Source organism: Vulpes vulpes, chromosome 6 (genome assembly GCF_048418805.1).
Source record: "Vulpes vulpes isolate BD-2025 chromosome 6, VulVul3, whole genome shotgun sequence".
Lineage (NCBI taxonomy): Eukaryota > Metazoa > Chordata > Mammalia > Carnivora > Canidae > Vulpes > Vulpes vulpes.
Window position 1 is genome coordinate 95,973,643 of NC_132785.1, and position 244,729 is coordinate 96,218,371.

The 244,729-nt window shown below is 39.3% G+C and overlaps 1 protein-coding gene across 4 annotated transcripts; it reads right to left on the reverse strand.

The window, feature by feature from the left end:
- Window positions 1-1,224: 1,224 nt before the first annotated feature.
- RTN1 (reticulon 1) lies at window positions 1,225-217,952 on the reverse strand. 4 transcript variants are annotated; one of them, XM_072761673.1, is made up of 9 exons: window positions 217,928-217,952; window positions 97,567-98,340; window positions 89,008-89,766; window positions 10,548-10,755; window positions 7,734-7,872; window positions 6,244-6,313; window positions 5,675-5,721; window positions 5,531-5,589; window positions 1,225-2,035 (listed from the first exon to the last, which is right to left on the reverse strand). In XM_072761673.1, exons 1-9 carry the CDS (start codon window positions 217,935-217,937, stop codon window positions 1,993-1,995), a joined length of 2,109 nt encoding a protein of 702 aa, XP_072617774.1. In that variant the 5' UTR covers window positions 217,938-217,952; the 3' UTR covers window positions 1,225-1,992. The 4 variants fall into 4 exon arrangements, with proteins under 4 accessions (XP_072617774.1, XP_072617775.1, XP_072617773.1 ...); XM_072761674.1 differs by lacking the exon at window positions 217,928-217,952 and adding an exon at window positions 217,598-217,739; XM_072761672.1 differs by lacking the exon at window positions 217,928-217,952 and adding an exon at window positions 216,922-217,354.
- Window positions 217,953-244,729: the final 26,777 nt, after the last annotated feature.

Sequence of the window (244,729 nt, forward strand, 5' to 3'; positions counted from 1 at the left end):
ATACTGGGATGAACCACCTTCTCCATCTGGGACAAGCCATACCAGGATCTGGCTGCAAAGTTCACCTTCTCTGAGAATCCTTCTCTGTTGTTCTAATCTTGTAAGACAGCTCTTATTTCATATGCTGCCTTTTATTTAGTTAGCATTTCCACATAGCCGCCTCCCATCTCCCCCCATCTTGTCTGTTGGCACAGTGTTCAGTTGTCCTTGTGGTCATCACACCACTTTGCACAGAAGGGTACCTCCATAAGTGCTTATTGAACCCAAGTGTGAAATGGCTCAAAGGCAGCTTTTTGCAAGTTACTGTTCCCTTTTTCTCCTGTTACTTTTATTCCTCCCACTGCCACTATTTTCATCTTCTTCTACTTCATCATTTTTGACTTTTGACCCTAACAGTGAAATGAAATAGGCAATTGGATTTTTATGAGAAGCAGCAAGCAATCCTTAGAAGATCTGTGTCGGTGGGGGCACCTGGGTGGCTCAGTGGTTGAGCATCTGCCTTTGGCTCAGATCATGATCCTGGGGTCCTGAAACTGAGTCCTGCATCAGGCTCCCTGCAGAAAGCCTGCTTCTCCCTCTTCCTATGTCTCTGCCTATCTCTCTGTGTCTCTCATGAATAAATAAAATAAAAAAAAAAAAAGAAGGTCTGTCTTGGTGATGGCAGGATGTGTCTTATTCCCAGCCCTATTCTCAGGGCTTGGCACATAGTTGGTGCTCAAGAAATAATTACCAAAAGTGTGACTTCATAGCAAATACATTGTTGCATATTATAAGAGGTTTATGGGAGGATTTCTAACACTTTCAAGTTCTTAAAAAACAATTTAAAACATCTGCATCAATCCCACAGAGTGTAGCGTGAAGAGTTGTTTTCCAGTCTTATACTTTTCATTGACTTCTATCAATAACCCAAAGGAGCATATGCCAAGTTGGGGTTGTACCATGTGCTCCTGGAGACAGGAACAAAGTGGGTTCTTGTAAGGGGTAGTGGAAGGGGAGGTGGGCAGAGGAATGGGGTGACTGGGTGATGGGCACTGACGGGGGCACTTGATGGGATGAGCACTGGGTGTTATACTGTATGTTGGCAAATCGAACTCCAATAAAAAAATATACAAAAAACAAAAACAAAGTGAGTTCTTGGTCTCAGGCTTCCTAGCCTGTCCTGGGAAGAATGTCTCTTAGAATTTTTGCATTTTCTGGTAATACCACAAGAAGAGAAGGAGAAGGTTTTACATTTAGTAACATTTATTTATGCATTCAGTATCAAGTACATAAGTGCAAATATCCAGAGTCCATAATTAAGTCCATTAGGAACTACAGAGAAAGTAATACAAATTGTAATAAAGTTAACATGCTGGTACTTTTTTTTTTTACCATACATGTGAATCAGCCTGTCAGTCCCACACAACAAAAGTACTGCATGTTTGTTTTTTTTTGAGGGGGAGGGGTTATTCATTTATTTAATTATTTTAAGTTATACAAAACTGATTACCAGAAGTACGGTCGACTGTTTTTAGTTTTATGTTGTGTGTTGGAAAAACACTAAAACATCAGTCTACATTTCTATATATTGTTATTAAAGATGAATCCAACCAGCAACCCAAGGACATATAAGCGATTTCCACTACGGCATTGGTGCACTCGGCGGGAAAGGCCTAGCCACAGGGGACATTAGAAGCTACAGAAGCATTGCAGAGAGGAGGAGGAGAACACCGAAGAAGAGAAAATAAGTTGGGCTCTCACCATCATGCACTTTTTTTTAGCAACACAAAATTAAAACCACATCTAATACACTTTTCTCTATACTTTAGTGCTTGACACAAGTGACTCAAATATCCTAAGAGTACAGGAACAGCCTAAAAACAGCTGTTTTAAAGTTTGTCTCTAAGATTACGGTATTGGGGGGAGAAACAATCAATTTGCAGTAACATGTAAGAAGAGCTGTTACCACTCCAGACATTCTGGTTTGTGTCCAATCCCCGCTGGGACATCGATTTACTCAGCATGCCTTTTAGCGCCTGGGATTTTAGCCTGAATCCTAAAAAGACAATATCAAAAAACAGTAAGCCACAAGTGTTGTTAATGAAATCATTCTGTGACTTCATTATGTGTTGTTGCTTTAACGAGCTAGCTGACCAAATAGCTTCATATTATAAAAGCTACAATAGTAAAGTAGGAGTGTCTATGAACACATTTCTATGCAGCAATAGAGACACATTTCTGCATATCGAACTGAGACCCAGAAATGAGCAGGACAGGCTCCATCCATCTACTCTGCACAGAGTTCATAGTGGCACTGAGATCTCCAGACCTAGTCTAGGACTTTCTGTCACACTCCTCTTCAACAGATCTCCAGGCAATAACAGGACAATAAGGAGGAGGAGGATGCCCAATATTTATTGAGTGTGTCTCATATCCAAGTCAGAGTACTTTACAGACCTTATCTCGTTCAATCCCCAGAAACCGTAATTGTTAAGTATTAACATTCCCAATGTGCAAATAAAGAAACAGGTTCACAGAGTCAAATAACATTTATGGTGAACTCCTATAGCTAAAGATGCCAGAAATGGACTCAAACTAGCCTGATTCCAAAGATCATGTTCTTAACTATTTAGCAAAATGATGTGAGTTCTGCTGGGGATTATTCTAACATGGAGTCAGAATTTCATAGGCGTAGGAGTTTTAGAGGTAAGATTCTACCAAGAAATTTCCTTCAAAATTTAGTGTCAGCCAAAACAGGTTCTCTCAAAGAACTTCTTGGTTCCCTCCTCTCTGATAATAAGATCTATGCAACTTAACCTGGTTTATCTTTTTGTTCTAGCTACCAAGACACTCAGAGCCAAATCCGAATAAAGCTCAGTTACAGAAACCAGAGTAGTTCTCATGGGTACATTTTCTTTCTATTCCTTTTCACAGCCTTGGTTCCCAATTTTAATTTAACGATTGCATTGTACATGTATGTACATACACTGTATGTTCTTTGTCTTCTCTCCTTTTTCTTCACTTTAGTAGGCCTAGACCCTTATCACTTTTGGTGAACTATGATAGCCTCCTAGCCATTCTGACTGCCAGGTCTCCACTCTCCTGTTCAATTCTCCTCCCATTAGATTGTCATAGTGTTCTATATAAAACACAGCTCTGATTACATCACCCGGGCTTAAAATATCAGGGGCTGGCCATTTCCCATTGGGTCAGAGTCATGCCTTAGAGCATTCAACACTTGACCTCAGCCTTTCTCTCTAGACTCTTCCCAGTTGATCCTTCTACTCATTTAAGTTTTAGACATACTGGTTGACTCATTGTTTCCTACCTGACCTACACTTTCATGCTTCTGCCTCTGCTTATATTATTTCTTCTTCCTGCAATGTCTTTCCCCTCATCACTCACATGATGAATGGTCACTCATCCTCCAGCGCCGCTCTAGACCCAAAGTTTGTGTCCTCCCGTTCCAAATTCATTTGTTGAAACTTAACCCCCACTGTGTTGGTATTAGGAAGTGAGGCCTTTCAGAAGTTATTAGGTCATGAGGGAGCCTTCATGAATAGGATTAGTATCCTGTAAAAGACACCTCAGAGAGCTCCCTTCCATTTCTACCATGTGAGGACACAGCGAGAAGTCTATAACCTGGAAGACAGCCCTGACCATGACCATGTTGGCACTCTGATCCTGGACTTCCAGCCTCCAGAACTGTCAGAAATAAATTTGTGTTGTTTATAAGCCACCTGGTCTATGGTACTATGCTATAGCAGCCTGAACTAAAACAAAAGGCCTTCATTTTAATGAGGATTTAATGTCATTTCCATTATCTCTCTAGGTAGGAACAGTTATTTATCTCCCTGACCTTAACATTTTATACAACTACACTGTAGTTCTTATACTGTCCCATACTTATTTCTTTACAGTTCTGTAAAGAAAAGAGGCTGAGAGCTGAACTAGGGTGGGGACCATCTCATTCATCTTTATACCCTCTGTGCCTATTACATGCAGTACCTGGGACATCACAGGGATGTCTTTTTTTGGGACCAACTGACCAATCAATGAAATAAAATTAATAGATATGATTTGCTCGAGATCCCCAAACTAAGTATTGGACAACTTGGGACTAGGATTTCTATCTTCTAGTTTCTAAGCTCCTGTTCTGGTATTTTGGTGTTCTCCTGCTCTGGTGTTGCTATAGTTCCCTAAAACACAGCTTTCATTGCCAAAAAATCACCTGGGGACTTCCTTAAAGAGTAGATTCCAGGTCCCCAATCCTAGAAATTCTAATTTTACATGTCTGTTTTAAGAACCTGGGAACTAGGGTCTTTAACACGTTCCCCAGTCTTAGCACCACCAACTTTCATACTATACCATGCTGATACTTCTCCATACAAAATAATGAATACTTTATCTTCAATATGTGGATTTTCATGGAGGTATTAGCTGCATTTGGGTCCAAGGTGATAATTTCGGCATTTTGAAGTATGTTGTAGATCAGATCTAGATCCAAGTTCACCATGAATTTAAGAGGAAGAATATGAACAGTACACAGTAAAAACCAAAAATTTTTATATACTTTAGGAGAGAATCAGAACTGATAATATGCAAATAAGATACCAGTAGAACTTTAAAGTGGTTGTTTTATTTGTTTGTTTTGTTTTAGATGTATTTGGCTAAAATGCCACCCCTCTCTTCTGACCACCACCTGGGTCCAGCCACATGAGTCTAAGATTATGAGAGGGAGTTTGTGTTCATAAAGTCTAGGCCTTCTGTGGAAAATGTATTTCTGGTTGGAGCCTAGGTCAGCTTTTGATGAAAACAAAATTGTTAATAAAATGACAACGTAAATAAAAACTATCATTTTTAGTTGAAGAGATACTTACAAACACTAACTTAAGAGTTATGGAAAACTAAGATTAATGTCTATGTTAGCTGTGGCTACTTACAACTGGAATTTTTATCTCCTGATATATAAAATGACCATAAAGTAGAGTCTATTGAAGACTCAGGTTTAAAAAGCAATGGTGTTAATTAAGTAAGTCAATAAACACACACTTGTTGAGTCAAAATGATGTAATAGAATCATAACAGCTGTTACAGATTTAAAAAATTTTTCAAGTTGTATAAACAATTTCAATGGTTTATAAAATCAGTGGTATTTATTGTTGAAAATGTTAACTTGCTTGTTTTTATTTCAATTAAACTGTTATAAATTAATTTTAGTTTTCTGAATTAGGCTTCCTTATTTCCTTCAAGCCCATTTTGTTCTTGGACATGAGCTAGTCCCCAGAGCTTAATGTTATTTATTCATTAATGCTCATGCATCACGATACCCAAAGTAAACCACTTAAAGTTTTATTTAATTGAGAGTTTTAAAATGTATACCTATTTTCTGAAGTAATATGATTGGGAAAGGAGTGCATACAAGACTCAAATAAGTGAGTGATCATAAATGAAGTTACTATTTTATTATCCTTTTATTACCCCTATCGAATCCACACAAATGCCTGCCTAAGACAGTCTCTCCTTTTTAGGAATTGCACTTGTAACTTACTTCGCCACAACAGCATTTATGTGAGTCCTCACAAGTCCCAGATATTGGTCAATCTGTGCCTACGAAGAGTAAGAAATCATGAGCAAATCCAAAGGTCACAAGGTCAAAATTTAAGATGAATATTGGACATCACACAGGACTTACCTGGTGCTTAACATACACTACAGGTAGAGTAAACATTGAAACCACAGCTGGGATGAAAAAGCAAACACAGTATTAAAATTCCGAGAGTTAAGAGTGAGAATAAGCTTTTAGATACGTTTTTATGCAATTATGTGATTTATAGCATTATTTTATTGTAGCTAGCAGTTTAGCTAAAAGACGGCAGGGCAGTCCAAAAGGAAAATAAAGGGATGCCGAGTATCTTACAGATATTAAGCTATGATTCCTGGAATGAGGATGGACTATACCCTCCCATGATGAAAATGAGTTTTTGTCTATAACTGCCTATTGCAGACAGACACTGATTGGAAACGAAATAAAATGAGTCGTGCTTAAAGAGAAAAAAAAAATGCTTCAGACTAAGAAATTCATTATTAATGTGTAATATATATTATACTCTTTAGTTGAACTGTGATGGTCAGGAAAATGCCCTGTACTATGTGGTGTCTGTTCCTAGGAATCTATGACAACAAACTCACGGCTAATAGCCTAAGAAGCTTTATGTTCACAGAGCGTGTGAAGAAAGACATAATGTACTCATCTGTCCTTACCCATGAGCAGCAGGGTCAGCCCATTGAAGAGAGCGCCAACGTAAGTCAGGAGCCACATCAGGACTGCAAACTAAACAACAAAATGATTATCAGAGCTTCTAAAGTCATTTGTGACAGATGAGAGTCTTATTTCATTGACTTTTTTAGATTAAAATTTGAGGGAAAATACTCCGTGGTTTCAGTAGGAAATGTAAACATGTAAAGCTCATCACAGAATTACTGAAAGAGGATCTAATCTTTACTTCTCTGAGAGCCCTTTGGATCTCTTTGTTATAAGATTTGAAGGATCCAATGAAATAACAAGGTAGGGATCAGCAAACTATGGCCCTTGGCCTGTGTTCTATGGGCGCATGAGTTAAGCATGAATTTTATATCTTTAAATGGTCAAATAAAATCAAAGCAAGAATAACATTTTGTGACATGTAAAAATGATATGAAATGCAATTTTCAGTGTTTGTAAATAGAGTTTTACTGGCACACAGCCACAGTCATTCATTTATGCATTGTGTTTGGTTGCTTTCCTACTACGATGGCAAGCTAAGTAGCTGGGACAGAGATTTAGGCATGTGAAGCCTAAAGTATTTGCCATGTGGCCCTTTGCAAATAAGGACTGCTGACCTCTGCTCTAGCCCATTATTATTCTACAAATAGAAACATCACTTCAAAAGTCCTTGGGTAGGTAATTACAATCTCCCTGAGTCTCTCTTTTGTCATTACCTGGAAAGATGTTATTCCAGGAAAGCATCTTGAGGGTCAAAGCCATGTTAGGCACTTTTGCTTCTGCCCCTCCTCAGACACTTGCTGGGAGTCCCTGCTAAAAGACCCCTGCCCAGTATGTACAAAGCATCCTGGGAACACATAACAACTTCACTCCGGCCCTGCCGTACCATGACTGACTGACTTCAGTCTTATACATACACTGCCTGATGGGAAAAGCTGCTTGTTCAAAAAAACCTGGTAAGTTCAATGAGAGTGCCAGGAGTAGCACCCAGGGGCCCAAGGTCTTCTGCTTCGGAGGCTCAGTCTCACAGCCCACATCACATAAGGATACATGGACAGCTCACTGTTAGCAGAGGCCAGTGTTTAACAAAGAAAGCATATATGTTTTTCACATTCCCCAAACTAGAATTTTTTTAAAATTAATTTTAGGAAATTGGCTGAGGAATTGAAAATGGTAAGGATAAACAACCTAGCATGTTGTAAAAATACAGAATTAGAAGCTGTGTGACCCTCTGTTTGATCCCAACTTGGCCAGTGACTCACTGGGCAATCTCAGGCAAATGTCTTAGCCTCTCTGAGCCATAGTTTTGGCAGGTGTAAAATGAGGGGATTGGACTGGATGAGCGCTCGGGACTATACAGCTGGAGGTTTTCTCATTCTTGAATGTAACCAGCAATTGCTTCTTATTCACCATTTTGTGGTGGTTTACAGTATACCTTTGGGGAAAATGAAACTCAAGACTGCCAAGTGAACGGCGTAAGCAATCATACTTTTAAGGAATCCACCAGGTCCTGGACAAGGAAGAGCCTCCTCAGTTCCTTCAGTGTATTGTTCACATAGAACTGCAGGCAGTCCGTGTACTTCTGGATCTGCTCCTGAGAAAGCGTGATCTCGAGCTCCAAGTAGGTCCTGCCAATAAACCATCCCCACAGAAAGCCCCATCAGAGGTAATCTCCAAACAGCTTAGTTTTCTTTCTCCCGCTCTGACAACCACCGGGTCAACTCTGGGGGCTTTATACCAGCCAGGGGGCTGTAGGGCACCATACACACCCACTGCCAGGACAATGGGGAACCTGGGAATTATGGCTGTTAGTGGTATGCTATGACTATTTCTCTGTCCCCAAGATAGCATTATGGGTGAGCTGATAATACAGAGCAATTGGCCACAGCCAGAGAAAAGTCAGTCTAAAATCAGCTCATTTGATGTATCCTCCCTACATCACTGGCCCACTAGGTAGTTGTGAAAGTCTTCATTTCTTGTTGGCTGCATGGAGATGTATTATCTTTTTAAGTAACTGAGGTACCTGAAAATCCTAGCTGCCAATCATTGTTCATTGCCGAAAATTTGGGAAAATACTTCCAGGTTTTATGTAGAGAGCCCTGAAAACTCCAGTGACCTAGGCCATATTCAAAAGCTCACTGTTTCTACTAAGAGCAATATTTTTAGTGACTACATTTTTCATTTGTTCAAAATGTGACATGTGATTATGGGTATATAAACCAGGCTCCTCAAATAGTCCATCCTCTCGTTTGGCCACGCTGCCCACCATGGGTGCATCCTTCCTTCCTCCTTCCCTCTCTCTCTTCTGTTTTAAGACAGCACCACGTTGTGTACCTAGAGGATATTTCTAGAGTTCTTACAGTGTTACCTAACTCTGTGAACTGAGACCAAAAAAAGCAAAGTAGCATTTGGTTTGGATTTTGGAGATTACACTGAAGTCTTACGGCTTTCCTACTCTTTAGAAAAAAAATAGAAAAATGTTGATTTGTCTAGATAATAAGTTTTGATCCAAAATATAGTCTGAGTCAGATATTCCTTTTACCAATAAAGACAACTCAGCCAAAGGAGAGTTTTTTATTTTAAATTTGTCTCCTACAGGAAGATAAAGTAATTGAGCTAATTGAATGTGACAGTCTTGGAGGCCAAGAACGTGGAAGACACCAGCTTTCCTTGGATGGCTGAAGGTAGAGGCTGGGGCAGAGCAGGACTCTGAACATGTGAACCCTGGTCACAGGCTGGGGCCCCTGAAATAGGCAGGAATAAGCCCGGTATGAAGACACTCTGCTTCCCTGCTTCTCTCGCCTTTGGGGTGGGAACTTGTCCAGCCAAGTTATAGCCTAGAAGACCCACTAATTCTGCATTAGAAGAAGGCTGACTACATCCCGAGGGCAAGAATCCTCGGACTGTAACAGTTTAACACCGAGGCCAGGAACAGAGTCTGGGAAGGGAGGTCTGGTACACAGTGTTTTCCCCTTCTGTCAATAAGTCCCTGTAACACAGGCATCTTTTCCCCTTTTAAGAGCCTGGTGCCCTAGGCCTTCATAAGCTCATGGGTGAGGGTGAGCCACGGAGGATGCAGAGGCATCCTGGCGAATGACTGGGTCTGGCCCAGAAGCCATCTGCAGCAGCATCTACAATGCCCATCAAGGACTCAGAACTGTCCCTCCATTATAGGAACGGAGGATACCTCAGCTTGCACTCTGGTGCCAGCCCCAAAGGAGAGGGTAATTCTGATTGCCAGTGCTGAAATGCCAGAGTTGGGAGATAATTGGGGTGGAGTTGGGTGGCATGCAGCTGGCAGTGCTATTACCTCCCTCTGCCCCGTTTCACCTTCTTAGTATATAGCCTTTTTTTTTTAAAAAAGATTTTATTCATTTATTCACTAGGGACACAGAGAGACATACAGAGAGAGGCAGAGACACAGGCAGAGGGGGAAGCAGGTTCCATGCAGGGAGCCTGATGTGGGACTCGATCCCAAGTCTCCAGGATCACACCCTGGGCTGAAGGCAGCACTAAACCGCTGAGCCACCTGGGCTGCCTCAGTATATAGCCTTAAAAAAAAAAATTCTCTCCTCACAACTGATGAATCACTAAACCCTACCTCTGAAACTAATAATACACTATATGTTAATTAACTGAATTTAAATAAAATAAAAAACAAAACATTCCTCTTCAATCTTCATTTTAGTCAGACTTCCCAGTATAAAAATGCAGAGAAGGGTACATTATAAGACTATTCATAAACTTTGCACCCCTCAGAAAGTTGGCCCTTCAGTATTAAGCTTCCAGAGACCATAGAAATAAAAATCCAAACACCCTAGTCCTGACTCTGTGCCAGTTAGTAGTCATGTGACCTTGGGCAAGTCACTTTACTTCTCAGAGTCTCAATTTTTCCCACCTATAAAGAGGGATTACACTGCTCTGCCTTCTTCCAGGGTTGGGAGGATTAAATGTTGACCTCTCCTTAAATTATAAAACACTATACACATATGATGGATTATGATTACCAGTGGTAATTAAATATAAAATATTAATAATATACATTTATGTTAAATATGCATATTAATTTGCTAGTAGCAATGAAAATGTAAAAACTCAATACAGCACTAAGTGTTACAATAGGCATAACTGAGCTTGGTTTAGAAATTCACCAGCAATATCAGCTAATAAAAGGGCATTTGAGAGACTCTGAGGGGTCAGTTCCCAGAGACACATCACACAAATGCCCAGGAGCTGAACCGGAGTCAAAGGGAAGGAGTTTTGAGAGAGGCTGGGCAAGGGCTGGTCTGGCTGGGACACTCACTTGAAAGGGTGGCCCTCGTCGGTTTTCTGCACCGCTTGTAAAACAGACTTGTAGATGCGGAAACTGATGGTGGCCGAGAGTGCGGCCAGGGCCAGGTAGGCCACGACGCTCACGACGCTGAACTGGGTCAGGGAGAAGAGCAGCAGCAGGAAGCTCCCGAACACGATCCCAGTCTGCTTGATGTCCCGCCAGTAGAGCAGGTCAATAGCTGTGGGGAGGAGACAAAACCCACATACACACACTCTTAACATGGGCAGTGCTGCTGGGGGCTGCCACGGGGCTCATCCCAAAGCCGTGGTCACTACAGGTCCTCACCTGGCCTCTGGAGTCTCAAACACAAGTGAGTAGACATAGGGCTTTGGCCAGGGCACTTACTGTCATTGTATTTTGTTTTAGAGGACTTTTTCCATCCCTGAGGGTAGTTCATAAATTCACAGATAAGGCTGTTGAATCTCCAGAGACTATACCTCTGTGAGTGTGTCTCGCTGGGCTATACCATCTGTGACTTTGAAACAAAACTGAAAGTGCAGAGGACCCAGAAGTACGGGTTCTGTTCCTTTGGATGGCATGGATTGTGTGCATCTTGATGCCCTGCTGACAAACTTCATGTCCTCAGTGGTGGCCTAGAGGTGTGTACCTCAGTCATACAAAGGTTCCCACTGCTGAAAAGGGACAGCTATGATGGAAGCAGAGGTTCTGGAGAAGTGGTACCTTCAGAAGCATGGCAGTGGGTCCAGAGACCTAGCCAAAGCTAAAGGTTTCTGAGTAAAGATATGGCCCACCTTCAAAACAAGCAAAACTGAAAAATTAGTAGCTGTCTCACAAATCCCTGGAGCTGCCATTTGGATTAAACCCTCTTGTACAGCATAATCTATTTGCTCACATTTTGTGACTTAAAAAATCTGGAATTCAGCTTTAAAATCTGTATTGTATTTCTCATTTAGTTATTTCCCTCTTTCACTTAGAAATTAAAAAATTAAGTTCAAAAGAACAAATATGATACAAAATGTCAGTATTTTCAATATTCCAGCCACCAGAGTATGAAAAAGGCATAGAAGTCTTGCTGAAGAATGTAGGCAAATTCATTCTCCAGTGAGGCAAGTCACAAGTGTTTTTTAAATTAAGATATAATTGACATATAACATGGTGTAAGTTTAAGGTGCATGACATGTTGATTGGATATATTTATATATTGTAATATGATTGCCACCAGAGCATTAAATTTGTCATAGCACATAATTATCATTTCTTTTGTGGTGAGGACATTTAGGATCAAGTCTCTTAGCAACTTTGAAGTTTATAATACGATATTGTTGGCCATAATCACTATGCTGCATTAAGTCTCCAGAATTTATTTTGCAAGTTTGTACCCTTTGACCAAAAGCATCTCCCCAGTTCCCCCACCCTCTAACCCCAGGAACCACCATTCTCCTGTTTCTACAAATTCAGCTATTTTAGATCATACCATATTTGTCTTTCTCTGTCTGACTTATTTCATTTAGCATAATGGCCTCAACGTCCATCCATGTTGTTGCAACAAATGGTCTTTTTTTTAAAAGATTTTTATTTATTTATTCATAAGAGACAGAGAGAGAGAGAGAAGGAGAGAGAGAGAGAGAGAGAGAGGCAAAGACACAGGCAGAGGGAGAAGCAGGCTCCATGCAGGGAGCCCGACGCAGGACTCGATCCCAGGTCTTCAGGATCACACCCTGAGCTCAAGGCGGCGCTAAACCGCTGGGCCACTGGGGCTGCCCACAAATGGTCTTTATAAAATGTTACATCAGTACATTTTCAGAAAGAAAATAAGACAAATTTCCCATCTTACAACCAAATTAAAATGGCAGTTGCTTACACTGCCAGCTTCATGTGCAGTGTACCTGGAGGCATCTGGTTTACAGAATTAGATACTAGTCATCTGCTCAGAGGAAAACGAAGGTGACCAGATTGAAGAGAGCAGAGGGCTGCTCCCATCATACACAGGTATGTTAACTAGCTGAAGGAACAGTATTGAAAAGATCACATAGGCTGTGACAAGCCTCTAATGCTATAGAGGGGATATAAGGAGTATTGCGGACCTCAGGCTGGCTGGAGAGTAAATCAGGGACTTAAGGAGTGGGGTGAGGGCTCTCTTAAAACAGGCTGAGGATACCTCAGAAATCTGAAGCTGGAGAGATAATTTACTTTGGAGCTGATCTCTCATCCATCCCCACCTACTCCTCACCTAGCGGGTCCACCAATGACATTAACACACAAGATTGTAGGAGTCTGCCATTTTGTTTGGCAAAAATTTGTCCTTTTTCTCTTACAACACTTTTGCATAGGAAGCAGAGGCGAGAATCACAAGCATTGTTTTGGTGTGAAACAAAGATTTTTTTCTCTTTTGAGTGGGCTGGTTCTACAAGTAGGTTTCCAGGGGCAAAAGGAAAAGCACTACTGCTATAAAGCCTCTTCTCCCTTCCCCAGTCACTCACAGATTGACATTCTGCTATTAGAAATTCAGTTCTTTATTTATTTTTTTTTACTTTTTACAAAATGTATTCATTTGAGAGAGAGAGGGAGAGAAAGCATAAGCAGAGTGAGGGGCATAGAGAGAAGCAGACTCCCCGCCAGGCAGGGAGCCCAACATGGGGCTCAAGCTGAAGGCAGATGCTCAACCATCTGAACCACCCAGGTGCCCCAGAATTTCAGTCCTTTAGATTAATCCTTTTTGTCTTTATATTTACCCTTTTTAAAAAATCTTTTTCTTTATTGCAAAGATCTGAGAAGGGGATAATGCATGAATGATTTGCTTATCGTTAACCACAAAATATAAATGAGCTCACCAAATGATTTTTGTTTTAGAAGAGTTTGCTGAGAACAGAGCACCAAGGTAATAATCCTTTCCAGGCAGACAAGAGGGACCTTTTGGAAGATGCGACACAAGAAACCACTGGGCCTCTTAGCGTAGGTGACAGAAGTGGGAGCAGAAGGGATCTCCACAGAAGCCCAGTGCTCCCTGGGGTTAAGTGGATTTGGAGCAACAAATTGAGGTAAGCTTACGCCTAAGTCCAGACCAGCTAAAGGCCCCTGGGAAACTGGAGCCTCCTAGCATTTATTCTGTTTCATGTAGGGGAAGGTGGAGGGGGGGCAGTAGGAGAATAAAAAGACTAAAACATCACCATTATCTGCAGTGTTGCCTCTTCCCCCTTCCCATTTTGTTCATTTATTCAATATTTATTGAGCAAGAACTTTTTTTAAGCACCAGGTTTTGTGCTAGGTTCTGCGGATATCAAAATCAATGAATTGGGTTTTTTTTTTTTTTTGAAAAAAGAAAAGCCACACACGAGTAAGTTGTAATCTGCTTTATGACACCCACAGATTCACATGGCAGATGCATTTAGAAACAAATACATGATAAGACAGCATGATTTTTGCTAAAGAGGGCAATCCTTAGTGCTTACCCACATCTGAAATGATGTGAAGGGTCATGGGGGACCCTGAGGGAAGTTTTCAGGCAAAGAAAACATAAAATTTGCTGCTACCAAGTGAACCCCCACTTAAGTTCCTTAACACATGTTAAAAATGGTGTGCCCTCTAGAAAAGTCCTCTGAACCTCTGGATGCCTGTTCAAACGCCTGAGAATGGCACGTACTGGGTAGGAGCTTCATGAGAAGAAACTATGGGCAGAGAGTGTGGATGGTCAACTAAACATTAGTTTGGTGAGTCATTACACAACAGGTGTTTCACTCAATGTGTTAAGATTGCCGAGGTTTCTAATGAAGAGGTTATCAAAAGATTCATCTTACAATATCAATGGGAAGTTAATTCTGAGTACTTTGTGATACAGTAATCTATTTACATAGATTCTGAAATGTTCAAAGCACTTTCAGATATTACCTCATTTAAACTTCACAATTAACTCCATTGGATAGGTATATAACAGGTGAAGAAGCTAAAAGTTAAGAAATCTGTCTACTGACTAGTTAATGGGAGAAGCAAGATCAAACTCTAAGTTTGATGCTTCCTCCAAGACAATACAGTTGCCTCTCTCAGATATGTGGTTATAGGTTGAATGTTCCCCAAAGCATGCAAAATTAATTTCGGTAACCTGATTTATTTAAATCTGCTTTCAGAGCTCGATGTTTAAAGGGCAAGTTTCTAAGTGAAAATGAGCCATTATCAACAGGAAACGGTTATTGGTCTTCTATTCATTTAGTAAAACCAGGAATGAAGAGATCATAAAATTCTGTTCCTGCTTTTAAGGAACTTAAGATCTAGCTGGGAGGACTGACATTTACTCTAAAAATGCTGAATCACTGCCAATATGTTTTGTGTTGTTGGAGGTGGCAAAAGTTGAGTTCAAGGAAGGGATAGTGCCGGAATCGATGAAAGAGGACGTGGGACGGTTTGTGAATGTAGCGAACAATTTGTTAAGGAGATGGAGTGGATAAAGGGAAATATTATGAAGGATTAGTCAACAAGAATGGTGACTAATTAGCCGTGGGAGAAAAGAGGAAGAGCTAATTAAGGGTGAAGGCAACATTTCAAAGCTGGGTGACTGATTAGTATCACTGTTTTCCTGACAAAAACAGGAAACTGGAGGGTGAGATTGTTGAGGATAACTTGAACGCTTGCTTTTAAACCTCCAGGTTCTAACATGATGACATCAAAGCATTTTGACACAATCTAGGACAGTGTTGACATAGGGATTACAGGTGACATGAAGCTGACCATTATAATACTTCCTAAATTTTTTAAAGTTGAGAAATCAAATGATTTGGGTTTTTTTTTCAGGCTTTGTCCCAGTAGCCCTGAGTTAAATGGCCAGTAATATCATAGCCTAGTGACATTGAGATGCATATGTACAGTAGGAAATTGGAAATACAAGACTGAAATTTAGTAAAGAGGGCTGAATATTTCCACTGGGGTATATTCTGAGGAGAAAGGATGATTGAGACCATGAGAGTGGAGGAAATCTCCAAGAAAGGAGAGACTAAGAAATGCAACTGAGGATGAAACCATAGTTTCAGACTCAAAGGAGTAAGAGGAGCTTATCAAAAGAGTCCCAACTGAGTGTCAGAGTGGGGACCCTAACAATGTACGTTACAGCAGTCAAGAAGAAGGAAACCTCCCAGTACAGAGGAGTAGACTACAGTGAAGGATGCTGAAGACATAACAAGGGAAATGATAACTGAGAAAGGACCTTTGGAGGCTGAAAGGTCATTTCTAACTTGGCAGAGAATATTATCAGTAGTGAGGACAGAGACCATATTGCAAAGGGTTGGATAAATGGTGGGAAGTTCTAAGTAATAAAAAAGATGGCAAATACAATAGTGTTTGGGCAAGTAGCAGCAAAAGCAGACCTTTAGGTTAAGCAAAGCCTGGAGATATTAATGGAAAGGGAGGAGTGAAGATCCTGGAAAGAGAGAGATTTGATGGAGCAAAGTCTCAGAGGAAGGGAGAAAGGGTGGGATTAGTCATAGTTTTTTTGGGTGGGGGGTAAAATATGAAGGAGGGATATGAAAAAAGTGGGTAAAGAGGGAGAGGCATTTTGGGAACATATGGGTGAGCTGGAAAAGGAACAATTAAAGTGGCTGGAAGTGGCTTGAGGTAGATTTACTCAAATCCTGGAAAATGAGTTAGGAGGTCTTGTTGAGACTGAGGATGATAAGGGTAGGGCTTTAAGAGATTAGGAAAGGTCCGAACCTGCCTTGTTCAGTACAGTAGTGGTGTAACTACTGGGCACTAGTCCCAAATGAGATATGCTGTAGTGTAAGCTACTTCTCAGATTTCAGAATCAGTCCCAAAAAAAGGGATGTAGAGTACCTCATTAAAACTTTATGTTGATTTTTGTTGTTAAAAGGCTAATACTCTGCATATGTTGGATTAAATATATTATCAAATTAATTTCATCTGTTTCTTACTACTTTTTTTTTTTTTTCTTACTACTTTTTAATGAGGAAGCTACTAGAAAATTTAAGATTTCTAGTTAGCGGCTCACATTATAATTCTATTGGACAGTGCTGATCTAGAAAAATACAGTATGTCAAAAAGGAAGCAATATAAGGGCTGCCAGAAAGTAAGGAGGGTTTCGTTAAAGTCAAGGATCTCTAGTGGATCCAGTCAATAGGGTTAGGGGCTTGGCTTTCCAAGCAGTAGACAGAGGAGCTGAGTGAGCCAGGGCCATGAACTTGCACAAGCAGCACGGTTAGAGGAGTCGAAGATCCAAGAGGACAGAGTCAAAATGAACAACTTGGGCTCAGGCTGGGAATGACAGGCAGCCAATACTGTTGGGAGCTCATGGGCTGGGAGAATGGCAATGGCTGTGTGTGGTCAGAGTGACAGCAAATGGCCCACGATGATTCAGTGGGAAGGGTAGGAAGTGGTAAAGTGTGATCAGAGAAGAGAGAAGAATTTCTGTGTTCCAATCTGCTGTGTAAATGATGATTTTTCACATTTTAATTTTGCTCAGAGTGATGTAAACTTGTGTAGGAAGCTTTATAGTAGCTTATCCAGAAAAATGGATATTTGAATAAAGTTTCCTTAAAACCCAAGTAAAAAAATATAAGTAACTCCATAACTGCAATAAATTAACCCCAGTAGTCTTTGGGTACAACAAAATATAGACAGATTTCTCTTCCTTTAATATCCTTCTAATGCAGAAAAGTCATATGAGACCTTAGACACCTGAGTATATATACTCGCTAAGCATCCTCACAAAGGCAGGTAAATTACTACTGCTTTGCCAATTATAAAAACTGAAGTTACTTTGCTAAAAACCAAGGAACAACCCGTTGGCTTTGAAATGAGAGATCAGTGCGCCCTATAAATTGCAAAAATGGACTGGGTTTGGTGATCTCATCACAGTACCCAGACCACAGGTGCGAGCCTGCCTGGGGCTCACCTGGAACTAACAGTCAAGGCTGACCTGGCAGATTTGGCAGACTTGAAGAATGCTGATTTCAAATGCAGAAATCACTGCTACCCTTATTTCCATAATCCAATCAAGGACAGTAAAGAAAAATAGAAGTGATCCAAGGTTTGATTTAATAGCTAACTGGAAATGAAATGCTATGTAAAATTTCTAGACAGAAAGCCCTTTGCTGCTGTCCAAAATTTTTTGGTTTAGGAAAATATTTTATTTTTAAAAAAGATTTTATTTATTTTTTTCATGAGAGACACAAACAGAGAGGCAGGGACACACAGGCAGAGGGAGAAGCAGGCTCCCCACGGGGAGCCCGATATGGGATTCGATCCCAGGACACTAGGATCACAACCTGAGCCAAAGGCAGACAATCACTGAGCCACCTAGGTGCCCTAGGAAATCATTTTAAATGTATTCAATTATATGATCCAACGGTGGAGCAGTATTCAGAAAAAATGTACGAACTGAAAGACAGCGGTGCAATTATTCATATTTTATTACAAGGCAAAAATGTGGTACAGGTAGATAATACGAAATGGGAATAAACTGTGCATGATCATTTGCATTATTGCACCATATTCCTAGAAGTATTTATTTATATTTCATTTTGGTCCAGTAGAGATCTCAGGCAGCATTGTACCACTTGCTATGTGACCAGTGAAGGCTACTTCATAAAAGGCCAAGTGAGAAAATCCTGTTTTTATATATAACACCAGTGTTTCATCAAAAAGATTGCTGAAAAATGATATGCTGTTGACTCTAGCTTACTTTTCAGCAAGCTTCCACTAACTGACTACAATACTTGACTAACTTCTGAAAAGAATGAGAGGCTTGAAAAACCTCTGTTCTTTACAGCCCAGCATCCAAAGCAGTGATGGCCAGTTTCTCTGATTTTCAGGGGACCAACAAAATATCACCACACAAACGTTAACAAGAGGAAACAGTAGCAGCTTTCTCTACCTTCATTTTCCCTCATTTTGCCACCAAACTGGAGAAACATGATGGGAATCGATGTAATAAAAAACAAAACTATAAACATGCACAAAGATGACATCTCCTAGTCAACTACTCCATGAGTTTCCTTTGCCATGAAACAATCTCCTACATAAATTTAAACTTTAAATGTTAATTCAGGGGCCCTGAGCCCAGGTTTGGCTGGGGTGGCGGGGGGGGGGGGACTGCTGGAAGGGAATTTTGTTCGTAAGACATCTGCAGTGATTCCCTGCAATAAGATTCACCTTCAGATGAATACATTTACAATACATTTTCCAGGCCTTCCTTCTCACCACCTGAATGCAGCCAATATGACTGTCAAGAAAAAATGCCAATACTCTTATTTCTAGATGTTTATGTAATTCTGTGGATATTTTGAAGGAGGAGATCCATTACACCTGGTGTTCTGTATGGACAGAAAAAGAGCACAGCATTTAATCCACATGCTAGTTCTAACCACTGGGGACTGCATTCTCTCTGTGCTATGAAATTAACGCAATGGGGCTTAGGCCAGTGGTCACCTTGAAAGGGGGGACCAGGCCAGGAAATGAAACAGCAGGGCCCAGTATCTAAGACAGTGTGGCCAGCTGCTCCTGCTAAATCTTTTAGCAAGTGGGCTCATTTGGAGGGGTCTCCACAGGGCACTGGCATCTAAGGTAGAGATGGCCATATGGAAAGAGAGATAGGCTTCAGGCACATAGTGGCTGAGGGAAACACACATAAAGATGTGCAAAGCATTAAACAATGGATCTCCTTATGTGATTTCTGTTTTTTAAGCTTTCTGGCTTGATCAAAATAAAAAACTGTTCATTTGGTTTGGTTGGTGGTAGTCCATCATAATTAGCCACAAAATCCTGTCTGGACCACACCTTAAAATCCATCATCGTATTGGAATAGAAAAGAACCATGGAGGTAGACAGACTATTGCTTCTTTATAGTAACTGGATATATTTAAAATTTTTTGACCAAGACCACAATGATAAAATGTTTCTTGATCTAAAAGGATAGGGAAAAGGAATGATCTCTCATTGTACCCTGTTCAATTCAATAAATCATTATGTCCTTCTTGACCTACTATATTGGGTCTGCAGTTTGGTAAAATGTTTTTGAAAGCAAGACATGTTAATTGCTTAATGGATAGAACTGTAATAAAGTCTGAAAATTAAAACTTGTTGCATTTGTACTTTTCATATCTTCAAAATTAACATCAGTTTGGGCAAAGAGCTTGTAAGTAATGCTTGAATTATAAGGCAACCTCACTTAGATTGAACTTAAAAATATAGCTTAAACATATTTGGAAAACATAGAACTCTATACTGCAAAGTTCTAAAACTCCTAACACATTTCTTTTTATTTTATAAAGATTTTATGTATGTATTTCTTCTAGAGAGGGAGAGGGAGAGGGAACATGCATGAGCAGGGAGAGGGGCAGAGGGAGAGGGAGAGGGAGAGAGAGAATCTCAAGCAGACTCCATGCCGAGTGTGAAGCTCTACACAAGGCTTGATCTCACCACTCTGAGCTCATGATCTGAGCTGAAATCAAGAGGTAGATGCTCAATCAACTGAGCAACCCAGGTGCCCCACAAATTTCTGATCTTATTTAAAAATATATGCTACAAATTTGAAATACATTTACAATGACCAAGGTTTTAGTGTAATTATTAATTGTCATCTAGGTAAAAGATTTCAAAGAATTATTAATGTCAAATTCTTAGCTTTCAAACTTTGAGTTTAATTATAAGGCAATCATTTTTTTGAATGGTTGTGTGTACTTTCATAAGAACTGGAAAGGTAACAATATGTAAATATTAATACATGGCCAAATGTGTACACACCTTAGGAGATCAGGTTGAGAAGGATGGGAAATTTTGTGGTGATGTACATTTAATTATTTCCAAAAAGAGAGGTGATATTCTGGAAGTTATCCACCTACATTAACTTTTGTTTGTTGGATTCAGTGAATTTTAACATTTAATTCTACTATAAGGTAATTTAAAATACATCAATTACTTCACAGATTCTGTTCCCAAATATATTAACTAGCCTAGAGATGAAAGAGAATTGAATAAGAAATATAATTTCAAATATAAAGAGGAAATGGGAGAGGAGGGGTCAGGGAAAGGGAGAGAGAAAGCAAAGGAGAGAGGGAGAGGTAGAAAAAGGGAAAGAGAGAAACCTTTTCAAAATAAGAAGGAAGGGCCTTTTCATTAGGATGCAATAGGGATCTATCATAATCCTAATGATTTAATAATATAGTATCAGGAATATTATTGGTTTTTTTTAAAGATTTATTTATTTATTTTTATCCATGATAGACACACACACACACACACAGAGAAAGAGAGAGAGAGAGAGAGAGAGAGAGGCAGAGACACAGGAGGAGGGAGAAGCAGGCTCCATGCCGGGAGCCCAACACGGGACTCAATCCCAGGACTCCAGGGATCGTGCCCTGGGCCAAAGGCAGGCGCCAAACCGCTGAGCCACTCAGGGATCCCCCAGGAATATTATTGGGTTTTTAAATGAAATAAAAATTCATGGAAATCTAAGAAAAATCATAGATTTGAAGATGTGGATTTAGATTATCATTTTTGTCAATCTTTCTCACCCATGATGGATCTTTAAGAAAAAAAACTTAGACCCTGCAGAGAGTCCATTTGTATAATCTAAAACCAAAGCATGAAAGTAAAAAAATTATCCTGATCTATTGATGTTTATCATAGACTTTTTCTTAATTTTAGGAAGGAATAGCTCATACAGTAGAGAAACGTATCTGAAGTTCAGCAATTTCAGTTTCATGTCAGTTTCCATTAAATTACTTCAAATACTTTTTGAGACATATACAATCTTGTTTTATAAAAGCTGTTTTTGTTGCCAATGGAGTCCTCTAGCCTCACATTACATGGCATGGAGATAATGGACAATATTCAGCAAATATTAATGCTGATTAACTCTAGGTGGTAGGACTTTGGGCGATTTGTGGCTTTCATTTGAACCTCTCTGAACAAATGGAAATTTACATAATGTGTATGTATCTTTTAGAAAAAGAATAAAGCCATTATTATCTCCCTAAACTTTGGAATTTTCCCTTATAAAGGGAAAATATTTTCTCTTGAAAATAATCATGCATTGTGAAAAAGTAGAGTTTCATTTTTCAATGGAGTCATAACTACTTGTATTTGGTATATTATCTGTATAATGAGAGTTCTCTTTCATTAAAAAAAAAAAAAAAAGTCCCAGGAGCACCTGGGTGGCTCAGTTGGTTAAGTGCCTGATTCTTGATTTCGGCTCAGGTCATGATCTCAGGGTCCTAGTATAGAGCCCCATACTGGGGCTCCATGCTCAGTATGGTATCTGCTTACGATTCTCTCTCTTTCTCTCCCTCTGCCGCTCCCCGTTGCCCGCCACACCTCTCCTCCCGACTCATGCTCAAGTACTCTCTCACTTTCTCTAAAAAAACAAAACCAAAAAACAAAAACAAAAAACCCAGATCCTCAGCTAAGCCAGTTTCCCCACTGGATCTCATTAGAATCTCCAGAGAGGGAGTTTGCAAGTGTAATACTTATGTTATATTTGTACAGTATTTTAATGAGATTGAATCCAAATAAAAGGTGTGTGATAAAAGGTTGTATTGGCCTGCCTTTATATAAGTATTATCTTTACCAAATGCCAACTTCATAATACTAGCATTTCTTTCCATTTCTGCCACTAAAACAGACATTTTTTTCCTGTGTATTCTGGGATGTTGGCTGTTTTACAACTAGCACTTTTCAGAATGGACCACCTTAAACAGTTGTTCCACAGAGCACTGGTGTAAAATATTCTATTTTGTAAAACACCAGAAATAAGTTATATTTAAGTTATATTCTCCGGAAACGGTTTTGCCCTTCATTAATATTTTCCACACTGGGAAAGCTGTAACTACAGAATGCTGCAACACAGTTAAATGGGAGTGGACCAGTGGCCCCAAATACGTGACAAGCATCAAGCTAGTCTACCAAGCATCCTGTCAGGTAAATTTGTCAAGTACAGTGGTATCTATCTTTGGTGCTCAAATAGAATGGTATGAATGAATGCTTTTGCTCAAGCTTTGTTCCCCTGCTACCATACTATTTGGATTTAGGCAGTACGATAAAGTCATTAAAAGCATAGACTTTGCCTTATGTTTGGGACCCAGTTAAGTCCTAGGCAAATTCCTGGCCCCCTCTGCTTCAAAAAGATTCAGTTTCCCCCTCTTTAAATTGGAGTAAGATAATCATCTCATGAAAGCTTAAATACACATGTAGCAAGAGTTTAGGATAGCTACTGTGACATAGCCAATATTTGCAGAGAATTGGGGATGATGAATTGATGATGATGGTGAGGATGACAACAATGGCATAGGCTGATCAAGATCACTCACTCATAAATTGTGCTATCTGTAAAGGAAGAAACTATGTTAAAAATATCTCGGCAGAGGTCAATGGAAGTTCACTCTATAACTCAGCATGAGTAAAAGATGTGTAGTGCTGTTGTGGGAAGAGTTCTGGATTTGAAGCAGGCACCTTTTCACTACTCAGTTCACCACTTATCAAAAACCTTGGATAAATCACTTAACCTCTTTAAGCCTCATGATGTCTAAGAGTAAATTGTAAAGCTCCGTGAGAAGACATTTGGCAAAATAAAAAACTCCATAAATGTGAGGGGTTATTAAGCCAATACAATCACTATTACCTACATAATTCATACTCTTAGAAAAATGAGAAAGTCATGATCTACCATTGTGGCAGATGGTAAAGCAGTGAGAAGAGAGGGGTTCTGTGGTCAGACAGCCTAGGCTTGAATCTAGCCTCTCCTGGCATTTCTAGCCATGTGTCTTGGTGGAGGCCTCAGCTTATCACTTATAAAATGAGATAATAAAATTTACACATCACAGGATTTGTGAGGATTATATGCAATGATGCAAGTAAAACATTCAGCAAAAGTGCTCCCAAAATATTAGTATTATTGTGATCTGTAACATTACGAGCTATATAGGTGTTTTATCAGGTTACTGTTTTATTCTGCTTTTTCACTGAGTTGGGTGGGCTTTGGTTTATTAACCAATATTGGTATCATTTTTTTTCAACTGGAAGTAGAATCTTTGTAATGCATGCATTAGTGTATTAATGTTCTATAATGTATTACAGACTCTTTGTACTAGTATAATGTGGACTCTCTTCAAATGCTCCTATCTCTAGCTGAAATCTTATATATTAATAAAGTAAATATAAGGTTTCTTTTGCATGTGTGCTAGTTCTTATGACAATTGTATTACTTCCGGTAGAGTCTTCATGAAATAGTCAATGGGCTGCAGTCTCTCCATGGGATGTTTAATAATATGGACAAAACCTGAATTTCACTTTCTTTATTCCCCTTTCTTCCCCAGGCAAAACTTTCACCTGTAATCCTTCTGGAGGACATTCTCAACAATGTTACACTGCCTCGTGCCACCGCATTCAAAGCTGCCTAGATCACACCCACTTCATCATTTGTCCACCGGACCCTGCTCTGCTGGGCTACAGACTGGTCTCATTAAGAATCATTACACACCAGTGGCTTCAACCCTGATTCTGTGTTAAACTCACTTGAGGATCTTTTTAAAAAAATACTGATACCTGACCCAATTGAATCAGAACCTCTAGGGGTGGGGCCCAGGCATCCTTTATGTTTTTAAAAGCTCCCCAGGTGATACTAATGTGTAGCTAGTGTTAAGAACAGCTGTTTATGATAATGAGGGAACCAAAGTAAAGAAGATACATCGAAAATGCCAAACAAAAATCTTATTATAGATTTTGTTTAAACGAAAAGTTCCCTTAGTGGAAAGAAAAAGGAATAATTTACTTCTTACTGTTTCTCTTTCATGCCTATAACCCACCCACCCAGTTATTAGTCAATTTTCAAGATAATGGCTTTGTTCTATCTGACAAAAGGAAATCAGTGGTACTGAAGACGACCAAAGGTCATGGAGTGTAAAAGAACTTCAACGATCTTGCATTAATCTTCACAAGTAGCTGTAGACTGAAAATGAAAATGATTGTCTTCAATAGACAAATGATGACATTTGTGTTATTGTCTGGTTATAAACAGCCATGCATCTTTTTAACCCCTGCAGTGAGAAAATCAACTGAGGCAAAACACATGGGATTGAAATGAAATAGTGTCTTATGCAAATAAAACAGAAAATCTGCCATGTTTTGGCATCTACTTTTGGTAAGAATAGAAGAAACCCAGAATCACTGTCTAAAAACCAACTTTTTTTAAATGTCTTTGCGTTCAACTAAACTTGCTTTATATCAAGCCATAGTTGTTTGTGAAGTGTGTATATCAAATAAACTGATGAGTCTAACACATAAGAATGAAACGTCACCAAGCATTTTCACAACTGCCTTCTGGATAAAACATGCGATTTCATGTTGTGTCATCATTCTCTACAATTATGCCCTTAAACTGCCATACATTTCTTATTTCCTTGCTTTCACATTTATTAGGCTCATTTATTTACTTTTCACAGTTGTATCTCCAAAAGACCCACATAATTTCAACTCAACTGTTCTATTTTATGTCACCGCCACCCAAACCCACGATTAAGAGACAGAGCAAATGTGTTCTTAATTCTGAGGTTCATGTTTACTTCTGCCTTAGCTTAAAACATTTACTGAAGAAAAATCCTATGTGGTCCCTAGAGACGAAAAGCCATTCTACTCTTTGTGATATAAAATGACAAGGGGAAGATGCCAGGCTGAAAAAAAACTCAGCTTCTGCTCCAGACTATTTTTGGTCCCCTGAGGGATGCGGGGACCCTTCAGGTTCAGTCAAATGCACCTTCTTCAGAACCTTATTTGTTAAATATTGAAAGGCCTTTCGTCTTACAGACACCCGAGTTTCCCACCCACCTTTTCATTCTTCCAAATTCTCCCTTTCTCCTCATAATCTCAAACCGAGCAAGGTGGAAGAGAGAATCTTAATGTAACAAAGGAGAGATGGATGTGTGAAGTATGAGGCTGAATAAAAATGGCTGAAGAGCAATCCAAGCGAGGCTGGAGGGTGGCCACACCCAGTGCTAATATGGACTGTTTCAAAATAAATCTGTTATACCGGGGGGCACCCCGCACTGCTTTTTATGCCTCCTCCATTTGCTCCACAGATACCCACTATTAATAAATAGGAGTTACAGGTTACCCCCACGACAGACAAAACCCCTGAAATATCTCAAAGTGAACCATCCTGATAGGTGGCTGCGCCATCATATTTTTCAGGATTTCCAGAGCTAGTCTGCATTTCCAGGCTCCTTTGTGTGACCACAAATAACAACCCTGAAATGGGTGTGTCCTCTTAAAAGGATGCACTAGAGCCCTCTCACTTAATGGCTCTACCAGGAGATTCCAACCTTTCGGCAGAAATCAAATGCACTGGGATGCACGGAACAATAAGAAAGCATTTTTAACTCCGGGGATGAGAAGAGATTAAACAGGTACTGAACGATCAACGGATCCCAAAAGAGCTCCGGGAGGAGGCAACTGATGCATTATTTAAATTTCTAGCGTTACAACAAGAAAACAAAGGGGTTGGGGGTGGGGGGTTAAAAAAAAAAAAAAAAAGGAAAGGAAAAAGAATCCAAACACCATCCATTTTGATTTTTGACATGACAAGTTTACTCTGCCCCCCTTCCCCGTTCCCCCCCCAACAAAAATCTCTTGGGTATGAAGCATGCAGAGGTCCCACAGGTGAAATGATGCACAATGGCCGAGTCCGGGTCCCGGGCTTCCCGTGCACCGCAGGCATGCACTACCGAAATAAAGAGAATACCCTGACTTTTCCAGTTGCTCCACACACAGTCCATCTTGGTGGAATCGGCCGTGGCCTGCATGGTGCGGGCGTCGGGGGCTGCCGGCGCTGTCCTCGGGGGCGCGGAGCGGGCGCTCAGGTCGGCGCCCCGGCTGCAGCGGCAGGGCTCGCGGTGGCCGCGCGGCTGCAGACTGACAGGCTGCACCAGCCGGCGCGCGGCGAGGGGCGGGCGCGTCGCGAGCGCCGCAGTCTCCGCCGCAGCGAATCAGCGCGGCGCGGCCCCGGGGCTGCCCGTGCGCACGGGGCTGCGGCCGCCGCTCGACGCCGGAGCGCCGGCTGGGCCCGCGGGCCGGCCTGGGGGCGGGGCTGCCCTGGGAGGCACAGGAGACGGGCGAGGTGTGCGAGGGAAGAGGAGGGGAAAGGGCCAAGGGAGAGGATCAGAGTGCGGCACTTGGGCTGTTCCTGGGAGTTCTTGACACAGGGAGCGTATTCTAGAAATTTCTTAGACACCCGAGAAACCTGTAGGGTAAGAGACGCAGGTGATGGCAGTGCACGTGGCGGACTTCCAGCAGAATGCCCCCCTCTAATTGTCCTCTCTCTTCCCCATATCTTTACATTCTGGCCCCGACTTATTTGGAAAAATTAAATAAAAAAAATTATTTATCTATTCATGAGAGACACAGGCAGAGGGAGAAGCAGGCTCCCTCTGGGGAGCCCGCTGGGGGCTCGATCCCGGGACTGCAGGATCAGGCCCCAAGCCAAAGGCCAGTGCTCAACCCTGAGCCATCCAGATGCCCCCAGACCCTATTTATTTTAATTGCCTGGTATCTTCCAGGCAACCGCCAGATCTCTCCCTCTTTATGGAATGTTCTAGGCTATCCAAAACCTTTGTTGGCAAGCCACAATCACTGGAAAGACATCCTGTTGCTGCTCAGTAGGTCTTGTGTGTTTCTCCTGCCGCCTGTCTTCTCCAGCTCACTTTGTGGTTTGAATGAATGAATATCTATCAGGATGAGGTGGCTGTAGGCTCAGGTTCAAAGCCCTGGGACTCCTGCACAGATAGTTCTTGGTCACTGCACTGACACTGCGAGAGGTCAGTTGTGGGGACATCCAAACAGAACTCGGGGAAGCAAAGGGTATTTTGCCTCAATAGCATCATCTTTGGGATCGAATGTTGGGGGCAGATGGAGGTGGGCTGTGTGTATCATTTGGGAGATACAAAGTTGGTTTCCAAACCCCTTGAGTCAAGAGATTCAAGTCCCCCGTTACAATGCAGATGTCAATGGGAGGAGATCAACAGTGGGTGGTGACCTATTTAAATTTGGCCATGAAATTCTTTATCAGATTATACATCAAGGCCTTGAGAGAATGAATGGACAGGGGATAGGTGCAATTTGATGAGGAAAAAGTAGAGATAGCACACAGAAAGGACAGGAGTTTGGGTATTGTCTGGGAAAGACAGTCCTGGTGAAGGTACCCTCAGGAAGACAAAATCTAACAAGGGGCCAGAGGACACCTTTGGAACCACAGGGGCATACAGAAGGAGGAGTTCCCATTTTATTTGCTGTGGCATGACATTAGCGGTTACACAGCATTTCTGTCTCTCCCTCAAGGAGAAATGGAGCCTTCACGATTCTTCCACAGTTCCCAGAGAGGTTCCTTGCCAGACCCAAATCTACATTTGCACATCCTGCAGCAGGAAGGACTTAAAGACCGTAGTCTCAAGGTTATGCTTCTAGCTATGATTTATCTTTCATTTTATGAGCAGCATACACTTTGAAATGTGATCTTTGGGATCATGTATATTCTTTTTAGGATGCAAGCTTCTAGAGAAACCGAGCCTCTCTCCATAGCTCTGTAACATAACTGAAATTACTAAGGAAGTTTAATAAGAAAGATCAGGAGGATGATTTGGCACTTCTGAGCTGAAGTCTCCAAGAGGAAGGGGTATCAGAGCTACCACGGGGCTGACAGGAAGGAATAGAGTTATTACAAAGCACTTTTCAAACTGATGTGCTCTAGTTGATTGTGTGTGTGTATATGTATACATATATATGTGTATGTATATATACATATATACATATATATACATATATACATATATATACATACATATACACACACGTATTTTTATTTGTATATGTGTATTTCCAGCCCCACTCTGAATTTTTTTTTCATCAACATGGTCATGTTTGGGAATTCAGTCAAAAAATACTGAAAAAGATCTGATGATCCTACCAGCACTGAATCCTCACTGTGAAGTAGGGCTCGACAAACTAAAAACAGGTGGGGATGAAATTCAGAAGGAAGGGTTTGCCATGTGGGCTGCCTATGCTGGCTACTTTTGAGTTGAAGACCTTTGGCACCTCGGCCACTAGGAGGCACTGCCAGTCCAATGATAGCCACGGTCATCAGCCCTGAGTCCAGAAGGTGCCCCCCAGTTAGCCTTAGTGGTGAGTATTAAGTGTCTACCACTTTACCAGAGCCACCGTTCATTGCTAACCTGACAGTCAGTACTGGGCAGCAGGCTAGGGCAGGACATCCCTGGCAAGGGAGAACAGGCGGAGGCCGGCTCTCCCTCAGGTGGTGGGGAGCTATGTCAGACGTCTCCGGCCACACATGTACATTGGCCACAGAGCTGACCTTGGAATGTCAGCTTCACTGAAAGACCACATTCCTTTTAGCCATGCTGAATCTGAAGACAAAAAAAGCTTGATGATGCCCCAATAGTCAAGAGAGCAGTTTGATAGTTGAAGGTTGAGGTAAGGGGTCTGATACCACAGAGATTCCACACCCATGAAATAAGAACTGGGGGGCTTTCAGTTAAGGCATAGGTGGTAGAAGAAACATAAATGAATTTATTAAAGAAAAATCGGGCAGAAAAGTGTGAAGAACTTGACTGAGAATTGGAGGAGGGGGTTCTGGGCATTAGACCTACTTACAAAAGTTAGTTATGTGGCCTTCAGGAAGTATTTATCACCTTCCTCTCATAATGAGAAATGAATTACACAAATGAAGTATAGCTTTAGATTTCTGTTTCTATGAAATAATTTGTTTCTTGAAGACATGCTAAAGTGGGCACTTTCTTTGCACAAGTCGCCACACAGTATTAATTGAAAGCTCTTGCCAAGATCAAAATGATAAAATGGGTAGAAAAGATATGTAAATTGTCCTTGAGTGGTGAAAGAAAACAGAAAGCAAAATAAAGCTTGCTAAAAGCGGGCAGGAACTGCCACTGTCTTTAAACCAGGAGAGAACAGACGGGCTTTGTACACAGCCAGCTCAGAACTTGGTTTAGGTGCCTGCCAGGAGAGGAAGTGATGTCTTTAGTTTTCAGGATGAAATCATGCTGTAGGCATTCCGTTCTAAGGAAAAACAAAATAGTCAAGTTTTGAAATCTCATCTCAGAGAAATGTTAAAGACTACCATGCCCAGAGTGGCTGTATGGCGTCTGTTTTTTTGTAGCCCCGGGATTTTACTGATGAGAATCAGTGACACCTATATTGATACATGTATTCGATAAACATTTGCAGAGCATCTACTCTATTCTAGATACCGTTCTAGGCAAAAAGCAAAATTACTATTTTTAAGAAGCTTATATGCTAGTAGGATGGGCAGATAATAATAAAAGAGGCAAATGTATATTTCACTTGTGGACAGGTGTACAGAGGGAAATAAAGCAGGTAAAGGGGATAGAGAATGGAATGGGGTGAAAGCTTACTATTTTATGAGGAGGGCCAGCAAAGGTCTATCTCATAAGGTAAAATTAGAGCAGACGCCAAACAAACAAACAAAAAAAAGGAGAAAGACATTAGGCTAAATGGGAGAAGAGCATTTACAAATGCACTGAGTTTCAGGACAGAATGTAATAGCTGGTAAATTATATTAAGCTCATAGAACTCCTTGTTTTTTGTGTGTGTTTTTAATGCTCTGGGAAGTATAGCAATTGGAAGAAAAGGCACAAAACCAAAAAAGTACTTCATTATGATCAAAGAACACCCAGAACTCTGCTTTATGCCATATGGAATAAAGAAAAGTAAAGTAACAACCAATTTGGTACATAATCCACTGCACCAAAATAATGCATAAATTGCCTTCAATTTAAACAACAGATTATCACTTTTTATTTACCAGGTGCTTTCTCATATGGTATATATTTAGTTGTTACAAGATCCCTATGAGTTAGATGGTGTTTACCTTCTTTTTCTTGATTCATTCATCCATTCAATGTGCAAACATTTATGAAGCCCAAACTAAGTGCCTGATTCTATAAATACAAAAGGAATTGCCCACTAGAAACTTGAGTTTAGTGGGGTGGGGGAGTGGGTATTTACACATAAATAGATAAATGCAATCAACTGACAGGTGTATGAGCAGGAAAGAGTGGATACACAATGATTGGGGGAAGAAGAGGCTTCAGGAAAGGCTTCAGAGAATAGATGGTCATAAAGCTGCATTATGAACAAAAAAAGAGAGAGGATCACCAGTTTGAGTGACAGGGCTTTCCTGGCTTAAGATATGGAAATTTAATCACAGACTGATGCAGGGGACAGTAAGACAGATCCAAGTAATAATACCGTCAGTAAATGAAGAAAACACTGCAGAGTTTCAAGGAGAGGAATAACATCTTGAGAAGTTGAGTAATTTATCCAAATTTGGCTTAGGGTTTTCCAGAATCGTTAAAAGACATACATTATAGCCGTGAGCAAGACAGGAGGAAATCAATACCCTGACCTACATCATAGTGAAACTATGCAGGGCATCAAAGACAAGAGGAAATCTCAAAAGTAGGCATAAGTAAAAGACACATTGCCTCAGAGAAACTTGGACCAGCTACAGTCTTTTCATTAACTGAAGCCAGAAGACAATGGAATAATGTCCTCAAAGTAGCGAGGGAAAATAGCTGGCATCTAGAATTCTGTACCCAGCGAGACTAATCTAGGTATATTCAAATGTAAGAAACGAGAGAATTTCCTAACCACAAACCCTGCAGAAAAAGCAACCAAGGTTGGCAATTTTGGCAGAAGAAAACTGAACTCAGAAGAAAGAAGGGAAATGCATGAAAGAAGGCTAAGTGTAAAAATTTGTAATGGCTAATTTGAGGGGTTATAAAAGAAAGGAGAAATTAAAGTAATAGACAAAAATAGAACATAAGGTAGGAAGGAGTGATAAAAGTAAGAGCATCCTAATGTCCTAGTACTATTCAGAATATTAGAGATATTACTTTTTTTGAGAACTTAATTTTAGACTATGAAAAGTCAAATTTGTGGGTTAAACCTTTAAGGGTCACTGCTAGAAATAACTAGAACATATCACTTCTACATGAATAAAATGTATAAACAAGGTAATTAATAAATTAAATTGAAGTCAGGAAAAGAAAAAAATGAGAAGCAAAATAAAGAACTAGTAAATAGAAAGCATAAAATAAAGTATTAGAAAACATAAATATATACAAATACTGTCAACCAAAAAGATGGAAACACTTAGATTGGATGAAAAAAATCTAGCTAAAGGCTATTAATAAAAGAAAGTTCTAAAAGTTCTAAAACATACTGACACAGTGAAGTTAAAAGTAGAGATGTAAAAGACTATACCAAGGTAATAGATTTTTGGATAATGATCTTGCTAATAAACTCACTTATTAATTTTAATTGTGGATTCTTTTGAATTTTCTATGTATCTAATCATATCTTCTCTGAATAGATATAGTGTTATTTCTTCCTTCCAATCTTTATACTTTTATTTCTTTAACTTAACTGCACTGAATTCCACATACAATATTGAGTAGAAGTGGTAAAGGGTATATATTCTTTGTCTTATTCTTGGATTTAGGGGAAAAGTATACTCAAAATTTGACCATTAAATATGATGTTGCTTGTGAATATTTTAGCTATCTTTTATCAGATTAAGGCAAATGCTTTCTATCCCTAGTTTTTTGAGAGTTTTTGTCATGAACAGTTATTGAATTCTATCAGATGCTTCTACTGAAGCTATTGAAATGATCACAGGGATTTTATCCTTAATTCAGTTAATACATAAATTACATGGATTGAATTTTGAATGTTAAACCAGCCTTGTATTCCTCTAATATATCCCATATGGCTCTGATGTGACATTCTTTTTATATATTGCTACTCAATTTCGAGTCAATTTACCTAAAGATTTGTGTAGACTTCTTCTATCTATCTATATTCATGAGGTCTGTCCTCTTCCTTTCTTTTCTTGTAAAATCCTTAAATTTTTGTATTAGGGTTATGCTAGCCTCGCAAAACAGGCTGACTAGTATTACTTCCCCCTGTATTTTCTGAAAGAAATTATGTAAGGTGGTATTATTTCTTTTTGCAATGTTTGGAAGAATTCACAAGTGAACCCTTCTAGACTTAGTTTTCTTTGTGAGATGTCTTTAAATTATAGATTTCCTTAATATATATGGGATTATTCTGATTTTTAACTTCTGCTTATGTCAATTTTATTTAAGTTTTATTTTCCTCAAATCGATTCATCTATTTTAAATATGTTGTCAAATTTATTGGTATAAATTATTTACATCATAATTTTGTTTTTATAATTTTTAAAAAAGATTTTATTTATTTATTTATGAGAGACACAGAGAGAGAAGCAGAGACATAGGCAGAGGGAGCAGCAGGCTCCTCGCCTGGAGTGGGACTTGATCCCAGAACCCCAGGATCATGCCCTGAGCTGAAGGCAGATGCTCAACTGCTGAGCCACCCAGGCATTCCTGTTTTTATAATCTGAAGGAACTGTAGCCATGTCTGCTTTTTCATTTGTCATATTGGTAACTTTTATGTTTTAATTTTTCTCTTGATTTCTTGATCATCTTATTGGAGGTTGATCACTATTATGAATGAACTTTAAAGAATCAAATTTTCCTTTTGTTTTTTCTCTTTTGTATATCTTTGTATATACTATTTCATTCTATTACTATTATTGTTATTTCCTTCTTTTACTTTTTATTTTTCTTTCATTAGCTCCACAAAATAGAAGCTTAGATTATTTTCAGCCTTTCTTCTTTTCTAATATATTCATATTCATTTAAAAGTATAAAATTCCCTCTAAGCACTGTTTTAGTGGCAACTTACAAGTTTTGATACATTATGTTCATATTATTGTCCAGTTCGAAATATTTTCTAACAGTCACTGTTATTTTTTTTCTCTGGTCCATTGATTATATAGAATCATAAACTTCTGAGGATTTTTTCTAACTATCCTATTGTTTATTTTCAGTTTAATTCACCTGTAGTCAGACAACAAACTGTACAATTTTAATCCACTGAAACCTGTCAAGACTTGTTTTGGAGTCTGGAGTATGACCTATTTGTTTTAAAAGATTTATTTATTTATCTGAGAGAGATAGAGAGCAGGGGGAGGGGCAACGGGAGAGGGAGAAAAGCACTGAACATGGAGCCCGACTCAGGGCTCCATCTCCCGACCCCAAATTCATGACCTGAGCCACCCAGGTGTCCTGAATATGATTTACTTTGATATATGTGTGAATTGGAGATGAATGTATATTCTAAAGTTTTAAGGGTGTTCTATAAATGTCCATATGGTCACATTGATTAACAGTATTATTCAAATAATCTACCTCCCTACTAATTTTTTGACTGTATGTCTGCCAGATATTGAAATAAGTATATCCAACATCTCACTTTCATGTTGATTGCTCTATTTTTCCTTTCAATTCTGTCCATTTATATAACTTAATATATATCGGGGTCTTATCAATTTAGAATTATCATGTCTTACTGTTGAGTTAACCCTTTTATCATTATGAAATAATCCTCATCTCTAGTATCACTCTTGACTTAAAATTTAGTTTGGCTGATATGGATATATACACAACAGCTTTCTTTTGGTTGGTGTTCACATGGTAAGTCTTTTTCCATCCTTTACTTTCAAACTATCTGTATCTTTTTATGTTCTTAAAAACAGTATATTCTTGGGTCTTGTTTTTAATTCAGGCTAGTAATCTTTGTTTTCTTTAAGGTGAGTGTCAAGTCAATTTACATTTAATATAATCATTGATATGTCTGGATTTATGTCCATCATCCTGCTATTTATTTCTTATTCACCACATTTCTTCTTTGCCCCTTTATTCTGCCTTTCTTTAAAAATAAGCAAGCATGATTTTTGTTAATCCATTTATTTCCCACAATAATCTTTAGTTGCACTTTTTATTTTTATTTTTTAAAAGATTTTATTTATTTATTCATGAGAGACACAGAGAGGGGGCAGAGACATAGGCAGAGGGAGGAAAAGCAGGCTCCATGCAGGAGCTTGATGCGGGACTCAAACCCAGAACTCCGGGATCACATCCTGAGCTGAAGGCAGAACGATCAACCACTGAGCCACGCAGGCATCCCTGGTTGCACCTTTTAAAATACTTTGGTGATTAGCTTACAATGATAACATTCATCCTTAACTTCCTGGAGTCTATCTTATATAGTACTTTTACAATTTCCTATGCAATTAAAGAATCTTAGAATTGTGAACTCCATTTACTGCCTGCCACTTTTAAACTAGAATTGTTGTTATAAACACCAAACAACATAATAATTTTGTTTTTAAAAAGTTGATAGTATTTTACATTTTTTCACATATATGCTTTTTCCAATGTTCTTCATCTCGCCCTACCATATTTCCATCTGGGATCATTTTCTTTCAACCCAAAGAATTTTTTTTGCTATTTCTTTCAGTTCTGGTCTTGGCAACCAACTCTCTCAGCTTTTTTTTTGTCTTAAAATACCTTTATTTTCCTTTCATTTTTGAATGGTAGTTTCACTGCACAAAGAGCTCTAATTTGGCAGATTTTTTTTCTTACAGCAATTTAAACATTTTATCCCACTGATTGTCCTAGTTTTGGTTGAAAAGTCAGCAGTTAATCCCCTTGCTTCTTTGAAAGTAATGTTTCTTATTTTTATGGCTGTTTTAAAGATTTTTATCTTTTGCTTTGGTTTTATGTAGTTTGATTACAATAAGGTTATATTTACTTTGGTGTCTATGGATCTTCTCAAATCAAAAACTGATTGATGCCTTTATCAATTTTGAAAAAAAATCACATCCATATTTCTTCAAATATTCCTTCTGCCCCATTTCTCTCTCCTTTCCTAGAAATTCAATTATTCATAGGTTCAGTCTTCTGACAAGTTTCTTATACTCTATTCTTTCTTTCTTTCTTTCTTTCTTTCTTTCTTTCTTTCTTTCTTTCTTTCTTTCTTTCTTTCTTTCCCATTTTGGATATTTCCTATTGAGCTACCTCTGAACTCACTAATTTTATCTCCTTCTGTGTCCAGAGAGCTATTACATGTAGCTAACTAAATTTTAATTTCAGAAATTTTATTTTTCAGTTCTAGAATGTTCATTTCATTTTACTTTTATAAATAGCTTTTCTCTGTTGAAATTATCCATCTTTTTATCCACTTTCTTTCACACATTTATAATAGTTTTTTAAAATACTTTAACTTCAATATCCAATTATCTATGGGTCAGCTTCTATTATCTGTCTTTCTAAATCTCAGTGTAGTTAACATTCAATGTTATATTAGTTTCAGGTGTATAATATAGTGATTCAACAATTCTATATATTACTTAGTGCTCATAATGATTAAGTATATTCTTAATCCCCTTTTCCTATGTCTTCTATTGCCCTACCCACTTCCCCTCTCATCTCTTTCAGTTTGTTCTCTATAGTTAAGAGTCTGTTTTAAGGTTTGTCTCTTTTTCTCTTTTGTCTTCTATAGTCCACATATGAGTAAGATTACATGGTATCTTTCTCTGACAGACCTATTTCACATACATTATACCCTCCAGATCCATCTCTATTGTCTTTTTTGATGTTATTTATCATGATCATCTCCAACCACTTGGAATAAAATTAGAAATAGATAACCAGGAAATTTACAAATTCACAAATATGTGAAATTTAATCCATACACTTCTAAATAAGCAATGGGTCAAAGAAGAAATCACAAGGGAAATTTAGAAATATTTCAAAATGAATGAAAATGAAATAAATATTCAGAGTAGAGCCAAAGTAATACTTAGAGGGACATGTATGGCTGTAAACGCCTATGATAGAAAAAAAAAGTCAATAACTTAAACTTCTGTCTTAGGAAACTAGAAAAGGAGAACAACCTAAACCCAAAGCAAGCGTACAGAAGAAATGATAGAGATTACAGTGGAAATTAATGAAATAGGAAAAACAATATTGAAAATCAATGAGACCAAAAGTTGGTTCTTTAAAAAGATCAACAAAGTTGACAAACGTTTAGCTAGAATGACTGAGAAGAACAGATAAAACTCAAATTACTAAAATTGGCAATGAAAGAGGGGACATTGCTACCAACCTTACAGAATTAAGAGGATTATAGGGAAATACAATGAACAACTACAGACAAATTAGATAACCTAGATGAAAATGAACAAATCTTTAGAAAGACGTAAACTACCAAACCTGACTCAAGGGGAAGTAGAAAATAAGAATAGATTGAGATGAAAAGACATTGAATTAGTAATTTTAAAACTTCCCACTAAGAAAAGCCCAGGTCCAGATGTTTTAACTAGTGAATTCTACCAAACATTTAAAGAATACTTACATCAATCCTTTACAACTCTTCCAAAAATAAGAGGAAGTAGGAAAACTTTCCATTACACTCGATGAGGTCACTATCACCCTGATAAAAACCAGACAATGGCATTATGAAAAAAAGAGAGAATTACAGATCAATATTCTTTATGAATATAGATGCAAAATTTCTCAACAAAATACTGGCAAACTGAATCCATCAATATATAAAAAAAAGATACATTATGATTAAGTGGGATTTATGCCAGTGATAAAACAGCCAATGTAATACACCAACCAATGTAATACACTATTAACAGAATAAAGGACAAGACCCACATAATCATCTTAATGCAGAAAAGGACATTTGAGAAATCAATCACCCTTTCATGATAAAAAATGCTCAAAAAACTAGGAATAGAAGGAAACTTCCCTAACCTGATAAAAAGAAATCTCAAAATAACCTCACAGCTAACTTAGTGGCAAAAGATCAAAAGCTTTCCCCTTCAGATCTGGAGCAAGGCAAGGATGTTTGTTCTGGCAATTTCTTTTGATATTGCACTAGAGATCCTAGCCAGGGCAATGTAACAAGAAAACGAAATAAAACTGATCCAGATTGGAAATGAATAAGTAACACTATCTCAGGCAAAATTATCTTGTATATAGAAAATTATAAGGAATCAAAAAAAATATTTAGAGGCAATAAACAAATTTAGCAGTTTGCAGGATTTAAGATTACTGTACAAAAACCAACTGTATTTCTACACACTAGCAGTGAACAACCCAAAAATGAAGTTAAAAAAAGTTACATTCACAATAGCATATAAAAGAATAAAATGCTTAGGCATGACTTTTAACAGAGAAAATGTAAAGCTTATACTTTGAAAACTATATAATATTGTTGAATGAAATTAAAGAAGACTTAATTAAATGGAAAGACATTTTTGTTCATAGATTGAAAGGCTTAATATTGTTAAGATATAAGCAATATTCCCCACATTAATCTACAGATTTAACACAATCCCTGTCAAAATCCAAGCTAAGTTTTTTTTCTTTCATAAATCAAGAAATTAATCCTAAAATTCGTATGGAAATGCCAGGGACCCATGACAGACAAGACAATCCTGAAACAGAATAAAGTTGTAGGTCTCACACTTCCTGATTTCAAAACCTACTACAAAGCTACACTAGACAATGTGGTCAACACAGTGTGCCACTGGCATAAGGCTAGACATATAGGTCAGTGGAATAAAATTGAAATTCTCAAAATAAACCCTTTTATATACAGTCAATTGATAATCAACAAGGATGTCAAGACCATTCAAGGGGCATAAGAACAATATTTCAACAATGGTGCTGGGACAACCTGCAATACAAAAGAACAAAGTTGGACACCTACCTTATGCAATATACAAAAATTAACTCATAATTTATCAAAGACTTAGTGAAAGAGATAAAACTAGAAATCTCTTAGAAGAAAACAGGCAAAAATTGTCATAACCTTGGATTAGGCAGAGGTTTCTTAGATACGACATCAAAAGCACAAGGAACAAAAGAAAACATAGATAAATTGGACTTCAGTTTTGATAATTTTTTTTTACTTCCAAAAGAAACCAAACCACTCTTGTGCATCAAAGGATACCATCAAGAAAGTGAAAAAATGGGGACATCACCTCATACCTGTCAGAACGGTTAATATAAAAAAACACAAGAAACCAGGGTGCATGGCTGGCTCAGTCAGAAGAACATGTGAATCTTGGTTTCAGGGCTGTGAGTTCAAGCCCCACACTGAGGGTAGAGATGACTTAAAAATAAAAAAATAAATAAAACAAAACCATGTCAGAAACAAGCGTTAGCAAGGGTGTGGAGAAAAAGGAACCCTCCTGCAGTGCTGGTGGGAATCCCAACTGTTGCAGTTACTGTGGAAAATAGTATTGAGGTTCCTCAAAAAATTAAAAATAGAATTATCATATGATCTAGTAATTACAGTACTGGGTATTTACCCAAAGAATATGCAAACACTAATTCACAAAGATATATGCACCCTATGTTTATCACAGCATTATTTATAATAGCCAAGATATGGAAACAGCTCAAGTGTCTGCTAATAGATTAATGGATAGAGAAGATGTAGTGTATATAAACAAAAGCATATTATTCAGCCACAAAACAGAATGAAAGCTTGCCATTTGCAATGACATGGATGGATCTAGAGAGTATAATGGTAAGTGAAATAAGTCAGTCAGAGAAAGACAAATACCGTATGATTTCACACATATGTAGAATTTAAGAAACAAAACAAATGAGCAAAGAAAAAAGAGACAAACCAAAAAACAGACTCTTAACTATAGACAACAAATTGATAGTGCCAGAGGGGAGGTCGGTGAGTGGGGGGGATGAGTGAAATAGATGATGGGGATTAAGAGTACAGTTATCACGATGAACACTGAATAATGTATAAAATTGTTGAATCACTATATTGTACATCTGAAACTAATATAATACTGTATGTTAACAGTACTGGAATTAAAAAAAAGATTATATGCAGTTAAAAAAAGATTCCTTCTCCAGATGGCTGCAAGGCTGCATCTTGGCATGAGGCTTGGTGACCAGAGTGGGAGCTGGAATTAAGCCTCATTTGCCATGTTGGCCAGGCACTCTTACAAAGGGCACAACCTGGCAGCTTTGCATGGCAGCTTGGATCACTACTTAGCCCACCCTCCAAGCCAGCCTTGTTCTCTGTCTCAGCCTCTCCTGACAGCACAACTGTGGCTCCAGCCAAAATTGCTCTCTGGAGCTCCTTGACAACCTGAGTTTATCGCTGTCCTTTTCCTGGTCCTTCCTTCCCCTCACATTTCTCAGAATTTCTATTGCTGGACATAACTTGAATTCGTTTCTGCAGTCTGCACATTTCCACTCGACCAGGGACATAACTCTATTTGCAGACTTTCTTCTTCCTAGGGATTTTCATTCCTGCCCTCTAACTATGAGTGGCCCCAGATTTTAAGTTTCTTTCATTGCTACCTGTTGGTCAGTGGCTAATTGTTTATATAATAATGTTCTCTCTCTCTCTTTATCTCCTTCTCACTCCCCGCCCTCACACACACACCCAATAGCTTTTTCAGAATCTCTTGCACAAAGCAGTGGCAATTAAGCCAGGTATTAGCCAATAAGATAGAAAGTCTGTTGGAGGGCTTCTGGGAAAAATTGTTTTCCTGATGAAAAAGCAAGGAGGAGAACTTGTTTCTCACTCTGCTGCTTCCCGATTTCTTTGAGGACATGATGGTTGGAACCACTGCAGCCATCTTGTGATCATGAGGAGAAGGCATGATAACTGTAAATGGTATAGTGCCATCATATTGTGGCTGTGTTGAGCCATCAGTGTCTCTGGTATCACCTACTTCTACACTTCTTATTAAGTGCACACTCAATGTCCTTTTGGTTCACACTGATACTAGTTTGGATTTTTCTGTCACTTGTAGCCAGAAGCATTCCTGCTGACAGACTGAGGTTATATATATATATATATATATATATATATATATATATATATATATATATCAGGGTTAACACTGGTGTATTTTTCCTGGTCCCTCATTTATTATATAGACTTCTTGTTCCAGTGAAGAGCAACAACACCTTCTGTCTCCATATCCTACACATGATCCTCACCATGAATGAGTTAGACATTTTCAACATTTTCTTCGAAGGTCATCATTGACCACTTTGACAGAAAGCTACAGAATAATTAAAGAAATCGGTTGCTATTGAAAAATTGGCCTTGTACCTCAATATGAAAGAAACATTTTCAATAAATCATTTAGCATAGAAAGGAGATACTGATGATTTTGCAATAGTGCTTTATTAGCACAAAGTCACCACACACACACAAAAAGTTTCCTCTGCTGAACATGCACTAATGAACAAGGACCAGAAACTGGATTAAAAATGATGATCTCATTAAATATTTACAGCACAGCAGTAAATTTTGCAAACAGTTACAATTTTGCAAACCACCCCTAACAGATCTAGAAGGAAAATTTTAAAAAATGTGAATGTGAGAGCCCAAGAAGCCACTGAAGTAGCACTGAAATGTTTTCTCGGTAAGAGGCAACCTGAATCCACAAAACCAGAGTCTCACTAGTTAAGGTTTGGAATTTCAGAGGAGGGCTTTGTGTTAGGAAAAAAAAAATAAACAGACAAAGGACAAGGACAGTCAATTATTGTATAGAATGAGTACCAGAGAAAACCCACTGCAAAGTTCTGTGGCACACAGCCATGGGAGCTCAAAGGAATAAAAACACCACTACTGAATCAAACGCTTCCTAAACTATGAGCATCTCTTCACCCTTAGCTAACCTAATAATCATGGAATTTCCTTTTTTAAAAAAATGTGTTGGGTTGTATCTGTGTTATAGTGAGTCTAGAAGTTTCTGGGACCAGAAAGGTATTCTTTCTTTCAGAATAATGCTCATAGCGAGTCCCAGGCAAAAAACTCATGTGAGGTGAATTCTAAAAGATGCTTATAAGGACTTTGTTCTTGTCTAGTGACCTTGAAGGAATGCTTTTGAAGTTGGTTAACTGAAGATCTACACAGATGAGTCTTCTCATAGGGCTACTGATTGCAGAAATACACTCATGGCCACTTCTTGATTCAGCGTCAGTGTTCTTAGCATGGACTTCTGTGGCATAAAATATAGAGCTGTGCTCCAACTATATTCTTGTTTTTCCTTTGATCTAAGTGATGATGGCTTTTAAGAGTCTTGAAGGTTAGAGACACTGACTTAAAAATAATTCAGCAAAACTGACATCTGATGTTATACTTGAAGTTAAAAGAAATCAGGAGTGTCTTGACCAGTCTCCTTCAACCACATGTTTTAGCAGCTCCATGGAAGTACAGCACTCTCTCAGCCCATTCATGTGATTGAACAAGAAAAATATGTGCTGGTATAAGCTGAATATGTGTATGTATACTAAGTCATTATGCTCAAAGAAGGTAAATGATATCCCATTATCATAAATAATGTCTAGTATATTTTTGCAATGTATTTTGAGTCATGTCAGAAGGTGTTTAGTATAATCAAGAAGTAGTTCCCTTGAATGCTCCTAAGTATCAATATGGTTATTAACCAAGTCTTCTTCCTCTTTAAAAAAAATATTTTTTTGCTTATTTATTTGAGAGAGAGAGAGAGAGAGAGAGAGAGCTCATGTGCAAGTGGGGGAGGGGCAAAATGTGAGGGAGAGTGATAATTCCAAGCAGGCTCCATGCCCAATGCGGAGCCCACTGTAGCTCAAGCTCAGGATGGAGGTCATGACTTGAGGCTGAAGTATCAAGATTCAGATGCTTAACCAACTGAAATATCCAGGCGCCCTAACCAAGTCTTCTAAGCAATTCCCATTAAAATATAAGCCACTGGGCAAGTTATGTTTGCACAGTATCTTTTGAGGGCTTTGCCACCTAGACCACCACGCAGAGCCATCAGCAGTGCTGTCATAGTGAGCACACACGCCCCCATCCTACCACAGTGAGCACCCTTCCCCCATCCTACCATGCTTTAAGTAGCAGACTCTGCAGCAGTACACACTGGCTCAGTCTGTGTTTCATATATACATGGGGAGGAGAAAAGGCTGTTATTTAGGTTTTTAAAGAGATGTTTGTCTTGTAAAGCTACATGTCAAAGAGTCAAATCTGTGAAAGGGAAAATGTCCAGTGTCAGAGTTGTCCCTCTTTGAATATCCTTCTTTATATAGCCTTACTAGATGTGCGGAGGATTCTAATTTCCTATTTTTAACCTCCGTTGAAGACAAACCATCAGGAGTTTGTGGAGAAGAAGTCCTTATTCTTCCTTTTGCAACTGTCAGATAATGTGGAATGAAGATTAAATGTAACTCATACGTAAATCAAAGAGCAGAGAAAAACATTCCATGTTCCAAAGAATAAGAATGATACCAAAAGTAGCACACGTTCATTAACATATACCAAGCGATTGACACCAGACTAAGCATTTCACATGGACTCTCTCATTTATTACAACATACTTAAAAGGAAGGGCTGTTAATACTCCCATTTTACAGGGGAGGGGAGGTGGCTGAGGGGAAGAGAATCTGGGGCTCAGAGTAGGTAACTTGACCCCGCCCCCAATGCCCCTCAGTGGCAGAGTCAGGTTCAGATCCAGGTTTCCCAGGCTTCAGAACTCCAGCTGTGATCCAGGATACTTTATTGCCTACTGACATTTCCTAACAACCACCCTCTGTCTGTACCAGAGGAGCCAGGGGCTGGGTAAACAAAGAGTCTACAGCTTCTGAACCTGAAAAGGCCAATCCCGAGGTAGGGGACAGCTCCAAGCCTCTACAGAGCTGGACTGGGGCTCAGAATTCAATGAAGAGAGAGGACACGGTGTGTTCAGTGTTATGTTTTGTTCAGTCATTGGCTAACGCCAACAGAATGAAAACAAGACAGCTCAGATATTACATTTCTGACTTCTAGTTCCTGCCTTTCTCTTTCTTGAAATGGATACCATATGACTTGATGCCACAGTGATTAGGAAATGATCAGTTGGATACACAAGTGCTGAGAGTCTCTGAAGTCAGCCTTGCTTTCTCTCTGGACTGTGGGATGTGAATCTAGTCTGCTTAAGATGCAGTAATAGAAGAAAGGGTTCTGGATCAGCCATTTACTGGTCTCACTCTTTCTCACAGTTTGACTTCCCTGCACTCAGATACCTCAGCAGAAGAAAGAAGATAATGCTTACCACATCCAGGTAAATAGACCAGGTGTTCAGTACATAGCAGCTGGTGCCAGTTCAGAAAAGAGTAAAATTAGACAGTGCACTTCAACATAAAAAGCCATCCCACAGTAGTAAGCAAAGTGCAGTAAGTTACCTCAGGACCCTGAAAGGATGTTACTTTAAAACACTGTTATGTTTCAGGGAGAACTACTGTTTTTCCACTACGGTGTTTTGAGTTTCACATAATCCACACAAAGGATACACTATGAGGCAATTTATTTTTCAAATTTATATTGAGGGAGGAGTTAACTTTTGTAAAATAAATTATGCTTTATTAGATAATGATGGCTATTTAACAAATAATTTGGTGTCTAATAAGTGAATGAATACAAAGCATTTTTTTTTACCTTGACTTTTGTTCAATCAGGAAGCTCAAAGCCAAATGTAATATAAAATCAGAGGAACCATGCTAACATTTATCATAGCACGTTTACTTCACTCATTTTTCTTTATGGACTTGGTTCCCTATTTCTTTTTTTACTTTCATTTTAAGATTTTTAAAACTTCTATTTACTTACTTATTTTTAAGTAAGCTACGTCCAGTGTGGGACTTGAATTTAACAACCTGAGATCAAGAATCGAGTGTTCTCCTGAAAGATCCAGACAGGAGCCTCTACTTTCATTTTCTTTTAACTGAAAATTTTTTTACACACTTGTAGATTCACTTGCAGTTTTAAGAAATAATACACAGAGATCCTTGACTACTTTGTGTAATTTCCTCCAATGGTGACATTTTGCAAAACTATACTACAGTAGCATAATCAGGGCGTACACATTGATTTAATCCCCCAACCTTCTTCAGACTTGTCCTTCTACTTCTACCAGCGTGAGTGTGTGTGTGTGTGTGTGTGTGTGTGTGTGTGTGTGTGTGTGTGTGTTAAGCTCTCTACAGTGTTATCACTTGTTCAGGTCTGGGTATCCATCATCACAGTAAAGACACCAAATAGTTCCAACACCACAAAAGTCTCTCCTGTTGTCCGTTCTCTAACCACACTCCCCTGGTGCAATTCTCCCACATTTAATTCTATTTTTAACAGGCCTATTACCTACATGTCTTGGAAATCCACAGGAGATAAGTAGGAATGAATACATATTTAAAAGCAAGGTTAAGCCTCATCACAGCCTTGTTGGCGATGTTGGCTAACCTGGCCAGAAGGCAAGGTGATGATGTCTCTACATGTTACCATCTGGCATCCATCCTGGCAGTGATTGTGGGGAACCAGCTGCGGAGCCTATCTGAGAACCAAATCTTATAGTCCTTGGAACACTGAGGATATGGGAGGTCCTGAGTTGGCACAATGACTCTTGACCACATTGTTTTCCAGATACAGCTCCTCGGCACATTGAGTCAATAGCCTATTCCTTTACCTTTTGAAGTAAACATGTTTTTCTCTGCTTTCCAAAGGTAATCATTCCTATAGCCAATCTGCTAGCTCTCTTAAAAACTGGAGGAGACAATATCTCTGAGTCCAAGTCCACATGAGTCCTAGTCCGAGTCTCAGTTTCCCAGCCCCCAGATTAAAATTCAGTGAGACTCCAAGTCTGTCTTCATATCGTCACTTCCAACAATCCTGGATTTGTGTGTGGCAAGTAAGGAAACATACTCGTGGCAGGCACTTTCCCACATTTTTAATTGAACAAGCAGTTGAGTGCCCAGTGTTTCAGGCATGTGCGAGGTGCTGGAGAAATAAAGATGAATAAAGTCCAAATGCTCATCAGTAATTGGGAGGCAGAAATGTAAAGCAGTAATTGCAATGCAGGTGATGTCACAATTTCAAATATTTGGTTTCCAGTACAAAGGAGCAGAGAGTTGGAGAAATAAAGAGCTATTTTAACAATAGCTAAAAATTACCAACCACTAAAAATGTCTTGAACAATGACTTTATTTAAAGCTAGGGGATTTACCACCAAAGGGAATTATTTAACACATGTCATTCAAAAAAACCCCAAACATAAAAAGTGTGTGTGTGTGTGTGTGTGTAGTATTCAACATACTGAAAGATCTTCACCATTTCTATTGAAAGAAGTTCATAGCTTCATACTTGAAAAGGAAGACACTGATCGTGAATAATTCTGAATTGAAAGATGCAAACAGCAGAGCACACTTGGACAAAAAGGGGGAAGCAGCAAAAGAGGTAAGTAAGTACTTTAAAAACTCCAAATGGCAAAGGGTGAAAAGATAAGTGATTTGTAAAAAGATATAATGAGAAGCCAAATTCGGCTGTTGTATATGCATAGAATACTTTCTTCACCTAAAATTAGGGGGAAATTGATACATTTATTCATTCAAAAATACTTACTGTAAACTTATCAAAGGCCAGACTTCCTTCTAGGTGCTGGACATAAAAAGGAGAGCAAGTTACACACGGGGCCCCAAGTATGTGGTATGCAGACGAGCACGCACACAATTACCATACAGTGTGGGAGGCACTGTTAGGGGGAAGGACACTGAATTGCAGTGCTCGTGAGAGAGGTGCTAACCAAGATGTAGTGAAGAGGGTCAGGAAGGCTTTCCAGGAGGAAGCGGTGTCTAAGCAGAGTTCTGAAGGAGGGGTAAACTAAGTCACACAAAGAATGTGTGCCTATGGGGCAAGAGGTGGGGGAGAGTGGAAGGGGTAAATGGGAGTGCATCCACAAAGTCCCTGAGGACAGGAAATCTGGAGGTGAAAGTCGGAATGCTCAGCACGAAGCCAGCATGTGAATTTGGGGGTCAGGAGACTAATTAAAGTACAGAATGTAATTATTTGAGAATGACGGCAGTTGGGAGGAAGAACATTAAAATTTATTGAGCATTTGTTATGTTCCAGACACTGCACTGGATGCTTTTCATGTGTCACTTCACGTTAATTTTTCACAACAATCCTGTGATTTAGGGGTGATCCATTTTGCTTTACAGGTAAGAAGCCTAAGAATTGGAGAAGTTAAGTAACTGTTCAAAGTCACACCATTTATAAGTGCTAGAGCTTGGATTTAAACTCAGAGGGGTCCAATTCCAACACCTAGGGTCCTCAGTTAAATGGACTATTTTTTTTTAAATATCTGTTCTCTGTTGCAATTTCATAATTAATATAAAAATTACAAGAAAATAAATTCTGGAATTTTATTTTAAGTGAAACCAATGAAACCAACCACCGAGGACATGATTTAGGGTCAACATATTCAGCCTCCAATGACATCTTTAGTCCTACTTTTAGTTTTTCAAGACATATCCCTGACAATCCTACCCCCTCCAGTACTGGGTTAGGTACCACCACGTACGTGCTCATAATTCCTCTTAGCTTCTTGTCTGCTCCCCAAATAGACTGTAATCTTTTATGAAGGTAGGCTCACCACTGTCTCATTAGCACTTAGGACAGTGGCTGACATATGGCAGTTACTTTTAAAATACCCAGTAGAGGGGCACCTGGGTGGCTCAGTGATTGAGCGTCTGCCTTTGACTCAGGTTGTGATCCTGGAGTCCTGGGATAGAGTCTCACATTAGGCTCCCCAAAGGGAGCCTGCTTTTCCCTCTGCCTGTGTCTCTGCCTCTCTCTGTGTCTCTCATGAATAAATAAATAAAATCTTTAAAAATAAAATAAAATACCCAGTAGATGAATTTTCTAAAACAAGATTAATAGGAAAAAGTTAACACTGGAATGTACACTTATGACCAATTGTCTTCAATCGGCACGTGGAAAAATGATGTGAGCTACTTTTTGCACAGAGTGTACAGATTAATGAGTCAATGTCTTCTGCACATAGGTTTCTCCCTTTATCTGAAAGTTCATTTTACACCATGTTGCTTTTACAAAAGACCTACACTAGCACCTATTTTGCAAACTGAAAGAAATCCAAAGAGAATCTTCCCTTTTATGAAATGGTAATTGCTTCTTCACTTTGTGCCATTTCAGCTCATGAGAGGTTTCATAAGAACTCTCTACTTTCAGATAGGAGAGGACACCTCTATTCCAGGTCCTCAGAAGGTTCTGTGTGTATAGCAAATGCTGTTTATTTTTTGTAGCATATAAATGACCTTGAGAGTATCACCATCATTTGTAACTGCAGTGACAGCAATTAGGGAACAAGTTCAATTAATTACCAGGAGTTTTATAGCCTGAGAGAGAAGTCAGAGTTTGATGCAAAGAAAAATTAATGAAATTCTGTGAGAGGTCTAACAGATAAGCTAAAGCTTAAGTGAGAACCTAGCTGGCTGATGACTAGAAAAGACCTCTAATGGCAAAGGGCAAATACACAAGCATGATGTGTGTTGGAAGAATGCCAAAAATGAGGCAGGACTGTATGAAAGATGGAAGCAAATAGAAGCAAAGAGTAGGGCAATGTTCTGTTAACTGTTAGCTTTAAAAATTACTTGATATATTCATTAAAAATGAAAATTTCTGTATCCATCCTTGATTAACCAAATGAGAATTAGTGGAACTTGCATCTTAACAGGTTTTTTGGGTTATTATTAAGAACTGAAAAAACAGGCCCACTAGTTCTTAAATCCATGAAACATGATAAATAACAAGAGCACAGAGGGCAATAAGGTTCAGCTATGTTTATTCTCTAAGAGGTAATATGCACAGCCTAGAGAGATTGTTTGAAAAGGCATTAAGAATTCAGACAATGAGAACAGATTCATCATATTCGCCACATCCTACTCAAGAAGCAGCTCTCACAAATCTACTTGGGCACCTGCTCCATGGCCCTCTGTTCATGTCACCCCAAATGAGGGGTGTTGGCTGTCACCTCAGAGTTGTCTTTAGGCCTTGCTTCCTTCTTCCTTCTGATGTGCCTTCTGAACCCCTTCCTCCAGAATCCCAGTCTTTGAGTCTTTCTATAAGGTGCATACCCGTAGATGTTGGTTTTCACTTAGGTTGGTTTGATGTATTCATGCATTCTGAATTTAAAAAGCAATATCATTTTGATTTTTCTCAGATTTTGAGCTTCTAAAAGGCAAAGGCTCTCTCCATTTGATTTTCATAGTAGGTTATTCCAGACTTCTTTTTCCAGGGATGATGGTACCTCACTACTCTGCTCAATGGGGAAACTGATTATTGGAAGATAAAAGCAATACATAAAGGCAGAAGAAAAGTCCTTATTTCTTTAGGAGACATTAGGAGAGATTTACTACTTGATAGGTAGCTTAAGAGGTCAAATACAGCATTAAATGAGTAGAATATGATGTAGAAGGAAATAAACCAAAGATTGATATTAATACTAGAGATATTTATTTATTTACATACTTACTTATTTTTTATTTATTTGAGAGGGAAAGAAAGAATCTTAAGTTGGCTCCATGTCCAGCAGAGAGACCATTGTGGGGCTTGATCTCTCACAACAAGATCATAACGTGAGTTAAAAATCAAGAGTTGGTCACTTAACCAACTGAGCCACCCAGATGCCCCAAAACTGAAGATTTTTAATCACCAAAACAAAAGAATAGAACAACAACAACAATAAAAATCTGGCCCTGGGGAGGGAGATGATACATAATTGCTGCCAAAGGAAGATAAGGACCTGGCTTCCCCAGGTAGACAGGAATCAATGAATCCTATGATGGCTTTCTCTTAAGTCAATTCAAAACACTTGGCCAGACTCACGCATTCTTCTAGCTTTGAGAGGTGGCCATAAGTCAGGAATCATGCCCTCATTTAAGAGAAAGTGGAAAAGTGACTAGCCACCCCACTCATGCAAGGCAGTAACATGGATTTTAGTTTTGCAAGTAAATTTCCTAACAAACCATTTGGCCCGTTTCTGTCTTTTAATGTTAGAACAATCCCCTAAAATAGTATTTCTTACAAAAATAACATTCTTTTCTCACTCCAAGTATCTTGGCATCTAAATGCTATTCTAAGCATTTTAGAAAGATAAATTAGTCAAAGCTATTTACAACAACGACTACCACTGCTGTGGCCGGAGAGAGAGCCCTCCATTCGGGTTGCCAAGAAGGGAACAAGGGTGTCATATAAGCCCTGGAAAACAAGCCAAGGGGACAGGTCCTGCTTGGGGCTCTGAGAGGGTTTGGGAGGCTGACAAAGCATAGGCAGTGGCGGGGGCAGGGGGGCATGAGGGGAATGAGAAAAAGGCCTTTCTCCAAAGTTTTAATCTAAGTATTGCGTGGTAAGGCTAAAGTGGCCCAGCTCAGTTATTTTAGCTACTTTGGCCAGCCCTCCCTATCAGCAAGTTTGAAGCCACCAACAAGTCACAAAACCTTTCACTTCTCTAAAAGGCTGGAGCCTAGTCTTTGTTTCATGTACATGCTGGTTTTCACTGTCTGGGAGGAAAAAATTGATTTAAACACTTAAGTAATAACAGATGCCTCTCACCGAGATGTCATGGTACTGCATTCCCATTCTTGTTTTACCTTGTGCCTCTTGCTCTGTAAATACTGAAGGCCTGTTGTTTTTTCACGCACACACAGGTCCAGTCTGGATGACAGCACATGCCGGGAACTCAGGACGGAAGGCTCCTTGCTGAGCTCCCCAGGCACAGAGGCACAGGTCTCCCTTCTCACTAACTCCACCTCCTGAACCCCCCCCTCCCCCGCGCTGTCCCCATGAGACCCACAGACCACTTGCTTTAGAAGCATCACAAGAATTTGTTAAAAATTTGTTAAAATGCAGCTTAGCACCTGGGCTTCTTGAGTCAGAATGGGGAGCAGGTAATCTGTGTTTTTAACATGTTCCTCTGCATTTTTAACATGTTCCTTAGGTAATTCTTTTTTCTTTTTCTATTTTTAGAGATGGATAGAGGGGAGGGGCAGAGGAAGAGGGAGAGAGAGAATCCCAAGCAGGCTCCAAGCCCAGCTCAGAGCCCTACTCAGGGCTCGATCTCACAACCCTGAGATCATGACCTGAGCTGAGATCAAGACTGGATACTCAACCAGGCACCCCTCCCCAGGTAATTCTTACACATAGATTAGTATAAGAATCATGATTGAAGGTGCAAAGTCTCTAATCTATTTGGTTCTTGAGTTCAATAGTGAATTCAAAAAGCAAGGGACAGCATCTGGGTCTTGTCTGTTCCTGAGATTTAGAAAGTGAGCACTTGGATTGTGAGGGATAATGGCATTTGGGAGGAACTGGGCACAGGTGGGAATTAGGTAAAAAAAAGACCAGCGTAATCCCTGACTTATCAAGTACCATGCATTAGTTTTAACCATTAATGTGGCTTGGGTCTGAGTTGGAGAAGTATTCTGCATGTCCCTCTTCAGTGCTGGGAGTCGTGTAGGTGCTCCCAAATGAAACAACAGCACTATCTGCTAAATTGCATTGTCTATTAATCAGAGCCACAATGATAACCCCATACATCCATGGACTTAGGTTTCGTCTCTGCCATTGTATCAATGTTCATAAAGTAAGGCTGGGGCTTGGGGCTCTCACTTTCATCAATTCAAACTCCACCCATCTCAGCCGAGACTGTAAGGTCTTTATTTCTTCTCTATACCTTAACTTCCCCCATTATGGAATGGGCATGCTTCTAGTGCTAGTCATATGCACCTTTTAGGGTTGTTAAAGGGACTGACCAGTGAAAAAAGAAGGACACTAAATAGGTGTTAATACCAGTAAGCACTGCTAATAATTTCACATTGTCACCATAAAAATTAACAATCAGAAGCTGAACTGCTTAGCTGAAATCTGAGGATTATTTGTGGATTTCGATTATTCACATTCTGCCTATCATCTACAGCAAGAGACACTTCAAAGTTCACAGTTCTTGGGAATACCATATAATTTTCTGCAGCTTCCCAACAGACCTGCTTATTCTCTTAAAAGATGCCTGTGAGCCTTGCAAATTGCTTTCATTTCATTTTAGGTCTCATAGGTTAAGTTTGTTTTTGTTATTTATTTTTTTTTAAAGAGCCTTTCTTTTTAATGTAGGTCAGACCTATCAAGAGAATCTAAAATAAGCTTTGCTATGTTGTACAATCTCTACAATACAGCAATAATAAAATGTTTGCAGCGTTTGCTGCCCTCACACCGAAAAGCATTTACAATACATCTGACAAAGTGTGTCTATTTCCATGGTACCTATCACCATGGTAGCTGAGCAGCACTCCTGGAATAATCAGTTAGTAATATAGCCCTTAGCTACTGCCTCCTAAAAGCTTTGCTCTTGAATAAAAATGTGAGGCACTCTCTGTTTTTAAGAAGACACAAAAATCCCTCCAAAACTGTTGCTAAATACTGCTTAATTTCACTAAAAACAAAATAACAAGCGCTCTTCCCCTGGATACCAGGAAGAGAAACATTTCAGACCGTAACACCTTTTAATATGGTAATTCTGTTTTGAGGAACCTATGCAAAGAAAATTATTTTAAATAGACACAAAGCTTTCTAACAAAGATGCTCACTGGAGTATTTAAAATAGAAAAAAACAAAAACCTAAATGTTGAACAATAAAGAACATGTACTCAAATAATTAGAAGGTGACAGGCATCTTATGCTATCGCTAAAAATAGTGTTTAAGAAAAATTCGTAATAATTTAGGAACATGATTATCAAATAAGTAAAAAAGAATCACACAAAATTATAGATACAGCATGATATATACAAAGTAAACAAAAAATGTAAAAAACTGGAAAATATTGACATTGGTGATGGTTGCCCTAGGTGGTTGCATTGTGGATGAGAATTATTTCTGTCCTCTTACATTTCTGAGCTAATAGTATTGGTGAGTCTATCACTATCTTACTCATTCTTCTTTTCTTTCCCTCTTTCCTTTCATACGAAGCATCTATAAAATAAAAATTATTTTATTATCTGCATATTTACTGTATACAATTTCGAATTCTATTGTACCCATCCATCAAATACTTACTAAGCATTAATATAGGAACAATTTTTAGTTTGGACATATGAATAGATATTCTTCTCTAATAAAAAAAAGTTATTTTGCTTTTAAATCACTTGGTTCTCAACTAATCTTTCCCCCTACAATTTACTATCACTCTATCGGAAAAAAAAAAAAACACTAAACCTAAACCTAAAAAAAAAATGGTAATTTGAAAACACCAAAATTTTCACCATCTCGCTTTCTTCCAACACTTTTTTCTAGCTCCAGTAATGATTATAGACAATGAGAATCATATCAATTCCATCTCTAAAGGATAAACATACACTGCAGTAAGCACTGGAAAGTAATGAATCTGGGTTATTCATTTTATATTTTCCCCCTGGACAGTCTCAGTCATGTTCATGGTTACCACCAGATACAAGTACCACCATGTTTGTATCTCTAGCCTGGATCTTGCTTCTGAGTTCCAGGCTCAGGTCACTAATTGCTCACTAAACAGATATCCCTAAATGTCTCATAGGCATCTATGAACTCATCTCGCCTGCACTGTCTTCTCTTCAGATTGTGTTCTGGTAACTAGCACCCCTGTTCACAGTCAGTCAAATAGAATACAAGTCATCAAATATTTTGTCATTAGACTTTTAAAATATTAATCAAGAACCAAAATGTCACAACCTACTGAATGTGAGAAGATTTTTGCAAATGACATATCTGATGAAGGGTCAGTATCCAAAATATATAAAGAACTGATACAACTCAACACCAAAAACCCCAAATAATCCCATTTAAAAATAGGCAGATGATGTGAACAGGTATTTCTCCAAAGAAGATGTAAAGATGGTCAACAGACACTTGAAAAGATGCTCAGCATCACTTATCGTCAGGGAAATGCAAATCAAAACTACAATGAGATCACCTCACAACTGTCAGAATGGCTAGAATCAAAAAGGTAAGAAGTAACCAGTGTTGACAAGGATGTGGAGAAAAAGGAACCCTGGTGCACTGTTGGTGGGAATGCATACTGATACAGCCACTGTGGAAAACAGTACGGAGGTTCCTCAAAAAGTTAAAATATCCTACGATTCAGTCATCTGCTACTGGGTATTTACCCCCCAAATACACAAACACCAATTCAAAGGAATATATGTACCTCTGTGTTTATAATAGCACTATTTACAATAGCCATATTATGGAAGCAGCCCAAATGTCAACTGATAGATGAATGGATAAAGAAATGGATAAAGAATTAGTTTGGATATATTATTATCAAAACTAATAATATACAATTAAATATAGTATATTGTATATTAATTATAATACGTTATGTATAATGGAATATGTATAATGGAATATTATATATATATACATATGGTGTTTCTTGCCATTTGCAACAACATGGTTGGAGCTGCAGAGTATAATGCTAAGTGAAATAAGTCAGTTAGAAAAAGACAAATATCTTATGATTTCACTCACATGTGGAATTTAAGAAACAAAATAAATAAACAAAAGGAAAAAAACATAGAAACAGGGATCCCTGGGTGGCTCAGTGGTTTGGTGCCTGCCTTCGGCCCAGGGCGTGATCCTTGAGTCCCGGGATCGAGTCCCATATTGGGCTCCCGGCATGGAGCCTGCTTCTCCCTCTGCCTGTGTCTCTGCCTCTCTCTCTTGCTCGCTTACTCGCTCACTCATAAATAAATAAATAATCTTTAAAAAAATTGTTTAAAAAAAACACATAGAAACAAACCAAGAAACAGGCTCAACTATAGAGAACAAATTGATGATAACCAGAGGGAGGTTGGTGGGGGAATGGGTGAAATAGTTGATGAGGATTAAAGAGTACACCTATCATGATGAGTACTGAGTAGTGTTTAAAGAAATAAATGTAACTCAGTGGAGAACCAAATGTTTCTTTTTCTTACCTGTAGCCTACCTTCTCTTACCTGTAGCTTAAGGCATATCTAGCTTTAACTGCTGAATAATTCCCACAAGTAAGATTTCTATCAGGCAAATGAGTGCAGTGTGTATTAGAAATCACAGTTTCTGGAAGTGGACTATAGTGGGACTAAACATACTTCCTCCTCTCAGTCATTTTAATCACAGGATTATGAGGAACTCAGAAATTATCCACTCATACCTTAAAGCATCTCTAAGAACTCGTGAACCATGTGCTCTCTAAATGCAGTTGATCTTGCTTCATGGAAATAGAGTTGTTATGTTTCTCTGTTATGAAGTATCAAACACTACTCTTTGGAAATTATGAGTTACTTTTGTAAATGTAAAATGTCATCATTTTGGTGGTATAGTCAAAACATACACATTTATTAAGAACGTAGGTTTGCTGGAGTGCCTGGCTGGCTCATTTAGAACACATGACTCTTGATCTCAAGGTCATAATTTCAAGCCCCATATTGGGCATGGAGCCTACTTAATTAAAAAAAATTAATGACATTTACACTGTGGTTGATATATGAATCTGTCAACCCCATTCTCTTCTACTAAGGCATTCTTTTGGTTTTATATGGCGGCTTATTGCAAACTCAATCTCATGTTCTGTTCTATTGGAAATCAATAATCGGCATCCACCTTTTGCCTCTTTTCACTGAAAAAATACATTAATCAATCACTTAAAAAATGTAAAAAGGTGGTATTAAATTTCAGGAATTAACATCACGACTTAATTATCTAAATATTTCTAAATCATTCCAGGATCAGGGAAATAAACTGCACATTTGCAATACGGTTGAGATCGAAAATATATTTTGCATATTTGAAATGATATGCATTCAATATAAATCTTTACCAACTTATTAAACATTTAAGACTAGGATTTATGAGTGTCTGGGTGGCTCAGTCAATTAAGCATCTGCCTTCAGTTCAGGTCATGATCCCCAGGTCCTGAGATCAAGTCACGCATCAGACTCCTCCTCCCTTTGCCCCTCCCCCCCGTCCCTGCTCATTCTCTCTTTCTCTCTCACTCTTGCTCTCTCTCAAATAAATAAATAAATACTTAAAAAAAAGACTAGGATTTTTCTTTTATTTTTTCTTTCTTTTTCTTTTTCTTTTTTTTCCAATTTTCTTTTAGAAAATTAAAGGAATCTTGATTAGAGTGTCTTTGACTGGTCACAGAACACTTGATGGTACTTTCCTAAGATCCATTCATTGTAGAATTGAATGTCACAAATGATGGGTTTTACCACAACTTCTGAAAACTTTCTTTGTTCTTCAAACCAGGTGAGCCAAGTTACAAATCTGTTTATTCATTCTATTTCCTGAAAGATTAGATACTCTAGCTCAATAGCAGGGCCCTTGAAGGACTCCTTTCTTTTGCTTTAGAATTACTCTTTATTTCCTCTTTGGTTTCAGGTAGTTGACCTTATTAGTCAGAAAAGTGTTTTTGGCTTTTGTCTGCCAAGAAAGAAAACTGATGATCCATCTAATTTGCTCTTCTTTGGTTTTCTATTCTTGTCAAAGCCAGCTCCTTTCACTATGAATAGTACGCTAGTATTCTGATGGTCTTTGTGTCATTCTTCTTATCAAGTATCACGCTTTGAGTAAGTTTCTTAAAAGTAATTTTAGTTACTGACTTTCATAGGCTCAGAAAGCTTCCACATTTAGAATTTTATAATGAATCAAGCAAAATATATAGAGTGAATGCTGAGTTTGCAATGGTAATAATATAACTGCAAAAGGCTCTGTGAATTTTAATTAGAATGGCCTTTTTTTGAGTCTTCCTCACGCCACCCTATTCTTTTTGCTTAGTTTCTGTTTTTTATGTATGATAGTTACTATGAATTATTTAAATGAATCTATTTTGCAACCATTTCTCGATTTACTAATTTTAGACAGTATCTGTTTTATACAAAATTTTTAAAAACTTAGTACATTTTCACTACCATTCACTTCCTTTCCTGTTACTGATTTTTCACTCTATTTTTAGTGCCAAGATTTATAAAATTCACATTTTTTTAAAAGAGTTCATTTATTTATTTGAGAGCAAGTACTAGAGAGAGAAAGTGTATGAGTGAGAAGGGAGAAGCACACTTCCTGCTGAGCAGGTCCTGAGATCAGGACCTGAGCCAAAGGCAGATGCTAAACCAAATGAGTCACCCAGGCACCCCTAAAATTTACATTCTTTTAAGGAGCTGTAATTAGGACTTCTCTGCCTTGTCCATGGAGGTGATTCTAAAATTTATGGTATTTATACTTATAGCACTACGATTATTTAAATATTATTTACTAAAAAAAATAAGTAGTGAGTTTAGGCTCAACAAAAGGGGAAGTAGTAATCTACCACTAAAGCTGCCACTGCTCAACAGAAAAAAGCCTTAAACATTAAGATCCAATACAGGGCACACTTGGGTGGCTTAGTCAGTTAAGCATCCTGCTCTTGGTTTGGGCTCAGGTCATGATCTCAGGGTCACAAGTGTGGCTCTGTGCTTTCCCTCTGCATCCCCCTCCCCACTCCACACACACATGCCCACACTCTCAAATCAATCAATCTTTTTTAAAAAAATCCAATATATTTTCTACAAATTTCTTTTCAACCGTCTTTGCTCTTATATGTCATATTCAGCCACTATTCTTTCTTATATTTTACTCCATCCTTTCCTTGAATTTATTTTTGTTTTGTTAAGGTCATCTCCTTGAGAATTTTTTTTTTCCATATGGGCTACTTGAGTGCAGAACCTTTCAGAGTCTGCAAGTCAGAAAATATCTTGATTTTTCTCTTTTATATGGATAAGAGTTTGCACGATTACAGAAGTCTTGGTTCAAAATCATTTCTCTGCACAAATCTGCAATCATTGCTCCTCTGCCTTCTCATGTGCCGTTCAGAAATACACCACCTGACTGATGATACCCATGCCCTCAATCTTTATTCTCCTTTCATTCTCCCCATTTCTTTTGCTAGGTGCCCTCCCCAGTAGGAGATGACTTTTTTGGAGAGGTTCTCTATCTTTAGCCGAAGGGCTCAAGTCCCATTACCAGCCATAGTCAAGGAGGAGAGTGAACCCTGTTATCTCATCTATTCAAACGCACACATAGAGGTCCCCTAGCCCACTTGGCCATGGTATTTGTAAGCTGGGAGCCTCTCTGATTCTCTTGAGATGAACTGTACCAGGAGCTGATGTCTGGACTACAATTTCCTTTGCAATTCCTCTGCCAATCCCATCTGCTTTCTGTTTTTCAGAAAAATCTTCAAAACTTCTTGTCTGCTGATTTCATTTAGTTCATATTTTCTAGTGCCTATATATAAATTTATTATTTTAAAAAAACTTTCTGTCATTTCAATGGGAAAACAGAAGAGAGGAGAAACGGGTGCAGTTGAGTGTTCTGTCATCTTGAACTGAAAGCCCTTCAAGCCATTCTGGACATCTTCTAAAGACTGGTAAAAGTTTAATTCTGTTGGCAAATTTTGCTCTGAATATGTAATCATTGTTTTGTTAATACACACCTGTCCTGGCTTTGCTATAGAAATTATAAATGATAATTATTGGTTAAGTCACTGAACATCTTTGTGTCAGTTTCTTTCATTTTCAAAGTGAAGAAGGCTAATAAGGACTTTCTAAATTTCTTCCCAGCATTAATATTTAAGGATTCTAAATGCTTCTTTAGTATCACAAGATTCTGCCATTATTTGAAAATCAGAGTGTCTGCATAAAATGTCTAATACCTCTTAAACATGAAGGGCAGGTCCTGTATATATTATGTAACCAGAACCCTGTTGGATCCCCCAGAATTTAATTAGCTACTTTAGAGAGAGAACTAAAATAGGATCATGTGCAAGCAACTAACTGGTGGCTACTTTAGATTTAGTGGTCATGGAATGCCTCTCTGAGGAGGGATCATATAGATCATGTAGGCTGAGAACAGAATAACAACCTAGAAAAAGCCACAGAAAAATGAGAAAAGGAGAGAATGCTGGGCAAAGAGAATGGCTAGCACAAAGGCCCTGAGGTAGGAACAAACTTGGTGTGCTATAGAACCATGAAGAAGGTCAGTGCACGAGAAGGAAGTGGTAGAAAGTAAAGTCAGAGAGTGAGGCAGGAATCATTTTGCTGGGCCTTTCATATCACATTGGGGAGCTCAGATTTTATTCTATGAACATTGCAAAGATAATCAATGATTTTAAACCAGTAGTTGACATTCTCTGATTGAAACTCCTGGAGTTACCATGTGGAGAACAGACTATAGGGGTCCAGAGTAGAAGCAGAGGACCAATAAGATTTTGCACAATTCGTCTTTTGCAGCATTTACTAGAATATTAATGAACATCTGTATGTTCATCTTGCTGAACATGGCTCCTGGTTTTGACTGTTTTGTACACTTTGATTTAACCCTAGTCATCCAAATCAATACAGACACTGCTGTCCCAGGTTGTTTTTCTCTGTGTGGCTTACTTTTGCCTATAATGCACTCAGACAATGTACATGCAATAAACGAGTCCATGAGAATCCAAATAAAGGCTAATCTGCACCTCAACAGGTACCTGAGTTCAGCCAAAAAAGGAAGTGGGCTTGCCCCACAGCAACACATCTAAAGATGATTTCTGCCAGACTCAACATGTTCAGAACCAGACTGACTTTTTCAGTTCCCTTCACCTTTGTTCACAACTCAGTTTGCTTTAAAGGAGATGCATCTCAAAGCAAACGGTCCATTTAGGTTCTGAAACCTTAATTCTCAATACCCCCTTTCAGCACAGGGTCTTCATTGTGTTCGCTTTCTTCAGTCAAGTGTCTTATCACCCAGCTCTTATTCCTCAGGTGCAGTAGCAATTTTGTTTTTTAAGTCAGGAATTTTAAACTTCAATAAGATACTGATCATTGTTAATTCTCAATAAAAGTAATGCTAGCATGACAACTAACTTTAGCATATTATCTATCTAGAAGCAAGGAGAGCCACAGTTCAGGACAGGAGGGAGAGAGGAAGCGGAAAATCCCTCCCAATGGGCAGAAATGATTGACCACTGCTGCAAGAATGGGAGGAAGAAATAGCATACGTGAGTATGTGTGCACTCTTCTTTTGAGAGTCGGAATCCCATTAAAATATATTTCCTGTGACGAGGATAATTAAATATCTTTTTAAAGAATGTTAATTACAAGTTTCTGAAAATAATTTTGAAAATTTGCACAGTGCAAAAACATTGAAGTACATCAATCACAAAACTGAGAAAAATGCCATATGGTGTCTTAGAACCTTAAAGATTCAGGTTGAAAGAGAATTTCTGTTGTATTCTTATACCTAATATGAATTCAAAATTGACTGCCAACCTCCCAACATTATGGATCAATTTATAGTTAGGATATGCAAATTACTGTTTACCCAACACAAAGTACCCTGATAAGATTATGAATGTACGCCAGTTGCTGCTTCCCTCCCCTATCCTGACCCTAGAGATGCCACAGAAAGGAAAAAGAGTCTGACAGATCTCAGAAACTCCTATATAATCAGGGAAACTCTCAGGGGAGAGTAGTAGTTGGGTTCCAGTGTGGACAGCAGACAGCAGTCCAGAGTGGGCATTCACAGAGTTAAGACTGGAATGGAGCTTTTTAGATTTTTTTTCCCCTTTTATTACTCCGGTATAGGTCACTGGAGGCAGAAAAACAGGAATGCCAGCTTCTCAGAGTGACAGAGCATTCCCTCTTCCTCCTGGGGGAAGATACAGAGAAGAGTTCCAGAAAGACAGGGCCGCTTGGTGGTGTCACAAGTGAGTGATATGGTCGGGGTGGTAGGGAGTGAGGAGATGAGGCAGGAGGGAAGGTCCAACCCAGATCACAACAGGAAAGGCGTTCTACTCTGAAGAACATTCCCTTTGCCAGTTCCCAGGCTTATCATGAGGGGCTCAGCTAGAATCTCAAAATATATGAAGCATAATTGATCAAACTATGGGATGAAATAGATTCATCACAAATTGAAATTGGAAAGTTTAACAAACCCTGCATAGAAATTCACAGATCAAGCACACAGAAATTTGGAACAACAATATCCTAAGAAACTGAAACAGTAATCAAAGACTTCCTCCCCAAAAGAAATCTATAGATTCCAGATGCTTCTACACTTCAATTCTATCACACTTTCAAAGACTACATAATGAATATTTTATACAAGTTTTCTAGAAAGAGACAAAGAGGGAAAGCTATCGACATAATTTTATGTTGCAAGTATAAATGGGATGAAGGCAATATAAGCAGCAATGATTATAGTCTCCATTTATTGATGAGAGGCAGTAAGGCACAACATGTAGGAATACAGATGCCACAGCCAGACTCTCTAAATTCAAATGGCAGCTCCCCCATTGGCTAGATGGTGTGATCTTGGGAATGTTACTTCTTTATGCCTCAGGTTCCTCATCAGTAAAATGAGAATTAAATGAGTTAATATATGTAGAGTCCTGGGCCAGTGTCTGATATGGTGCAAATGTTCTATAAGTGTTATAAAATAGGAATGTAACTTAAACATTTTATCTGGGGGATTCCTGGGTGGCTCAGCGGTTAAGCGCCTGCCTTCGGCCCAGGGCGTGTTCCCCGGGTACCGGGATCGAGTCCCATATCGGGCTCCCTGCATGGAGCCTGCTTCTCCCTCTGCCTGTGTGTCTGCCTCTCTCTCTCTTTGTTCTCATAAATAAATAAATAAAATCTTTTAAAAAAATTTTATCTGTGTCTATTATGATAATCCTGTGATTTTTCTCTTTTGGTCAATTAATGTAGTGAACTAAACTGATAGATTTTCTAAAGCTAGACAGTCTTACCTTCCTAAAGCAAACTCTGGTTTGATTAGCTGCTATTTTATATAGCATTTAAATATCTGTTGGTTAGGTAATATTTATTTAGAACTTTGATATTTGTATCAGTATTAATAATTACTATTTTATGACTGAAAAATATTAGAGAATTAGGAAACTAAGAAAACTTCCTTCATAAAGGTTATATGTCAAAATCAAATTATAGACATCATACTTAGTGCATTCCTTTATGACCAGGCATAAGACAAGTATGATTATCTATATAGAAAGGTTCAGTAGACGTGATATGGAACTAATACACAACTTTGACAAACTTGTCAGAAGTAGACCAGAGTATTTCTCTATACCAATAATAACCAACAAAAATATATTACCTTTATAACAACAATTATTGGAATTAACCTAAAAATGTTGGAATTTTTAGGAAATTGGAATTTCCTAAAAACTTTTGGAATTAACCTAAAAATGTAGAACTTTATTCAGAAAAAATTTAAATTCTATTGAATCATCACACAAAAAAATAACTAACTCCAGTATGTGGAGATATATATACTGCTTGCATGAATGAAAAAGTTAACATTAAAAATGTTAATTTTCTCCTAGTTAAATATACAAATGCAATGCAATTCTAATAAAAAATTTCAGTATGATTTTTTGAGGATACGGAAAATGTTTTCTCAAAGTTATATGGAAGAATAAGGAGCCACGCAAAACTAAGTCAATTTTGGGAAGCAAAAAAAAAAAAAAAAAAAAAAAAGAAAGAGTAAATTCACCCTAGCAAATACTAAGACAAACAACTAAAGTATAATAGAAATAAAAATAAATGTGGCTCTGACACAAGAACACAAATCTCCCTGATGTACATTGAGCTAAAAGGTTTCTGGCTGATACCAATGTGCTACGCTGTGTAATTATTTGTTTACATTATATTCTCCCTCCTTTCTTTCAACTTGCTTGCCTATCCATTGACTTTGGGCTGGGCTCTGTGGCATGCTTTCGCTAATAGGATGTGAGGGAACATGACACTTCCCACATCTGAGCAGAAACTTAATGCAACTGTGTGGCTTGGTTGGTGCCCTCTTGCTCCATCGTTTTAACAAGAGAACAACATGCTCTAGACAGGGGCTGCTCCTTTAGCCTGGCTTCCAAAATGAGAAAAACGTATGGAGCAGAGCCTAACAGAGTTTAGCAGAGTCAAACCCTGATGTGATGTGTGGAAGAAAAACTCTTTCTTGTTGTAAGCCCCTGAGATCTGGGGCTTATTTGTTATAAACTAGAAAAGGCTGAGGTACTCACTGCCTTAGATGGTGACAAAAATATTTACCATTTATTTTATCCCCATGAATTAAAGATATTCTTTATTTTTCCCTCTGAGAATTATTATCTGATTTTGACTATTGATCCCTAAAAATACCTTTGATTTATTTTAGCACCATTTTGATATATCCTATGTGTCTGTCGTCTCTCTATCTATCCGTCAATCTATCTATCCATCTATCTCAGAAAAGTCCTAGCACCTTACTGAGTCTACAGAAAAAAAATTTAAATGCTATGTTTATTTGGCCCCAAATCTTACAGTATATATATTGACCATACATTAGAACGATGGGGGAAAGGAACAGTAATCTTAAGCAGCCTTTATACAGAAAAGCCAAAGATGGCAGACCAGCAGTAAACCAGAACCAACAAGTACTGTAGGTATATGTCATTATGTACCCCTCCTTCAGGCAAATCCTCCCAGCCACCCTGGTCAACCTTCTGGTTTGCATTATTCCCCCAAGCCTTATACGGAACCACCAGAGGGAAATGCTGGCAAGATTTCCATATTTTTATTTCTGCTTTATTGCCATGTGGTGTCTAATATAGGTTGCATGCAAATAATAGGCAGTTAGTAATGTTTACTGAATGAGTGAAAGAATAAACATATACGTGATGGAATTCCCTATCGATAGTTTAAATGACAGGCAAAAAAGAAGTTGAGTGAAAATACTTGTGAATTACATTCACTATTTCTCATCCCAGACACATGTCTATAAGTGCTGCCTTTGACCAGAAGTAAAGAGATTGCCAAAGAAGATTCTTCTCTGGTACTCACTGTGCCTTAAGAACCTTCACCAGTAGTACCATCCTCTAGAAACATTCAGTTCTAGGCTGATGTGCGCAAAACCACAAAAGAAACTAGGCTGTGGGCTTGAGAGGCAAAGGTAGGAGCAACTAGTAATTGTCACTTTTCTTCCAGTGAACTCTGAGTTGCTTCACATCAAAGAAGACACTGACTGTGCTAGGTAGTCAGCATTTAAACAATGGTAAAGGGATCCCTGGGTGGCGCAGTGGTTTGGCGCTTGCCTTTGGCCCAGGGCGCGATCCTGGAGACCCGGGATCGAGTCCCACGTCAGGCTCCCGGTGCATGGAGCCTGCTTCTCCCTCTGCCTGTGTCTCTGCCTCTCTCTCTCTCTCTCTCCCTGTGACTATCATAAATAAATAAAAATTGGAAAAAGGAAGAAAAGGAAAAAAAAAAAATAAACAATGGTAAATAGAACACAATCCATGCCCTCCTAGCGCTCACACTCTAGTGGGAACATAATCATTAATGAAAGAATACAGCAATACATCTTTAACTAAAACCCATGATAAAAGCAAAGAATAGCAAGCTATGAGAGGTTTAATGTAGTTTTAAAATTTTTACTTTTTTGGGCCCTTGTATTATTCTTGGCTTCTCTGGAGATTTAGACAGACTTAGCAGGTGACTTTGTTGAAGTCAGAACACCTATTCAGCTAAGTCTCCAACAATCCAGCTAAGTGTTAAACTTCTCCACTTATCTTCTGTCAACAGTAATTTAATACCTGCATTTACCTGCCTGGCAGTGGACGAGGTCATGTGCCTTTATGCTGAGGCAGCAGCTAGAATGACTTTGCTTTGAAAAGCTGCAGGATCATGCTAAATGGCATGGGCATTTCTGACTAAATGAATGACTTGGCCTGCAGCAGAATTACCTTGGTCTTGAGATGGCTTTCTGCCCAAGTCACTCATCATTCCCAGGGCCAGGACATTGCTTAAAAGGTCAGCAGCATAACTTAATAAAATGACAAGTACTTTTATATTACAAGTCTTGTTGTGAAAGAAGAGAGGAAGCTTTAATTTTGTTTCAGTTTTTAAAGGAGAAAATCTCTTGCTAAATTGATTGTCCTTGGAGAGATATTAAATGGAAAATGCTATTCACTACAGCCGCATGAGCTCGTCCTGGCTTTAGGGCTGGCAGGCGTGGTGACAAATCCATTTATTATCAGCAACAAATTTCTGAATTTCCATGAAGGTATGGAGTCCATTGTGAGTCTTTGGGGTCCCAAATACTGATTGAAGAGGCTGGAAGATACTATAAACTAACTATTGGAGGATCTACTCTGGCTAAGAGTTGTTCCTCCAAGATGGATGAATCTGTCACAAAGGAGAAATTTGGGCCAAGAAAGATTAGCTATCAAGAAACAATTTTTCAGGATTTCTTATTCTTGGCTCCTAGATCCTAAATTTAAGGAACATCAGGAAGAGTTTCCTAACTACCCTCAAAAGGCAAAAACAAACAAACAAAAAAACACAAGAAAACAGATGGTCTAGACAATTTTTAAATGGAATTTTCCATTCTGATGGCATGTGATTGCTGTTATCATTGTGAAGTAACCCCTGGATACTCTGGCATCTAGGTTAGGTGGGCTAACATTATTTGATCTACTTGCTCCTCAATGGAAGAACTCACGGGAAAATAACATTTTGTTTTCCTGTGAATAAATGGTGATTAATGAATGACAATAAGCCTTTCCTCTCCTCTCACAAGTACCTCCTCCTCTTTTAACACTTGGCTCAAATATCACCTTGTCTTGGTACACATCATTAACCTCGCCAGGTAATTACTGACCTCTCCTCTGTGTTCCTTGTTCACATCTTTGTTATTGTACTCCTCATTGTATACCATGATTATTTTTTTTTTATGCCTTCCTCTCTCTATAGACTAGTGATTTGCTTGAGATTACCATCTTATCTTGTTTGCCATTGAATTCCCAACTCTGACCATAGTTCATCACCAAGTACATGCTCACTAAATGTTTATGGAATTAAATTTAAATGCAGAGAGAAGTTTCTAATAGTCAATCACAGGATTTGGGCTCTCAAGCCTTCCATCAATGATATGTAAAGAGCAAGCAATCATGCCTACAAATAATGCAAAAGTCGGCAGAGATAGCAAATGTACTGAGAGACAGAATTCTCTCAAATCTTGGCAGGCTAGGAAAATGGAGTTAACCTGACAAGATTAAGTTTAGCAGAGATAAAATGCAAGGTTTAGTACTTCCTTCCAAAGTGCCAACCATAATAATATGAGATATAAGAAGTATAGCTTATTGCTAGCACATATAAATAAAATCTTAAGAATATTGGATGACATAAACTCAACACAAGTCAACAATGTGATGTAAGTGCCAAACAGGTAATGTGTCATAGGTTGGATTGGTAGGAATTGGGTATCCACAGTGAGGGAGAAGCCATGGTATTGCTGTGGAATTCACTAACCAGTACACACACTCCTCAGAAAGATGTTCTTCTTGGACATCTCAGAAAAGGGATTTGGAGGGACTAGAGGGTGTACAAAAGAGGATAAATGGTACCTGGACTTGAAACCAATCTGTGTTGGGTGATAGGAAATGAAATATGGACTCCAGAAAAGCAAAAATACATAGTTAGTATGACAGTTAACTTTTCATTTTATGGCCCTACATGATACAATAGGATTAGTGGATAAGTAGCATCAATATGAGATAAATTTTAGAAGTGACCAAGGATGGAAAGTCAGTTTGGAAGCAGAGTTCCTGTCACTGAGAATGTTCATAAGGTCTTTTGTAAAATGATTCCTTCCAACCTGGAAATTCTCTGATTCTGAACTCGTTGATCAATCAGGTTAAACAAAAATGATCTCCACACTTGATAATTTCTAATATTATGTCTCACTAGAAAGAATGAGTAGTCATAATATCCTGCCATTTTATTAATAGATTATAATAGCTAATGTTTTACAAGGCGTTAAGAATCAAGCTAAAAAAAATATTGTGCCTGAGTAAGGCCTCTGTCTTTCTGTAAGCATTAGATTTAAGGTTTGCATCCCAGATAACCATAGGGTTATACTCAAAGTCTGTTGAAACTTTTAGTTGTGGCTAGAAGTCTGCATTTTATGTGTACAACTGAAGTTGCTGAATAATATCTTAATCTGTTTTAGTACAGTCAACATTCTTTTGGAGTAGATTCAAAAAAATAAAAAAGGAATAAGTGGAAGCCCATTTGAACCTGTTCCAGCTGGAAGTCTGTTGTTAACTATACCAACAAAATAGATACTGCAGGAGATGTGCTTTTGGTGGCTGAAACCGCTATGTTTTCCATTTCATTACATTTAATGTAAATGTGTCCTGCATGTTTATGAGCCAAACCAGAACACCATTACAAGAAATAGAGGTAACATCTTTTCCTTAAGGGGACAGCAAACAAAACAAAATTTGTTTCAATATCGCCTAATACTGAGTAACTAGCATAGTTTTCTGCCCTTCAATTTTTATGGAAAAGAAGCAAATGGTATAAATAATTAATAAAGGCACATCTAGCAAGCTGATATTAAGAATTTAATGTGGGAACTAGGGAAGGGGCAACATTTATTTATTTATCTATGATTTGGTTTATTTATTTGACACACAGAGAGAGAGCATAAGCAGGGGAAGCAGCAGGCGGAGGGAGAGGGAGAAGCAGGCTTCCTGCTGAGCAAGAAGCCTGACACAGGACTCACTCCCAGGGCTCTGGAATCATGGCCTGAGCCAAAGGCAGATACTTAACCTATTAAGCCATTCAGGCACCCATTTAAATACCCACAGATGTATTTAAATTACATCTCCCAGATAGAAGTTTAACTTCTAAACCATGGAAATGAAAATGGACAAAAAGGTAGAAGTTCTGGAATCGTGGGCCAAGTTCTGGGCCCAGTTCTTAACACTGGCTCTTACATATGACATTAGCAAGTCACTTTCTTCCCTCATAAGAAAAGGATACTAAAATTCAAGGAAGAGAAACAGAATATCAGAAAGATGAAATAGAAAAAGTAATGGCCCAGCATTTGAACTCAGATCTCACTAAGTCCAAAACTCATCTGAGGGAAGAAAAGAAAACAATCAGTATTTTCTAGGAACAAATTATTTGATTAGCAAACTTTTTCTGTGAAGGGCCAAGTAGTAAGTATTTTAGGCTTTATATAGTCTCAGCTTCAACTACTCAACTCTAGCCTTGCAGCACAAAAGCCAAAGACAATATATAAGTAAATGAGTGTGTGGCTGTGTTCCAATAAGCTTGTATTTAAAAAAAAAAACAGGTAGTAGTATGATAGCATCAAAAAGAATAAAGTAATTAAGAATAAATCAAATAAAAGAAGTGCAAGACTTGTATAAAGATCATTACAAAACATTATTGAAATAAATGAAATATGACCTAAATATATAGAAAGATATGACATGTTCATGGATTGGAAAATTTAACATCATTAAGATGGCAATACTCCACAAACTATAGATTCATTGCAATCCCTAACCATGGAGCTCTATCAAAGTCTAAGCAATCCCTATCAATTTCTGTAAGACAGAAGTTGATTCTAGAATTCATATGGAAGTACAAGGGGCCCAGAATAGCCAAAACAATATTGAAAAAGAAGAACAAGTTTAGAGGACTTATACTTCCAGATTTCATTTACTACAGAGTTGCATTGATCAAAAAAATATGGTACTAGCATAAGGCTAGACACACAGATTAATGGAATAGAACTCAGAGTCTAGAAATCAATTTTTACATTTAGTCAATTGTTTTTTGAGATGACAAGGCACTTTGATGGGAAATAAATAGTCTTTTTTTATTTTTATTTTTTTATTTATTTATGATTGTCACAGAGAGAGAGAGAGAGAGAGAGAGAGAGAGGCAGAGACACAGGCAGAGGGAGAAGCAGGCTCCATGCACCGGGAGCCCGACGTGGGACTCGATCCCGGGTCTCCAGGATCGTGCCCTGGGCCAAAGGCAGGCGCCAAACCGCTGCGCCACCCAGGGATCCCTAAATAGTCTTTTTAACAACTGATTCAGGGTGCACCTGGGTGGCTCAGATGGTTAAATGTCCCACTCTTGGTTTCAGCTCAGGTCATGATCTCAGGGTCGTGAGATCGAGTCCTGTCGGGCTCCATGCTGATCATGGAGCCTGCTTAAGATTCTCTCTCTCTCTCCCTCTACCACCTGCCCCCCACTCCCATCTCCACTCACTCTCAAAAAAAAAAAAAAAAAAAAAGATTTGATTCCAGGACAACTAGATATCCACATCTACACTAAAGAATAAAGTTGAACTCCTATCTCACATTAAATATAAATGAACTCAAAATGGACCAAAGACCTAAGTATAAGAGCTAAACCTATAAAACTCTTAGAAAAAAAAAACACAGGAGTGAACCTCTTGTGATCTTGGATTAGACAATGTATTCTTAAGCATGTTCCAAAGGCCCTACCTCTTTTTTTTTTTTTAACTTATTTATTTGACAGAGAGAGAGCAAGCATAAGCAGGGGGAGCAGGAGAGGGAGGAGCAGGCTCCCTGCTGAACAGGGAGCCCTACATGGGACTCAATCCCAGGACCCTGGGATCATGACCCAAGCCAAAGGCTGACACTTAAACAATTGAGCCACCCAGTCACCCTCAAAGGCCCTACCTCTTAATATCAGCATCTTTGGGGGGTAGGATTTCAACATATGAATTTGGAGGATGCAAATATTCAGACCATAGCAGGGGGCCAGCATAAGAAACCCTGAATTCCAATCCCTTTAGGAAGGCCCTCAAAATAGTCAAATCTCTGTCAGCTTCAAAGATCTACTTAGACGATTATTTAGCATTGCTCAGAAATCCCATCCAATATTTAACGATGTTCCCTCTCAACAAATTACTCCTTATGTCTTTGTGAGGATGGAATGAAAGAGCAGTGAGTACAATATGGTCTGCCATCGGGAAAAGGAGAAACAGAAATAGTCAGAGCTTTGAAAATCACTGGCACCTAAAGAGTCAGCTTTCAGAGTTCCAAGGCTAGGGAATCACTAGGGTGTACACGCTAGTCCTTGTTTGCTTTGACAGGGTATCCCTTCCATAGAATGAAGTGCCGGCTAAGTTTTTCTTTTTTTGAATGCATCATTGTCCTGCACAGACAGTACAGAAGTGAAGCAATTCAGAGAAATAATCAAACTGCCAGCTACTGAGAGAGAGGAGTCAAGATATAGAAATGTCAGGGAAAGCATCTGGGGGGAATCCTTGTTGGTCTGAGTTTGACTTGCTGCTGCCTCCACCACTGATCTTCCCCAACACTGTGATGAGAAGGGAAATCCATTTCTCACAAAGGCTGTGCCAGAGAGTGTAGAAGTATCATGTCGATGCCAGCCAAGCATATTGGATTGGGGGAAAAGAGGAGAAGTGGGTAATCAGAGGGTTGGATCATCAATATAAACACTCAGCAAAAAGCTGTATTTACGACTTTTAGTTAGCCTGACAGATATTTTCCAGGCTTTGAAGAGTGGTACTCAATTGGGTAGGAATTTTATATTCAAGGGTAATATGGTGGGCTTAAATCTCTTCTTTATGCCCAGAAAAACCACTTTAAAAGCACTCCAGAGAGTAGGAAATAAATAAGATATTTAACAGCCTCTTCCTATTCCCAAACTCAATTTTACTCTTGCCTTCCACACAGCTACCCCAGGCTCCCAACCATAGGGCACAGGAGAGAGGACAGTACCCACTCTCCTCAATCTGCTGCTACCCTGCAATCAGCCTCTACTGAGGTGAGCATTGACACTTAACAGTACTGAGGACTAATGAGTCTCTTAAGTCATCCAGTAACTCCATGTACATTGTACAAATAGGAAAACAGGGAGATAATATAATCTTACCATTTGCTTCTCTCCCACTGGTGTGCTATCTCTATAGCATCTGATAATGCTACTCCAGCTACTAAAACAATGATTCTGTTTATGTGGCTTATTTCCCAGTAAGCCAAAACAAATATTCTCACCACTTTGGGACAATTCAACCTTCCTCCTTAAGGTAAGAAAGGAGTAGGAATCATTATTCTGCTAATACTTCCCTCTGCCCTAGATTTCTTTAAGAAATGGGAAAATAGGCACAGAAAGGTCAGAACACTCACATAGCATCTCAGCCAATGCAGCATAAATAATAACACACACAGGGCTAGGACAAATATGGCTTCATTGCTCCTATCACACTTTATTGCACTAATTGTCTATATTCTTGTCCCTACAAATGCCTGTGGGCATTATTCATCCTACTTTCCTCAGTCACAGCCTAGTCACTCAAATACAGTGGATGACTGAGACTTGATTCTTGAATGAATGAATGAATGAATGAATGAATGAATGAACATGTGCCCTAGTGAGTGCACACACATACAGAAAAATCCAAATGGGTTGCTCATGGTTCGAATTTCCTCAGAATCTCCTTTTATTCTAATTACAGAAATATTAGTAATTTCCATGGGGCTCAATGTTTAGCTCAAACTGACATTTAAAGGGGGTAAGTAAAGGGAAATGCACTGGTTTTAATACTTCTCCCTTTTCTGAAATCCAACATGATTGCACTTAAGACGGGTAGCATTTTTTAGTGAGAGTTAATTGCAACAGTACCTGGTATTTTTATTTAAATGCTCCATTTGCATTTATTCTGTCCCCTGGGTGGGTTGAAGGCTGGGAAAGTACTCAGTAGAAAGCAATTCCTGGAGAGCAGGCTCTGACTTAAAATCCTCTGGTGCTCCCCCATGGAACCCAGAAAAGACCTAGACACATAGAGAAGCTACAACCATGTGCTGAACTAAAGAACTGTCAAACTGAGTCAAATCCAAGGTCTGCCCAACAGCAGAACCAACGGCTTTCAACTATGTTAGTTATGCATAACTAACAATGCATTTCTGTCTTTAACAAGAGCCTCAAGGCACAGGGTTGGAGGATACATCTGTTGTCCTTGTTAGCAATCGTAATACATTGGCGATGTCCGTTGCAATATTTTAATCCCATCATCCATCTTTAACCATCCTATTTAAAATAGCTTTGCCTGCTTTAGTTTTTAGTTCACAGCGCCTACCACCACGTGTGTTTTCTAGTGTACTGTTAGTCTCCTCTGAAACGGAATTCCATGGAAGCAGGGGCTCTCCCCACCACCCACCATGCCTAGGGAAGATTTTTGGCATGTAGTAGATTTTTCATAATTATTTATTTAACGATGTTCCTGAATTTACAAATGTCCACTCTAGAAGAGTCAGGCGTTTGTTTCAGGTAAACAGAGGTCTAGGAATGTGTTAACTGCTTGACAACTATCACATGCACGCATGCGCACATCCACTCAGCTGAGGCAGGAGTCTTCAGGAAATGGACACCTAGAGCCAAGGGGATATATTTTTCTAACAAAAGCCTCATCCAGTGACCAGTAGGGAGAAACAGGGCCAATCAGTATAAAAGGTTTGGAAAGAGATTTGCTGCGTTCTACTAATTCTAAAACAGCAACGGCGGGCGGTGGGCTGGGGGGGATTGCAGCAAATAAACCAGATGGGGTCGAATGCCATGAAACTTACAGCAGATGGCACTAAAATATTAAACTAACATTTCCTTATGCTCCAAGCTGAGCTCTATGTTAATGCTGATTAGGGGAGTCGGTCTATTTTAAAACATTCAAATGAAAAACGAATCCTGTACTGTTAAATCATTTTGCTAAAAACAACTCTAAGCATTAGCATCTAAGTGCTTTCACACAAGCGATATGTTAATATTATTCAGGCAAGGTTACGTCTAACAAAACCACCCAGAATAGGAGAGAGAGAGAGAGAAAAGCCCACAGTCTCATGAATCTGTTCAAAAACAAGCTCAGCGTGGTAAAGCCATGAAAATCTGCTTCTCCGATCTCCATAGCAACAGCAGCAACCCTCAGACAGACACTTTAGAAACCAGATTTGTTTTTCTCTTTTCCAAGTACCTTTGCACGATATTTTGGGGGTAATGTTGAAATACAACTGACATTGCATAAGGTGTAAACACACTGCCTGTTCCAATTGCTTCAGTATTAGGGTGGCTTATCATTTTCTCACTTAACCACACCTGGCTCTCTGGGGATATCCCAGAAAATTTCTGTCAGCTGAAAGTCAGGCTTAATAATATTTATAGGCTGGCATGAGCTACCCTAGTTGAAGAAGATACTCTCAAGATTTATAAACTATGCAAAGTAATAAGTACACTATCTATCTGCTTTGCCGCTATTATTTAAGGCTTCCACCTAAAAAGAAGTCATAGAACATTCATTTTCTTACTGAATCTGAGGTATGGAGACTATCCAGTCCTAGTCAGCTCAGCAAGTCAGAAAAAGAATTAAAAATAGAACCATGTACACAGTGGTGCACTGAAGAACTCTTTTAACTATTCTGTATGTTTGAAAATTTTTATAATAAAATATTGGGAAAAAAGGAAATACATCTGATCATCATACAATATATAAATCAAAGGAACTTTTCACTGTTCCATGCTCTTATTACAGTCAGTGTATTGGAAAAATAAAAGCTGAGAGATATTTGCTCATTGGCTAATTAAAAGTGACCAACTGAAGGGGCGTCTGGCTGGCTCAGTTGATAGAGTGTGTGACTCTTGATCTCAGGGTCTTGGGTTTGAGCCCCACATTGGGTATAGAGATTACTTAAAAATATAAAAAAATAAAATCTTTAAAAAAGTGACCAACTGAAAAAAATTAGAGGATTCTTGAGGGAATCTGAATATGAACTGAACATTAGATGATGGGAGGTATGTTTTATTAGATGTAATAATGATACTGTAGTCACATAAGTAAATGTTCCTATTTTTAGAGATATACTCTAAAGCATTTAGGGGTAAAATAACTTGATGGCTGTGACTTAATTTTAAAATGCTCCCCTCAGAAGTCAATGAAACAAATCTGGAAAAAAAAACGGTAATGACTTATAAATTTTGTTGATCTATATGTGATCTATATGTGCATAATAGTATTTTCTCCAATCTGTAGGCAACTTTCTATACTAATTTATTTTAAATATCTTTAAAAAGAACCATGAGTATTCATTTTTCAAATCATAGATAAAAGTTAAGTGCGTGAAGAGTCGACCATAACCTTGTCTTCTTTAAAGGATAATTAAAATACAGACTAGTTTATGGATGACAAGTCTTTGCCAGTGCATATGAAATAGTCTGTATGGATTTTTGGAGTTAATTGATGCATAGTTATTTTTGAAAGTATGAAAATTGGTGGAGGGGTGCCTGAGTGGCTCAGTTGGCTGAACATCTGACTTTTGGTTTTGACTCAGGTCATTTTCTCAGGATTGTGGGATAGAGCCCCACATGGGGCTCCATACTCAGGAGTAGTCTGCTTGAGATTCTCTCTCTCTACCCCTCCCCCTACTCATGCATGTGCATGCATTCTCTCTCTCTCAGACAAACAAATAAATATTTTTTTAAATGATGGAAAAAGAAAATGAAGAAAAATGCACTAAACAAGCAAGATATTACAAGAAACCTCCATAAATGGAGGAAGAAATTCTCCGTAAATCCTGCCCCCTGCCCTGTGCCAGTCTGCCTGCCTGTATGGAACCGCACAGATGACACTGCCTGGAATTGGAAGCACACCAAAGCTTCCTTCCCACTTAGAATGACTGAATGCATATAACAAAAATGGAAGAGCTTTTCGAGAGACATGACAGTCATTGGAAGCATTTTACGTAAGAATCAAATCCTCAAGGATACGTTTATCCATTTTAAAGAGGTTAGTCCACATTTATCATTGTAAGAATATAGCTAAACCTTTTCCCCAAATATTGTTTCAAATATTCCTAAAGAATCTGATTATTCAAAAGGTAGTTTTCCGTAAAAATAAATCATAAGGCTGAACCTTCTTTATGTGTAGAGTTACACTTTGGGAGGAAATGAGAAAGAAGAATGTAAAATTTTAAGCTTGCCATGAATTCAGTTCCCTTTAAAGGAAAGTAGCCTTAATGGTTCTGCTAAAGCTGCTGGTCATTCTCCTGTGTTGGGAGAAATCCATTATTCTTGCCTGAGAGGACCAGTGTTGGGGGCTTCAGCTAAATGTTGACGAGGGGCAAGAATGTCCCTGAGATGGACTATGACAGGTGAGCATCGATGGTAATGAAGCAGCCCACTCAGATCCTCCCCATCCCAGGGAACAGTAATAATGCTCAGTGCACAGAAGGAAGATGGGCTGCTGATGGAGCTCAGGTGCATGGCCAGGCTGCCACTGCTGTGCGGTAGAGGCTTGCCATACTGCCAGTTTCCAAGGCCAGGGGGCTGATCCACTGCGGAGAACCCACCTCTGCTGCTTCCCATTTTCTCGTATCCTTGGCAACTGCCATCACTGACTATAACCTGGGTGTACACAGCCTTATCTGGTACAGAAAATATGATTCAACCATATGTGATAATAATTGCTGCTGTTTACAATGTGCCAGGTCTTCCAGTAAACTAAGCCCCTTAAAACATTATTTAATGAATTCAATTTAAATCTCATTACAATTCTAAGGAGTAGGAATTATTATTTTACAGAAGAGGCTTGGGAAATTTTAGGTCAGCAACTGGTGGATCAGGGTTCAAACTCACATATGTCTATTCCAGAGCTCACGCCCTTAGTCACTATGTAATACTGCCTGTCTCCATATCAACCTTAATAGCAAGTCTTGTTTTAAATTGGGTTCTGCTGTGTTCCAAATAACAAGAAGCATTCACTGCAGAAAGTTTTTCCATTTTATAAGGGCTATAAAGTTTCAATAGACTGGACTTGTACAAATTCCATAGGCTCAGCAAAGAAAGGCTGAACACAGGCCTACAGTGATGTCATCTTCTGCTTTGTCAACTCAAATCTATTATTGGCTATGTCAGCTGAACCTCAGAAAAGTGTCTTTCTCTGCTGACTCCATTTGTCCTTTCCTGGGATGATCACTCCAGGAGTGCACAGACAAGAGATAAATGCTCTTCATGAGTAACAGTCGGGGATCCACACACAATATTCTCCTCTTAATTGGCCTATTATTCTTTAACCTTTCACTGGACTCAATAACATTTAAATGAGCTCTTGGAAAAGAGCACAGCTATAAAGCACACTGACATACAACAAAGTCCCCTAATATACTTCAGTGTCTTCACCTACATGTCTGGAGTCACTATGCATTTATTTATCAAATGTTTATTGTGTCCCTGCTTACTGGCACTGGAGACACAGCAGCAAATCAAAGTGTGTGATATTCAAGAACTTAAAATCTACATGGTAGAGACAAGCAATAAACAAATAAACAAATGCACATATAATATAGTGGGTTATGATACATTCTGTGAAGTTCTAAAACAAGAGATAATTGTGCAAGAGGTCTTTAATAAGGACTCATCGAATTTCTAGTGTGCTACATGCATCAGCAGAGAGTCATGTTACTAATTCTGGCCAATGGACCATAGGCAGAAAGTGGCATGTGTCATTTCTAGGAGGAGGCTATGAAGAACTAGCATGTCTCTCCAGCTTTCTCTTCTCCTGGCATGGCAACCTGGGAAACCGTATGCTGATATTCAGTGGCATAGGCAAGAAGGAACTTGGATGCTTTTGTAATTGGACAAAGAAGAGTCCCCATCAACTAGCATCAGATTTTGCTTAAGCTAGAAATACATATCTGTTGAGCTAAGCCACTGAGACTTGGGGGTTTGTTACTCTAGTATGGCCTAAAAGTAAAAAAAAAAAAAAACACAAAATGCTGGATCCTGGGGAGAAACAACAAATGGGGCTTAAGATTCAGGTCGCCGTATGCCACAGTTAACTCAGTGGCTGCAAACCTTGCACAGACATTTTAGAACACCATAGGGAATTCTAAAAAATTCTGATGTATGGACATTACACTCAAAGATTATACTCTGGGATGGTTAGGGTGAGGCCTATATATTTGAGGTAGAAAACCAACACTCAACAGAAGAAGATAAATTGGGCCAGCTGGCTTTAGGAAGCCTTCCCAGAAACAACCTGTCCCACAATATGCTTGGGAAGGAGCTTATTAGTGAGATCAAGTCAACTTCCTATAAATCACTGGAAAGCAGCCAATCAAACTATGACATAAGAAGAAAGCCTATAAATTTATTAATTAAAATGTTATGAAAGATGTTGCAGAAAGAATTCCTGCATTAAGTCAGTAACTGGGCTAGACTCTTCCGAAGTCCCTTCTCATTGTATAATTATTATTAACATAAATATTTAAATAGGAATAAAACAAGAGAGTAATTACTTAACCTAAATGATTTCAATTAATCCTCACAGGAATCCTGCATGCAGGTACAGTTATCCTCTTTGAACAGATGAAAAAAATGAAGTGCAGACAGTTTAACTTGCTCAAAATTACACAGTTAGTAGTAGTGGTGGAACTAGGATCCAAACCCAGCTGGCCCGTGCATCCCTGTCCCAGTGAAGAGAAAGATACACAATTAAAATCATATAGAATCTAAAGAAGGGGAATCTAGACAAGGGACCACTAGAGAGGGAAGGACCTCAGGCATGGCTCAAGGATTCTGCTCTGATTTTGGTTGAGGATCCCAATCCTTAGAGAATAGTTCACAGGTCACAAAAGTGAGATGGAAATTTCCAATGAAGCTACCCATTCTTCTTGCTCTAATTCTATAGCAGGCAACAATGAACTGATCTCCACATTAGGATGGAGTTTCCCTGGTACATGTCCAGTGTAAGTTTAGAAAGGGCATTCTGGTTTCAACCAGATTCTAATATGTTTGCGTTTCAGAACACATGCTGCTGAGAATGGAGTCTTGGACTAAGGAAACAACTCCCTAAAACAGTGGATTAGCCTTACCTTAAGGTGGCTCATTCTGGAGATCTGTTGCATAGGAGGAATCATACACTAGTTCACTATTACATGAAAAAGAATTGGTTTATCAAATTAAGCCTGTATGGTTCACCCTAAGAAATGGGAAGCATGAAGGACTTCAAGGATACAGGATACAGGGAACATGTGTTCTGAAAGGGAAGCCAAAAGAGCTCAAGAGCACTGGGAGCCTCAAACAGCTGAGGGACAATGTTGAGGTGAGGGATAAAGAGTGGTGGGAGGCAGAGGACTCCAAGATACTGTGCCTATTTTCCAATTTTGCCTGGGATAGCCCTAGACAGAGGGATTTTTTTCTAGTTCTCCCAGCAGTCTATCTCACAAAAACTTCATATGCTTCTGCTGTTAAACCTAATGGTCACCACAAGGGCTACTTCTTACTTTGCACAACTCCAGAGGGCACCAGCTACTCAGCCTGTGGTTATCAAAGATCTGTTCAGTTTTTATGACAATATTTCATTAAGTAGCAATACAATGTCTTGAGGACAGGATTGTCTTTTTCTAGTAGGTTCAGAATAATGCAACAGTAATTCTAGCAGTGGGACTGATTGGCATCAGCAAAGCAGAGTACAAAGTAAAAGGGTGTATAGGAGAAGCAAGACAAAATCATGCAACTATGGGACATAACAATCCCAAAATTTCAGTGGTTTAACACGGGAGAAATTTATTTTGAGCTAACTTAATAGACCAACATGGTGTTTATTACTAGGAAAGCAGCTTTCCTAGGGTACTTAGTTCTTTTCTCTTTGTCATCTCCTAGATGTAGTGCCTTGAAGGAGGACAGCACACAACTGTGTCTTCAACATTGCCTCATATGGGACCCAACTCACTTCCACTCATGTTCTATTGATAAGAATCAGGCTCACAGCTTCACCTAGATGCAAGGAGGTCTGAGAAATCTGGGGCTTAACTGAGCAGCCACTTGCCAGAAATAACTCTATACTATGGAAATGAAAGTATCGACTTGGTAGAAAGTTTATCTTATCTTTACCTGTTACAAAATAGGCATCATATAAATTGGAAGAGCAAACATTATATACAGATGGAGAGATAAAACTTACAATTCAAGTAAATGATCTGTATCTCATCCTAGAGGCCTATCCATCCAGATGTGACAGATGAACAGTAAGGCTGAATTCCAAAAAGCGTCTCCTCACTAGGATTTTGCCCTCAGCCTCTAGGGTTTGGCTCAGAGACTTCTCAAACAAGGAAACCTCTTATGTTTTTAGCCACATAAATGGGATCTGAGGGAAAGGTGTGGTGTCCACAGGAATGAGAATGGAAACCATGAAAGGCTTTAGAAATCAAAGTCAAAGCCAAGATTTTTGGCTTTGGAATTAGAGCACATCCTTGCAAAACATATGAAATCTACCCCAAATTTCAAGATTCTGTTCAGAGAAACAAACAAAAAAAAAAACTAAAAATGTGGACCCCTGATAGAAGAAAAAGAAAGAAAATAAAAGGTATATTGACAATGAGGCTATTTTAGCTGTACCAAAATTATCTAGAATCAAATTACTTGTGATTTTATTTATTTCCAACATTGGATAAAACTATGACTTTTTTTTTAAAATGAGATTTCTTTATTTCTTTTTATTTATTGATTTATTTATGATAGTCACAGAGAGAGAGAGAGAGAGAGAGAGAGAGAGGCAGAGACATAGGCAGAGGGAGAAGCAGGCTCCACGCACCGGGAGCCCGATGTGGGACTCGATCCCAGGTCTCCAGGATTGCGCCCTGGGCCAAAGGCAAGCACCAAACCACTGTGCCACCCAGGGATCCCCCAAACTATGACTTTTTATGTAAAGTTGATTTACTATCTGTTGACTAACCTAAAATTAAAGAAAAACTAAAACCTTTCCAAGTAACTGGACTAAATTTCCAGCTAACTGACAATGCTAACACTTGACCTAACTGCGCATATGGTGGACTATGATGAAAGTCCTATTTATATCAATATACATTAACTATAGTAAACCTTATATCTTCAAATTCTAAAGTAACCTGACATAGAAAACTTTTAGATTTTTTTATAAACAAGCCAACTATTTGGAAATCAATAGTTGGAAAAGGGCTCTGCATGAGAGCCAGATCTTATTTCAAATCCTAGTTCTTCTAACCCTGAAACATCACCTGAAACAACTGCGATGCATCAGTCTTTGACTCCAATTTAAAATGAGGGCATTGATCCAAAAACTCCAATTAGTAGGCATGGTTCACAAATTCTACATGGTATTATATTTTATTGTTTGGTACAGGCCAAATGCTATAGCTTAAAATTAATTATGGTAAAAACTAAGTTGCCCATTGGAGAATATTTTTTGAAACTCTGTCCTTGTGCTTGTTCCAAGGAAAATATGGATGATGATTTAACTAATCAATCACCACAAAATGGTGCGGCCACTTAGCTATTCAGTGGGCACTGTAAAATCATTTAAAGATATATTTTCTTACATCATAACCCAAGAGATCTGTAAATATCAAATCTGGTGGTTTGAGATGAGGTTAAAAAGTAAAGGTTGGATATTTTCATCACAACCACTGGATGGCAACAGACATTAACACTGAGTTCAGATAATCAATAGGAAAACCACTTTTCTGCCTTACAAAATTTCTTCTGCACTTTTAGATGCAGAATCAAATCTTGAGATATTAGGGGGAGGTTAAAAAAAGTGAGCTTGGAAGTAAAAGAATTAGTTTGGGAACATATCATCTGCTTTTGCAAGTGATTTTTGTGTAGAAAAATCCCCCATGATTTCACTGCTCAGCCAAGAGTTGTAAGAAAATAAGGTAACTGCCAGAAGAGAAGACGTAAGCCAGAATGTTGTATTTACTAGAATCTGTGGCTTTCAACTGAATTATTTACTAGTGGCAGTGAAATCTTTTATCTTGTGTAAAATCAAGCTTGTAGCTCCTCACTTGTGCCTGGTACAACCCCACCCTCAAGCCCTTTCTCTCTTCCTATGATTTTTTCCAAGCTGTAAACAGAGGCCACCTGGAGGACTCTCCTGACTCAGGAGGCCCTAAACTACTATGAATGTGAATGCTTAGCCATCTGTGTTCCCATCATGTTTTTCTGGGGTCTTTGTTCTGGAGGCTCTGTGAGGTGGGGAGCTGTTAGGAGCATCCTCCAGAGTGGGCTGGCAAGATTGACATTATCTCCCCTCTACTTCTCCCATGAGGAGGTGGAAGTCTGAGAGTTAACAGTATACATTTCATTCTAAAGCCCTCACATGGGCAGCCCTGTTGGCCCAGCGGTTTAGCACCGCCTGCAGCCCGGGGTGTGATCCTGGAGACCTGGGATCGAGTCCCACGTTGGGCTCCTTGCATGGAGCCTGCTTCTCCCTCTGCCTCGGTCTCTGCCTCTTTCTCTCTTTCTGCGTCTCTTGTGAATAAATAAATAAGATCTTTAAAAATAAAATAAAAAAATAAATAAAACCAATACCTAATCCCAAACAGAAAAGCCAACTTTCAGAGGAAAAAAATGGAATGGAATGGAATGGAATGGAATGGAATGGAATGGAATGGAATGGAATGGAATGGAAATGAAAGGAATGGAATGGAAAGGAAACGAAAGGCAAGCCAAAAATTACCAAAGATTACCCTGAATGTTCTGAAAATTCAACCTCAACACAGTGCCTCAAACAGTAATTCTTGAATTCTGGTGTACCTAGGATTCACTGGGATTCCTCAGGCCCTCCCTAGGAGATTGTGGGGTGAGCCTAGGAATTTGTATTCTAACAAAGAGCTTCTGATATAAATGGTCCAACAACAACACTAAGGAACCCTGTTGAAAAAAGCCAAACAGTTCCCCGCAGCACCTAATCCTCTCTTCCTACCAACTGACCCAAATCTCCACAAGGAGAGAGAAAATTCCTGGACCAATACTTCACCTGATTGCTGCTTCACACCTAGGTCATTTAAAACCCAGAAGGATCATTATAGAAATGGCGCTGACTCAGGAAGCACTGAGCAAGCACAAAGACCATGGTCAGCTGTAGCTTTGAGATGACATAACCAGACTCAGTGGTGTGCTTGTCCCTACTTCAGACCCCACCTGTTCTCTGACTTTAACCTCTGCTCTTTGGTAGGCTGTTCTCTTTTATTAGTATAATTTTTACCCATATCCAGGACAGTACTTTAGGCTATCTGAAGTTTTTGTGAGTTCCTGGCCCTAGCCAAACTTGTACCTAATTCTGTGTAAATAATTGACCTGCTTGTCCATAATCCCTGCCCATCCTACCACATGCCTTATTTAACCTCCACAGGTACCCTATTTGACCCTCATTCCAGGTCCAGTCTCAGGCCAACCAAATATCACAGGCACCTAAACACATTGATGACCATTAGACCCCCCTCAATGGCTTGGCCATGGGAACATACTAGATACAGAGCTCAAACTATTTCAGTGCCATCATCACTCAAATGGATTTTTTTTTTTTTAACAGCAGACACACAAAAAATGGGTTCAATGACTAGTGAAACAGCACTAAGTTTAGGGTATTTTTTCCCTATTATAAAAGTTTTTGCATCTACTTGTAATCATTATGGTGACTGAAAATTGAAGATAATTTGAGAGGTGTTGAGAATAAAGTTATCCCAAACACCCATCGAATGGATCAGTAAGTCCTATAAAATCAGTCTCCAAAATCTATTTCAAATCCATTCACTCCTCTCCTTCTGCTACCATCCTGTCCCAGTCACTGTCATCCCATGCCTGCACTTCTGCCCTAGCTTCCTGATCAGTCTTCCTGCTTCCACACTTGTCCTCCTCCAACACTATCCCCTGATAGCAGCCAATGTGACCTTAAAAAAATAGAAAGCAGGTCATGTTTCTTCCTAGCTTAAAACTCTTTTGATGGCTCCTTGCAATGGTTGGTATAAAGACCAAACTGTGCTCCCTGGTCTGGGTATGAAACGGCACTGCCAACCTTCCAATCCCATTTCTTGTCACTGTCACCTTTGCCTACCATACTCCAGCTATGCAGAACTTTTTTTTTTTTTTCAGTTTCTAGAATGACCCCAGAACTTTCCTGCCTCTGGCCTTTGTATTTTCTACTGTTTGGAATTCTCTTTAATTATCTCTTGCCACAGCTGACTACACAGTTTCCTCCTCTCACTTTCCTACCTAAGTGTTACTACCACCAGGTAGTCTCTCACTCTCTCACACATCACTCTATTGATTTTCTTTTTAACTGAAACCTCTGTTTCTATAAATGCAAGACCTATGAGAGATGGATTCATGTCTGCCTTGTCACCATTATATTGATAGCATCAGGCATATAGTACACTTTGTTGGTTGAATCAAAAGAAGGATGAATGAATCGGTAAGGTCTTGCTTTTGCAAGGCTGGCATAACATTAGGTAAAGTTTATTTCATTCTGTATTAGAGTATTTTGTGGGGTTGCAAAGATAGAATCCAGTAGTGCAGAGACTATGAGTATCCCACCCAGACTTTAGTGTAAAGTGAGGTTAGCATTTAAAAGGGGTGGAGAATCCTCTGGAGTCAGTCTTGGCTCTGAGAATTAGAAGCATGTGAATTATATCCTTCAAGATGCATGATTATATCAGCAAGAAAGGGTGACTTATATGAGGGGTACAGGGGCTGGATAGTGAATCAGGATCCAACTAGTAGGGTCATTATTTATTAGAGGTACCATAATGTTTGCCATCTGTGAACTCTATCTCTACAGGCAAGTTCAAGGTTGACTTGAATCCACATTAGGAGCTAATCTATGCTCCACTCTGTGCCCAGGCAAATATACTAGAGACTTAAGGTTTACCATGTCCCCCCAAAATGACATTGAAGTATTACAGAGGTATAATAACCATTTCAGATCTATATATACAGCCTGTTGAAATGTCAAGAATATCTGTGTCTAGAAATAATAAGCTTCAGGGCCACCAAGATTTGAAGCAATTCTAATTAAACCTGAGAAGAAAATCTCCCCAGTGTTTTAAAGTCACCATTCAAAAAACATTGATTAATCTTCCAGACAATGCTAACTTTGTAACTACCTCAGAAGGAAAAGCCAATGAGGTTGAGCTGCTTACTGGCAACCTCATTTGGGATGCCTAGGTCAGGAGAGCACCTTCCGTCAATGGGCAAAGTCTCACAAAAAGTAGCTTAATCGTTTCGAATAGTCTAAGATGGAAGACTCAATGTCTCCACCTAAGTCATACATTGCGTATGTCCTCACAGAAGCCAAGTTCTACCCAGCAGTTCCTGGTCCATCTTATTGAAAGCTGGCTCGAGGGCAACAGCTACAGTGGAAGGGGCCTTAGTCCTTAGGCTGATTCTGAAATCTGCACTGTGAAAGATAGAGACCTTCCAAGAATCTTTACAGCCTGATTTATGAATTCAGTCTCATGAAAGCAAATAAATATGGGACTAAAAGAGGATGACTAGTTTTTAGAATTACAGGAAGAAAAGTACTTGGGTCACACTTATTTTGGTTCCCTTCAAATGTTTTAGGACAGAAGTAATACCTGGCATAGTAATGAGAAGCAGTAATAAACATCATAAATGCTAGGTTTATTTAGAAGACCTCCATCTGGTAGCCTTCCTGCAAATCATTCCCCCAAGGAGGACATAAGCTTTTCCCTGCTGCAAGGGGCTGAGCCTTGCAAGCTCAGGCTGCTACAGCTGGTGTCCACAAAGGGAAGGTACAGAGGCCCACTTCCCAGGGCACAGGAAGGGATGGAAACAGCTGAGTGCCCCCTCAGTCTCCCTAATTAAAAAATGACATGCCTAGGGCATGTTCACCAAGGTGGTTTTTTATCACAGGTCTGGGCTGCCCAGCTCATCTGCTTACAACCAAAATTCTCTTTAGCACGCTTATTGTAAGTACAGGTCTGTGCCCTGATGCACTCTGATTCTGCAGTTCTGGTGCAGGAGCAGAGTGGGAACCTGCATTTTTAATCAGGACCCCAGGAAGTTCTGAGGAACCTGATGCTCTGGCAATACTTTGGGGGCCACTGGCTTAAACCAACATTTCTCAGACTGGTGTCACCGGATGCATTCTTGAGAGTCCCACAAAGAGAATTTTCACATTTTGTATTTTTATTTTAATAATATTTCAAATGTTAAGAACATTCTGGGGGTGCCTGGGTGGCTCAGTCTGTTAAGCATCTGCCTTTGGCTCAGGTCATGATCCCAGGGTCCCAAGATCAAGCCTCACATTGGGCTCCCCGCTCAGCAGGGAGCCTGCTTCTCCTCCCTCTACCCCTCTCCACTCCTCCCTGGCCACTTGTGTTCTCTCTCTCAAATACATAAAATATTTTTAAAAAATTCTGAATCATTTGGATGATAATTTTATGACCAAACACTGCCACAAGACTTCCACCAAATGTTTACATTCATGTTGTACTTTTAACCTTGTCTCAGGCTAGTAAGTTTTTATTTAGATCCAGACTTGATTTGAATTCATGTCAAAGTGAAGCCCAAATGCTATCTCGTCATTGGCTCAGGAAGGGCACAAAGTAAGGAAAGGAGCAGATTTTGACAAGTAGCATCAACAAATTGCATTTGGAGGGTCTATGGGATGTCCAATAACAGTGGGGAAATGGGCTTGGAGCTCAGGAGAATTCTACAAAGCCAGAGATTTGGGAGGTGCTACACATAAGGCAGTAGCTGAAAACCTGTGTGGGTGACAGCAAAGAAAGGATGGACAAAGAAAGACAGGGACAGAACTCAGAAGCAAGAGGGAGGAACTGGAAGGAAGGTAACAAAAAAAGATTGGATAAGAGGTCAAAGAGTAAGGAGTGGAGCAGGAAGGAGTAACCAGGAAGATAAGGGTGGAAACAGTTCTAAGAAGGAGATAACAGTGTTCACGTGAGTGGGCATTGTCCCTGATTTTACCGTCAGAGGAAGCAAGTTACAAAGCAGCCTGTTCAATGTGATCTCACTTGTGCCATCACAAGTTATGCACAAGTTATGCAACACTTAGAGAAAATTTCTGAAAGAAACCAGAACAATAAAACCAAAACAAAAGGCTGTGGGTATCTCTGAGAATTAGATCAGGAGGGTGGAGTAGGGGAACTGTAGCTTTTATTTGGCACCATTTTGTTCGGTTTATATTTATTATTCTAAACATACACTACTTTCTCACTGATGTTTTAAACTGGCCAGAGCTATGATCTTAAATTACCAGAGAGGACAAGAAAAATGAGACTAAAAAGAGGCCATTTTAGGGGCAAGAAGGTGGCACTGTGACCCTTCTCAGGATGGTTACAGGTAAGAATGTGAAAGCTGACTGCCTTCGTCTAAAACACTGCTTCCCAGGCTTTGCCAGGCATAGGAATCACTTGTTAGAGTGCAGATTCTGACTCTATTTGTCTGAGATGCAGTGAGATTTCTAATAGGCTCCCACATAAGACCCACATGACTGGTCCAATATTTTCGAGTTGCAAAGTAAAGAAATCTGAATGTAGGGAGTAGACATGAGTAGGAAGAGACCACTGTTTCCCAAAAAGTGTTCTCCAGAGGATGAGCCCCAAGGAACATGCTGATTGAAAAAAGTGCTGCAATTAAGCAGGTTGGGTAAAATAAATTCCACACAGCCATCCCAATGAGTCACACTGTGTGTCAGTGTTTTATTGAGAATCTCTTTCTCGTCTTTTCACTTGGATGTTCCGGGCAGTCAAGGCTAACCTTGCAGCAGTGAGAACTTAGCTATGCTCTCAGAGTCTGATGCTCTTAAGAGGCCTTCCTGGAAGGTGTGGGGGAGCAGAATTACAGGGCAGTGAGGGTTCCGGAGAGCACAGAGGAGGGAAACTGGAACATGACATGTCTCCAGTGCAACAGCAGCAGAGCCTCTGAAAGGCAGAAAAACTCCAAAAATAGACCTCATGAGGCCATGCACACCAGCAAACCCTGAAGCTCCTTGACAGTATATACTACAACGCCTTCAGATATTTGCCAGACCTTATTCTAAATAAGTCTGGACCTTTCTCAACTTAGGATCAGCAGCATGGCTCCAAAACCAGGGAGATAAGCATACTGCGAATACTTGAACTTAAACGCATTTATACTGCCAGCAGCTTCCGTGGGCAAGAGCGGGCAACCAACCTGACTTCACTGCTGACAGAGTCCTGCTTGACACGAGCACAATCCAACTGCCCAATGACAGTGATGAAGAACAGCCTCGGGGAGGCTGGGCAGCACTGATCCTCTCACCTGCTGAGAACGAGCAGGTGAGACCAGAAGGAACCTCGGAGCTCAAATTACATGCTGGCAGCACTGAGTCATCCTCCCAAGACCTCTGGTGTTTGGCTGTCCCAGAACGGCCTTTTAGACTCCTTTGTAGATAATGCAGCTGAGCAGTCAGTTTCGGCGGGAGACTAGAATTCAAAGGACCCCTCAGTGCAGAGAGCAGAGGTTATTCACCTTGGCGTGCCTGAATCGTTTGAAAAGACTGCCACTCACTCCTCTCCACTGTCTCAGCTTGGCAGCAGAGGGTCCAAGCCATATGGGACAACTCACGCAGGGATGAGAATGACACCAGAATTGGCTGCAAGAGATGCTCTGAAGCCTTTGTATTCACAGCTGCAGTTTTCCGTGGCCTTTGCCCTTTATCAGAGGGCTGGTCACTCTGTCAGTTCCAGCTGTCAGACTTGTCTCTCAGATTTACTGGGGAGAGAAATGGGCCTGCACAATTCTGTTTTCTCATCATTAGCCTTCCCATGTATTTGCTTTTGAGAATAAACATATTTGAATGGCACTGCACACATGACGACCGTTGCAGGGACATTATTTAGGGGATAAAATGGAAACACATGTCCATTCAAGTACAGTGATATGAACTTGTGCTCAGCAGGACTCAAGCAAGCTCCATGGCTTCAGGTCCCAAAGGGATGGAAGGTTGTTTGTGCTCATACTATTTTCCGGGGCGCCCCGCATTTTGTAGGGTCCTTCCCCATCACAGTCAGAGTGGTAGCAAAGGAATCCAAAATTGGTTTTAATCTTCACCTTAACAAACCTACATTCCCACTTTAAATCTGTCATCAAATATCCTCACTGTTGCACACAGTAAATACACGTTAAACTCTCAGGGAAGAGTTATTTGGGAAATCAACAGTCAATTCTATTGGACCCTACATGATGCCACATGTCTAAGCCACCAGTCACCATGCACAGCAGGGTTATCTTTTTATCACATCCCTCTCAGTTTCCCCTGGCCCCGCCCCAGTTCCAATGTGTTAAAGAATTTAGAAGCTAGCTTCTGATCTACAATGGGAAAGATTTGCCCACTATTTTTATATGAAATACTTTAATTGCTACCAATATCACTGAAGTTATTAGCATATACACAGGAAGGAGGACATACCCTTGAAATGATTTATCCCCAAAGGCAAAATACCTTGGAAGAAGCAAATAAGCAGAGGAAGTGGGTGGGAGGGGAATTTGAATAAAGTTGTGCTTGGAGGGTTTGTTATAAAGTTCTACCTGGGGGGTATAGCTCAGTGGTAGAGCATTTGACTAAAGTTCTACCTGGGTGTTCTGCACCCCGGAACTGGAGAGACATTTCCTCCCTTCACTCAACACAGCCCATGGACTAGGCTGCACAGGGCCTAATTTATTCACTAGCTCTGATTCCTTTCCTGAAGTCGGTAATACAGGTGCAGTCAGGTATATGGTAGATGATCTTGAAGGAAGAATGCTACACATTATTCACGTACAGTGTCTGTAGGATAAAAATAAGAACTTCCATTTCTCCTGCATTTAAAGACTTCAACTCAAGGTTCCTTGTGGGAGAAATACAATGGCCAAATTGTAATCATTCCTAAATGATAAGTGACTTTAAAAATTAACTTAGATCTTGCTGAAGAACAAGAAGAATTCTGGAATTAACTCTGGTCCTTGTCCTTCTTTGAAGAAACCCACCCCCCCCCCCACCCCCCTACCCCCCCCACCCCCCCCCCCCCCCCCCCCCCCGTGAGTGGGACCAGGCCTAACCCTGAGGCAGCTCATCCAGGCGCCTCCCATGAATTCAAGCAACAAAAACATTCTGTTTTTCCGAGATTAAAAAACTATCCCCCCTCGCCCTGACTGGGAAAGTCCCTGAACATGGTCGTGTTGACCTTCAAAGAAATCAATCATGTCATAACCCGAATGCTATGCTACTCCCGCGGTTTTTTGCCTTTAAAAGATGCCTGTAATTGCTAATCGGGGCTCTGCCACCTCTGAGGCGGAGAGCCCGTTTGCGCAAACGTCCAATAAACCCTCTTGCTAATTGCATCTGCCTGTCTGGGGTCTGAGTCTCTGGGGCGTCCACCGGGACACATTGGCACCCGTGAGCCAGGGTCCAACACTTGACTAGCCAGGACACCAAAAACAACTGGACCGCATCAAGGTCCAAATCCCGGTTCCTTGGGTAAGAGACAGGAAGGTGCTGAGATCCCCGGGGCCCACTGAAGAACCGGCGGGGCTGGTGAAAGCACATGGGTGCTAACAGCCGGTTCCAGCCTCTAGAGGATGGCGCCACTCGCCATCCCGGAGGGGTGGGAAGATGGAAGGGAGCCAGCATCCCTTCCCAGGTGAGGAAATGCAACCCTGGGGGGAAAGGAAGGACGCCTTCATCCCGTTCAGGAGATCCAGGAGTGTATGTGGGAGTGCTCATTACTGGGGACCCGGCCTCTGCTAAGCCAGTGGGGCCACCTGGCGCACGTGGCTCTGCCACCAAGTCCCAGCTGTGAATCTGATCCTCCCCAACCTCTCCTCTCCATCGTCCCCCGTTCTCTGGCCATCTCTTGGACCTGCCAGGACAGGGCGACAGGGCTGGGCCTGAACGGCCAGGCTGCCCGACACTTCAGAGCACCCAGGGAGAGAAGGCTAAGCAGAGGAGCGGCCTCAGGGAGGAAGGCTGTCACCCTACCTTGTTGTTTACTGAGGAACAGCGGAGGGGGTGCCACGCCAGGACCTGGCGGCTCGGGGCCCTTGGTGGCCACGGGGCTTTGGCTGGGACTCTCCGGGTCCGCAGGGTCCCGCTGCGCAGTGGGCCCCTCGGGCGGCGCTGGGGCTCCGTCCCCGTCCCCAGAGGGCAGCTCGGGGCGGCTCTGGGGGGCGGCCGAGGGGAACCGGGGCAGGGGCCCGGGCTCGGCCTGGCCGCCCCGGCTGGCGGTGCCCTCCTCGGCCCGGGAGCCCGGCTCCTCCCGGATGGCGTCCAGGGCGGCCGGCTTCATCGGGGGTGAGTCCTGCTCCCGCTTGGGGCTCTCCTCCGAGGCCGAGGACGCGTCGCACGACTCGATGATGAGCTCGCTGTCCAGCTCGGCCTCGCGCTCCTCCCTCAGGATGCTGTACTGGATGGACGGCGAGGCGGGCGACGGCGGCGGGCCGCCCACGTGGCCGAAGGTCACATAGCCCGAGGGCAGCGCGTCCTCGGCGGCCAGCGGGTCCTCGGACACCAGCTCGATCTCCGAGTCCCCGGACTCCGCGCTGCTGGCCTCGTGGTCCAGGGGGCTGGGGAGCGTCGGCAGCCCGGACCGGGCCTTGGCCTCGGGCCTCTGGGGCCCCGGGCCCGCTGGCCTCGGGCTCTCGGCCGCTTCGTAGGACAACCCCTTTGCTTCTTTAATGGCAGTGATCAGCTCATCCTCGGAGATGCTGCATTTCCCCTGGGATTCTGCGGCAGATGGTTCTGTCGTCCCACGAATCGAGAAAAGAGCCACACGCGGACAGACAGATGGACACAGAGAGAAGAAATAAAACAAAATTCCGTGAGGGGAGATGTTTTCTTGTTGCTCGAGAAACACATATCTCATTAGCACAAAAATAGTCTGTTTCCAGGGCTATGCTGAAAAGGCAGGCCACCTGAAGGAAGAGGCTAATTACTGTTATGGCCCAATTAATCAGTGTTTTGCATACCCTTCTATCTTAACCTAGCTACTTTTAAAAATGACAAAGCAATTTCTTGGCAACAGCCCCTCCCAGTGGGTTTATCTATTTCAATGTGACAAAGATTCTAGAAGTCATGGTTTTAATTTCTGACCCCTTATCAGCGGACTTTTCCGAATTCACAGATTTCATCAGGTAATCTGATGTACAGAACCCTCTAATTTGGCCCACCAGTATCAACAAATCTGAAAACCACCCATTACTCCTCATCCTTTCATGTGCCCTCTTTCAATGGATCCTTGTATAGAATCTAACTTTTGAGCTTTACATTCCCCATAAGAAGCAATACCTTTACTCTTTTTTTAGTGAAAAGTGTAACAAAGTAGAGCAATAGAAGAGAAAGTTTTTGCCAGTTCTCCTGAGCAGGCTGCGCAGATTACCATAATGCACAATCTCCCTGGGCTTCTAATGGTAGAGCCCACTATTATTTTTTTTCCTTTCTTCCCCTCCTCTTGAGAAGAACAAAACCTGAGGGTCACCCCCAGTCCCCTGGGTGAATGCCTGCCTTCTGCCTGATGTTTATCCAGATGGCCTGAAAACTTCACCAGCAATCTTGCTGATATTTCTTTCCCTTAGATGAGATGACCCAGGATCACCATGACAACAGCTTTTGGGAGCTTGGTTTTTCCCTTGTCGTACAGTAGGGCCTTATTTCACAATATCCCAGACAGTGGTCTCTGGCCCTTTTAAAAGCCAGAAATATTTTTCATTTCTCCAAAGCTTTGATGTCACTGATTTGGCAGGGGGAAGGGGAGCAGACTATGGCTAGGTAATTTGTTGCTTTAGGATTGTGGGAGAACCCGATAGACAAAACATTTTAGATTTGTCTAATTTTTTATAAAACAGCATTGATTTTATCCTTTATCTACACAGCATTCATTCATCTATTATTTATTGAGAACCTATTGTGTGTTAGGCTTTCTTCTAGGCATTTGGGACATTTAGTGAATGAAACAGGTAACAAAATCTCTGCTTATATTCTAGTGGAGAACACATACATAATTATATATAGTAAATGAGTAAAGTTTATAGTAGGCAAGATGTTAAGTGCTGTGAAAAAAAAAGGAGTAGAGTAGGGTAAAGGGATCAGGAGGGCTGGAAGAAGGTGGGGATGAATCTGCAATTTTAGATAGGATAGTCAAGATAGACCTCACTGAGAAGTAACCTAATTCATCACATAGGGAGGCAAGAGAGTGGCTTAGGACAATCATCAGAGGAAAAAACATGCCAAACAAAGGGAGCCAATAGTGCAAAGGCCCAGAGGCGGGAATTGCAATGATTCCTGGGTATCACAAGGATGCCCAACGGGTCTGACCAAAGTCTTGCTTGTACAACATTCCTAGCTGACCATGAAGGCAGCAGGCCAGGCCTCAGGCTCAGAGGGCTACAAGGGGCCCCGTGTGCAAGATGGCCTGGTGCTATGTGGATCAGGAGACTGGCTAGTGTCCACTCATTTTCTACAACTAGGAGACCTGAGTGGCTTTGTATTTGTTTGTGTGATGATTGATTACCATCTGTCTCTTCACTCTTCTCCACTTTCTTTCACCCCCAGATTGAAAACACCAGAAGGGCAAAGGGCAGGCAAAGGGCAGCCAACATCTTTTTGTTCACTGTCATATCTCTAGGACCTAGTGCAGGAGCTGGCTGATGTGAAGACTAGCTGAAATCTTTAGAACAGTGGTTTCTTAATCATGTGCTCAAAACTACCCTCAGAAATTCTGCCTTTGGGATCCCTGGGTGGCGCAGCGGTTTGGTGCCTGCCTTTGGCCCAGGGCACGATCCTGGAGACCCGGGATCGAGTACCACGTCGGGCTCCTGGTGCATGGGGCCTGCTTCTCCCTCTGCCTGTGTCTCTGCCTCTCTCTCTCTCTCTCTCTGACTATCATAAATAAATTTAAAAAAAAAAAAAAGAAAGAAATTCTGCCTTAGTCGAAGAAAGTCTGAAGGGGCCTACCCATCGTACTTTATAACTCAAAGGGTAATTCTAATAGTCACCTCTAGTTAGGGTTGGTAGATTTGGCAAATAAAAATGCAGGACATCCAGTACATTTGAATCTATGCTAAACTATGAATGTTTTAAGTGTATGTATGTCCTGTGAAATATTAGTATTTTATCTGACAACACTACCTCCAGTTGAAAAACACTGAGATAGAGCATTTAGAAAAGGCTCCAGAATCTTGCTTCATTTACACAAGAGGAAGGATGGTATCGGGCAGCTGTGGGATGTGGGAATGGAAGGGCATGATGTATTTCATCTTGGGCAGGTGAAGGTACTACTCTGAAAGGGATCCATCCTTATTATGAGTCAAAAGCTTCTCGGTAGAAATTATACAGGCTGTCCTTCGTTCTTCATGGGAACCAAAAGTATAACGAAGTACCAGGAGGAATTGGAGGGAAAACTAAAACAAAATAGAAGTTCTTATACTCTCAGTTTTAAAATTGATGGGCCTCTAGCTAAGATATTGGGTCTTATGCATCACGACTGATACAGCAAAGCTAGAAGCTGTCAACAAAAATACTTGAACAGATTATGAAAACTGAGAAGGTTAGAACTGCCCTGCCTGGGGAGACGGGTTTGCTGCTGCTGCTAATTATGATGATATAATTTAGAATGACAAAAGGGAAGGTGAACAGGGGCCAGTTTACCAAGTTGCAGGTGCCACCATCCAGCTATGAAGGATACTGCCATTCGGTCTCCCCTGTATTCCTGGCTCAGTCATCACTCATCACCCAGAGGGATCATTTGAAAACATATATCTGACCCTGCCACCCTTCCCTTCCTTCTCCCCACTCTGGCCTTGCAGCTGTTCCTTGAACACACAAGACATGCCTAGCTCCAGACCTTGGCACTGGCTGTCACCTCAGCCTGGCACCTCTTCCTTGGGTATGAAGGAGCATTATTTGCTCCTTCCCCCACCCCATTCCCTTCCAGCCCTCAACAGGGAGAAGCCTTTCCTCACAACCACCCCCATCACTCTCTTACATTGTATCTTGCTTTATTTTTCTTCATTACCATTACAAATACCTGATACTATATTATACATTTATTAACTTGTGTGTAAGTCTTCCCAACAAGAATGCAAGCTCCATGCAAACAGAAATCTTGTTAGGTTTCACTGTATCCCCAGTGGTAATGGGACAATGCCTGGCACAGAGTAAATGGTCAACCCAAGTGAAGGGATAAATGAATGAATGATGTCTATTCCCAGATTAAAACCCTCCAGTGGTTTCCATTGCATTTGGAACAAAACCCAAATTCTTCATCCTAACATTGGAATCCCAGCCCACCTCTGCAGCTCTGTTCTATGCCATATTTAACCTTTGCTCCTTTAAAAATTAATAAAAGGAAATCTCACTAATGTAGAGCCCAGAGGCTAGATGGGGGTGCTATACCACTCAATGCCAATTACAGGAAGAACTATCAATTACAAACCCCAATAGAAGAATCATCAATAGGAAAGAATGATCACTTACAGGCCCCAAAACAAAAAGATGTATATGATCTTCTAGGAGAAGCTGATTACCTCTGCAACTCAGGCAATGAAAAATCATCATCACCCTGAACTCTTGCTTTTCTCCCATGGACTTGAATTCAAAACAATCCCTCCCAACTTCCTTGGTCTTATCCATAAAGCAATGCTCCTCTCCTTTGTTGGACTTGCCTATGGGTTTACCATAGATAGCACGTCCTGAATTGTAATGCTCTGCTATTCCTCAATAACCAATGTTTGTTGGCAAAATAACTGTTTATTTTTAAGGTTAATACTTCTTTGCACCATCTTTCAGTTCCCAAATAGTATAGCCTTGGGACCTGTGCACTTGCTTTCCTCTGCACTTGGGTCCTCTTTTGACCCCTTCCTTTGAATTGTGAGCTCCTTCTTCTCATTCAGATTTCAGATCACATGTCACCTTCTCAGAGAGGCCATCCTTGACCCCTTCACACTCAACACTCTATCGATCCTTCTAGTAATCAGATTGTAAAATTTCAGATGCTGCGTAATTGATTTACTTCTTATTGCTTATTTCTTACTAAGACAAGCTGGTTTAATATTGACCTCTCAATTACTATCCTTTCTGAGGCTAACATCTTTAAGAACATCCATGACCACCATAACATACATCTAGGCATTGTGTCAGAAACAACGTGGTGCCAGTCGGCCAATGGTCTGGTGTGCATCAGGACACTGAGCATGTTTTCCTAGAGTGCTTCACTTGTATTCATGACTGATCTTTGCTGAGAAGAAACTTCCAGTGTGTAAGCTGTAAGAACTTTTGCCTCTGTACCTCAGAGTATATTACTAACATGATGAAAATAGTTCAGTACTTTGGAGAAAATTACAAAATGGAATAACCTCCTGGAATTGAAGGAAATATATTAGACTCCTTGCTTAAGCTTCAGGGTTGTGGCTAAAATTATTCTAAATGAGAATTTCTCCTGATTCATAATTCACATAATTAGAATGATTAGAATTAGATAGATAATTAGAATCATTATTACCAGAATGTCACATGCCCAGAGTGCCAGGGGCTCACAAGATGGGAAGGGAACTAGGGTAATCTCTTAGGATAGAAAGAACAAAGAGAAAGGCCTCGGTGACAAACTAATTCCTCCTAGCTTTCCTGTTAATTTTATTCTTACCTGTTGTCATTTGACTCAGGTGTTATGAGGTGAGGCATGTGTGGAGAGAGGAGCTGAACATGGGAGAGAACTATGTACTGGGTCTTGGCACTTTCTCTTTCTTGAATATACTTTACTTGGAATGTTTATTTGGAGGGCAGCCCAGGTGGCTCCATGGTTTAGCACCGCCTTCAGCCCAGGGTCTGATCCTGGAGACCCAGGATTGAGTCCCATGTCGGGCTCCCTGCATGGAGCCTGCTTCTCCCTCTGCCTGTGTCTCTGCGCCTGTCTCTCTCTGTGTGTGTCTCTCATGAATAAATAAATAAAATATTTTTTTAAAAAAAGAATGTTTATTTGGAGCAACTACAGAAAAAAATGCCTTTGCCCTAATTCAATGCTGTTAAGTGGACAACCCAAGTCATAAAACTCCAAGATCATGTCAGCCAAATCTGTCTTTGTCGTATCTTGAAGTTGCTCCAAACCCCCAATGGGCTGTGGTTACCAAAAAAAAAAAAAAAAAAGGAAATTTCTTTTTTTTTTTTTTTCTTTTTTTTTTTTATTTAATTATGATAGTCACAGAGAGAGAGAGAGAGGCAGAGACATAGGCAGAGGGAGAAGCAGGCTCCATGCACCGGGAGCCTGATGTGGGATTCGATCTTGGGTCTCCAGGATCACGCCCTGGGCCAAAGGCAGGCGCCAAACCGCTGCTCCACCCAGGGATCCCAGGAAATTTCTTAATAATCCCTAAACCCTATATCATATCAGGTCTTTCTCATCAGCTCTGCAAACTATTTTTTACATTAGGCATGTGCCATGTAAATGAATGAATGTGCTGGAGCATTTCATGCTTCCTGGAGACTGCCTGCAGTTCTTCTAAAGTGACCACCAGACAACCCTGTAGGTTGAGAAAACATGACTGATAGTATAGCTTACATCTTCAGAGCATTAATACCTTTATGTCATTGAATAACAGAAGGGTTTTATCCTGAAGACCACAAGGAGGCTTCAAGCTCAGGTAAGTCCCTAACTCATTTTGTAATCTGGGACAAGTCACATCTAATTCACTTGGAGCCTCAGTTTCCTTATTTGTTGTCACTACTCAAATCTCAATTTATATACCATGGAAATTCACTGTGGCCTCACACCTCCATGTCCTTGAACCTCCTCAAAATAGAAAGCCACCCTCCCCTTTACCTGGTTATTTCCTCCTGCTCTGCTGACCTGGGACTGCTGGATTCCCAATGCTCCTCAGCACTCTATGTCTCCCTCTCTCAGAACACAAATCACACTGGAGTGTGACTATTTCCTTGGTCATCTGTTCTACTGGAAAGCAGATACTGTTTTTTTGTTTGTTTGTTTGTTTCAGTTCCAGCCTCACCAGTACCTCGTAGAGTGCCTGACCAAAAGAATGTATATAGAACGTGTTTGTTGAGTAAATGAGTGAATTTGAAAATTAGGGATGTGGTGCAGTGGATCTTTAAGACCCTTGGAGCTTTATAGGTGAATGAATCTGAGATCAGGCTAGGGAAGGGAAGAAATTGATTCTAAAATCTTTAGGGAAACAGGACTGGAGGGACTTCCATTAAGTCCTCTCAACACCTGCACTTACTGTATTATCAGGATTTAGAGCAATCACTCCTAATAGGCTTTGATCTGTTTTAAGACTTCAGTAAAAGCTCTTGCACCTGACTACTGAAAATCAATTTTTGGATATAGGAAAGATTTGTAAATCACTTTTGACTAGGATAGGAATGCCAGCCACTGGAAGAAGGGGAAGATCCAAGAACCTCTCATTATCTTCTCCATCCTGATGCTTCCTGAACATTGAAGAGAGGTAGAGATGTAAAGGCTCCACCTTTGCCACCTGGGGTGTGGTGGTACAGGGTAGAGTGGGGATGCTCCTGCTACTACCCTGACCCCTCACCTGAGTACAGGAGACCCCTTTGTATTTGAGAGGATATATTCAGTGTGGTTTAACTCCCTGCCTTGGGTCACAGTAGGAGAATTTTCAAGTTGAAAAAGATCAGAGCTTAGTGAATTCTGAAATTTTTAATTCTAATCAAATATATCCCCTACGTTTAAGAAATAAAACTGAGGGTCATTTGAGTTGCTCAGTCAGTTAAACATTTGCTTTGGGCTCAGGTCATGATCCCAGGGTCCTGGGATCCAGCCCCAAGTCCAGCTCCCTGCTCAGCAAGAGAGTATGCTTCTCCCTCTCCCTCCACCCCTCCCCCTGCTTGTGCTCGTGCACTCTCTCTCTCTCTCTCTCAAATAAATAAAAAAAATCTTTAAAAAGAAATAAAAAATAAAACTGTATGCAGAACTTCAACAAGGTAAAAAGACAAAAAAATGGCTCCACTGAGTCAACTGAAGGACAAAGAAGAGTATCTTTTTTTTAGGTTTCCTCTCACTGCTCACATCGCCCTAAAGACCCTGATGTGCACCCCAGCCTCCCCTTCATTGTACAGACTTGGAGCTGAGGCAAGGAATGTGCAATGCCCTGTCCCAGGTGGTCCAGCTGGTCCAGGGAGGACAGGCAGGATGCTCTCTCTGTGATGTCCCCCGCAGGAGACCTGGAAGTCTGAATGGGAAGCTAATCTAGAAGCAGGCAGCACCTCCCTCTCTGCTCTGAATGCTAGAGTCACATGAGAATTTTCATGTTCCAGTGTATCATCTTTCTTTACCTCTCCCCTCAAACGAAGAAACACCTTACAAGACAAATCTGATAGAACTTTTAGGAAAACCCCAATCTCAATCTTTGTACCATGGGCACAAGGCCGAAAAAGATGTATGTTAATTAAATCAGTTAAACTGAGCCTTAAAGGGATCCTACAGTAAAATATTTTGAATGCAGATTCACATCCTTTAATATTCAGATCTCCCTATCCTGCGTTTTCCCAAGGCAGGGAATACCATTCCCTTACCTGTCCCGGAAGACGGGGGTGTGACTGATCCCGGGCTGTCATCTTCAGGCTCCGAGACGGTGACTGTGGGGACCGTGTCAGGACTTGGTTTCAGACAGACATCTTGCTTCTCGGGGGTTTCCTCTTGGGTCGCAGTTTCAACAGAAGGCTCGATTTCAGTCAGCGTGATTTTGACAGGGGCAGTGATCAGAGGAGCGCTGTGCTGTTCTTCAGAGAGATCATCGATATAAGGTGCAAATGTTGATTCTTCAAATAAATGGTCCTTGAGGATTTTTCCCTCCACAGGAACTGGTTTCTCTGGTTCACGAGCCTCTTCGGATTTTGTCAAGATTCCAGTGTCCTTCGTCTTAAAGTCCGAGCCTTTCTCTTCCAGTGCGGGGTGACATTGCTCCTGATATTTCGGCTCCTTGGGCCTGGTTATGTCAATGTATTTATAGGCTTCTGCTTTCATCTGGTCCAGGGGGTCTGCTAAGATTTTGTTCACTTCCGCGGACTCTGCAGGAGTCATCTCTATTCCAGAATCAGAACTAAATAAGCCACGAGGCTCTGTCCCAGGCACATCTGGTAAGGAGGGCTCTGGGGTACTCAACTCCCCAGGGCTCTCCGAAGTGGTGACTTGGCCATTTTCCTTCTGAAGAATTCCAGTGAAATACGTAGAATCCTCCCGAGGTGGGTAACAGATGTTGGAAAGCAGAGATGTGTAACACGATCCTTCCCTGTCCTTTGACGCTGTTGAAAAGGTATGATCCCCGGCCCTGGAGACATCTGCCGCACCTATGAATCAAAACAGCAGCAGACAGTGAGTGGGCGTCTGGCTTCCCGTCTCTCTCCTGCCTCACCCACCACCCACCCCGGTCCTGGGGAGACACGGCATCCTTTCTCCCGAAGCCCTTGGACTTCCTCAGAGCACACTCATCATGTTCATGCTCCTTGTCCCCCTCTGGGCCCACAGCACGGGTGGTTTCCTGGGAGCAGAGCGCACAGGTTCACGTAAGCTGTCACACTCAGAGAAGCTCGGGGACAGACACCCAAGGAATGGAAAGCTGAGTTTTCAAAATCTACTATCTCCGTATACAAGGAACTGGTCCTTCAGGGTATTACTCAGCAGAATCCCTCTTTGTATCTCAAGTATTACTGGCTCTTTAAACACAGCTGGAAATGTGGGCTTGTTCAGGTCTATAAATGCAACAGTGGGACAGCTGAGTGGGGGAATGGGCTGCTCTTGGAGACTCCGAGAGCTGGGAGAGGCCCCCAGAGATGCTCTGGCCTGGCCCTTTCAGGCAGGGACATCTGCTTCTCCTGGACTGGTGCTGTCCCTTCTTTTTGTAAAGATCCTCAGAGAAAGGGACCCCTCGTTTTCCACTGGCCTCATCCCCAAGGGGTATCACCTTAATAAGCGCTTCCCTCTTTCTTCAGTTTTCCCCTCATTTTGTTTCCCTCCTCATTCACCTACCTACCTCCCACTTTCTATCTTCCAGTGATTTTCAAAATAACCCACTGGGAATTTTTTGGTTCCACTGGTGGTGCGAAGGGCAAAACAAGTTTCTTAAGTTTGAGTCTATGCAATGCTTTCACCTGGCCTTTATTCTATTCATAAATCAGCCAAAACATTTTGCTAATAGCAAGCAAAATTATAGAGGGAAGCCTCTATAATCTTTCTCTGCTATGAAATGCTGCCAGAGGGGAAGAAAACTAACATTTATTGAGGCCTTATCAGGTGTTAAGCAGTGGGAAGTTATCTAATTCTCACAACTCTTCTGTAAACCGAGCCCCACACTCTCAACACATCACACAAATACACTCACACAAACATGCACTAAGCCCTTAGGATATACTCCAAGACTATTCCAGGGCATCAAATCATAAAAGTAAAAAAAAAAAAAAAAAAAAAAACCACGTAGTAGCAATAATATAATAATACTAATAGCTAATATCTAAGTGCTTGCCATGTGTCAGAGATAGTTCCAAGCATTAAATTAACTCATTTGATCATCAGAGCAATCCTAGAAGAAGGGTACTATCATTAGGCACATTTTACAGATAAGGAAATCCCAGCCAGGATTCAAATCCAAGAGATCTCAAAGTTAGGAAACATTCCCTAATACCCTTCACACCTCCTTAAGTCACTTTGTGAAGTTTTCTTTAAAGTAATTTTGAATCAGTTTTATTACAAACAAACTTGGCTTTTGTCTTTTCCTAGCTCTCTTCTTGGTTACTCAAGCCACTGCATATCTTTGAGGAATGAAAAAGTACAACGCCTCCAGCATCTCCCACCTTGCACCTGCTGTTTTCCTTCCTTGGAGATCTCTTCCCCCAGATACCTGCCAACCTGACCCCTTCACCACCAAGTCTGCTCAAATGTCACCTTCTTAAGGAAGATGACCCTGACTACTCTCTCTCTCAAATTTCAACTGGCCCTCCCCTCCTCACCCCCCTGGCAACCCTGTGCTCTCCTACCCTTCTCTGTACCTTTTCTTTTTCTCATAACACTTGTCTCCTTCTACAATATGCTTAATTAACCTATTTATTGATTCCCTATTTATTGATTGTTGAGGTGTGTTCTATGAGGGCAGTTTTATTCACTAAGGTAGCCCGACACCTAGACCAGGGCCTGGCACATAGTAAGTACTCCAATACTTGCCAAATAAAAGAAGGTAATTTTGAAGTTCAGAATAAAAGCCAAATAATAGGATTGTGTGAGAAGACAGGTTGGAAGTATTTTAAAGTTTCTTTCACCATATGGGCTCAGTCCATAGGTAGACTTCACTGGAAGCAAGGGGAGTCAATCCTGAGGTATTTCTCCACAGACATCTAGACCTGGGGATTCTCTAGCACAATTCTCTGGAAGCACTTCTATGTATTAGTAAGTAATTAGTCACCAGAAAGTAAGGAGGGTCTTGCCCAGGGATATAAAGAGCCTGGAAGTGTGGGGAGTGGGGAAGAGGATGCTCTCCTGGAGAATATGTAGTAGGTGGTGTCAAGGGCTGTGGCAGAGTCCTTATCATTCAGCTCCCACCTGATGCTTCCCCTGCAGGAGCCACCTCAGGGCTTCTGGCCCTGACCACCTATACCTGGCACATGGCCCACAGTCTCCCGCCATCAGTTCTCCTACTACACCCAACTGTCCAATACACAGCCACTGGCCCCAGGGCTCCACCTTGTCTCACTGGGAAATCCTTAAATTCTGCAGCCGGGCATTTGAGATGATGTGAAGGCCATACAGCCTCACTCACAGTTCTGTCTCGGCTGCTCCTCTCACTTAGCCTCCACTCCGGGCACACAAAGCCCTTTACAACCTCACACTCACTCCGTCAGCCCTTCTAGACCTGCCTTCCACTCGCCAATTCAAACTCTGAGCTCTGGCTAATATAAACAACCAACACATCCCCAACACTTTATCCTTCCAATCTTCACATCCAAATCTCTGCCTCAAGCCATTAAATGTAAGTAGCTTGAAATGCTTCCTCCTCCACAATGAATTCGCTGACCACACCTGTCAGGATGTGACCCCTTCCCATTGTCCTCCTTTCTCTTTACTGTTGCAGCTAATTTATTCTGTTTATGCAGTATGTGTCCATGTCATGTCCTACTAACCTGCCACCTTCTGGAGTTTGAGGCTCATGTCGTGCACGCTATAGTGCACATAGTAGGTACTTGATACAAAATGAATAAATGAATGAATGTACCAATCAGTCGGTGAGTAGACTTATCCTACACAGCTACTGAAAACAAATTAGAACTGATGCAAGTTGCAAAGAGGATGTTTTTAATCTGTCATGTGAAAGAAAAGTCTAGAATTAGAGTTATTCCACAAGATGATGGTGCTGTGTCTCAGGAGTAAGAGTGTTTTAATCCCCTGGGGCACTCAGATAGAGAGGGGCCCAGCACCTGTCTAGGCAGGAGCAAGCATTTAATGGGAGACTGGATAACACAACTGCAGAAGTCCCTTTCAAGCTTCTCTGACTTTTACACTGATTGGCTGCCGCCAGAGTCACACACAGCCTCCTTTACTTCTTATCCCTTAACCTATAAAAGAGACTCAATATAATTTTCCCCAAGATGATGCCATAAAGAAATGAGGCTTCCCAGACATATAATGATAACTCAGGGAATGGAATCTGGGGTACATTTACATTATTTGTGAGTCTATAAATAGAATCAGTAGTTAAGAAGAACTCCTACCCCTGAAATTCTTGTTCTGTCAGCTTTGTCTTGCTCAAAGAGCCCAGCATAAAATTGACAGGACCCTGTTGCCATACTCCGCACATACCACCAACTGGAGGAAGAAGAACAAAGCCATGGGGAACCTGGGTGGCTCCATTGGTTAAGCATCTTACTCTTGGTTTTGGGTCAGGTCAGGATCTCAGGGTCGTGAGTTCGAGCCCAGCGACCAGCTCCATGCACTTGGTGGAGAGTCTGCTCAAGATTCTCTCTCCCTCTCCCTCTGCCCCTCTGCCTGCTCACACTCACTTTCTAAAAAAATAAATAAAATCTTTCAAAAACGAAGAAGAACAAAGTCATTTGTATAAACCACACATTTTAGATGGGACCATGTTAGGATCCTCATAAAATCAGCAACAAATAATGTCCCATTTTCTTACACTGAGCTGAATATCCTGAACATTTCTCTTAAGTCCTAACTTACTGAAATGTGTATACATTATATAGTGCCTGTTAGATAGAACTCGTGAAACTAGAAAGTCCTTCTAGACCGTAAATTATGTGAGGGCAGAGTCTCGTGGGATTGTTAGAACAGAGAAGTGGAGCTGAGCCTCAAGGCTCAGGAAAGCCAATTAATTCTTGTCAGCACTTCCTGCAGAGCTGCCCAATGTGAGAACTGAGGCAGAGAGCAAAAGCCAGTGGCCCCAGGTTGGAACCAATATTGTTACATTGTTAAATACAAATCCACCAAATAAAAGCGCTTTCCTTGTCTGGGCTAGAAATGACTACTTTCTTTATATAACCAAAGATTCCTTGGAAAGTCTGACTTCCTCATTCACGCTGGCTGTTTCCTTGGCTGTCTAGAAGTTTGATCTGGGTGGAGGCAGATGTACATCGAGAGTCAATGTGTGGATCTGCAGATGCTCTCTCAAGAGGCAGCGGCGAGACCAGAGGGCACAGTGAATTCAGTTACCTGCATGCATTTAAAATGGGATTGAACCTTCAATCTTCAGTTGATGCCTGGCAACTGGGTGGCTCAGTGGTTGAGCGTCTGCCTTTGGCACAAGTTGTGATCCCGAGGTCCTGGGGTCGAGTTCCGCATCAGACTCCCTGCAGGGAGCCTGCTTCTCCCTCTGCCTGTGTCTCTGCCTCTCTCTGTGTGTCTCTCATGAACAAATAAATAAAATCTTTAAATAAATAAATAAATAAATAAATAAATAAATAAATAAATAAAATTTCAATTTACAAGTAGGTGTTTAGGAATGTGCTTACAAAAACAAAACGAAAAAACCTCCACAAAACCCTGAAGGACTCTCATAGGCCACTATTTCTAGCCAAAAGCTAAGTGGAAGAAGAATGAAAACAAGCTCAAACTATTGTCATTGGATCACATGTGTGGATAAAATCAGGCTTTTGTGTCTACTCATGTCCTAGGTCAAAAATACTAATAATGAGCTAGACAAATTCTGGGACTTCACAAAAGGTGAGTGTTTTATTTTATTTCATATTTTTGATTCCCTGGCCCAGACAAGGAATTTTGATTCCCTGGCCCAGACAAGCCCAGACAAGGATTTTGATTCCCTATTTTGATATAAAATCAAAAAATTTTATATTTTTGATTCCCAAAAACTCTGACTCATCCTCACAGAATTGAGTTCCTTGAATTGGTGGCCTACAGCTTAGTTTTGTAACTATTGGTTGGGAGACTATGGGAGCCTCTCTGTGAGTCAGTTTATTCATTTTAAAAATGTGGGCAGGAAAAGCTCCTCTTGTATTGGCTGTTAGGAGGATTAAATGACATAATGCACTTAGCTCTGTACTGAGCATATAGTACACACTCAATAAATGAGAGCTATAGATTTTATTATTACCTCTATTTTCCAAAAAGGATACTAGCCATTTGCAACACATTCCCACCTGCCTATTAGTTTGGTACTTTATCTGTAGTGAGGTGAGATCAGGAGTTAAATCTAGACAAAGCACACTCATGTTGCACTCTGGGATCTGCCTTAAATGCTCAAGTCCCCAGAGTGCAAGGCCATGGCTGTCTGCACAGCATCATGAGCAAGTGGTTGTTCCTTAAGTACTTTTTAGTGATGCAACTGACGTAGATCCTGTTGTGCATGTGGTGATGTCTGCCTTGAATATGAACAGTTGAAACTTACCAAGAGAATAGACAAAAAAGGAACAGAAGTATTCAATGCCTATGGGTGAGGTTTCTCCCCTTGTGGATAGACCTCATTCTGACTCCTCTGGGTTAAGAGAAGGGATTTATGGTTTAAGATGATACTTTATAACTCAATAAAGCCCCTCTTACTGCTTTGAAATGGAAACAGAGAATGCCAGAAAGAAAGACTGATGACACCAAAAGGTTTTCTCAGCACAGAGGTAGATAGGCTCCATTAGAGAAATCTGGTTTAAAATATTTTTTTAAAAGGGGGGGTAAAAAAAGAAAAATCTGGTTTACCCTTCTCTCTGGATTAAAAACAAAACAAAACAGAAAACACCAATGATTGTTTGAATAGAACCAATACTTACAGATATAAGGGACATTAGTCCCATTAAATTGAGAAATATATTTTTAAAAGGGGATATGGTAAACAAACAACAAACAAACTGGAATGGCAGTGGGGGTGGAATGAGAGATACACATTAAAATTCAAGAATTAAAGGCCAGAAGCAGTGACCCTGAGTGAATCTGCATTCATTTTTCCCTACAATCATCTGCCCTTAGGCTGCCTGTGTGATGGATGGCTGTAGCCTGCACAGTTTAGGCTGTAAGGCTTTTTCCCTGAAACTCCCACTCATCTTTTCTGAGCACTGAGATATCAGCAGGCCCACAGTATGGAGGCTGTGACACATTTGACAACAGAGCCATTTATGAGGGATGACTATACCAGGGAGGCTCCGGGAGCCTCCATGTCACCTAGAAAACATTCTCCTCCTGAAATTAAGTGGTCTGTGATTTAACATAAAAAATGGGTGTTGAAAAATCCAGGTATACCCATTCTTTAAAATTTTATCTATGTGATTAAAGTAAAAACAAGAAAAATGAGCCTGCATTCTCTAACAAAAGACGCTAAGCCAAAGCTGATGGCAAGTTTGGGGTTTAAGAATATGAGTAACTACTCTTTCTTTCTCCAATTTCCTGCCTTATTTAAAGCTTGCCTGTCAGGATAATAGATTTAGCTGTTGAGATTGCAAAATTAATGTTTAATAAAAAAAGATTCAGCAAGTTTTGGGGTTTTTGTCGCTGTTCCCCCGCCCCCCCCCCCCCCCCCACACCATATGAAAAGCCAGGACTTGCCCTGCCTGTGGAGTTTTCACTTTAGCAGAGGGAAAAACCTGGCCTGGCAGACAAACCACTGTTTAAGTTTCTCTGACTGTTCTCAGTGGTGCCTTGGAAAGCATAAAGCTGCAGAGCACAGAGATGGAATGGGAGTGGAAATTCTGATGAGCTTGGAAGTGTGGGATATATTTTGTCTAAAGGTGAAAATGTGATTCTATGACCTTCTTTGGGGGACAATCATGTTTGGGAGGAAAGAGGAGGTAAACATTTATAATTTCCTTAGATATTAAGAAAAGGTTCCTAAAATCCTACATGGACTTCCTACAGCCTGCCTTTCTAAACAGCTTTACTGTTTTACAATTCACAAACCATAAAATTCCCTCGTAAAGTGTATAGTTCTGCAATTTTTGTATATTCACAGAGTTCTATAATCATCATCACTATCTAATCTGCTCACCTAATTCAGGCGCATGCTATCTACCCTGATGCTTTACAGAGAAAGCTCTAAGTTACTTCTGCCATGCAAAGAATTACCTTTGGAACATACACAATAACTATCCCAGCCTATTTATCATTTGTGCATAGAATATTGCTCTCTGATTTCCAAAGAGGAAAATAATGTTTTTTTGTCACATTATTTCAATGCTATGTATACATGAACAGAAAGAAAAGGTACATTGGCAGGTATTACGCTGAGTGAAATAAGTCAACTGGAGAAAGACAATTATTATATGGTTTCACTCATATGTGGAATATAAGAAATAGTGAATGGGTTCATAAGGGAAAGGAGGAAAACTGAGTGGGGAAAAATTAGAGAGGAAGATAAACCATGAGAAACTCCTGACCCTGGGAAACAAAGGGTTGCAGAAGGGGAGATGGGTGGGGAGATGGGGTGACTGGGTAATGGGCATTAAGGAGGGCACGTGATGGGATGAGCACTGGGTGTTATACTATATTTTGGCAAATTGAATTTAAGTAAATATTTTTAAAGGTATACTATGTATTTGTAATTAATGGCTCATTTGCTCCTTCCCCCCACATAGAATCATCTAGCTAACGCCCATAGTTCCTTTTATGTGATCTTTCTCCCTTACTCCCATTCCATCGCTGCCTCCTCAGTGGACTCAAATCACCCTCCACTTGAACGGCTATGAAAGGTTCCTATGTGTCTGGCTTCCAGCCTCACCTTTCCTTCTGTGTGTCACCCTGCACATGGCTACCATATTCATTTCCCTAAAGCCCTCCTTTGACATGTCACTTCTCTGCTCCAAAATCTTTGGTGGCTGTCTCTGCCCATTCTATCACTTAGAATTCAGGATCCTCTTCGATGAGGTCCCAGTCTGCCTTTATGGTTTTATTTCTGAGCCTGTTCAGGAAACACACTTGTTCAAGCCCACAAACATGAGAATTTCAACTTCTATACCCTTTGCTCAAGCTCTCCCCTTGAACTGAAAGGCTCTTTTACTCCATCCCAAGTCCAAATAAAGTCATTGGCGATGCCTTGTCTCCTCTAGGAAGTGTCCTCCTGCCTCCCCAGCTCTCAGTGCTTTCTCCCTCATCCCTACTCCAAGGGCCATGACCATTTATTTAGGGCTCACTGTTTTTTCTGCCTTTGTTGGCACCTATCTTTTTTCTGTATACTGTGGAAAACCATGTCTTATACTTCTTCACACCCCTGAGTTCCTAGCTCTGTGCTTTGCACATAGCACACACTCAGTAATACTAACTGGATGACTATCCCCATATTACCATCTGATTGGGTCATATTCAAGAGCTTTTGGAATGAGCTTTATCATCAATCAGTATTAGTCCAATTTTTAAAATTTACTGAACACTTAACCATTGTGAAGCACCAAAATGAAGGACATTCCTATGCTTACATAAGCTTAATAATCTACTGTGTCACAAACATTCACCATGGAGCCATTGTTTCTAAACAGGATTTTGGGTCCCCCATGATTGCTTATGGCAGTAATGCCAGGGCAGGTCACAACTGGAGCAGGGAGGTACCAAATGGAGCCCCGACATTTAGTATATCTTGATTTATCTTTCTGGTCAGGCATGGTGTTATTAGAAAAAAATAAAGAAGGATCAAAATGATTCTTTGTGGGGTGCCTGGGTGGCTCAGTTGGTTAAGGGACTGACTCTTGATTTTGGCTCAGGTCATTATCTCAGGGTGGTGAGATTGAGCCCCACATTGGGTCCACGCAGATTCTCTCCCTCTGTCTCTGCCTCTCCCCTTGATATGCACTCTCTCTCTCTCTCTCTCACGCATGCACTCTCTCTCTCTCTCTCTAAAAAATAAAAAGCATGTTGGGGGGTGGGGTTCTTTGAAGTCATCTAATCCCAAAATCTCATCCACCAGATTAAGGATTGACCATTTCCCAACTTTAGTGTGAATATTTGCATTGATGGCATCTCACTGCTTACTATGCAAGCTGAATTATTAATAAGTGTTGTGTTGTAGTTAAGAGCCTATGCTGTGGGGTCAAGTGCAGCACTTTGAATACTGACTCACTCCTGTGTGAACAGGGGCAGATTTCCTAATGTCTTTTTACTTCAGCTTCGTCTATTAACAATAATTACCATCTCTTAGGATTTTTGCAAAAACTAAACAAAGATACTGAAATCAAAACACTAAGCATTATGCTGATATATATGAAAGGCTCACTATTATTTTTTAAATTTAGCTTAAATATAACTCTCTATTGCTTTCAGCCTTTCCCCCAGGTATGTCTTCATAATCTATCTGTAGAAACAAACACCTGAAATAATTGGTAAACAATATGGCATATGAAGAGCTAATCCCCCTAATATATAGTGAGTTCCTAGAAATCAAGAAGCAAAAGCCATCTATCCATTTACTCAATAATAGACAAAGGACAAGAATAAGCACATTGCATGGAAAAGTCAATATAAATGACCCCAGAACATAAAAAGGCAAGTTAAAACAACCCTACACCCTAAAATGACATTTCTCCATTTTCAGACCAGGTAAAACTCAAAAGTTTGACAACCCACTCACTGTTTGGTGAGCCTGGGGGAAACAGGCACTGTCATACTAAGCGCAGGCTAGCAGGCTGGTACAATGGGAATATGATATACCCCTAGGGAAAGCAATTTGGCAGTGTCTCTCCACATTATAAATTCATTTACTCTTTGAGCCAGCAATCTTAGAGAAATTATTCTATAGACATCCTTGCACATGTTTAAAGTGAACATGAACAAAGCTATTCATCACAGCATAGCTGGAAATAATAAAAACTGGAATCAACCCAAATATCCATGATCAGGGCCTAGTCAAACAAATTATGTACTTTTATACATAGATACTGTGTGGTTCTATGAAGGAATGAAGACAATATCCATGTACTAATATGGAAAGATTTCCAGATAAATACTATTTATTTATTTTTTATTTTTTATTTTTTTTTATTTATGATAGTCACACACAGAGAGAGAGAGAGAGGCAGAGACACAGGCAGAGGGAGAAGCAGGCTCCATGCACCGGGAGCCCGACGCGGGATTCGATTCCGGGTCTCCAGGATCGCGCCATGGGCCAAAGGCAGGAGCTAAACCGCTGCGCCACCCAGGGATCCCCAGATAAATACTATTAACTGAAAAAGTAAGATGCAGAAAATATGTTATAGATATAAATACAGATACACAGAATGCTAACTTTCTTGTAAGAAAATGAAAAACTAGGACTATATATTTGTATTTGTTTGTGTCTGCGTAAAGAAACACTGAAAGAATACATGAGAAATTATTTATTAACCATGGGTTTGGGACAGGAATAGAGAATAACAGGAATAGAAGGGAGACTTTTCATTGTATCCTTCTTTTTAAAAATGGTTTTCCTTTTCCAACAAAAGAATGTATACTACTTAAAAATTTAATTTTATGTTAAGACAAAGAAAAAGAAAACAATGTAGGATGATAGTAATAGTGTTGCATTAGCTCTGATGGGAATCCTCAACCTAGCTTCCTTCTTCCACATGACAGACACTCAAAGATGTGAAGGCAGACAGGTCCTCTTCCTGGTTCTGATGGCCCAGGCTAAAACCCTTCATTCTCTCCTTCTTGTGTTTTGTTCTCTCCGCATTGAGTTCCGAAGAGACACAGATCACACCTTGTAGTCACTGCTTTCCTCAGGCTATGCATACCTGCTAGCAAATAGATTTTGTTTGGTAAATACTTATGGAATGAATAAATATGTTTCCAGGCTCATTATACTGGTTTCCGTTGGGGGATGGATACACTGCAGTCTCTCCTGTTCCCTCTAAAATCTGAGCTAGACCTGACTACAAGTCAGTGAGCATAGAGACGATTCCCTGTCTGGTTTTGATTCCCTTGATGTAAATTTCCTATTTTTATTCATAAACTTTTAAGTTTAACTTAATTTTAATTCCAGTATAGTTAGCACACAATGTAATATTAGTTTCAGGTGTACAATATAGCAATTCCACCACTTCCATCCATCACCCAGTGCTCATCACAGCAAGTACACCCCTTTATCCCCATTGCCTATTTCACCCATCCCTCACTGACCTCCCCTCTGGTCACCATCAGTTTTTTCTCTAGAGTTAAGAGTCTGTTTCTTGATTCACAAACTTTTAGACCTGACACTCTGCACTATTAACCCCTATTGCATATGCAGCTAACCAAAACATGTGAATATATACGTTGTTTTATTTCTCTAAATAAATGCATAATTTCAAAATGTATTTTAGCCATTGTACTGGGTGTATTTCATAAGCTTGAAAGACATTAAAGTCAGAGGCAAAGAATATTCATGATAATTGTTGATGACTTGCATCTATCATGTAGAACACCTCGAAGAAACCCTAAAAAGGGGGATTTACTTCAGTCTGGAATAATCCACAAAATCAAGCTAATGCTAGTGTTGGAGTTGGGGTCTTCTCATTAGAATGTGTTTTATTAAGGGAAATGTATGGCCACAAAGCCTACAGCCATTCTTGTAGGGCTGCCACCAGTCCATACTGTGTCTTAACAAAAACAAGAACAAAAAAAGATATTCTTCAGGTGGACACACACCTGTGCCACAGGCTTGCATCCTCTGCTGAAAGTCTTGGATTTCGTGCCAGAGTTGGTTATTGAACAAAGGCCACTGGGATCTAAAACAATGTCACATAAAGCTTTGAGAGGTCCATAAGGAAGGACAAATATGGATGACAACTGGGGAATAATACTGCTAGAAAGATGACATGGCATGTGATGTGTCATGATGTGTTATGAAATATGTTATGGCATGTCATGGTGCGGTGTGGTATGCTGTGTGGTGCCACGTGCTGTATTGGGGTATATTGTGGCATGACATGACATGGAAATACATGGCATGGTGTATGGTGTGGTATGCTTCTGGGTATGGCATTTTGGGACAAAAAAATCACAGACGTCAAGAAGACTTGGAGTTCCATCTTCATCATGTTACTGACCTTTAATGTCATTAAACTCTCAGGAAAAGAGGAAGATAACAACAATAACATTTAAGTTACATGCTCACTATGCTTCAAACAAAATAATTAAATGGATTGTCTCATTTTAAGCTTCAACAGTTTATGGGACTCTTTATTTCTTTTTTTTCCCACCACACTCATGCTATTGAAGCTTTGAGAGGTCAAGGAATTTGCTCTGAGGAACACAACCAGAAATGACAAGACCAGAACTTGGATTTAGGGCAATTGGACTGCAAAGCAGATGCGATTAGCACTATTCTCAGAATTGCCTGGAGGATTAAAGTAGACTAAACGGTTTGTGGCTGGCTTCTTAAGCAAAGCTAGATGGATCTGATTTGGAGTCACGTCACAGCTAATAACGCAGTCAAGTAGAAAGAAACTGTCTGCACGATCTCTGCACAAAGACTCAGTGGCTGATCAATGTTGATTTCTTACATAAATCATTAAGTGGTTGTGACAAGAGAGTGTGTGTTCTAGGACTTCTGATTTAACTGAGAGTCTATCAAAGTGGATTTTAAAAACTCTTAGGATGACCTCCTTTTGGAAGTACCTGGGTAGAAGACAAGCCTTTTACTTTGAAATGTAATTATCATTAGCTGCCATTTTGCCTTTGTACAGCATTTATTCTTCCTCAAGTTCTCAAAATCTAACTCCTATGTTTTGCTAGTCATGGAATATTTGAAATTTAATTTGGGGGTTTTGAGCATTCCTAATTTCAAACATAATTTCATGCTGGAATATATCTTATACAACCGAAATAGGTGAACGACATCTTGGGACAAATTAGCTTAAAACTGGAATTTGGGGGCACATCAGTTAGGTCCTTTGGCTTTCACACATACACATAGAATCAAGATCAAAATATATGTAGAAAATGCATTCTACTAGGTGTACAAAAAATAGACCCCAGAGGTAGCCCTACTAACCAAGGAAAGTGACAAGAAAGATGAATGTCCTGTATTCATTTTGCTCCTCTAAGCCCTTTGATCTATGGGCTGAGGTAAACTGTATGCTTAAAGCAAAACAATAACTCAGTCATTGATGTGCCAGAGTTTGGGAGTACTGATCCAAGTGGTTCTCAGTGCTAAGGTAGGAAACTATAGCAATATTTCTTTTCTTTCTACTTTCTTTCCTTTTATCCACAGGAAGAAAAAGGACAATAAACAACAAGCAATAGATTCAAAGTATACGTAATTTCTGAAATTCATGCAAAATTTCAATCACCTGCACATCCTAAGGGAGTAACTAAAATATTCCATTTTTCTAGTGTAACCTACCTAAATGATCAATAAAAATACACTGTGGGGTTCTTCTTTAAATTACTTTTATGTAGGCTCTATGCTGGGCTTGAACTCACAACCCTGAGATCAAGACCCGAGCTGAGGTGGAGTGGGACACTTAACTGAGTGACCCAGGCGTCCCCTACATTGTGTTTTTAGGAATTTGGAGAAGGGCTGCTGTTCAGAGAATAGTGAGACTTGCTCTGGGGCTTTGAAAATAGGTATGGTTTTAAAGAGACAAAGGGAAGCAGTTGGAAGTTATTTTAGGGGCAGAGATAATAGCAAAGTCAAGGGCAAAATAATGAGTAGAGAAGAATCCCGACTCCAACAGAAGAGTTTGGGAAGCAGAGGAAACTCAGGTCAGAAGGAGTGGCTGGGATTATGGAGCTGGCATGAGGGTTCTGTAAAGGTGGTGGGACGTAGGGATCCAGTGATTGTTTCAGAGTGATTAGTCCATAAATAGCTTCCACAATGGCAGTATATAGGTTGGGGGTCATGTCAAATAAATTTGTGATTTATTTTTAAATTGTAAAAGTAATAATACATGGTCACGGTAACATTTTTAAAAAATATAAACATACACAAGTTAAAAAGTTAGTCTCTATCCCTATTTCCTGGTCTCTCTGAGAGAGAGAGAGAGAGAGAGAGAGAGAGAGAGATCTACTTTATATTTAGAAAGTCAGTATTCCATAGAATGAATGTTGTAAAATTCATTCAAGCATTCCCCTTTTGTTGGACATGTAGATATCACTATTCTTTTGCTGTTATGAATTATGATGCAATGAACATCTTTTGAGAACATAACTTTTTGATAGGACCGACCACTGAGGTCAAGAATGTAAATATTTTTAACTATCTTTGTACTTTACTACATAGCTATTTGAAAATGGCCCTGGTAAAAATTCTTCTTTGTGTCAAAATGGAAGAATCAAAAGAAAACCAGGCAAAGAAGGAGCAGGATTCAACAGTACAGAGGCTAAGAAAAAGAGTGGTTCCAGCAGATGCTATGAAAAAATAGTAAACATTCACTAGGACTTGCAGTTAAGCATAGCCTGGAATTCCAGACCTCAGACACAATAGCTCTCAAAGAGACTAGAGAAGATGAGTTCAAACAAAAGACTTTTTACAACAGAAGTGCCCAATTAGGAAAGTATCAAAGGATTGCAGGGATTGAAGCTCAATCTCAAAGGATGTGAAGAATTCACAGAAGCTAAAAAAAATAAAATAAAATAAAGAATCTCTGAGGATGGAATTCTGGTGCTCTGATGTTCAGTCAAACACATTCACAAAGTTGTGTGAATTTCTATATATTCCATCTGAAGTTTGGACACCATCTCACAAGTCATCTTTTTTGAACAGTCTGAAATGAATCTGTCATGTTTGAGGTGAAAAAGTTGACTCTAAACAAGCTACTGTGTGAACAGTTGAAATTGCCTGAGGAAAACCACAAATAAATAAAAGCTTGCAGAGGCTACTGCATTTCTTTGCCCTGTAAGATCTCATAAAATGAGAGCAGAAACCACCATCAAATGTGTCCTGGAAGAGGAACCAGTAACAAATTACTGTGTCAATAATTCAAGATGAGTTTAAAAACTATGAAAATTAAATTTTCATAGTTTTTAAAAACTCTTTAAGATAATCCGCAGGACATCATCTGCATCTGGTGTTTGGAGCCCTCCAATCATGACTCCTACGACTGTACTCTGTTCTAGTTAAGCACTGAATTAACAGATTGGGCCACAAACAAAAGTCAATTCTATTTAAGTGTGTGTTTTTAAAAAATTGGTTAACAATTAGCTGGAATTTTATTTTTTTTATTTTTTAAGATTTTATCTATTCATGAGAGACATGAAGAGAGAGGCAGAGACATAGGTAGAGGGACAAGCAGACTCCCCACAGGGAGCCTGATGTAGACTCTATCCCAAGACCCCAGGATCATAACCTGAGCCAAAGGCAGATGCTCAATCACTGAGCCACCCAGTTGCCTGCAATTAGCTGGAATTTTAATCTGTCCCTCAACAGAAAGTAGTTTTTCAAAATAAATGTTTCTTGAAGAGAGCATTTAGAAAGAAAACAGAGAATCACGTTTCCTCTTTCCTAAACTGTGTAGAAACAGGGCCAGAGTTGATGTATACCTTCTGTTCTATCTTTGTTATTTTTGCTCCAAACCCACGTATGCTATTCAAACATATTACAGTTGACACTTGAATGAAGCGGGGGTTGGGGTGCCGACTCCCTGCACAGTCAAAAATCCATATATAACTTTTGAGTCCCCGATACTTAACTACTAATGGCCCACTGTTGATCAGAAACCTCACCAGTAACATAAACAATTAATACATATTTTGTATGCTAACTGGATTATATACTGTATTCTTACGACCAAATAAGCTAAAGAAAATCAAAAGAGAAAATACATTTATGGTATTGTACTATATTTATCCAAAAATTCTCATATAAGTGGACCCTTACAGTTCCAACCTAGGCTGTTCAAAGGTGGCTGTATTTTTTATTTACCTGGAAGTTTGTAAGGCAGATGTTCATATTTTGAAAAGAAACCAAGGGTTCAAACAGCTATACAGCTGCCTATTAGCTGATGCTAATTGTTTGTCAGAAGATCTCAGAGAGACCTTTGAAAATGATTCTCATTAAGGGAATTCCTTTTTTTTTCTTTTTTTTTTTTTTAGATTTAAAAAAAATTATTTGAGAGAGAGAGCGTGAGCGGGGATAGGGGCAGGGAGTGGGACAAGCAGATTCCATGTTGAGCCGGGACCCAGAGGGGACTCAGTCTCATGACCCTGGGATCATGACCTGAGCAGAAATAGAGAATCTGGCACTTAACTGACTGAGTGAACCAGGCACCTTTAAGGGAGTCCTTTAATTCAATTCTTTAATACTTCAGCTTTCTTCTGTGAATTGCAAAATTAACGGTTTCAATATTATTTCTTAATATATCTTTATATCCTCTATGAATCTTCTCTTCTTGACTAAAAGAAACAGAAGGTAATTTATCATTTGTTGAATACTTGCTATGTGCCTGCCAGTCACCCTGCTAATGCCTAAAGCTTCCATCAAGTTAATCAATAAATATTTTGAAGCCAAACCTAATAATAATATAACAAATGTGATTTTTATTTAAAAATCAGTGTTTATCTTTCAATGTTTTTAAACTTCATTCATCCAATATATACTGAGTGCCTACTATGTGCTAGGTACTTATCCAAGTTTCTAGGGGAATAACAGTGAATGAAATGGACATGTAGGTCCTGGCCCCGCAGAAGACAGAAACAAACCACAAATGAACAAAAACACAACTATGCAGGCATGAAAGGGACTGCTAATTATCCTATCCCTCTCTCCTTTAGCAATAGACAAACTCCACCCCCCCACGAATCTACCATATGGTCATCCAGCTAAATACGATACTCCCCAACCTCCCTCTAGGTATGGACACATGACTGGGATGTGAACAAAAGCCATGTGTGTTGTTTCTGGATCCTGTCTTTAAAGAAGAAGCTGGTTACCCTCCACCCTTTCTAAGCCCTTTCTGTGAGCTGGCCCACCAACATGGTCTAGCAGAGGAAGCTGACCCTTGAGGGAGTGATGGGCAATAATAGAAGGAATCAAGTCCTGGATGACTTCTTGGGACAGACTCTCACCTGCTTCTGGGCTGTTAAATAAAAGAGAAATAAAATTCCAGCTCTTCTGAGCCACTGTATTTTTTTTTATCTCTTTGTCATAGCAGTTTAGGTTGTCCTCTGACTAATACCAGTAAATCAAATAACTTAACAGTTATAATCAGTGCTTTGAAGGAAACAAACGAGAAAAAAAACAAAAGGTTATCAGTGGGCAGGGGTGGATGACTTTAGAGAAGATGCGCAGGTCACTCGGAGGAAGAGACATTTGAGCTGAGACCAAAGGATGAGAAGAGGCAATAGGTAGCTTTTCAACTTCTCTATGGTGCCGACACCCTGTGTTTTGACTGTATTGTTTCTCTTACTCTTGCCCACAAACCAGGGTGCAGTTACTATACACCTGTACAAAGTCCTGGGGCAAGGCCATTACTGGAGTATCTGCTATCTCTGGATGTACCACTGTGACCACCTTTATGTGAAACGTCACGTACATCAACTGACGTACCAGCCAATAACAGAACCTATAAATAGTTGTCTGCCTTATGCCTTACCTTACAGTCAACACTAGACTGGGAGATACCTGAGGGCAAGCACGGTCCCATTGTCTCTGTATCCCTAGCACAGCACTTAATACACGTTCAATACATTTTATTGAATGACTAAGTTTATAAACTGGATTCACCAAGTACTTGAGAAATTCCCTCTTCTTTGGCAACAAAAAGTTCAGACCTCAAAATGGCTCTACCTTTTAAGATGGCTTTTCCAAAGGCCTGATAATGATCCAATGATTAAAAGGAGGATTTAGATCATCTGCCCTGCCCTCAGTTGGGCTGGATAACCCGAGGTAACTGAAGGGTGGCTGTACCTCAGAATGGTGGATGCATTGTGGCTCTTGATCTGGTCTGCTTTTGGCACCTTTGCTCACATGCCACAGTGCCCTGGACTGTGCTTAGAGGACTAAACATGTCCTGCACACTCACTCCTCTGTCCTGGTCTCTATTATCAATGACTCAAGGAGAGCAGCCTTAGCCATGAAATGACTATACTGGGGGCCTTGAGCTTTGCCACTGACATGTTTACTTAGTCCTGCTTTCCTCCTTTCATTTAATTCCCTGTGACTCACTGTTAAACAAAATACACTGGCCAATAATAAGAATGACAATAGCTCATTTATTTAACTTCCCTATGTGTTGTCAATGCATTAACTCATTTAAATAATAACCCTTAGGCAGGTGCTATTATTACCCCCATTTTAGAGATTAAGAAACTGAGAATTAGAGAAAATAAATGACTTGAACAAGGCAACACACTATTAAGGTTAATAGTCATCTTGGTTTGCTCAGGACCAAACGGTCTTTCAGGACAAAGGACTTTCAGTGTTCAAAGTGGGAATGTCTTGGACAAACCGAGACAAGTTGGTCATCCTACACGTTGCTGAAGAATCTGACCCTGGTATTTATCTATGATGCTGTACTGCTTGATTTTTTTGTGTGTTCATCATTGTTATGGACTGAATTTAACCCCCCAAATTCACACGTTGTAATCCTTTCCCTCCAATGTGATAGTATTAAGAGATGGAACGTTGGGGTGGTAATTAGACTTAGATGAGGTCTTGAGGGCAGAGCGCTCATGAGTGAGATTAGTCTCCAGAAGTTGTGAGAGTGCTTGCTGCTGTCTGCTCTTCCCAACGTGGAGACACAGCGAGAAGCCTGTAACCCAGGAGAAGACCATCACCAGCACTGAACCAGACTGGCACCCTACCTCAGACTTCTAAGATCCCCAACTGTGAGAAATAAATTTTTGTTGTTTATAAGCTTCTTATTTTAGGGTATTTTGTTATAGCAGCCTGAGCTGATGAAGACAATTACTAAAAAGAATGGAAATTCTCTCTAGGGTATCTGGCAAATGTTAAGTGAAAACAATGATAGCCAGAAAGTCTTTTACATGAAGTCATAATATTATGCACTGCAATCTCTCCATCACAGGGTTTTTAAAACACTATTAACATATGAATTTTAAGAGAGATGCTTGCTTTTTTTCTTGAGACAGAGAGACAGTCATGGAGTGGGGGGTAGGGGCAGAGGGAGAGGGAGACAGAGAATCCCAAGCAGAGTCCACAGCCAGTGTGTAGTCTGATGTGGGGCTTGATCTCATGGCCCCGAGATCATGACCTGAGCCGCAATGAAGAGTCAGATGCTTAACTGACTGAACCACCCAGGTCCCCTAAGAAAGACACTTTATGATTTGATGCCTGAAGAAAGTATCAATACATAGCAAGCATTTCTTTTTTTTTTTTTTTTTAAAGATTTTATTTATTCATGAGAGAGACAGAGAGAGAGGCAGAGACACAGGCAGAGGGAGAAGCAGGCTCCATGCAGGGAGCCTGACGTGGGACTTGACCTGGGGTCTCCAGGATCATGCCCTGGGCTGAAGGTGACGCTAAACCGCTGAGCCACCCGGGCTGCCCCATAGCAAGCATTTCTTAGGCTATATATTATGAACATGAATATGAAGATTTACTATTAAACCTCATTAGAAATGAAATACATTTTTTGTGAACACTTTCCCCAGCAATGAGTTGTTTTGCCTCTAGAATTCCAGAACAACTGATGAGAACTGTGTTAGGAAGCCTGAAGGAGCAAGGCCTATTCCTTGCTGAACCCATCCCAAGGAGCAAGAAGCTTAAAAAGCAGAAGACGGAAATGCAGTCTCATGAGATCAGCCATGCAGATCTTGTTATGTATTAAGAGTAAACTTAAGCAGAAGATAAAAAGAGTTATTTCTCTTTCACTTTATCACACAATAGTCTTACACAATCCCTGTAAACATCAAAGGCCTAAGCACCTCTTGGCTGGTTCAGGGGGAAAAAAATCCACCTTGATTTATCATGTGGATCAATTGACACTAAATAAGCAGAACACAATAAAATAAACAAAGCAAAAGCCAAAACAATATAGAACTTGCGATTTCAATGATTAATGTATGGTTTTCTTTTATTTAGATGATTGGGCTCTGGAAATGTATCAAGTATGTACTAAGGCCACTTCAACATTCTTAGACCCCTATTCATTTCTATGGTTCTTTCCCAGAATTTATCATAGAAAACCTTAATGTTTTAGTTAACCTTATGTATGTATGTATTATGTGGATCTGTATCTTTATTTTCATAAACTAGAAATTCATAGGAATTAATAGTGATTAGATCAACTACAGATATTAAAAAAAAAAGACAAAATTTCAAACCAAGTTTATTTCCCAGAAGTCTTGCCAGCCTTGAATGTTTTATTTAAAGAATTGTGTAGGATTGCCTGGGTGTCTCAGTCGGTTAGGCGTCTGCCTTCGGCTCAAGTCATGATCCCGGAGTCCTGGCACTGAGCCCTTGTCTGGATCCCCGCTCAGTGGGGAGCCTGCTTCTCCCTCTCTCTCTGCCTCTCCCCCCACCCCCACTTGCACTCTCTCTGTCTCTCAAATAAATAAATAAAATCTTAAAAAAAATTATGTAATGACATGAGCTCCTCTTCCTATATCAAAGTCACCTATCATCAGCAGGATGTGTATTTTGAATTATTTCTCTAAAAGCTATGATGGACTCATGATGACCCTTTTATATTCTCATTCCCCAACTGATATTTTGGTCCTATATTTGCAAAATGGCAGAGTAGGAGCAGGGAGCCACGACAGTCATAGAATCCATCAAAATCAAAGGCCTCTGTAGGGGTCTTCAGTGGGCTTCTCACCAAACAGGCTAAGAATAACCAAGAGTTGCTGGTAGAGCATCAGTCTGAACTATGCACAAGAAGTACAGGCATTGCTTTTTAAGGTGCCGAGTGCATCTGTGAACATCATGGAGGTGTGTGAATCATAAGCATTCATAAAATGTCATGCCTAAATTAAGTCTTATCACCAAATAGTATTTATTAAACACCCACATACTGCATAGGCATGGCAGTATTTGAGACACATTAGCAAAAGAATGCTGTATCTTCAGCCATGAAAATACTTCATAATAAAATGCCAAACTGCTGCTGGAGGCCATAAAGATTATTCTTTCACTGTGAATATTCTCACCATAAATTTCAAATAAACAGTGGAATGGGGTAACTTCTCCCATATGGTGAAATCTTCACTGGAGTGCTTCATGTTCAATTATCCTTATCAGTAAATAAAAGGCTTATATGCAAGTATAATTATGCTTCTCTGGGTATGACAAGACATTCTCAGAAGAATTACTCATGTATGAATTCACATCATTTTGCACTGTGTGTTTTAAAATTATGAGACCACAAAAAAATGCAAAGAGAAGGAATGTCTACATTTAAATTGTCAAAGAACTACTTTATTTTAGACTCCAGTATACTACTCATTATTTATTGCTATTGCCTTTTATAATCACATCTAAGAATACACAGACTAAAAGATTTCATAAAAGCTGGACAAATAGAATCTGTGAAAATAACACGGAAAATTACTTTTTATATGTGGAGGCCCAGGGCACACATAGTTGCTGGGAAAATAAAATTTTTAGTCAATCAACTGATGCCTCATCTACAGAACATTAAAAAAAGATCTGTTTTTATATCATGTAATTGGCTTTTAAAAAACTGAACTGTATTAATCAACCTGTTGTTTCCACATTTTTAGAAGGATCCTGAGGTAGTTTTACATTTGAATGAGTTATGCTATCTGTTGGGATTTTTTTTTATTTCTTAGTTACTTTCATTTACAAATGTGCTCACTATAAGTCAATTCCATTGTTCAATTTATCAACAATTACTTTTAACTGCTTTCAGTGTGCTAGGCATTCTATTTGGAAATTTAGGTGCCAAAGAAGCAAAACAAGGTCAACATAGCAGCTTATACCTTTCCAAATTAAGTTCCATGACAGCCTAATTCCTTCCTCTCCTTTCACAAGATTTAAGAAAAAAAATAAGGTGCAATAAGAGGAAATCTTTGCTTCTAGCTGATTCCTTTGCTAACATGTTGCTAAATCAGGCAACTATGACTAGGCATCTTTTAGGTCCCTGCATTTCTGCTCAAGGAAGCTCCCAGGCTGTGAAAAACACTCATTCCTTAAGATGAATGAGACTGAGACACAGCTTTTGTCCTTCATTATTTAATATCTCAGGTTCTCAAAAATGTAGGCAAACCACAAATAATATCCCTATTGGTCAAGAAGGGACTCTTTTTTGCCATTTTGGATATGGCAAAATTTAGAGCTTAGGAACAAATTAAAACATGTGTTATTTATGAAACCTTGTGACTATGTCTGAGAGATCCCTGTGATTGAACTCCAGTTAAATGGTCCAGCTCTAGGTGATGGAGCTCTATGATACACCAGTCATTGTGCTCCTTTGGATAAGGTTCAAGTCATGCCAAATTTACACTGCATTCTGTCCCTTAATGAATACCGACTGTTAAAAAAAAAAAAAAAAATGAATACCGACTGTTACAAAAAGATCCCAGAGCAATGAATTTCAGATGGTTTGCTATAAATTAGTATAATAGTAAATTTATTAATTAATGGTTATAATTCCTTACCTTTAAGTAGTTCATAAATTAGGCCTTAACTGTATTATCCTTTCCTGAAGTATTTTAAGTGACTCCTCAACATAAGAGGGGCCCCAAAGACAGTAAAGTTCAAATCTTTTTTTTTTAAGATTTTATTTATTTATTTATTTATTTATTTATTTATTTATTTATGATAGACAGAGAGAGAGAGAGAGAGAGAGAGGCAGAGACACAGGAGGAGGGAGAAGCAGGCTCCGTGTCGGGAGCCCGACATGGGACTCGATCCCCGGGACTCATGGGTCAAAGGCAGGCGCTAAACCGCTGAGCCACCCAGGGATCCCCGTAAAGTTCAAATCTGAGAGACATATTTCAAAAGGTATTCTATCTCATTAGCTATAAACTATTACCATGCCTAGTTAGCTATATATATAAAAAAAAATTCTCACCATTTATTTGTAACAATAAAAACAATACCATATTAAATCTCATTAATAAAAAAACTAAAGGTAGTATTAAATCATGTACATTTACTGTTGTGGTTCCAAGAATAAATGAGGAAGCATTCTATATCTATTATGTATATTCTGCTGCTAAAAGCTAATTTCTGAAAAATAAACCAGCACAGAAAAGAGAACTCACTTTAAACCAAAAACAATACTCATTTACAGGGGATAAATATTCTCATTTTGGATTAAACCTTTAAATAGCTCACAAAAGCTCAATTTTCCATAATCAAGTATCAAAAGTAGTTGTTCTATCATGTGAAGAGTCTCCTAAAGACACTGCGGTGTCCTCACCTGAGCTACCAACTCATCCCTCTATGTCTAAGATTCAGTAGGCACAAGGGCATTGATAAGGGCTCCGACAAGGGGGGTGGGAGCATTGTCAGTTCTCAAGTATGCAGGGATGATATATCTTGGATTTTCCTTTACTGTCTTTTTTCTCCTTTCTACCATGCTTTTTTGACAATCTCATTAATTATTACACCCAAGAGAAGATGAAAGAAAAGGACAAGAGACAGGAAAAGCAAGGAATATTCAGCCCATCCTCTGGTACCTCATTTTTGGCATATTCAGAAAGGGATATCATAATAGGATGATGGAATACAGTGACTGAAATAAGGATTTTAGATTGTATGAAGGGGTTTTTAAAAGATTTTATTTATTTATTTATTTGAGAGACAGAGAGAGCACATGCAGGGAGAGAGGTAAAAGTAAAGAGGGAGAGAGAGAAGATTGGGCTGAGCAGCAAGTCCAATGTGGGGCTCGATCCCAGGACCCCAGAATCATGACCTGAGCCAAAGGCAGACACTTAACTGACTGAGCCATCCAGGCACCCCAGATTATCCGAAGGTTTTATCCACTTAGACCTTTCTTTTGTGTTAATAACGGAGAGTTATTGTTATTTTTCCATTATTGAAAGATGTGTTTCTAACTAGAATATCAAATTTACAAATATTGGGCTAGTATTTACACTATGGTAAAAGAATATCTATAATGAACTGCTAGTACCACTTAAATGAAAGGAAAACTTTAAATGCCTTAAGTAGCAGAATTATAACATAATGCAACTGCTGAGTTAATGATAGCATAATTCCTTATTGTTCTATGACCAAAAAAATATGAATTGCTTACTATAATCACTTTAAGCTGAATTTCCCCCCAAAGCATTCTGCATCCCACCAGGTAGAATGTGGAATCAACTATGAACAAAAAGTGTACAAAAGTGATGTATAATCTATACAGCACTATACAGATTATTGTAATTTGGCTCTGAGGGGCTGGTTTCTTTCCACCTCTGCAGTTTTAGCTATGTCACCTGCTGTTTTAGCTGTGTCGACATGGGCAAAATTGAAAGCTGAAGTAATTAGGCAAATAATTCATGCCAAAAATATGACTGAGAAATAAACTCTTTGGCAGTCTCACTCTACACTGATAAATTCAGTTCATAATAGTCCAATTCTTTACTTTTTTCACCCAAAAAAACCTCAAAAAAAAATATGTGAAGTCACTGAAATTCAGGTAATTTGCATTCAGAATCTAATATTTACATACACATTCCTTTTTTATATTTAAGTTGAAGATTTATTTATTTTGAGAGAGAGAGAGAGAGCATTAAGTGTGAAGGGCAGGGGGAGAGGGAGAGAGAATATGCCAAGCAGAGTGCACTGAGCATGGAGTTGGATCTGGGACTCCATCTCATGACCCTGAGATCATGACTTGGAAACTAAGAGTTGGATACTTGACCAACTGTGCCACCCAGGTGCCTCTACATATGTATTCTTAATGTTCCCTTCTGAACAAATCACAAACTATAGGGACAAATCTGATCACAGTATTTCACAACTACCAAAGTTGAGTTTTGTGGAGTGGTATGGTAAAATCAACCAACAGCAATTCACAAAACATCCACCAATATCCTCACAGGGAGATGGCATGATTGGAAGTCACTCCTCTATAAAATCTTCCTGCTAATTAAAATATCTTCTCCGATTGACTTATTTCACTCAGCATAATACCCTCCAGTTCCATATCGGAGAAGGACAAACATTATATGGTCTCATTCATTTGGGGAATATAAAAAATAGTGAAAGGGAATAAAGGGAAAAGGAGAGAAAATGAGTGGGAAATATCAGTGAGGGAGACAGAGCATGAAAGACTCCTAACTCTGGGAAACGAACTAGGGGTGGTGGAAGGGGAGGTGGGCGGGGGGTGGGGGTGACTGGGTGGCGGGCACTGAGGTGGGCACTTGACGGGATGAGCACTGGGTGTTATTCTGTATGTTGACAAATTGAACACCAATAAAAAATAAATTTTTTTAAAAAAATAATAAAAATAAATTTAAAAAATAAAAAAGAAATAAAAAATAAAATAAAATATCTTTTTCTCACTAATCAAAGGGCAAATATGGCCATGTAACCACTTCAATATTGTTTTACTTAATTTTACCTAATTAGTATTTCAGAGGGAAACTGTTGCAATAATAGACAGACATAGGCTATAATCTTTTGACATCGGTCTTAGCAACATTCTTCTAGCTATGTCTCCTCAGGGAATGGAAACAAAAGCAAAAATAAACTATAGGGACTACACTAAAATAAAAAGGTTTTGCACAGCAAACACCATCAACAAAACAGAAAGGCAACCTACTTAATGGGAGAAGGTATTTGCAAATGACATATCCAACAAGGGGTTAATATCCAAATGCAAAAAGAAATTACACAGCTCAACACCAAAAATACAAATAATTCAATTAAAAAATGGGCAGAGGATCTTAATAGACATTTTTCCAAAGAAGACATTCAGATGGCGAACAGACACATGAAAAGATGTTCAACATCACTGATCATCAGGGAAATGCAAATCAAAATACAAGATATCACATTACAACTGTCAGAAATGGCTAAAATAAAAAGTACAAGAAATAAATGTTGGTGAAGATGTGGAGAAAAAGGAACCATGGGGCACTGTTGGTGGGAATGTAAATTGGTGCAGCCATTGTGGAAAACAGTATGGATTTTCCTCAAAAAATTAAAAATAGTAATACCATAAAATTCAGTATTTCCACTACTGGGTATTTACCCCCCCCCAAAAAAAAACCCCACAAATTTGGAAAGATATATGCATCCCTATATTTACTTATTACAGAAGTTTTTACAAAAATACAACATTATTTACAATAACCAAGATATGAAAGCAACCTAAGTATCCATTGATAGATGTATGGATAAAGGCGAAATGGAGGGTGCCTGGGTGGCTCAGCCGGTTAAGCACCTGCCTTCACAGCTCAAGTCATGATCTCAGGGTCCTGGGATTGAACCCCAACTGAGCCCTCTACTCAGCCAGGAGCCTGCTTCTCCCTGTCCCTCCATCTACTGCTCTGCCTACTTGCGCTTTCTCTCTGCCAAAAAATAAATAATTTTTTTTTAAAAAAAATTAAGAAGTGGTTTAGAAATATGCAATGGAATAGTATTCAGCCATAAAAAAGAATGAGATTTTTGCCATCTGTGATGATGTGGAGGAACCTAGAGGGTATTATGCTACATGAAATGAGACAAATAGAGAAACACAAACACCATATGACTTCACTTATATGCGGAATCTAAAACACAAAACAAAAGAATAGAAAAATGCAGAGAACAAACTGATGGTTGCTAGAGGGGAGTGGGATGGATCAAATGAGTGAAAGGTAGTGGGAGATACAGGTTTCCAGCTTTGGAATGATTAAGTCATGGGGATGAAAGGTACAGCAAAAGGAAGATAGTCAATGGTATCATATGGTGACATAGGGTAGCTACACTTACGTGAGCAAAGCATAAACTACAGAGCTGCCAAACCACTATATTGTATACCTGAAACTGATGTAACATTGTGTGTCAACTATACTTTGATCAAAATAATAATAATAAACAGAAACCTCCTTTAAGGGTATGGCAAAGATAGCTGCCTGGGTGGAACCATTTGACCAGTTCTTGTCAACACGATGTAAGCAGAAATGATGTGTGTCACCCCTAGGCTCAGGTGGTTAAGAAGTGAGTATCTGAGTTCCTCCGCTCTGTCTACTGGGTGAATGTCTCTGACCGACATAACATTGAAAACCTTATATTAAAAATGGCAGAACCAAAATATGGAAGGAGCCTGGGTCCTTGAGTCACCATTTGAGGGCCATCTGCATGCTCCTTAGGAACATACATTTTAGGCTTTATGTGAGTGAGAAATAAATCTCTATTGTGTTTGAGCAATTATACATCTTTGGTTTGTTTGTTTGTTCGTTTTAAATAGCAACTAGCATTACTATAATTCAGAGAAAGTCTATCACAGCATTTAGAACATGATGCATCTTGATAGTGATGATGATACCTAACACTTATGAATTGTTCACTGTGTGCCACACATGACCTAAATCAACTCGATCCTTATAATAGCTTCATGAGGTAGGTTCTATTCATTATTCCGATGAGAAAATTGAGGCACAGTGAGGTTAAGAACACACAGTAACAGAAATTCAACTGAAATACCAGATGATGCATCTCCAGACCAAAAAAAAAAAAAAAAGACATTTTGTACATCTTAAATGACACATACCAAAGTCCTCTGTCTTAATATATATTTTAATGCACTCTATAAATAAGCAATAAAAATTATGGACTGGTAGGCTGCTTTATTATATAGACCATTCAGGGATGCCTGAGTGGCTCAGTTGGTTAGCATCTGACTCTTGGTTTTGACTCAGGTCATAATCTCAGGGTCATGAGATTGAGCCTGGCTTTGGGCTCCACGCTCAACCTGAAGTCTGCTTGAGATTCTCTCTTTCCCTCTCTCTCTCTCTCTCTCAATTAATTAATACAATCTTTTTAAAAATTAAAAAAATAAAAAACCATTTATTCATGGAACAAGTTGTCGCTAATAGCTGAAATAAAGAAGAAAAGCCATTCAAAGGCTGAATTGTAACTGTTATAATCAGGAATAAAAAGTCTTAAATTAAGGGCAGCAGAGATCAATTACTATACATAATATCCAATAATAAAAATTACATAAAATGTGATTCAATAAGATGCCCCATTATAATTGAATTTAGCCCCTTTCTATCACTTTCCTTTTTATTCTGAAGTTAAAAGCTTATGGTGTCTTGGAGAGTAAACACTTTGTGTCAATACTCGTGAGAAAAACATCAGTTGCCCATCCACTGTTCTTTCTTCTGATTTCTGTCAAGGTCTATAAAGCAGGAACTTCCTTTGTCTTGGAAACTATTACTGAAAATGTAGCATCAATCTCATTAGACACCCACTCATTCCCCGGAAAAGGTAAGACATCACTTGCTACTAACAGTGGTCCTGAAAAGGGACAAAAGAGGCAGGATTCAGAGTCTAGCATTAAAACATCCTTAGCTGAGCCAAAGAAGCCATATTGACTTCCATTTTACTCCACAGAGAGATTATTTGGAAGAAGTGCTCCCCAAGTTAATGACTAAAGCAAAGAAAGAGCCAGCAGTAGGTACCAGTCATAATAGAAGGGCATTTAGACAACAAAGTCACTGGGTTGACATAAGTTTAAAAGGAGATATTGCTTAGATAGGATAAAAAAAAAAAACTATTTAGGCCTGCTCTCTGCCTCACTTGTCCCTACCCAAAAAGAAAGGGTGAGCTTTCCTCTGCCGGGTGGAGCTAAGGAGCTTCAATTTGCCTCCCCTGAGCCTGCCTCTCACTCTCTCTGATTCTCCTTTGGAGCTGTACACACCTCCTTTCTGCCATCAGTAGGAGTCTATGCTGGGGACCCAATGGGAAATTCATTTCAGGAGGAGTAAGAAGTCCATTTTACTACTGCAGATCCAAGCTGTGCTGTCCAACTCAGGTTTACCAGAAATAAAGCAATCATATAGGCTTGAATCTGACTGGATTGGTTCAGAACTCAGAGAGGAAGGTGTGAGACTAATTGACACTGAAACTCCCACTGATATCCTAAATTACTTGAGTTACAGCTCTCAAACTAAAAATAATTCACTTGCTATCACCATAGGCCAACAATGTGCGAGTGTTCATCATGGGGAGAGAAGCCCCTCACCTAAGAAGACTAAATGTGTTAGCATGAGCAAATGTGGCTCCTCAGTGCAGGGAACCTCAGGATGGGAATTCTGCTCACATTGCAGAATAGAATGCAGGATCCCCACCTTGTGCTCTCAATTGTCTAATGTCACAGTATTGGAAGAGAGCAAATGTTACCTATCACTGTCACGGGCATAATGGAACATCCATCATCTCCTGGTTTAGAGGCATACCCTTAAATCCTAGGGAGTCTGCTTCTTCTGTTTGTCTTTCATCATAGCCCACAGACTTTTTACCTCTCAACACTTTCTTTTCTCCCAGGAACAGTTGCTGATCAGTTGGAACTAGAGCACATTATACTTGTTGAAGCTGCAGGAATGAGACTAAGCAATATCTTCTTTTAAACTTATGCTAACCCAGTGACTTTGTTGTCTAAATGCCCTTCTATTATGACTGGTACCTACTGCTGGCTCTTTCTTTGCTTTGGTCATTAACTTGGGGAGCACTTCTTCCAAATAATCTCTCTGTGGAGTAAAATGGAAGTCAATATGGCTTCTTTGGCTCAGCTAAGGATGTTTTAATGCTAGACTCTGAATCCTGCCTCTTTTGTCCCTTTTCAGGACCACTGTTAGTAGCAAGTGATGTCTTACCTTTTCCGGGGAATGAGTGGGTGTCTAATGAGATTGATGCTACATTTTCAGCAAAACAGAAGGATCCTTTTTCCTCTATTTTTTTTTTCTTAGTCTTTAGAAATCAAGGACGAGGGAAAATCAAAACAAGGAAAACTACATGTCTTTCCTGTGCTGAGTCAAAGGCTGCACAACGTAGCCTCCACCTGCCTCTGTTTCTCGTTCCATGCTCATCCCTTGCCCTCTGTATCTCAGAAACACAGACTTTCTTTCAGTTCCTTGGATATACCGTGCACTGATGTCTCCTGTCTAGAAAAAATACTTTCCTCTCACTTTACTTAACATCTCCTCCTCATCCTTCAAATCTCTGTTGACTCATTGATTCTTCTAGAAAGGCTTTCCTGACTTCTCGGATTAGGTCAGTACTTCTAACATAGACTCTCTAGGCCCCAAGTGGTTCTGTTTTTCAGTACTGGTTGCAGTTGTAATTTCACATTTATTTTTGTGATTATTTTATTTCTGTAACTAGATTGCATCATCTGTGGCAGCAGGAACCAGGTATGCTTTTGTTCCTCATGACATTTGAAGTCATGTTTTGAATTAATGAATAAGATGCTTTAATAAATTCCAAGAAAATATTATGCTATAGATATTTTAAATTCAATTTTTTAAGACAAAGAAGCACTGTTTGCTAAGCTAAATGATTTGTCCAAGTCACTGTAACTGATGGAGCCTGAGACCATACTTATTCATGCATTCATCCAATATTTATTGAGTGCTCACTGCTTGCTGTGCTCTGTGCCAGAGAGTGAAATAAACTAACAAATAAGCCACAATTCTTTAAGAGCTGCTAGTCTTTTTGGTGAGAAAGGCTTGCAAACAAATAAGTCAAATACAATATTATACAGGTTAGGATGTTTGTCTAGCTAGTATACAGCAGGTTTACACAGGAGAGGGTGCACTGGTCTACCAGAAGAGCAGTGAACCCTGAAATATAAGCAAGTACTCACCAAACAGACTGGTAATAAGGGCTTTAGGATGGAGGAAGTAAAGGCATGAAAGACTATGACTGCAAAGCCTTCTGAGATAGAGCAATGATTGAAGGCACCAGAACACAGGTTACAAAACTAAAATGACTGGGCATGATCAGGTCAGGGTGGGTTTCATATGCCATGCAAAGACCTTGGGCATTATGTTAGAGCTATGAGAAATCACTGAAGGGTCTTAAGCAAAGAGATCTGACCAGATTTCAGAAAAGTCACTCTGAAGTGAGGAGGGTAGACAGATTAGGGTCAGGTGAGTCTGGAAACTAAGCTCAGAATAGAGGATCCAGCAGTGGTCCAGGATAGCAGTAATGACGACAAGAACTACGGCAGTGGCAGTAGAGATGGAGGGGAACAGATACAGGAGATGCTAAAGGAAGAGAAATCAATAGGATCTGATACCCACTTAGTGTGAAAGTGAGGGATGAGTCTGGGGTGATCTTCGAGTTTGGAGCATGGCTAATTAGGGGGATGGTAACTTTCCCACCTATGAAGGGCAGAGACAGGTTTGGGAAGACAGAAAACAAATTATATTTGGGGTCCCAGTGAATTTTAAACAGAGTTTAAACAGGAAACATTTAGTGGAGCTGCCACTGGGCTAGAGAAATGAAGACAAGAAACCTCAGCTCAGCATTGATAGGTAAAGCCCTGGATGTGAATGAGGCCATGGGGAGGGCTGCTGGGAGGAAGGCCAGAATCCCAAGGAACCACACCTACGTTTCTGGGGTGGCCTCATGAGCTGGAGTCAGTAAAGAAGACAGTTATCCCCAACATTTTTATTCTAAACAATAAAGAATGGAAAATGATTCCCACCACATAAAGAAAATCACACTCTCCTCCTGATACACTGTATTTCCTTTTGGGGAATTTTCATGGTGTTTTGGCACCTTCTTCCCAGGTTACTTAGTGATTCTGAGAATCTGCTCATCTCTTCTGGAGAACCTAGCACAGCTCTGTGCATTTAAAATGCCCATATGTTGCTAAGACCTTTCATTATCGCTCATAACCTCACTGCTTTTGTGCTTTCTCCGACCTCCACCCTGCAGTCTCAGAGGAGAACATTAACATAAAGATGTTAAATGATTTAGCAAGGATTACATCACTTGTCAATAGGCAAGAATTTAAACCCAGAATCATCCAGTTTCTTTTCCTTAACTTAAATTCTACCAGGACTAGAAAGAAAAATCCATAAGTAGCCCACTACTTGGTATTTCCTGCACATTCTGGCTTCAGTCCTTCATTCACCACTCTTGGGCGAGGCATGGCATGATTCTCGTCCTCAAGGAGCTCCCAGGCTGCTGGGAGGCTGGCCTCCTTGACAGAAAAACACTGTGATTTCTGCTATGGAAGAGGTCTTTGCAGATGCCACTGAGGGTGGAGAGGGGGTGCTGAATTCTATCTGAAGGTCTGGGGAGGAGGGTCAGCGCTTGTACTGAGACCTAACTTTCTTAGCATGTGAATATCACTATAAAAGCAAAGAAATTTGAATAAATTAAAGTGTATCTATGACCAATATTAACAACACATCATCTTAGATTTAGATCCAACTGTCATGAAACCGAGAGGAAGTTTGGAAGAAAAACCATAACAAGCAAGTGTTACTCCACAGTGCCAACCATCCAGGAGGTAACCAAAGCTGATGGTTATCAAACTGGAGAGAGAATATGAAACAGACTCATTTTAAGTGAATGAAGAAGCTATTGAAAGTCTAGTGTCAATGTCTAGTGCAGATCTCATATCTCATACAATTCACTAGTTTTTCTTTTCTCTCTCTCTCTCTCTCTCTCAACTATTTAAGGACAACTCCATTTCTCCTTGTTTTTTTCTCATTGCTTCTTACAAATAAAGTACTGCAAAGACTGAATTACCATGACATAGCTCATTTGGCAGCAGTGAATCCAATTATATCATAGAGAACAAGGTAAATACAAAAAGGTGCTGCAAAGCCATTAGTTCCACAACTATTTATTCACCTCACTTGCAACTTCCAACAGCAATAGATACCATGTGAGGGGTGGAAGCATTTGTCTTAGAAATAGAAACAAAGCCTCTACTTCCAGGCACCTGCCTGGGAGGTATATCTATTAGAATACAATAATATGTACTATAATAATGAACAGACCATGCAAAGCACCTTTTACTCCTATCACCTGATTTAGTCTCACCAGCAACCCTGTGGAACTGGTGTCTTATCCCCACTATGCAGATAAGGAAATAGAAGTGTTTGGACGAATTTCACATGGACAGAATGGAGCTGGGATCTGAATCCAGGAGAGCCCAGGATCTCCATCACTCAGCCATCTCCTTTCTACTTGTTCAGAGCAGACCAGAACAGAGATCAGAGCAGACCTCATGGATGATTTTCTTTCTTTTTTAATGACTTCGCTGTAGACTCTATCATCTTTACGGTAACAAAAGTCCCCAGAATTTCAGGTATCAACTATTTATGTTCCTGTTCCTGTTCTATTCCAGTTGTTGTCACTATATATGCTAATGTTTAGCTTAGTTGTAATCAGGATATAATTTTGAGTCTCTGCTTTTTCTACTCAATATTATTTTAAAATCTGGCCCCAACTTCTGATATGGCTCACACCACTTGTCATTTTTAAAGCTATAAAATATTCTAAAATGGCCATTTCCTTTTGAATAACCATATATAGATTTCATGTACCCTTTCCCCTCCAACCCTATTACCATTAATTGCCATCGAGGTATTTATAAATTGTAAGAATTTCTTAAGTGCTTATCATTTAAACCTTACTTTTCTTGTATACTGAGTTCCTTGGACACATGACTTGATTAAAACTGCAAAACTGTTGGAGTAGGTTGGATAAGAATTAGATTTAAAAAATAAAATAATAGATAGCTTTTAAAACACTTCTGAGATGAAAGACACTTCTTGAAGATATGATTAAAGAGTGCATAGACTCAGTACAGGAAGGTAGGTCATGTGGGCAGTGTTATTGGAAGACAGCTACCTCGCAACTCTATCCCTCAAGATCTATTCACAGGAAAGAGAAGATCGATTCTCACTTTAATCCCCTGGTTTGGGGCTCTTCTTTTACAATGAAAGTAGCCAGGAATAAGAATGCAAGTTGGAAAGACTAAATAGCTCTCTATCAAGTCAGCTAGTGCAATTTTCCCCTGGGTTGACAGAACTAGAACCATCTTAAAGGACCAATAAAACTTCACTGCAGACAGTTGCAGAAATAGAAAGAAGTCAAGTCAGCCTTTTATCCCAAGTCTCTATCTAAATTAATTATTAAGAGCCTAGAAAGAGGCAACATGTAACCAAATGGATGAAGTAAAATAATATGTGATGATTACCTTCTATAATGGTTTTTTTTCAGGTCAGGGCCCTAATTTAGAGCTGCCTCATTAACTACAAGAAAAGGCATGCACTTCACCAACACCTTTTCAAGTAACTGCTGTGTAATGTTACTGAATTGGAGCAGTTACTCGTCAGTGCAATTTTTCTTCTTTCTTGTCTCAGTCACGAGTTTCCCTTTCTTCTTGGGCAGAATGATTGTTTGATTATCACCCACAGAGGGGTGGTGGAGATGGTGGAAGCCAAGTTTACCCAATGGGCTGTGTTGAGAGATGGTTTGGTGACGGCTGCAATGGCCCTGCTTACCATGACCCTTTGTTCTGTGCTAAGCACTTGGCACACTTTGCATACATAGTCTCATTTACGCCTTACAACTACATAAGGAAACCTCCAATGATCTGACTATACAGATAAAGAAAACAAGATAGAAAAGTTAAGAAAGCTGTCCAAAGACACATAGTCCTGACCTATTCCTTAAACCTTATCCTGTGTTAGCTTCCTACATGCCTGCCTATGGATAACTGTTTTTGGTCAATCACAAAGATCTCTGAATTTCTACTGTATGTGCAATAAGATGGAGAAAAATATAGCCCCCAAGATTCTGTGTGAAGTGGGGTGCAGAGAAGGAATTGGGCAAGAAAATTACCCTGATGTGGCCACAACCCACAGGAGAAGCAGTTGGAGTGGGGTCTGGATTACATTCCCAGGAGGCTCAGTGCACTAAGAAATACTTTCACTTGAATTTTGGAAGGGGTGGAAGGTGAGAGGAACAGTAGGTGGGGTAGTCAAAGCTGTGTGACGTGGGATAGGATTCCTCCCCCACAGTCTTCTGATTTTTAGCAGAGACTAAACTTACAAAATGCCCTGGGTGTTGGGATTCCTTGTTGAGAGCAGTGAAGAACAGCCTCCAGACTCAAAATCACACATGTAATAGAAACAGTGAAACCAAACCTTCCGATTTCCTCATAGCAAACCAGGGGAAGGGAGTGGGGCCAGTGGCACGTGAATAACATGGGCATATCACTGAAGGTCATCAAGGATATCGTTCCTTCCTTGGGGGAACGCACAAAGAGGAAAACAACGAAGGGGCATGTTCCTCACCAGCTAGCAAAATGCACTATATACCTCGAGCAATTAAAACAGCGTGCAGGTGACTGGTCTGAAGGATAAGGCAGCCAAAACACAATAGCAGAGTACATGCAACACAAACTGGAGATGCTCCCTGAAGCACCAGGTCCTGGACATGACCTCTTCTTCCTAGAGCCATTACTTTCAGGAAGAGGAGACATAACTGGCAGAAACATAGACAAAATGCCAAGATGAGGAATTTATCCAAATGAAAAAAAAAAAAAAAAAAAAAAAAACAAGAGAAGGCCATAGCCAGAGATCTAAGTGAAATAGATATAAATAACATGCCTGATGGAGAATTTGAAGCAACAATCATGAGGATATTCACTGGACTTGAGAAAAGAGTGAGAGATCTCAGTGAGACCCTTACCACAGAGAAAAAAAAAAAGAGTTAAAAAAGAATCAATCAGGGATGAAGAATGTGATAAACAAGATTAGAAACAGGCTGGGAGAAGCAGAGGAACAAATCAGTGACCTAGAAGACAAAATAGTGGAATATATTGAAGCTGAACAAAAGAGAGAAAAAAGAATTATGCAACACAAGAATAGACTAAGGGAACTCTGTGACTCCATCAAACATGATAACATTTGTACTAGAGGAGTCTCAGAAGAAGAAAGAGAAAAGGGAGCAGAAAATTTATTTGAGGAAATCATAGCAGAAAACTTCTCTAATCAAGGGGAAGGAAACAGACATCCTCATCCAGGAAGCACGGCAAACTCCCACCAAAATCAACAAAAGCAGGCCAACACAAAGACATACTGTAATTAAATTTGCAAAATATACTGATAAAGTTAAAGTCTTAAAAGCAGCAAAACAAAAGAAGTCCTTAACTTACAAGGGAAGACCATAAGACTGGCTGGAGGATTTCTCAACAGAAACTTGGCAAGCCAGAAAGGAATGGCATGATATATATCCAAAGTGCAGAATGGGAAAAATCTGCAGCCAGGAATACTTACCAGCAAGGCTATCATTTAGTATAGAAGGAGAAGTAAAGAGTGTCCCAGACAAAACAAAAACTAAAGGAGTTTGTGACCACTGAATCAGCCCTGCAAGAAGTATTAAAGGGAACTCTTTGAGTGCAAAGGAGAGACCAAAAGTGACAAAGACAAGAAAGGACAGAGAAAATCTCCAAAAATGACAAAACTAGTAATAAAATGATAATAAATACATATATATCAATAATTACTTTGAATGTGGGTTCCCTGGGTGGTGCTCTGGTTGAGTGTCTTTGGCTCAGGATGTGATCCTGGAGTACTGGGATCAAGTACTTCGGGCTCCTCATGGGAAGCCTGCTTTCCCTCTGCCTATGTCTCTGCCTCTCTCCGTGTATCTCTCATGAATAAAAAATAAAATCTTTTTTGAAACTTGCATTGAATGTAAATGGACTAAATGCTCCAGTCAAAAGACACAGTGTGTCAGAATGGATTAAAAAAACAAGATCCATATATATGCTGCCTACAAGAGACTCATTTTAGACCTAAAGACACCTGCTGATTGAAAATGAGGGGATGGAGAAACAATGATCATGCAAATGAATATCAAAAGAAAGTCCAAGTAGCAACACTTACATCAGACAAATGAAAAGAGTATTGCTTTTAACCTGCTTTGGTGACAGGGTAATACTGGCTTCATGAAATCATTTTGAATATGTTCCCTCAATTCCATTATCTGTAATATTTTGATAAAGATTGTCGTTAATTTTTTTTAACTTTTGGTAGAATTCACCAATGAAATCATGTGGTCTTGGGCTTTTCTGTGCTGGGAGATTTTTTATTCTGAATTCAACTTTCATTCTTGTTATTGGTCTAAGAAGATTTCCTATTTCCTGGATTAAAGATTCATGATTCAGTCATGGTAGCTTGTGCATTTTTAGGAATTATCTGAGTTTCCTCCCAAGTTGTCTGATTTGTTAGTTTTGTTTATAGTAACCTATCATCACACTATGCATGTCTGTGGTTATCCATTGTATTGTTTTCTCTTCCATTTTTCATTTTGGTTTTGTGTCCTCTTTTTTTCTTGGTTAATATAGTTAAAGCATTTCCTTTTTTTTTTTTTTTTTAGCATTGCCATTTTTAAAAAACTGGTCATTACTTTCAATGCTGTTTTGTTATTTATTCTGGCCTCTATTTTATTTACTTTTGATTTTTCTTTGTTATTTCCTTCCTCTCCTAAATGTCAGCTAAGTCTCTTCCTTCTCTAATTCCTTGTGGTGTAATGTTGTTTATTTGAACTTTTTTCACTTTTACACAGGCATTCATAGCATACATTTCACTCTATCATCTTCTTTTGCTGCATCCCATAGGTTTTGGAATATTAGGTTTTCTTTTTCTTTTGTTTTGAGACACATTTTGATTTGTCATTTGATTTCTTATTTGGCTCCTTGCTTGGGCAATAGTGTATTGTTTAATTTTTACATATTAAATATTTAATATTTACATTGTAGATTTTCTAGCTTTTATTATTGACCCTTAGTTTTGTACCACTGTGGTTGGAAAATATACTTGGTATGAATTCATTCTTCTTGAAAGAAGAAAATAACAGTGTAGTATAGACAGATGAAAAAAAGTAGGTAATAAAGTCTTACAGTTTTCTAATCTTGTGGCTAAAAAAAAAATATGTTTCATGGATTAAATTTGCATTTTCCTGATTTCTCGAAAGGGTATGAATCTTTACAAATGCTTACTGGCTATTTATCACTTTTTTCTCTGTGCACTGACTCTTCATATCCTTTACATATTTTCTATCAGGTCATTTGTCTTTTTTATGTTACTTTGTTGGAACTCTTTATATTTTATGATTATTGATCTTGTCTTCATATATTTTTAGAAAATCTCTATGACACTATTTTCAACTTGAATTTTTAATTTCTTTGTGTTTAAATCTGTATATCTTTGCTGATATGACTTTTGGGTTTTGTGTATTGTGCAGAAAGTATTACAAGAGTACACCTGGGAGTATGCTTTGGTACAGCCTTCCGGGAAGGCAATTCAAAAGTTTCTTTTTCAGAATGACAATTCACTTTCGTGAAACATTATTTCACTTTCCTTAATTTGAATATGTTGGTAGAAAGAAACTGCATCCCACATGCAAATTCATATTGCTGCGATAGCTAAGTGATTCTTAGTGGCTGAGAAGTAAGTAATGATAACTATTGGGGTATATATTTCAGGGAAAATAAGATTGAAAATGAAAGCGGGAACAGTAAACTTTTTGGACATATAGTTCTATCTTTTAATTGATACATTTTAGTAACAAAAAATCTTCCCAAATCTCCTGATAGATTTAAATAAATTTCCAACTGTCACTTCTTGTTTCCAATTTGATCTTCTTTTCACAGATCTTACAACATTACAAAACTTTTTTTTTTTTTTTTTTTTTTTTATTTTTTATTTTTTTTGTTTTTTTTTTTTAACATTACAAAACTTAATCCAGAGTTTACCTTACTGGATAAATCCTGCAGTAATTGCTTCAAATACAGCCATGTCTATGTCATACAACACTAAATATATTGGCTCATGTTCTAAATGGCTGAGTTTCACAAACCCTGATGTAGCAGGCATTGCCTTGACACTCTTTCACTTACAAAATAATGTTTCCTAATCATTATGTTAATCAAATTAATAAAACTCATCAATGCTCAAACTGTTTCATCTTATTTCTTCCTGCAACATTGATTTCATTTTTCTTCTTACAATAGTCTCATTTTGCAATATGTGAGTTAATTTTAGTGCTTAATGATATAAGTACATTGCTAAAACCCATACAAAAAATTGTAACAAAAGTAAAACACATAAGATCTGAGAGCCAAGACAAATTTTGTCATCTGGTGCTTTGTCTCTACCTAAGTACATTTGTTTCTCTCCCATCTGTTTGGAAACTTATTTAAGTAAATTAACATTTGTCCCAGAATTAATCTGGCTTCTGTATCAAATGGCAAATAATCTTTATTTGAAGAGATTTTGCATACTTTATTATTTAGTCCCTATCAAACACTTTATGTCCTTACTATATTATCTCCATTATACATATAAAGAAACTGAGTATGAAAATTGTGCAGTGATTTGCCTACAGTCATACAGTTCTTAAGTGGCATAACTAGAATTTGAACTAGTCTTATCTAGCTTGTCCCTTCTTTTTCCAATACATGCTACTTCTTCCACACTTCTAATCATCCGTGAAGGTCAGGATGGTGTTGTTGGGGACTCCGGAGTTGGGGCTCTCAATGGTATTTCTTAGGTAAGAGTAGATTTGAGGGAGGTTTTAAGAGCTGAAACCCCAGCAGGAGATGGGACACACAGAGAGATAGATCTTCTCTCTTTCTTCCAAATGTCTTCCCTGTACTTCCTCTTACTGGCCACAAAGGCTCAGAAAATGTCCCCTCCAATCAGCAGGCAGGAGAGTATAGAAAGTTCTCTGCCTCACTACTTAGAAGTTGAAAGATACCAACAACAGCTCACAGAATTTAATGGCCCAGTGAAGACCACAGGCAACCTAGAATAGAAAAAAGGACAAGCACCTTGCTAGATATTATTGTGCTTACTTGTATGTCTAAGATGGCCTACTGGAAATCCTATTTTGAACATAAGTCCATGGAAAAAAAATAAAGGATTTGAAGTCAAATAGGCCTAGGTTTGAATTCCAGTGACATAGACTCACAGTGACTCTATGACTTTGGGTAGAACTTTTTAAAGCCTCTATTCACCTGTAAAATGAAGTGAATAGAATCACCTCACAGCACTCCATTAATGGGCAATTACAATTAAGATTATTATTAGAAGTGTAGGCCTGAGCATCTCTGTCTTTCTTCTATGCAGAGAAATAAATGATATTGAATATAAAGTGCCTACAAAAATACATGGTTCATCATTGGTACCCAATAAGTAATAATTTTATTATTACTACTACTACTGCTGCTGCTGCTGCTGCTGCTGCTGCTACTACTACTACTATTACTTTCAGTAGGGAAGATAACAACTGGCCTCGTCAAGGTGCTTTTAGCTTCTGGATTTTAGGAAAGGGCAGTAAGAGTTATGAGAAAGAATAAGAGTTTAGGATTAAGAGGGAGGATTGGATTAAGAAAGAAGAACACAAAGAGGCAAAATTTTATAACCTAAGGGAAAATTCCCCTTTAATTTCTGTTCAAAGAGTCTCATGCATATGTAGGCTAAAACAATCATGCTGGGCCAATTTTTCACCTTTGTTGTCAGAAAAACATAGCCATGGAGAGAAAAAAATAGCAACTTGCCTGAAACAATGTTTAGCTGTAAGAGGCATCATGTCAGAATCTAGTAAATGAACTGAAGCAAAATGAGTAATTCCAAAAATACACCTGTGTGGTACCAAAAATAGTCCTGGCAACTCTAAAATTGAGCAATCAGAAATTATCTGGGGAGAGCAATCAAAGGACAGTAAAGTACTTAAAGAATTCTGGCTGTACATGTATTATTGCAGGGGAAAGAAACCATTAGGTTGAGATGGTTCTCAGCTTATAAAGGACTTACATTTCCCCCAGGTCCATCGGACTCAGATGGACCCTGAGTCCGATGGACCTGAAACTCACATCCCCATCAAGAAAAAGGAGCCATAAGGGAGGTTTGCCTGGGCCCAGGAAACACACTTCAACTCCCCCTGGGGCTGAGCTGTCCTCTGAAGAGAGTAACAATGGTACAGTGAAAGCTTCGAAGCTCTAGCAGGGGTTAGACACATCAGGGTTTGAAGTCTTGACCTGCCTCCTCTTAGACAGTTAGGGCCTGGGCAAGTACTTACATCTGTATAATCCTCAGTCTATGTTCTCCCCACCCCCAGCTTTATTGACATATAATTGGTAAAGAAAAAAACTGCACATAATTAATGTGTACAATTTGATGAGTTTTAGAAATATGTATACACTTGTGTGACCATCACCACAATCCAGGTAATATACATATCCATCACCTCCAAAAGTTTCCTGTGTGTCCCTTTTTTATTTTTGCTTTGTCTTTTGTGGCAAGACCACTTAACATGAGATCTACCCTCCTAACAAATTTTTAAGTCCATAATACCTTATTGCTATCTCTAGGCACCGTGTTACACAGCAGATCTCCAGAGCGTTCTTCATTTTGTATAACCCTAGCTTTATAGCCCTTGCACAATTCCCATATCCCAGCCCCATCCACTGATAACCATCATTCCACTGGGTACTTCCCCACCTTTGACTATTTTAGATACCTCATATAAGAGGAGTCAGGCAATATTTATCCTTCTGTGACTGACTCATTTCACTTAGCATAATGTCTTCTAGGCCCATCCATGTTGTCCTAAATGGTAAGATTTTTTGGGCAAATGGACATGAAAATAGTCTCATGAGTCCTCATGAGCAGGAACTGAGACCATGACTGGGAGGTGCTCAACATAATCGGCACTGAGTAAACATCAGTGACTACTAGTATTGGTAGCATAAACAATGGGAAGATTTTCTCTATCTTCCTTATGTGGATTTACCTGCCAGGGTGAAGTCAGCACTAAAGAAAAATGCTGAACATGGTACAAGTGCACTCCCCAACAGGAAGAAAGAGAATAGGCTGGCAGCAGGACTGCTGAGGCTGGGGTCCCAGGTACACTGGGTGTCATGGATATGCACACGTGGTTAAAAACCCAAACTGGACAAAAGGCGTAAGATTGAAAGAAACAGGCTTCCTCAGCTTCCTCACCTTCTGATACCTACTGTTGTCTATTTTTATGTGTCCCTTAGGAAATCCTATATGCCTATATTAGCCTACATTGATCTCTATACTTTTTCTAGCCCTACACCTGCATCAAAACCGCCTCCTCTTTATTTACACAAAGGCACCGCTGACATGTGATCTTTCTCACCTGTTTCCTTTCTTCATTAGATAATACAACTCAGAACCTATTCCACATGTGCAATTATGCATCCGTCTCCTGCTCAGTAATGATTCAGAGGCATTCTGAATGTGTTTTAATTTTTTTAATCCAACCCCTATCAATGGACATTTATTTTTTTCTCAGCATTTTATAATAACACTTCAATAAATATCCTGGTACACATAAATTTACATATTTTTGCAAAATTTATCCAGAGGGTAAATTTCCAGCAATGGAGCTGCTAAATTAAAGGGTAGGTGCTTTTTTTTTCCTGTTGAGAAATACTGCCAAATATTTTCCTTTAAAAATAATGCATTAATTTGCACTCCTACCCACAGCATGAGAGTTCCTGCTTCCGCTTACCCTGGCCAACACTGAGCATTAGCAAATGCTGAAAATATTGCCATCAGATACACAAAAAGTAACATACCATTTTCTTGGGCTTTTCTTTGGTTATAAATGACATAATTATCATATTTTTTGGTTTTTGTTTTTGTTTGCCATTTGTATTTATTTTTCTATGAAATTCCTGCTCATACTCCTTGTCCAGTCTTCTATTTGAAGGGTTTTTTCTTCCTTTTTTACCAGCTAAATTAACTTAGCCATTTATTATATCTTTTCCTATATTACTTTGAAATGCTTCATTTTTTAATGCCTCGTGTTTACATAAATTTTAGTTTGCTTCTAGAATCTTTATTCTTTTCCACCAATCGATTTCTTTTTCAGTTCTAAGCAGTGTTGGCTATTAGAACTTCATAATTTATTTTCAATGTTTTGATTGGTTATTGTCCTCTCCCTATAATCTTCTGCAGACTTATTTTTCTAGATGGTCTTGATTGCCATTCTATCAATTCCAAAAAGGATACCTAGACTTCTAGTTGATATTTATTAAGAGATTAATTTAAGGGAAAACAACATCTTTTGGAATTTTCCTATTCAAGAACAGGGTACAAATCTACATAAATCTTCTTTGTATGTCCTTTGCTGGATTTTTCATGTTAATTTTATACTGGCCTTTCACATATTATGTAATATAGCCAAATTTTTCCTATACATTTTTGCCATTTGGTTATTATTATAATAGGATCTCTTCTTCCATTGTATTCCCATAATTGATTTCCTTAACTGATTATATAATGAGCCATCTTACCATATTCTCTTAACATTTTGAGCAGCATTTCCAGTTTGATTCTTTCAGCTTTTCTTGATACATTGTATTTTGCCTCCTTCCTAGGGGTATTTCTTTCTTTCTTTGGTCTAAATTCTTTTGCGAAAACAGAAAAATGCTAAATAATAAAAATAGATGGCGTTTGCTCATGATTTCAATGGGACAAAAAATTAATGTTGTATGATTATTATTATTTTTTTAGTTTTTTAGTTTTCGGGGTTAATTTATTCCTCCATCAATTTTTAAAATCTCAGGCAAATTAAAGATTGATTTTTTTTACTAGTGTTTAAGAAAATTTTCATCTATTCTTATTTTGCTAAAGGTACTTGTTTTTTTCAAGACTGAATTTTTTCCAGTGCCTTTTTGACATCTACTAAATGATCATGCTTTTTGCCCTTTATGAAAATTTGACAAAGAAAAACAAAATGATTTTTAAGATAATACTTCTCAAATTTTTATGCAAATACATTTGAAAGTCTAGTTGAAATAAACACTTCTCTAGGAATTACATGCATGAAGGTCTTACATGTTTGAAATATTCTGCTGTCCTTAGATGTCAACAATTTGGCTGGGTATAACATGCTTGGGATGAGCTAAAAAATGCACAAATCCTGCAACTTAGAAATTCTAATGTTTACCTTAGGTTCATGAACATTCACATTTGTGCAGAAATATTTAAGGATGTCCTTTGCAGCTTTATTTGTAAAACTAACAAAATTAGAAACATTCTAAATATCTACATACAATATAACAAAGCACATAAGTTAAAAAGAATAAGGAACATTAAATGGGTATGAGTGAGGACAGATGTAAACATTTTTGCTAAAAAAAATAAACCAAGTTGCAAAATAATGCACACAGCATGATACAATTTATATACATTAAAGAAAACACATAAACACATTGTATGCTTTTTATAGGTGCATATCATATAAAAGTATAGCATGAAGATTGGAATGATAAATATACTTAAGAGTTTGGGTATGTATCCTGGGACATTCTAATTTATCTGTAATCATGTAACTTTGTAAATGGTAACAATGTAGTCATTCACTATGTCTGCTACATAAGCATTCACACACTTAGGAAAATGTGGCAAGAATGTGACACACCATTAACTAATGATTTCTGAGTGGTAGCCACCATTGTTTTGTTTAGTAAGCAATAGGGGTTTGTATCTTTTTTTGCTTGTTTATCTGTAAATTTTAAACTAATACATGAAATTCATGAGCTACTCTTTTTCTTTAGAATTCTGTACACTTTGCTCCACTGTCTTTTGGCTGTGAGTACTGCTTTAGAGAATTCTAAGATAAGCCTGATTTTTCCTACTTGTCAGTGACTGGTTTTTATGTGTGAAGATGCCTGAAGAATTAATTCTGTAGCTTCAAAGTTTAACCAGAGAATATCCTGGCATTGAGGTTTTTGCATCAATTTTTCCTAGAACATAGTATGTTCTTTTGATATGGAGAATCAGTGATTTCAGAGTTGGGGCTGTTGTTTCTTTTAATATTTTTTCTAACCCATTTGTTCTATTTTCTAACTCAGATATACCAATTTTCCTTTACTTTCCTTTGACCATCTTTGAGTTCTATAACTATTATCTTCTAATGTTTAAATCTCCATCTTTCCCTTTTATATCCACTGACTCTTTCAAACCTTTCTTTTATGTCATTATTTCGGGTTTTATCCATGTCTATCCTCTTCCTCCTATTTCTAATTTATTTATCACTAGAGTAACAATATTGTTAGAGCCCTTCATTATTGCCTTGACTCTGGCATTTCCTTTTTTTTTTTCTTTTTTCTTTTTGGCATTTCCTTTTTTTATCTCATTCTATAGTTCTATCATCTTATCTCTGGTGCCCTTTTCAATGAATTCATGGTCTTCTAAGTTCTTTTTTTTTTTTTTTAAGATTTTATTTATTTATTCATGAGAGAGAGAGAGAAACAGTGAGAGAGCCAGAGACACAGGCAGAGGGAGAAGCAGGCTCCATGCAGGGAGCCCAATGCAGGACTCAATCCCAGGTCTCCAGGATCACATCCCAGTCGGAAGGCAGGCACCAAACCGCTGAGCCACCCAGGGATCCCCTTCTAAGTTCTTTATAGCAGAAAGCAACAGCTAGATAATATGTTTCTATTTCACAGCTAGTATTCTTCCAGAATAAATTTTCTTTCTCCTTGAATTTCACTGCTCCTCTCTTGTTTTTCCTCTTTGCTTTTTAATCCTTGCCTAGTTTCCATGTGTTATCTTTCCCCCTTGCTCATGTTTAACCTGAACAGCTCTATCTAGACCATGTAATTGCTTCTTGGCTGTCCTCCACATTATCTGATCCCTTCACTTTCTCTTTTATTTTTAGTCAGGGAGGTGGGAATTGCAGGTTCTATCGGGGGTGAGTTCAGCTGGGACTACAGGCAGCTATGGTTAATAGCCCTGGCCACTGCTCTGGCAACTCTGCTCCTAATAAATAAAGATCTTGCATCTTGGTGCACATCTCCTAATTCTCCCTATGTCGAGGATTCTTATCCTCATTGTCTCCACTTCCCAAAGGCCAAGCCAAGGAAAATTCATTTAGACTGACCCAGTGTCAACATTCTCTGCATCACCTTCCTCTACCAGTCGTGGATCCCACTCTTTTCCCAGCCAACAGAGACCAAAGTAAAGCATTTGGGCTGCAGTAACATCCTGTTATGGTCTAACAACTGGACCCTCCAAGTACCTCTTCCTCTAGGTTCCTACCTCTCTCCTCTAGTTTATCCTTCATCCTCCATTCAGCTAAATCCTCAACATTAGTGCTGGAGAGCATTTGCCCAGGGTAATTACAGTCACTCCCAGTTCTCTCTCAGCTTTCTTTCCACCTAGTCGGTTTCGTAAAGGTTAGTCATGATGCTTTTCTTCCTTGGGTGAGACACAGAGGGCATAAGAAGGGCTTTTCAAATTCTTCCCCAGGGATACCTACACATTCCATTGATTGCTTCTATCTAAATTGAGGAATACTGGAGAGACTTGTGAGGACAGTTTCCACTCACATCCTATTCCCTCAATTGCCTCAGGGGGGCAGGAAGAAAAGGAATGGAATTAGGAGCCATGTAGATTCCTGGAGTCATGCTTCTTTCTGTGGCTATTGTGTTGCATGAAGATGTACTTCTGCCTTTATCTCATGGTTGCCAGCATTGTGTTTGCTGGTTTTGAAATTGATTCCATCTCGGGGCATGCCACACATGGACTCTTTGGAAGAGAGGATTCTGTGATCAGGCTTCACTCTGCCATCTTATTCTGGAAGCAGAGTTAAGATAATATATATCAAGGCTCTCCTCCCAAAAGTAACTCTAAGTAATTTTACTCTTCAAGAGGAAAAACATAAAAAAGATCAATTCATCCTAAGAAAAAAAGGTTCTGAGGTAACATATCTATTGAAAAACATTCATGTATCTGTGTGCATGTGTAAGGAAATGTGAGTAAGGAAATGTGAAAGCCAAATAGAGAACTGGACATCCTAATACTTGGGTAAGCTTTATGTATTTATAAAAAATGATAAGGGGCCCCTGGGTGGCTCAGTCAGTAGGGCGTCTGCCTTGGGCTCAGGTCATGATCCCAGGATCCCAGGGTCCTGGGATTGAGCCCCACGTTGGGCTCTCTGCTCAGCGGGGAGTCCACTTCTCCCTCTGCCCTTCCCCCCTGCTTGTATTTTCCTGCTGTCTCTCAAATAAATAAAATCTTCCCCCCAAAAAATAATTTAAAAAATTATAAGGTAACAACTGCCTTAGTATCACCAGGGAATTTAAACCAGGATGAAGAGTACTCTTTACTGCTCAGTTCTAAAAAGGGATTCAAAATCCTCCATTTCCTGCTTTCTTTGTAATTACTACCATTCCAATTTCACCAAAAGTAGCAAGGTATAGTCAATATAATTTAACCCAATCACACTTAATGAATATTTTAAAAACAGAATTTAAAAGCAGAATCCTTCAAATACTACTCATAGGAATAAAGAAATAGTCAATAATACTTTCCAGATTTCTTGGGAGTTCTAGTAAATATTTTTCTATCAGCGAAGAGAATTGTTAAATGGAATTTTCTTTTGTGGCCTCCAGAATGAACATAAAAGCTTCTTTTACATGCTAAGATGATCTATATTGTTTCATGAGCCAATAGCAACATAATAAGACAATGAAAATCTATCTGACATCATATGACAATCTTAGCCTGATTTTTTTTTTACTCTAAAAATACTGTTTAAAGCAATTGATTCCCCCTGGCCCCAAAGTCAAGCCATGACAACCATAAATAGAAATTACTGAAACAAAACAAAACAAAAAAGAAAGAAAGAAAGAAAGAAAAAGAAATTACTGAAACATGGAAAATCTGAAGAACATACAACATAGCAATTCTTCTGAGAAACAAAGACTTAGCTTTAACAGAGCTGCCTTTATTTTTTTAATTTTTATTTTTTAAAGATTTTATTTATTTCCTCATGAGAGATGGGGGGTGGGGGTGGGCAGAGACACAGGCAGAGGGAGAAACAGGCTCCATGCAGGGAGCCTGAAGTGGGACTCAATCCTGGGTCTCCAGGACCACACCCTGGGCTGAAGGCAGCGCTAAACCACTGAGCCACCCAGGTGGCCCCAGAGCTGCCTTTAATAATAAACATAGAGTACACATTTTAAAACCAGTATGTAGTATTTTACTTTGTTCTAGATAAAACTAATATTTTTTTTCTACAGAAACTGGATTTCCCAGTTTTATTCATCCTGCCAAGTGACAGAAGCAGAGCTCTATGCTGGGCACAGCCAGATGATTCAAGATATATAAACTATAGTTGCCACCTTTACTTTCAGCCACCCATAAAATGAAAGGTGGTGCTAAATTATAAGTGCCACATAAGAAGCACTAGGCTCCATTCCAAGTCTGCTTAGCCAAGGCAAAGTAGATGATTTGTGTCATTTATCTGGGTAATTTAGGCAAAATCAAAACAAGAGCAACAACAACAATAAACACCCAACTCATAACCTTAGAAATGTAGTAAGAGACTGATTACTGTATGTAAGTGTGTAGGTGTGCTTTTATTCATATATAATCCATTCTCTGTGCCCAGGACCCTTTAGCAAAGAATTCACAAAAATTCCATTACCTTCTCAGGACTATATACGCAAACTGACACACACACAAGTAATAAACTATCCGGACATATATTCCCTTAGACTCTCTTAAGCATCATTATACTAAATTTACACTTGCTGTTGTGCTACTATCAAAAATCACCATCAGGGGCACCTGGCTGGCTCAGTCAGTTAGGCATCCAACTCTTGATTTCAGCTCAGATCCAAATCTCAGGGTTATAAGGTCAAGCTTCCTGTCAGGTTCACACTAAACATAGAGTCTGCTGGTCCTTCTCCCTCTGCTCCTCTCTCACCACTCAAATAAATAAATACAATCTTTTTTAAAAAATCACCTTCATTGAGTCCTGCTCTATCTAGCCTTAGCCCAAATGCCCAACTTATAAACAAAATCCTGATTACAACTTTCAAACACTTTCTATAGCAGACCCACCCAGCATGTATATTCTACTTCTGAACCACATAAGCCCCATGCTCTGTCCTTCAGTCTGCTCACATTTGGTAGCGGATACCATCTAGATGCTTCTGCAGCATCCATTTCACTCCTCTCCCATGAGTAGCAGCCATGAAACTTGAGTTACACTGACCCTTCATCCAGGCCCAGGGATCTTCACTGGCTTAAGCTATTCAGGACGGTACATTCCCTTTACCACAATTATCGATAACCCAGAGATGAGCAAGTAAGCATATGGCATTATTTTGGTCATAAGTGACTAATTCAGGTGTAGACATGAGACCTATATGTGTTGCATTCAAAATTAAACTCGATTTCTTCGTTCTGTTCAGTGGTGGAGGAACAAGAAGCTCTTACCCTTACCATCTGCCCTCAGAGTGTTAACGAAAATGTACACAGTCCTAGGGGCTTCCAGCAGTACCTTTTTGACTTCCCATGGAAGACAAATGGAAAGAATTATGGGCAAAAAGCACCACAGTCCTGAAGGTATTGTGAACCACTGAATTAAATCACCACTGGAGCCTGTCTACCTCCAGAGTTTTCATTTATCAGCCAATAGATTTCCTTATTGTTTTGACCAGTCTGGCTGGAGTTTCTGTTATTTGCAATACAACAGCTTTCTCCTCCTTCCTAACTGTATTAGAATAAAGTTTTAAAATATTTGTTATCCAAAATAACAATGACTTTGTCCAAGGCCAATATGGTTGCTTTATGGTATTGGGGCCAGGTTCTTAATATCTTATTGCCCTGTCACACTTTAGATGTGCTGTAATCTATATGGTAGAAGGTGGCTCATCACCAAGTCTGTGTTCCTGGCTCAATAATGAGGGGAAAAGAGAAAGGAAAGGGCCTATCCTTTTCTTTTAAGAGCAAAATTCCGAAGTAGCACATACCACATATAGTCATAGTTTATTAACAAGAAGATGGTTGTATAGCCACATTTAGCTATAAGAGAGGCAGAGATATGTGATCATTATCTGGGCAGCCATATGTCCAGTGAAAGATTCTTCCATTGTGGGAGGAAAAAAGAATGAATATTGGAAGGAAACTATTAATTCTGTACCTCGACTTTCACCCAGATTGTCTCCTATGGGTGCAATAATCTATCTCCTATGATCCACTAATTTATTTCTATTTGTTCTTTTAAACCTATTTAATATCCACTCCAATTTAGCAGAATTTCTATTCCATCTGCTGAGTTCTACATGAAAATAATTCCATATTGTGTGTATGTTTGTGTGCATACCAACTAAAGTTCAAACTCTGGTTAATTTCAATATTCTGTGACTAATCTTAATCTTTGATAGGACAAACTGGAATTAGCCCAAATTGTTTTCACTTGATGACATTTAAGATTTTTAAAGAATGGTAGTACAACAAATGTGAGCACTTACTATATAAGGTCAGTCAAAAAGAGAATGGTTTAGGGGTGCCTGTGTGGCTCAGTTGGTGGGGGATCTTACTCTTGATCCCATTCTCAGGTCTTGATCGCATAGTGGTGAGCTCAAGCCCCATGCTGGGCAAGGAGCCTACTTAAAAAAAGAAGAGAATGTTTTTGTTTTTCAACCATTTCAAAATAACTAGATTAGTGCTAAATGTTGTGGATAATGGCAACCATAGCCAGAATTCTGAACTTGTTCTAATACATAAAATACATCTCTTTGTGTTATCTGTTAGTGTTCATAGATTTTTATAAATAACTTCTTCATGCCTAGGAAGCTACATTCACATACAGAGTTTTAAAACAAATATTTCATTGAGATATTTATTGGGATGCCTGGGTGACTCAGGCGCTAAGCGTCTGCCTTTGGCTTAAATCATAATCCTGGAGTCCTGGGATTGAGTCCCACATCAGGCTCTCTGCATGGACTCTGCTCCTTCCTCTGCCTATGTCTCTGCCTCTCTCTCTGTGTTTCTCATGAATAAATAAATAAAATCTTTTAAAGAAGAGAGAGAGAGAGATGCACCAAAAGACAGAGGACAAAGCTTGACACTGATGTTTGGTACCTAAGCAGCACATAGGCACACCTGGACTGATGGATTTTTTTTAAAGATGTTATTTATTTATTTGACAGACAGAGAACACAGCAGGGGGAGCAGCAGGCAGAGGGAGAGGGAGAAGCAGGGCTTGATCCCAAGATCCCAGGATCATGACCTGAACCAAAGGCAGACACTTAGCCAACTGAGCCAGGCACCTCTGGACTGACAGATTTAGGTGTATATACATTAATTGTTGCTGATGAATGTCACAGAACATGAGTTTGTTCTCACCTCAGTAATCTAATAGGAACTTGGGATGTAATTAAAACTCGGGATAAGGAAAAGACCAGAATTGGGCTTTATAATAAGTATCATCATTAAAACAATTTACATCAATCCAAAAATCATGTATTAATTACCAACTATGTTCCAAGTACTGTGTGAAGTACTAACAGGTAAAGAAGAATGAGACAAAAATCCCTGCCCCTGTGATGTATGCTGCCTGGTAATATAGCCAATGTCATGTAACAATAAAGCACTGTTCAGATCATTTTTGTTGGTGGTGTTTAGAACCTTCAATGTCCTCACTGCTTGCAGATAAATACCCCTACTTCTTGGCAAAATATACAGGAATAATAATGTATCAGCTCTTGTTTACTTAGCACTTCCCTGTACCGTTCTACATCTTATCCTTACATCAGTACTTGTAGCTACAGGAATATTCTATCCTGTCTCACATGTTCATGTCTTTACATAAACTCCCACCTCAGCCTGTTTAAATTTCACCTCTCTTTGTTTGCTATTTATTCTTTAACATTCAGCTCAGGTTTCACCCTCTTTGGAAAAAAAGTTTTCCCTAAGCCTTGTAAACAGTATTAGGTACTCTTTCTAATTCTATCCAAACAAATCATTCTCATTGATTGTATACATTGCATTATTTCTAACTGCTAATTTACTGACCTCTTTCACTCACTAGACTGTGGGGAGGGGTTTTATCCTGTCTATCTTTATATCTTTATCCTGTCCATCTTTATATTTTATCCTGTCCATCTTTATATCTTCTGTGCCTAGAATAGTGCCTTATACAACATAAGAGTTCAATAAAAAAGTTTCTTGAGTTAATGAATAAAAGTTAAGGTGTGTTAAGTTTGTAAATGAACTCAATGAAAATTACTGTAATTAATGAACGACTTCTCCAAATTCTACAGAAGTTATTTGTATTCTCTGAACATCTCCCCCCATCATTGTTTGGAGTAACACAAGCTTTTGGCTTTCAAGGAGGTTTTTTTTTTTTTAAAGATTCATTATTTATTATGCATAAAGCAACTTGAACCTTTTTTTTTTTGTAACACGCCATTGCTAAACACTAAACAAATCATTATCACCACCATTCTGTATCATTTTCTGAGCAACTTCTACAAGTACAGAGTATGAAACAGTGATACACTGTAAGGAAAACCCCCTTGTCCAACAACTATGTTGGATTGCCTAGTTCAAATAGGCCAATTGTATTGGTAATGCAACCTACTGTGCCATTAAAAATAAAAATTGGAATAAGTCAAAGTAGGAAACAGTGGATTCTGATTTGGAAAGGCAGTGCAATACCCAGCAGTATTTCTCCTGTAAAACTGTAGAGAGAAATTTCTTTTTAGTTACTCAAAAGTCCATTGTGCAAGGAGAGTCTCTGAAGATGACTGGCCTAGAATATAGGAAAGGCAAAACACACAGCAGAGCACACAAAACACAAACCAGAGATATTCCCTGAAGCACCAGGCCCAGTCCCTGGAAGCACCAGGCCCAGTCCCTGGCACCAGGCCCTGGACACTACATGACCTCTTCTTCCCAAAGCCATTACTTTCAGGAACAGGAGACATAACTGGCCTTTCTATTACACAAAAGAAGGTAGAGACTTAGACAAAATTCCAAGATGGAGAAATCTCTCAAATGAAAGAACAAGAGAAGGCCACAGCCAGAGATCTAAGTGAAATAGATATAAGTAACACGCCTGATGGAAAATTTGAAGCAACAATCATAAGGATACTGACTGGACTTGAGAAAAGAGTGGGAGATCTTAGTGAGACCCTTACCACAGTGAGAAAAAAAGAGTTAAAAAAGAATCAATTAGAAATGAAGAATGCAATAAATGAGATTGGAAACAGGCTTGATGCAATGAACAGCAGGCTGGGAGAAGCAGAGGAACAAATCAGTGACCTAGAAGACAAAATAATGGAATATATTGAAGCTGAACAAAAGAGAGAAAAAAGAATTATGCAACACAAGAACAGACTTAGCAAACTCTGTGACTCCATCAAACATGATAACATTTGTATCAGAGGAGTCCCAGAAGAAGAAAGAAAAGGGGGCAGAAAATTTATTTGAGGAAATCATAGCAGAAAACTTCCCTAATCAAGGGGAAGGAAACAGACATCCTCATCCAGGAAGCACAGCAAACTCCCACCAAAATCAACAAAAGCAGGCCAACACAAAGACATACTGTAATTAAATTTGCAAAATATACTGATAAAGTTAAAGTCTTAAAAGCAGCAAAACAAAAGAAGTCCTTAACTTACAAGGGAAGACCATAAGACTGGCTGGAGGATTTCTCAACAGAAATTTGGCAAGCAAAAAAAAAAAAAAAAAAAAAAAAAAGAAACTTGGCAAGCCAGAAAGGAATGGCATGATATATATTCAAAGTGCAGAATGGGAAAAATCTGCAGCCAAGAATACTTACCAGTAAGACTATCATTTAGAATAGAAGGAGAAGTAAAGAGTGTCCCAGACAAAACAAAAACCAAAGAAGTTCGTGACCACTAAACCAGCCCTGTAAGAAATATTAGAAGGAACTTTATGAGTGCAAAGAAGAGACCAAAAGTGGCAAAAACAAGAAAGGATCAGAGGAGCACCTGGCTGACTCATCAAAGCATATTATTCTTGATCTTGAGGTTGTAAGTTTGAGCCCCATGTTGTGTGTAGAGATTACTTAAATAAATAAAACCTTTTTAAAAAAGAAAAGATTAGAGAAAATCTCCAGAAACAATGGCAATAAATACATATCTATCAATAATTATACCTTGAATGTAAATGGACTAAATACTCCAATCAAAAAACATACAGTAAAAAAAAAATACAGTGTCAGAATGGATTTTAAAAAAACAATCTATATGCTGCCTATAAGAGATTCATTTTAGACCTAAAGACACTTGCTGATTGAAAGTGAGGGGATGGAGAAACATTGATCACACAAATGGATGTTAAAAGAAAACTGAATACTAGCAATACTTATATTGGACAAACTAGACTTTAAAATAGACTGTAGGGATACCTGGGTGGCTCAGATGGTTAAGCACCTGCCTTTAGTTCAGGTCATGATCTCTGGGTCCTGGGATGAAGTCCAGTGTCAGGCTCCCTGCTCATCAGGGAGTCTGCTTCTCCCTCCCTCTCCCTCTGTCTCTGCCCCTGCTCATGTACTCTTGTTTAATATTCTCTCTTTCTCTCTCCCTATCTCAAATGAATAAATAACATCTTTTTAAAAAATAAAATAGGGATCCCTGGGTGGCGCAGCGGTTTGGCGCCTGCCTTTGGCCCAGGGCGTGATCTTGGAGACCCGGGATCGAATCCCACGTCGGGCTCCCGGTGCATGGAGCCTGCTTCTCCCTCTGCCTGTGTCTCTGCCTCTCTCTCTCACTGTGTGCCTATCCTAAATAAATAAAAAATTAAAAAAAAAAAATAAAATAAAATAGACTATAACAAGAGACACAGAAGGGTACTATGTCATAATTAAGGGGACAATCCAACAAGAAGATGGGACAATTGTAAATATTTATGCACCCAATATGGGAGCACCAAAATATATAAAACATTTAATAACAAACATAAAGGAATTGATAATAACATAATAATAGTAGGGGATTTTGGCACCCCACTTATGTCAATGGACAGATTATCTAAACAGAAAATTAACAAGGAAACAATGGCTTTAAATGACACACTGGACCAGATGGACCTAACAGATATATTTAGAACATTCCATCCTAAAACAGCAGAATACATATTACCTTCAAGTGCATAGGATATTCTCTAGAGTAGATCACATATTAGGTCAAAAATCAGGCCTTGACAAATACAAAAAGACTGAAATCATACCATGCACCTTTTCTGACCACAACATAATGAAACCAGAAGTCAACCAGAAGGAAAAATTTGGAAAGACCACAAACACATGGAGGTTAAACTACATGCTACTAAACAGTAAGTGGGAAACTAACCAGGAAATCAAAGAAGAAATTTTTTTTAAGGAAGAAACTTTTAAAAATACATAGAAACAAGTAAAAATGAAAACACAATGGTCCAAAGCCTTTGGGCTACAGCAAAAGCAAGCTTATGAGGGAAATACATAGCCATATAGGACTACATCAAGAAGCAAGAAAAATCTCAAACAACCTAACTCTACACCTAAGAAGCAATACAAAGGACAATGAATGAAGCCTAAAGCCAGAAAAAGGAAGGAAATAAGATTAGAGCTGACATAAATGATATAGAAACTTAAACACAATAGAATACATCAATGAAGCCAGGAGATGAAAAAAATTAGTAAAATTGATTAACCCTCAGTCAGACTAATCAAAAAGAGAAAGGACACAAATAAATAAAATCACAAACAAAAGAGGAAAAATAACAATCAACACCACAAAAATACAAACAATTTTATGAGAATACCATGAGCAACTATATACCAACATATTGGACAACCTGGAAGGAATGGATAAATTCCTACAAACATATAAACTACCAAAACTGAAACAGAAAGAAGTAGAAAATTTGAATAGACTGATAACCAGCAAAGAAATTAACCAGCAATCAAAAGACTCCCAACAAACAAAGTCCTGCCAGATGGCTTCACAGGCAAATTCTACCAAACATTCAAAGAAGAGTTAATACCTATTTTTCTTAAACTATTCAAAAAAATGGAAAAGGAAGGAAAACTTCCAAACTCATTCTAGAGGCCAACATTGCCCTGGTACCAAAACCAGGTAGACTCCACTGAAAATATTATGCTAAGCTAAATAAGTCAGTCAAAGACAAATACATATTATTTCACTCATATGTGGAATTTAAGAAACAAAACAAGTGAGCAAAGGGAAAAAATAGAGGCAAATCAAGAAACAGATTCTTAACTATAGAGAACAAACTGATGGTAACCAGAGGGGAGATGGGGAGGTGGGGATGGGTGAAACAGGTGATGAGGCTTAAGGAGTGCACTGTGGTGAGCACCAGGTGTTGAATGGAAGTGTTGAATCACTACAGTGTACACCTGAAAGTCGTAATTACACTGTATGTTAACTAATAGAAATTTAAATAAAAACTTTTAGAAAAATTTCCCTGTGCAACCAGTAAGTAGAATCTATTATTTAGTAAGCAGAACCCAGGGATTAGGGCAGCTATCTACATGGCATAATATTAAAGATATAATAAAAGGTCTGAATGCTGCCAACTATCTGCCCATTATTTGAGTCATTCCTTTGGTTTAAGACAATAGGTCTACTCCTTCCTCATATGGAAGTAGAGAGATTCAAGTCATATTAAAGATAAAAATCTACCTTTTTGCCTTGTGCCATCCATGTTAGTACTATTGAGAAGTAGTGTTTTATTATGGTTTATTTATTATATATTAATATATAAAGCAATAATAAACTATTTATTATAGTAGTGTTTTATTATATAGCAAGGCAATTAGTAGTGTTTTATTATAGTGACACCCATGTTAGTACTACTGAGGAGCAATGTTTTATTATAGCAATGAGGATCATAATATTTGGAGACATATGTCTTTTAGTACAAATCTAGCTCTTCCAGTGACTAGTTTTATGACCTTGGGCAAGTTATATCAATTTTCTGACCTTTAATTACTATGTTTTAATAGTGAAAAGAATCACTTATTTTTGTAACTATAAGAATTATATGAGATAAATGTTAAGTGTCTAGCATAGTATATGACTCACAGTAGAAGGAAATTTATTGTTGTTGTTACTGCTACAAATAATAATGGCTCAGCTTTATTTTTTTAAAGATTGTATTTATTTGTTTATTCATGAGAGACACAGAGAGAGGCAGAGACATAGGCAGAGGGAGAAGCAGGCTCCCTGTGGGGAGCCCGATGCTGAACTTGATCCCAGAATCCCAGGATTATGCCCTGAGCCAAAGGCCGATTGATGCTCAACCACTGAGCCACCCAGGCGCCCGAATGGCTCAGCTTTAATTCATCAAGGCAACAAATTCTATGGTGAAGAGGCCATATATATAGATATATATACACATATATATTATATATAATCATACATATATAATAATATATCTATTATATAGTATTAATATATTAATATATTATTTTGTTATTATTATTAATATATCATATATATGAAATATGTTCCCCATTATGAGGATAGATTGTTGTCCATTATTATCCATGTTACAACAGGACATCGCAGAAAATCTCTGGAATAAAGGGTATAATATCCACTTTCCCAGGATAAGGAGCCACTAAAAATCATGGCTCTTCTCTTTCATTAAAACATATCACTTATCATGAATATATATCTGCTAAAATCATAGGACAAAATCCATTAAGCAGCTCTCGTGACAACATAAAGGACCCATTTTAGGATTACCAAATAAATGCTCACTTGACTGAATGTTCTTTGAAATGGTCACATCCACTGATAATTGCTTTCCTTATGCTATAAAGGCATAAGAAACAAGATTTTAGCCTTTCAAAGTTTATGTTAATTTCCTTTTGCTGCTATAACAAATTACCATAAACCTTGTGACTTTAACAACTCAAATTTATTACCCTACAGTTATGGAGGTCAGAAGTCCTAAAATCAAGGCATGGGTTCTTTCTTGAGGTTCTAGAAGAGAATCAGTTTCCTCCCTTTTTTACCCTCTAGAAGTGGCTGCCTACATTTCTCAGCTCCTGGCCCACTCTCATCTTCATAGCTGCAGTGTAGCATATCCTGGTCTCTCTAATTATGACCCTTGCTTCAATCATCACATCTTTCTTTATTCTGACCCTCTTGCCTCTCTCTTATCAGGACGTGTGATAACATTAGACCTATCTAGATAATCTCTCCCTTTTAATGTCCATATGTAACTTAATCACATCTGCAAAGTCTCTTTTGCCATAAAAGGTAACACATTCAAGGGTTAGGACATGGACATCTTTGGCGGGTTCATTATTCTGTCTACAATATACATATTTAGATTAATAAATTTATAGATAAAACATTTCAAATGCTGATGACTTAAAAAGCGACTCAAACTATTAAAATAATAATCAAAGGATTCTCAGATCCCCAGTAACAGTCTGTGATCTGCCAAGGTCACTTGAGAAACAATTCCCACACTTTGTGAAAATGTAATGAGGTCAGGTGAATTATGACTTGACTGAACAAACAAGTGTTGTACTACTTTAAACGTATGGTTGACTTTATACAACATAGAGTACTACTTCACAATTTGAGATGAATAAAAGGATTTAAAATTCTTTTAAAACGGCACTCAGAGAAGAGGCCAACAACAACACTGTGAATGAGAACACAAATATTTGGGAATAAGAATAAGCTACTGAGCCGCACTCATCATGTTTCATTCATCATAATAACCGTGAAGAAAGGAATTCTGCTCCTTCTTCAGAAGAAAAAAAACTTCCAGAGAACATCATTCCCATTCTAACATTGAGAAAAATTTGGATAATCTACAAAATTATCAGTTTTCCCAAGCCCATCAGAGAGCTGAGGCTATAAAACAATCAATGAACTAAGTTTCAAAGAGGTACATCTTCCCCAAGAATATATGGGACACAAAAGCTTTCTCACTTTGCCAGAGCATGGAGGGAAGAGATAGCCACCATAAGAGATCAGCTAAAGTTTTAACAAATTTGTAGAGGCTAAATGTGGGTTAGTGTATAATTTAGAATAACTAAGAGTCCCAAAAACAGAGAATTCACATTCTTCTCCATGGACCTTATGAGGTGCTCACAAGAAAGATTTGTAATGGGCAAGAGATGTGGAAAGCTCCACCTGAATGACACAGGTTTTCAGGTAGTAATCTGCTACCAGTTGGGGACAGATATGAAATAACACCCACTTCAACAATCTCTTCTCTCTTACAAAACAAATACCTTGATCCACTGGGTGAAAGGATAAGAAACCTTCTCACTGCCAAGACTCAAGCACAAATCTACTGCTTCTAGAAGGGTAGATATAAGAGCCCTCTACTCCTGGGGGAAGGACAGGAAAACCTTTTGGGACCAGGATCCTTAGCACGGGTGTGCACTCACTGGGCAGGGTAGGGAGTGGTTGGGGTGAAGAATCTATACTTTCCAAGGGCTGCAAGAGATACAAGACAGAGTTTGAGTGCCAACATGGAAGAGGGACAAGAACACCTAGAAAGCTCTACCTTCAAGCTCTAAGCACAGAAGACTTGCCTAAAAATAAAGCTGGGCCAGCAGAATTCTCACTTCCACAAGCCTTGCACTAATAATCAAAAGAAGCCTACAGGTTGGGGAGAAAGAAAAACAAAGAGAAAGAGACTAACTCTGTGGAGTAAATATGTAGAGCTGCTGTCAGATGAGAGTGAGGCAGGAAAACTAAGAAAAACCCTTTGGCATTACATGACCACAGTAAGCACAGAGTAACAGTAACCTACTGCGAGAGAAATTTGAAGACAGTGTGAGACAATGAAAGTAACTATAGAAACGACAAAACCCAAGATTAATTCAACCACTGACTCAACCCTCGACTCTAACAGCCTTTCAGAAGAAGCCCCATGGCTAGGCATAAATGCTGTTTACCTCAATCTCTGTTGTTCTTCTATCCATAATGTTTGGTATTTATTCAAAATTTGTAGGAAATACAAAAATAAAACTTAATACATATACTTTTTTAAGATTTATTTATTTTAAGAGAGAGTGAGCACAAGCAGGTGGAGCAAAGGGAGAGGGAGAAAGAATTCTAAGCAGACTCTGTGCTAAATGTGAAGCCCAACATAGGGCTCAGTTCCACAACCCTGAGATCGTGACCTGAGCCAAAATCAAAAGTCAGATGTTCAACCAGCTGTGCCATCCAGGCACACCTAAAACATAATTTTTTTAATTGTCAAGAGATAGAGCAATCAACAGAATCAGACTCAGAACTGACACATATGTCAAAAAGACCATTGAGTGACTTTAAAATAACTGATTCACATGATAAAAGATCCAGTAGAAAAGGTTAAAAAATGAACAGATAAATAGGAAAAATAAGAGATATATGGAAAAAGTTAAAAGGATTCTAATGTGACTACTACAACTAAATGAAAGGATGTAAAAAATTTTTTCAAAAAGCTTACCAGGTTACTGAACATAGTTGCAAAAAGAAAGAAAACCACCAATAAGTAAACAGAACTTTATTTTTTTAATTATAAAAATAGGCATTATAAAAATAGAAATTATAGGAACACACAAAAAAAGTGGAGGGGAAAATAGAACAGAGCATCTAAGATCTGTGGGACCTCAAATAATTAACATACATGTAATCAGAACCTCAGAAAGGGAAGAAAGAGAGAATATGACAGAAAAATATTTGAAAAGATAATGGCTGAGAATTGGCACCTGAAAAACTGCTGAATTTCTAGGAGGAAATTCATTGCCCACCCAGTTTTGCCAGGGGATGGCTTCCTCATTCTTGCATGATTTTCATAATTCTGATGACCTCCATTCATAGCAAACATTTATCAGAACACTTTTTGAAGTGTTTTGATGTGAATAATCTTTTGTGCCCACAGTGACTTCTTCAGACTCTAGAATTCATTAGACCATGAGTGTTCCATAATTCTTTTTAAAATAAATTACTTTAAGGGCTAGTATTTTTAAATATATATTTTTTAATTTAGATATAAATGAATATAGATTTATAATAAGTATGACATTAACAGTTAATATCAGTATGTTTACAGTAGAGAAACCTGGCAAACACCACCTCTGGTAATCAAGATCAACATGGCCAATGATAAGTCATGTTCACATCTTATACTTCCGATTGATATGCTGAGAATGGTACCATGCTCTATGGCATTCATCCCAGAAATCCACAACCCCAGCAAAATCATGAGAAAAATATCAGATAAACTCCAACAGAGGGCATTCTACAAACTATCTGATCAGTACTCCTCAAAAAGTGTCAAGGTCACCAAAAACAAGGAAAATCTGACAGCCAAGATGAGCCTAAGGAGATGTGACAAGTAAATGTGATGTGACATGCTAGATGAGATCCTGAAACAAAAAAGGACACTACGGAAAAACTAAGAAAATATGAGTTATGTACTTTAGCTAATAATAGCATATCAATGCTAGATTCATTAATTGTAATTATTGTACCATACTAAGGTAAAGTGTTAATAATAGAGGAAAATGGATGTGGGGTATGTGGGAACTCTGTGCTATCTTCAAAACTATTCTGCAAACCCAAAACTACTCTAGATAGTGTTTAAATGGATAATTATTAAAATAAATAAGTAATAAATAAAATCCTCAGTGTAAAAAGGGAGTCTTTATCACATATAGACAATAGAGCATAGAAGAGTGAGGCCTCAGATTTCTAAATTCCCAAGAGTCCTAAACCACCTACCTGCTTACTGTTTCATTTGCTCGTTACTGCTGTTTCTCCCTCAGGTCACAGGTAGTACAGCTCAGAAAAGGACAGTACTGTTTAGAATGGAAAGCAAAGTGTAATGTATCTAGGCAAAAAGAGCCAGAGGACAGATGTAAGTGGGTTACATTAATGCTCTTAACCTCTCTTGGCTGAGACAGAAAACGATGCCGATTTCCCAAGAAAGAAAATGCTGGAGGATTTCAATCACCCTGAATTTATGGGGGACCAGATCCTACAATGCTCTTTAACTTGAATAACTCAGGCCAATATAGATTTGGGTGGCCTGAATTATCTGGATAGTTGCCCTAATTCTTTGCTTTGACTGTGGAGACTTGGCCTTTGAGGGAAGTAGGCCATCCTTTCCCTGAGATACTCGTTCCCTTCCTGGAGGATGAAAACTTACTGACAGGTCTGGAAACTTTCACATCTGGATTGAATTATTAGATTGTAAAGGCTTTTACTCAATTGCACACTCCTTGAGAGTAGAAGCAAGTCACAGGCAGCTCAATGTCTTTACAGAATCGACTCTGCTCTCCCCCATCAGGTAATCAGGCAAGCCAGCCAGAATCACAGCTCCAGGGGGTTCTGATTACAGGTATCTTCCCTCCAGCTGTTTCTGGTCAAATAAGAAAGGAGCCATCCAGTCCTTGTGATTTCATGTAGACAGACAGCTATTTTCTGCCTGGCCTATATGCTTATCCCAGAGTAAATGACAGGTTGTTGTCTTTATCAGTTTCACCAAAGGGGTGGTAGATTGTTGTGTAGGTTCTTTTTTTAAGTGATGAAAGCAGTGAGAATTAAATGTCACCTGTGAATTCCCAACTCCCTGTCTCCTCTTTGTAAAACCGATCTTTTATAAAGCACTATTTCCATTTTATTGTTACTTTGAGACAGGCAAGAAAAATGGCACCTGGCCTGCCTCTGGCTTAGCAAAATGGTGACAGCTTTCTAGAGAAAGAAAAAAGATTTGGTAATACAATTAAAAGCCGTTGCCATGTTAGCAAGTGAGATTTGGGTTCAGGTTATGGTCAGATAGTTGGAGGGCAAAACCTGTGAAACTTCCCCGGCAGTGAAATTCGTGGACAATCCAGAAGCTTCCTTTGTGGCTATGGCTGCTTAAGTATTGGAAATGGTAATTAAAGAAAACCTCAAACATTAAATACATAAATTTGAAGCGCATTACTGAATTTCAGATGCTTATTTCATCTGAAATTACACATAAGCATTAAGTGTAAAGAGTGTATATCAACAACCAGCATTTGAATTAAGAATTTTTTCTACCAGTCATTGAAGCAAAGGCAAAATCTGATGCTTCTATAGCTCAGATTCAGAGAGATTTAAATCGTATCCCCAGAAGTAAGACAACATATAGGAAGTCAAATTCCGTATCACTGCAGCCGAGTGCGACATATTTTTCTAACCTGCTCCATTTGGGGATTCAGGAAGTTTTTGGCATAGCCTGAAATTCTGCATTTCAAACATGCTCCCAGGTAATACTAGGCTACGGGCCACACTTTGACTAGCAATGCTCTAGCTCCTTCCTTTGAAAAGATCACAATTCTGTTTACACAATTCTGGGTTTTAATAAATCAATCCTCAAATTTTCCACGACTTTATTTTTACTTATCAGTAAATGGAACCAATGAGAAAAAATAGTGCCCCTCCCCTTTTTTTTGCAGATTTCATTCAACATTAGTAACTTTACCGGTTGCTTCCAAAACTTCAATTGTCCATGATGTGCTATATCCAGGCACCATTGCCCAAACTACGTATCTTCGGACACAATTGAGTTCTAAGATGTTTCCATACTCACAGACATTTAGGAAATGCTGCATAAGATGGAGTGGCATGTTACCGGGTCTCAAAAGTTTGCTGAACGCTGCCCAAACTTCTATTTGATTATGGGATACTTTTTTCCATGTGTTATTCATGAAATACTGAGATATCCCATGGAAAATTGTGGGATGAGGTAAAAATACTGCACTTTTCTCTAATTATAGAATACTTTGACTTATTATAATCTATCTTCAAGGATAGTATCAGCTGTTCAAAGGTCCCTTCACAGGGAGGTGGTTTCTAACCACTGCATCTAAAACAGCACCCCCAAGCCTGGGCCTCTGTCTCCTTATTCTGGTCATTTTTCTCTGTGATACTTATAGGCTCTGACATTGTTTGTTAATTGCTCTCCATCACCTCCACTGGAATGTAAACTCCATAGCAGGGACTTTTCCTTGTTCACTATTTCAAAATAGTTTCTGGCCCACAGACTTATAGGCTTAAGCAAGGCAGAAGAAGACAGGGAGGTCACTGGCCTGGAGCACCTAAGAACTTAGCTGTGCCTGGCCAAGTCTCTGCTCTGAACCTAGCGGTGTCTGGCCAAGTCCTGACTGGGACTGAGCCACTGACATGGCCATCCACCTGCCTCCCAATAAGGTCTCATTTATATCAATGGATATAACATTAGGACCATGTAACAGCTTAGAGCCAAAACCACTGATGCTCAAATTACACCCATGAATGAGCCTTTCCTGGAAGGCTTGCATAGTGTCATAAACCTGGATTACTGGATTATGACAAAACAAAAAAGTTTGACCTAAAAAACACTGTCTTAAAAAAAAAAGATTTTATTAATTTGAGAGAGAGCATGCACATATATGTGGGAGAGAGGGAGGGAAAGAGAGAGAACAAGCAGGGAAAAGGGGTAGAGGGAGAAGGAGAAGCAAACCCTACATGAACAGAGAGCCTGATGTGGGACTAGATCAGACCCTGGGATCATGACCTGAGCCAAAGGCACATACTTAACTGACTGAGCCACCCAGGTTCATTGCAACTTTATTTACACTAGCCAAGATATGGAAACAATCTAAGGGTCCATATACAAATGAAGACATAAGGAAAATGTGGTACGTATATATACAACAAATATAATTCAGGTGTAAAAAAGAATGAAATCATTGCCATTTGCGACAACATGGATAGACCTTGAAGGCAATATGCTAAGTGAAATAAATCAGAGAAAGATCAATACTGTATGTGGAATACTTCTATGTGGAATACAAATACTTATATGTGAAATCTAAAAAACAAAAAACAGAAATCATACATACAGAGAACAGATTGGTGGTTGCCAGAGCCTGGGGGACAGGGAGTAGGCCAAATGGATGAAAGGAGTCAAAAGATAGAAACTTCCAATTATAAAATAAAGAAGTCATAAGTATGTAATGTACAACATGGTGACTATAGTTAATAATGCTGTATTGCATCTTTGAAAGTTGCTAAGAGAATAGATCTTTAAAGTTCTAATCACAAGAAAAAATTCTGTATAAACATTAACTAGACTTATTGCGGTGGTCACTTCACAATATATACAAGTAATGAATCACTATGTTGTACACTTGAAATTATTATGATGTTGTATGTCAATTATACCTCAATTAACAAAAAAGTTTCTTCTACAAAAGATTTTATTTTTCATCAGTTAGCTTTCCTAAATGATACCTCCTGATTTTTACAATTAAAGGGACTATTATGAATTCTACATTATTTGGTACTTTCCCAAATTACACCAAGAAGACCCAGAAAAGAAAGAGCACAAAACAAAGATAAAGAATGTATAATGCGTTTTGTTTATTGAACTCAATCCTACTTGGGAGGCATTCATAAATTAGGACCAGAGGATATCTGCTATGGATTATATTACTTATATACCTAAGTAATTTTATATGTTTGATTTAATAAAATTATGAATCACAGCCCATAAAATTATATTTCTTTCCCATTATATATACATTTTTTCTTCTCAATGTTAATCTGTGGAGATTTAGTTTTTTTCTAAGTCTGACTGTAATCCAGCAGAAAAAAATTGAATTAACAAACATAAATTGCAATCTATTTTTATATTTTCCCTTTCAGAGCTAAATCTTTTAAGTGAGATTCTTTATCTCAGATTTGGCTGAGGCCCCAAAAGGCTGAGAACAAAAGACTAGGTGGCTAGTATTCCTATATTCCAAAAGAAATGGGAAAATTAAATTTATAACTCTTTGCTCTTAACTCGTTCAGTGTGATCAAAGTGTTAAAGTTGGTCTGGCTGAGAGTTACCAACTGAGAGGACTATTTCAGTGTTGGAAAGTGTCAGCGTGCCTTCAGGAAAATGACAATGCCTTCCAGGAGAGCCTACCCCAGCTTGATACGCATTCTAGTGCCTGGAAGCACTGTGGTCTGGTGGCCAATGAGGACGGAGGTGGTTGCAGAGTGGAGAGCTGGTTTGGGGAAGTAAAGGTATTCTATCTATCACAGCCAAAGGAGAGTTGACCTCCATTGTCTTAGATCTGTGGGACCCAGGAAACTTAACAAAAATCCCCTACCTCTGGCCAAGCAGAGCAGGACTGACTCTATTTTGTGCTGCACCTGCCTTGTGCTTATTGCTTAGGGCACTGCCCCACCCTAGTCAAGCCCAGGGCACACCCTAATCGGAAATCGGCTCAGTGATAGGCCAGTTCAAATGGATACTTTAGGGTAAAATGTAACTCAATCGGCCACCTGCGAGTGTCCTGACCAGTATGACTGTGCAACTTTCTGCGTATCCCATTGGCCACTGGTCCCTATAAAGTTGCTAAACCTCTTAGTCTCGGGGTCCAAGTCCCTGCTCCACAGCGTCGGGTATACTTGGACCCAAGCTCGAGCTTGTAAATAAACCCTCGTGTGTTTGCATCGGTGTCGGCTCCTTGGTGGTTTCTCGGATTCGCGATCTTGGGCGCAACAGATCCATCCCCAGAAGTTGGCCTGGACCTGTGAGGGCACTTCAGCAAAAAACGAGGCCAGATTTGGTCCTCAGGATGTGGAAGTCCACTAGAGATGCAAAGAAATTGCAGACAAGAGACATTTAGGGAGGGGACAATCTACAAAGAATCCCCAATACCTCATAAAAGCTTTAATTTAAACACCTGCTACACTCCGAGGAGGTGAACGGCCCTTTACGTGGGTCCTTCAAGTGAACCTTTTCCTGATGCTTTCTCTCCCCACCACCATCTTAGCCCTGGAAAGTCACAGGCTGCCCTAGGACACGACAGAGTTAATAGAAAAGCTTGCCAGCCCCCTCTTTTCTACTGGAGTAGCCCTACAGGCTATGGGAGGGGAAAGCTTTAACTTTCTATGAACTGGCATGAAGTTTACAAGGACATGACATTAACAAGGACATGCTAAATGTGACAGCTTTTTGCTATTCAATGTAGCTGAGGATGTTTTGTTTTCCAACAGTGACCAGACACATTATGGAACTACTTTAGCACTGATCAAAAAAGCAAAGAAGAACTCACCCCACAAAGCAGACGGTAAAGGGGGAAAAGGGTAAGAGTCAAGTTTTTGTTTGAGCTCCATGGGCCCTATTACTTCAATACACCCTAAAGTACATTAGTAATTGGTTCTTACTTGCAATAAATAAGAGTGTTTTTATCTCTATAAGCATGTTGGAATTTCCCATCATTTTACAGCAGGAATCAGATCCAGCAAACACTTTCTTATGCTAATATCACCGAGCCAAAGAAAAAACCCATAATTATACAAATTAATGATTTAGTGTGATATAAGGGTAAACAGAAGCCTAACTAATGAGTTCGTTAATTGTCCTTCCTTGTAGTAGGCATCAGCGCTCAGTATTCAGCTTTAACACAGCCATTGGCCAGGAAATAACAGAGTTCCCAGGGTGCCTAGAAATGTGGTCAGAGGTTTTTCTCTATGAGGGTCTCCCTCCTGGGGCCCACTCCCACAAAGCAGCTGAATGAAGGCTAAGAACTTCCTAAGTGCAAACGCACAAGAGAGCACTCGGATGTGCCTTGTAAGGTAGATAGTATGTCTCAGGTGATTTTGATGCTTTTTTATATATACTGAAAGAAACTGATCCCTGTTCAAAGATTTTTGAAGGGAAATCTTCTGAAATAAGCACTTTTTAATCGCCCCTCCAATTTTTTTTTTCAATTTCCAGCTGCTCTCAATCATCCTTCAAAAAATATTTACTGAGTATCCATTATGTTCCCAACCCTGTGCTAGCTGCCAGAAAGAACAAAGATTAATGTTGGGGGGATAATTCTCCATGGGTCTCTTGTGCTTCTGCAAGTCTTATGATGAGGTGTTGACAGCTATGTTGACAATCCTCTCAAGAATGTTTGTACAGCAAATAATCTTGGAGGATAGGGAGAGTATCTCCCTGCTAGGCAGAGGGCAGGTTTGTTTCCCAACCAGGATATGATGTCTCCTCTGAGGGCAAAGGTGGGACAGATTTGCTAGCAGCCCCTGAGAAGGCTGGAGGTTTTCCTAGCTCAGAGTTCCTTGGCTGTGACACATGCCCACTGTGTGTGCAGCATCTATCTGGTATGCTCTGCATCACCCTCACGGAATTTGAGTATGGGGAACTAATGCAAACATGAAGTTCATGCTGCCTGCCATGCTGTAGCAGAGTTCTCTGCCTCTGACCCAGAATCTCTATTAGCATCTAAAACTGTGGTTCGTAAGAATGGTAATATCTCCCACCATTTCTATTCTTGACATTCAGTTCCTCACGTCTAGGAACTCATGGTCTCTTGGGGGAAATAAAAACAAAATTTCTAAAATAATGTGTATACTGTCTGATAGAAATATGCTTCAGGTATAATGTGTACAATGCAAAATCAAAGAGGAGAGACACTCAAGAAAGGTGTCTGGGAGGTGATGATACTTGAAACAAAATCTTCAAGTGTTCATTGGAGTCAATAAGTGAAGAAGGCAGCAAGCATAAACAAAGATCTGACAGCAAAACATCATGGTGTATGCACAGGACTAAACTATTCACTGATGCTGGAGCATCAAGTGTGAATGCAGGATTAAACCAGACTCTGGCTGGAACGGTAGATAGAAGCCCTCATAGCTCTTCACAGGAGCCTAAATTTTAGTTGTAGTCCTATGGTCTCCAAAGAAAGGCATACAAGGCAATCTACTCTAGCACTTGAGAAAATAGATTGGAATATATATATATATATATATATATATATATATAACTTTTATTTTAAAATAATTTTATTAATATTTAATATATAGCCATTCACTCCCTCACTTGACAATCTGTATTTTTTATCTTGTGGGTTACATGGATCTTTTATATAGATCTACATAAATCTATCTGAAGATCTATATATAGGGGATTCCTAAGAGTGTGAAGCTCTTTTTAGCATGTTCTGGCACTGCACTCTATGAACACTGAGTGAAGAATATGCGAAGATTACATGACATAGTTTGAAGCTAACCCTCACAACATGGACAAATGGCTTAAAGAGATTCCAGTAAAGAAGCCACAGACTGACAATTATAGTAATAATGCAAACACAAATGATCTGAAAATGGGTTGTCATCTCTAGTCTAATTTCTTCATCAGCCACATTACAAGCTATAATCAATGATAATTTAATCAGATCTGACCATAGAAATTCGTTTTCTTGTTAATTGAAATATGGATTTATATCCACAATGGATAAAGATGAACAGCATTTTAAGTGTCTGTTGATTCTTTACATATTAGCTAATGCCTGTGTCAAGTCATCACAATTAGCAAGACATTTAAAAACAAGCATCCTAAACATGGAGTCAACAATTACAATTTTTTTGGGATCCTGGGTGGCTCAGCGGTGTAGCCCCTGCCTTTGGCCCAGGGCATGATCCTGGAGTCCCGGGATCGAGTCCTGCATCGGGCTCCCTGCATGGAGCCTGCTTCTCCCTCTGCCTGTGTCTCTACCTCTCTCTTTCTGTGTCTATCATGAATAAATAAAATCTTTTCTAAAAAGTTACAATTTTTTCAATATTGCTTAATATTATATGTGCTTCAACCCAGAAAATATTGTTGGAAGGTACATTAAAAATATTTCTGCATATTTGAAGAGACTTGTATTAGTACAAAGGTTTGCTACATGATTGGATGAGAGGACAGGGGTTTCAACATGTCTCAGCTTATGGTATTTGGACTCTGTTTCAATGATAAAATACACAAAGAGTTACTTCTGATGAAGGACTGAAGCAGTGATTCTCAACCCTAACTACACCAGGCACATTTGAAAAATGCCTATGATCAGGTCCCTTCCCAGCCCAATTAAATCAGAATCATTGTAAATACTTCTTGCATTAGGAAGAAGAAAAGGAAGGAAGGTTGCAGCGATAGCATCTCACCATGAAACCCATTCTTGAATCATTCACAAGCAAACCATTGCGCAAAGCAGTTAAAGCCAGGATTGTACAAACTGCTACTGGAGGTCATTAACATATGGTCAGTTCTGTTATAACATGACATATATAGTCCTCAAAATCACAGCACCATATGATGCAAAACTGCAAAAAAACCATAGGGCTTATTCAAAAAATGCCCAAAATACTAAAAAAACTCCTCAATGACAGGTTTTTTATAAAGATTTTGTTTACATATTCATGAGAAACACAGAGAGGGAGGCAGAGACATAGGCAGAGGAAGAAGCAGGCTCCTTGTGGGAAGTATGATGAAGGACTCGATCCCAGGACCCCAGGATTATGCCCTGTGCCAAAGGCAGACATTCAACCACTGAGCCACCCAGGCGCCCCAGATTTTTTTTTAAAAAAGTTGGAGATGTAATAAAAACAGAAGCAGAGAAGTTTTACATGTGTTAGATAGCTAAGAAATACATAAATATATATTAAATTTGGCACACTGTAGTTTGAAAAAGGCCTAAAGGTTTGTGGAAATAGGTGGCAGGAGAACTGCACTTTGTGAGTTACCATGAAGTGGTAAGGAAGGGTAATCTGAAATTGAAGGGAAAGTCATAACACCAGATGAGAACAAGAATGGCTCATAACACACATAACACAGAACATAACATGGTAATCTGAGGCAGCTGGTAGGTATCTGAGGTGTGTGTGTGTGTGTGTGTGTGTGTGTGTGTGTGTATTCAGGTATTTTCTGCATTCACCTAGCTTCACATACAGTTGGTTTCCCATGGAGGAAAATGCATAAGCAAACATAAAATTTGTGTTATGCTCAAAGTATTCCTTAATATATGAACTGCATTGGAACAAACTCATATTTCCAAATAAGCTTTACAGCAGAAACTGACTGTGCTTAAGATTATAGATGTCATTCATTGAAATACAGAATAATCTTTCAACAATTTGCAATGAGATGGAGAGTGACCAGAAAATTTTTCCATGACATCAAGGTTTGCTGGTTATCTCATTGTAAAGAAAATAAAAGAATTCTTGGAACTTTAAGTTAAATCACCCCCACACACAATAGTAATCTAAATTTGCCGACCTCTCCTGGTACAACAAACGCCTTCTGTGATATGGTACCAAGCAGAAATTTTAATAGAAACACACACACAGTCTGTTTTCATCGTAAAGGTGGCATTTGAACCATGAGAAGAAATTGCAATTTTTCAAAAGAGACTTGGGCTCTGGAGGGAGTATTTTGAAAACAAATAACTGGAAAGGACTCCATTAATAGGTTTTGTTTTGTTTTGTTGCTGAAAAGGATGTGTGTCACATATAAAAACTCTCATATATACACACATTAAATTGGAAACTGAATTTCCTGATCTCTCTAAAAATCTTCCACATGAGGAATTTCCATCTGTGGGTTTTGAAGTCAATTGTTGAAAAGTATAAAAAGCATCATTCCCAATCAGTCTGCATGGAAAGTCATCAGGGAAGAGGGAGGTTTACTAGCCAAATTTAATAATTAAAACAGGAACAACTTTGCATTATTGACAGATGGAGGTGAATAATGAGTATCCATATTTAATAAGTTCAATCGATGTCCTACTTTCGCCTTTTGAAAATATGTATCTTTGTGAGACATCTTTCTCAGATTTGACAGTCAATAAAACCACGTATAGAGCTAAGCTAACCTTGAAGACAGACATTCAGAGTATTCCATTACAAAAGTGCTAGGCTAAGATTTTCAAGAAATTTGAAAAAAGATTGGAAGCATATTAATCATAATCATGCTGCTCTCTATTTTGAGTAAAAAAGTATTTTGAGTAAAAAAGATTTTGTATCATTAATAAACAGAATGGAATATGAAATTATTTTTAAATGTTTTCTGCCTTTATCTCTTTTTCCCTATTATACTAGTACATGTGGGTAGCTAGTAAATAAGAATACACATAAATATGTAGAAATATGTTTTCAATTTTTTTTCTTTATTACTAGGCATCATGATCAAAAATACTTTGGGCCTAACTCTGGGAAATGAACAAGGGGTAGTGGAAAGGGAGGTGGGCGGGGGGTTGTGGTGACTGGGTGACAGGCACTGAAGGCGGCACTTGATGGGATGAGCACTGGGTGATATGCTATATGTTGGCAAATTGAACTCCAATAAAAAAATACTTTGGGGGCGCCTGGGTGGCTCAGTGGCTGAGTGTCTGCCTTCGGCTCAGGTCATGATTCCGGGGTCCTGGGATTTGGTCCCACATCAGGCTCCCCAAAGAGCCTGTTTCTCCCTCTGCCTATGTCTCTGCCTCACACTCATGTGTGTCTCTAATGAATAAATAAATAAAATGTTAAAAAAATGTTTTGGGCACCACAGCAAGAGACCATGGGGAGATGAAGCAGTTAAGACTGCATTCAAGGGGTGCCTGGGTGACTCAGTCGATTAAGCATCTGACTTGACTTTGGTTCATGTCACAAGACCTGATGAGATTGAACCCTATATTAGGCTGGGCATGGAGCCTGCTGAAGATTCTCTCTCCCTCTGCCCCTCCCCTGCTCACACACATGCCCTCTCTCTCTCTCTCTCAAAAAAAAAAAAAAAAAAAAGAAAAAAAAAAGACTGCATTCAACCCCATGTTATCAGATATCCCACTTTAGAGGTTTAATTTTCTCATAAAAAGAAAGCCCAGGTGTAGGTGGTCCTAGGCTATGATTCATGAAAGGTCCACATGCCTATATTTTCACAAAGCCTTATTTCACATAGGGATTTGCCCTCATGCACACAGGATGCCTGGTGCACTCTTAAACATCGTGTCCACTTTACAGGCAGGAAGGAGAGGGAAAGGTGGAGAAAAAAAAGACAGAATCCACACATTTGCTGAAGGCTTGGACAGTAACCCAGGGCTAGGCAGCCAGGGGGGAAAAATCCCAGGAGGTCAACTAATAAGCCTCTTGCTGTCTCGTATCTATATCAAAGCAGACAACAGAGCCAAAGGCTGAAATTAGGCTCAACAAGAATTACTGTAGAGAAGGGGGCAGGAAACATGCCTGCTAGCTGGCTGCAAGGACAGCCGTGTCCTAGAGTGGGGCCGGGGCGTGGGGTCCTCTTCACTGGCATCAGCCTGGAGCCTGCTCTACATCTGCCAGCGCAGGCTCTGAAGACATGAAGTCATCGCTTCTCTGGAGTCATCAGCTCAATGTAGAGGAAGACTGTGGGAAGCAAAAGCCTAACGAACCTCTCTCTGTCCTTCTCCCTCTCACACTTTTTAACCCATTATTTTATTTTTGCAAATAGTACATCCGAGCATCGCGGCTTTAATAAGCCAGATTGGTACCAGCCTCAAAATATTCTTCGGGAAAACCCTGACTGGAAATGGCTGAAAATGGACTCATGACTTATAACTCATTCATTCGCCCAAGGAAATCAACCTCAATGATTTTAGGCTAGGACAGGCAGCCCAAACAAAGAAATAAATACAGAATGTCCACAGCTTAGAATAGCAGCCAAGTTCTCTCTGGGATAATTTTATCCTGATAAGGAAAAGTTGTCCTGATTTGTGTCCTGCCTGATTTGCTCATATGTAGTATTTTTGAGATTTTTTTTTTCCCTCTCTGTAATAGACTCAGCGACTTTGCTAAAACAGCAGAAATAGTAGTATTTAAGGCCAGGATTATACATTGCTTTCTCATTATGTCCCGGCTATTTTATGTTGCTCAAGACTCAAAAGTCTGCTGCATTATTCATTTACTCTAAACAAGGCATGTAATACATTACTGCTGAGATGCTACCACTTAAAGCAAGACAGCTCATATTTACTCTGCAAAGTGATTTTTTTTCTCAAAGAGCTTTTTCTTTAAGGTCACTGTCACGGGCGCTGACAACCCTTGTGATGTTTATTCTTTACTCTCCTGCACACTGCCATGTGTAAAGCTCCATCCCATAACTTGAAACAGAAATAGAATTTTGGGTTTTGCATTCTGAGGGTGATAGCTCTGGAGGAACTAGTGTTTGGGGGCCCCCAGTACAGAGTCCAAGTCTCCCTCCAGCTCATAGGCACCTTCCTACTGCTTTGTCCAGAGACGTCACTCTGGATCATCCCCCATCCCTCTTGTACTGAAAGCTCCTTCCTGACTTTAAGGGTCCCCTCCCAAGTCCTACATGCCCCTGCAGTTGCCATGGTCTCCCTATCTCATCTCTTCACATCAGTCCTAGCAGTAGGTAATCTATACTGTCTTCACCTCTCAACTCCTGCTCTCTCAACTCATCACAAGTTCCTGGTCCATCAACCAGTGCCTCCTGAGCCAGGCAGGCCCATCTGCAGAAGTTATCTATAGACCCCTCCATCTCTGTGCCCTTGTGGAGACACAAAGGTGTTCCCTAGTGGCCTCTCCCTTCTCATCACAGCTCTCTCTCTGTCCTTCAGCCCTTCTCCCATGCCATATGGATTTCACACACCTCCCTCCCAACCCCATTCCTGGGGTCAGCCTGTTCAACATCCTGCCTCCCTTCTTAGGGCCCTCCTTTCTTCCTCATATCCATAATTCTGATTTCCAGGCCTTGAAGTTCCCCTTTCATATCTGCATCCTTTTGCAGTAGCTCAGTTCATCTTCTATTTCCTGTGTTGTTTACCAACTCCTCATGCTTTTGCTCAGGGCTCAACTTCTATTAGCAATGCTTCTCCCTACCACTGTGAAGTCATTTGTGCCACCTGTTCTTAGAGATATTAAGTACCTCCATGTGGCCTTCCCAGATTAATCCTCATACCATTTATTTTACTCAACATCCCCTAATACACAGAAGCACAATTTCTCCCTGATGCCTGATTGTAGGATCCTTTTTTCCTATTTCTTCTATGATTTTCTTTCATACTACAAGCATAATTTTAGAGACTAACTTATGTAAATATACACACACACCCACATACTTAAACATAAATACAAACATAATAGGTACTCGGGTGATTCATTAATTCTGAGTCAGATTTTTTAAAAAGAATGAAATAGCCATTCCTGGGGAAGCCACTGTTCACCCTCACACATCTCCACTAGCATTTTGTCCAATTCTCTGTCACTACAGAGCTGACCACATGGCAATGTGGTGTGCTGTCTGCCTTCTCTGATCCCCACATAGTTCCTAGGAAACCAGAACTGAACCAGATTTAGCTCTGTGTCTCCAGCCCTCATACAGTGCCTGATATAGAATAGGGGCTTAATGAATATTTACTGCATATATAAATGAGTTTTGAGATGGAAGACACACACCAGGTTGTGACCAGCATCCAGAATAAAATTAAGACCGGTGTGTGTGTGTGGGGGGGGGGGGTGAGGAGCTCTGAAATAATATTGTGAAGGATCATATTATAAAATGCCCAGTATTAATAACGGTTGTTTCATGTATATCTTAAAGGCAACCCCCAGTGTGATGAACAGTATACAGTGAACTTACAAGAAAGCATCTTAAGAAATATTTCTGTTTTGAAGGCAATAGTCAAACATAGAGCTCAAGTTCTAATATATATGTACTCACTTATTCAGGAAATTGTTACTAAGTGCCTATGTGTGACAGGTGTCAAATCAAACCCTAGAGTTATAAGAGTGATGGTCCCTGTCCTTAGAGGACCTCTTATAGTCCAGTGGCAAAAACAGATATTTATGAACTAGTGGGAAAGAAAATAAAAATGTAATTACAAATGGTGACAGGTGCTATGAAGAAAAAATAAAAGATGCTATGAGCCTAAATACAGAACCGAGATGATGCTTCAGTAGGCAGGAAATTGCATTTTTCAAACAAAAGGATAAAAGCATATCTCAATCAGTTTCTTAAAAAGCCATCAAGTTACCTTATAATCTCCTCCAAATGTCTGTGAAAATAACCCCATGTTCCAAGATCCTGACAAGGAGCCTACCCTGGAGAAGATAATCTTCCTGTTTCTTGTTTGTAGAGACCAACTCGCAGCCCTCTGAATAAATAGGCCACAACGCTCTTCACCACCTCCTTACTAGCAGGCAAATGGTAACACACTAAAACTTCTGTCTACATATTTATTTTCCCTTTGACTTTCTTTTCCTCAAGAAAAGTTCTGAGGAGCAGGAGAGCCGGGGAATAGTGTAAGCACTCTCGGGCCTCCTGGGAGGCCCGCAGCCCAGAACGCTGGCCGCCCTGCGTGGGGGCGAGCGCCTCGCTGCCCGCGGCCCTGTCAGCAGCCCGTTTCGATGGCTTCTCTACTTTTGCTACTCAAATAGATACAAACCAGTGCCTCATTCTGGCTTCTTTGCTGTGAACGTCAACAGTTTTCAAAAGCTGATTAACTGTTTTTTTTTTTTACATCATTTGAACAAATTATTGACCTTCTCCAAGCTTAACCTTCTTCATATATCAAATAGGGATAGAGTACCTATCCCGGGACACCTGGGTGGCTAAGTTGGTTAAAGTTGGTCTGCCTTTGGCTCAGGTCATGATCCCAGAGCCCTGGAATTGAGTTCCACACCGAGCTCCCTGCTCAGCGGGGGTCTGCTTCTCCCTCTCCCTCTGTTTCTCTCTCTCTCTCTCTCTCTCTCTCTCTTTCTCTCCCCCATAAATAAGTAAAATCTTAAAAGAAAAAAAAAAAGGAATACCTATCCCTGCAGTGTTGTGTAAGATCAAATAAAATTATGTTCTTGAGATGCTAAATCCATTATCTAGGATGTGGCAAACATTTAATAGATTACTATCGTGCCCATCTATCCATCATCAATGTATTTTTTTTTAAGATTTTATTTATTTATTCATGAGACACAGACAGAGAGGCAGAGGCACAGGCACAGGGGGAAGCAGGCTCCATGCAGGGAGCCTGATGCAAGACTCGACCCCAACCCCGAGACTCCAGGATCATGCACTGGGCTGAAGGCAGGCGCTAAGCCACTGAGCCACCAAGGGATCTCATATCCATCATCAATTTAATGGTGTTCTTTTTTACATTTGAAAGTACTCATTAGGGATCCCTGGGTGGCTCAACCGTTCAGCACCTGCCTTCCGCCCAGGGCGCAATCCTAGAGACCCGGGATGGAGCCCCACACGTCGGGCTCCCTGCATGGAGCCTGCTTCTCCCTCTACCTGTGTCTCTGCCCCCCTCTCTCTCTATGTCTATCATGAATAAGTAAATAAAAAATCTTTTTTTAAAAAAAGAAAGTACTCATTATATTTTATGCAATAATCATTAACCAGGCAAAATGATTGAAAATATTTTCTCCCATTCTACCATTTTCTCTATTATACATATGTTCCTTGTTCTTATTGTATAGAGTAGCCTTTGTAAAATAAACACATTTTGAAGGAGAGCCCATGAACCTCTGCTAATATTTCAGCTTTATTTTCTGGATGCTGGGACACCTATATTGATGGTTTAAATTTATGAGGGGTAGAGGTGAGGTAGACAGTTCATGCTTTGGTTCACAACGGTTTCCTAAAATTGCCCAAAATGTGATCTCTAGAAAAGTAAGATGCTATATAGTATTTACCATACAAATGTTTATGTTTGTGGTTACTTCTTAAACCCACTGTTCAGGAAATAGCCTCCTTGTCATCCTGAAGGAAAATGTTGGTGACAGCTCCCATGTGGAAGTCTTTCTTTTATCTAAGAGGTAGCTAATTTTTTCAAACTGTAGTTGGAGGAACTGTAGCAACAATAAGTTCTGGCCAGCAACTAGCTGAAAAAGCCACTGTGCTGTATTTTACTTTATAATTTTTTATTCAGCAACTAAGAGGTCTAGACCCTCAACCTCAAGGCATCATTAAAGTTAATGTTGTCAGAATATGTGAAATTTCCAATTTCATTAATGAGATCTGTTCAATGAAAGATAAGAAAATTCTCCCAAATTCCTATGTGCTAAAATCTGAGCACAACCACATACCCCTTCATTGACCACTTCCTTGCCCTCTTTCTGCATTGATGGAGGAGACTGAACAACTACCCCCATCCTTACTCCCTGCCTCACCTGCTCTGGCCACATGATCTGACCTTGACCTCCACCCTTCTCAGTCAAACAAGTGCAAGACTTGCACTCTGAAGACTCTGTTACTCATTTTCCATGTTGTATGCGGCAGTCACTTAGCCCCTCACAGCCTCAGAAGGCCCAGCAATATAATGGAAATAATAATGGCCATACCACCCATCTCAAACAGCTGTGATGAGAATCAGATGCTAGAAGGATGCCTATTTCTTGATGCCAGACTTGACCCAAAGCAGGAAGCTGGCATCAGCAAGGTCCTCAAAGAAAGAAAAAGAGGCTCCTACTTCAGAAAGCAGATGGCACATTAGAAGTTTCATGCTGCTGGTGGTCTATGCCTGTTTCCAGATGTCTGGCTTAAATCCTAATCCTCAGCTAGGTTCCTGAAAGTTTGTGGAACAAACCTCCTACCTCCCACTGCCTGCTCTCCTGTTACTAAATTTGATTATTACCTAGTTCCTCATCTCTGATCTCAGACTTTTCTAGATATGACTCTTTGTGTGATTCCTCCACATTAGTTTAGGGTTTCTTAACCTTGGCACTACTGACATTTTGGGCCAGATAATTCTTTATAGTGGACAGCTGTTGTATGCACTGTAGAATGTTTAGCAACATCCTTCGCCTCTACCCACTAGATGCCAATGGCACTCCTGAGTCATGTCAAACAAAATTTTCTGGAAACATTGCCAAATGTCCTCTGGGGCAGGGATGGAAGATCGCTCCCTCTATTGAGAAAGTTAGGTAACCCTCCTGAACTCCACCTCTGGGCTCTCTGATCTTTGACCCCCGCTTGTGGCCTCTAACATGTTTTAGGCAAACACTGTTCTTGTTCTCCTAGCTTTCCCTGCTGTCAAAAGCCTGGGATACACAGGAAAATGCTTTAGCTCATAGTAAGTTGTTGTAAAATAATAATGAAGTAGTTAAAATGTGCTTTCTGATTTTTCAAGGTTTCATCAGCCTGAGGGTGAGCTGTCTGCTTTGCAGCCTGCAGCATGAAAAGAATATAGCAGCATCATGTCTGGGCCTTCGGGCCTTCGGGCCTTCGGGCCTCCAGGGCCCCAGCACCACTGTGTAAGGCCAACCAGCAGAGCATACAGCATTCATTCATCAAACCAATGAGTCTGCACGAAGCATGAAAGGCCACAGAAGAAAGCTATCATGTGCTCTTAAAGTTACAAAGAAGTTTACATTTCCCTGAAGGCAAGGGCCCCATCTTACCTTCAGTTTTGAAGAAAACCAAACAGAGGCCGTCTGGGCAAAATGGCATACACCGAGTCACAAAGCTATTTAGCAACTGAATTCAGACCAGACCACGTGCCACTCCTTCCAGGCACGGTGGAATTAGGCACCCAGCAGATTGTGGCCTCCATTCCCAGTATTCTAACTCAAACGTTTCATTCTTCAGCACTGGCTTTGGTATTTGCACCCGCGCATTCTGAACTACTAAACATGGAGTATAAATTGTATCTCCCCACCAGAGAGAGGAGAAAGAGAAGTCGATAGAAAAGTACTGAACCACAATACCAAGGGATCCGAAAAGCATCAACAAGAAGAGAGAAAGAGAAAGAAGGAGGAGGGGGAAGAAAACAGTAATTTATGAGCACAAAGCACACTTTTAAGTAATCATCCAGTTCTCCACATGATCCGATGATGTATATTTGATCAAATAAAAGTGCTTTTTTAAGTGTTTTAGAAACTTTATCTGTGAATGTGTGTCTTTTTATACTCAAGATTTTTATACTGAAAACCTGAGACCTCCCCCTCCCCCACTACTCGGATTTTTTTTTTAAACCACCTTTGAAAACCTAGGTGACGTTTAGTAAGTTACTTAAACTCTCTGCACCTCAGCTTCCTCTTCTGTAAAATGGGTACAATAATAGAACTCCGTCCTTTATACAGTTGTAAAGATTAAGTGACACAGTGTATATAAAGTGCTCAGCATAGTAGCTGGCACATTGCAAGTACTTCATAACTACTAGTGATTACCATTCTGTATTCTAGCAAGCTGTGTCTGTTTCCCCTCCATATTCAGACTATCATGTTTCCAATCCCAATCTGGCCATATAACCATAATTTTGAGCAGCTCACTGGAAGGCCCTGAGTTCTTTCCATACTTTGCATTGGCTAATGCCTCCTGGGAGCAAGTGACAAGGAAAACAAAGGTCACAGGAATAATCTCTCTGCTTTACAGTAGCCTACATTTGTTCAATAAATGCTTTGGAGTCAGAAATGTACAATTCAAAAATAAACAATATAGGATTTCCCCACAAGCAGTACACAGCTTTGCATCTAGCAATGTTTACTGAGCTCCTATTCTGGGCTAGGATCTATGCAAGGCTCTGAGGATAGATTGCATGGAGGGAGGACAAGTGCCTGATTTCATGGTTATTGCATTCTAGTGACAAATAAGCAAAATACAAAATCAGCTAATGATGAGTAGGGAGAAGAAAACTAATAGACTTGACTGGCAGGGGGTGATGGGACGTGTAGCATGGTATTTAGAACAGGTAGTCAAGGAGGGCCCCTCTAATATCTGGATGGCCAGAAGCACCCAATCAGATGAAGGTCCGGGGGCACTAAATGAATCTGCAGCCAACAGGGGCCTGGACATGTGCCATTCTTATTGCACGTTTCTTATCTGCATCAGTTGGGTTCATTTTCTCACTGGACTTGCCCTCCTGTTGGCTGCCATAGCAACCTGGGCAGACCATTTTATTTTGCCCACCCAGTCACTCACCAGCCCACACTCGGTGCATACCCAATCCTAGCAACTAGTCATGGAAACATTATTGAGAAAACAATAGATTCCATAACTCTTTACATTAGCTCCAAGGACTATTTGGCTGTAACTGAAAATAAATCAGGCAGCTTTACCCCCGGAGAAAGCCTCAGTCATTGCCTATCCTTCACAAATAAGCTCAGCCTTCTTAAACCAGTTTCTTCCTTGCTTTCAACAAAAGGCTCCGGTCAGTCAACCCAAATGACCCATAATAGCTCTGTCTGATACCACACAGTGTTCTCCTCCCCTCCTCCCATAGTGAAACTTCTTATATCTTTTCATCTGGATATATTTTCATTTCAGACAAGTGTTTTGATTTCAGATACTTCATGAAGACGTACTCCCAGAAGTCACAGCCTATGTAGGATTCGTTTCTACTCATCTTTGGTACCTACTTTTAAGTTCTCCCATACACCCCATACAAGCAAGTGGACAAGGCACTTCCATGTTTAATGAGCCATGTCAGACCAAAATAAGCTATCACCCTAGTTATCTCCCAGGAAATGAGTTCAGGGGAGGCTTATTTACTTTTGTTCACTTCACACTGGAATGTAGCTTGGCAAGTGCAGTCTCATATCTTCAACGACCATTCAGAATCCTTTCTCCTGCCATGGATATTTTTTCTGTGCTTCTTTGTCATTATTTCCCAAAGATCTTCAAACATTTGTCCTTAGTTTTTATTCTAAAAGAAGAGCTAAAGAATTGAACACATGTTGCTCAAGCCTATACCATAAGGGAATCATTTCCTCAGTACTGAAGTATTGGGTTAAGTATATCACCAGAATGGAGGGGGGTGCCAGGGAACCAGGGGGACGGAGAGGGAGAGAGCGAGGGAGGGAGAGAGAGAGAGAGAGGCTGGCTGTAATACCTAAACAGAAGCCAGGGATTATGTTCTGACTAGCCTGACTCTCCCTGGAGAGCTGTGCTCATTTCTGGGCTGGACAAAGCCCACCTTAAGAGGATACCGGAGGATACTAGATGAGAACACAGAGGGAAGATGACAGGGGCCTGAAAGGAGAGATTGGTGAGGATGAGCAGGTGTTAGGTGGCCTGGAGGGAAGGCTGCAGAGCATCCGTTTGCATACCAGCAGCACGGGAACTGCAAACTGCCTTAAAACTAGACACCCGTGGTCCAAAGATGCCCCAGTTTTTGTCTCAGGCAATGGCTTGCTACCGATGCAGCTAGAGAAGGGTCCTCCACCATTTACCACTGGTCAGATCCCCCTTGCTATGCCATGGCGGTGGGGTGGGGGGACACACACTGCTGGCTACAACTGACAATGTGATTTTTTGCTTCCATGGCACAAAGGTAGATGGTTAAAAAAAAAAAATCCGAGTAGTGGGGGAGGGGGAGGTCTCGGGTTTTCAGTATGAAAATCTTGAGTATAAAAAGACACACATTCACAGATAAAGTTTCTAAAGCACTTAAAAAGCTATAGGCAATAAGGAAGCAAGGTGGCCTATAAATGATGCAAGGCAGAATTGTATGTCTAATGAAGTAAAGCTGTATGGTAAGTGCCTTCTCTGCCAGCCCCACTTCTGCCAAATATTGCATTATGCAACGTCCTAAGCTCCCACCACATCTCCGGTTGATCTCATAGCTCAATACTGAAGCAGCTGGATAATGATGAACTTCAGGATATTTCGCACCTTTTAGGTCCCCAGATGAGCTTCTTATTTCTCATCCTTTCTACCTAAGACGCTAGCAACTACACAGCCAATCCAAGCATTCGTTCACTAATAAACATTTTAGAGTACACAACACACACTACCACGTTGGGAGGGATTCAAAACAAATCAGATGTGCTCTCTTAGGGAGTTTGTGATCTGACAGAAAGAGAACAAAAATATCCATGAGCAACTACAATACAGGGGAAAAAATGTTCTGTTTGATGAAAGAGGGGAAATCAAAATATGATACGAGTCTGAAAGAATTCCGTGTCCTTGCAATTAAGATACGTAGCTTTAAGAAAGGAAAACATCTCTATTAGTCAAAATTCAATACCTAATGCTAAGTTAACCTCCAAATCTCAGTGACTCCAAGTAGCATTGTATAGTTATGTAAGATAGAACCACTGGGAAAAATGGGGTGAAGGACCTCTCTGTACTATTTTTGCAATTTCTTATAAATCTATAATTGCTGCAGTATGAAAAGTCCAAATAAGCAGGCAAGTGAGGGAGTAAAGAGCAACGTTTCATGTTTTGCTCATGAGGCTTGTGCAGGCAGGCTGGCTGGGGCGCTATGCTCTGCAGGCTGCACACCCCGACCAGTCCCAGGGAAGCCCCACCCCCACACCTAGCAGGTCAAAGCCCACGTTGTGAAGCACAGGCACCTCCTGAAGCTTTCACCCTTAAGAGGCACATGACACTGCCACTCATGTTCCATCAACCAAAGCCAATCATACAGCCATCCTTAACTTCCAGGGGATGGGGATAATGACTACTGTACCCAAGGACACAAGCTGTCAAATCGGGCACTGGTTCCTGAAGAGTTTTCAATGAAAAATAATAAGTGCTTGTGGCACGTATTTGCTCTCGAGTGTGATTTTTCCTGTGATAGCAGAGTAAACTCTGAAATGAGTTTCACTGGAACACAGTCAAGCAGAAAAGCCAGCCACAGAAGGAGCAGCTGGGAGGTCCTCTCTGCTCCCTCAGCTGTCTGGCCCACCGGCAGCACAGAGCCTTTACAATGCCTTCCTGGAGGCATTACAGAGAATCCAGATCGATGCGGGTAATGCCTGCTGGAAAGCAATCCCAGCTCCACCCGATATGAGTCTGAATATGGAAGTAGCCAAACTTCTTCAGTGCCAGCACTAAAGATGCTTTGTGCTGACTCTTCAAGTGCACGCTGTAAGAAAATGATCAAGCAGCAAGCCACAAGAGACCACCCGACCCTCCCGTGCCCACGGAGCTAACACCAGCACTGCTCAGTAAATCAGGATGCTCAGGGAGTTCTCCAGCCCAGGCAGGGATGACAAAAAGCGCTCAATGAGGATTAGGAAAGGGGAGCCCAGGGAAAAGGAACCTATGGTCAGGCAACAGACCATAGCAGGGGCTACCTGGAAGGGATGACAGGTACCTGAGGACAAATCCCAGCTCTGCCTCCTAGACATCAAGTGCCTTTCAGAAAATCCTTTACTCTCTTCCTGTCCCCTCTTTCTTTAGAATCACAGAATTGCACCCCTTCCTAATTAAGAAACAGATCGCTTGTGTTTAAGTAACAGCTCTGTCCCTAACTAGGTGTGTGCCTCCGGCAAGCACTTAACCTCTCTGTGCCTCAATTTTTTGTAAAATAAGGATAGAAACAGACATCATCCATGGGGTGATTGTAATGAATAAATGAGTTAACACATGTAAGTCCCTTAGAACAGTGCCTGGCATATAGTAAGGGCTAAATAATTACTGCCTCCTATCATTGTTATTACTATTAGTAAATTAAAGTCAAAGACGCAGGAGCAACACTTAGAATTGTCAGTTCTGTGTCCTGGATGAGTTCACAAAAAGATACAAGTGTATTTTAGATCAGGTTCCCAGTGAACATGGGTTTTAAGATAAAAGTTAAAATTACAGGTTATAAATTAAAAGAAAAAATGTTAAATTATTATTACTTTTCTAGCCTCTTGAGATTAGAAGAAAACCAACTTCTTTCCACCATAGTTGAAAGGAAGGCCACACTTCCAATACTCTGTTCACCTCTCATGCTCTGGGGCACAGAAGATGAAGGCTTTTGAGGCATAGTTGCCTTTTGAGGTAGCATTTCCTGGGCACCACACTGATGATCTCCCTGCACTCTGGCAAATCTGACAGGCTCAAGACCATGGGCTTCCAAGAGTCACAGTTCACACCAAGTATCTGAAGAGTAGAGACAGGAATAATTATAATCTGAGATAGGGAGGATTGTAAGGATCAGAAAAGGGCCACTATATTTACCTATAAAAATAAGTAATAATACTTATATTTTTATAAAGATGAAAAAATTTGTTATCTTTTCTTTTTTATTTAAATTCAATTTGCCAGGCAGCCCGGGTGGCCCAGTGGTTTAGCACTGCCTTCAGCCCAGGATGTGATCCTGGAGACCCGGGATTGAGTCCCACGTCAGGCTCCCTCCATGGAGCCTGCTTCTCCCTCTGCCTGTGTCTCTGCCTCTCTCTCTCTCTCTCTCTCCTTTCTGTGTATTCTCATGAATAAATAAATTAAAAATCTTTAAAAAAATAAATAAAATAAATTCAATTTGCCAACATAGAGTACAATATTAGTTTCAGATACAGGTTTTTATAAAGGTAAAAAAATTAGATTCGCTCTTTACTGTATCTATAATTATTCATAATTATCTATAATAAATTATAGACAACGTATTTATCTTTTCTCTTCTCGTTTATCTAGGAATAGTCGTTGAATCCACCTTGTCACTTTTTCCCTCATTCTCCTTAGAGCACAGGTGGGCACAAAAAAACCTATGCAAAGCAAGTCAAGACTGCACTCTAAAAAGATCACACATCAGGAAGCATCTTTATAAATGAGGTACAGCACAGAGAATGTCTGGAAGAGAATATGACAAAGGGCCTCAGGAGAAAAATAAATGACAAGACACATCTGGGTAACTGCCAAACTGAAGCTTGAACAAATATTTTCCAAGATGTAGAGCTCACAAACCTAGAGAAATGGCTCATAATGCAGAGATTTATCTGAAAATGAGACATTTATATCCTCATGGATTCATATGGGTGATATAAATCTAAGGGCTACAGAAAGAATGAAAAAGAATAAATATTGACTATCTTCTGATTGGCAAATATTCAAAGTAGTAGTGTAAATTTTTAAGTATAAGAAAACATTAAATAATAGTTTAAAAGTTAATGAAATGATTTATACACTAGATTTAGAAACAATGCATGATCTAGTAAATATGGTAACTTCCATTTTTCTCAGAGCACAAACAATAAGAAAGATCACATAGACATGTTTGCTCCCCAAAGCAAATGCTAGTTCTGAAACATTGCAAGATTCTTCTAAATAATACTTCAGAATTTTCCTTTAATTTAAAAATCATTTCTTTATGAAGACCCAAGTTGGAAGACAAACAGTATCTAATTTCAAAACATATTATAAAGCTATAATAACCAAGAGAGTGTAGTACTGGCTTAAAGATAGATCAATAGAACAAAATAAAGAATCAAGAATTAGAGCCCACTCTTACATGGACAACTTCTGTTTTTTAAATTTTTATTTTAATTCCAGTTAGTTAACATACTGTTATATTAGTTTCAGTTGCACAATATAATGATTCAATAATTCGATGCAACACCTAGTGCATCTCACGACATGTGCCCTCCTTTATCCCCACAACCTGTTTCACCCATCCCCCCACCCACCTTCTCCTTCCGTCACCATCAGTTTTTTCTCCACAGTTAAGAGTCTGTTTCTCGGTTGGTCTCTCTCTCTCTCTCTTTTTCCCCTTTGGTCATTTGTTTTGTTTCTTAAATTCCACATTGGGTGAAATTATATGGTATTTGTCTTTTTCTGACTGCCTTATTTCACTTCATGTGATCCTCTCTAGCTCTATCCATGTCATTGCAAATGGCAAGCTTTCATTCATTTTATGGCTGAATAATATTCCTGTGTGTGTGTGTGTGTGTGCGCGCGTGCGTGCATGTGATCATGTGTGTGTTTACATCTTTATCCATTCATCAACCAATGGACACTTATGCTGCTTCCATAATGTGGTCATACAATGCTGCTATAAACATTGGGGTCCATGTATCCTTTCGAAGTCGTATTTTTGTATTCTTTGGGTAAATACCCAGTAGTGTGATTGCTGGATCACAGGATAGTTCTATTTTTAACTTTCTGAGGAACCTCCATACTGTTTTCCACAGTGTCTACACCAGTTTGCATTCCCACCAACAGTGCAAGGGGGGTCATGAACAATTTATTTTCAACAAAGGCAATTCAGAGAAAGGAGAGTCTTTCCACAAATTGTACCCAAAAAATGTGGATATCCATTTCCAGAAGGAAAGAAGAAGGAAGGGAAGAAAGTAAGCACCTGTATTCATATTTTGCACCATATACAAAATTAACTCAAAGTGGACCTTAGATCAATATGCAAAAGCTAAAATTATAAAAGTTCCAGAAAAAAATCAAAGAAAACCTTTGTGACCTTGAATTAGGGAAAGATTTCTTATATAGAGATGAAAATCCATAAAAACAGCAATCTATAATAGAACTGATTAATTAGGCTTAATAAAAAGTAAGTCTTCTGCTCTTCAAATAAACTGTTAAGAAAATGAAAAGGCAAGTCACGGACTGAGAGAAAACATTGGTAAATCATACCCAATATATAATTTGTGTGCAGAATATATAAAGTACACTCAAAACTCAATAAGACAAAAATCTATTAATAACATGGGCAAAATATTTGAACAGATACTCCACCAAAAAAGATGTGTGGATGACAAATATGAACAGAAAAGATGTTCAACATCATGAATCATTAGAGAAATTCAAGTTAAAAGTGCAATGAAGTATCATTATACACCTATTAGAATGGCCAAAGTTGAAAAGACTAACAATACCAAATGTCAGTGAGGATATAAAGGACCTAGAATTCTCATATACTGGTGATGGGAATGTAAAAAAGCACAAACACTTACTTTTTTTAATACTTTATTTATTTGCTAGAGAGAGTGTGAAAGAGATCACAAGCAGGGGGAGCAGCAGAGAGAGAACAGGCTCCCTGCTCAGCGGGGAGTCGAATGCTGGGCTCCATCCCACGACCCCGGGGATCATGACCTGAGCCAGAAGCAGAGCCATCCAGGCGTCCCCGTAAAAGCACTTTCAAAAAAAGTTTGGCAGTTTCTTACAAACTTAAAACTGTACCTACCTTATGATCTAGCCTGTCTACTCCTAGGTACCCAAGAGACATGAAAGCATACGTCCATATGGAGACTTGAATATAATGTTCACAGCAGCTTTATTTGTAGCAGCCAAAAACTGGGAAACAATTCAAATGGTTCTCAATAGATAAAATGGATAAACAAATTCTGATGTATCCATGTGATGGACTCAGCAATAAAAAGGAATGAAATATTGATACACGCAATATGGATTAATTTTTAACAATTATATTAAATAAAAGAAGCTATACAAAAAAAGAGTACACATTGTACACTTGCATTTATATCAAATCCCAGAAAAGCAGATTGGGAGGTAGGAGTGGAAGGGGTAGATCACAAAGGGGTTACAAAAAACTTTTTGGGCGTGGGAATATTCATTCTCTTGATTTGTACAATGGTTTATCAGATTTTTATATATGTTATACTCAATATATCCTTTAAGTATGTGCAGTTTATTATGTCAATTATACCTCAATAAAACTGGTTTTTTTTCCAAAAGAAGATAATAATTTTATGCATTTACTCACCAAAAATGTGTTGAGCACCCACTCTGTACCAGACACCACTACAGGTATAGGCTATAACAGTGAACAAACTAGACAAAAATCCATCCTGTGGTCCTCCCAAACAAAGCTATCATCTTCATTTTTTAAAATTATTTAAGTCCAGGAAAAAAGTTAGAAACTGATAGAGTCAGGATCAGGTCCTCCCCTAACATATGCTGGGCCTGAGGCGAGAGTGCAGAGGCTCACAGCACAAATTTAATATATAAAAGCAATAGATCAAACTGTGCCTCTCTCCAGTCCACATTCTCTCCTGGGCCCCAAGAGCTAGAGGCTAAGGAGCTGCTCTTACAGAGCCAACCCTGCTGCTTGCAAGCCTGAACAAGGGCATGAAAATGTAGGGGCGAAATAGAAACTGGGCCTCCCTGAATCCTGAGAGGACTCCCAGAACCAAGCTTCTCCCCCCACGCCTCAATTCCCAGACCCAGGATTTCCAGGTGCCTCCCAAAAGGACATCACCTGAGCAGAGCAGAGAGCAGGAGTACAGTTACCTGGGGCACTGTGTGGGCCCAAGCACTCTTTGGTGTCCAGGACAGAAGCTATCATTTTCTCCTTGCTTGTCGACTCACGCAAATCTCACCTCTGAGTCCCTGCCTGGGCAAGGGCTCAAGCACTCACCTCATTTGTTCAGCTGGTTTCTGAACTTGGAAAAAATGAATTTTACAAGATGGAAAGGGTTTTTTTTTTTTAATCTTTAAATGTTTGTCTTGGTGTTTGCCATACACAGAGCCCTCTTAAGAGCAAGATTCAGGTCAGGGTTCCCTCTGGCCTGCATTTAAAGTTGGTACACATCAGGAATAGAATGCAAGTTTCCAGGAGACCGCATGGATTTCAAAAATTCTATAGGCAAATCATATAAAAAGATAAGCAGAAAGCATTCAGTAACAGGAAGCCCACAAGCTTAGGGTTTTTGTTTCTTTAAGATTTTATTGATTTATTCATGAGAGACACACAGAGAGAGGCAGATATATAGGAAAAGGGAGAAGCAAGCTCCCTGTGGGAAGTCTGAGGACTTGATCCCAGGACCCCAGGATCATGACCTGAGCCAAAGGCAGACGCTCAACCACTGAGCTGCCTATGTGCCCCAAGCTTAGCATTTAAAACAATGCATATAATTTTCTTACAATTTCTAAGGCAGAGAAATAGGCTTTCTTTTCAATAGGTATTGGCCACATAATCCTGGGTTTCAAAATTTTTTTAAAATAAAAATTTGACTCAACCTTAAAATACTTACAGAAATAGTCTCTAATTCCATGAACCAATTCAAGGAAGATGTATGAAAATTTGACTATTTTACACACTTGAACTGTGATGAATTTCATCTTTCCTTTAACATATTTTTAGTGAGTTCAAGAAACCATGCCAAACCATGTGTAAGTTACTAAGTAGTGCGAAACACTGCCCAGGTCCTCAAGAGTCCTGGAATCTAAATATTTAACATAGGTCCTATGCGATAAATAGCATGGAAGTGGGACATCCAACAGTAATGGGAATAAAGCAGAGAGAGAATGTGTATAAGCAATTCCTTTTTTTGGCATAACAATGAAAATAACTAAAAAGAAAGGCAATATAAGCTAGATTCAAAGACTGAAATTTAGTCTGACTCACTACAGGGTGCATGTACAACACATTCAATAAGAGGTTATCCAGTGGCTCCTTCAACTACCCCAATATAGCAGTAATTTTTTTTATTATACTTCTGCGAAGTCAGGTTTGTTTTTTTTAATTACCTCAAAATATCTTTTCTTATAACTTCCTATCACTGACTTTGGTTCTGCCCCCTGGACCACATAGAATCACTCTTCTATATGAAAATTCTTTAACTATATTAAGACTGAGATCATATCATAACGCTTCTTTTTTCCAGGTTTAATGGTGATGATGATGATGATGATGGTGATGATGATGATAAAATTAATTATAGCATTATATTCACTTCCTACTAATGCAATAATTACCACAAGCTTAAGGGCTTAAAGCAACACGTTTGCCTACATTTATACAGATCAGAAGTCTGGGCTAAAATCAAGTTGTCGTCAGGGTTACGTTCCTTCTGGAGATTCTAGGGGAGAATCATTTCCTTGCCTCTCAGTTCCTTCCTCCCATCACTCTGCTCTCTGCTTCTGTAATCACGTCTCCTTTTCTGACTCTCACCCTCCTGTCCTTCTCTGATGAGGTCCCTTGCGATCACACTGGGCCCACCTGAATAATCCAGGATAATCTCCCCATCTCAAACTCCTTTTTAATTATGTCTACAAAGTCCTTTTTTCCCTGTAGGGTAACATTCATAGGTTGTTGGGACTGGTATACAGACATCTTCAGGTGAAGAACACTTTATTTCATCTCCCACATCAGTTAACTTTTTTAGTATTCACTGTGCCCCAAGCATGCTTCCAAGTGCTTTGCCTGCCTCATCCCATGTCACCCTTCCAACAATCTTCTGAGGTGGGTCCTAATCTTGTCCCCATTCCACAGAGAGATTTATTAAGTTAGTTTAGGGGCATTAAGGACCTTCCCAGGTCATACACCTAATTTTGTCAGTTTTCACAATTCTTCATAACTCATGGCTTCCAGAGGCTATAGTCTCTTGTTCTCATCTGTGGACTTGCTACAACCTTTGCTATTAGAAAAGACAGAAGGGATGACAACCCAGAGAAAATTATGTAAACAAAGGGGTGGAGGCAGGAAAGCTAAAATGCTTCATTAAGGGAAGGCAAGAAGGCCAGACTATCCAGGGCAAAAGGCATATGCTGGAAAGTAATAGGAGATAAAATTGGAAAGGGGAGAGGGTGGAAGCTGGATTGTAAAAGGAAAAGGATTTGGACTTAGTAGAGTAAGTGATGATGAACCCAAATATTTATCACTAAAGCTTAATAAGGAGACAGCATCAGACAAAAATAAAGAGAAGCACTCTCCAGACTATTTTACTAGCAAAATCTTCCAGATTTCTCATTGAAATTCCTCATTATGAATCAAAGAGGAAGACTGAAAATGATCAATAAAATTGGACTATCAAGTGAATTCATTTGAATGGATAATATTTAGATTTTTTGCTTTCTATTTTTTTCATGTTCCTAAAAAACATTTGCAGATACAACCCAGTTTATACTAGAAATCAAATTTTAATATATCTTTTATTACAAAAATACTTTCTGATTACATGAACCCTGTTCTTCCTCTCAGAAGCTCAAAATGCACATTAGCTTGTCTTTAGCCTTAGCTCATAAAATACATTATGATTTCCTTTCATTATTACTATAATTATTGCTCTTTCAAAGTAATGCCTGCTTACTGTAACCTGTCAGACAACTCAGAGAAACAGAAAGAAAGAGTTGGTAATCTTCCTTCCTCCACTAAATCCATCCTACTGAGGAATCAAGGTTAATTGTTGGACCGTTGTCCTTTGGAAGTCTCTAAAATACTTATTTTACTTTGGTTGTATAGGTTTAAAAAGAAAAAGTTCAGGCCATTAGCACAATGTGTTGTGGTTTTGTAAAGTATTAATCTATATTACTTATTAGAAAATCAATAGAAAAATATCAAAAGTGATTCAAAACCTTTACTAACTTGAATTCTGAAGCAGGAAATGTTTTCCATAAATTAAAGCTAAAAATTCAATAAATTCAGCTTTACCCACAGGGAAAACTCAGCTTTTTCTCTGTCTACTACATATAATTAATTTTAGACAATGAATTTCCTTTGCAGAATTCTCATTCATATAGAATAATTGAAAAATCTGTTTTCGGTGTTAAACACGCAGGGAAAAAAATTTTTAATTAGATCTTTTCTGCATTGTAAACTTACCCTTTCCTAGGTTCTAAGATCACCTGATTTCTTTGTATTCTATAATTAAACTTTCTTCCCATTTTTTCCCTTTTTTCTTACTGTTCTTCTCCCAAACTTTTCAAAATAAGTATCCAGAATCATTTTCAAACTCTTCCTCTTTCAGCCTTTGGAACCGCTGCATGCTCGGCACTTCATTTGATATGGTCCTGCGTCTTCTGCTTCTATTCCACTCCAGCATAGACCCATCCTGATGACGGGGAGAAGTCTTGGACTCAGCAGATAGCAATACTGGATGTTGGTGAGCTCACCTAACCGCTGTCTCCATTTCCCCATCATTAAAAGAATAACTGCATTTATTGGCTTCAGAAAGTTGTTGTAAGGCTTACATGAAATACAGTCCAGAAGAGCTGTAAACTGTCTACCTTCAATTTACATAGTGGTTAAGAACACAGACTTTCGAGTTGACCTAATTCTGCCTTTTTCTAGGTGTGTGATCTTGGGCACATCATATCCTTTCTGTACCTTAATTTCCTCTTCTGCAAACTAAAGATAAAAATGTACCCACCACATTCGGTTATTGTAAGGATTAAATGTGATAATATTTGGATCCAACAGTCCCACTTCCAGGTACATGACCAAAGATAATGTCTCAAAGACATATCTGTACTTCCATGATCACTTCAGCATTACTCACCCAAGTCAAGATATCTAAATGAGCTAAGTGTCCATCAACATAAATGAATATATTAAATGAATACATATAATATCTATATAATAGAATATATATGTATATAGTGGGATATTACTCAGCCTTATAAAGGAAGAAAATTCTGCCATTTGTGACAACATGAATGAGCCTGAAGGACATTATGCTAAGTGAAATAAGCCAGATACAGAAAGATACATACTATGTGGAATCTAAAAAAGTTGAACTCGCAGAAACAAAGAGAAGAAGGGTAGTTACTGAGGGTAAGAAGGTGGAGGAAATAGGGAAAGGTTGGTCAACATAAGCAAAGAAATAAAGAGAAAAAAATGTGATGATATTTGAAAAGCACTTAATACATTTCATTCTCAAAATAAATCCAAAGCTAAAATATTTTTCCATCTTCAAACTTCAAAATGTTCACTACTTTCCCTCTGTGATTCCTCTTCCATGGACTTGCTTTCTTGAGGAAACTTATCAATAATATTTCTATGTGATTAAAGAAAATTTTCATTGAGAAAGCAGCCAATCTTGTAGCCTTGAGATGTCAATTTCTTTCATGAGAAGCAATTGATGACAGATCAAGTAGAACCTGCACTAAGTCCTTAGCACAAATATTTGATGCTATTCACAAAGGTAATTTGCATAAGCAATGACTATATGGAGAGAACAAACCACTTAACTAAATATGAGCAGGGCCATTTAAGCACCTCACATTCTTTAGATGCTTTGTTCTGTCTCTTCCCATACATCACTCTAAACAACTTACATACCCTCTTTGAGCATCTTTCCTCATCTGTCTAGAAAGTCTAGAAAATAATGCATACTTCAGAGAGTAGATGTGAAGATTAAGTGGTTAAAAATGCTAAAAATGCTAAATTTCCATTCCAAGTAGAATTTGATAAATTAAGGATATTAGCTGTATAGCAACCATTAAAAACAGTAGCTAATAAAGACAATAGAAGAAATAAAATGGATAGTAATAAATTTTGATTAACACAAAAGAAGAAACAAACAAGAACAGAAACCAAATGAGACCAATAAAAAAAAAAACAATAAAAAAGGTAGACTTAAGCCCAGTCATATCAACCAATATCAATAAATAACACAAATGTGTCTAAACACTCCACCTACAAAGAATTGTCAGTAACTGTATTGTATGGGGGCAGATGGTAGCTACACTTGTGGTAAGGCACAGCATAACATATAAACTTGTCAAATCACCATGTGGTAAATTAAACTAATGTAACATTGTATGTCAACTATAATTCCATTAAAAATTAATTAATTTAAAAATAAAAATAAAATTGAAGGAAAAAAGAAGGGATTTTTTAGATGGAATAAAACATCTAAAGAGACTTATTCCAGTCTTGGAATAAGACTCAAAGATATGTTGTCCATAAGAGGCATACTTTATGAAGATTTAGATAGACAAAGTTGAGTAGTAGACAAAGATATACATGCAAACAATAAGCATTAAGAAAAGCAAAATCAGGTACACTAAAAAATAAGGAATATTAGCACAGTTTTATAATTATTTGAGGGACAATTTATCAGACAGACATCACATTCATAAACGTGTATGAAACTAATAACAGTGCTTTGATTATATGAAGCAAAGAATTAAAAAAACTAAAGAAATAAACAGAAAAACCCACTATCATAATTGGAGACTTAAAAATACCTCTTTCAGAAATGGTTAAAATAATTAGACAAAAAATTTTAAGGATATACAGCAGCCTTCCTGAACTAGAGTTGAAAAAAAATGTAGGCACCTAAAAAATGATTTGAATAACTATTTTTTTCAAGTTTTCCAAAGACGGTATATAACTAGCACCATTCCAGATCCATACAGTGGATGTATCGGGCATTATGAACCCCAGTTACAAAGAGTTGATACAGAATATATGAAAAAAATTCTTTATTAACTTGACCTAATTGGCAATTACAGACAGGACATTTATATTCAAAAATGGATTGGGATGGTAGTTACACAGTTTAATACATTTTTGGAAACTCATCAGTCTATACACTTAAAATGAGGGCGCTTTATTATATGTAAATTACATCATGATACATTTCAGTGGGGAAAAAAACCCACAAGGAGATTACACTACAAGTCCACCAGAATGTCTGAAATTAAAGAGTTTAACAATAACAAGGAATGGTGAGGATATGGAATAACGTCAACTTTCATATACTGTTGACAGGAGAATAAAATGATGCCACTACTTTGGTAAACTGTTCTGGAGTTTCTAGTAAAACTAATAGAAGCCTATCCTATGCCTTTCCATTATACTTCTAGGTACATAATTAAGAGAAACATTTCTATAGGTCCACAAGATAATATGTTCAAGACTGTGCATAGCAGCTTTATTCATCAGGGCCAAAAAATAAGGGCAGAACCCAAATGTTCACCAGTAAGTAAATGGGTAAGCAAATTGTGGTATATTCATATTATAGAATATGTCACAACAATACAAAAAAATAACAAACTCTCAGGATACATAATAACATGAGTGAATCTCAAAAGTATCTTATTAGGGAAAAAAAAGCTAAACACATGAAAAAATATGCTCAACGTCACTCAGTATCAGGGAAATGCAAATCCAAAATACCATGAGGTATCACCTCATACCTGTCAGAATGGCTAAAATAAAAAGCACCAAAAAACAAAAAGTGGTGGTGAGGATGTGGAGAAAAAGGAACCTTCTTGCATTGTTGGTGCAGACACCATGGTAAACAGCATGGAGGTTCCTCGAAACTTAAGAATAGAACTACCCTATGGCCCAGCAATTGCACTACTGAGTATTTACCCAAAGACACTAATTCATGGGTATAAATGCACCCTTAGGTTTATAGCAGCATTAATTATGATAGCCAAGGTGTGGAAGCAGCCCAAGCGTCCATTGATTAATAAATGAATAAAGAAGACGTGGTACACACACACACACACACACACACACACACACACACTGGAATATTACTCAGCCATAAAAAAGAACAAAAGCTTGCCATTTGCAATGACCTGGATGGAGCTAGAAAGTGTAATACCAAACAAAATAAGTCAGAGAAAGACAAATACCATATGATCTCACTCATATGTGGAATTTAAGAAACAAAACAAATGAGCAAAGGGGAAAAAAGAGAAAGAAAGAGACAAACTGAGAAATGCACTCTTAACTATATAAAATAAACTGATAGTTGCCAGAGGGGAGGAGAGCAGGGGGGTGGATGAAATAGGTGATGAGGATTAAGGCGTGCATGTGTTGTGATGAGTACTGGGTGATGTATGGAATTCCTGAATCACTATATTGTATATCTGAAACTAATATAACACTATGTTAACTGGAATTAAAGAAGGAAAAAAAGCCAGATACAAAAGCATTCCCTTCATATGTTCAAAAACACATAGAACTATTATGTGGTGATAGAAGCCAGAATAATGGTTGCCTTTGGGAATGGAGGACTGACTGGAAGAAGTGGTATAAATGAGCCTTCCTAGATGATGGAAATGTTCTTTCTTGATCTGGGTGATGGTTACATGAATGTGCATCCACCTACTGGTACAAGTAAGATTTGTTTACCTTTCTTTCTTTTTTTCCCTTTTTTTAAAAGATTGTATTTATTCATCTGAAATAGAGAAAGCTCGTGTGCAGGAGCATGAGCAGCAGGGAGAGGCAGAGGGAAAGGGGGAAGCAGACTCCCTACTGAGCAGGTAGCCAGATGTGGGGCTCCATCAGGGGACCCAGAGATCATGACCCAAGCTGAAGGCAGATGCTTAACCATCTGAACCACCCAGGTACCCCAATTGTTTACTTTTCTATATGTAAATTACATCTCAGTATTTTTAAAAGATTAAATGGTATAGTTAAGTTAAATCACAAAATCAGCCTGACATGTGGACAATGTTTAACAGATTATATCTATTACTTTTACTCTAACTTAAATACCTACTACTAACATCTGGTAAGCAAGTATAACTGTATGCATTTGGAAAGATAAGCTAAAACAAATTGAAAAGGGAGTGATTTAAGAAAGGAAATTGTGAGTGCAATTTCACAAAAGTGAGACACTGGAAAAATGCAAAACTTGTAGAATCTGTGCCCTATAAATGGTTAGATAAACTTTATAAAATGTTCATAAGTTACTTAGCCATTGGAGTTCTCAAAGTCTTCCGCTTAGAAAGCAACAATCATAGCATAGTGCTTTTTTACAAATATTTTAAAGGCACTAGAAAAAAGATTTATTTTAAGAAAATAAATGGGTTAAGATTTAGGTCAAAATCCCACAATGATTTGTGTTTGTCCTTAATTTGCTCCATGAAAAAAGCTGCTTTGAGAATCTCAGCATCCTCTTGGGATGTCCTTACTCCCAGCGTCTCTGCAGGAATACAGGCTGGCTTAGCAATGGAGGATTGAGTCCTGTCTGGGCAAAAGAACAAGGAAAACTTGTGGATGTTCTCACGGGCATAAGCACACAGGTCTTATAAACATAAGCTCAGGATGGAAGAGGGATAAACAACAGTTTATAATAGTAGCCTTGTTACTTACTCACATGAAAAGAAAAAGAAGAGTTTGTGTTTATTATTTTTAAAAGTGTTTTAAGATGGAGAAATACAAAAGAAAAAAAATAGGCAAGGTGCAGTGAAGAAGTACAGGATACCTTCTCAATAAGGAAGAACTAAATGGAGTACCTGAAAATTTTAGGGCTTAGATTTTTTTGCTTCTGGATGTCTCCCCATAATCTCCTCCAGTTCTCTATCAGAGAAAACTAGCTATTCATCCATTCACTTATATATTCTTTCCTTCAATAAATATGCTTTGAACACTCTTTTATGCCAAGCATTGTTATGGGCTATGGAAATATAACACTGATATTCAGACTTCAGGGAACGTAAACAAGAAAAATGAACCAGGTGTTCAAAAATGAGTTGCTATCACTGGTTTCTGAATACAGAGTTGCTGGTATAATCCTTACTTGCTTTACCACGTCAATCAGAAAGTATTGTGAATAAGTGACAGTCAAAGCCTCTATCCTTAGAGAAAGAACAACCCTGTTTTGGTCTGTAAGTGCAGAATGGGAAAGAAACTATGGAAGAATAGCGTGGGATGAAGGAACCTCTTGAATTTTCAACTAGAGTGATCCATTTCTTCCACTAAGCCCTAGGAGAAGGGGAAGAGGGTTCCAGCTAATGAAAAGGAGGAAAATCCCTACCAGGGGCCACAGTCTACCTCATGGCCAGATTCTGCTGTAATACAGAGGAACCCAGGCAAGCCTTCTAGTATGTGATGCTTTGATTCACAATCTTTCTGAGTAGTGTACAGCATATTCAGGGATGTCAGTCACCACATTAAGGCCTTATTAATTTTCACCCTTCATATTTCCATTATCAAAACTGTAGAAACACAAACACATCAGGTCCAAAGTAGAACTCCATCAACTTTACTAACCATGACCATATTTTACATTCCAATTCTAGCTGATTTCAAATACACTGCAGCAATATCTTTAAAAAATGTTCTATAGCCATGGTCCAGTTCTGCTCCCTGATCAGCTCAGACTGACAATGCAAGGCACTGGGAATAACAACTCACCTGAGAAATAACAGTATTAACATTGATTAAATGCGATTGTAAGCCAGCCTCTGTTCTAAATGCTTTCATGCAGGATAACAAATTTAAGCCTCATGACAACACTGTAAGCAAGGTTCTAGTGATTTACAGATGAAGAAACAGACTCTCAAAGTCCAATCAACTTGCCCAACATTGCACAATTAGGAAATGGTAGCCCCCAATTCAAACCAAAAGCAACTCCAGATACCATACTCTCAGACTACTTCCTGTCAGGAGACTGCTGGTTAGCTCCTGATCTGAACTGGGTAGCCTCTGAAGAACTTGTTCAAGGATCACTAATGTGGTAATGCTACTCTTCTACAAGCCCACTGCACTGTGCTGCTTTAAAAACCTTTCAAAAGTTATTCCAACAATGAGTCAGTTACATGTGAGCCAACACAGAAAACCAATTAGAGGTTATAGGAAAACTGTATCGTTTTCTCTTGCTGAAAAAGTAATGAGTCCTTCTAGAGTACTCAGATTTATAGACAGAAAATGGAACAGTAGTTGCCAGGGACTGGGGTTGGGGAGAATGGGGAGCTGTTATTTAATGGATAGAGTGAGTTCTCGAGGTGGATGGCAGTGATGGTTACACAATAATGTGAATGTGCTTAATATCACTAAACTGTATATTTTAAAATGGTTAAGATGGTAAATATTATATTCATTTTACCACAATTTAAAATAATATTTAAAAAAGACAACCACAGGGGAAAGTTAAATAAGTAACGAATTCTCCTGTTGCTTTAATAAATTACCAAATGAGTTTATAACCAAGGATCTTTCTGACATCTTATTATAATTTGTCAAGCTTTATTTTGTTCTCTAAGACTTAACAATTTCGGTTAATACTTACGGGTGCTAAATAAATTCTAAGGATGCAGTTGTGCAATCAACCTATATTCAGTCAGAACTGGTTAGTGTTTCTCCATATCATAAATAGCTAATAAAGTAAGACCTATAACCAAAGTAAAATTTAATCACCTTATACATGAACTTGGTATTGTACATTCCCTGCATCAATTAAAAATTGAAAATTAAAAGGGCTTATAGTTTGCATTTTTTTTGTATAGTGTTTGTAAAAGCACTAGCTTTGTGATTCCTAATGGTTCCTCCACATTTGTGTAATCAACACTGTGGACGACCATTACCTTAAAGATAAGTGAAATATGATTTTAATATTAATACATTACATTTGCAACAGAGTGCTATTATCTTTGAGAGTGTTTTACATTGATTCTCTCTTTCCATAACCCCATTTCACTTAATGGCATCACTCTGCATCCACGTGTTCAAGCCAGGAACAGAAATCCTTTTTAGGTGTTTCTCATCTACAAGTTCTATCCACTGTACTTTATAAAATCTCTCCAGCCCAACCGGTCTTGCTATTCACTGCCACAGTTCTGGCCTTACCATGTCCAATGGGACTGCCCTGGAGGCCCCCCAGCTCACCTCCCACCCCTCACCACCCTCCCCACCCTCCCCACTTCCACCTCCCACATTTGCCAGACTGCTGTCTTAATGTCAATCTGAGAGAGCTCCTATCTCAATGAGAAAAACCTCAAAGAATTATCCATTATCAACAGAAAATCCAACATAAAGTTCATAGTATGGCATCCAACAGCTCTAAGTGTTTCACAGCCCAGTCCCCCTCCAACTTTCCCTCATCCTTCCCCTTTTCCCAGCAGGGTCTTGGCACACATAGAACCACTGGTCTATCCCCCTTGCACCAGCTTTACAAGACTACTTATTCGCACTCACTGACCTCTCCTAGAAAGTCCTCCCCCACAATTTTCCAGCATGTGACAGTCTTCTAGACCCAGAGAAAGAAGCTACTTAGGGCAGGTACCATGGACAATTCTATAGAGCACATGATAGAGAAGAAAAAAAACCCACACCATCCCGTAAACTCCAGCATCAAGCATAATGGCACTATCATAGATGAGGTACAACAGCAGTTGGAATGATTAACATAGAGCTGATGAAGCCTCCTTATATAAAAATCTGAACTCAGAACAACTGCAAAAAGCCTGAGAACTCTCTGTAATAGCAATCTTGATGTCTGTAAGCCTCAGACAGGGGTGGACCACTAAGGGCCGGGATTTAGGCTGCGATATAAGAGAAGGTCTGTGACACTACAACACAAGGATCATGGAAGAAAGAATCAGGACCAGAACTGACATCTCTTGTACCCCTTCCTAGTTACAGGTTAACTGGTACTTTCCTGAGGGAGGAGAAATAGAGTGATCCAAGGGATAAATCCTGCCCCAGCTTTGCTTCTCTCCCTTCTCATTTTTCACATGTGGCAGACACCATTTATCAAGCCCCGCATTCCTTTCCACAGCATTCCTCTCACCTCAACACCCATACCTATGCACGTGCACACATGCACGCACGCACACACACACACACACACACACACACACATTCATCTGCCACCTTGTTCTTGACATCCTCAGTCCTCACCCCAGAGTATCTACCCAGACACCTTTCTGCAGAGTGTTCCTCAGACATTTCCAACTAAGTAAGCATCACAGAAAAAAGAAGAGTAAGTATGTATCCCCAGGGCCTGTGCATAACCTAGATGCATGATGAAGGAAGTTTAAAGTCTCACATTTGAAAACTCCATGTGAATTTCCTCCCTAATGGATCTGTTTATTTTGTAATGAAGACCAATGTTTTAAAAGACTTACTACTAGGGAAAATTGACTTTGTCTAGTCTGGTTTTGAGTGCCCTTGGTCCTTAGCCAGGTGTCTGCACTCCTGTTTGGGATACACAGATTGTCCAATTCTGAAAACCATATGTACTCTCATAGAAGTGGCCATTTTGAGGAGACTGATTTTGCTTATGAACCAGAAATAACTAGAGGCTTAAAAACAAACAAATAAAGAGCTCTGTACCCCTTTATCACCATTCTAGAAACCTAGGGTCTGAGAGATTCTTAAAAAAAAAGGATTCATTTTTGAAAAACCAAGAAGAGGGAAATATGGTTTAAGCAGGGCTCTTCTTCCAGAATGGTCTTCCCCATGCTTTATCTTGCTAATTTCTCATCCTTTAAAACTCAGTTTCAGGACCACTTGCAGTAAAAAGCTTTTTCCGATCTTCCCTTCTGTTCAGATGCTTGACATAGCATTATGTACATACTTTTATCATAGTTCTCCACAATAAAATATAATTATGGCTTTATTTATCTCCTTCATTAGACAATAAGTTTCTTGAGAAAAGATTTTCTTAAAAACATTCTGTCAACAGCATTTAGCATAATACCTGGCATTGTAAGTATATAATAATGAATAATTAGTGCCCATCTTTCACCATTGTCCCTCATGAGCACTACTTTATATTTTTGTCTACAGCAGCATTTTAAAGAACATAATGATTAATTGCTATTTCTGTTTTACTTATCAAAGCCATTTTATCTGACCATGCCATAAAAATAACAAGTGGAAAATGTTTTTCAGTATTAAAATTACCTGTTAACTTAGGTTGCTAGTGTTTTGGTTTGCTCATATGGACTCATGCAAGTTTTAGCTAAAAATATAAAGCCTCAATAATAAAAATGCATGTGTCAATTTAAAGTCATTCACAGGACTTAGTGCACAACAAGTCCCAGTTTTTATTGTAAAATCATGGAATCCTGAGACAAAAGGAATATAAAGAATATTTGAAGTAATCTAGTTCAACTTCCCTCTTGAAAATAAGCTTCCTTTTAAACATCCCTGAAAGGAAATCATGCAGTCTCTGCTCAAACCTTCCAGGGATGATGAACACCCCACTTCATGCTACATTTACTTCTGCACAGATCTAACTCCTGAACCCACAGACTGTTCCTGCCACAGGGAGAGACAGTAGCATACACAGGCAGGGCCAACAAGAGATGTGGAAAGCTGACATAGATTGCCCAACCTGACAGTCAGGAAGTGAGCCTAGGGCCTGAATATTATTTACAAATCCCATATGAAGACTTAACCAGGCCATCTTTGCCGGGGTACTTGAAATAATTTTTTTGCCAGGCCCAAATCTGTTTTCAAGCCCCATTTCTAGGATCCTCTTTCATCTCAAGTAAATGTCCAGATTTCAAAGGGTGAGAATTGAATGGAAAAGACTTGTCTTGCTACCCACAAACTAATGAAAGATATTAATTCAACATTATTCCTATTAATAGAAAATGAGGATCTAATCTGTAATGATCTGTACCTCAATGCCACTTCCCCTTTTTGAAGGCTGAGCTGCCAGGTGAGCTGCCAGGTGCTAAGGAGGAGCTGTTAATGACAATTGTGTCAAACTAATCTCCATGCAAACTACTGCATTTTATTTTTATTATGTAAATTCTCAGGATAATTGAACACCTTATCAAGGGCATCCACTCAATTAATTTAAAAAACCTTAACAGAATTCATTTATCATCATTTTTAATCATAACTGCCAAGAATTCTTTCTCAAGTTAGCACTCTAGAGTTTTTAAAGAAATTCAAAGTGATAGGACATATGAAATTTTTTTACTGATTGTTCTTATAAATCATAAAACAGAAGAATTTACATTGTAATTTATTTAATAGGGGTCACATGAGTAATACATAAAAGATCCAAATCCTACTTCTAAATTCTTTCAACAGTCATTGATTCTGTGAACACTAAAAGCTTATGAAAATGTGCTATGGCCCCAATATGGTATGAAGACCTTTTTATGTAAGCAAAGAACAAAATAAATCATCAAAGGTTGAAATTCTGACACTACTATGTTTGATTCTCTGCTAGGGATTATAGACTATTGGAGACATAACATCTGCCTCAAGGAGCTTTCATCTAGAAAAGGAGAAAAAAATATTCATGTACTTGATACAGTATGAATAAGTACATATACATAAATCACATTGATGAAAGCGTGGGGAGGACCCCAAATCCTCAGGTGGCTATTTCAGCAGACCCCCCACCCAAAGAATGTGGTTTAAAAAAACATTCCTGAAAATGCACATGTATCATACCAGCTACGACTTGAACCCCAACATCTGGGTTCAATAGGCCTAGTGGGATCTCACTGGAAGACTCCTGTTCTATGTCTAATTTCTGGACCTAGCTAGAAGCAAGTAAAGGGACTTATGAAAATTAGTGGTCACCACCATTAATCAAATGACAGTGCAGTTTTCCGCTACTTACTCAATAGGCCACTGGATACTAAAGCTAACTTAAGAAGGTATATGAAATGTGTATCAGATGCTGCCTGAGTAGCCCAATGTGCTAATGCTAAATAAATGTTAACTTTCTTCACTTTGTTCTGTTTCCTCTCTTTTCCTTAACTACCCCCATTTCTCAGTCAAGGTATAAAGTACATTTTTATACTTAAGCATGGTAAAGGACAACCAGTTAACCCTCCAGTAGTGCTATCCAAACCACCACATTTGTAAATCTCAGAGCTAGTTGTGCAGATTAGAAAAGTTTACAAATAATCCCTTATTTCCGAGAGAAAACTGAGCTATTTTTTTCTCCATTTAGATAAAGCTAACGTGACTCCTTTGGAATATCCCTAGTGGAAGAAGGAACATTTCAGCCCATAGGCCTGACTCAGCCCACTACTTTGATTTCATTCAGCCTTCAGGTAAGATAGGTCTGGGCAGCCCTGCACTGAACACCCCAAGCTTCTACTCCTGAGCCTCAGGGGCCTGCTGAGGTCAACTCACTTGGAAAGAAAAACCTCTCAAAGTTTAAGGATCTAAACAATTAAAAAAAAGCAAATTGTGATTTTGGAGGAAACTAAGGCCAACAACTCCATTTCTAGAATTTGGGAAAGCTGTTACCTATCTCTCTTTTGCTCATTTTTAAAATAAACCCATATATATTCCCCTACTTTCCCTCCCTGTTAATCTATTTGTGCCCATTCCAAGGGTCAAGCATTCTTCCTCCATCACCACCCTCCTCCCCATGCCTATCACCTCAGTTAGAGATGGGGCTTTGGCCTTTCTCAGAGTTGACATTTGTAAAATGAGGATCACTAGATAAATGACATCAGTGCTTTATCCATTCTAAAGCACTTAAGCACTTTAGGGAGGTTACTGATGATTATGCAAATAAAAAATGTAATAGTTAATTAAAAACAATAATAAGAATGGCAAACATTTCTAAGGTCCTCACTAAGAGTCAAGTGTTACAAACATTTCATTTAACACTCAAACCACAATACCAGGTTGGCACTAAGAATTGTGCAAAGCAGATATGATGATAAGATTTTTTTATCTTGCAAACATTTATTGTTTTACTATTTTTTAATGATCTATTTATTATTTGAGAAAGAGAAAGTGCAAGTGCATAGGGGAACAGAGAGGGAGGAGGGAGGAAGGGAGAGGGAAAGAGAGAATCTCAAGCAGATTCCCTACTGAGAGCAAAGCCCTGCTCAATCCCACAACCCTGAAATCATGATCTGAGCCTAAATCAAGAGTCAGATGCTTAACTGACTGAACCACCCAAGTGCCCCTGTTTTTATAATTTTAAAACAAGACTGGAATTAAATCCTTCCATATGACTAAGAAAATCAACTAAATTAAGTTCCATTTATCTCATCCACAGTCACCCACTGACTTCTTCTCCCCCCTGTAGGACAGGGCCCTTCATAGAAGAAAAGAAGTTCTATGCTCTTGTTTTCAACTGAAGTGCCAAGTTTCTCTTTTATGAACCGAAAATTATACTGCATGAGATTCATGATACAATGGAGCATTTCAGTATCAAATCAATATCTAAGAGACTTTTTCACACAATTGATCACAGGGAAACCCGATCATTACATGTTAAGTGATACAGTTAAAGGTTCACCTGGATGTCTCCTGGATGACAGAATGAATGGCGAACTTTTTTGTTGGCAAACTGATGGAGACTTCATTTGGGAACCAATGTTCCTGGAAGTTATTATAATGCTTAGATATGTAGTGAGCACAAAGTGGAGTATTATACCTGAAAGGGGGGGGGGGCACACAAATGGCCTGACAACCCACTGCAAACTCTTCCCTTCTAATACATGTCTACCTTCAAGACAGGATATCTCTGGGGCTCATTTCTCTAGAATGTACATTAACTCTCTCTAAAACAAGATTTTTGCAATTGTTCCACATTATTTATAGAAGTGAAACCGATTCCTCTGAGACTTCTGATAGGCAAACATCCAAATTATAAAATGCCTGGCCTTTAAAAGATTATGCAATTTCTAGGAACTGGTACTAGGTGTTTGTTCCTTTTCACAGTTCTGGTGAAATAAAATAGACTTCTCTAACACCATGGATTTTATTTAAAAAATAAACTCAAAATTTAATACTGGTAATGCAAACATGCTGGGTTGCAATTTACCCTTGTATTATCTATAATAAAAGGTTTGCTAAATTAATTGTAGGAGCCACTCCAAAATTTCCTGTATTATAGTGCTTTGGGGCCACAGGCTGGTTGGCAGCAGAGCCAGGTGACTTATTTTGAAGCTGGCTTTGTGCAGGGCACACCGTTTTTACTTTTATGATATATTCAGACACAAATAAAAGGAGTATAGCACACTGTACTTTACATAAAATTGAAAAAGTATCACTTGTCCACATCAGAGATTATTTGTTTATTTACTTCTTGTTGCATTGGATGGCTGGTGGGGATACTAGAGGGAGAAGTAAGATCTTCTCTTACCCCTTTCTCAAGCATCTCCTAATAATAGTAAAGGAATGTTGCCTTAAGTAAGAACAGGTTCCAAAAACTTCAGCAATGACTAAAGTGTACACAGAAGTGTACAACATCCACAAAAGCAGCAAATGAGCAAATGATACCTCATTTATCTGGACACTGAAGATTTACCTAGAGCCACCATTTAGCCCTGCCCACAGAGGTTGAGACTAGCTACTGGCTATCAGGAGAGCTGGAATCCAGAATGACATCTATAAGTCCACACTCTCTCCCACTTCACCATAGCCGGCGTAGAAAGAGCATGGCTTGGTAATCTTTTGAGAGATACAAATTCAGCTATAGCATAGTCTAGAAAATAATGAAACAGCATTTATGGAATGCAGACTTTTTCCTTAATACAAACTGTTCTTCCTCATAGTCTGGCTATACTGTTATTCTATGGCATTTATTTTTATATTCTGGTTATTTTTATATTCTGGTATTTTTATATTCCATCATCACCTACTCATACCTAGTACGTATTTGTATATACACACACATCTAGAAAGTGCTTAACTAAATATTTGTTGAATAAATAAATTCACTAAGATTTTAAAACTAGTGCCCTTTTATAAACAGTGATCTATCTATATGAGATTTTCTGGAATTCTTGATTTCTAAGAGTTGGAAAGTTACTCAATTCCTCTATCCACAAAAGGCCTCTGAAAAACTCCAGAATTGGTATGCAAAATGGTGTTTATAAGTGCATTTTCCTGGGAAGGGATTACAAAGCTCTCATCAGACTCTCCCATGGGAGTCTATGAACCTGAAAAGATAAAAAATTACTAATCCAGTGTATCCTCTCTATCTATATAGATGACCAGCCTACCTATGCTTACATACCTCCAATGACAAGAAACTCAAGCAGTCCTGGCTACTTTCATATTTCACAGCTTCGCTTCTGATTGACCACTGCTCCATCTTCCAGAGTCAAACAGAACACATTCAGTCCCTATGCCACTTGATAGTTCTTCATGTATTTTTAGATAGCCTTCATAACCCATCCTTATCTTCTCTTGTGCAGGCTGCAAATCCTCATTTCTTTCAACCAGAGTTAAGGCTTCTGCTTAACTGCACCATCTCCATTCTGACACTCTTAATGCACTTGGGACCTCACCCAGCCACACAGGTGGTCAGCACCTCCCCAACAGCACATCCCACCTGCACCCCAGCCAAAAGCACATAGTTCTGCTAAACAGAGACTAACCATCACCTTGATGGCAGCTCATTCACCCCACTGACTTACAGTTAACTTCTAGCCAACTAAGACTCCCCATTTTTTTCTTTATATGTGTCCCAGTTTCCCCCATGACCCTCCCACTCTGTTTTTTAATAGTTAGTTTGAGGATCCTACTGCAACATTTTACAACTGTCCCAAAATTCCACTTTTAAATGTAACTGTTTCTTTCAGCTGAGGTTCCTACAGAGGACTCTCAATCCAAATTTTAGCTACTGTCCCCCTCACCCAGCCTCTCTCACTCTAGTTCAGATAGGCTTTCACACAGGGTGATGCCTCATGAGCCCACAACTTGTACTACACAGATCATAAAATAGATGTTGCATAAGAAAAGCCTAAAATAGGCAAGGGTGGGTTAATTAAGAGCACAGACTCAGAGTCCAATCTCAGTGCTGCCTTTTACTGCTTGACTTTAGGCAGTCACGTAACCCCTCCCCATCTCTCCTTACTCATCTGTAAAATGGGATGGATTACTACACCTTCATTGGGAGGTCATAACAGTGAAATGTAAAGAGCTCAGAATACACTGTATGTGCTACAGACGTGCTTGTTAAATAAATACTTTAGCTAATACGTGTACATATTTAGTTACCTAAGTACTAGACAGTCAGAAACCAGTAAGTATTGCAAATGTAGAAAAAAGCTCAAGGACTTAAAATAGTACTGCTAGGTTCTTCTCCCTACAGCCCACATCTCGGCCAACACGGCTTAGACTTTATGCACTAAGCAAACCCGAGGCATACACCTCTAAGTCTGTTCTCACTGTGGTTTGTCCACATCAATGCTTGAGGGACATCGGAGAAAGGGAACAAGGCCCAGAACCCACATCTGTGCTGCACAGTGGAGGGTTTCATTACTCCTTCACTTGTACTTGCAGTCTGTTTTCTCTCTGCCGTTCAGATTGCTGGTTTCTGTTGTTTACCTGCAAGTTCACAGATTCTTCCCTCTATCCTTTCCATGTTACCATTGAGTTCATCCGTTGAATTTTTGTGGGTTTTTCTATCCAATTCTTTCAGTTATTGTATTTGTCAGTCTTAAAATTTCCCTTTGGTTCTTCGCTCTTCCATTTATTTTTTCATCACTGAAACTTTCTATTTCCTTACTGGGACTTTTTCCATTTTATTACTCATTTCAAGTGAGTTCATAACAGCTTATGGAAGCCTTCTTCTGATGGCTGCGTTAAAATCCTTGTCATATAATCGCAACATCTGTGTCATCTTTGTCTTGATTATCCCTTGTCATTTAAATTCAGATCTTCTTGGGTTTTGGTATGACCAGTAATTTTCAATTAAAGTCTGGACATCTGGGGTGTTTTCTTATGAGGCTACAGATTTTATTTAAGTGCCATAGTAATGAGGAAGAAGAATGCTGCCTTATTACTACTGGGGCAGGGGTTGGGGGCAAGGCTAGGGATGGAGTTCAGGTTCTCCACTCAGTCTCATTACCAGAGAGCAGTGTTAAAACGCCTGTCTCTCCTCTCAGCATCCCCTGACACACACTAGCTGGCTGGCCTATTAAGTCCAAAGCCTTCCTCTGCTGGGCAGAAGTCCAGGCTTCCCACATGGTCTCCACTGGGATTGTTGGGGTGCCTCTTACAGCTTCACAGGATGGAAGTCTAGGCTCCCCACATGGATTTTGCTGGTGGGACAGGGATGAGTGCAAGCAGTTTATTTTGTGGTGTTTGGTTGGAGCTGAGAAGTTTTGTCAAAAAGTTATGTCTTGCTAAGCTGTTCCCTTCCTGGTCTTCTGGCTGGAGAGAACGGGCTTTCTTGCAGGTGATTTTTGTCTGTGCCCATCGGCATTTCTCAGTTGCTGGCTTCTCATGTACCCAGTCTGAGCTATATGAGGGGAAAAAGAAAACTCAGAGAATTCACCGCTGTGTTCTTCCTCAGGTCCCATGGTCCCTAGTAAGTCTGCCTTCTTCTCTCCACTTTTCAGAGTCTTCTCATGTTTATTTTATATGCAGTGTTCAGGAGGTTAGGCTATACTTAGCAGGGGGAATAAAGAAAAGTGCATTTGCTCCATCTTTCCAGAGGCATTAGTCTATTTATAAATGACTTTAACCTACAGGGCCATAAGAGTAGCCTGCAGATACCCACAAGACCACAGGACCAGTTGATTTAATCTTGCCCTCTGAGCAAGAGGTGGGGGGTAGGTAATGGCAAGAGCTGGTTTTCACTGTTATACCCTCTTTGGTGAGAAAAACAGCCTCTTCCAGGCCAACTCTCATGCAAACCTAGGATAGCTTCCTACCTTTATTGCCCTTCCATCTGCTGTCTGCACTCACTCCAGCTGTCCTCCCTGGGCACCCTTCAGCCCTGCTCTGGTCACAGATCACTCAAAAGGACATGAAGAATGGAGCAGGTCACCATCCCAACTGCACTTCTTGTAGCCAAAATGTCTTCCGATGCACTCCACCAGAACAGACTTCTCCCCACCCCCATTCTTCTGTGCTCTCCTGACACTCCCTGCTGAGATTTGGCTGAGGTCCAGGTAAGCACAGCAAGCATTTTCTATTAAAAAGCCTAAGGCTAAGGTAGCATGTCTGTTTCTCTGTCTTTGTTCTCCTAGACCTCTCCTCTGCATTCTGACAGGGCCGACCAGGCTTCCTATTAATAGCACCTTACAGATAATTAGTTATTTGCAATTTGCATTTGCCTCCCCATGTTACTTCACTTGATCTTCATGACAGCTCAGTGAGATAGCCAGGACAACAGTTTCATACCCATCTTATAAATGAAGAAACTGAGACGTAAAGTAGATTTGCCCACATTGGCATGATATTAGGTGCCAAAGCCAAGATGAAATAAATCTCTCAGGGCCACCTGGATGGCTCAGCCAGTTAGGTGTCTGACTGGATTTTGGCTCAGGTCATGATCTCGGGGTCCGGGGATTGAGCCCCATTTTGGGTTCCCCATTCAGTGGGGAGTCTGTTCCTTTCCCTCTGCCTCTCCTCCTGCTTGTGTTTTTTCTCTCTCTGAAATAATTAAAGCTTTAAAAAAAATCTGCTTTCTCAGTCAGAGCTCATTCTACACCATGCCATCTTGGCTTCCATGAAACTTTAATGACGAGAGTAATTACCATTTGATTGCCAGACCCTCTACAAGAGCTAGTACCATATACACTACTATAGAATCTGAGGCTCGGGGAGGTTCAAAAACTTGCCTAATGCCACTCAGCTAGTAAGAGGCAAGGAGCTCTTGCTCTGGTCTTGGCCCTTTATTCTTCCCATACAACATACTCTATTTAAAAAATCAAATTTATTTTATGACTTCTCTTGCAACCTTCTAAATCTATATCAATAATCCAGTTTTCATCTTTAAAATCCACTTCTTTATTTTCAGTGCCAAGTGGAGATTTCTACTCAAGGGTCTGACTCTCATCCTATCAAGCCCCATGTGACTAAAAATGAATCCAGTATCCTCACATCTCTAACTAGTTCCCCCTCCCTACACCTCTAGAACATCAATATCCCCCCAACCATTGGACACAGAACTCTAGAGCTGTCTTTTATCCTTTTCCTCACACCCCACATCCTGTCAGTCACAAAGTCCTATTGAATATTTCAGGGAAGCCCCTCACCATTCTTCCCATGGCTATTTATTCAAGGCCCTGACACTGATAGTGGGTCAGCCTTCCCCACTAAGTTCATCTTCTGCGCTACTGTCCTTAACACAGCTTTATAATATTACTTCCCCCACCCAGAAACCTTCAAAGGTCCCAAAAGCCACATACAAAGAATCTAGTCCTGGGAGTAGTTTTCAAGCCCCCTAGAATCTATTTCCCCTCATCCAGATGGACAGGTTAAACCAGCCTACTCATTGGTCATCCCCAAGTTGTCACCCATGTTTCTCACCTCACCCAATCTTTCAGCTCACTTCCGCTCATTCCTATTCTTGTCTATCCTTTAGATATAAGTCACACTCCACCTCTTTCAAAAGACCAGGTACTCTGGGATCCATAAAATCATGAAATTGGCATAGTATTTAGAGCTCGTACCATCCATCGAAGCAGCAAGCTGGACTCTGACTTGACCTTTATTTTGTGTGAAATGGTCTTATCTCCCATCTAGACAGTAAGCTCAGAAGAATGGGAAAAAGGGAAGATAGCTCATGTTCCTCTATTCCCCACAGTTCCTAGCAAAATGCCAAGCATAAGGAGGAAATTCAATAAATTGGTGCTTCCTGAAGTTTTAATATGCATCTAGCAGGCTGGTTTCCTAGTTTGAAGTCTGTGGATTACCTCATGTGATCTTGAAGCAGACAGTCTCCAGACCACATTTTGAGAAGCCCTGATTTTTCAGGATCAGTTGCAAAATTCATGCCAAAGATAGATGTGACATTGGTTTTCGTTCTTATGCTCATCAACTAGATCAGCAATAACTTGAACACACATGATTTTTTGTTATCCAAGAGTTGTTTTTTTGAAAATGCATAAAGATTTGCCTTGCCTAAAACAAAATTCTAGGTATTTTGGAAGATGATATATTCAACAAATTCCCCACATTCAAGAAGCAAGAATTTGGTCTATAACTGGTTTTATAAGAATCTCATGCAGTATATGAATTAGAAAATCCATTTAGGGATCAGAGATGAAAATAAGAATACGGAACTGTTCCAGTTAAAAATGTAATTCATTAGGAAGCCCAGCAGACATGGTTTTACAATGAATAATCTCATATAAATTTACAGATAGTGAGGCAGAGGACTAAGGAGAGATTCAGATGATGCCTTTAGCACTACAGAATTATGTAATGAATTCCTCAAACATTTTAGAATATGTTGAATATTTATGGAATTAGATATGTTACCAAAATATGAAAAAGATAGTTCAGGAAAATAAATAAATAAAAAATGCTTGCAAATATGATGCTTCTCATTTAGGTTAATAATCCCCAAGTGGGGGAACCCTGGGTGGCGCAGTGGTTTAGCACCTGCCTTTGGCCCAGGGCGCGATCCTGGGGACCCGGGATCGAATCCCACGTCGGGCTCCCGGTGCATGGAGCCTGCTTCTCCCTCTGCCTGTGTCTCTGCCTCTCTCTCTCTCTCTCTCTCTCTGTGACTATCATAAATAAATAAAAATTAAAAAAAAGATTAATAATCCCCAAGTGGAATAACATTGTATAGTTCTTTTTTAAAAATTGTGTAGTTCTTAAATATGTTACATAATGGAGTTTTTCTTGACAATGGAGAACTAGAGAATTTCAAGGAGGCCACAATTTTGTGGAGAGTGCATTTTAGGTAGTCAGTTTGAAGTTAACTATGGTTTTTGTGATGGACTCTGTTTCTGATACCATTAGTACACTTTTCACTTTTGAGAAATATGTCCATGTTAACAACCACAGCATAAAGTTAGGCACATTGTTTTCTCTTAGGAAGGTATGAAGATCTTAGTATAACTAATACCTTCCTTTCAAAGTTTCCGCCAATAAACAACTACCTCACTTTCGCTTGAATGTCAGTAATTGACAGGCAACCTACCTCTTTTCCAGGTAGTTTTAGTTAGTAGACCTTTCTCTTTCACTAAGTAGGAATCTGCTTCTCTAATTTATCCACCATCCCAGTTCTGCCCTGTGAAATCATCCGAGTCATGTGTCTGCTTCAAAAGAGAGCTTCTGGTATTCAGATTCAGCATTCAGATCTCGTTTAATTCTTCCTTTCTTGTGGCTAAAAATTATTGACTTCTTCAGCCATTTCTCAAGTGGCATTTTTTCTAGAAGCCTCATCAGTCTGGTCACCCTTTTCTCAACCTTTTTTAGTTCATTAGTGTCTCTCACAGCATGGTATCCATTGTTTAGTACAAGACTCCAAATCTACCTAGAACAAAATCTAGAGGAATTATTACCTCATATAATGTGTACCCAAGACTTTGTATTAATACTATCTAAAATTACATAAGAGATTTTAGTAATTTCACCATACCACTAGCTCATATTTAATTACAACCCTCAAAGTTCCCATCCGCCACAATGAACTATTTTAAGTTGCAGCTCCTACGTTCTGTACATATTAAGTAGAGTCTGCAGAACCTCAGGTCAGGACTTCACATGTATAATTTTACAGGACACTGTCTTCCATCTCCCTTGAAAAACTCCTAGCTTTGAAGCCCAGGCCACTGTGTCCTTTCCTTTTTTTTTTTTTTTTTTTTTTAAGATTTTACCCATTTATTCATGAGAGACACACAGAGAAAGAGAGGCAGAGACACAGGCAGAGGGAGAAGCAGGCTCCACACAGGGAACCCAACATGGGACTCGATCCCGGGTCTGCAGGATCACAGGGTTGAAGGCAGCGCTAAACCACTGAGCTACCGGGATTGCTCCACTGTGTCCTTTCCTAAAGATGTCAGCACCAAGTTCACTGTCTCTCTCCAATCCCTGCCATGGTTCTTTGTGATTTCAGTCATCATACTCCTGCCCTTGCCATTTTTCTGGACTCCACTCCTCCAAAGACCTTGTCTTCCATTCCAGCTCTGTTTCCTGCTTCCCTCAATAACTATACTCCCTTCTTAATCTCTGTCTCAAACACCCACTCTGGAAGCACTACCTCTTATCCTTTCAGTTCCCTTACTTGGGAATCCCCGTCCCATCTGTTCTTCCACCCTACCAGCACATACAAACCATTTATATCATCTTCTCACTGTGGATCATCCCCTTTTTATCTCCTTTCCTCCTCCCCAGATTCCACAACCCATCTAACCCATCAGTACCCTCCCTGCCATACACACAGTTCACCTCCAAGGCCCCTCTCTTCCTGTCATACTCACTGAAAAAAAAAAAAAAAAAACAGTCCAACCATCCACCTACTCCAAACCGATGCCCAGGCTGCTGAACGTGACTGAAAAAAAAAAAAGAAAAAAGAGAGAGAGAGAGAGAGAGAGAGAGAGAGATAACATATATGTAACTGGTCTCATGTCAAGCTCATGACCACTGAGCCTTAGAACTGCTCAGAATTCCCAGTTTCCACTAGTCCTTTCAGCCTGCCATTCTAGCAACAATTTTATACTTTCTTCCCTCCTCTCAAACTTCCAACTCCACTCCCTTCTTAGCTCTGCTCTTGACCTGGCTTCCTAGTTCACTGAAAATAGAAACAGCTGGAAGAGAACCACTACTTGAGCTCGGCCCCACCCCATGCCTGGGCCCCACTCCCCTGTCTTCCCTCCAGTTATAGCCACAAACTGTCCTTAAGTCCATCTAGCATCATCCCTCTGCTGTGCCCTGGATCCATTCCCCTCACCGATTCAGTGGCAGGAAATGCACTCTCTCTCTTTCCTACACTGTCCATCTTTCCACCCCTACTGAATCATTTGTATTGCTTTACAAATGTGCTTTAAAATCCCCCAGTAAAAAAATAAAACCTTCCCTTCCCTTGCTCCCAACCCCACAGATTGATAGATATGCAGATATATAGATTTTTGTTTTCCCACAGCTGTGTGGCCTGAGAAAGTTGTGCTTGTGTGTATTTATCCTGTGTTGACCTCAGAAACTTGTGCTCATGCCCTTGTGCTCATGAGGTTAGATTATTATAATGCCCTCCTAGTCAAGCTTCCAGTGATGTCTTATGAATAAGGAAAATGAAAAATGACACCAAAGGAACCACTTCATTTAACCGAATACTAAAGTGAAACAGAAAGATGTACATACATATTCAAGGAAACTATGACCTGTATTTAGCACAGACACTTACAAAAAGAAGGCATCCAATGAATGTTTACTGAGTTGAATTGAATGGCAATAGTTTCTCACTTTACAGATAATACAAACTTTCTGGAACCCTCACTATTCAGGATACAGTATAATGAGCAAGAAAATCCACAACTGGTCTCCAAACCTGCAGAATCAGAAGTAGATGAACACCCTAGAAAAGAGACGGGAGGCAAGAAGGCCTTATCAATGTATTTTTAGGGTAGGTGTTTCTGAATTTTAACTTAAGCAGATTTGAATTCCCTATATGAAAGGATATATACCATACTTTCTGCCAAAAGTGTTATTGATTATAACCAGAGACTATGTCCAGAGAAATAAATTACTTTGGAAACTCTATTCTTCTCATACATTCTGCAAAATATTGTAAAAGTAGTGTTCCTACTCATTCCAACACAACTGTAGCTTTCTCAAAAGATGAAAGAAAACAGAAAATTGAAATTTACACCTTCTGAAGGGGATTGCTGGGAATGGCTCCAAAAAAAAAAAAAATATACACACATCATTCAAACGCATCCACAAGTTAAGAGATTCAATCCAGCCTCCATATGAATTTTAGATTCCACCGAATTTCAGTGATTCAGTAATGTATATGGTATAATTTATTATACTAAGCAGAATAAACACAGGATATACAAATATTCTGAAGTTATTTAAATCATGATAGATAATTTATAGTTTTTTCAAAAGAGTATCACATTCAACTTTTGAAAAATAAAAATTTATGAGCATTGTGGCCCAAATAAATATTTCTTTCTCTCTCCAATCATCCAGAAATTTAAGTCAAATTATCTATAAGTTAGTATTAAAGAAGCAAATCATACCAATTTCTCTGGGCCATTCTCCCTTCTGCTCTTCATTTTGCCTTGCACACATAAAACAGTCAATGAGTTAATTTCCAAAGTGACCATGAGTTAACTTCTCACCACTGCATTTTGTTCAAATGTTCTATTTTAAATTCTTCCTTTAAACAATGGGCCATTCTTCTATCCTTGTGTTATTGTATGCTCCCTTTGAATAGTTTCCAGGAATAAAATAACTGATCATGAAAAAACAAAACAGTTGCTCTTACCATCCTTTGTATGAAGTTATTAGATGATGGCACTGATTCATGCTTTAACAACTCTAACATGTTGTGGCCTACACATGGTGTATTAAATGTTCCCTTGGCAATAGACATCATTTTGCATGCCCATTGTCAATTTTAAACATGAAAAATTGCAGCTTTAAAAGAAAGTGTTACTTTTTATTAAGAACTTTTCCAATCCACAAAATGGACAGAAGTAGTGAGAATACCTGAAAATACAGTGCAGTTTTAATGATGTTTAAGCATATATTCATTGCAGGACCATTACTAAGAAATATTTTTGGAAATGTTCCTTTAGGAGCTCTAATTACCATCAATGTATAAAAATAAAAACAGAATTTCTGTCCAGATGGCACGATTAGTGCTGTTTTTCAGAAAGAAAAGCTTTTAAAATATCAATATCTGTCTTACGCTTTATAATTCTATCTGAAAAAGAAACAAAATCTGTTTACAGTGCGTCATGCTCAAAATCCAAGCTACTTCTTAGTTTGAGTCTCAAAGAGCACCATTCTTTAAAAAAAAAAAAAGTAAATCAGTGTATTTAATAGGCTCCCTCTGGATTTTGTCTCTGATAAAGTTAAAGATGCACCTCCTGACTTTGCTTATAGCAATAAAACTGCCACAATAACTGACAAGGAAGCTACAAAATCTGAGTCAGCCTCTGTTCATATTTTTCGAAACCCAGCTATTTATTTATATATCATTTCCAGCATCTAGGTCTCTAATAGAAACCTCTCCAGTATAAGAAATATAAAACATGTAGATTTAAAATAGTAAATAATCAACAACTATATGAGACATTCCTTCAAGCAGCAATAATAAAACAAAAAATGTCCTCTATGAATATGCAAAATATATGCTCCTTTCCCTCCCTTCATCCCCTTCCCATCCAAACTTAGCATGATCATGTTCCATTTTACTAGTGTATTTGTTGTTTAAGACAGGAAACCTCCAACACATTCAACAAAGTAAAATATTTCTATAATTTCCCATATTAATAACAATAACAATGTCAAAAATTCCAAATGGCTACTTTGTGACAAGAGAGGTTTTAAATAGTTTATATATAACAACTCATTTTAGTGCATAGTATGCTACTGAACACAGGGCACCAGCTTCCTTTCTCAGGTTCTCCTAACCTTTGTGACACCACTGGGAGTATTCGTAAAGAAATAATTGACTTTGATGATGGTGGATAAAGGTTCTGAACTGTGAGCTACAAAAAACAGTAATGGTAAACCACCAAAAAATCGTACCTCCCTTTGTTTATTATCTTCTTCCATCTTTCTTTGCAATTATACTGAGTTTTGTTTTCATTTAGATGAAGTTGAGAGGCCGGGCAACAATTCTTAGTCTTAAATCCTTCCCACCCCCATCCCCTCATATAATAATTAATATATGACAAATGGGCTTTTCTTCCTTGGAGTTTTCTTTTCTCTCTCTCTCTCTCTCTCTTTCTGGTTATGGTCCCAATTTTTTCTCATCCCACCAGAATGTTGAAATGTTTTACTTAATGCATTCCCCAAACCTGCTTTCCTCAGCTCAAATATTTTGTACTAGACCAGAGTTAAGACTACCTAACGCACTCCACATGACCCCTTAAGAGAGGAGGTGGCTTAAGAAAGGGGTTCCCCTAAATCAGCTACCAAGAACAGCAGGCAGTCCCACCCCCTTTCTCTCTCCCGGAAGCCCCCACTACCCCAGATCCTCGAGGACTACAGCTACACAACTCCCATCCCACTACAGCAAAGCTTTTGCAGAAAACAACACAACAGGGCCCCCTCAAACCCTCTGTCTGGAAACACTGGGCCCCCCGGGCCGGCAGCCCCTCCCCAAAGCTCCCCTCCCGCATCCTTCGGCCTGGATGCTCCGAGGCCCTCCCTGGTCCCAGCTGGGCACCCGCGCGCTCCGGGCTTGGCTTGAAGAGGGGGAATCAGGCTAAGAGTGACCGAAATGAAGGCAATTTCCAAATGCCCGGGGTTGGGGGGGGGGGGGGGGTTCGGGCTGCCGGTAAACTGTGCCTCGTTCGCTCACCACCACCACTCAAGCCCCCTCACGCCGCAGCAAGTTTCAATGCTCCCTGCAAGATGGGGACATCTGGGCAGCTCCGGGCGGGGGCAGCCACAACTCCCCATCCTCTCGCAAAGCTGCCGCTCCGGAACGAGACACGCACACCTTGCGATTTCTGCTCTCGGCGGCAGAGACGGGAGGTGGGGAACGGGAGGGGGCGCTGGGAGGGAGCAGGGTGTGGCGACGTGTGGAGCCAAGGGGCAAGGGAGACTTGCAGCCACATCCGTGCCCCGGCCCCAGCGGGATCCAGCCGCGGCCCGCCCGCCCGGCGCTTTGTTGTCTGCGTCCCCTGGAGCCCGCGCGCACGCCGAGCGCAAACACGCCCCAAAAAATCACCGCAACTGGCCGAGCGGGCCCTACAGCCCCCAACCCCTCGGCGGAGGGAAGAAACTTGTCGGCGGGCGCGCCTGCAGCCGGGATGCTGCGGCTTGCCTCCGAGGACAATCTGCAAAGCCGAGGTAACAACGATAATAAAATAAGATGAATCAGTAGTATCGTGTCTTCTTCCGAGCCTCTGGAGGTTAAAATAAATAAATAAATAAATAAATAAATAAATAAATAAATAAATAAAATTTAAAGATCCTGTTTTCTACCAGTCCGCCAATATTTACAGTCGCCCGTGGCGAAGCGGGCCGAGAGGCTGGTGCTCAAGGTAGAGAGCGCGGGCGAGGTGCGGAGCCGAGGTGCGGGGAAGGGGGCCGGCTGGGTGTGGGGGGGGGGGGACCCGGGTCCCCGACGCCATTTGCGGGGCAGCTGCGCCCGCCTTACCTGTGGATGCAGTTTCCATGGCAACGGGCGGCGGCCGGGCGGGGCCCGAGTCCAGTTCCCGCGGCGCCGCTTCCCCGGCCCCGGCGCCCAACCCCCGGCCGGGCTCCCCCGCCTGCGGCGCCGGCTTGGCCCCCGTCGCCGTCAGCGCTTCGTCCTCCCCCTCCCCCCGGTCCCCGAGCCCCTGGGACCCGGAGCCTGCCAACGGCAGCAGCTCGTCTCGGGGATCCGGCGGCGCGGCCATGGCTGGCGGTGCCCCCCGCTCCACCGGCGCGGCCGAGGCGGTCTGGCGGGGCCAAGGTGCGGTGGCTGCGCGGCCCCCGCCGGGACCCGCGGCTCGGGGATGCTGCGCTGTCAGCGCCGCCGCCGCCGCCGCCGCCGCCGCCGCTGCAACTCCGGCCGAGCTGCCGGCTGCCGCTCTCGCAGCCTCAGCTCCTCCTCCTCCCCCTCCTCTTCCTCCCGGCCCCGCCGCGGCCGCCGCTGGCGCTCCTCCTCCTCCTCCGGCCGCCGCCGCTTCGCTGCTCCCAAGCCTGTCACACGCAGGTGAAAATGGCCTGACCCCCCCCCCCCCGGCCTCCCGCGGCCCGCGGCGGCCCCGGCCTGCGGGCGGGAGGCCCCTACCGACGAGGGCATCTGCCGAGAGCACGCGAACCTTCCTCCCGTTAGGCTGAGAACCTACGGAGAAGGTCTGCAGGGAGAAGCAGCTCCGAGCCGAGCCGCCCTCCCAACTCCCGAAGTTGAGCCCGGGACCGGTGTCTTGGGAGCCGGGCCACGGAGGGAGGCTTAGAGACCTCAAGGCCACGGCTCTCAGGGTGCCCAGTATCCGCTGTGGAGGGGCCGTGGGTCCGCGCGGGGAAGGGTGAAGAAGGGTGTTGGCAGGAGCCAGGGAACCGCAACCCCGAGGTTAACTGCCGCGTCCTTAAAAACAGTTGTTTCCAGAACAGGGCTGAAAATAGTGGAGTACGGGAGAGAACCACCCGGACAGCCTCGGAGACGAGCTTTCACCTACCAGACCTCATCCGGACCAGCACCGAAAGCAAATACGATGTCACTAGGCAGGACAAAAAGCCAAAGCCATATACATGATAAGCTGTCTGTGCAGTCTATTTTATTTGAAATGTGGACATTTCAGGCACCATGCTGCTGCTACTGCTCCTGCTGCTCCTGCTTCTTCTTCTTTTTTTTTTCCCCTTACGGCTGTCTCTGACAAAGTGCAAGATACTTGAAAGATAAACCCGACTCAGAGAAGTTGGCTTAAACACGTATGATTCCCATATCTTGACCCATCTTTTCTTTTTTTTAATTTATGATAGTGAGAGAGAGAGAGAGGCAGAGACATAGGCAGAGGGAGAAGCAGGCTCCATGCACCGGGAGCCCGTCGTGGGATTCGATCCCGGGTCTCCAGGATCGCGCCCTGGGCCAAAGGCAGGCGCCAAACCGCTGCGCCACCCAGGGATCCCCTTGACCCATCTTTTCAAACAAGACTTGTGCGTTATTTGTTCTTTAATCGTCTATAAACTGACGTGGTTGGAAAAATAAATAAATTTCGGGCCCATACATAGTAGAAGAATGGGCGTATCCATCACTCTTTCTCTAGAAAAGGTGGGGCATGGAGTTGAACGACTTGGGCTTTGTGAGACTGCTAAGCCACCGGAGGCCTAGCCAGGGTCTCATACCTGTTGATTTTTATATTCAAAGGCCAACTTCAGCACTATGCAGATGCTTCTCAGAAATGCTGAAACTTAAAAGCCTAAGTTCTGTCCAACCCTTTGTTCTTCTAGTACACTAATGTTCAAAAGACATCTAGTGATAATAAATTAGAGAAAATGTATTCACTCAATAGACAATAAATATGGCCTAATAGTGCCGGATGTCCCTGGAGATAAGATGATCGCCAAAAGCTTACATTACTGGTATCTTCAGAAACTATCATGGACGTGTTCCTATCTTGATTATGGTGACAGCTTCACAGGTGTATACATATTGTGAATTTAATGTATATTTTACCTCAATAAAGCTATAAAAAAATCATCCCTTCCAACAACAACCACCAAAAAATTCTTGGTTATCATGAATCATCATGGTTTTTGAAATCTTTCCATGGGAAAAGCAAGCTTGCTTAAGAAATCTTTAAAGATGAAAAGCTATTCCACTGCTATCTTTCCATGGAGCTTAATCCTGTTGTGTAATCAAAGGACACTTGTGAGATTTTTTTCAAATCTATTGGTTAGAGTTCCTTGAAGCAGTATAAATACTAGATGGGAACCTCTAATTTCATTGCTGTTAACATACCAAGAACACAGTAAACTCTAATGATATAACATTTAAGTGGTTATGGATGGATACTGGATATTTGAGAATTGTTATGGTAAGGGAGTTAAATACAGAATTATACAGTGTATATTATTTTGTTTGCCTGAGAAACACTAATGAAAATCATAATTTAAAAACTAGAATAAGTATGCAAACCTCTTAACTTCCTCATGACTGAACAGATAAGGAATTTGGGAATAGAATTCTAGTTATTTTCCATATTTCATCAGATGCTGATCAATACTTTAATTGAGAATGTATGGAGGAAATAGCCAGTTAAGTGTATTTAGATTTTACTTGTTAGAGGAAATAGAAAACTTCCATTTTCATTTCCAATTTAATTGAAATTCCATTTTGATAAATGATTCTATTTTGCTCTGCTGAAAAGAGATGCATTCACTGCTTCAGTATTAGCAATTTTCTTTTTTTAAGATTTTATTTATTCATGAGAGAGAGAGAGAGAGGCAGAGACACAGGCAAAGGGAGAAGCAGGCTCCATGCAGGGAGCCTGATGTGAGACTCGATCCCGGGACTCCAGGATCAGGCCCTGGGCTGAAGACGGCGCTAAACCGCTGAGCCCCCCGGGCTGCCTAGTTTTAGCAATTTTCATAACTATCTTTATTTTTTAGATTCTACCTCTGGATATATATAAAAAAATTGTCTGTTTGGGTGAAAAAAATTGCAGGTTTGTGCTCTGGTTCGAAATTACCTATATTTATCCACGTTATTTTATATTTGTACTCCTGTGTACTGACTAAGCTTGACTAATTTGAAGATTTATGGGCATAACACACAATCAACTGTGGAATTCCAGGGCTTCGTGGTTGCTCCAAGTTATGAATTGTTCTAACTTGCTTTGGAGACAAAAAATAATAATAAGGCAGGCACTTTTAAAGAATTCTTAGCAAGAAGAGTTGAGACAAAAGAACTGTCAGGTTTTGTCTTCAAAAACAAAGCTATTGTTTTTTGGAAAAGAAGTTTTTGTTCATTATTTCAAAAGAAGGAATCTGGTGAGGAACACTTATTTAACGCTTAGCTTCTTAACTTAGACAAAACCTTATATCATGGGGAAAGGGGGTATAGAGACATGCAAAACAAGCACCCCAAGTAACAAACTTTAACCAAGATGAAGTCCTTTCCAGCTTCAGTATTAAAGTTACATAAGAGTTCTGTGTCTCAGTTTCCTCAATTGTAATCTGGTTATTTTAATAGTATCTTCTGTATAGGGTTTGGGGGAGCACCAAATGGGTTGACGTAAGTAGGTATATAATTAAGGTATAATAGTACATGTCAGATTATTTCCAGAAAATGGCTTCTAATGGTAAAAGTTCTGCCTGCATTTTTATATTTGCAAAAATCAGAGTCAAAGCCAAAGAATCAAGACATTTCAAACAAATTTGAAGGCGTTTAAAACAAATGAGAAACATTACCCTTTATTGAGTGACTATTGGTCTGCTTCTACTTGTAAATCCTATAATTCTGAAAGGTAAACCTTACATAAAGATAAATATACTGCAAAGGCTCTTTTAAATAGTTGAGTCACACACACACACACACACACACACACACACACACACACACACATCTCAATTTGGAATAGCCTATATCAAGAGTGGCAAATAGAATTTATTGGTTGATAGTAATGAATGCTTGGGGCACTGTCCTGAGAGTCTTGGGCTATGTTCATTCAGTAGAAAAAAGTGCCTACAAGGATAAGCAATAGCTACACGCAGGTAAGTAAAAGAGATGTGACAAAAAATGCCAAGTATTTGCTTTCTCTGGCTTATATATGTTTCTCAGCACCCAAGCAAGCCAAGGTTGTACTTTTGAAACTTTTTGGGAAAGAATGCAACTGTGAAATCACTCCCATTGACTTAGTAAGATAAAGTGTTTGACTCAAGATGAAATTCATTCTGCAGCTTCAAATTTTTCTGAAATCCATGTGTTGTGGAGTTGGTTCAAAACTTATTTTTTCTATAGCATCCAGTTCATTTTGCCATGTGGTTTTTACTCTACTACATTGGGTAGAAGCTCTTGAATTTTATATGGAAAAGAGTCCTCCATTTCTTCTGTAGTGAAAGAATATTTAGATTGAAACAAATTTATAGAGACCACAGGCTGGTGCACAAGACAGCTGTGTTTTCTCCAGGAGACCACCACAACACTCACAAATGTCTCACAACACATTTAGAACACACCAGGCTCCTTCTGTCCATAGGGAGTAGCTGCTGTTACTTATGCTGCCATTCAAGGGGATAAAGCATAGATGTTCCTAATGTCTTCCAGTAGGGAAGAAAAGAAGAGAACTGATCACTTTTCACTAACCCAGCTTTGGTTTTCTTATAGAATTTGTGCATTTGAGCAAAACTGCAAAGATTTGTTATTTCTTTGAGCAAAAACATGAATTAGGATATCTGTAACATGAATTCTCCATGCTTTGGGCTCACAAAACACCTTTTTAAAAAGATTAATTCATGAGACACAGAGAGAGAGAGGCAGAGACACAGGCAGAGGGAGAAGCAGGCTCCATGCAGGAAGCCTGATGTGGAACTTGATCCTGGGACTCCAGGATCACACCCTGAGCCAAAGGCAGACGCTTAACTGCTGAGCCACCCAGGCATCCCACAAAATATCTTTTAAGATATTCTGAATGTGAGGAAGGAAGCAAAATATACATGATGGAAGTAAATTGCCTTTGAATAGTTCTTTGCATTTTGCAAACAGATCTCATTGAATACACACACATGCATACTTTTAATTTCCAAATTCTGGTGAGAGATATGGTATCTCACAGTAAGTTTTTATTTACTTGATGATCAATGAATTAGAAGACTTAAAATGTCCTTCTTGGTAATTTGTATTTATTTGTTTTAATAGCGTTATTGAGATAATTTGCATTGTTGTATGCACAATATATTTAAAGTGTCTAATTCAATGATTTTAAGTATAGTCACGTAGTTGTGCAACCATCACCACAATCAATTGTATGACATTTTCATATCTCCAAAAAGAAACTTCATTCCCATTAGCAGTCACTCTCCACCTTCACATCCCAAATCCAGTCCTAGGCAATCACTAATCTACTTTCTAACTCTATAACTTTACCAATTCTGGATACTCCATATGAGTGGAGTCATATAATGTGTGCCCTTTTGTGACTGGCTTCCTTTCCTTAGCATAATGTTTTCAAGGTCCACCTGTGTTATAGTACATATCAGTACTTCACTGCTTTTTCTTGTATGGATTCTCCATTGTATGGATATACTGTAATTTGTTTAAACACTCATCACTTGATAGACATTTAGGTTGTTTCTCCTTTTGGGCTATTACGAATAAATCTGCTATAACTGTTTGTGCACAGGATTTTTTAAAGTACATTTTCTTTTATCTTGCATATATACTTAGGATTAGAATTGCTGGGTCATATAGGGTCTCTGTGTTTCATTGTTGAGGAACTGTCAGATTTCTGGAGAATTGGTTTCCAAATTAACTGCACCATTTAAAAATCCTGTTGGCAGAATATGAGGGTTTCAATTTGCCCACATTGTTGTCAGCACTTGTCATTATCTGCCTTTTTTATTACAGTAATCCTAGTGGGTGTGAAGTAATATCATATTGTAGTTTTGATTTGTATTTCCCTGATAGCTAATGATGTTCAGCATCTTTTCATGTGCTTATTGGCCACTTGTATATCTTCTGTATAGAAATGTCTATTCAATCCTATGCTTATTTTTAAATTGGGTTATTTGTCCTTTATTATTTAGTTGTAGAAATTCTTTGTAATTCTGGATACAAGTCTTTTATCAGATATATGATTTGCAAATTTTTTCTCCTATTCTATGGATTGTCTTTTTACTTTCTTGATAGTGTCCTTTGCAGCTCAAATGTGTTTAATTTTTATGAAGTCAAATTCATCTACTTTACCTTTTGTTGCTTGTGGTTTTGGTGTCCTATCTAAGAAAGCATTGCCTAATTCCAAGTCAAAAGATTTACAGCTAACTTCTTCTAAGAGTTTCATAGTTTTACATTTTATATTTACACCTTTGGTCCATTTTGAGTTAATTTTTATATATAATGTGGGTAATTTATCTTTCTTATTTTGAGAATTGCTTTTTGTGTCCATTCCAATTGCCTTTTCCAATCAGGGTTTTTTTTTTTCTTAAATATTTTTAAATGTCATTTATGTTGCAGATATTTGTCATATTTTATTGTTTAGGGATGGTGAGAAAACCAAAGTTCTGAAAAACCTTCGGAGATTTCTTCAAAGTCACATGGCTAAAGCAGCTGTTACTTAAGTCTAAGTCTTTTGACTCTAGGACTTAAGTTCTCCAAATTTAAAGTCCTGACATAGTAAAATCAAATTTTCACTTTGTATGTACTATGCCATTGACAAGATCCTGGCCCAGCAGAGCTCAATATAGACCACAGAGGTATTCAAGGTTAGGAATCACAGACTACATCCAAAGTATTCCAAATTTAAAGCAAAATCATTGGAATCAAGACCAAAGATAAGAGGCACTGATGGCCTGTGTGGAAGTCAGAACCCTGGACAGCTCAGTAGGAGCCTTAGGCAAAAACTGGAGTTTTCTTCTAACTTTAGACTATAATTACTGAAACTCCAGAGTCGTGGTTGGCCCATAATTATGGAGTTCATTCCAATTTAAAGGGCACTGGCCTTATTTATATGGCCCTAGTCTCTCCTGAGGAAAAATATCATAGTATCTTCCAAGAGTCTGTCATTTTGTGAAGTGACATGGCCTCATCTTTGGGCCTGACAAACATGTTAAGAAAGTTACCTGGGGCTTCTTAGAGATTAGTCTAGTCTGAGGATAAATTGTTTTCTTTCTCTCCTTGTTTGGAGCTCCTTATCTATAAAGCTGCCTTTCCATCAAACTTAGGGACTAACAGGAACTCCACTGTAAGTGGGGTCCTGAGACATTACTTGGCAAAAGGTTAAGTTCACATGAGAGTGCCAAGAAGAGTTGAGAGGCATGCTGATGTAAAAGTGCTCAGAGCCAGGCTATATTTATGATTCCATATATACTGTAACACAAGTTATGGTACTGTAATACAAACTCATAAGGAAGATGGGACCACACAAAATTCTATGGCTCTGAATCACTAAATTCTATGCCTGAAACCAATATTACACTGTATGTCAACTAACTGGAATTTAAATAAAACTTGAAAAAGAAAAAAAAAATCTGTGGCTTATATGCACTTATGAACTTTCCTGAGTCATTGGTCCTCTCTCTCACTGCAGCCTTTTTGATTACAGGTGTAGGACAGTAATAAATCAAGGTAAGCCTATAATGACTAGGAAATCAACCTAGGTGAAAGTCCTAATGGTAGTGGAAGGTTCCAAATAAAAGTCTTGAGCATGAAGATAGTACAGGATACCTAGCACATAATCAAGAGATAGAAACACTTTGGATCTGTTTCATTTCACTTGAAGAAATAAGAGAAAAAGAGAATCTTGAAATTTGTCTCTTGGAAATGGATATAGCATATTACAACATTAGTCATGAGTTTAGCTTTCTGTTTTATAAGCAGTAGGTCAACTATCTTAAGTAGAGAGACAACTGCTCTGCAGAATCATCGAGGTGTTACTCTGAAATAATGTTATTCTTCAACAGAATAATGGCTTCCTGTGCAGCTTAACTGTGGAGACTTCAGGAAGATCTTTCTGCCAAACATTGCTCCTATTCTAGCCTGTAATTGGTATTGGAAATTCAACATTTTCAGTTTATAAATTTGTCAGGTCAGTACTGTTATAAATGGCAGCATCTCCAGAAATGGTAACTTGGCATTCATTGTATTGATATCTCATAGTGAATTACCAGACAACTTTACTAAGCTGAGCTTAAATTTTGATAAAGATAGAAGGCTAAAGCCAAAGTATTTCACATTGCCCAAGGACAATAGCCCACAGGATTAACACTGCAGGTCCTTGAGAGTCAGAGAAGATGCTTAACTTCCCCAAGGCTGAATTCATTTCAACAAACTATATAACTTCTCACCAATCCTTGTAGATTGTAATATTATAACAGAAGTTATCTCTAGAATTGTGAAAACATTTATTTTATTCTTTAAACATTTTTCATCTTTTCTGAATTCTCTGAGAAAAAAAAAGAGGTTATATTAAAAGTCTCAAAGGTAAACAGCCAGTATTTTTTGGATACTAGTAAGTTTTGCTTATAAACTTTTCATGTAAGGTAATTTTAAGCATCAAGAATCAATTCATGGGGGCACTTGGGTGGCTTAACTCAGCTGGTTAAGCCTCTGCCTTCAGCTCAGGTTGTGATCCCAGGGTCCTGAGATCGAGCCCCTCATCAGGCTCCCTGTTCAGAGGGAAGCCTGATTCTCCCTCTCCCCCCTGCTTGAGCTCACTCTCTCTCTCACACACAAATAAATAAATAAATAAAATATTTTTTAAAATAATTCATTAAAGGAGCACTACAGGCTGTCAGTAAGCCAGAGGAAGGTAAGGATTATGCATTTGATTGCATTAAGAAAGCCTCATGTATACCTTTCAATGAGAAATGCATCTCTTAATGCCTAACCTCAAATTTTGCTACCCAAAAACACTCTATGAAACTACCAAATAAATTTTTCAAAGCAAAGAGTTTATAAGATATTTGTAAGAAGAATGATATCAAATGGTAGACTACTTACAAACTGATACTGTCCTTTTGCACAGACACCTCTGAAACTGAAATCCCCTACAGACTGTGAACCAAGTTTCTTGAATAATTTCACCAACACAATTTATTCAATAGATATCTTCTTCATTTGTTCATTCATAAATATATTGAATACTCCTCTATTTGTCAGTCTAGGATAGACTTTGCTGCAGTAAAGTATTAGTTCTGAAATTTTAAAATTTCTTACTTAGACTCATATCTTTTTTTTGTTTTTTATTTTTTATTGGAGTTTGATTTGCCAACATATAGTATAACACCCAGTACTCATCCTGTTAAGTGACCCCCTCAGTGCCCGTCACCCAGTTCATCCCATCCGTCTGCCCACCTCCCTTTCCACTGCCCCTTGTTTGTTTCTCAGAGTTAGGAGTCTCTCATGTTCTGTTGGACTCACAGCTAGTACGGTTCTAGTACAGATCAATCAGAAACTCAGACATAGAAACTCCACCAGGCTGCAGCTGGAATACATGGCCTTGTAGACTGCCACAGAAGGAGAAGAAGGAAGGAAGAGTGGAGGATTCTCATCTATTCCAAAATACCTCAAACTGGAAGTGTTATATGTAACTCTTTACAGAGTATTTGCCAGAACTAATCATATGCCCCAAGTCTAATGGCAAAGGATACTGGAAAATATAAAGAAGTACATGAAATACTTGGTTAGTCCAATCAAATTTGTTCAAATATTTATACCAGGCATTGTGGGAATACAAAAGTGAATCACTTTTTAATAGGTATATAATCAAGTCATGGAGATGATAAAATGTGCGTGTGAATAATCAAAATCCAAAGTAGAGGGTGATAAGCACTAGGAAAAAGGTACAAAAAGTGATATGGCAAATCAGAAGATATAAAGATCACCGTTATCTGGAGAGATCAAGAAAAGCTTCATGGGATGAGAAGTACTTGAGGAAGGCTGAAAGTTGTAGGATTTGTACGTGAACGCTGATGAATAGAAATAATTCTGATCTAAGAAACATTAAGGGCATGGAAGAGAGAAGTTATAGGGCACTTACAGAGAAGATTAAGTCTGTTTTTTTTTTCTAGAATAAAGGTCTGGAAAAGTCATAAATAAAAATAGAAAAATTGGTTGGGCTCAGCTTGTGAAGAAACTAGAATGCTAGGTTAAGATGTTGGGATTTTTTTTTATAGGTAAGAGTCTTAACGAGAGGTATGACAGATATTACTCAGGAAAAGATAGTAGCAAATAAAATGATTTGGAGAAGGAAAACAATGGTAGGGAGGCCAGCTATCAGGCTATTAAAGTTGTTTTGATGAAAGGCACTGGGAAAGAGGAATAATAAAAATAGAGGGACATATATTAAAAATATTTCAATCAACAGAATTTGATACCTGATTAAATGTGGGAAAAGTAAAGATTGACCCAAAAGTCTAGAATTTGGGGGATGGAGAGTTCGTAAGTGTCATTAACAGAGATTTTTTAAAAACCCAGGAAGAGAAGCTAGTTGTGGAAGAATAATTAGTTAATGTTTGGCCATGCAGAATTTAATGTCCAAATGAGATAGAGGTGATGTTATCTAGCTGGATACTAGGAATGTGAAAAGGAGGTCAAAGTCAAAGCTGGTTATTCAGACTGAGGTGTCACCTGGGTAGAGAAGGTAATCCACGTCATAAGGCTTGATAGGTATACCAGGGCAGACAGTAGAGGGCTAAGAAGCAGGCCAAGAACATAGCCTTAAGAAATACATATTTAAGAGTCCAAAGAAGAAGAAAGAATATCCAGGGAGGTAGGGGGGAAGAACAGCCAAGAGAGGAGTTTTAAGTGTGGCCACCTTTGACAATATTTAATGCCACAGAGAACCTAATGGTGATGATAGCTCAATTAGGCCCTGAATTTGGCCATTTAATTTGGCCACTGGAAGGGAAAAAGAGAAAAGATGATACTTGCTTAAAGAAATAAAGGGATTAAGGGAAAATGTGGTCTTTTAGAAAGGGAGAGGAAAAGAATATAGGTTAAAGGGAAAGATAATATGGAGAGAGAAAAACTGTAGATTCAAGGAAAAGAGGAAATATTGATGAAGCCAGTGGATAAAGATGGAATCCACACTTTGTTCTCCTTACCTGCTATATTCATCTCCCGAAAGAAGCAACTTCCCACTCGCTCCCTTTGTCCTTGCCTATGTCCTAAACCGTTTCATCTGGACCCTCCAGAAGTCCACTTTCTGGTCTGTTGTGCATCTCTTGGATCCTGACTGCTTCCCTGTAGCCTTCCAGGCTCTCCTTGAAGTGGATGCTTCATAATTACTTCCAATACTAATGTTGGCCTTCCTTTTGGTATATAGCTCACACTCACCCCTAGAATTTAACCAGCTCCCATCTACTGTAGGAAAACATCTTACCTAATTTAGTCTTTCCGTAGGACCCCCAACCTCATACATGTCCTTGAGAGCAAGGATTAAATTTAGAATGTTGGAAATCTACTTCTTTTTCAGAAATAGAAAAGAGAACACAGAGGAAATGAATATTGAGAAAAAGTTTGAGCTGTAGATGAGGGAGGTTCATATCAAATGGCTTATAACTTTTCAGTGAAGTATAAGGCAGAGTCATCATCAAACCATGAAGGTGACAATAGCAGGGTTTCAGAAGACTAGGAAAGGTTGCATGTAAACCTAACATTTGTAATTTGTATTGCTTTTTCGAAGTGACTGTTATTATAATTTTACAGTACATTCTTACTCAGCTATGCTAGACTCTATTCTTCAAATGCAGAATTCCAACATTATCAAAGAGCTTTCTGATTGTTCTTTATCAAAAGCATTCTAATATGCTCTCTCTGGAAGGTAATATAGTCAAATGAATAATCAACTTAAACTTTCATACACAAAGTATTTTAAGACATTGTATTTCTAAAAGTTCTTCAATAATTCCGGTGGAGTTAAGTGGCTGCAGTAGTTATCCCACTACTTCTAAGTCTTACTACAAATCATTAACCAAAACAAACAAACACAAAGGGAACTGTGTGAGATTGACTGATATTGAATTGGTTAGAAACTGTGAAGTCAGGCAGGATTTGAATTCAATTGTGTCACATTCTGGCAGTATAGTGTAACAAGAGTAGAGGGGCATTGTGGCATCAGACTTCCTGGATCCAAATTATAACTCTCCTACTTACTCAATTAGGGCAAATAACACCCCTAAAGCCTTAGTTTCTAGTATCTATATCCATAATAATAATATTATAACCTTTAAGACAGCAGTCATAATGTAGACCTCATAGGATTATTGTGGACATTACAAGAGGTGGGTTACAAATTTATGGTTAAAAGAATGAGCTCTGCAATCAGACCGCTTGAGTTTGGATACCAGTTCTACCACAGTCTAGCTGTGAGATCTTAGGTGAGCTACCCTCTATGCCTCAGTTTTCTCAATTCAAAATTGGAATGATGGTATGTTCTTCACGGCACTATTGTGAAGATTGAAAGACGTGATAATATAAAGCACTTAACATATAGTCTAGTTCTTAATAATAAACACTATTATTATGATATATTTAACACAGTGCCTGACATATAGTCAGCACTCAATAAATAGTTTCAAATGATTCTCAAAGGAATGCTTTTAGTTTCTCTTCAAGACGATTCTGATCCAGTAACAAACATTGGTTTACCTAAAGCCTAACTGGCAATGTCAGCATTCCAACTACCATTCGTGGAATGTGATTTTACACAGTGGTAGAAAGTTGGACTTCTAAAAACTAAATCATGTTAGAAATAAGGATGCATTTAACACCGCACCTGAGCAGACACATATAAAGCATGAATGCTCTTAAGACTTTAGGTAGCTGCTCTGACATGAACAAAAAAGTGAAATAATTTCAAGCTGAAGAAACACAATAAAAAATCAATGAATGCAGAGCCACAGACAATGATGCTTTTGCTTGATTAAGAAATGCTAAGAAACAGCAGTGTTTGGGACCAGCTGGGCCCACTGCTAGGAGAGGGATTGTGAAAGAGCATTGTGGAGATGGACACATGTTGACTAAGAGTTATTTTGGTCTTGTAAAAATGAACTTCTTCCTATATGTTGTGTTGAACAGGGTAGCACTGAGTTCTTGGATGTCTTTTTCTTCCCACTGGTTTATATGCATATTTTATAGCAGTGACTAGCATAGTTTCAGCCTCATTTTACCTCGCAAGGCTCCACCAAGTTAAACCCAAATCATTGGCTCTCCACTCCTTGGCTTTCTGCTCTCTACATCTGTCACCCATAGCCTAGAGGCTTTTGTGAAGCTCTGGTACCTGCAGGCTCTGAAGTTAAACTCTTGGGCCCTGTCAATCATTCCTATGCTGCCCATTGACCCCAAATATGCAGAGAGGAGTACCACCCTCAGTTTAAGGCCACATAGAAATTCACAGCATTCCTAAATAATTTGAGAACTGAAGTCCATCACCTAATTCTTTTGTTTCTCCTATAATCTTTCTCCTTAGCCTTCTAAATGCAGTTTAAAGAAACATAAGACTCTTTCCAGCCTCTTGGCATGGATTTAATTTTAGTTAAAATCTTGGACCTATAGATGTCATCTTAGGTGACTTAAAGTTTGGACTTTCTCATAAACCACCACTCCAGGAAGATGGAAGATTAAAGAAAAAACCTGCAATGATAATAGTTTCCTGCTCTACTGTTTTGGGTAATCCAGAGCCTAACTGTGGTAGATTCTGAAGAGTGCTGAGAGGTGGTGACTGGGTCTGGATGTGTCAGTGGTAATAGCAGAGCTATACCTTAGTCTTGGTCTAGATTATTAATTTCATTTAGCTTACTCAGTTTGGATTGAAATAAAGCCACTCTCATTAATGAGTTTCAGGAAGTTCTCAATAGTCAGTCCATCTGGGCCACCTAAGTGGAAATAGTTGTGATTCTGTCCAGATTACTGTGCCTATTACTAACTGAAGCTGATTCAAGGCCCCTTTAAATACCAGCTTAGGTATCGTCATTATGCTCCAACTTGGTGGCCTCCAGAGAGGTCGCCTTGAACTGATGCACTTAAGTGGATTTGACTCCAACCTTTCTCTTCTTTGAGCTTGTACAGGTGAAGCAGTATGCCATTTAAAAGCCTCCAGTGGAGAAAAAGAGTGAGAAAAAACAGCTCTGGTGTAAGTGAGGTCCCTATCAAAGGATGAATCTCATCATGGACAACCCCAGCACCTCCAAAAGTTCTACCAACCTAAATAGTTTCAGGAACTATAACTTTGCCTGATAACTAAAGACCACATCCATTTTTATACAGTGTTGTCTCCAGTGTTACTATATTACAAATATACCATGGAGCTCCTTGCCCATTGTATTCTATGTGGATAATGTCCTGAGAAGCCAAATACTGCAGCAGCCTTTTTTGTTGCCCCACTGAAATTGAGACCATTGGTGGCCAACTTGAGAAACCAGCTACTCATGATAACTATTCAGTTTTACTAAAAGACTCTAATCTTTAGTGTAATACAAATCCCACTTTTTTCCATATACAGAATTTGTGGTCCACCTTAGACCTGCACTTTGCTCCCATAGAGAGGTCTATGGTTTTCCTGGATTCTGTCCAGAAACCAGCAGCCAACCAAAACCTTCCTGAGATATGCTGGAAGTGTCAAAACTTCCAGAACACTTGTAGTATCATGGAAGCTACCATCTTGGTGCTAGGAGCCCCAGTTCTTATGGGCCATGTTCATACCTCCCAGGATGCAGATGCAGGTACTCCAAGATTTCCTTCTAACCAGTCTGTGAAGATGCTCCAAATAAGGAACAACATCTTTTGATGCATGTTGGATTGGAGTGCAATTATATTTCAGATAATTGTCTCACAATTCCAGGGACCTGGCCCCCTCTCTCTTATGACCTTGAATTGCTGCTAGCAATATTGGCTCTTTACCAAGCTGAATCAATCAAAATGGTACTGTAAAGGCCAATTCTCTAGATTCATATCCCTCAAAACATTCAATGATAAACACAGATTAGGCAGGCCATCGAGCCCCAACAGTCTCTGGTAAATTTGGGTTTCATGGAATACTATGGCATATATATATATATATATATATATATATATATATATCCACATAGCTATATTTCTCTCTCCTGACTTTCAAGCTTATCAAACTTCTTAAGGAAAACAAGCTAAGCATCATAAAGAAGACAAAAGGATTTGAAAATCACAAAGATGATCTGCCCTGCATCTAGTCTAGTACACCCAGACTATCAGGGCCTTTCCTCCCCCAAGCACATGTTCTGAACACACCATGGAGAAATATTTCCCAAAGTATATTCTAGAGCCTAACTACATCAGAATCACGATATTCTTGCTTAACATGCTTGATCATAGGCCCTACTGAGTAGACCTACTGAGTCAGATTCACTGGAAACAGGCTCAGAAATATGCAATTGAAATAAACCCCTCAAGTTATTCTTATATCCACTAAAATCTGAAAACTATAGCTGTAGCAGTATCCTTCTTAACTCAGCTTTGACTCATCATTTTCACAAATCTATTCTGCAAATTTACCATTCCCCATCTCCTGCCATACCCAGCCACCCAGTCAAACTTATATAATATGGGAGAGGAAGTTCTTGACCACTAAAGTAGCACAAAGCCTGAAAGAATTATTTGGAAAATGACTGTATTTCCAATAATGACAAAAACAGGCTGCTGCAACCAAGAACATCATTTAAGTGTCTAAAGATTAAGCCAAAGTTTCATTCCTTGGTTCTCAGTCCTTCCTGGCCTGCCAAGGTCAGGGCAGGCCAGGCTAAGCAGGGACTGGAACAAGTAACCATGGCCAAGTTGTAGTCAAGGAGGTCAAAACGTGTTTTATCTAGGAACCCAGAAATACTGGTGGAGCTGAGAGAATTAAATACTAGCAAGTAGCTGGAAGAAGTGTGGATGGATATTTAAAGCAAGGTATAATGCTAGAAAAGCTAAGACAGAGGGGGCGAGGAGATAGTGAGGACATTTATGGCAGGAAGACATCACTGACAATACCTAGCAGTATTCAAGAAACAGAGTAATCCAGTATAGGCTATGACCAGACATATCAAGTCAATGTAAGACATTGGTCTTGCAGAACAATTTATATCATAGGACACTGGTCAAGGCAGAACAATTTATAGTATAGGAGTCCTGTATTATAGCTTTTAACCCAGTCAGCTCTAATTTCTTACAAAGTGAGAAAGGTTTCTAGTAGCTAAGTATATGCCATGATTTATAAGCTGACTTCTGTTCAAGGTACCCACTATATGGGATCCCTGGGTGGCGCAGCGGTTTGGCGCCTGCCTTTGGCCCAGGGCGCGATCCTGGAGACCCGGGATCGAATCCCACATCGGGCTCCCGGTGCATGGAGCCTGCTTCTCCCTCTGCCTGTGTCTCTGCCTCTCTCTCTCTCTGTGACTATCATAAATAAATAAAAATTAAAAAAAAAAAGGTACCCACTATATTAAACCAGGCTAGAAGCCAAATCCAAACTTATGCAGAAGAAAGAATTTATAAGTTCATGTCACCGAAAGGTCCCTGGGTAGTGTTGCTTCAGGCTCAGCTGGATCGAGATGATCATTAGGGATCAGGATTTATCTTTATGTCTCAGACAGAAATACTCCCTGTAGTGGTTGGAATGACCTTGGCAGATCCTGACATCCATCCCACTAACTTTGGTTAGCCAGAAGCCATAGAAATATCTTTACTGATAGCTCTGAGAAGAATGTCTCAGGGAGGACTTCCATCACCCTCACTTATGATATGTGTGTACATTGCTTTAGAGTGGGGGTTGGTTGTACTATGGGACAGGGTGACCAACATGTCCCAGTTTACCTGGAATTTTCCAGGTTTCTTGTTTGTTTGTTTGTTTTTTCTAGAGGGAGACAGAGAATCTTAAGTAGGCTCCATGCCCAGCACTTAGGAGCCTGTTGGGCTTGATCTCACAACCCTGAGATCATGACCTGAACCAAAATCAAGAGTCAGACACTTAATCAACTGAACCCCCCCAAAGGCCCCTGGAATTCTTCCATTTTTGAGGCTGAAAATCTGTGTCCTGGGGAATCCTCTCAGTTCTAGGCAAACTGGGAAAACTGGTCACCTTACTTTCTCTACGTGGCATGAGTTCCCCATGGGAACAAGCATTTTGTTATAGATGAAGAAGAAAGAGGTGCTGATGCAGGGAGAGTATTTATTTTATCCAAGCTGGGTCTGTCTGGTGTCTGGGTAGAAGCCACATGGTAAAAGCTTCTCCCCTTCTCTATGGCCAAAATGGGGCAAGTTGTCTTTTAGATCAGGCTGGGCCTGTATGACTGGCCCCAGACCACCACCTCAAAGGATTTCATCCCTCACTAATCTCAACCAGGCCTTGAAATTTCTCTCTCAAGATTCTTTGCACTCTCTCCAGGTCCTTAATTGTTCCTATTCCTGGCCTTGATCTGACTCTCCTCTCTGGTGATGTGGCAGCCTGTTCTTTGGCTTTCATTCTTGGGTTCACACTGGCTTCTGTGTCTCTATACCTCATGGTAACTCTGATCTGAGCACTCCTCCAATGCCACTGCTGCATCTTGCTGGAATTGGCCTGATGTGCTTTCAGTAGGGTCTATGCAGCCTATCTGCCTGCTAAGGTTTGCCAAAGCCTTCCTACTTATGCAGTTCACCACTGCCCTCACCTGTTTCCAGGTGGAATTCAGCATGGCTGTCCATCAAAATCCATGCAAAAGGATGGATTGCAAAAGATGAGGTAGAGGCCTTCATCTTTATAGTCACAGCTATTAGCTCTCTAACACCATCTTGCACACACACACACAGACCCTCTAGTCCTGACAGTTTTGCGTTGCAGGCACTTTTACGACCATTTCACAAATGGAAACACTGACGTTTAGAGGAGTCACATAACTTGCCCACATTCACAAGCCAGGCAATTCAGAAGTTAGAATTCAAAACCTTGAGCTATTTCTACTGCACCCTGCTGACTCTGTTAGGCAACATAATGGTAGTAACTACTTAAAATAGTAAGATCACAAATGACAACTTATGAAGACATTTTTTAAAATTCTGCTCAATGTGGATATATATCCTTATGTCAATAGTGTCATACACTCAATAATGTCAAGTACATATGTGGATTTTTTCAGAATTTTATTTTATTTTTTTAAAGGTTTTATTTATTTATTCATGAGAGACACAGAGAGAGAGAAAGGCAGAAACACAGGCAGAGGGAGAAGCAGACTCACTGCAGGGAGCCTGATATCAGACTGCATCCCAGGATCCTGGGACCAGGACCTGAGTCGAAGGTAGACCCTCAACCAATGAACTACCCAGGTGCCCCGAATTTTTCAGAATTTTGAAACTAATCTTGAACTCTACAAGCTAAATGGTGAGGAAATTATTTTTAAATGGATTTAAAACTTAAGTCCCAATAACTAATGGGGTAGCTTTTAGGCCTAGAATTCTAAAATCCTTTACTCTCAATTATGAATATTAAACCTTTTATTCTTCATGGACCAAATGTTATTCAAGACCAGTGGTTCTCAACATGTGGTGGATGACTCTCATGGTCTGTGAGGTCAAAACCGATTTCATAACAATACTAGGATGTAATTTGCTTTTCACTCTCATTCTCTCATGAATGTATGAAGATACATGAGCTGAGATTTTACAACAGACTGACTAAAAAAGCATGTGTAAGAATTTTAAGTCAGGGGCACTTGGGTGGCTCAGTGGTTGAACATTTGCCTTCAGCTCAGATTGTGGTCCCCGGGTCCTGGGATGAACTCTCGCATCAGGTTCCTCGCAAGGATCCTCCCTCTGCCTATTTCTTTGCCTCTTTCTGTGTGTCTCTCATGAGTAAATAAATAAAATCTTTAAAAAAAAAATCTTAAGTCAGACACTTAAGTCAGATATATTTCCTTAAGTCAAACACTAAGGAACTTTTAAAACATGTAAAACAATTCTGTGTTTCCCACTAAAGTTTTTCTTTCACAAAGTATAATTATTTATATAAACATGTTATTTGTTAACATGTAATCATTTATTCCTTTTTAAATAAACATGTTTGAACTTCTGAGATTTGGTTTCTATTATGGTAAAAATCAGTTGGTATAACTCACACAGACAAAGTTATTTGGGGTCCTTAGTAATTTTTAAGACTATAAAGGCTACCAAAAAGCTTGAGAATACTTGTTCCAATCAAGAAATTTTTGTAATGAAATTCTAAATTTAAAGTTCTCTCTGGTAAATATGCTTTGATAGTCTAGAAAGCTGGGAAAAATAAGGATATTCTACAAATTAGGACAGTGTGTCATTATTACAGAAAAAATACAACACATAAACTTATAATTCAAAGTACCTGTCAGTCACTTATCACAGCTGTTCATCAGTGTCTAGTGTGGTTTTCATTTGAGTCCCTGTATTTATGCTCAAATAACACTGCTAATGCTTAGGAACTCATTTAAATTGAACTTAGAAATAAAACTAAAGGGAAGAAAATTAGAATATTTTGAAAAGTCTTGAAGAAATGACCTTCCCTTTAGATGGAATATCCAAATGGAAAATTCCAAAGAATTGAGCCACCTAAGTGCCTCCCTTTGGAATTTTTGAGACATGAATTCCATCACATCACCCAAATCTCACTTTATGACAACAGTTTTTTTGTCACCAACACATTTTTTTATTCAAATCAGTTTAGCTCATTTAAAATTGCCTGAAAGGGCAGCCCGGTGGCCCAGTGGTTTAGTGCCGCCTGCAGCCCAGGGTGTGATCCTGGAGGCCCGGAATCAAGTCCCACGTCGGGCTCCTTGCATGGAGCCTGCTTCTCCCTCTGCCTGTGTCTCTGCCTATCTGTGTGTGTGTGTGTGTTTCTCATGAATAAATAAATAAATAAATCTTTAAAAAAAATAAAATAAAATTGCCTGAAAAATGATGCTATTATTTGAAAAGAAATAATATAAATATATTTAGTGGAAAGTATTCAATTAACCAACAAATATAAAATTTAACTCACAATATTTATAAAACAATGTCATGGCTAGATTTGAAGCCTTTATATTATATTCACGATTCAAGAACTGAAAGAAAAAAAAGGATTAGTGTTGCTATTTCATTCCAGGGAAGGGGAAGTCACTTACACAATAAAGAAAAATTCTTCTGACAAATAAATAAAAAAAGAACTGAGGCATTCAAAACAATGATTCCAGATGAATTATAATTGTTTCAATGGAACAAGAACTAAAGATGGTAAGTGAAGAATTAGATACAAAGGGCATCCAAGGGAAGGAGAAACATCTACAATCAAGAAACACAAAGATCTCATCTGCAAGCATCTCATTTATACTCTCATCTCTATTCTCTGATCTACACCTTTAGAAAGGACTTCAATCTTTCCTACTTTCTTTTCCCTTTGAACACAGTCGAGAGGCTGCTGACATCATTCTAAATGAGGATCGCAACCATAATTATACTTATTAAAAAGAATTTGAGGGATCCCTGGGTGGCGCAGCGGTTTGGCGCCTGCCTTTGGCCCAGGGCGCGATCCTGGAGACCCGGGATCGAATCCCACGTCGGGCTCCCGGTGCATGGAGCCTGCTTCTCCCTCTGCCTGTGTCTCTGCCTCTCTCTCTCTCTCTGTGACTATCATAAATAAAAAATAAAATAAATTAAAAAAAAAAAAGAATTTGATGTGGGAAGGGCAAGTGCATTCTTTAAAATAATCATTTTTACTCAAGTATCTTTTTAACTCAACCAACTTTAGTTAGTAAAAGGATATTGGCAGTATTTCAGCCAATATTTCTTGATGTGACTGCAATGAGGAAGAATGCTCCGTCATTTCACAACGCACACGTGCCCACTAACAGCTATGTGGCAAGTGCACTTCTGAGACCTGAAGATGGAGACTGAGAGGGACCCCATTCCCTGAGAGTTGCCTTGTCTAGTAGAGAATGTAGCAGTGAGACTCAAATGCACATAGTGAATCTCTCCCATCTATTTGGCTGGATGACATTTATTTCCCTTCATTGGTTCCTCTTTCCTTTCTCAAATAAACCCAAGCTATTAATTTAAGCATTCACTTACTAAATTAAATAAAAATTAATTCTTTTTAAGAATTTTGCTGTATCTGTTTGGATTACCAAAGTTCACTGTAATAAAACCTGAGCTGGAAACTCATTTACTTATCACCAGGCTTTGAGTCTCCACATAATTTTTTTTTAATTTTCAGCTTTTAAAAAAAAATATGTTATTTATTTATTCGAGAAAGAGTGAGAGGCAGAGACACAGGCAGAGGGAGAAACAGGCTCCATGCAAGGAACCTGACACGGGACTCGATCCTGAAACTCCAGGATCACACCCTGGGCCAAAGGCAGCACCAAACTGCTGAGCCACCCAGGCTGCCCAAGTCTCCACATAATTTAAATAATTTTCTGGGAACAGTGATGCTTTGTGTGGGATCAGAAATCAAGAATATTGATTGACAGAGGGAGAATAAGAGAATTTTGATTTCAACTTTTAAGATATATCTTGAGAAAGTAGGCAAACCATCTTTGAATAAAAGCAGGAAGAGTATGGATTTGAGTGTTTTATACTCTCAGTAATCCTGATCGTTAGGTATTTATCCTAGATTTCAGAGCTTTAAAGGAGAAGTGCATTTAATTAAAAATACCAAATACGGATTTATTTAAATACTCTACTAACGTTGTGTGTGGGAAACACAAAAGTAATAAAATATAGGCCCTTGACCTCTGGTTATTTATATTTAGGTAGAAGAAAAAAAGATATCTAACAAAATGGCTAAATGGTAACAAAGCCACCTGCCAAAAGGAGCAAAATGGAGCTATCCCCCATTTAGCCCATTTTTTCTCCAGAAAATAGCTCCCTGTTCAGAGAACTCATATGTTATACACGTTACAACTGAAATTTAATAACTAAGAAATTAAACATCTGCACATATGAACACAAACATCTGCACATATGACCCATGACTGGGTCATGTCAGATGATCTGGCTATAAGCCAAGACTGAGGAGACCTTTCTACTATGGCAGAAACCTCTCTGAGTGTTACCCAAGCATAGTTCTCTGTGCCCTAGAGTACTAAGGTCACACAACCTGTTGGAATCTCTACCTTTTGGATGTTAAGTATCAGCAGATTTGCCAGTAAACTGAGAAATCTGTGGATTAATTCTACTAGAGAAGGCATAACCCTAAAGAGACCTTCTTTCACTTCCCGCAACAGGTATATTTAAGACAATCTCTTTGAAAACCTATTGAATTTTCAAAGACCCTCTTGAAATAAAGATTACTGATTTCTCCTCCTTAGCCATTCCCTTTTCTTCTGTAGTAGCAAAACCTCCAATTTTAAGCTGGACAACAGACTGCTTTAAATTAACATTAAATTTTCCAATCTCTCTTGCACCCTGTGCAAACTGTGAACCTGTGGCTAAGTTCTGGTTGATGGTACATGATTATTATATAAAACTTCCCCCCATTCTTTTTCCTCCTATCTACTGACTGGCAGGGAGATGTGATGACTGGAGAAGAAGCAAGCATCTTAGACCATGAGGCGACCTTCTAATAAAGGCTATACCCAGTAGAGAAGATAAAAAAGCCAGATCCTGACACCTTTCTAACCCCAGACCACTAGGTCTCAACTTTGTATAAGAAAGAAATAAAATTCTATCTTTTTAAAGCTATGATTATTTTGTGTTTTCTGTCAATGCAACAAATCTAGGCCTAATGTTCACCTAAATTCTGAAAAAAAAAATTAAAGGCTATCATTTAGAACTATACAATTGAACACGGTAGTCATGATTCACAGGTATCTATTAGCACTTAAAATGTGGCTGGTCTGAATTCAGATGTGCTGTTAAGACAAAATATACTCTGAATTTTGAAAATTTCATAAGAAAGAAAGAATGGAAGATAAGTTATTAATGACTTTTTATATAGAGTACATGTTGAAATGAAAATACTTTGATATGTTAGGTTAAAAATATTAAAATTGATTTCACCTGCACAGGAAAGGAAGCCATCAACAAAATAAGTCAATGTATTGAATGTGAGAAAATATTCACAAACCATATATCTGATAAATGGTTGATGTACAAAATATACAAAGAATTCATAAAACTCAAGAGAGAGAAAAAAACCCCAAACAATCTGATTAAAAAGCTGGCAGAGGATTTCAATAGATGTTTTTCCAAAGAAGATATACAGATGGCTAATAAACACATGAAAAGATGCTCAACATTACTAATCATTACAAAAATGCAAATCAAAACCACAAAATGTATCCCCTCACACCTGTCAGAAAGACTTATCAAAAAGATGAGAAATAACAAGTTTTGGTGAGGATGTGGAGTAAAAGGAACCCTCATGCACTGTTGGTAGAAATGTAAATTGGTGCAACCACTGTGGAAAAGAGCATGGAGGTTCATAAAAAATATTAAAAATAAAACTACCAAATCATCCACCAATTCCGCTTCTGGGTATTTACTCAAAGAAAATGAAAACAGTAACTTGAAGCATTATTTACAGTAGCCAAGGTATAGGAACACTCTAAGTGCCCATTGACAGATGAAAGAATAAAGGCGCTGTGGTACATATGCATACATTGAAACAAAAAAAGAATGAAATCTCAACATTTGTGACAATATGGAAGAACTTTGAGGGCATTATGCTAAGTGAAATAAGTCAGAAAGAGGAAGACAAATGCTACATGATCTCACCTATATGCAGAATACAAAAATAAAACAAGCAAACAATCAACTTTATGAATATAGGGAACAGATTGGAGGTTGCCAGTGTTGGGGGTGGGGATTGGGCAAAATAGATAAAGGGTGTCAAAGGTACAAATTTTCAGTTATAAAATTAAAAAATCGTGAGGATGCAATATACAGCATCATAACTATAGTTAATAATACTGCAGTGTATATTTGAAAATGGTTAAGAGTAAATCTTAAAATTTCTTCCTACAAGAGAAAAATTCTGTAACTATATATGATAATGAGTATTAACTAGATTTATTATGATCATTTTGTAATATATACAAGCATCAAATTTGTACACCTGAAACTAATATAATGTTGTATGTCAATTATACCTCAATTTTAAAAAATTATACCTCAATTTAAACAAAAAGACTTTTCTGATGCTAAATTGATTTGTAAAATATCATAAAAATTAATTTTGCCTGTTTCTTTTTACTTTTTTAATGTGGCTAAGAGAACATTTAAAATGACATATATGGGCCACATTTTATTTCTATTGAACAGAACTGATGGGAACACGGACTTTTTATTATTATTTTTTTGAACACAGACTTTTAAATATGAGGATAAGTATCTTTTCTGAAGATCAAAAAAGACAAAGATGACAGAGTCCATAGCATTTCAGATCTAGGTCAGGCACGGGGTACAGGTCCTGCCAATAGGGGCTTTTTATTTTTTATTTATTTATTTTTTTTAATTTTTTATTTATTTATGATAGCCACAGAGAAAGAGAGAGAGAGAGAGAGGGGCAGAGACACAGGCAGAGGGAGAAGCAGGCTCCATGCACCGGGAGCCCGACGTGGGACTCGATCCCGGTTCTCCAGGATCGCGCCCTGGGCCAAAGGCAGGCGCCAAACCGCTGCGCCACCCAGGGATCCCTAATAGGGGCTTTTTAAATAAAAACAGAAGACTGCTAATGTAGCTTTCAAAGAAAGAATATCTAGGATGATTTTAAATGTGATTCCATATTAAGACAAAGGTGAATTAAATGCTTAAAGTCTCCTAAGCACAATAATTTAAAAACTGATAACTCCCATTCAAAACCTGCTTAGGTAAAATTCTTCTATTTTTATAAATACATATAAACAAATGAAAATACATTTAAGACATTCACATTGTATATGTATCAGCTTTTCTTGTATGTTTTCAAGGGCATGTATGCGTTTCTTATTTTTGATGCCATGGATATAACTTAGGAGGGTCATTTGAAGTTACTAATAACAGTTTAATGTCCTGCTTGGTGGAGTTCATCTTGTGTTTGCACAATTAAAATTTTGCTTCTACTTAGGTATGGGATTTGCAGGTTGGCTCATGCAATGATCATTCTGGGCAGAGCTAGCAAGATGGTGCTGGCCACAAATAGCAATTGTCCTAGAGTTCCCTGTATTTGACAACAGTGCTGGATCTCTTTCCCAAAACCACTGGTCAAGTACACAGATGTGGAATTAGCCATGGTTTATAAAGCAAATCAAGTGTTTCTCTGTAGACTGGCTCTAAATTCTACAGATACTATCTTCTTTGTGTACATGTGGCTAGGAGGTAGATCTACAGTAACAGTAAAGCAATGCTTTCACTTTCCTAAAATGGAAAGAGAGTTCTTTATTCTGACTTAACAGAATATCCTTTTTCAGCGTCAATATGCGTTTTAAGTTTCAAACATTTGGATTATACAAAAATACACTTAACCCAAACTATAGAACCAGGCTTTAGAAGGCGAATAAATAATACCCCTTTCTTTCCCTCCTAAGCTTCAAATCAACTGGGAAATGGTCATGAGACATATAGAGCTTAAAATACCAGCTTTAATCCTGGAAATGCCATTGGCAAAATGACTGTATATCTGTAGGGAAAGTGCTCACTAATATTCTCTCTTTCCACTGGATCTTGCAACAGTCCACCTGAGGGAAAGTTTGGTTCAATGAAGATTCACTTAGGCAAAATTGCCTCCTACTAGTCTGGGGCACAGAGAGATGAAAACAGGAGCAAATCCCCAGTATTTTTAATGCTATAGATTAGCTTCACCAATGATGTTTGTGTATGTGTGTGTGTGTGTGTGGGGGGGTCTTACATTTGATTTGTTAACTTCTTAAGTATTTTATTGTAAAATACTACAGCTGGAAAAAATGTGGATAAATCTCTACAGAATCAAAGCAGCACTTGTTTGGAATATGTAAGGTACTACTCAACTATAGGTTGTGATGTATAAATTGTGAGGTCATCTTCTCTATCCATTCATCCATCAATAGACACTTGGGTTGCTTCCATTTCTCGGCTCTTGTAAATTATGCTGCAATAAACACTGGGGTGCATATATCTTTTTGAATTAGTGTTTTGTTTCCTCTGCATACTCAGTAGTTGAATTACTGGATCATATGGTATTCCTATTTTTAATTTTTTGAGGATCCTCCATAGAGTTTGTCACAGTGGCTGCACCAACTTACATTCCCACCAACTGTGCATAAGAGTTCCCTTTTCTCCATATATATTCTCACTCACACTTGTCATTTCTTTTCTTTCTGGCTGCTGTGAGGTGGTATCTCATTGTGGTTTTGATTTGCATTTCCCCAGTAATTCATTCTTGGGTATTTACCCAAAGAAATAAAACACTAACTCAAAAAAGATACATGCACCTCTATATTTATTGGAAAAGCTCAAGGATGGGCCAGTCAGCAATTGAATCAGAATTCTTGTGTAGGTGTAGGCTAATAACCATTAGTGATTTGCCAAACTAAAGCCTTTGTCCTGAATAATCCTTAAAGAATTGCCTGTTGTTAACATACTCTAGATGGTATCTGGAACAAAAGGTGATTACAGTTAAAAGCCATCCGAAGAATACAAAACCTAGAAATAGGTCTTTTTTTTTTTTTTTTTTTTTTAGAAATAGGTCTTAAAATTACTTGTTTATATAAAGAAAACTGTGTGCTAGTTCTCTCCTTAGTCTCTTACTGGTTAGGAGAGTCATAACAGATTGCTAACAATATACTTTAATCATCTCTTTACTGTATCCAAAAGAGTTCCATCCCCCTAAATGATGTATAAAATCCTCATTGACTTCTGACCTAAATTCTTAATCTACAAATTTAGATTTCTAAACCATCTTTATCTAGTCTTTGTACCCTAAGATGAATATTTGCTGACAGGTCATCTTGTTCAACTAGATTTTTTTTTTAAGATTTTACTTATTTATTCATGAAATTCATGAGAGACAGAGAGAGAGAGAGAGAGAGAGGCAGAGACACAGGCAGAGGGAGAAGCAGGCTCCATGCAGGGAGCCCAATGTGGGACCCGATTCCCGGTCTCTAGGATCAGGCCCTGAGCCAAAGTCAGACACTCAACCGCTGTGCCACCGAGGCGTCCCCAACTAGATTTTCAAATAATATTAAGAATGCAAATACGAATCAGATTTCACCCGTATTTGTTTTAAACCCCAAGTCACAAATATTTTAATTAATTTATTAACTAATCAATGACAGATGGACAATAAATAAAAATGTAAAATAAAAAATGTAGAGGGAAAATTAATTTACTTTTTTATACGTTTATGCATTTACAGTCAACAAGATAGAAAAAATAATTGAATCATAACAAATATGCTGTTACGAGATAAATAGAATTTTTTTTTAAACAGGCTCCCCACCAAACGTGGAGCTTGAACTTAACTATACCCTGAGATCAAGAGTGGGATACTCTACCCACGGAGCCACACAAGTCCCCTGGAAATATATTTTAAATCTACACTTCTATTTTTCTTGAGGAAAACAGTTTAAAACTGTAGTCTATTGAGCGAGGCGGACATCTGGTGACGGAAAAAGGGTAGTACAGGCATTATTTCGCAAGACCTGGACGTCATAAATATTCTACGCAAAAGAACCGAACCACAAAACAAACAAACAAACAAAACCCAGGAACGCTGTCCAACAACATAATAGAAGTCACAGATGTAATTCAAAAATTTCTAATCGCTGCTTTTAAAAAGTAAAATTTTAATACCGCATTTTTATTTAACCCGACATATTAAAAATATTAGGACTTCAACAAACAAGATTTGTTTTCTTCCCCCTCACATTAA

Excerpts from the sequence above, each read along its gene's own strand:
- RTN1 (XM_072761672.1), bottom strand. The coding sequence starts at position 217,162 with ATGGCCGCGCCGCCGGATCCCCGAGACGAGCTGCTGCCGTTGGCAGGC. Across the intron at positions 89,767-97,566 it reads ACCCCCGTCTTCCGGGACAG|AACCATCTGCCGCAGAATCC; the intron begins GTAAGGGAATGG and ends GTGGGACGACAG. Across the intron at positions 5,722-6,243 it reads GCTGACCCTGCTGCTCATGG|CTGTGGTTTCAATGTTTACT; the intron begins GTAAGGACAGAT and ends TTTTCATCCCAG.